This window comes from Saccopteryx leptura, chromosome 5 (assembly GCF_036850995.1).
Source record: "Saccopteryx leptura isolate mSacLep1 chromosome 5, mSacLep1_pri_phased_curated, whole genome shotgun sequence".
Classification (NCBI taxonomy): domain Eukaryota; kingdom Metazoa; phylum Chordata; class Mammalia; order Chiroptera; family Emballonuridae; genus Saccopteryx; species Saccopteryx leptura.
Genome location: NC_089507.1, coordinates 9083794 through 9363796, shown reverse-complemented (window position 1 = coordinate 9363796; position 280003 = coordinate 9083794). Strand labels below are relative to the sequence as shown.

General features: G+C 46.1%; 4 protein-coding genes, 2 long non-coding RNA genes and 1 pseudogene across 14 annotated transcripts; 4 read left to right on the top strand and 3 right to left on the bottom strand.

Moving 5' to 3' along the window:
- Nucleotides 1–27675: 27675 nt before the first annotated feature.
- On the top strand, nucleotides 27676–29916 carry LOC136406215 (uncharacterized). Its single transcript, XR_010751642.1, has 3 exons — nucleotides 27676–27706; nucleotides 27948–28108; nucleotides 29504–29916. It is a non-coding gene; the product is annotated as an uncharacterized lncRNA (long non-coding RNA).
- Nucleotides 29917–36628: 6712 nt separating this feature from the next.
- BST1 (bone marrow stromal cell antigen 1) lies at nucleotides 36629–57799 on the bottom strand. The gene is made up of 9 exons (XM_066384829.1): nucleotides 57567–57799; nucleotides 54998–55124; nucleotides 51747–51882; nucleotides 47786–47868; nucleotides 44491–44567; nucleotides 44020–44112; nucleotides 40845–40931; nucleotides 39104–39167; nucleotides 36629–37314 (listed from the first exon to the last, which is right to left on the bottom strand). The coding sequence occupies exons 1-9, from the start codon at nucleotides 57764–57766 to the stop codon at nucleotides 37309–37311; spliced, it is 873 nt and encodes a 290-aa protein (XP_066240926.1). The 5' UTR covers nucleotides 57767–57799; the 3' UTR covers nucleotides 36629–37308.
- A 6452-nt stretch (nucleotides 57800–64251) lies between these two features.
- Nucleotides 64252–74922, bottom strand: FAM200B (family with sequence similarity 200 member B). 4 transcript variants are annotated; one of them, XM_066385683.1, is made up of 3 exons: nucleotides 74859–74922; nucleotides 74233–74316; nucleotides 64252–67768 (listed from the first exon to the last, which is right to left on the bottom strand). In XM_066385683.1, exon 3 carries the CDS (start codon nucleotides 67033–67035, stop codon nucleotides 65059–65061), a length of 1977 nt encoding a protein of 658 aa, XP_066241780.1. In that variant the 5' UTR covers nucleotides 67036–67768; nucleotides 74233–74316; nucleotides 74859–74922; the 3' UTR covers nucleotides 64252–65058. The 4 variants fall into 4 exon arrangements, with proteins under 4 accessions (XP_066241780.1, XP_066241779.1, XP_066241782.1 ...); XM_066385682.1 differs by having other exon boundaries at nucleotides 74735–74916; XM_066385685.1 differs by lacking the exon at nucleotides 74233–74316.
- A 10156-nt stretch (nucleotides 74923–85078) lies between these two features.
- LOC136406440 (small ribosomal subunit protein eS26-like) lies at nucleotides 85079–85461 on the top strand (annotated as a pseudogene).
- A 7267-nt stretch (nucleotides 85462–92728) lies between these two features.
- On the top strand, nucleotides 92729–97058 carry LOC136406055 (uncharacterized). Of its 2 annotated transcripts, XR_010751617.1 has the most exons (4): nucleotides 92729–92889; nucleotides 93405–93490; nucleotides 96454–96522; nucleotides 96630–97058. It is a non-coding gene; the product is annotated as an uncharacterized lncRNA (long non-coding RNA). The 2 variants fall into 2 exon arrangements; XR_010751616.1 differs by lacking the exons at nucleotides 96454–96522; nucleotides 96630–97058 and adding an exon at nucleotides 93980–94217 and having other exon boundaries at nucleotides 92737–92889.
- A 2306-nt stretch (nucleotides 97059–99364) lies between these two features.
- On the top strand, nucleotides 99365–139588 carry FBXL5 (F-box and leucine rich repeat protein 5). Its single transcript, XM_066384987.1, has 11 exons — nucleotides 99365–99554; nucleotides 109324–109539; nucleotides 112646–112741; nucleotides 115252–115438; nucleotides 117606–117788; nucleotides 119781–119906; nucleotides 122682–122830; nucleotides 123443–123525; nucleotides 124946–125671; nucleotides 131936–132084; nucleotides 138812–139588. Exons 1-11 carry the CDS (start codon nucleotides 99471–99473, stop codon nucleotides 138886–138888), a joined length of 2076 nt encoding a protein of 691 aa, XP_066241084.1. The 5' UTR covers nucleotides 99365–99470; the 3' UTR covers nucleotides 138889–139588.
- Nucleotides 139589–146366: 6778 nt separating this feature from the next.
- CC2D2A (coiled-coil and C2 domain containing 2A) lies at nucleotides 146367–269030 on the bottom strand. Of its 5 annotated transcripts, XM_066384846.1 has the most exons (39): nucleotides 268744–269030; nucleotides 263000–263059; nucleotides 260859–260942; nucleotides 258689–258812; nucleotides 242758–242846; nucleotides 241947–242048; nucleotides 240732–240833; nucleotides 238693–238866; nucleotides 234905–235067; nucleotides 232742–232878; nucleotides 231621–231752; nucleotides 222132–222341; nucleotides 220873–220952; nucleotides 218516–218656; nucleotides 214733–214889; nucleotides 213674–213912; nucleotides 209887–210064; nucleotides 200830–200986; nucleotides 198041–198188; nucleotides 195150–195288; nucleotides 192326–192529; nucleotides 189568–189660; nucleotides 187742–187833; nucleotides 186767–186781; nucleotides 183089–183256; nucleotides 179511–179616; nucleotides 179195–179304; nucleotides 171905–172001; nucleotides 171338–171436; nucleotides 168364–168540; nucleotides 166177–166197; nucleotides 163149–163352; nucleotides 157666–157755; nucleotides 154994–155107; nucleotides 152542–152676; nucleotides 151904–152026; nucleotides 150274–150332; nucleotides 148403–148580; nucleotides 146367–146640 (listed from the first exon to the last, which is right to left on the bottom strand). In XM_066384846.1, the coding sequence occupies exons 2-39, from the start codon at nucleotides 263036–263038 to the stop codon at nucleotides 146452–146454; spliced, it is 4869 nt and encodes a 1622-aa protein (XP_066240943.1). In that variant the 5' UTR covers nucleotides 263039–263059; nucleotides 268744–269030; the 3' UTR covers nucleotides 146367–146451. The 5 variants fall into 5 exon arrangements, with proteins under 5 accessions (XP_066240943.1, XP_066240945.1, XP_066240944.1 ...); XM_066384848.1 differs by lacking the exon at nucleotides 166177–166197 and having other exon boundaries at nucleotides 195150–195290; nucleotides 198040–198188; XM_066384847.1 differs by lacking the exon at nucleotides 186767–186781 and having other exon boundaries at nucleotides 195150–195290; nucleotides 198040–198188.
- Nucleotides 269031–280003: the final 10973 nt, after the last annotated feature.

Genomic DNA, 280003 nt, shown 5'->3' with positions numbered 1-280003 from the left:
AGACTGCGAAGAAGAAAATAAAATTACTGAGAAATCACTCAGAAAAAATGTCATAAATATTAATAATTTGGTGTGATAGATCATTTTCTCAGAATTTATATTCTAGGATTTTAACTTTATGTTACATGATAAATATCTTACATGCCTTTAAACATTACTAATAGATAGTATTTCTAATAATGCATCATCTTCCATAGTATCAGCATGCCACAGTTTATTGCATCATTATTCTGATTTCAAATATTTCCAATATTTTGCTATACTATGATGACATACTAAAAAACCCTCTGGGTACATCTTTTATAACTTTCTTAAAATAAATTTCTGGAATTTGGATGAAAATATTATTACTAAAGTTAGAAGAAACAGGATGAAAATAAAAAAATTAAAATGGCAACATTCTAAAGCTATAATCATTAAAACTCATGCACACAAAAGTAGCTCAGCTCTTTATTGCATTAATTACTGAGAACATTACCAAGAATGTAGAGGTAAGTTATTCCTTTTTCTTTTTAAAAATTCATTTATTAAATTTTTTTTCAGATCAAAAATGTAATGCATGTCTTTTGTGAAATAATTTGAAAATATGGACCATTTACAAATTTTTACATATCTTTATCCTTTCAATCACATATATACCCATATAGTATATAGTTGCATTCACGCACACACATAGAAATGCCTAGTTTATGTTTAAGTTCTTGAACTCATTCACAGAAAAGCAAATGGCCTATGACCACCAAAATAATGTCACAGGAGTTGACTCATTTGTTCTCGTACACATTTCAAAACTGCCTTGAGCCTGTGCTACGTGCCCTGCTGTGGGCCAGATTCCAGGAATATAAAAGGCCTTCCAGACAAAGTGTCTGCCCCGTACAGGCCTATGGTCTATTCTGGAGGAGGAATTCCTGTTAACTGAAGATTGTTGATTGCTATGCACGCCTGGGTACACGTTCATAGGCAAAGAAGAGTGGCAGCAGGAGTGAGGGAATGGGGAATGAATTGAGTGAGGACCCGGTCAGGTCCTTGTTGTCAGGTGTGTGGTTGCCTCGGGCTGCATGGAGGGAGTGAGGCGTGACTGCAGGTGGGAATAGGGTTTCTTTTTAAAGTAATGAGAATCTTCTAAACTTAGATTACATGGTAGTTGCAAACCTGTAAATATACTAAAAACTACTAAATTGTATTCTTCAAAAGAACGAATATTATGATATGTGAATTCTATACCTGTATGTATGTAGATGTATGGTACATGAGTTTATGGCATGTGAATTATATAGATTTAAACAACGAAGTTTTTTAAACCCTGTCCTCATGTAGTTCCCATTCCCAGCACAGCTCCCTCCCCCATCTCCTGGCTATGATGTGAAGACAGCCCATTTCCTATGTGATTTATTAAATAATAGCCACTTTGTCTGTGTATTTGTAACTCCTTCTGGGCCCAGGAACATTGTGTCCATAGGCTGAACTGTGTATATGCTGCTTGTTATCCCTTAGGAGGAGGAAGAGCAACAAAAAGAAAAACAAAGAAAGAGAAAGAAAGGGAGGGAGGGAGGTAGGGAGGGAGGGAGGGAGGAAGGAAGGAAGGAAGGAAGGAAGGAAGGAAGGAAGGAAGGAAGGAAGGAAGGAAGGAAGGAAGGAAGGAAGGAAGGAAGGAAGGAAGGAAGGAAGGAGGAAGGAAGGAAGAAGGAAGGAAGGAAAGAGGAGGAAAGAACAAGAAAGGAAAAAGGAAGAAAAGGTGAAGCAAAGAAAGAGGAGGAAAAAAAGAGGAAACATTAACAGAGCATTAGTATGTGTCAAAAATACTGGGCTCTATATATATCATGTCATTAAATACTCAAAATAACCACCCATGATATAAATACTTGTAGATACTGTTATGATACCCATTTTACAGATTTAGAAACTGAGAATGATGGGCACGGAATTTTCAGAAGTAGCAGTGGTGAGGATTCTATCTGTTAGATCTTAGACTGCACATCCATGGGGCAGGCTTGAGTTCTTTGCCTAGACACCTGGGCAAGCCACTGGACCAGTGATGTAATTTGCATATTATTTCTGGCTCCTTTGCCCTCCCAGAGATTTGGAGCTTCCTCGTGTCCTGGAATGCACTAGTGGCAGACAGTTCTGTTGTACATAACTAAGAATCCTGACTGTGGCAGAGAGAAGTCAATTAACTAAAGACCCACAGGTAATGTGTGGTGAGTATGGGATTCACTTCCTGTCCACCTACTTCCAGGCACAGACTCTTGGCCACAATACCCTACAAAAGGCATTGAGCTATGTGGCAACCCTAGGGCTTTTCATATTGTTTTTATTTTTGACCCATGTGTATGTACTGCCTTTCAGAAATAACATAAATACCGGCAAATATAACCTAAATCAAAAATAAATACTTATATTATAATAAGAGACCATTGAGAACAATACATGTGTCACACAGTGTCAGGCACACTTATCAAATCATCTTCCAGTTCAGAAATAACAGAATTACTCGCATGTTCACCTGCATCCTTTGCCGTTTTTCCGTGTGATTTAAACCCACACAGTGTGATGACAACATCCTTCCTCCTTCACTGGCCTCTTTGCAGCCCCCCCAGGGGCCTTGAGAATGCAGGAAGTGCAAATGTTTATCTTATGACCCACATCAGACCCACAGACATTATTTGGAAATTCAGAAATATTTCCAAGGTAAACATAGCCATTTCCCTGGGTCCCTTAAGGACAGAGTTCACAGTGGGGACACAGGAACACCAACAACCTCAAATTCAGTGGCTCTTGAAACCTTTTTTCTGTTTCTGTGTGTCCTCATGGGAGTGTTACATCTCTCTGTGCAGACTTCCCGAGACCCTGTGGCATCTGTCAGGGTTCTTCTTCCTTGTTCAGTTCCCACTGGTGATTTAACTTGAAGAAGCCCCACCTCCTAATACCGCCATCTTTGGGGGGTCAGGATTTCAGTCTGTGAGCTAGGAAGGGGCGATGCACAAACTGTTCGGACCACAGTATTTTCCTAGCTGGCTCCCTCCTGGCTCGGTTGCCTCACACCTGCTTGATCCACTGACTAAAGGTCACTGCTCCCCTCGGGGTGACTTTTCCGGGAGACTCTTTCCTTTCAGATTCCAGTAGCCACTTCATCTGTTTGTCTCCTCAGGCTTTAGTACATTCTTGCATATTATCACCTTGTTAAACCCTCTTGAACCGATCCTAATTTGAGTGTGTCCACTGGCCCTGCTTACAGGGCAGTTAGATTTTGTTTTATGAAAATTAATGAACATAAATCTCATTTAAAAGGGAGTCAGAAGGCCCGAAGGGGGCGCTCTCCTCACAGCTTCCTGCGGGCTGGCCAGATGACGGTGCCTACCCCAGATTTTCTCCTTGCCCCGCAACAACCTCTGCCAATGAGAAACTGCTACATTCCAGCCAATGAGAAGTCACCACAACTCTAAACTCTCCGCCTTCTAATAGACTTTTATTCAAAATAATATTGATTATCAACTGTAATGGGGGGGGGGACGGTTCCGACTTCCTCCTTTCCTCTTTAAAAGAAAGTTCCACTTGTTTGTTCTCCAGACTCCCCGTGGTTCACCATAGTTTGCATACTCTGGTTTGCAACTCCTCTGCTATTCCAGAATAACCTCTTTTTCCTGATAAAGTAACTGGCTACTTTATTTTTAAGGTTGACATCATTGTTTTCCGTGACCACATCGGTGGAACTCCCCAGCTGTGCTGTGGCTGGTCACTCTGTGATGGCTGGTCACTCTGTGATAGCTGGTCACTCTGTGATGGCTGGTCACTCTGTGATGGCTGGTCACTCTGTGATAGCTGGTCACTCTGTGATGGCTGGGTGCCCCCACGAAGCTCTGTGTGACTCTGGCTCTCACGGTGCTCTTTCTCTTTAAAAGCTTTGCCCAGCAGAGGAAGATGCTGTTAATAATTATACAGGGACAAAGGATACCAACTGGCACTGGCACTGGCACAGGCCAACCAAGATGTTTGGTCTCTACACATAAACGTCTGTCCACACATGACCAATCTCCACTACACATATGACAACGACCATCGAATTCTTCTCCACTTCCTAGAACCCTTTTGTTATCTATCAGTTTCTCCTCCAGATAGACTTCCGTAGCCCCGTGGCATCAGCCCAGAGGTATCTGAACCCCAGAGAGAGACATTGCTTTCTTTTTAATTGAATGTATTACGGTTACGCTGGTTTGCAAAACCATACAGGTGTCAAGTATGCAACTCAATGAAACTTCATCTGCTTTGGCACCCATTGTCCGGAGCAGCGTCTCCTCCCGTCCTCACTTCCACACCCCTTTTGCCCGCCTCCACCTACTCTCCAGCAAAGATACCACACACATACACACACACACACACACACACCCCGTGTTCTTCTTTCTCAAGATTGCTGAGGCTGTTGGGGGCCTTGTGTGGTTCTGTATAAATTTTTGGAACATTTGTACTAGATCTGAGATAGACACAGCTTTGAGAAAAGCTGTAACATCTGTAATCTGACATTCTAGAAGAGAACGCTGTGATGTGCTTTGGAGACGACATTACATTAAAGACATAGAGGTGGAAGGTGACACACTTCTGCCAGACGGAACTACCAGGTCGGCACTTTGCCTCTTAGTGATTTCTATTTGGTTGATATCCTCACCCAGAGTGTGGGGCATCTACTGCTGTGGCCAGAGGCTCTTTCCAGTGGGACTCTAATGGCTCTTCTTCTCATTCAGAGAAAATGAGTGAGATATATTTATCATGTTAATGTGAGTTATAGATAGCTTAAGAGTGAAGAAAGAAAAATGTTTTCTTCAGTTTGAAAAACAAAACATTAAAGAACAAGCAACATTGTTCAGAGGCAGAAAAAGACCACAGGTCTGTGGTGGCCTGGACGACCCACCCAGCCGGGCCCCCTCCCTTCCCTGACACTGGTTCCCCGTCCCGGGTCCTCGCTGGTCCTGGACATGCAGGGCCTTTGCTTCCACTGCTCCTTCTGCCCGCAGTGCTCTGCCCACGATGTCAGCTCGGCTGGTCCCTCCACAGTGTCCTCTTCCCCGGGACTCCTGTCTGGACCTCCTTATTTAATACCAGAGCCCCAGCCCAGAAACTACCAGAAGGAACTGGTCTTAGAGGAGCTAGTTTGGGTGGATCTTACATTTCCTCAAGAAGCCAAAGATGTTCCAAATTACCCTTGGCAAGGCTGTGCCAACAGGGAGGAGGTGAACCGGCTGGCAGGGCAGAGAGTAAGTGGGACTCTGAGGAGGGGTCTCGGGGAGGTTCCCGTGGGAAGGCAGGGTCGCTCTGAGCAGAGAGGCCTCAAAAGCAGCTGCTCCCAGCCCCCGACATCAGCTTCCAATCAGACCAACTTCTCCAGAAACCCGGACTGGGGATCAAGTGCTGCACTGCAGCCCGGGGGGGACTCCTTCCTGCTGGGGGGTGTGGGAGGGGTTGGGGTGGGGGCAGGAAGAGCAGTCTCAGGGCCCTGCAGACCCTCTCGGAACCCGGGAGACCCAGCACCCACCTGTCCTCGACCTCAGAGCCCCGATTTCAGGCGCTTCCTTCCCGGCAGCGGGACTGGTCTACACTAGGGGAATAACTCACCTGTGAAACCGCATCAACCCTACGTCTCTTTTTTAAACAACCTTTAAAGATAGTAAATATTCCTGGCAGTATTAAACTTTTATTTAAATCCTTTTCTTCTTCTTTTTATTATTATTATTATTAATTTTGAGACAGGAGAGAGAGAGAGAGAAGGGGGAGGGAGGAGCAGGAAGCATCAACTCCCATATGTGCCTTGACCAGGAAAGCCCAGGATTTTGAACCGGCGACCTCAGCGTTTCCAGGTCGATGCTTTATCCACTGCGCCACCACAGGTCAGGCTAAATCCTTTTCTTCTTAAACCAAATGTTTTCTTCCTGTACAGCGGAGATTCCCTTGATCACGTCCACTTCCCTTACGGAAGGGTAACTAATGCCAGTTTTCTGAGCTTCTCCGTGCCTGCTGTTCCTCTGAGATAATGGTTAAGATAGCAAATTTTATGCTGTGTATATTTTATTATAATAAATATAAGAAAAAGACAATAATCAGCTCAAGGTCATCCTTGTGCCACCCAGGCCTATTTGGCGTCTATCAAGGGTGGGGATTTCTTCTGAGCTGACCCAGCAGGATTCTGTGTTAGGACTAGACTAAACAGAAGCAGGACAGAGCCCCAGGCTGGGGCCTCGAGAGCTGACCATGCGGTTTCACAAGCGAGTTATTCCCCTAGTGTAGACCGGTGCCACTACCTGGAAGGAAGCGCCTGAAATCGGGGCTCTGAGGTTGAGGACAGGTGGGTGAGGAGCCACTGAGCCACTTCACCCGCAGGTGTTGTAAAGTACCAAAGGCTACAGAATTGATATTAATATTTTGGGAGGCTTGAAGAACATTTTATTAATTTGGGTTAAGGTGTGCAGAGAAATTGTGAGAATAGTCTCTGTACTGTGTGATTGGCATGACCAGGATGGCCCTTGGCATTGTATTGTAAATGCAAAGGAGAGGAAAACATGGATCCCCAGACATTCCACCACACCTGTGGGGAAAGGGGTGAATGGCCAGCCAGGTGCAGGGAGAGAAAAGCCAAAAATAAACCTTTTCTTATAACTATGAGCCATTTGCGGGCATTTGTCCCCACGGAAACTACCTCTCTATGTAAATGCGTGTAGTTAACACGTGTGACTCTGGACAGAGAGATAGCAGATGAACACTAGATAATATAGGAATGCCTGTAATATGTAAAGATATCTTTCTGCCGTTGTGTTGACTTGTAAATTTTGTTTTCTCCAAAAGGATGTATGGCTTGCAAATTGAACATGGTCCTATCATGTTAAAGGACATATGACTATAACCAATAGTGGTAAAGGGCTCCTAATTACAATTTTTGCTTCTGTACTTCCCACTTACAAAACTATAAAAACTAGGTAGAACAAAGGGCTGGCGTGCTCTCCTGTCGGAGTTGCCGCCGCTTGGCCAAGCTAGACAATAAAGGTTTGATGTGTAACCGATGGACCTTGTTCGTGTCTTCTATGTTTCGGGTCCCTCCGGATTAGGCTTAACAGTGGGTGCTTGGTCTCCCGGGTTCCAAGAGGGTCTGCAGGGCCCTGAGACTGCTCTCCCTGCCCCCACCCCACCCCCCTCCCTAAGCCCCCAGCAGGGAGACCTCCGGGTTGCAGCGCAGCACTTGAACCCCAGTCCAGGTTTCTGGAGGCTACAGCCAGGATTCACGTTGACTGGCCAGTAATGAAAATCTCTGCCTTCAGCCCTGCAATCAACATATGTTGCCGGTGATTCAATGAGTGCATACATGTAAACAACTCTCTACCCAGCGCCTGGTAACCACTCTAAAATAGACCATGAATAAATAATATAAACCATGAGAGAGCAATAGAAGCCATCTGGAAGCACCACAATGAGACCGCTCACCTCTAAGGAACAAAATTTGGCAAGAAACTTTCACTGATTATATTCCTTACTGTTTTGTAGTTAAAGAAGATACATTAATTAGAGCTTTCACCTAGAAAGAGGAGGAGGAGGAGCAGCTACAACTGAGGGTGATGATCCTGGTGGATAGTCACTGTCTGGTAGTCTGGTAGGCAGTCAGACAAGAGGCACCGGACACAGAAAGTCACCACTTCAGGTGCCTAGCAACCGGGAAACCCGGGAAAACAAGGATCTTGTCCCCGGAGTAACCCTTCTTCCCCGAGCATGTCACTGGTCATGCGGTTCAGACCAGGTCATTTGCCTCCGCTGACCTTCCGTCCCCTGGCATGCCACTGGCTGTGCAGTAGACCCCCTTGGAAAAGGAACGAGGCACCGAAGCATGCCTCCTGCGACTCCCACATGGGTTCTTGCACAACTGCCCCCTCAAGCATTAACCCCTAAAGGTAACATCTGGGTCTTGGTTGTATTTCAGCTCTAGACTCAGAAAAGCAACAAAACCAGACAAGCGATTCCCTAGCTGACCTCAGGACCCACTGCGATGACGAGTGACTTGGGGTTGACCAATCACTGGAGACTACAGCCCCAGAAGTACAGCCTGGAAAGCTGGTGAATAGTCTACTGCGATCCTGCCCTGGACCTCCCTGCCTTCAAAACCCCTCCAGACCAAGGACTCAGTATCTCTCTCTCTCTCTCTCTCTCTCTCTCACCTGTGCCTTCCCCACCACCACCCTCAGGTACATTTTTCTTATCTTTCTCTTTCTCCTAAGCTCCAAGAGCCTTTCTTTTGCCTCTGTGACTTGTTTGTTGAGACCATTTTTTCTATGACTCACTTTTTCTACCTCTGTGACTTTTTTTTATTGATTTTAGAGAGACAGGAGGGGAGAGAGAGAGACAGGAGGGGAGAGAGAGAGAGAGAGACAGGAGGGGAGAGAGAGAGAGACAGGAGGGGAGAGAGAGAGAGAGGGAGGGAGGGAGGAGAGTGAGAAGCATCAACTATTGGTTGCTTCACTTTACTTGTTTATTGATTGCTTCTTGTATGTGCTTTGATGGGGGGCTCAAGTCGAACCAGTGACCCCTTGCTCAAGCCAGAGGCCTTGGGCTCAAGCCAGTAACCTTTAGACTCAAACCAGCACCTTAGGATCATGTTAATGATCCCACACTCAAGCTGATGAGCCAGAGCTCAGGGTTTCAAGCCTGAGACCTCAGCGTTTCGAACCAAGAACCTCCTCATTCCAGGTCAACACTCTATCCACTACACCACCACCAGTCAGGCAGCCTCTGTGACCTCCTAATTAAATTTTCTCTTATAGTGTGAGTCTTGGCTCTGAATTCTTTCTTAGCCAGAACCCAAGGACCAAGGTTGCTGAACTGAGAGCCAGTGTGACTCCACCAGTTGAACACCTGGTGCCATTTTGCTGCCAACAGAGGGTCCTGCATGGTGGTGAAGGATACAAGCTCTAGTGTCACTTCTGAGGGTTTCAGTCCTGGCTCCCTAATTTCCTAGACGTGATAGCTTGGTGAATTATTTTCCCACTTCCTGTCCCTGAATTTTCTCATTCTAAAGTGGGGGTGGGATATTATTATAACTTGTAAATTATGTTGTGAGGCTCAAATGAGGGAATGCGTAGAGGTGCCACAGTAAACACTCTGTCACTGCTGGCCAACACTGTCATCTCTGATCTCTTAGCACAGGGGTCCCGAAACTTTTTACACAGGGGGCCAGTTCACTGTCCCTCAGACCATTGGAGGGCCGGACTATAAAAAAAACTATGAACAAATCTCTATGCACACTGCACATATCTTATTTTAAAGTAAAAAAACAAAACGGGAACAAATACAATATTTAAAATAAAGAACAAGTAAATTTAAATCAACAAACTGACCAGTATTTAAATGGGAACTATGCTCCTCTCACTGACCACCAATGAAAGAGGTGCCCCTTCCAGAAGTGCGGCAGGGGCCGGATAAATGGCCTCAGGGGGCCGCATGTGGCCCGCGGGCCATAGTTTGGGGACCCCTGTCTTAGCACATGCACAAGACCAGGAGGTGGATGTTTTAAATACGAGGGCTGGGATTTTTATACCAATAAAACTGGGATCATAAGACTGCGATTAATATTCAGCTAGGTTTGTTGTGTTGTTTCACTGTGTTTTGGTGTTTGGGTTTTTGTTTATTTTTTTGCTTGCTTGCTTGCTTCTTTATAGTTTTTGGTTGGTTTTTCAAATGCATGCAAAAGTAGAGAGATTCGTTGCCTTTAATCCTGCTTAAACAGTTACCAATATGTGACCAACCTTTAAAATTGAATTTTGTTCCCTCTAAATTAGGAAATAGATGTGGTGAGATGACATGACTTGCCCTAATTGGTGAGTGAAATAATTGATTGTGACAAGTCAATAATTTATTGTGACAAGTCACTTGGCGAGAAGTACACATGGTTTTATTTTTTAATTTATCACTTCTTTAAGAAATCTGAAATAGCTCAACTGTCCTGAGAGTTAGCGTGTGTGGACTTTTGACTCATACTGTAGTTCATGGTGGACTACATGATAATTCTCTCTGGATCTTCACTGTCCGATGCAAATGTAGTGTGAGCCATGTAAATTTACATGCAGGATGTAATTTTATATCTAAGATGTAATTTGCAATATTTCTAGTAGCCACATTATTTTAGAAGCAAAAAGAAACAGGTGCAAATAATTTTAATAACGTATTTCTTTTCAATCAACCTATCCAAAACATGACTTCAACATATAATGAATATAAACATTATTCATCTAATAGTTTACATTCTTTTTTCCTTGTAGTAAGTTCTTGACGTGTGGTGTTTATTTTACACTTAGAGCACATCTCCACTGGGACTAGTTAGTCACTAGGCACTACCATACCGAACAGCACAGCTCCGGATAGAAGTTCCGTGAGGTTAACATCTATAGCTCCTGCTTCCTGTCCTCTCATATACAATGGCCAAACATCCCTCTAGTTCTGAGCAGAGACACACGTTTAAAGTCTTCTGCCGCATCCTGCGCTACTAGTCTATTCCAGGGTCCTGAGCGGGAAATGGTACGAAATTGAGTTAAAGATAGAGACTTAAAGATATATACATATGGGTTCAGGAGGAAACCATAGCTCCTTGCCAACAGTCACTACTGTTTTTGAGCCACAGAAACATGGCTGCCCCCAGAAAAACATCCGTCTTTATTCCTGGGTAATGTGGCCCATTAGCAATTCAATTAAGTTTCCAAGGCAACTCAAAGACAACCCCCACCATAGTGGTCAGTCTAACTTTACACCAAGAAGAAACTCGATTCCAGTCCTTCCGGAAACGTGGATGGGCAGAACAAGCAGAGAAGCACAGCCCTTTGTTAATTTAATTAGGCAGGTGAGGTGGGTGGACGGACCCAACACTTCTGTCCCCTAGATATCCAAACTGCAAAATACCCTGTTTATTTTTTGGTCTCCAATAGTCTTCCATTGGAAAGGGGGGAGGAGGTACATTGTTACATATTTTTTTTGCTAGTAAACACCACCACATCTGATACATTTTTTTTTTTTTTTTTTTTTTTGGTCAGCAAAAAATATATATACCTTTTGGTGTGCCACAGAATTTTAGTAATTAGTTTATGTGTGCTGGGAAGAAGGTGAAAAAGCTGGGCTGAGGGAAGGAGGGTGCATTGTTGTAAAGTGCCCAAAGCTACAGAATTAATATTAATATTTTAGGAAATGTAAAGAACATTTGATTAATTTGGGCTAGGCGTGCAGAAAGATTTGGTAAGTGTGATCTCTATGCTTGTGTGATTAGCATAAGACCAAGATGGCATTGCGTTGTAAATGCAGAAAGAGGAAGGAGACTTGGATTCCCTGACCTTCCCCTATACCTATGGGGAAGGGTCAATGTCTAGCCAGGTGTAGGGAGAAAAGAATTAAATCTTTTCTTGGGCTAATGGATCATTTGCAGGCATTTGTTCCTGTGGAAACCACCCTTCCGCTCCTGAAAGCATATAGTTAATAATTATATAGTATCTCTAAACAAAAGGTATAAACTTACGCCATGATGTCAGGTTTTCTTCCCTCCCATGTATAACTAGGAGTATATAAACTTGAACTGTTTTTGGGGTCTGCACAATTTGGATCTGTTGCCCTGTGTCAGCCATATGCAGCCAGCATATTTAATCAATTTCCTCCTGTTGGGCAGATAAAATGTATTATGCTCACTTTGTTAAAGTGGCGCTGCCCACGTGGAGGCCGTTGCCCAGGTGATATTAATGTGTTTGTAGCCTGGGGCTTGTTTTGGGATTAAGCCTTTTCCACCAGTTTTGATGTGGAGTGGTACAATCCAATCATGCCTCAGAGAAGTGACTTTGTATTAGAGACTTCCCATTTTGTATATTGGATTAAGGGTTTGGATTTCTACACTATAAAATAGGGGCAGAATAGGAGCTTGCTCTCTTGGTTCCTGAGATTCATTAGAGGAGAGAGCAGAAAGAGGCCATGTGGCCAGGAGAAGCAGCCAAGATGGCGGAGTGTTGATTGAGAGGCCAGTTTGTGCAGTTTGACACTGGAGAAGGAAGGAGATGGGGAACAGAGGTGAATAAGTCTGGTGAGCTAGAAACCTTTGATTCTAGGAAACTCGGATAAGTCAGTAGCTTTGTGAGCACTGAATGTGAGTGGGTTTTGGAGGCCAGTGTGTGTTTTTACTTGCCCGCTGGGTGCAAGCTAGGATTAAAGGCTATGGCCCACCAGTTTGTGGCTCCATTGTTTCTTTACCGACTGTCCGAATCCAATGCGAACCTGCATGGGCCAGGAGGCTGCTGTGATGGTGGCCCTGGCCATGGCTCCTGGCTTTACACCTCCTTTAATAAAACTTTTCAAAAACTTATTTGGACTATGTGCCTCTACGAATACCCGCGGATTTGTGAATTTAGTTACTTTACAACATTTGGCGCCCACACTGGGCCTACGGTGTTTCGTGTCACTGGGGAGAGGCACCCCGAATCGGACGGACTCTCCAGGGAGCTGCCCGGGGCCCACTTGAGAGCCCAGGAGAGGCGCCACCTGAGACTTCCAGGGCTCCTAGACCTCCTGTGGGGTTCGGACAGTTCCCTGGTAGACACCCCCGCTTCCCAAATTTGACAATTTGGACTATTCGGCAGAGAAATAAAGGAGGTAAGAAAAACAACTCTTTCTGCTTTGCTGAATTTTTCTGGCTTTCCTCTGAATACTTGCTTTCACTTTTTGTCTGAGACTGGTACTGGTCAAATTTGTTTGGGACTAGAATGTAGGCAATTTGGGAGGCCTCGCGGAGTTGTGACTCCGGGAATGTAGAACCCCGGTGATGTAAGTAGGGCCTTCAAAGCTGCTTTGCTGAGATGTAGGTGAAGTCAGCTTTCTGACATTACCAAGTTGAATCTAGTCCCATTGTGGACTCTCCAAAGACCGAGACGTCGGTCGGAGATCCGTTGGTCTTGATTAGGATTCTCTGAGATGCATTTAGTTATACTCTGGAAGGACAGTTAGTAGGCGCTGAAAGTGACCGGGTCCATCAGCTTCTATCACGATTTTGTGCTTGCACATGTATATATTTCTCGAGAAAGATAATTAAAGGGGATTGAGTAGAGACCCCGAACTTCCAGAGGCAGCCAGTTGTGTTATGCTCTCAGAGAAACCTGAGTAAAGACACCTTTGTATTTGTCGAGATCTCATTCTTCTTTGTTCTCCTTCCTTTTGTCTAAAATACCTGGGTTTAAAGTTTAAAGTCCCTGCAGAATGCGGCCTGAGTACACCTGAGAGGCCACGAGGGAAGCCCTTCCCTCGTCTATGAAAGCCTGCTTGTGTGTGGTTGTGTGTAAGTCTTTTGTTTAATGTCTAAACATGTCTGTTTTAAGGCCTGTTTGAGTCTTTTGTGTTAACATTGGAAGCTTCTAATGCTTCTAACTAAAAAAGCAGTCTTAAGTAGCAAACTATTCTCTTTGTTCTCAAAGTAGCTTTGGGGCGCCCTGCTAGGTTCCTCCCCTTGTCTTGTGTAGTAATTAATATCTCTATGGTCAAACCCTCTTATTCCGGGTGCTGGTTAATTATCTCTTTTATCTTTCTTGATAGTGCACTAATTCTTAGATTCTCCTGAAACAAGTTTCAGTTTTGTAATAAGTAATAGCAACCGGGAATTCTAATCCCCGGATAATAAGGACAGTCTGGAACATAGTAATTGGGAACCCAGGTTGTCCTGATCAGTTTCCATATATTGATCAGTGGCTAAATTCAATAATGAATCCACCACAGTGGCTTAAAGCATACTCAATACAAAACGAGTGCCATGTTCTCTTGGTCATGCAAAATTTGAGTGAAAAAACAGGAAGAAAGAATAACTAAAGCAATAGTAGCAGCATTCGAAGAGACAAACTCTTCTTCTAAGGATAAAGGACCCTCGGAGGGTGAAGGAGAGTTCTCCGAGGCACGTGAGGACATAGCTACCATGGAGAAGAATTATGAGAAAATCAATGTAAATCCTGGAAAAAGAAAGAATTCAAAAAAGAATAGGACTAAGCTAGAAAAGAATCAATGCGCATATAGTAAGGAAAATGGCCATTGGAAAATTAAATATCCCATATTACAAGCAGCCGAGGGCCGAGAGGGTGTTGGGTCTTCTGTAACAGTGGTCCCCAACCTTTTTGAGGCCATGGACTGGTTTAATGTCAGAAAATATTTTCACGGACCGGCCTTTAGGGTGGGACGGATAAATGTATCACGTGACCGAGACAAGTGTCAAGAGTGAGTCTTAGATGGATGTAACAGGGAATCTGGTCATTTTTTAAAAATAAAACATCGTTCAGACTTAAATATAAATAAAACGAAAATAATGTAAATTATTTATTCTTTCTCTGTGGACCGTTACCAAATGACCCACGGACCAGTACTGGTCCGCGGCCCGGGGGTTGGGGACCACTGCACTATAAGACTCTCAGTTACCTAGAAAACATGGAGTTCATAAGGAAGACCCACAGCACTAACTATAATGGTAAAAACTGTAAAAAGAATTTTCAGGGAATTGCGGGAAAAAATGGAAACCTCATCTAGGCTAAAAGCAGCCCATTATTAGAAAGGTAAATTTATAAAAATTGTATTTTATTTGCTGCTTTTATTATAAGAAATTAAGCTAAAGAGATGCCGGGGAGGGAATAAAAGTCCATTTGGCTTTTGGAAAAGCTAGTTCTAAACACCCGCCTGTCCGTGCCGCCTCTCCCGTGACAACCAGGTCCCTAATTTGGCAACAAAGGAGAAGGGAACGGAAGTCCTGAGAAGATGCTGTTTTAGGACTGAGCCCGGAGCCTCGCCGCTGGGCCAGGCTGGGGTTCAAGTCAGCCCTTGAGTTGTGCAAAGAGGGACAAACACATCGAATGTCTCTTCCTTTTCCCCTGTCCTAAGAACTCCGGCCGGCAAGCTGCCACACGCAAACAGCTTGCGGGCCACAAAAGGCTTTTTTTTGCCCTCTTAGGTATAGCTCTCCAACGAAATGCCAAGTGTGGGCGATGCCTCAATAGGGAAGGTGCCTACATATATAGTTTAAACTTAAAATTTGGCTCTTAAAAGAAAATTCAGTTATTGTACTGTTAGTAATTGGCTCTATTAACTATTCAATAATAGGTTTTTCGACCACTGAGTTAGGAGTAGTGACTTATTGTTTCCCCACTGTTGTGTAAAGAAGGAAAAAAAAGGGGGGGTGAAAGTGGCAAGCTCTCAGTTCTTGGAGTCTGCTTCCCCCTCAGGCATCCCCCCCCCTCATGATTGAAATTACTGTAAGTCAAAAGAATGTTAATATCTCTTTGCCAGCTGGGTAGTTTATACCAAGAATCCCTATTGTGTAAAAAAGTATTTTCCATGTTAAAATGTATGTGTTATTTTAAAGGCCTTTTGTTAATTCTTTATTTGCTGTTTTATGGCCCTATAATATTAGAATCTTAGTTTAAATATTAGAAATTTTAATAATGTCTTTTTATGTAATGTTTAGTTTATTATCATTTCACAAAAATATTGTTTTATACTAGGTAATATAAGAAAAAGAAGTCATATATCGGAACTCCTGCAAATCTATTTTATCATGCTTTTGTTGAAATTTATTTTGAATACTAATGTACTGAGTTATTCAGCAGTGAAGAGACTCTGGAGCTCTAAAGGAGGCACCAAAACCTTGTTTTTCTTGATTTAATCTAGCTACTAATGCTGTTTTGTCCTTTTCCAAGAGTTTATACAGACAAGGACCCTCAAGCCCCTCAGCGAGATCTTCTGAGCATGGCTTTTAAGGTCTGTGATGACCAAGGTAGCAACAGAAAAGGCAGATAAGGCCCAAAAGAGGTCAGGAAATACCAGCTTTTGGCATATACTCTTAAAGGCTCCAGAGCCCAAAGGGCTTCATAGGATTTCATCAGGGCCTTGCATCAAGAGTGGAAAGAAAGGTCATTGAGCTGAGGACTGCCAGGCTTCCCAGCCCCACCAGGGACATGTCTTTGCTGTATAAAAAGGGACACAAGAAGGTAAGCTGCCCCCTTGCTCCATGGAGGGAGGGTTCAGTCTCTTCTAGCCCTGCTCCAGCTACCTGTGACCTGACCTTGTCCAGCTTTTTGGGACCTGCCACTGAAGGCCATTTACAAGCCTAAGGGAGTTTCTTCCAAGAAGCAGGTAAAACTGATCTCATTTCTTGTAAATATGAGGGCCATTTACTATGCCTTGCCTGAATATTTAAGTTTTATTTATCCCTCGAAGATCTCTACTGTGAGTATTGACAGTCTGATTTTGTAGCTTCATTTAATGTATAGTGACTCCTTTATTCCTCTTGTCTCAATGCCCCATGCCTATTGTAGCCTGGGACCAGCTCCTAATTCCAACTAGAAGCAGTGGTCACTAGGACTTAAACTCTAGCTACAAAGTGTAGAAGGTAACCACAACTCCAATGACTTGTGGACTTTTCCTGAATATGTAAAACTCCTGCTCTTTAGGACATTTCTCAAGCTGAAATATAAATTGTTGGAATCCATGGGAGTCCAAAAGACCAGAGTAACAGGCTTTATTGAAAGGAAGAAAGGAACCCTGCCGAGCACTTCTTCTGGGGAGAAGTGCCAGTTACAGACTAAGGGCGAGTTATATAGTGTTTGGGAGAGCCTGAGGGGATACTGAGGCAAAAGTCCTGGTATGTCTGGAATGCTCCTTCTTGGGGGGCTTTCCAGATTCTTGGAATTCCTCTGTCTCAGGGGCGATAGTCCAGTAAGAGTGAGGTCTGACAGATAAGCGGAACATCAAGAGGGCAGTTTGGAATTCATGTATCTATCATTTCTCAACTCTGTGGTTACATATAAAAGAAAGGCAGTTATTAATTTTATAATATACAGTGAGGGGTGATGAGGAGAAAGAGGAGAAAAAATTGGAAAATATTGCTTCTGGAGAGAACTCAAGAAGGGAATCTTGCTAAGCCAAGTTTCATGCTGTGAGGTCTGAACCAGGCGATGTCCTCGGAAAACCTGAGTGAGGAAGTGAAAAAATTTTGCGAGGTAATAATTGTTAGTTGCTTGCTGTGAGTGCCAAGTGGACAGAGTGACATGGTGATACATGGTCTCCTGGATGAGCCTCATGAGACGTGCTGGTCTGGCTCCTCTCGAATGGGAGGACATGTGGAGATTTTTAGAGACAGGGAACCTGTTGGTGTAAGTTTTAGAAGGACTGAGTATGTGTGGTTTAAAAGGAAGAGGGTTTGGAGAACATTCAGGAGGGAACTTCTCGGGCTGAGGGGCAGCTTCTTCCTGCTGTCATCCCTACCTATTTGATATTTCCCTTGTGAAGTTCTCCTTGGGGTACTGGGGAATAGGAGTGTAGGAGCATTTGATTGTAGGTAATCCTAGAGATTTCTCTCATCTGGGCCTGTAGGAACTTGATAAAGAAGGGGACAAGTATTTGGAGATCAGGAATGCAGAGATAAGGAGGGTTGTATAGCGGGGAGTGAAAGTTCTTCCATGGTAAAGTTAGAGATATTCTTTCCTGGCAGCCCTGGAGAGAGCAGTTAGTTTGAGCTTAAAGAAATGTTTTATGTCCATTTGTAGGCTCTTCTTCAGCTAAGAAGACCCAGCGATCTTGTCCCCTTACTATGTGAAGGGTAAAAAGACTGAGAAGCATTAAGAGGTGAATGCTATTCATTCTCCTAGTTCTTCAGGGATACGGGAGAGCTTTAGGGTTTGGGGACCTGTAGGGGTTGAAAGATAGGATTTAGGAGGTTTGCTGATATAAGGTTTCATATTTTTCTGTTTCGCAAGGACAGGTTTCAGGGTTGGTGTGTAGGGTTAGGTAGATTTTTCCAATTTTCTGATTGGTGAAGGTATGCATGCGGTTCTGTAAGAAACTAGTGAACAAATGTAAGAGGCAGGGTCCAAAAGTTAGAAAAATAAATAGGAGAGTGAGTGGACCAGTGAAAGGCAGTAGTCAAGACACCCAGTTTGTGTGAAACCACTGATTCCATGTTTACAAATTCGCTGGGCTTCAGAGAGAGAGAGAGAGAGAGAGAGAGAGAGAGGAAATAAGGCAGGGAAGTGTGGCCAGTCCCCCTGTCCCTAGACCTACTTTTATAGAGATTTCTAAAGCAATAAGAAGAGAAATTACTTGTACAGCTCGTTTGGTTCTTAGATTGATGGGTAGTGTATTAGGAACTGGAAGAGGCTCATGGGGTGGGATTAGGTTGATATTTGGGGTGAGATAAATTAGGGTACAGGTTTCTGTTCAATTAGTAGGGAGACACATATAGGTGTTGGTCCCACACAAGTAAAAAGCCCCTGATTGGGTGAGGCAGGCTGAGAGGTGAATGGAGAATAGAAGGACAAGGGGTCGATTTTGTTTCTCTGTTTCTGAGCTCCAGATGGTCAGGGTGGAGGAAAGAGTCGACCCAATAAGTGGGGAGAGTAGAGGAGAGTTAGGTTGACTAATTAAACTTTCTTTGAAAACCCGTTTTCTGATTGTTCAAATTCTTTTTTCTCGGTACAAATCTCCTACAACCTGCACAAACCTTCTACAACTTACATAAACCTTCAGCTTTCATGCACTTTCTTACCCAGAAATAACTGGCCTTCATAACAACTTGCTTTTTCTTTTTCTTTCAAAGGTATTTCCATATCTTATACATTCTATTATCAAAACCATATAATTCTTTTCTAGTCAGAACTCTTGATTTAAAAATCTTTAACTTTAGTGATAATTAAGTTGACTTTCTTTTCACCCTAGTTTCCCTTTTCCAAAAGTTTGATTAAAAGAGTCCTTAGTTTTTTCATATATTCGCCATAGGTAGACTAACCAGCTTCAGGTTTGTGGTTGGAGTAAGGCATGCCATTTTTCTATTTTAGCAGCAGTGGGAGTTGTCAGGATCACGGTGTGTGGACCTGTCCATGTGAAAGTCAGTCCTTGGGTGATGTAATGCTGGAAGTGCCTCTTAGACAGTCTTTGAACAGTTTGCTGAGTAACCTGTAAATCCTGCAAGTACTTAGGGAAAGGGTGGTTACATTTCTACACTTTGCAGTTAGAGTTTAAGTCCTAGTGACCACTGCTTCTAGCTGGAATTACCAGCAGGTCCCAGCCTACAGTAGGCATGGGGCATTGAGACGAGGAATAACGTAGATACTATACATTAAATAAAGCAAGAAAATCAAACTGTCAATACCCACAGTAGAGATCTTCGAGGGATTAATAAAACTCAAATATTCAAGCAAGGCATAGTAGATGGCCCTTGTGTTTACAAGAAATGAGATTAGTTTATCTGCTACTTGGAAGAAACACCTTAGGCTCGTGAACGATGTCCTTGGGCCTTCAGTGGCAACTCCTAGCATGCTGGGCAAGGTCAGGTCACAGGTAGCTGGAGCAGGGCTAGAAGAGACTGAACCCTCCCTCCATGGAGCAAGGGGGCAGCTTACCTTCTCGTGTCCCTCTTTCTACAGCAGAGGTGTGTCCCTTGATGGGGCCGGGAAGTCTGGCAGGATTCAGTTCATTGACCTTTCTTTACGCTCTGGAGCAGGGCCCTGATGGAATCCAATGAAACCCTTTAGGGCACTGGAGCCTTTAAGAGCATATACCAAAAGCTGGTATTTCCTGACTTCTTTTGGGCCTTATTTGCCTTTTCTGTTATTTCCTTGGCCGTTATAGACCTTAAAAGCCATGCTCAGAAGATCTCACTGAGGGGTTTGACTAAGAGAGCAAAATTGGGAATCCAGTGTCTAAAAAAGCCTATTAGACTGTGGAAAAAAAGGATTTGATTTGCGGTGGTAGATGGTTGGAAATTGTGGAGGGTCTGAGTTCGATCTCAGGTGAGACCTCAGGTGGTGGGGGTAAAGGTGATGCCCAGATAGACTATGGACTAAGAGTGAAGTTGAGCCTTAGCAGAAAAGACACTATATCCCTTCACAGTGAGGAAGTTAAGAAGGGTGGCTGCCTTGAGGCAGGCAGGGAGGGGCTGCAAAGGAGTAGGTCATCTACATATTGTAAGAGAGTACTAGTTTTGAGATTGCATGCTGCTAAATCCTGAGCTAGTGCTTGCCAAAACAGGTATGGGCTGTTTTTGATCCCCTGGGGTAAGACAGTCCATGTAAATTGCTGGGCTGCATTAGTGTCTGGGTCAGTTTAAATAAAGGTAAATTCAAACAGAAAGTAAGAGTCAGGGTGTAGAGGAATGATAAAGAAGGCATTCTTGAGGTCTAGGACCTCAAAGTGAGTTTTTGAGGGAATGTGTGACAGTAAATTGTAGAGATTAGAGACTACTGGATGGAGGGAAACTACTGCCTCATTGATTAGGTGTAAATCTTGTATGAGGCGATAAGCCCCTGAAGTTTTTTGAACAGGAAGGGTGGGGGTATTGCAGGGAGAGTCCATGGGGATGAGTAAGCTTCGGTTTATGAGGTGGGTAATTGCTGGTTTAAGGCCTTAGAAACAGACACAGTTACACATTAAACAAAGATTTTACAAATTATGAATTAAGGAATTTAAATGAGCGTGCTTTACTTATTTCAATTAAAATTATACTAGAGATATTTTCTGACAAAGAGACAAGACGGATTACTTACTCACATAGCTTAATATACAATTCTGCTTTTTTAAGTTTTTCGAGATGACAGGGAGTTGTCAGCATAGGGAGGAAGATAGAAAGCAGACGGATGGACAGTGTGAGCAGCTCTATGGAAAAGAAGGAGGGTCAGAATCTGCAGGAGGAGGAGGAGGAGGGTAAAGTACTGGTGTGGCACCATGTGGTCAGAGGAGTCAAAAAAGATTTAGAGCTCTAAGGAGAGGGGGAGGGGTGAGGAGGGAAGAGGCACAGTCAGTCTCTGAGGAGGGTAAGGATGGGTGGAAGAAGAAAAAAAACAGCTGAAGCCGCTGGGGTTGGGGGTTGGGTCAAAGAAGAAAAAGAGACAAAGTTGCTAGTCTGTAAGGAGGGAGGAGGAGTTTAAGAACACAGTGGAGAAAGGAGAGGCCCCCTGCCAGCAGGGGAGGAGAAAGAGAGACTGGTGAAATGAGAAAACAGGATTTAGTGAAGGGAGGGGGCTTTCTGGAGGGAAGAGACTCCAGCAAAAGAGATTTGCTGAGGGACTAGAGAGGGGTCCCGAGAGAAGGGTGCCCCCGGGGGTCAGGCAGGAAGGGGAGAGAGTTGGGAGTCAGCGGAGAAGGAAAGATTAGCAGCGAAGGTTTTAGGTGAGGTTTCTTTGGCCAAAACGGCCTGCGTGTAGAACAGAAGGCACAGAAATTAAGGACAGGAGAGAAGGGAGAAGAAAAACCTACATGTAAGGAATTTCTAATGCCCTCCCCATATGATGGCAGAAATTGTCAAGAACTCTTAGGATATTGTAATCGAATGTCCCGTTTTCAGGCCAATGGGAGTCATTGTTTAGTCTGTACTGAGGCCATGCCGTGTTACAGAAGAAGATTAATTTCTTCGGTTTGAGGTCTGAGAGACTAAGTTTGGTGAGGATTTTTATGAGACATGCTAGAGGGATCTGGTCGGAAGGCTTAGACTCTGAAGAGCCGTGGAGACAGGTGAGTAAGAGGGGGCGTCCCTGCCTTTTGTCACTGTCTTAAGAGGAGAAAATCTCCGTGTGGGGGAGTCATCCCTGATAGAGGTCGTCACCATCTGTCAGGGAGCTCCAAGGACAAGAAGTCCGAGAGAGTGGAGAGGTTTGGCTAGGCACCTAGTCTTCGGTGCAGTCCACTGAGACTGAAAGTCAAACCCCTCAAAACGTTAGAGAAAACCGTCCAACCAGAGAAAATTTTTGTGGAAAAGAGAAGCCAACTAGGGAAGGGGAAGGGAGAAACTCCTTACCTTCTGGTCTGGCAGGGGTTCAGGACAGGGTTAGTTAGACTGCCGGCCAATCAACCTACAATTACACGTCCAAACAGAATCAGGGAGTAAGCCCGGGGCCAAGCTGCTGCTGCCCGTTGCTTCCCTGGTTGTAAGTTTGGACGGCAAAGAAGGATCGTCCAGGCAGTTAGTACCTTGTCCCGAGTTTCGGCACCAAATGTTGGAATCCATAGGAGTACAAAAGACCAGAGTAACAGGCTTTATTGAAAGGAAGAAACCCTGCTGGGCACTTCTCTCAGGGAGAAGAGCGCCGGTTACAGACTAAGGGCGAATTATATAGTGTTTGAGAGAGCCTGAGGGGATACTGAGGCAAAAGTTCTGGTATGTTCGGAATGCTCCTTTTTGGGGGGCTTGCCAGCTTCTTGGAATTCTTCTGTCTCAGGGGCGATAGTCCAGTAAGGGTGAGGTCTGACAGATAAGCAGAACATCAAGAGGGCAGTTTGGAATTCACATATCATAAATTAGGTTACATTTGTGAATAAAAAGCTGCAATAGTGTCAACATAGATTTAGTGAAATTACGTTAACATGCTAAGGACATTTGTGACTATAAGAATTTTATTTTAAATCCTGTTATATTAGTTAGAATTTTATTTTTGTTTAATAATCTAGTAGGCTTTAGTCACTTTATTGTATTAAGATGCTTGTTATAGTATTTGTTAACATTAGCTATTTGAATTTTATTGTTAATTGTATATTCTTCCAGTCTGCCTCAAAATCGGAACATAGTAATTCAAATGAATAGATGCCACTCAGAACCAGTGAGGTTTTGGGACCCTTATTGCCAAAGGTTTATTCAAAACCAATTAGAAAAGATTTAAAAACAGGAAAGAAAGGAATTTTCTCAGGTAAACATTTAGAAATAGACTTTAATAAATTAATTGACAATTGTTAGGAAATTGCTATATATGGTTCTTCCAAAATAAGCTGGCCCATTCTAGTATTGGACCTGCATTCGTGTCCACAGTCTCAAAGCTGGTAGGAAAGGAACTCAATATTAATCAGAAGCTAATTTGAAGTTACATTGTGCCTACAGGCACCCAAAAGGTTCAGGACAAATAAAATGCATGAATTAAATAGTAAAAAGAAACATACCCACTCTTTTCCTAAATACTTGCAGGATTTACAGGTTATTCAGCAAACTGTTCAAAGGACTGTCCAAAGGTGCTTCCAGCAGCTACAGTACATCACCCAAGGACTGACTCCCATGCAGACAGGGCCACATATGTGATCCTGACGACTCCCACTACTGCCAAAAATAGAAGGCATCAACCACAAACAGGAAACTGGTTGGTTTACGTATGGAGAACATATAAAGAAACTAAGGACTCTTTTTAATCTGACTTTGGGGAATGGGAAAACTAGGGTAATAAAAAAAGCCAAATTTAATTGTCATTAAAGGTTAAGAGTTTTAAAATGAAGAGTTCTGACTAAAAGTAAATTGTTATAAAGGCCAGTTAGTTCTATGCAAGTTGCAAAAGGTTTGTACAGTTTATAAGAAATTCATCAATAACATTTGTTTCTTTAGTGAACTGTATTGCTATTAATGCTGTCTGTTAAATACCTGTTACATGTTATAAGTTAATATTCCTAGACAACAGCCTTATGCTCATCAGTAAACTAAGTCAAAGATTTGACTTAGGAAATAGAATCAGTGGGAATGTTGTAAGTGCCAAATGCTACAGAATTAATATTAATATTTTAGGAAATGTAAAGAACATTTGATTAATTTGGGCTAGGCGTGTAGAAACATTTGGTAAGTGTGATCTCTATGCTTGTGTGATTAGCATAAGACCAAGGTGGCATTGTGTTGTTAATGCAGAAAGAGGAAGGGAAGGGTCAATGGCTAGCCAGATGTAGGAAGAAAAGAATTAAATCTTTTTGGGGGATGATGGATCATTTGCAGGCATTTGTTCCCATGGAAACCATCTCTCCCCTCCTGAAAGCATGTAGTTAATGTATGTATCTCTAAACAAAAGGTATAAACTTGCACCGTGATGTCAGGTTTTCTTCCCTCCCATGTATAATTAGGAGTATACAAACAGCCCCTGAACTGTTTTTGGGGGTCTGCACAATTTGGATCTGTTGCCCTGTGTCAGCCATATGCGGCCGGCATATTTAATCAATTTCCTCCTTTAATAAAACTTTTCAAAAACTTATTTGGACTATGTGCCTCTACAAATACTCATGATTTATGGATTTAGTTACTTTACAACACATGATTTCCGGACAGCCTGAGAGATGTAAGTACAGTGTAAACGGCAGAGAACGTGGAGTTTGTCGCCCTCCACCACCATCCCCGTGTCTAGAGAAGACACGAAGAGAATCCCTTCAGTCGGCTGTCTGCTGGGGCATGGTGTGGAGGCAGAGACCTCTGTGGCACATTGAAGGAGACGCTCGCCTCCGGTAGCCACGGGGAAGACCGCTGAACATCATCTGAGCCCAGCATGTACATTGTGAGCAGAGCAGAGTGACAAGAAGTCCACAGCCTGGCCTGATAGGTGTCCTTCCCTATCAAGACCCTAAGGCTCAGCATGGGGACATCTTTGTATGTGTGACTGAAAGCCTGAACTCCCCAGATTCTCATGAACCCCCAGAGTTGGCTGAGTGGCTTTCTCCCCTTGCTGGAGGATACCAGGCCCTTTTGTCAGGAGACCTGCTCACAATGCAAGGTGACTCTTGTCCCCTCAGGACCTGCTTCCCCTGTGCTGGTTCTAGACTGATATCTCAGTTCATGGACAAGCACCATACATCTGGGGAAACACTTTTCCTCCTTCAGAGAAGGAACTATTATTATTGCCTGGCCAGTTGGTGGCAGTGGATAAAGTGTTGCCCTGGGACACTAAGGTACCTTTGAAACCCCGAAAGGTCGCTGGCTTGAGCACAGGCTCACCAGTTTGAGCATGGGGTTGCTGGCTTGAGTGTGTAATCATAGACATGACCCCATGGTTGCTGGCTTGAGCAAGAGGTCACTGGCTCAACTGGAGTCCCTTCCACCACCAAGGCACATATGAAAAAGCAATCCAATGAACAACTAAGGTGCCACAACAAAGAACTGATGCTTCTCATCTCTCTCCCTTCCTGATATATATATATGCGGCTTAAGTGTCTGTTTGTCGCCGATAGCTTATTGGTTGCTTGCGTAACTGTACTAGCCAATGGGGTGAAGTTGCCACAGCTGAACGCAAATTGAGCGGGTCAGGGGGAAGGTGAACATTTGTTTGCATTGGCAATCATCTGCTTTTGAAACAATTTAAGGCTGAACACAAATTGAGCGTGTCAGGGGGAAGGTGAACATTTGTATGCATTGGCAATCATCTGTTTTACATAAAAACTACGTCTTAATGTAATTTCTTTTAAGAATGCCTCCTAGAAAATACAGCACTGAAGAGGAGAGAAAATGAGCTAAAGCTGCACAAAAACAGCTTTCTCGACAAAAAGAAACCACTGAACAGAGAAAGACAAGGCTTGCTTCAGTCGCAGAGCAAATGCGTCTTTCTCGGCAAAATGAGACTGATGAGCATAGAGAAACAAGGCTTGCCTCAGATGCAAGACAAAAAAGCCTGTCTCGACAAAATGAGTCCCTTGAACAAAGGCAGGAGAGAAATGCAAAAAAAACGACAAAGTAATGCTGACCGAAACGCAAAAAGGATTAAAACAGTTTCAAACGGAGAAACTTTAATTTTTGAGCATTCCTCTGGTGACATGAATATTAAATGTGAACACTGTCAGTCCTTAAACTTCAAGTTAGAAACTAATTGATTTGACCGTGGCGAGAAAGGATTTTCTCAATGTTGCAAGTACAGAATCATTGTAGTTCCACTAATTGAGAATTATCCACTTAGACAATTTCCTGTAAAACTTGCCTTTGCTATGACCATCAATAAGTCTCAGGGCCAAACGCTTAAGCGTGTTGGCATTTTTTTACCTGAGCCTGCATTTGGACAAGGTCAACTTTATGTTGCCTGTTCAAGAGTTCGTGAAAGAACGGACGTAAAATTAAAAATAATTGATGGTTCTCTGCAAGGCGAGCTTAAAAATGATGGAAAGATCTACACAAGAAATGTTGTGTACAAAGAGATTTTGACATGTGAATTAACATTTTATTATTTAAATCACCTTTATTTATTGAGCTAGCGGTGGCTCTTAAGAAATGTACCGCCAGTGGTTTCCTTCATTGCACTCTACTTTAAGCAATTAAGCAAGTAGAAGGGGGAAACCCCGTGGGACACTAAGCAAAGGGGCGTCCTCGCTGCCTGCCCTGGGTAATTCAGTTTGAATTAGCAGACACCTTTGCACAAATCATTTTAATTACAGTTTATAATATCTAGAACAGCGGTCCTTTCGTATGACTGCTGGGCTTTCTAGTATATATATATATATATATATGAAGAAGAAGAGAAGAAGAAAGGAATTATTAACCAAATGAATGCAAACATCTGCCTAATAGATATGCCAGGAACCAAGAAAATATACCCGAGGACAGTACTGAACAGGGGTTGGGAGGTGAAGGGGTGTTGGAGGGATGAAACACCCAGGCTGGGTACAAAAAAGGCACTGAATGAGGGCGCTCTCTCTCCCATGGCGGACTGGCTGTCTCAAGCCGTCCCTCATCACACTGTTGGAACGGTTCACTGAACCCTGGAGAAAAGATACCCTGAAGCACGTGAGATAAGATTTATTACTCTATTTGTCAGAGTAGCAAGAAGTGGGGTAAGGTCTCAGAGTAATGGGCATGCTGGGGAGACCCTGGGAACCAGAGCGCTGGCTGTGCCCCCAGGGTGGCCAGCAAGATGTTTTTTTATTAAAGCAGTAAATGCACAAGTGAGCTTAGAGTGAGCCAGTGGTCTGCACATGGCAGGACTCACCCCACCAAAGAAAGAAATGAAGAACACATTAATATATCTTGTACCTGCTGCCGCTATGAAGAAGCATGACCCTCAGAAGGCGTCACTGGATTTCAAAGAGAGCACAAGCCACACTTGAGAATACAGATATGATTCATTAATTGTATAACTGTTAATTAATTGTATGAGATTTCAGGGGGGACAAAGGAGGTGAAGAGTGGGGTTTTTTTGCACCAGCTCTTTCTCAAGTACCTTTCATTCAAAATACAGGGGTCCTCAGTTTACGAGAGTCTCGACATACAATGATTTGAGTTTAAAACGCTCACTCCCATAAAAACTTTTTTTTAAATAATTGAGACGTGAGTGTTTTGGTTTACACCATTAGCGTCGTATGTTTTTGTACTCATTTTACTTTTTGTCATTTTTTCCTGTTACTACAATACAGTGTATTTATGTCTGTAAGGCCAGGAGCTGCCATCGTGGCCATTCACATGCAGGTTCTCATTGAATTCAGGAAGACGGTAAAGAAATGACGGAGTCGGAGGATGGTGGGCCTTTCAATTTATTGGTGTCTCACCAAGACAGGCAAGCCACAAGAGAAGCCATGGAGGGCAAGGAATCAGGGGTGCCCCTACAATGGTGATAACAGGAACCGAGAGAGCGAGCCCCTGGTCTGTCCCCATTTTATAGTGTAGAAATCAAAACCTTTAATCCAATATACAAACAAGGAAGTCTCTGATACAAAGTCACTTATCTGAGGCTTAAATGGGATTCCTCATAAGAGTGCACCACCCCCTATCATGCAACAGTCAAGGGTGTGGGGAAAAGCTTAGTCTTAAAACTAAGCCTTAGGCTATAAATGACTTTGCCAGCTTACAGCCTGTCTCCCACACCCAAAGCGAGCAAACATATATGCCATATTTAAAAACTTATTTGACCAACAATGTCCTTTTCCTTATTCTGTGACTTAGTTGTGTTTTTATGTTCTAGGTTATGATTTTACAACTGTGTTAGGATAGGTAAGTGACTTAGGCTAGGGTGTGTTTCAACTTACACCAAAATGTGGGTTACATCATTGTCATGGGAACAGAATTGTGTCCTAACCCAAAAATCCCCTGTATTTCATAGATGATATACGTGTCAGTCTTGACTGTCAGACTGGGGGTGTTGCAATAGACCCTGATAACTTAGCTGCAAATCTCTATTTCCCTTCTCCCCAAATAAATAATGAGTGTGTATCTTTCCCTCGCTGCTGGTTAGCTAAAGTACAACCCAGGAACGGAGGGAAGGCGCTGGAGCCTCCGTGACTGGACTTCTCCGTCTGGTACCTCTGGTGTAAGGATTGGAGAAGAGTGGAACTTCCTTTGCTGAAGGAGAATATTCTATCTTCTGAGATGCTTGGTTCTTCAATGGCTATTCAGGTTTTTACTGTATCTTGAATAAAATTTGACAGTTTCTCTTAGAAAAAAATTAATATGCCAAAGTGAGATATTTTGGGGTAGCGAATTCCAGCCCCCTTTGGGCACAAAATGCAGAGAGATTCTGGACTTCGTTGACATTTCAGCTCTAGGACCCACAAGAGACCATGGTTCTAGTGGCAGGGCCAGCGACATAATTTGTGCAAATGCGGAAAGTTCAAACATCAGGGGGGAAAATTGCAGCTAAAGTTACTAAAATATAAAGCTTTTTTCCTCTAAAAGTATTTCATTGATAATAAAATGTGACAATGAATAATTACATAAAACTTGCAAATTGCAAGAATGTAATATTTTGATATAATAATTTTATAACTATTTTATCTAATACAATTCATAATTTTATGTAATATAGTAAATAATACTTAGTGTAATATCTAGTATTATAATAATAATTTTATAACTATTTTATGTAATATAATACATAATTTTATATAATATAGTAAATACTTAGTGTAATATTTAGGTTGATCACAAGATTTCTCTGCTTGCTCTTCTGTGAATTCATTTGTTAGGTCATCAAAATTCATACTTGTGGCAACTTCATTTTTAAGCGACAGAGTTGATGTTTGCCCTTCACTCTCCACAAATGCAAGATCGCAAATAATTTTTGATGATTTATGTTTTGAGAAGGGTTTTCTGCTGATATAACTCTTACCAGAACTGTGAAATACACTTTGTAGACTTTGACAGCACTGAAATAAATATGATAAATTACATTCTAATATAAATTATAGTCCATCTAGAACTGATGACTTGTAGAACAATTTTTCTAAAAAGACGTGACTCTTCAAACAAGTCAAGTCTAAATGTAGTTTTAAATGAAAAGTTATACAATAATGTCTCTATGTCACCTCTGATATCTTCTGTAACATGTGGAGATCATGCGACAAGCCAGAAGTGGCTTCATGATTTTTATATAATTCAAAATATTTCTTTAAACATTCTTTTCACTGTACCTTCAATTACAAGGGACACTTAATGTTAAAGCCATCTTCCTTGTTAATAATTGGTTCATCTAAAACTCCACATGAAAATATCATTTCTTTTCTGTCCACTATAGCAATCTTTAAATTTAGTTTTAGGGCTAAACCCAGGGAATATTTGCTTTGCAATTTTGCAGCAGTTTTCAAAACCAGAGATTCTAAACTCTTTGAACTGTTTAATAACTCCCCGACATGCTGTGTGGCAATGTCTATGTGTATGTATTGGTTTTGCAATAATTTACTGACAAAACTGAGTGCTGGCCATTTCTGGGGCAGATCTCAGGTCAGGGTTAATATTTATGGAGATGCCATAAACACAGGCATGGGGAAAAGAGCAACTGATGTCCCATTGCAGCTGTCATCACCCCATGTCCACTGCTGTTGTCGGAGCCACTAGAGTGTAGACCAGATGTCCTCGTGGGCGCGGTCCTCAGCCTGTGACTGATGGGTGAATAAATACATCAACCCCTCCTGTCTCAGGGGCAACAGCTTGACGTGTGCTCTAGGTTGCCTGCAGGATTAAGCTGCCTTTGCCTTCACCTGTTCACCCCAGACTGGCTTCCTGCCCTCCGGGTCTCACTTCCCAGTCCCTCACCAGTGTTTCCTGGGATCACCTCCTAAATCAACCCCCTGGACTTATTCTCTGTCTTGGGGTTTGCCTCTGAGGGAAGTCAGAACACCGTCTAAATTGCTAACTCAATCAACAGTTTAATCCGGCTGTTTGGTACAACAATTTGTAAGTAATAAACGCGATTCCTTGACTCTGAACTTCTCAAGGGAAAACAGCTCCACAAACACCTGGAGGAAACAAAGACCTCCTCCTCCTCCTCCTTCTCCCCGAGAAACTGCTTCTCTGGCGTGTTCATAGCTGTGGCCGCAGAGCTGAGGACAGTAGAAGAAAATGGAATGTTATTTACTTGTGTTGGGCATCAGTGAAGGAAGTGTCCATTATTGTCCCAGTGTAGCCACCAGCTTTGGTGAACTTTTAAGTCGTAGATCACACGCATTTTCTGTAAAGGGCCAGATAATAAACGATCTCAGTGTTCCTGAGATGCAGACTCTCCCTGTTGTAGACTGCAAGTGGCAAAAGCCTTTGTAAATTCGAGGTTTTGGCAAAAGGCTAAGTTCTCCTTCCTCCACCTCCATATTGGCTATGAAGCTGAGTATTTGCACCCACTTCACTTGCTTGCTTAAGTTGCTGGAAGCAATTCATATGCACTTCCTCTCACTCTTGGTTTGTTCAGATGTTGGTTGATTTCACTTATGCATGGTGGGGGGATTCCTGTTTATGCCTTGGGAGAGTTCCTTTTGCCTCAGATGTGTAACTTTGTATCAAGGACTTCCTTGATTTGCATATGGCTATATAATAAAGCAAACTGGGGCTATGGGGCACTGGGATATTGCCATCAGCATTGAAGAGGCCTCCCGATCCCAAACTTTTTTCTTAATGAGTCTGTTTTCTGAATTCCGCACCGTTCTCACTCAAGACCCAGAATTACGAACCGCACTGGTCCTCAGCGTGTCCCAACTCTTCCACCCTGCCCACCGTGGCTGGGAGCAGCCACAGCTACACGAGTGAGTATGGCTGAGTTTCAATAAAGCTTTATTGATAGATACTGACACTTGAATTCCCTATGTGTCTGCCTGGACGCCCCTCTCTTCACGTCCTGGCGCCCCATCAATACCTGCAGGAAGGGAGAGCTCCTGATATGACTGCTCCAAGCAAGGAATTCTCGGGCCACCTTCCTTCTGGGCAAGGTTCCCACATTCGGATGTGATGTCCTCTTGGGCCCCTCCACCTCCACCTGCACAGGCCCCTGGTGGGAAGCCGGACAAGCTAACTGTGAAGTGACGGTAGCTGATTTCCAGCTTGTGCGTGTGCTGATCCACAGCAGCCTTGTACGACGGCTCCCTCGGAGGCGGGGGCAGCCGCGGTGCCAAATTCAGCCTTGTGTCCTTCGCTGCAACACGTTAAACAGTCAGTACGTCTCCTAAGCAAGGTAACCAATAACTATATAAATTTGTTAAATAAACAAAATGCAAATATTTAAGACAAACTCAGTAGCTGAGAACATAAACTTTTTTTTTTTTTTTTTTTTTTAGAGAGAGAGAGAAACGTTGATTTGGTGTTCTACTTACTTATGTATTCATCGGTTGATGCTTGTGTGTACCCTGACCTGGATCCAACCTGCAATGTTGGCATATCGGGACAGTACTCTAAGCAACCAAGGGACCCAGCCAAGGCTGGGAACATCAACCTCCGTACATAACAGTCTCCCTGCCTGGAAATCCTTCCAACCCAGCCCTTCATGCCCCTACCTCTCCTCTGGCTACACAGCCCTTGTCTGTCTGGTCTCCACTTTTTGTTCCCTGGGCTAGGCTGCATTGGACTCCTCACGCTAATCCGAAAGCACCCCGTGCATCCGTCACCTCCTACGAACAGAAAACATTTACTGGTTTATTTATTAGTCAGTGATGGTCAGAAGTGGGTCTCTCCCTCCTTCCTCCTCCCCTCCCTCCCACATTCTGTTAACAACAGCCATTGGAAACAAAAACTTCCTTCCGATTATAATTCTGTGCACACCTCTGTGTCACGGAAACCAAACAAGTTTCGTGTGTCCTCCTGAGAGCTTTTAACCACGTGCTTGCTATTCCCAAATAGTAAACTCTTGCAAGCACCGTCTCAGAGGGATGTCACATTTCTGTGACAAAATCACACGCGTGCAGCTGGTACAAGTCGAGTGAACCCTCCCCTTCTGCACAGGATGGAAACACACACTCACACTGGCTGGCCAACACACCTTTTTCTCACATGAGACAGCTCAGTGAAGAGTGTGGGTAATTTCAACAGCTATCCTGTGACTTACTCGCTCAGCAGAGAGGCAATAAGTACCCACTGAGTGCCAGGCACGTCGCTGGGACTGTACAATTCAGGAGGTGAGGACACAGAGCTGGTGTGTCGCTGCTTCTGCTAAGATGAATGCCACCCTCACTGCCTGGACCGGGAAGAACTCTCAGGGGCCCCACAGTTGACCTTGGCCAAGTCATGACAGCTCTCTACTCGGGTGCTCTCTCCTCTGTAAACAGGGTAATGGTGGAACTGATCTCACGGAGCTGGGCGGGGCTCACAGGGCCCGTGTGAAAGCACATAGCCCAGAGCCAACCGCACAGTCATCTCTTGTCCTATAGTTAGAAAGCACGGTGTCCGTAGAGCATGTTCTGATAGTTATCAAACAACTCCTGCAGTCATAACAACACCTGGAAGTAACACCCACACAGGGCCGACTGCCCATGTGCCTGGCATGTTCAGGGTTTTTTATACCCATGAACTCGCTTCTTTCCATGCAAATTCAGTGTGGACTCCTCCACGTATCAAAAGTTCACCGGGCCATTGTTGATTGAGGTGGAGCACTATAACAGACACAACACAAAGGAATAAAGTCCCTGTCCTCAAAAGAGACACAAAGACTCATGCATCTGGAACTGAGACAACGTGGGGTTTCCCGGAGAAAGTGAGTAAAGGGATAAACAGGCCGATGCTGAGAACGGGGACCTGACGAAGGCCCCGGGCAGCTGGGGGTCTCGGGGGACCTGCTAGGAAGGAAGGTCTGGGGCAGACAGAACAATCCTGAATGCTAGATTTTATTTTGCACTGATGATTTTGACCTGGGGGTTGGGGGGAGCAGGAGACCAGTTAGGAGGCAGGTTGATGTTTGCAAACAGCGTTTTCTCTGTGTAAAAAGCCCAGAACCTGCAGCTTCGTGATTCTCCTCTCAATTGCACTGCAGATGTCAATCAAACACGGGCTCCGGTGTTTCCAAATATAAATATGTGTTCGAACAGACGTGGGAAAAAGCCTGCCTCTTCGCCTGTAGTATGCCAGAGGGTATTTATTTGTTCTGTGTGTTGTTTTAAGTTTTTCAAGGGAGCAGGTGTTAGTGCTTTTATATTCAAATAAAAGTATTTTATATATTCAAGTAAAAGTCATTATTTTATTCTTTAAAAAATAAAGGATTTTGTTGTTCGTGGAACTCAAAAGGACAGCGTCTAATTAAGTCAGAGGCCAGTGTGCTGTGAGTGACTCGGTTGACTGGTAACCAGGCAACCGGAGGGCAGTGGACACGGTGTTCTCGGCACCCGGCCTCAGAGCACCCTTGGCGGAGGCTTCGGTGGGGTCGGCCTCGGACAAACTGCGAATTGGAAATAAGTCGGGACCTCTCCGCTTCCTCTCTAGGTCCCGCGGTCTTATTCCACCTGTCACCCTCACTGCTTACCCACACGAGTGATGTACCACCCGTGTCGTACGTTCCATTGAAATAGCACAAACACGGAAAAGTACGCTCCGTGACGTTTTCCATCTTCTCTCGCATCGTCCCGGACCTCCTCCAATGAAACTTCCATCAAAAGAAAATTAAAGTGTCGCCCACCCGGGGCTTTCTTCCCTGAAGTTTATTCACATATCCCTTCTCTCATTGACACCACATGTCGAATGTGGCCTTTCTGCAGACATGGCTAGGCCAGGGGTGTCTTCAAAGAAGCCACAGTCCCAAATGCTGACCAGATAGTGCAGGTGGACCTCAGGGGGATTCGCAGATAGCTGGGGGGGGGGGGCAAGAGAGCGAAGGACAGCCAAGGAGGCGATGCCACCTGGCATTCGTGCCCTGGGCATGGGCACCCGGCGAGTCTTAGGGGGATTAACAGATTTGGTCCAGAAGAGCAGTGGAGCCAATCTAGGATCTAAAGAAAAAGTCGACAACAGAGAACAGTCATCTATTCAGCAGGTATTTATTGAGCATCTTTTATACACCAAGCACTGGGTCAGGGGCCGAGGGCACAACAATGAGCAGGGTTAGTCCCACCCCTGCTGCGGCTGCCTCGCTGCCCACCACATGTCTGGCTAGTTGCTAAGGCCCCTGATGAGGCCACTGGGTGTCTGCTCTGCTCTGATTGGTCAGGTCTCTGCCACACAGAGGGTCACCCTTTTTGCTGAAGGCATCTCCATCAACCCACAAATTTGTACCAGGGCTCCTCCTACGGGACATTTTTTACAATTGCATGTTGGATTCGATAAATGTCCCAAACTTGATTCGTTCAAAATTAATTATTTTTTTTGTTTTTAGATAATGAACTAATTTATATGAGGATACATTTATTTTTATTTCTTAAATATATAATACCAAATGAAACATAGTCATACTAAGAATTTCCTTTTATCTTTTCCAGTTCTCTCTCCCTTCCCTAGAAGGTCTTGGAGCAGGGGTGAGACGGTGGGCGTCATTTTCCGGTGAAAAGGGCCGGGTCCACCTCCTGTGAGTGGACTCCAAAACAACGCATGCCATATTCACGGGACGAGAACAGCAGCGCGTGGGAGAGGACTCTGAGTCACCAGCCACTCTGGAGTGTTGGCTCCAGCTATCCATGCTGGTGACGATGGCTCTGTCATCCCAACTGCCAGTCAACAGAGCAGCACGGTTGCAGGACGGTTGCCACGGTGAATTCTGGAGACCCTGCAGATTCGCTTCAGATGCATTCACTCACTGCTGGGTGGTCTCGGCCAGTTCTTCATCGGCTTCCCTGAGCCAGACTTTCTCCTCCTCTGAAATAAGCCCAACAGGACCTACCCACACCAGCTCCAATACAAGTGTGGTTGCTGTGGAAACGACCCCAGCTCCCCAAGGCTTAGACAGGATGGAGGCTTCTTTCCCCCTCGGTGACTGTGCAGGTGGCCCCGGCCCCATCCAGGGGGCGCGCAGCCAGGCCCAGCTGCGGGTGGCTCAGCACCACATCTTCCGGGTCCGTGCCCCGGCCAGTAGGAAAGGGTTCCTCCTTTCTGGGAATGAGTGTTCCTTCCTTTCAAGCGTCTAACCCCACCAAAGTTGTCTGCATCACGCAGCCAATGAAAAGGGAGGCTAGGAAGTACTCGGGATCCTTGGCAGCCATGAGCCCGGTTAAAATGAAAAAGTTCTGCTACTAAATTAAGGAAGGAGTTATCTGGAGCTGAGGAGCAGTCTCTGTCCGGTGGACTGGTTGTAAGGAAGGACGAACAAAACATTCTGCGTAACGCACGCGGATCAACTCTAAGCATGCAGGTGCTGTCCTGTGGGTGGGCAGCAGGATCCCACACTCATTCATGGAGCACCTACTACGTGCAACTGTGATGAGACACACAAAGAAGAAGTTGATGCGATCTCCAAGTCCAGAGAGGCAGAGGGGAGGTGTGGAGTGAGAGGACGTGGCTAGGAAGAGGAGAGCACTCCCCTCAAGCTGTGTACGCAGTGCTGGGAGCACAGAGAGGGGAGTTCTTCAACCCCCTGTAGGATCGGGGGAGCCCTGTCGAGGAGGGACCTTTGGAGTTGGGTGCTCAAGGACAAGTATGATTTTAGCAGACAGAAAGAAAGGGAAGGGAATCCTTCCTGCCAACACAAAAGGAAATAACAAAAAAGCACCATGTTTTCCCCATAAGACTGCCTCAAATTAGGATTAGATATGGGAACAAGCACCTGTGCAGACACAGGGAATACCCATGTTTTGTGCGGGACTCAGCCTCCCAATGACCAGTGCTTGTGGCTCTTCTCATGGCCGCGAGCTGTCCTTCAGCATAACCATCAGGGGCCACACAGCGAGGTTGTGGGTAAAGAGAAAACACACACAAGCCTGGGGTTCTGCATTTACCTGGGTCGGGGGTAGGGGCCTGTGGCTTGGGGAGTTCACATTTTGTGGGTGAATTTAAAACATAAGAATGGAAACAAGACAAAGTGTTGTGATAAACTGCTTAGTTGGTTATAATTTTTTAACTTTTTTAAAAAATTTATTCTTTTTAGAGAGGACAGAGAGAGAGAAAGGGGAAAGGAACAGGAAGCATCAGCTCCCATATGTGCCTTGACCAGGCAAGTCCAGGGTTTTGTTTGTTTTTTTTGTGTGTGTTTTTTTTTTTTGCATTTTTGCATTTTTCCGAAGCTGGAAACGGGGAGGCAGTCAGACAGACTCCCGCATGCGCCCGACCGGGATCCACCCGGCATGCCCACCAGGGGGAGATGCTCTGCCCTTCTGGGGCGTCACTCTGTTGCATTCAGAGCCACTCTAGCACCTGGGGCAGAGGCCACAGAGCCATCCCCAGCGCCCGGGCCATCTTTGCTCCAATGGAGCCTCGGCTGTAAGAGGCGAAGAGAGAGACAGAGAGGAAGGAGAGGTGGAGAGGTGGAGAAGCAGATGGGCGCTTCTCCTGTGTGACCTGGCCAGGAATCGAACCTGGGACTCCTACACGCCAGGCCGACGCTTTACCACTGAGCCAATCGGCCAGGGCTAAGTCCAGGGTTTTGAACTGGCGACCTCACTGTTCTGGGTCAACACTTTACCCACTGCACCACCACAGGTCAGGCTTAGTCAGTTATAATTAACGTATAGCAGGGTTCTCTAGTTCGCGAAGTAAAATGAAAGTAATTAGGAGTCAATTGAATAGACAAAGGCACTCATAGCAAGCTAAATAGCATAGACTTTAATTCACTTATGGTTAGGACGAGCGGCCGGCTAAGACTAGATCCTCGCTTCACTGGGGCCCGGAACGAACTTGCTTGGAGAGGCAGAGTGCTTCGCGGCACTCTGTCCAATGGTCGTGGTGGGCGACGTGGAGTCGGCGTTGGAGTGTCAGGAGCCTGACGTGATCTGCACCCCAGCTACTTACATCTGGTTTGGCCACTCGTCACATCATAGAGTTGCATTATCACACTTCAAACATAAGTCACACATGGGCTTGATAGGGTTGACAGATGGAGTTATCAGACGAAGGAGTAAACCCGTTATACCTTGGTAATCGGGCCTTAACTTACCCTGTAGGCTTCTATGTAAGCTATAGTTAATCACCTTATTTTACACATGGTATTGGTACTCAGTTAAAACACGCGGAGTTATCTCCAAAGGGCATAAACTGGTTCCACCTAAATCACTTTTAGTTTTCTTTTTACCTTTTATATTAATTTGATTTTATGTTTACTATAACACAAAGGAAGAGAAAAAACAAGTAGCTAGTTACTGCATCAAGCAAGCTCTCTGAAACACCAAAGGCTCAAAGAGGAGCCGGCGGTTGGGTCTCCGTCTAGTCACGTGGCTGGTGACGTGGCGCTTTTCCTGGGGAGCCCGTCGTTGAGGTAGAAGCCTCCGAAATCAAAGCTGGAATTACAAAGCAAACGAAACAAAGAGTCAGGACTCACACCACAACCCAGTGGTGACAAAGAAGGGGAGAAAGGAGCCCCGACCTCAAACTCTGGCGGGAGTGCGCCCGGGGTACAGACTTTTAGGAACATCAGAAGTCCAGCTACACTCATCCGTGGACCCGGGAACGCCACTGCTGGTGGTCCAGCCTACGCAGATGCTTGCGCGAGAGCTCGAGGTGCAGAACCAAGGATTCTGTCTCAGCGTCGTTTATCACAACCGAACAACTACAACTACAAACCTACGACTCTGTCAGCCTGTGACGGGACGGGGATTAAGGGTGGAGCGGCCATCCTACAGAATCCTTGGCAGCCACGAAAATTCTGAGCAGACCTAACAGGACGCCCTTATAGTTTAAGTGGGAGAAGCCCGTGGTAGAACAGTATGTTGAACGTGATTGCTTTTTGTATAAAAACAAAGGAAAATAAATAAAAACAGGACCAAACCAAAACCAAACAAACTTACATCCGTGTCTGTCAACATATGTGTATGCTTCAGCACTGAGGATGTGTGGCGAGAGATGGACCGAAATGTTAAAAGAAATTACTCTGAGGAAATGGAGGAGAGGGGAAAGAAACCCTCGCATACATTGTGGATGACAGCTGAACACTGGAAACAATTTAAATGTCCACCTCTGAGTAATGGATTAAATAACAGAGCACAGAAGACCACAGAACTGTTAAAAAGAATGGGGCAGCTTTATCTATAGATATGAAAACAGCACCAAAACACGTTATTCTGTGAAAAAAAGCCAGTTGTAGAATCCTACATATACTATCCTTTGTATGTATAGTATAAGACAAATATGCCTCTGTGTGTATGCGTGTGTTGTTACGGGCACAGAATATTCTAGATATTCTATATACAAAAGAAAAACAACTAGAAGTAGTGGCAAAAATAATACTGAATGTAAACTGTAAATGAAAAAAAAATGATTTTTAAAGAAATAGCGGTTGCCTCCAGGTAAGGGCATTAGTGACTAGGAATAGAGGAAGGAAGGTTGTTTCTTTTCTCGACCCCTTTATAGTGATGAATTTCATCCCATGCCTGTGTGTTACCTTTTCAAACAGTTAATTTTAAAGCATATTAACATTGAGGAATTTTTAAAAGTCCCTGGCCGGTTGGCTCAGCCATAAAGCATCAGCCTGGTGTGTGGATGCCCGGGTTTGATTCCCAGTCAGGACACACAAGAGAAGTGACCATCTTCTTTTTCACCCCTACCCCTCTCCTCTCTCTCTCTCTCTCTATCTCTATCTCTCTCTTTTCCCCTCCTGGCTCTCGTTTGGTTCAAGCACATCAGCTTCGGGTGCTGAGGATAGCTCCATGGAGCCTCAACCTCAGGCACTAAAAGTAAATTGGTTGCAAGCATGGCCTCAAGATGGGCAGAGCATCAGCCCTAGATGGGGTTGCTAGGTGAATCCTGGTCAGGGCACATGCAGGAAGGAGTCTGTCTCTCTATCTCCTCTCCTCTCATTTGTTAAAAGAAAGGAAAAGATTTTTTAAATGGTCCTCCTGCCAACCCACTCCTAGAATCTCCACTGCATCGGAGCAAGTTCAGTTCCGCCGTCTCTGGCAGAGTTAGGCTCAGCCGCCCGTACCTGCACCCGTACCATCGTGCAGTGCAGGAGTCAACCTGACTCAGCAACCTGCTATTATGCAGAAAGTCACAACGTCATCCACCAGTGTTCTATAAAGAGCAAGGACTGGTTGTCTCGGGAAAGCAAAGAGGTTGGTTTAAGACACTTACTTTTGAATTCAGGGCACAGTCAGGATGAGCGCTGTGGTCCACGCACTTTAAGAGCTTCACTGGCCTACAGAAGGAAAAGGAACACTATTATGGGTTGGTTTAAGTGGCTTTCCCTCATCAGACGTTTATGGTGTGCCTGCAAGATCCTGAAGATACAAAGTCTTTGACCTCGAAAAACACAGTTTCTTTTTCAAAAAATATTAGTCAACATTTATTAAATGCTCACTCACTATTGCCAAGGTAAGAAACGTCCCAACCTGTAAGACTTCTTATGAAGTTTATTGGATCGAAATGTCGACAATTGTTGGGAAGCAAAATCTCAAGGGATTGAGAAAACGCTCCAGAAAATGGCGGTTTCACCACTTATTTTATACATCAGAATCAAAGGGGAAGATGCCAGGGGGTGACAGGAAACTGATAGGTGATAGATTAGAGAGGGAGACAGAGCAAAGTAGGGGAATCTCTGGGATTGGATAAAAAAGTAAAAATGCCCTGGAGTAGAAAGAAAGGAAGAGCAAACCTCAGGGCCGCACAACGTTGGGTTCAACACTCGGGTCTGTCTGCCAATGCGTGGTGATCTTGGGAAACGTACTCAACCTCTCTGATCTCTACCCATCCATAAAAGGGGCCACTTAGATAAAGCTTAAAAACAGACAAAACTAACCTATGACCTTACAAGTCAGTACGGTGGGCAGGAAGAGACTACCAGAGAGGCCATGGTTACCTGTGTACTGAACTTGTGAAACTTCATTCCACTGGGTAGCTATGGTTGTGCATTTTCTGTACATAGATTATATTAAAAAAAAAAAAAAAAAAGAAGTACTCACTTGCTTTTGTCTCTAAAAGAGGATGGTAACAACATCTGACTTTGAGCTTCCCGAAAGCATTAGCAATGACAGAGGAGCAACATGTGCAGCTTCCAGCCATGGGAAAAGAGAACAGCTTTGAGGGACTCATTCTCTTGAAGTGGCCTGAGCTGAGGGAGACCTACACTTCCGGGGCGGTGCTTTGCTCAGATGGGAAGATTATTCAACCCCCGGAGCTTTTGAGAAGGCAGAATGTGGCAGAGCCAGCTGGATAGCCACTGGGCACTGGGACGAGACTACACGTGTAATTGGCACCCTGCCATGCCCTCAACCGTTTGGGGAAGCCACCAAGTCCTTGAAGTGCTGGACTCCAGCTTCTGAGGAACCGAACAGGCCCACAGACCTAGGTGAGGAATTCCCAGCGAGGGTGGGGCTTTCAGCTGTCTCTGGTTTTGAGCCAAAGTTACATTTCCAAGAATCAGGAACGCCCTCAAACAGCATCTGATTTTAAGTATATAAAGTGCCTGGCCCACAGTGTGCTCACTAAATGGTAGCTGGTACTATTTCCTATTGGCCGACAGTCAAGATGCACCTTTTGTAAGTATCTCAAACTCCACCTTAGCACCTACCTCGGGTATGGATCCCACAGGTAGTGTGGCCCCCAAAGATACAGGCATCGTGCCTCCTGTTGACAAGTTACTCACGTGCCCTTAGCCAATGAAGAGCAACAACAGGCACGAATGATACGGGCTCTGGACAGAAGGGGTGGAGCCAGGCAGAACCCGAGCCAGAAGGCACTCTCAGTCCCCACACCCAGTGGCAACCCAGAAGGTACAGCCCCTTGGTCTTGAGAGCTGATTGCTGCAAAACCCTTTGGACACGCCATACTGTCCAGATGCACGACATATACACACTGACTACAGCACGCCACCTACAGGTGATCATTAATACAGGTGTACTGAAAACCCATTGTCTTCAGTCTCTCTTCCAGGATTTTCACACTGCCTTCTCCACAGGATTCCCTAAAGAACAGAAACAGAAGTGTAAGATAAAATAAGAGGATGGGAAAAGGTTTTTTTCTAGATTAATTAAAATTTATTTTGACCATGTGCTCCCAGAACAATCTCCTCTCTGGAGAAGTATTTGGGAAAGTCTCTGGACCCAAAAGTGTTGCTTGTCGTAAACCCACAGCACCCCAAAGTGTCCGCTCTGAGCACCCAACACTGAGTCGAAAGTTTGCAAGTCAAACACCCTGCAGGCGCATGCGCTGTGAGTCACGGGGAGTTTCATGGCCCCGCCCACCAACCCACTTCTGTGTTGTGGTGACTTCCAACTTGTTCAGCTTGTATAAAGTAGGACTTTAAATGGCAACAAAGATATACAAATAAAAGAACAACAGCAAATCGCACATCACTAAAGATAACTGCTGCTAACGTGTTGATGTACATCATTCAAGACTTATTAGATATATTTACTCCCACGAGACTTTTAAAATATAACCATGACGTTCTGTTGTCCAATGCATTTTTTTTTACTGTATTTGCCCATGTCTGTGTACATACATATACAGGGTGGAGCAAAATAGGTTTACAACTGCTCATATGAAAAATAATGCAATAATTAATAAATAATAATACAAGAATAGGTTCTGTGTTTCCCGTACTCAGAACTGTAAACTTACTTTTGCCCGACCCTGAATATCTGCCCTTGTATTTAATTCCTGTGTGCTCCCCCTTCCATAACTGGAACATAATTCACAAAACCAGCCCCCTCTATTAGAGACCAAGACTCCCTCATTCCTGTATTTCAGTGTCATTGGCAACTACAGCGAACCTTGATGAAGCTTCATTTTTACACACATCCTTAATTACGTTTCCCTTGCACGTAAATTCCTGAAGATAGGTTTTCTGGCACCAAGCTTTTGAAAGCATTTTAAGGCTCTTGATCGGCACTGCCCATCTGAACCCCATGCTGACCATCCCCCACAGAGTGTGAGCTGTGCCTTTTCCCGCATTCTCATCAGTAGGGGCCCTTGCTCCCCTCCTGGGTCATAATGAAGCAGAGGGAGAGATAGAGGCAAATAGGTGAATACAGTACTACCGGCTGGCTGGGGTCAATAGGGCTAGTGCTCAAATCACAGGCAGGGCCCCGCCTCAGTTTACTTGGAATGGGAAGGCAAACAGCCTCCCCACCTTAAGATGAATAGATAGGGAGTGTGCAGGGAAGAAATGAGCGATGGAAGGGAGCTTTCCCAGAAGAAGTGGAATTCCAGGCATGGCATGAGAGAAGAGGGCAAGGTGTTGAGTGACGTCATGTTTTAGAACCTGGCCAAAATCTGGGACAAGTCTTTCTCTGGGCCAAGCTCACTACTTAGAATTTTTAGTAAGCAATGAGATGGAGGTTTTAGGACACTAAGCTCTGTCGGTGGGTTATTTGACTATTTTTTTTTTAAATAAAGGCATAAACACAATCAGGTGTGAGCATACTGTCTCATTTGAGCTTTTTGTCCATGGTTTTTTCCTAAAGTCTCAGCAACGCCCCCCTTCTTAGCGCATGGCCTGCACCTCCGCCTTTCAGCCCAGATGTACAACCAGGTGTTCTGACCCCTTTACTGTCTCTCCTGCAGCAGAAGAGATGGTCTGGGGTGACACTCAATTGCAATTTCTTTTGTCTCCTTAAAGGTAGGTTCAAAGAACAAGCTTTCTCTGATAGATACATTAACACCACCAGCAAGCATAACTTTTAGACAAAGAGCAACTTCTCACAGGAATTAGGAAAACAACGCATATTGTTTTTCATGCAACGTGTATAATTCGTGTTCTGGAAAAAGGAAATGCAGGAGGGGAGATCACTCATGAGACGGCGGGTCTTAGAGGGTCCCGGGGGCCTGAGCGGGGAATTTGCTACGATTCTCCCAGAACACACTTTCAGTACCACAGCCCCTCGTCGGGTTGGCCGTGCCTTCCTCCCCGGGACCTCGATGCTCTGCAGACCAAGGTCAAGCTTGCCTCTGCAGCAGCTCCGTGGCTGCAGCGCCTAATGTAGGCTTGGCCACGTTGGCTTGTCCCTGAACCAATTGTATTTAAGCTTTTTATCTGCAGTTTTTGCCTTTAATGATGAGAAGGATGAATTCAAATTTGCATTTATATGAACTAAAGAAGTTTCCTTGGTGCCCTGGCCAGGTGGCTCAGGGAATAAAGTGTCATCCCAACTCAGTGAGGTCATGGGTTTGATCTTCAGTCAGGGAACGTACGAAAAACAATGAGTACATAACTAAATGGAACTAAATGGAACAATGAGTTGATGTTTCTCTCTCTCTCTCTCTCTCTCTCTCTCTCTCTCTCTCTCTTTCAACTCAAGAAAAAGAATTTAAAATTTTTTTCTTTAGTCTGACCAGGCAGTCACACAGAGGATAGAGTGTCAGACTGGGACATAGAGGACCCAGGTTCAAGACCCCGAGGTTACCGGCTTGAGAGCAAAGCTCACCAGCTTGAGCCCACGGTTGCTGATCACTTGGTCTGCAAGCAGTCACTTGATCTGCTGTAGCCCCCCGGTCAAGGCACATATGAGAAAGCAATCAATGAACAACTAAGGTGCCGCAATGAAGAACTGATGCTTCTCATCTCTCTCTCCCTTTCTGTCTGTCTGTCCCTATCTGTCTCTCTTTCTGTCTCTGTCACACACAAAAAACATTTCTTTGGCCAGTTATCTGAAACCTAATTGTGAGAACATCTTTATTACCTAGTCTTTGGGTCAATTCATAGAACTCCTGGTAAGAGTTTTGGGGATTCAAATGGTCAGAAAGAGAAACTGGGTTTATCCCACACAGACGCGTGAGAAGTTCTCTATCCAGGCTGCCCGGGGGCTCAGAACGGAACCTGACCCTCGTTGGCTGAGAGGAGTTTCTGGGTGGAGGGGGTTTTCTCTCGGGTTCAGGACTGGCTAATGGCATTTCCAGAGGTCAAGCCTTTGCCTTTCTCTTCCCACCACAATAGGAACACAGAAGATAATCGTTTCCCCCCAAATGACAATGTAGAACAGGCTTGGTCATATCACACCCGAGGAGAGCACGTTTGCACCATCACCCTCATCAGGAGCACCGGAACTTACAGGGTGGGTCCACCGATTTCATGCATGACCCAGATCTCAACTCGTGTGATTTTACCCCTCTGGAAGTAGGGAACTTCAAAATCTGCAAAAAACCTGAAAAACAGGAAAGGCATTTCCTAAAGTCCTAAAGCAATACGGTACTTTTCCCATTTCATTGTTAGTTGACTTACACATTAATTTTCCAGTTTCGGGAGGGGGACAATTTTTCAGCTTTGATTTTTAAGGTTACTTATTTTATTCATGCTTATTTCATCATTTTATTTAGGTTGCTTATTTCATCCTCTGCTCATGGTGTAACTGGGTAAACGTATCTCTGATCTCCAGGTCTTTGGGTTGGCTTTGCTCTACCTCAACTTTAACAAAAGCAAGCATTACCCTGGAGATTAGGACCGTTCTCTTAAGCCTCCATTCAGAACAACTAGATAACCATTTTGGCATCTCTGCTCTGTGTGTTGGTGCTGGTGTTCTTACCCTTTTACGGGGTAGGCTCCTGTTGGCTCTGAACCGTTCAGCATGACTTGGACCACCCCAGAGCTATCCTTTGCATACTGTAAGAAGAAACAAGAGTATCTATATATTTATTTATTTATTTTATTTATTTATTTTTTTTGCATTTTTCCAAAGCTGAAAACATTGAGGCAGTCAGACAGACTCCCGCATGCGCCCGACCGGAATCCACCCAGCATGCCCACCAGGGGGCGATGCTCTGACCCTCTGGGGCGTCGCTCTGTTGTATCCAGAGCCATTCTAGTGCCTGAGGCAGAGGCCACAGAGCCATCCTCAGCACCCGGGCCATCTTTGCTCCAATGGAGCCTCGGCTGCGGGAGGGGAAGAGAGAGACAGAGAGGAAGGAGAGGGGGAGAAGTGGAGAAGCAGATGGGCGCTTCTCCTGTGTGCCCTGGCCGGGAATCGAACCCGGGACTCCTGCACGCCAGGCCGATGTTCTACCACTGAGCCAACCGGCCAGGGCGAAACGAGTATTTTCATTAAATTGAGACATGTTCCTTTTTTTCAGCAATGAAATGGCTAGTGTTTTTTGTTTATTTAATTAACATTTCCCAGAACTGGCAAAGATGTGACAAATGTAATATTTCATAAAGCTAGAAAGGATGCAAACTGGTATGTATATCTTGGAAAGAAAATTGCTTTGAAATGCCACAAACTCATAGACTCAGTAATTCCATGCCTGGGAATCTATGCTAAGAAAATAATGCAAAATAGTATCAAGTTCCAGCTTTTCATCAGCTGTATTGTACTAAGTCATGTTGCCATGACAATCAACTTCTGAATCACAGTGGCTTTCAACAACAAACATTTGTTTCTTGCTCACACTACATATTTAGTACAGGTCTATTGAGGTTTTGTTCCGTGTCCTCAGTCTGGGACCCAAGGTGATGAAGTCTCCACATCTGCAAACCCACTGGTTATCAGGAACAAAGAACAGAACGCAGCGAATCACAGAGCAGTCGTTAAAGGCTTCCTTCCACACGTCACTCCTACTTATACCTCACTGGCCAGTGCCAGCCATACGTAAGTAATGTCAAGAGGCAGAGAAATGCAAACCACATGCTCAGAAGACAAGCCAGAAATATTTAGTGCACAGCTGTAAGGTCCACCTGGTGTACACAGATGTGTACTGCAGCATTGCTTGTGACCCATCTCAAATAGTCAACAGCAAGGAAATGGCAAGTAAATCACCGTACTCAGAGGTCTGCAATATTAGCCAGCTATTAATAAGAGTCTGCAAAAAGATTTGCCGTAGCACAGAAAATGAGAAAGTGCTTACATTCAAAGCACAGTGCAAGATTGGTGGATAGAGCGTGTCTACTATGTTAACAATAAACGGGCAGGAGTCTGGGCACATGAGTCAACCCTTGAAATTCCCGAGAGAGAGAGAGAGAGAGAGAGAGGTCCAGGGAAATTCCCAAGTCTCCAGTTCAGATCACTGCTGGAGCATATAACTGCCTGATACAATGTTTCCACTAGAGTGGGGGTACGAAGGGGAAGGGTGTTAGGAAGCATGTCTTATGGCTGGGCTTGTTCTCCAGCACAGAGACGGCCACACCAGCTGCGGAAGAGCAACCATAAACTTCCCGTCATGCGTGTGTCCCACTGCTTCCCGACAGCACTAACAGTCACGGTTAAATCCACAAATGTCAAAGTCGTTGCGTTGAAGGGGTTGCCCTTAGGCAGTAAAAATATGAGTGAATAATTTTATTTATATTTTCCATACTTTGTTATTTTCTATCATGAGCAGCCATCACATTGACAATAAGAAAAATAATAATTTAAAAAAATACAAAGAGGCAGTATGATGAGGTGGTTAAAAATTTGGTCTCTGGGTCCTCTAGCTACTAGGTCTGTAATAAGCTTGGTCACGTTTCTGGATATCCCTGTGCCCTATTTTTCTCATCTGTAAAACAAAGGGTAGTAAGGTTCCATACCTCACAGGACTGCTGTAAAGATCAAATCATTTTAAACAAGGTAATTAAAGTTTATTGAATACATCTCTGCTACAGCTCAGACCCTCTCCTCATGCTTAGACTACGCAGCAAATTCTAAGGGTTCATACAATGTGGGCCCAATGATTAGGGTCCCGTCACAGAACTGGAGGAAGGACAAGACGGTGGTTTGGAGGACAGGCTTTGAGGTCGGGCAGATCCGCCAGGTAGAATACACGGCTCCATCATGTGTCATGCTGACATCACCCGCGAGTTGCCGTTAGGCTCCACGTCCAGGTGGTGACACAGGCCTAGCCTCCCCATCCTCGGTGCGGGGCTCCGGCAGCCCACTGCCACCTGCCGGGGGGCTGCACTCAGCGCAGAGTCTCCGGGAAGTGGGTGCAAACGCAGGGCTCCCACCGGGGCCGGCAGGAGAGCACCGGATACACACAGTGTCATTTGCAGGAGCTGGCCCTCGCTTAGGTCCCCACTGCAGCCATGGTGGGGGAGTTGACCAAAGTCCCTCTTACCCCGATTAACAAAGTAACAAGGGGTCCGGTGGACACCTGGGGGTACAGAGCGGGAAATGGGACCACAAGAGACATGTGTAGCCCTGAAAGGAGGCTGGCAGCAATGGGTGGAAAGACCCTGAAGCCCGTGGGCCCCCTACTCAATACAGGGAACATTTCATAGTAGACAGTTCTTTGCCAAGCATGGAGCGAAAGACTTAACCCTCTTTATTTCTAATATTTGTTTTACCCTGGTGACAGGAAGTGTGAGCTGTACTCACGGGCATTTAATAGCAACCTTGATGACTTAATGTCATCAAGTCTGGTGACATTCTCTGAGGAAGAGACTTACCTCACGGGGACCATTTCTACGTCCCCAGCTTGTCCTCAGTCCTCTCTCCCCTCCTCTCCCAATGATGTCACTCTCAGCCATTTCTGACGCCCACACCTAGCTCTCGGGTGTTCCTGGGCCCTCCCGCCGAGCAGGAGCTAACCCATTTTATACAGCAGTCAAAACAGATTTGAAATAGCACCAACAACTGCGACATAACCGTAACAACGACTCTTTGATCTCCTCATCTGTGACTAACACTCACCGCAGGTGTCCTCTGTGCCAGACACCAACCACACGAAGCTCCTCACATCCCCAGAACTTTATGGAACAGAGAGGAAGAACCAGCATGTTGCAAAGGTGGAAAGTGAGACTCCGAGTAGTTAAGTAATGACCCGACGGCTCGGTCCCTGAGCCCTTCCATCCATCCCACGGCCGCGGGTCCCACCTGTGCTTGGCCACCCAGCCGTCCGCCCCAGGGTTACCTGCGTGGATGCCCTTTTCCAGAAGGAATCTACAGCGTTGTCTTCACAATCTGCTGATGTAGGGCACGATTGGTAGTCGAGTTCTAAGGGGGGGAAATGGGCAAGCATGTTTCATTTCAAAAGATTATACTGGGAAGAATGAATTTGAAATTACCTGCTGGCTCTACAAATTATATTTAGCCTGAGTTCTGCACAATGTGCTCAAGTGGAACGGTCACAGTTCTGCCGCCTAATCCACATGGAGCCTCGTGAGTGACCACCCACTCTGCAAGAGGAAGACATCTGTCACCTTGCTCGGCCACTGGGAGGGAGGCGGAGAGCTAAGCAGTTGGCTAATGAATAAGCCTAGGCGACCACCGGCATGCTAGCTTGCTTATTTCTCTGCTGGAATGCTAGTAAAGGGATTGAAAACAACAAAACAAAACTTTGCTTTACTGGAAGAGGCAGCTTCTCTGATTAGCCCTGGTCTTAGAAATAAATATAAAAACATAGAAAAAAATGATAGTCCTTAGCTAGGAGATAGATACTTTATAAAGTAAAATATAAATGTTCAAATGTATTAAATTTTATTAATTTTAAGGACATAATTCAGCAGCTATATATGGTACTTGTTCATACTTTATGTAAAAAGAAATATGCTAATTGACAAGTTGTCCCCGGGAGAACCTAGCCTGGCCAAACTATGCAGAAGTGGCCATGGCATTCTATTATTTTTAGGGAGTAGCCTTCTTCTGATGCAAGGCCCATTTGAATAAGCTAAGAGAGGCTCATTCCTTACCATTGTACACTGAGTGGTAATCACTTCTTTGCTTTACAAATTTAGACCTGGCAATAGTCTAAATAGTTGCAGACTGTCATCCTTGCAGGTTAATGGCCCAATTTCTCAGATGCCTACACAGTCAGAGAGCACATGACACGAAGGACCAGAATCTCAGTTCCTCACTTCCCACTGCTCCTTCCACCATTGTCATTTGTCCCCAAGCTCAACACTTGCCTGTTTGAAACTTTCTTGTTCTTAGATTATGAACAACTGGTGAGTTGTTCATTTACCCAGTTGAAGAAGTCTCTTTGTTAAAAATATTCTATTCTCAAAAAAAAAAAAATTCTATTCTCACCAGTAATCTATCTGAATTACAAAAGTGAGAACTATAGTAAATATGGATAAGAAATAAAAACTGTACGACCTCTAGTTCCTAGCAAGAACTGCAGTTAACAGTTTGGGTTTGTGATCTTCCTGACTTTTTTCACATGTATATTTCCATAGACGCGCACGTGTGTGTGTGTGTGTGTGTGTGTGTGTGTGTGTGTTTATTTGAATTAACTTGATTTTTCATTTATAAAAAAATCTGTCACAAACACCTTGTCAGAGCAACAGATACAAAGCCCAGCCATCTTTGTTCAAGCCCCACAAATACCACAATATGAACATCCCGTTATTTTGCTGATCCTAAGTTCTGGACCTCACTTTCTTTTTAAACAAAGACCCCTGTTAGGATAGCAGAGGTAGAGTCGGAGAGGTGGGAATCACCTTGTGGGGTTTTGGGCACTTCCTCTGAGCTGCTTTACTCACAGCACTTCTGACAACAGTTGATTCTCCGAGCTCCCCAGGCTCAGTGTCCTGCAGTTTAATTCAGTTCTGACTCCACGTAAGATGAGCACAGACACCACGGGTTAGGGGCTCCGTGCCACAAGACAGCCCCTTCTGCAGACACCAGCCGCAAGTGGACACCTTCTAACCAACCGACCATCCATTCAGGGATCTCCACAACACCCCTTCTCAGATTCCCTAACTTGCTAGAATGGCTCACAGAACTCAGGAAGGCACCTTATTTACAAACACTGGTTTATTTTAAAGACTACAACTCAGGAACAACCACATGGAAGAAATGCATGGGCCAGGTGTGGAGAGTGGCTGCGTGGAGCTTCGGTGCCCAGTCTGGGTGCACTACCACCCCAGGATCTCCACATGTTCACCCACTCAGAATCTCTGGACCCCATCATTTAGGGGTTTTTATGTCGGTTTCGTCATGTAGACATGGTTGATGAAAGAATTGGCTATTGGTGATTAACTCAACCTCTAGCCCCTCTCCCCTTCCCAGAGGACGGGGCTAAAAGTTCCACCGCTCTAGTCACACCTTGGTCTTTCTGGTGACCAGTCCCCTGACCTGAAGTCACCAAGGGGCCCCCAAGCACCAGTCATCTCATTGCCATACGAAAGATACTTCCCTCCCTTCTCAGATTTTAAAGGTTTTGAGAGCTGTGTGCCCAGAACTAGGGGACAACAACCAATATTAATTTTGTATTATACCAAATTTCCCCTCCCTTTTTACTCTTTAATCACATCCCTCTGCCATTCCCCACACCCTCTGCTGGATAATCAACCTGAGGCTCCCTCTTCACTGGTCACTCCCGGTCTATTAGAAGAACAGCTTTGTGCATTCGACCCGTACCTTGCAATGTGTCCCCTCTCACAGGGAAAGCCAGAGTCCTGACAATTTCCAGTGCCATCTGGGCCTCCTTAGTCCTCTAGCCTCACAGTCTATTACTTTTCTCTTTACTTACTGCCCTCCTTGTTGTTGTTTAAATATGCCAGACACAGGGCCTTTGCACCTGCTGTTTCTCTCCCCACAAGTGCTTTTCTTCATTTTCTCCAGGTCGTTGCTCAAATACCCACTTCTCAGTGAGGTTTCCCTGAGCCCATGTGACATTGCAACACTTCCCTCCCCCCTCCTCCCCAGCCCAGCACTTCTCATCTCTTTCTCTCTGTAGCCTTTATAATCCTAGGGAAGACTATCGATTTTACTTGCCTGTCTATTGTCTTATCTTTCCCTCCTCCCGCATTATATAAGGATGGGTATTATTTTCCTGTTTTAGCCTCTGCCGCGTTCCCAGTGCCTAGAAGAGGAGCACCTGGCACATAGTAGGCACTCTATGAATTTTAGTTGGATGAATGGAGGAAGGAAGGGAGGGAGGAAGGAAGGAAGGAAGGAAGGAAGGAAGGAAGGAAGGAAGGAAGGAAGGAAGGAAGGAAGGAAGGAAACAGAACTGAGCTTAGGTTAACATTTAAAGAGACTTCGACGCCCAGGGAGGAAGAGTCTCCAGCCTTCGAGAAGAGAACACCTTCCCACCACGTTCTGTCCCGGCTGGCCTTGCTCCTGCCCACCTTCAAGACTCATGCAGAGCCCAGAGCTTCCAGGGAGCTTCCCAGATGCCCTGGTCGAGGCTGGTGCCCCCTCTGCTCCTGCCTAGCACCCCGTCCTTGGCGGTGCCAGAGCTCACGGTGACGGGGCAAAGGCCCCTCTATCAGCTATAAGCTCCCTGAGGGTAGGGGGGTGCCTTACTGCCATCACCTAGCGTGGGAATTGCAGGAATGAGGACAGCTGTCACTACCAGAGGTCAGTCCTCGTGACTTGAACTTTCACCATGATTTTGATCTCGAAATATCTGCTGGAGGCCTAGAGGGGCACATAAGAGCCCAGGCTTCAGATCCGTCAGAAGGAGGCTGAATCCTGGCCCGTCCCTGTTCCAGTGACTTAACCACCCTAAGCCTCAGCTTCCCCCTGCGGAAAACGAGGACAGTGGGGGCCAAGTCGTGCAGGGTGGGGAGCACGTGCTCTGGAGCCGCACCGTCGACTCGGCTACTTCCTAGCCATGCACCCCTGAGCAAGGTTCCCGTCTTCGCTGTGCCTCCGTGTCCTCATTTGTCAAAAAGGAATTAGACTGGGACCCATGCCATGGGGATGTCTAAGGGATGAAATTAGTTAATATGTGCAAAGTGCTGAGAACTTAACTAACACCGGTAAGTGCTGTCTGTCACGGTTGTTATGAATTGTTATTACCGCCTACCTATTTCAGTGGGGGAGTTAAGTGAGGCAAATGCCTATGAAAGCATTTAGCACAAATGACAAATGCACGGTAAGCAGGAGCTTTTCTTTCCCTGTGGGCTGTGCAAGAGTCTCACCCGAGGCGTTCTTCTGCCGACACCAGCTCAGGAGGTCGCCAACCCTGCCGTACAGAACGTCGTTCACTGGCATAAAGCGACGGGCATTATCCGCGTAGCTGGTGACAAGGAGCTGGTTGTTTTCCCAGAACAGGGACTAAGGAAAAACAAATGCAACATTAAAACATAAACTAAAGTCTAAACACTATGTTTTCAGGCACATTATCATCAGGCTAAGTCAAGCAACCCACTTCTCACTCAACTCTGACTTGCTTCATAACAGACGCACTTGCCTTTCTTTGTCTCACTGACCGATTCAGAGAGGGCTACGGCCTGAATCAGCTGTAGTTCGAGGGTATCGTGCAAATGTTACTGAAGTATTTCCCGGTGGTACAATACGGTGTGTGTGTGTGTGTCTGCATGTGCATATGACAACCCTTTAATTTAAAAGAAGATCAAGGGACCTGGGTTTGAATCCTGACTGTGATATACTAGATATGTGATCTTGACCAAGGCATGTAATCTCCCTGTGCCCCAGTTTCCACATCTGGAAAATGGGGAGCATAAGCCCTTCCTCTTTTTCTATAGCTGTGCTGAAAATGATGTGTAGTCACAAAAAATCACTTCCAGCCTGACCAGGTGGTGGCACAGTGGAGATAGTTCAAAACCCCAAGGTTGCTGGCTTGAATGTGAGCTCATCCTGCTTGAGCACAGGCTCACCAGCTTGAGCGCAGGGTTGCTGGCTTGAGCGTGGGATCATAGACAGGACTTCACGGTCTCTGGCTTGAAGCCCAAGGTCGCTGGCTTGAGCAAGGGGTCACTCACTCTGCTATAGCCCCCCAGTCAAGGCACATAGGAGAAAGCAGTCAATGAACAACTAAGGTGCCGCAACGAAGAATTGATGCTTTTCATCTCTCTCCCTTCCTGTCTGTCTGTCCCTATCTGTCCCCCTCTCTGTCTCTCTCTCTGTCTCTGTCACCAAAAATAAAAAATAAAAATCACTTCCTAAAGTGTCAGATGCCTCACACACACACACACACACATATATATAACTTTTATATTATGCTTTATAGTTCCTGTAGCCAAACCCCTTGTGACTTTAATGCCCCTCGTATTTTTGGCAGTCAGAATGAGTTAATTTAGTTCTGGGTTAGGGCTCAGTTCACATGAGAATCACTCTTCTATTCTCACAAATGTAGCCATAAGTTGCTGAGGTTCTGTCTCTTTGTCAGGCGGGTAGAGAGAACTTCAGGGCTGTGAGCAGAATTTACACGTTTGTCTTGCAGAAGGGAAGAATGTCTCCAAGGTAGCTGTGACCACCTTCCGCCACCCAGAAGTCTAGTTGCAAAATAATGTTCTCTGTGACTAAAGAAACACGAACTTTTCTCTTAGTTTCCTAGAACTCCCCCTCCCCTTCTTCCTGGCTGCACAGAATACCCACACTTTGCTTTTGGAGACAGATAAGATTTAGGAGCTCTTTCTTTCCCTGATGCTCTGGCCAGACTGACTAAACCTTTCTCTAGCTCCACGCACCTGTGGCTCAAGGTTTGGGCTACTAGCGCGGTGGGTACACGTACCTGAATTGTGGATGGTGATTCTGCAACATTCTTGCTATAAAGTTATAGTGTTTTCTACCCAAAATTCCACTCTGGCTATACGTCCAAGGAAACCCAAAACATTAATTCAAAAAGACTTATACATTCCTATGTTTACTGCAGTATGATCTATAATAGCCAAGATATGGAAGTGATGCAAGTGCCCATCCATATATGAATGGATCAAGAAGACATGGTACATATAACTCGGCCATAAAAAATGAAATAGTACCATTTGCACCAACATGGACAAACATAGCGGGCATTATGCTAAGTGAAATAAGACAGACAGAGAAAGATAAATACCATACAATTTCAGTTATATGCACAATCTGAAGAGTCATAAAAATGAGCAAACCAACCACAAACAAACTCATAGATAGAGAGAACAAAGTGATGTTGACAGATGGGAAGGAGGTTGGGAAACTGGGTGAAAAAGGTAAAAGGATTAAGCAACACAAGTCAGTAGTTACAAAACAGTCACAGGAATGCCAAGTACAGCATAGAGAATTGTCAATAATAGTAGAGTAACTATGAATGATGTCTAGTGGGCACTGGAACTATCGAGGGCTCACTTTGTAAAGTGCATGATCGTCTAACCACTATAATATAAAATAATATGTCAACGGAATTTGAAGAACAAAAATTTAAATATAAAATAAAAAATAACGTGGTACCATTTCCACATGAAAATAAGACAAATAATACCTCTCTTGCTCATTATCTCACCAGATCCTCGGAGTCCGACAGCGCTCTGCCTAGATGGGACACTCCTCGAAGGGTGGGGGCTGTTTTATCCCTGGTCGCCTCCTCACCCTTAGCACAATGCCCAGCCCTGGAACTAGCTCAGTATGTATCTCCTGAGTTCATCAAGTAGAATCAAAATTATGAGGAAAGGGAACAAAATTCATGGCTTCCCTTTTGACTGTCAGGGAAGCAGCCAGGTTCAAAAGACACTTAAAAATCATGTTTGCAGTCTATTATGCCTCTGAACCTCCTAGCTTTTACCAGGAAAATATAAAAATGGGTGTTAAGACCTTTTCCTTTGTAAAGCATCAATATCACCTGCTTTTACAATTAGAAAGTCAAGTGAAGAATGATTATGTCGGAGAAATAAAAATACTCTCTAACATGTTTTAAACTCAAGGTACTGTTCTAAGAAAGCCATTGAAGGCAAATTTTCTCCTTGATTTCTACCATGTTAGAGCTTATAGTGCAGACAGGATTCAGGTATGCTGTTTTCTTAAACTGGTACTGAACATATATCACCCGAAGGCCCGTTAAAAAAAGAAACTGGTTTCTGGGAGGCTACCTGATGCTGACCACTTTGCTTTCCGAATGATGCGGTCAAGGTTCGGGCACTTTGGGGGCAGTGAGGATGGAGGTCACCGGCAGTGGCCAGGGGTAGAGGCTCCGGGGGGCAGTGTGGGCATCCGGAGGCCCGTGTGACTCTTGCACTGACTCGTTGGCTTAGGAAATTTCCTTCTGCCAGGTCAGGCAGGAGACCCGGGATCACTGGTGAAGAGAAAGTCACCTTCCCACAACAGAGCTGCACCAGGTCGAGTGACTTGTGAGTCTGTGGCCCAGTGTTTCAGTGAGACGGCAGGGTCTCTGGAGAGAGCGAGTCTCTGCCCGCTACCAAGACAGAGAGCCACGTGCTGCGGGCCTTAGCGCTACCTTGTCTCGGGGGATGGCGTGCCGGGACAGGGTTATAAAACGGTCGTAGTCGGAGGGAACCACGGAGCAGGGGTCCTTCTCCAGCGCCCCCTGAAAGGCTTCCCAGATGGCTGTGCAGTTCTTGTCCCTGCGCAAAAGCACAAAGTGTATGAGAGAAAAAAACCCACATCACAACGGGACCCGTTTCCCTTCCTCTCAGAGCACGCCAGGGGCTGTCCGAGCCGTTTTCTCACACATCAGCCCTGCCCAACGAAGCATACGGAAAAGAAGGGAAATTGTCCCAGCTCGTGCCTTCACCCTGGTTCAGAAGAAGGAAGGAAATATGACAGGGACGGGCTGAGAGATCCCACGGTGGAGTGTCTCCCAGAAGGCACACCCACGTTTCTCAGAGCTAAGGACTCCGGTCTGTCCCGCGGCTGCAGGAAAGGCACTGCGCCAGAAGGGGACAATTCCAGTAAGCCACACAGGCTGCCAGCTTCCTCGTTGAGACAATGAGGTCCATTGTGCGGTTGGGGCCAGGAGGCGTCAGGCCCAGGCGGAGGGCCTTGTAAAACCGGGAGTGAACCTGACCCGGTGCTGGCGCAGTGGATGAAGGTCGCTGGGTGGAATCCCTGGGCTTGCGCGGTCAAGACAAACTACACAATGGGAGAACATATTTGACAATACGTCTGGTAAGGGGTTAATAACCAGAATTTATAAAGAACTTGTAAATCTCAACACCAGGAAGACAAACAATCCAATCAAAAAATGGGAAAAAGAAATGAATAGACACTTCTCCAAAGAGGACATACAGATGGCCAATAGGCATATGAAAAAATGCTCAAGATCACTAATCATTAGAGAAATGCAAATTAAAACCACAATGAGATATCACCTCAGACCAATCAGAATGGCGTTCATCAACAAAACAACACAGAATAAGTCAGTGATTCTCAACCTGTGGGTTGCGACCCCAGCAGGGGTCGAACGACCAAAACACAGAGGTCGCCTAAAGTCATTGGAAAATACATATTTATTATACAATAAGTGCTGGCGAGGATGTGGAGAAAAAGGAACCCTCCTGCACTGCTGGTGGGAATGCAGACTCATGCAGCCACTGTGGAAAACCGTATGGAGATTCCTCAAAAAATTGAAAATCGAACTGCCTTTTGACCCAGCTATCCCACTTTTAGGAATATACCCCAAGAACACCATAGAACGGCTCCAAAAGGAGAAATGCACCCCCATGTTTGTGGCAACATTGTTCACAATAGCAAAGATCTGGAAACAGCCCAAGTGTCCGTCAGAGGACGAGTGGATTAAAAAGTTTTGGTACATATATACTATGGAATACTACTCAGCCATAAGAAATGATGACATCGGATCATTTACAATAACATGGATGGACTTTGATAACATTATACGGAGTGAAATAAGTAAATCAGAAAAAACTAAGAACTATATGAATCCATACATAGATGGGACATAGAAATGAGACTCAGAGACATGAACAAGAATGTGATGGTAACGGGGGTGGGGGGATCGGGGGAGGGGGGAGGGGCGAGGAAAGAGAGAGGGGGTGGGGGAGGGGTGGGGCACAAAGAAAACCAGATAGAAGGTGACGGAAGACAATTTGACTTTGGGTGAGGGGTATGCAGCATAATCAAATGTCAAAATAATCTGGAGATATTTTCTCTCAACATATGTACCCTGATTTATCAATGTCACTGCATTAAATTTAATTAAAAAAAAAAAAAAGACACAGGCAGGGAGCAACTCTGGGAGCTGGTGCTTCCGGCTCCTCCCCTCCCCCCTTTCTCTCTCTCTCTTTCTCTCCTCTCTCTAAAGATCAATAAATAAATTGTTAAAAAACAATACGATTGAGAATGTCGGTTGCACGGTCTTTTCAGGCAGAAGGTAAGACTACAGTACTTAGTTCCAAAAGCACTGCCCACTGCGCTTGTAACTATTTCTCCTGTTGGGAGGTAAGTAACCTAAACTTCCCTTAGGTATTATTGTGGGTTGGTTGGTTGGTTTTGTCTGAAATGTGTCGCTTTAAAAACAACTGGTGCAAGAAAGGGACTTTATGAAAACAGAAAAAGTGGGTCCAACAATAGAACAAAAATAAGAAGCACAGCGCTGGCAAAAAAAAAAAAGAGACTCAAACTTGAAAAGGCCCCTAAATTAGATCTGAAATTTGAATTCCCGAAGTCCCTGACCTCGTGGACTTCCTGGGTCTGTCACCCCAACTCCTGTGCAGAATGCTCATCTCTAGACCGACCCCTCTCAGTCTCCTTCATTTATATAAACACACACACCCCTCACCGGACCCTACACACCGGCCCCCTCACCCCTAGACTTCCCACCTTGGCTCCCCTGACTTTTAGACCCCCATCCTCCTCCCAGCACGCCTCCCACGTCAAGACCCCTTACTTCCCCCACACCCGGATCTTTAGACCCCATTTCTCCCTCCCCACAAGTGCCGTGCCTCCAGGGTGCCACCCCGTCTCCCCACACACACTTCTCCCCACTCCAGTCGTCTCCCCTCTGTCCCCTCTGCACCCCACGCCCGCCCGCCTGCCGAGCTCACCGCAGCTGCGGGCTCAGCAGCTCCAGGTACTCGGCGCAGCGGCCCAGGAAGATGCTTTGCAGATGCTGGGTGGTACCCTCCCCGCTCCACTGCGCGCACGCCGCGCCGGACCGCAGCAGCGGTGGCGGCGGCAGCAGCAGCAGCAGCAGGGACATCGCGGAGAGCGACAGCTGGGACAGTGTGCACCCCTGCGCAGCCATTGCGCGGACTCCGGGGAGCCTCCCGGACTCATTTCCTCTCTCACAGTAAGGTGCCCCACCCACCGCACCCCACCTCAGCTAACCTGGCCACGACTGGAAGGAGTACAACAAGTGGTCCCCCCCCCCCCCCCCCAGTGGCTCCTTAAGCATTTTACAGTTTGCCTGCCCTATTCACAGCAAGCAGAGGCCTTGGGTTTGGGATTCCCGCCCTAAGTTCCCTCTTTGCTTTCCTGAGACACTGTTTTAAAATACCCACTGAGAGTTAAACCCTTGATGGGTTAGTGACCTCCGCCCCAAGCACAGAATAGGTGCGTGCTGCCCTGCTGACTCTTGACCCGGGACGGAGAACTGCGTTTCTGGCTGCACCTGAGCCCCCCCACCGCTCCCGCTCCCCAGAATCTGTAAGTAATGAAACCCTCCCTCGTATGGGTGCATTGAAATTGAGCCTTCAATCAAAAGGGCCCCATGGGTGTCACTTGCTCAAAGTGGGAACTGGATGCTGAGGGAGCTACCTGCCCACGGTCTGGGTGGCAAGGTTCCCCTCGTTCAGCAGGTCATAATCTGCATGATAGTAATTCAATACGTCACCTGTCACCTGCTAGCTTCTCAAGACACCCTGGGCTTCTTTTCTGCTGCAGTTCCAGCACCGAGTTGGGATATGACCCACCTGGATAGGACAGTCGCTCCAGCCTAATCTTCCCCTGAGCCTAGAAGAAGGGAGCCCCAAAGAAGAAGAGAGGTCGGAAAATTAGAAAGAAAGATTCAATCACCAGAAGGAAGATTTTTCTGGCCCCAAACTAGGACCACTTGGACAGACACCCTCTTTTCCACTGACCAATGATAAGTAGGTTTTATTTTCAGCAAATAATGACTACAAAAACTAATGTGTATTGATCTATTCTGCATGCCCCAGAACTCTACAAAAAGTTTTCACTTGCTTTTCACAGCATCCTCTGTGTTAGGTTTATTATCCCCATTTAACAGATGAAGAAAGCCAGGGAACGAAGGGACGTGCTGAGGTCACGACTCCCTTCCCGACTGACGTGCTAGCCTATGGACAGTCAGGTGAGAAAACCAGGAAGCCAGCAGTAACAGAATTCCAAAAGGAGGGGCCATTACCTCAGTGTTTACAGTGAGGATGCTAATGGTTTCTGAGTGTCCGACAGGCATTTGACTGAAGTGGGGGGCAGCTGCGGGGTAGGTCTGGGCGGGTTCTACTTCATTTTATTTGAATCTCTTGTTTTCCGTGTTTAAAGTGTAGAAACAAACCCCATATTCTCTTGTCCAGTTCCTCCTGAGCTCAAGTCCACATTCCAGGAATAAGCATTTTTAATTCTTTTAATGTTTTTTTCCCCGGTATTTTACTCCCACATTTCTAAATAACATGCCCATATGCTTTTTCTTGGTGTTGCCACCTTGGATGTTACTCTAGAATGGAAAAGGAAAGTTGACCTTTAACCACACACGTCCTCAAAACTCATCCTTCACTACCCTTTATCATCTCAGCACAGTCGTATCATGAGCTTTAAATCAATAATCAGCATTTACATGATTATAATCTTATGAATATTAATCAGGGCTGAGCTTAGATCGTTCTGATTATGTTTTCTTTCTTGTAAACTTTATGCTTACCCTAAAGGTAATAATTGTCTCCTTTCTCCAACCCCTGGCTCATTTGTTTGTTTGCCTGGTGTTCTATGTAATGGTTATGGTCAAATTCTCTGCAGGACATTTCATCTCTCAATGCATTCAAGAGCAAGTCAATATTCCAGGTGCTGTGTGTGTGATTTCTCTCTCTCTGTTCATTCCTTGCAAACGTCCTTCCTAGAGCTGTCCCGTATACTGTCCCCATCTGAGCTGGCTGCTTTCCTGACGTGCTGCATAGTTGTCATCCAGGTAGCCCCCTTCCCATCCATCCAAAGTTGATTCCCTGGTTCCTAGATCCCATTTCTTCCTCTCTCGTTTTTTGGAGTACATCTTTCAATAGCCTCTCGAGAAGATGCCACAGTTGTTAATATTTTTGAGACTTTTGCGTGATGATGCAAAATGTTATTATTCTACCCTCACCCTTGATGAAGAGTTTGGTTGAGGAGTTTAAAGTTGGAAATCATTTTCCCACAGAATTTTGAAAACAGTGCTCCATCGTTTTCTGCTTTCTACGTTACTGTTGAACAATCTAAAGCCGTTTTTCCAATTCTTTTTTTTTTTTTTTTAGCCTTCTGGAAGTTTTTAGGATTTCTTTTTTATCTGTAAGAGTATGACATTTCAGAGATGCACTTTGGGATATATTCCATTCATTGTGCTGATAGCTCTAGAAAGGACATTTCCAAGAAAAAGAAGGGAGACAGTTATTACCACTAAGGTAAGCAAGAAGTTTAAGAAAGGAGACATAACAACAGACTACTGTAAGCTCAGCCACGAAGGTAATATTCACAAGTCATAGTCACATAAGTGCTTGTTGTTACTGACTTAAAGCTTATATCCAGAAAACAGGGAAAAAACTCAACAACTCAAAAAGAAGAAAACCCAAATTGTAAATGTGCAAAATAGTTGAAAAGATACCTTACCAAAGAAGATATTCCACTACTAGGTATTTATCAAAGAAAAAAATGAATGTATGTCTACCCAAAGATTTAGACATGAAATGTTCATAGCAGTTTAACTCATAGTAGCCCCTACACCAGGGGTAGTCAACCTTTTTATACCTACTGCCCACTTTTGTATCTCTGTTAGTAGTAAAATTTTCTAACCGCCCACCGGTTCCACAGTAATGGTGAGTTATAAAGTAGGGAAGAAACTTTACTTTATAAAATTTATAAAGCAGAGTTACAGTAAGTTAAAGCATATAATAATAATTACTTACCAAGTACTTTATGTCGGATTTTCACTAAGTTTGGCAGAATAAATCTTTATAAAACAACATACTATAGTTAAATCTATCTTTTTATTTATACTTTGGTTGCTCCGCTACTGCCCACCATGAAAGCTGGAGCGCCCCCTAGTGGGCGGTAGGGACCAGGTTGACTACCACTGCCCTACATCGTGTAAATGTCCACAATAAGGGAAGAATAAACAAACTGTGATATAGTCATACATACAGGGCACTACTAGTTAGCAATATAAAGGAACAAACTGTCGATACAATGAAAAATATTGAATGAAAGAAGCTAGACATTAAATACTTTATTTTTCTCCTTATATGAAGTTCTAGAAGGAATAGAGTGCTGACATACGGAGTTGGGGAAGAAGAGATTTCAGATGGAATCAATAGCCTGAGCAAAAGCAGAATAATGGAAAGTGTGGGGCTTCTCCTGAAAAAGGTCAAAAATTTATTATGACTGGTAAATAGAGTGCAGGTTGAGACTTGACAGGAAAGTTAAGGTCATAAATATTGTTAATTGAATGTATTGGGGTGACATTGGTTAAGAAAGTTACATAGGTTTCAGGTGTACAATTCTATACTACATCATTGTATATTGTATTGTGTTCACCACCCCCAGTCAAGTTCCTTCTGTCATCATTTATCCCCTTAGACCTTCTTCTACCACCCCCACTCCCTTTCCCTCTGGTAATCACCATGCTGTTTTCTGTGTCTACAAGTTGTTTTTTCCTTGGCTTAATCCCTTTGCCTTTTTCACCCAGCCCCCCCCCAACCCCTCCTTTCTGACAGCTGTCGGTCTGTTCACTGTCTCTATGAGTTTGTTTCTATTTTGTTTATTTTGTTCATTAGATTCCACAGAAAAGTGAAATCATATGGTATTAGTTTCTCTCTGACTGGCTTATTTCACTTAGCATAATGCTCCAGGTCCATTTATGTTGTTGCAAAGGGTAAGATTTCGTTCTTTCTTATGGCCAAGTAGTATTCCATTGTGTAACTGTATCATAGCTTTTTTATCCACTCATCTTCTGATGGGCACTTGAGCTGTTTCCAGATGTTGGCTACTGTAAATAACACTAAAATGAACATAGGGGTGCATGTATTCTTTCAAATTAGTGTTTCTTTAGATATATTCCCATAAGTGAATCACTGGATCATAAAGCAGTTCCATTTTTAATATTTTGAGGTAACTCCATATTGCTTCCCACAGTGGCACACCAATCTGCATTTCCACCATCAGTGCATGAGTGTTCCCTTTTCTTCACATCCTTGCCAACAGTTGTTGATTTATTGATGATATCCATTTGAAAACAATACTAACGTGGACTTTGTTCTCTTGAACATTAAGAGCTTTCAGCAATTCCTGAATGTTCTTACTGAAAACATTGTCTATTTTTTTGGTTGGAATTCCTGATTGCTAGATGAAGTGTGTTTCATAGTGTCCTCTCAATGAATGTTTTCAATACTTTGTATTATATATATCTATATATGTATAGAGCAGGGGCAGAGAGAAAACATCAAGTCTTTGTTCTATGTAGTTGTGCATTGGTTGATTGCCTCTCATATGTGCCTTGACCAGGGATCAAACCTGAAACCTCGGGCTCAAGCCCACGACTTCTGGATCCAGAAGAGGGAAACCCCAGGCTCAGTTCCTATATTTATTTTTAATCTTTAAAATTTGAGAGAGAAACACCATATTATTTCACTTATTCATTCATTGGTTGATTCTTGTATGTGCCCTGACTGGGGATTGAACTCACAACCTTGGCATATCAGGATGATGCTCTAACCAACTGAGCTACCTGGCTCAGTTTATTTTCTGTGTGGCAGGCTGAGTAATGGCCCCACAAAAATGTCCATGTTCTGGTCTCCTGGAACCTGTAAATAGTACATTACTTAATAGAGTAAGAAGGACATTGCAAATGTGATTGTTAATAATCTTGAAATGGAGAAATTATGATGGGTTGTCAGAATGGGCCCAATGTAATCATAGGGTCATTACAAGAGGGAAATGGATAAGTCAAAAACAGAATAGGCAATGTTATGATAGAAAATACAAATGGTTAGAGCATTCAAGTACACAGAAGGCTCTTTTAAGGGGTGTGTGACTCATAGGTCCTCTCAGCTATCTCAACAGAAGTCAAAAATAGAGACAAGATTGTTCAGAAAAAAATTGTGGAGTAGCCTCTTTTCTGAATGAATCTCTGTGCCCCACGAAGTTTTAGAGAATGCTTTACCAATGGAAACATTTCCAAGTTGAACTAAAAAGGACAGAGGGCAAAATGAAGGCCTTCAGACTCCAAAATTCTACAGACAGAAAACAGGCTGATAAAAATTGTTCCATTGCAGACACGTGCTACTATTCAAGGGTGGACTCACAGGCCAGAGGCAGAGGCATGAGCCACTTAAGAGTTAGTCCCAGGCTTTGAAACTCAATGGAGGTCGCCTAGGTGGACTGTAAAGGCATTGGCTGGTGACTAGTTTTTATCTTTCATTTTTACCCTTAATGGGAAAAGCTGCAAGTTATCCCTGTACCTGCCCCACCACTGTATTTCTGGAGCACAGAGCTTGCTTTCTAGTTTCACATTCCACAGAGGATTTCCTCCAGGATGGGTTATACCCAGAAATAAAACTTAGATGTGAAATTTGAGACTTTGAGCTGATGAGACATATTCTGAGATTGTGGATAGTGGGTTGAGACTTGGGGGGCCTTGGGATGGGTAAATGAATGTATTTCTCATGTGGGATAGAGTGAAATGAGGCTCTGGAGACCAAGGGGGTAGACTATGATAGGCTGAATAATGGTCGCTCCGCCCCCAATATGTAACCTTGCATAGTAAAGGGGATTTTGTAGAAGTGACATATACTGACAGAAAGACCAAGGCCTCTAGGTCACAGACACAATTTGTTACTAATAGCAGAAATAAAGCAACCAGGTCAGCATTGTGTATCAATTCTCCATGCCCCAATTCACAGAGCATCAGTGTGGGCCAGATGTTACCTCTGCATGAAGCAGGACACTCTAGGGTTTTATGGGGCTCCTGGTACTTCTCCCCATCCTCTGCTACAGAGAAATTACTCATTACTCCTGGAATGCAAGCAGACGTCTCTGGGAAAGGAGGGAGCTTTATCTTTACTTCCCTGGAATGTCTCTAGGGAGAGATGTCTCCTTATACACTAACCTAGATGCAAATAATTTCAGAGAATCCAGACTTTGCAGAAATGTGAGCTTCTCATGGAAAATTGTCTCCTGACACTTTATTTCAAGCACCAAAAACAGGGAGGGGGTTCATATACCTTTAATAGAATAGGAAACCTGAAAAATTAAAATATTGTAATAAAGGCTGATGGAAAGGAATTGCTCATCTATACAATTTTTAGAGAAAGACCATGCCAAAAGAAACATCACCCAATGGGCTCAGGGAATATGTAAAGAAAGGCAGAAGGTGAAATTAGTTTGAGGAAGTAAGCAGTTTATGTTGCTTAATTATCAGTAACAATGTGAGAAAGCATCATCAATCAATACTATTTCTAGATGCTTACAGAGACTGACAAAATGAGATTTTAAAATGTAAAAAAAAAGCAAAGAAATTTGCCACACCATTTAATAGTTGTTCCTGGGAATATACCCCAAGTTACAGATGTTAGATATGAATTCCCTTGTTCAAATGTATACTGAATACCCACTCTGCATCGTACGAGACAGACAGGATCTCTCCATCCAAGGGGCATTCATTCATTTCAGGGTGGCAGACTGACAGGACTAGTGCTCAAATAAGTAAAACTGTCACAAATAAGTAAAACTGCATACTACAAAGGAAACAAAAAAATAAAAGGCAGAATAATGGATGAGGTACCCAAACTAAGGTGGTTAGGAAAACCCTCTTTAGGGAAGCAAGGCTTAACTCAATCTCTTCTCAGAGCAGCAATGTCTTCTAACCCCTAATTCAGACCACGTCTCTCCTCTAGGTGACCCTTCAACTGCTCTCGACCGCACTGACAAACACCCAGAGGTCCTGTATAGTCTACTGAGCCCTTTAAGATTTGGACCCAAGTTTCCTGACCTCTTTATCTTATTTCTCTTTCTATCGCACTTACCATCTTCTAAATACGCTAAAGCCTATTTACTATAAGTTATTCTCTTTCTCCTTGCCAGAACATTAGCTCTCCTAGAGAATGATCTTCGTTTATATTTTGTATCCCAAATGTCTCTAGAATAGTTCCTGGCCTATAATAGAAGTTCATTAAGATTGGGTTCAATGAGTATATATAAAATTAATTATGATTTTATTAATATTTAAGCATAACAAAAATAGAAATGTAACAAAGTCATCACATATATTAACATTTAAGTACAACATAGAAAAATACCACAAGATGAGAAACACAGAAGCAGACACCGGGCCAGGGCTGTTCAGCGTGGTGGGTGGGCCTGCCTGCTCACCAGGGCGTGCCAGTCGGGCACACAGGAGGATAGTGCCACCCGCATGTCTGCGGCCCCGTGCCACCCACTCCTCTCCTTCGTCTTTAACTGGGTGAACACTGAAAACCCCACTTCGCACAAACTGGTTGTTGTGAAAGGTAGTAAGAGGAGGATGCTCTTTCTGCTTAGTACCGGGAAGTCTTCCTGTATCTTAATCCAGAAGGCTGGCAAACTCAACGTTTCGTAATCGTTCTTTAATGTGTACGAAGAACTGAGCTGCAGCAGTTCGTTCTCTTCTTCAGGCATCAAGTTTAACTCAACTATTGATCCTGGGTTTCGGAAAGCAAACGGGTCTTTTACCCAACAATTTTCTCGTAACGTTTCACATTTTTCTTCTGGAAAGAAATGATGGAAAGTTTGAGATAGAGAGGTGAGATGCAACAATATCTCTAATTTTATTTCTTTCAAATTGGTTTCAGTAATGATATTCTCTTCGATGTGTTGCAAAAACCTTGGAAACATGTAGTAGCTGGGCCGACTGCTTTTAAGCCTCGCTTGCCATAACAGTAATGCCTTTTGGAATCCTTGGATGCGTTCAACGTGTTGAAATATATCGCTGTTTTTCCCCTGTAGTTTTAAAGTCAGCTCATTAAGAATGCCAAAAATATCAGCTAAATATGCCAATTTCATTACCCAAATGTCATCTTCAAAAATACTTGCCAAGTGGGATTTTTTTTCACTGAGGAAAATGTGAATCTCGTTCCTGAGATCATAAACCCTGCTTAGTATTTTCCCTTGAGACAACCAACGAACTTTGGTATGATACAGTAAGTGGATATGATTACTTCCAATCTCTGAACAGAATGTTTCAAGAAGTCGGCTATTTAGTGAGCTTCCTTTAATAAAGTTAACAACTTTCACCGCATTTTTCAACACTTCCATGAGATTCTGTGGAATGTCTCTGGATGCTAACGCCTCGCGATGTATAAAACAATGATTCCACACAGCACCATTGTTAGTAACTTCTAGCAATTTCTTAATTACTCTGCTATGTTTTCCAGTTATGTTTGCTGTTCCATCACTTGTAATTCCTTTGCAGTTTTTCCAGCTTAATTTATATTGACCAACAATGCGCTTTTCTAATTCTGCAAAGGCGTCTAATCCACTTAGGTGTGAGGTTAAGTTTAAACAGCACAAGAAGTCCTCCACGAAGTCACCTTGCCACACGTACCTGACGTAAACCAGCAGCGTCGTGCAGCTGCCGATGTCGGTGCTCTCATCCAGCTGGACCGCGAAGTCCACCCCAGACTGTAACCGAGACAGGAGCGTTGTTTCCAGATGTTCCGCAATAGCACAAATTCGGAGAGCGATGGTGTTATCACTAGGTATCGTTTTCAGTTTGTCAGCTGATTTATCATCAAAAATTGTCCGCACCATATCCAAACATGCTGGGAGAATCACTTTGTCAGCAGCTGTGGGAGCCATCTTCTCTTTGGCCACACGGTATGCAACCAAGTATGATGCTAGTAAGGCTTTCTCACTGACCGTAGCAGAACAGCTAAGAAATGGTGTTGATAACTTCACATCTTGTTTCTTTTTTTGAAAATATTCAAGAGGTTTATCAATAAGTTCAGCATGCTGAGTTTCTAGGTGCCTTTTTAATTTTGAAGGTTTTAAGCTTTCATTGGCAAGAATATTATTACAAATAACACATTGAGGTCTGTCATTTTCAAAGGGTTTTTCACATTTGATAAAACCATATTTTAAGTAATCATCATTATATCGTCTTACACTTACTTTCTTCTTTTTGAAATGTGGCTCAAGTGAAGCTGAAGTTTGCAGATTAGAGTCAATATTTCTCTCCGTACTGTCACTACTCACACTTCCTGATCCAACAGCTGAACTTGAACACGCCTCTGCGTATTTCACTTCACTAGTGCTCTTTCTTTTAAAAAAGAAATGATCCATTTTAAAAGCAATTTTGCTTAAAATGTTATAATTGTCACAAACCCAAATATATCTATTTATAGCCTAGGCAACATCTTTTCACAAAAAATTGCACTTTGCTACTGAATCTCAACTGAACATCTCAGACTTCACGCATGGTTGCAACTCGAGGTAATATAAAACCACACTGCACATCGACCTTGTTATTATGAAAAGCAAACAAGACACCAGTGGACAGATGACAAAAAGCCATGTCTTAGCCAGTACACATTCTAATCATCATATCCCCCCACCAAGTACCTTCCATATATTGAAATTGACCTTACTATTCCTTGCAATGTGCACAATTCTGGCAAAGGATTTATACAAAGCACTCTGATAGTTTATATTTTATTTTGTCTTAAAAAAAATGTTCATTGTGATTCAAAGAACTGATTTCATGACCTACTAATGGGTCACACACAGGATGTGCAAAACATTGATATAGAGACATTTTCCACTGTTGTGTTGATAGCTTCAGTATGCCTGCTTGATGACCAGAGACAGTAGCTGACCCGTTAGACTGCTGGCTGCTACAGGAATTTTCTTGATGTGGTAGGTATCTGTCTTAGATTGTCATTCCCAATACTTTTTGATGGGAGAGTGTTTAAGAGTGCCAGCTACAGTCTGGTTTCATGAGGCTCCGTGGCTAGGTCAGCTATCAGATTGAAGCTGGTGATACATTATTAGTCCTCTCCTGGAATGCATCCTTGACCTGGGAATAAGAGCAGACATGGCATTAAAGCGTTACAATGCAGAGCAATAGTACTGTCAGCTATGGGGACTTTATAATATCCAAGGGCATAGGTGCTGAAGCAAAGAGCCTACAGCTCTTCTCATCACTGTTATGAAAGGTCAGGCCTATTTCTATAAAGCAAACCACTTCAACTCAGATTGGCAAATAGAAAAATGCTATCAGTAAAACCTGGAAGTTGGCATCAGGAGTTGTAAAGTACACGGATAAAGAATACAGTGAGCTATGATGGAGTATAGCTTATTCACCACATACATTCATCCCTTAGTATCCATGTCCCCCACAGATGCCAACATCCATGGATACTCAAGTATCTAACAGAAAAATGGCATAATATTTGCATATAACCTATATCTGTATTATAGGCTGCAGCAGAGAATGTCTACATATCACTTCATTCAAACAGACTGAGCATTGTGCTTAGTGCATGCCAAACTCAAATTTTGCTTTCTGGAACTTTCTGGGATTTCTATAAATATTGTTGATGCCCGGTTGGTTGAATCAGCAGATGTAAAATCTTTGGAAACAGAGGGCCAGATATATACTTCCTCTTAGCTCAGGGTGGCCAGCCCATCCTGGAAGTACTTACTGTACTGCTTTCTTTGATCTTACTTGGCTTTTGTAACATGGCACTTTCTTACACACCCTTCCATTAAGTCATGTTACATTTTGGGGGGAGAGAGGGCAAAGTCTTATATTTACTGTAGTGTTTATTAGAACTCAACATCTGAATAGTGTTAATACTTTTATTATGATTGCATTTTCTTATTTTCTGTATTCTTGATGCTTTGACAGTTGGGTTCTCACTGATTAGGGAGAAACTGATCCTCCCAGGGTTAGCTAATTCCTCAATAGCAAACACCACCACTGACAGCAAACGGCTCAACCCAGGAGCACACACTAACCAATCCAGAGCCCACCCTACCTGTACACCCTTCCTCCATCAGGCTCTTAACAGTCCACCAACAGTCCCCTGCCCTAATCATCCCAGGGCCAGGTACCAGGCAAATAGGACATCCCCCATGTTCTAGAGCCTGCCAAAACTACTTTAAAAAAACTAATCCTAAATCTGCTTATCCAGCCTCACCCATTCCTTCCCTAGAAAAGCACAATGTGGAGGACAAGAAAATCACAATAAGGGCCATTGTAGATTCTCTGTACTCCCACTGCCCCTGACCAATCCAGGTACTTCTCCCCTCCCTGTGCCCCACTGTGTGGCACTGCCATGCTCTACTCCCTGTTTCTAGGGATTTTGAGTATAAAAAGTTCCTATTTCATGACAGCCATTGCTGTGTCTGCACATTCTATACCTGATGAAAACAAATCTCAGGCATATTTTAAATCATTTTTATATTGTTATTGCTCTGGTTACAAAGTTTTATAGTTTGGCCCTCATCCTATTTTCCCTATAAGACATTATTTTTAGTATAAATTTTGCATTCCATGAATTCTTCTAGGAAGTTGTAATGTTAAAGCTGAAACAACCATACCTTGGATTACTTTTATTACTTGCCTGGTAAATTGATTCCTCCCATCACTTGAGAGGAAGACTAGATTCCACCAATTTGGAGGACATACTAGATATTTTCATTCTAGCTATCACCCATTTCTTATCTACGAGAGAGACAGTATATTACAGTACACAAAGTATAGGTTTCAGAAATGCCCAAAAGCACTCAAAAGCATGCTACAAGTGACCTGAATGCCATCAATGTTTATCAGTCTACACTGTATTTATGTGGGAGTCTAGTCTCTTAATAATAAAGCCAGCTTTGGTAGACGCATCACAGAGGATGGTGACCTTAAAACATGAAAGAACTTGCCAGAAAGCAGAAGGTTGTGAGACTTCACTAATTTTATCTATGTGGGTTTTACTCTTAACAAAGGAGTTAAAGCATGTCACATATTATGTATTTAAAATTTTTTTAATAAAACTTTATTTTTTTTTAATTCTTTTTTTTTTTGTGGCAGAGACAGAGAGAGTCAGAGAGAGGGACAAACAGACAGGAAGGGAGAGAGATGAGAGACATCAATTCTTTGTTGCAGTTCCTTAGTTGTTCATTGACTGCTTTCTCATATTGCCCTGACCGGAGGGGGGGGGGGGGGGCTACAGCAGACCAAGTGACCCCTTGCTCAAGCCAGAGACCTTGGGCTCAAGCTGGTGAGCTTTGCTCAAACCAGATGAGCCCGCACTCAAGCTGATGACCTTGGGGTCTCGAACCTGGGTCCTCAGCATCCCAGGCTGACACTCTATCCACTGCGCCACCACCTGGTCAAGCAATAAAACTTTATTTTTTAAGAGCAATTTCAGGTTCACAGCAAAACTGAAAAGGTAGAGGAAGTACATTTTCCATATACTCCCTGCTCCACATTATCAACATCCCCCACAGAGTGGTACATTTGTTACAGCTGAGAAACCTACACTGATATGTCATAATTACCCTACATCCGCAGTTTACATTCAGGTTCACTCTAGGTGTTGTAGGCTATGGGTCTGTACAACTATATGACATGATGTATCATTACGGCATCATACAGAGTATTTTCACTGCCCTAAAAATCCTGTTCTTTGCCTAGTCATCCTTCCAACCCCCAAATCCCCCAAACTGTCTCCATGACTTTATCTTTTCCAGAATGGCACATAGTTAAAACCATACAGTTATCTAGCCTTTTCAAATTGGCTTCTTCACTTAGTGATAGGCATTTAACATTCCTCCATGTATGTCCATGGCTTGATATTTTTTCTTTTTAGTACTGAGTAATAGCCCATTGTCTGGATATAACACAGTTTATTTATCTATTAACCTCTTGGTTGCTTCTAAATTTTGGCAATGCAATTATAAATAAAACTGCTAAGAATATCATTTGCAGGTTTTTGTATGAACACAGTTCTCAACTCCTTTGGGTATATACTAAGGAATCTGATGGCTAGATTGTATGCACAGTGCATTATTTTGTTTTGTTTTTAGCAAGGGGAGGGGAGACAAACAGGGACAGACAGACAGGAAAGAAGAGAGATGAGAAGTATCAATTCATTGCGGAACTTCAATTGTTCACTGATTGCTTTCTCATAGGTGCCTTGACTGGGAGCTCCAGCAGAGCTGGAGTGAGCGTTTGCTCAAGCCAGTGACCTTGGGCTCAAGCCAGCGACCTCAGGGCTCAAGCCAGCAACCATGAAGTCATGTCTATGATCCCATGCTCAAGTTGCTGAGTCCACACTCAAGCTGGATGAGCCTGTGCTCAAACTGGCAACCTTGGAGTTTCAAATCCCGGTCCTCAGCAATCCAGGCCAGCGCTCTATCCACTGCAGCACCACCTCATCAGGCTATAGTGCGTTGTTTTTTTTTGTTTGTTTTTTGTTTTAAGATTTTATTTATTCATTATAGAGAGGAGAGAGAGAGAGAGAGAGAGAGAGAGAGAGAGAAGGGGGAGGAGCAGGAAGCATCAACTCCCATATGTGCCTTGACCAGGTAAGCCCCGGGTTTTGAACCGGCAACCTCAGTGTTTCCAGGTTGACGCTTTATCCACTGCACCACCACAGGTCAGGCTATAGTGCGTTTTTAAATGAGGATCTGAGCAAAGATTTTTTTTGATTCTGGAGCACACCAAAATCATGGGCATTGATTATGCTTTAGAGACAAAGTATAGATGTTGCTCCATTTTTTTTTTGCAATGTTGCCAACTTTTGTTAAGGGAACTCATTCTATCTGTCATTACTGACAGACTTTAAATAATCCCAAAGGGCCTGTTCTAGGGTGCTTAGACCTTGTGATGGCTTAGCCTGCTACTAAGTTACTTTGTTGGTCTTTCTGATATGAACTGTCAGAAAACAGAACCAAGTCAGAACAGAGGATGGTACAGACCTAAATGTATAGGCGGGGTTAAGGTGGTTGGTGAGATGAGTCACACAATTTAGTATAATTCAGTGAGAAATGGTGATGTGGAGAAAACTCTCCTACTTGGTCAGTTTAGCTTTGAACAAATGATAAATCTCCCCAGATACTTTGTAGATATTTACCTTCTATAGCTAAAGAGAAATGGTGCTAAACAATACATGCCCAATGTCTCTTGTTTGCCCTCTCTTTTCTTTACCTAAATGTCTAAAAGGTACCTTAATGAGAAGTCATAGGTGTTTTGAGGGATGGGTTCAAACCTGAGAGTTTTGGCCTAACTATAAGTTTTGGAACTTTAAAGAGAGATTCTCAATTAGAACTCAATGTAAATCAGAACACATACCTATCATAACATGAGCAAGTACCCCAGTGATTCCATACCTCAGATGGGTTCTGCTGGGCCAGGTCCCTTCTGGCCAAAACTCCAAAGATCTATAAACAAGTGCACTAATGCTTAAGATGTGTATTCACTTTGTAGATCTATACCAAATTCAGAGCAATGATGCTCTTTAATCATCTGTGCATCTAGTTTAAGCATCCATTAGGAAAGAATTCCAATTAAGGTGAACAATGCTTGTAGCTGGAAGTTTCTTATATATCAAGGCACATTAACAGTCATATGATATGGCTTCAGGTTAGTGATTTTCCACTGATGAATCTTTGTATCTACTTGTGTTAGTGTTTATCACAAGGCAGGTACTCAATAATTGTATTTGAAAGACTGAGAGAATGAGCAACACCTGTAGTAAGCCATACAATGTACATTCTATTTTTTTTTTTTTTTTTTCATTTTTCTGAAGCTGGAAACGGGGAGAGACAGTCAGACAGACTCCCGCATGCGCCCGACCGGGATCCACCCGGCACGCCCACCATGGGGCGACGCTCTGCCCACCAGGGGGCGATGCTCTGCCCATCCTGGGCATCACCATATTGTGACCAGAGCCACTCTAGCGCCTGGGGCAGAGGCCACAGAGCCATCCCCAGCGCCCGGGCCATCTTTGCTCCAATGGAGCCTTGGCTGCGGGAGGGGAAGAGAGAGACAGAGAGGAAAGTGCGGCGGAGGGGTAGAGAAGCAAATGGGCGCTTCTCCTGTGTGCCCTGGCCGGGAATCGAACCCGGGTCCTCCGCACGCTAGGCCGACGCTCTACCGCTGAGCCAACCGGCCAGGGCCGTACATTCTATTTTTATCAGTTAGTGAACTAGTAAAACTCTATTTGGACAATTTGGCAATATGTAAGGAAAAGGCTAGTAAAATGTAGATTTTAAACTAGGATCATCGAACATATCTGATTCAAAATAAATTGTTTATAATGTTATGTAGTAAAAACAATGGTCTTATAAAAACAGAAATGTCAATTATATTTACTTAGCTTGTAAAGCTTAACATACAAATCTACCTGAAAATAAGAAACTCACATAAAAAAACTAGTATCTCATTTATATTACTATAGATATGGGTTATTTATTAGACAAAAACAATTATCTTTTAATCATTCTATTTTTTTTATATTTTTACCATTCCCTTTTCAACCCAGTGAGTTGAAAACTCCTTGTGAGTTTATAATTTGGCCATGCTTCAAACTGTTGTATTCAGAAAGTATTCTTAGAGTGTTTTCTCCCCTTGATTAGACAATTCACCTACAACAGTAGCAGAGGTAGTGCATCAGGGTATAGGCCTGGTAGATGTGGGGAGAAATGCTTGGGAAAGTCCTTTTCTAACTGAAATAAGATCTAATGTATCAGTTACATGGGAGGCAGGAGAAAATGTTGCAGGTTTGACAGAAGCTATGAAATAGTTGTCTAGGAAAGGGGTACCACGGGCTAGGAAATTGGTTTGGAACTGTGATTGACTTAAATGTTTACTGCAATGATCATTATTGTTATGAGGCTAGATGTGTGGTCTTTAACTACCTGCCACTAAATTTTACCTCATAGATAGATCTCCATGGTGCTATGAACACTGTCTTCTAAAAATACAGCTCTGATCCATTTCCTCATGGCTCTGAGCTAGTGTAATCTCCTCAGACAATATTCTTTAAGTCAAAGTCTCTTCCTGTCAAGTTTCCCCTTCATCACATATCTTCATCCAATTCTACAGTTTAAGCTCTAAGACTGTTCATGAAATACCTTGTACACTTTCGCACTTGCACTTTTGTTCTGACTAGTATTCCCTCTGCCTGGAAGACACACACTTCTTGCCTTCTAAAGTCATTTTAAATCCTATTCATTATTGAGGATTAGCTCAAATGCTACAGCATTCATCCAGTCAACTAAGAGTTCAGTACTGACTGTGTCAGGCACAGGAGATACAAAGCAAGAAAACAAACAGCAACATATTCATGTAAGGGAAGACCTGTTCAGTTGTTGCAATGAATGAAGGAGGATTATTTGACACTGATAAATCTTAAAAACCGTGAAGTAAAAACAAAGTTGCAAGAAAATATTTATATTATCGGTTATTAAAATTATGCAAAACAGCACTATATGTGTAATTAAGAATTAAAACATAAAGGTGCTTGGGAGAGTGATTACCTTGGGCAAGAGGAAACAGAATGGAATTGGGTGGAGCTGACAAAGGGCTTCAATTACTTCTTACACGATAATTTGTTTCTCCAGCTGGGTGGCAAGTACACGTGTATTAGTTACAGCTTTCTTGCTACCTTTGTCAGTCTAAAAGGATGCATAAAACTTGATTGCCTCCCGAAGGCACTGCAGGTCTTTCTCATAACCCATACTGGATACTCCTTCCATCCCTGTACTCCCCTCCCCTTTGTTTCCCGCAGTGTCATCAGGCACACATTAGGACACAGGCCTGAAGTGGAGGGCCTCCAGGTAGGAGCTATAGGTAGATCAGAATGTAACCCTCTCCCCAGGAGATTCCTGATGTTTCCGTCCAACCCTCTGGGGAGCCGAGGAGGCCTCTTGCATACCTGACTCTGATCCTTCCAGCCCACCTTAGAATGCCTCCCCCCAGCTCCCGACTGCTGCCTTCGTCCCCCGATAGACGTCAACTTGTCCTTTCAGCAAAACGAACCCTGGGAGTCCTCCCGTTGGCGGACTCCGGTCCATTCCCATCAGAGGTTGCCTTTCTTCCTTCTTATCTCCAGCTCAGCTCCGCGAATAGCACATCTCCCCGGCTGAGCGGTGATTTCGCTCACCTCTCATTCCCTGCGAAACACCACTTCCGGCGGCACCCCAGCGCCCATGGATACCCCACTTACCGCCGGAAGGGGCTGGCTCGGCTTTCTGCGCAAGCGCGAAACCGGGGCTGTCTTCCGCTCTCTCGCCTTCCGGCGCTCTCGCGGCAGTGTCGCGGTATTTCCGGCTCCTGCGTGAGGTCTTTGAACACTCTGGCGGTAACAGTTAAATGTCGGGAGAGTGGCACACGTGGCCTGTGGTCTGTCTGTCCGGCGGCAGGCGATCGCCGACAGGGCTCGTCCCCGCGGAGTCGCGCCACGATGGGGGTAGAGAAGAAGCTGCTGCGGATCAAGGAGGCCTTCCAGCTGGCGCAGCAGCCGCACCAGAACCAGGCGAAGCTGGTGGTGGCGCCGAACCGCACCTACCGCACGGTGAGCGCCCGGGACCCGACGCGCCACCCAGCTTCTGCCTCCACTCGCCCTCCGGGTCCAGCTACTACCACTGTGAGCGCCCTCTGAAGTCACTTGACAGTCTTTGCAAGAGAACTAAAGGGAATTATAATTTTAATATCATTTCACCTTGTTTCCTTATTTAGAGAACCATATTGTATTTCATAATCACAGTTGTCTGGTGTCTCTATACGTTTAGCAGTTCACTGGTTTTTAACATGCATTTCATTAAGGAGTCCTGGAGAGCCTGATGCTAACTGAAATAAGCCAGTGAGAGAGAGAAAAGTACCACGTGATTTCACTTGTATCTGCAATCTAATGAACGAAATGAACTAACAGACGAAATAGAAGCGGACTCATAGAGATGGAGAACAGACTAACAGCTATCAGAGTGGAGGGGAGTTCGGAGGATGGGTGAAAAAGGTGAAGGGATTAAGCAAAAATAAATAAATAGATAAATAAATAAATAAAGACCCTCAGACACAGACAACAGTATGGTGATTACCAGAGGGAATGGGGAGTGGGGGAGGTAGGAGAGGGTAAAGGCGGAAAAATGGTGATGCAAGGGTACTTGACTTGGGTACTTGACTTGGGTGGTGAACACACAATACAGTGTACAGATGGTGTAGTATAGAATTGTACACCTGCAACCTGTATAATTTTATTAACCAATGAAAAACTATATTAAATATGTATATTTCTGTTTCTGTCCTGTAATGATTTTATTAACACATTTCTTAATTACTAACAAAGTAAGTCAGTGCAAATAAGTGATCTTTGTTACAAGCCAACTATTTTTCAGGTTGATTACATTTATTGCCTTTTATTATAATCTGGTTTAAGAAATAGAAAAAAGTTAGAGACAGGAGTTACTTCATTTCAGCTCTAAGACATCACACGGCTTTGTCAGCATTTCTTGACCTCAAGCTACCACTTCTTTTACTAAAAAGATTGCACAGATATATATATATTTAAACTATTTGGTTAGCAAATATTTATTTTACATGGCTCAAACTACATAAATTTGAGCTACATGAAACTACAAAAAAACCCACAAAACACTACATACAGAGTACATAAAAATCAATGCACTGGGAAGACTCACTGCGTCCTGGTGCCCATCCCGTGCTGTTCCTCCTGGTCTCCTACAGGCAGCCACCTTCAGTAGGGAATTTCCTGTTTGTCCTGCTAGTCTTCCTGCAGATACAAGCCAGTGCGAATCTACATTCTCATTTCCCTCCATTCCTCCTTCAGTATTCTCTGCCTTTTTCAGCACTGCTTTTTTCACTTAACAGTGTATTCTAGATATTTGTTACTGCTAATTATCATTTCTTTTTCTGTTTGTTTTTTGGGTTGTTGTTTTATTTAGCAGCCACATATTCCATCCCCAAGCTACCTGCATGTCTACCTTGCATGTCTACCACCCGCCTTCTTCTCAAGGGTGATCATTCTTTAGTGTGACCATCAATTCAAGAAAGTGCTATACTTGCTATTATAGTTTTATTATAAAGGACACGGCTGAGGGACAACCATTTGGAAGAGGCACATAAGGCAAGTATAGAAGACAAAGGAGTACAGGATGTAAATGGCCTGTCTAGGTGTGCCACCCTCAGCACATTGGTGTGTTCACCAGCATGGTAGGATTTCCATATGTTCTGCTTAACTAACAATGCCAACATTTTCCTAAAGTAGTCGAAACAATACTGCTAGCAATGTATGGGAATTTTTCTTCTACATACTTGTCCAAAAATGATAATTATTAGATTCTACTTTTTCTAGTCTGATGGAAGAGGAATGGAATCTTGTTGTCATTTTAATTGCATTTTTATTGATAACTAAATGTTGAATATCTTCATATTTGTTTCCATATTAATAAAATGCCCGCTCATATCTTTGTATGCTTTTCTGCTGTGCTATTTTTTTTCTTACTGATGGATAGCAACTAAATAAAAGATATATCCTTTAATGGATTGTCTTTTTTTATATCTTAAGAAGTTTTTCCCAATCTCCAGAGTACAAGGGACATTCTTTTTTAAAATTTACTTATTGATTTTAGAGAGAGACTGAAATATTGATCTGTTTTTCTATGTGCGCTGACTAGGGATTGTACTAGTGTCCTCTGCATATCAGGATGACGCTCTACCAACCGAGGACTATTCTCTTCCTTTCTTTTCTTTCTTTCTTTTTTTCTTTCTTCTTTCTATTTTCTTAACATTGTATTTAGCTTAGATTCCCTTTCTTCATCAGGAATAGTGATATATCAGGTAATATGTACATAAAAATAGAATTGAAAGTCATATTTTTTTACTATTATGAAAATTTTCAAAGTAGAAAACAAATGAACCCTCCCCCCCACAAAAACATTTCATGTACCCCCACCCCACTCCCAGCCAGAATAATTTTAAAGAATCTTCGTCATCATAACATTCCATTTAATGCCAGCATTTAGATTTTTAAAATTTTCTTTTTTTAAAAATGACTTCACACTTGTTTCTTTGAAATAGAATCTAAGCTATGTCTATATATTTCATTTGATTGATATTTTTTGTGTCTTTTTTTTTTTTTTGTATTTTTCTGAAGCTAGAACCTGGGAGAGACAGACAGACTCCCGCATGCGCCCGACCGGGATCCACTCAGCATGCCCACCAGGGGGCGTCGCTTTACCGCGACCAGAGCCACTCGAGTGCCTGGGGCAGAGGCCAAGGAGCCATCCCCAGCGCCTGGGCCATCTTTGCTCCAATGGAGCCTCGGCTGCGGGAGGGGAAGAGACAGAGAGAGGAAGGAGAGGGGGTGGGGCGGAGAAGCAGATGGACGCTTCTCCTGTGTGCCCTGGCCGGGAATCGAACCCGGGACTCCTGCACGCCAGGCCGACGCTCTACCACTGAGCCAACCGGCCAGGGCCTAAGAATAGTTCTTATGTGATGGGTTACAAACACTATTGCATTCATATCAGGAGGTTAAAAGCTTCAATATCTTGAAAGAGTGTCCTAATATATATGAATTAAGAATTATAAAGCAATAATATAATTCCTGTAAGTTGTATTCCTCTGTAATCTGATCTCCAACCTCCCTGTTTTTACAGATGGGAAAACTAAGGCCCAGAGAGTTAAGCATTTGCCAAAGGCCAGACAACTCAGTTAATAGAAGTAGGGCTCTTTTTCACTTTTGACTACTTGTAAAATTTTGCCTCAGTTGTATATGCCATTATCTGAAGACATTTGTGTATCAGAATAAAGAGGTGGTCAAGATGGCTCTTCTGCCTGTCCAGCTAGTTTTGGTGACTGAGAAGGTAAGACTTGTATATGGTAAACTTTCAACGCCCTTGCGTAGTCTGTGTTGTGCACTACCAGTGTAATCACTAAGACTCGAGTTTGGAAGTAACGGAGAGAGGGGCCGTAGAGAATGACCTAAGCCTGAACCCTGGTCAACCCAGAATGAAAGAAAATCTTCAAAGGCTACAAGAATAGTTGCTTATTTCATCCTAAATACTTTTTATTTGTGGTAGTTGTTCACCTCACTTCTACTGGTAAGCTTTGTTTCCCATTTTAGTTCCTATTTGTCTTATAAATATTTAGTAAGTTAACATTAACTTGAAGAAGATGAATTACGTAACAATACGAGAAGTGAAAACTAGAGGGAAGTTACATTCCTCTACAACTTACATAACTGAACAGAGGCTGTAAACTCAGTGATGTGGAAAAGTCATCGACAAGCCTCGTTCCACCTCACTGCAATACCTCAGAGTGGCTCTATCTGGTGTGGAAAAGTCCATGGTGGCGGGCTCACTGCTCTCTTTTTAGTGACTCCCAGTGCACGGATGGGAACTAGCAAAAACAATGACTGTAGGTAGATGACAAAGTATCTTTAAAAGCTTTACCTTGATCACTTTCTAACAATAGAAATGAGTTACCCAAAGGCAGAAATTGTCTAAAAAGTTTTATGGCTGAAATAAAAGTTTCACAAAACCATACCTTTGTAAGAAAAAAAAAGTGACTATATATAATTTTACTAATATTTAAGTGCGACATAGAGAAATAATGCCAAATAAACACAATACAAATTAAAATTTAATGTGATTAGTGTGCTATCTATTTGTAAGTTCTTTCCAGTCTGGGATACACAAGGGCAGTTCTCACATAATATTTGATACACTATCAACCGTGTTTCTTTTGTTTTTAATTGAATTAAATATTAAAAGTACTAATAATTAGTGCTACATTCTACTTTGTAATGGGAAGTCTTATTTCATCCGAAAGAATGATAAACCTAATGTCTCACGATCATTCTTTATTGTTTGTGAAAAGTAAGTTGTAATTCATATTCTTTAATTACCAAGTATAAACTCCATTTTTGGTTCAGTTGTTTTAGAAAGCAAATTAATCTCTCCAGTTATTTTCTTTGAATGCATCAATATTTTTTTCTGGAATGTAATGGTTAAAAGTTTGAGACAGCTGAGAAACAATAATTTAAAAGAAAAAGACAAAAAATATAAAGCAATGTTTTTTAAAGGCATTGAGTATCACGTAATGAAGAACCAGAAATTAAGAATGTGAACTCTGAACGAGAGGAAACAAGGTGAGTTCTATGACTGCACCAGTTTTTGCCTTGAGAGTTTCCAGGCCACAGCACAGGGAACGGAGCACAGGGACAGCCAGATGGGATCCCTGATTTGCTGACACAGTCTGGTCAAACCACAGTGGCTAGAATTTGTAGCATGAGCACTACAGAGGGGGAGCAGCACAGAGGACTCTAGAAATCTCAAAAAAAATCACCCTTGGGTTTCAAGGTAAGTACTGATCAGTGTGTGCAAGTGGAGAAACTTTCGAGGCCAAGGAAAGATGCACCCCAAAAGTATGAAAAGTAACAGTCCAGCTTAGAGAGTACTGGGAATAACGGCCGTTCCCACAAGACAGGCTGGGAAACATTATTCACAACATTAGGTACAGAGGGTCTTGCCTCAGTGGGGGGGGGGGGGGGGATAATTAGCCCTGGGCTGAGCACTATTCTGTCATAACCTTGTGTTTAAAGCCAGATCTGAAATTATCTAATTGTTTCCAAGCAACTGTCCCAGAACAAAAATGTATAGGAACACGAAAGTAGCTAGTACTCAGAAAGGTAAAATTCTCAATGCCTGGCATCAAATCAAAGCTTACTAAAGATGCAAATAAGTAGGAAAATGACCCATTATGAGGAGACTATTGAAACTATAGAATGTACATCTATTGCCACTATTCCATTTATTTAAGAAATGGAGACATGGAAGATAAACCAAACTCTAGGGGTGAGAACTATAGTGTATGAAATATAAAATGTGGTAGGATTAATGGCAGGCTTGACACTGCAGAAGAAAAGTTTCAAGAGTTTGAAAACATGAATAAAAACTACCCAAAATCAAGCACAGAAAAAAAAAAAAGACCATCAGTGAGCTGTTCTTAACTTCAAACAGTTGAACATGCCTGTACTAGGAGACCAAAGGGGGGGAGAATCACTTTGGAAAGCTAAAAAGGTTTTAAATTATGGAAACTGTAAACCCCCTGACCGAAGGTCAATGAACCGGAAGCACCAGAAGCATGAAGAATACCACATGAAGGTACTCTGTAATCAAATCACTTAATACCAATGATAAAGATAGACTCAAATGAGACCACAGGAGAAAGGCACTGTTTCCAAGTAAGTTGAAAACAACAATTTTAGGAAACAATTGAATTGAGAAGTCAGTAGATAAATGTTTAGTATACTAGAAAGGATCCTGTTCATCTAAAATTCTATTTCCAGAGAAAATATCTTTTAAAGAGAGACAAAAGACTGTTTCAGACAAAAGCTGAAAATTCATTAGTAGCAGGAATGTAATACAAGAAATGTTAAAGCAAGTCAAGTATTTCAGGAAGATGGAAGTACACTAGGTTCCAGTGAATCAGGGTCTGCAACCTGTTACTTTACTATCTGCGACATAAGTACAATTTTTTACATTTTTAGAAGATTATTATTTTTTCTTTTTTTTTTTTTCCGAAGCTGGAAACGGGGAGGCAGTCAGACAGACTCCCACATGCACCCGACTGGGATCCACCCAGCATGCCCACCAGGGGGTGATGCTCTGCCCATCTGGGGCGTTGCTCTGTTGAAACCAGAGCCATTCTAGCGCCTGAGGCAGAGGCCACAGAGCCATCCTCAGCACCCGGGGCCAACTTTGCTCCAATGGAGCCTTGGCTGCTGGAGGGGAAGAGAGAGAGAGAGAGAGGAAGGAGAGGGGGAGGGGTAGAGAAGCAGATGGGCGCTTCTCCTGTGAGCCCCGGCTGGGAATCGAACCTGAGACTCCTGCACGCCAGGCCGACGCTCGACACTGAGCCAACTGGCCAGAGCTTACATTTTTAGAAGATTATTTTTAAAAGGGCCAAAAATATCTTCATTGACAAATATATCTTAAGGGATAAAACCACCTCCATCTGAGGACCACGGACTATCTGTACCCCAGTCAAAACAGGGACTGATGGATTAGATAGAAAAGCAAGACCCATTGATTTGCTGCTTAGACTACATAAAGAGGTTAAAAATAAAAGGATGAACAAAGATACCATAACACCAATTGAAAGAAAGCTGAAGGGACTATTGACAAAGTCAATTTCAGTATTTCAAAGAATATTACCAGGGATAAAGAATGTAAAATTGTACACCCACTTTGGAAAGTACTTTGGCAGTTTCTTGTAAAGTTAAACATTCATCTGTCATATGATCTAGCCATTCTAATCAGATATTTACGCAAGGGAAAAGAAAATATTTGTCCATGCAAAGACTTTCACACAAATGTTCATGGTAGCTCTATTATTTCATAATAACCAAAATTAGAAGTAAAGTGTCCAATCAACATGTAAATAAACTGATAAACAATAGAACACATACAATGAATACAACTCAACTATAAAAAAAATGAACTATTGATAAATACTCCAACAGACAAATTTCAAAAACTTACTGCTAAGCCAAAAAAAAGTTATATTCCATTTAAATAAAATCCTAAAAAATGCAAACTAATTTGCAGAGGCAGAAAGATCAGTAGTTACCTGGGATAGAGAGGCAGGGGGTTGGTGGTGGACAGAAAGAGGGAGGGTTTACCAAAGGCACTGTGACACTCGGGGATGGTGGTGATATCTTGATTCAGTTGATAGCTTCTTATATTTATGCCTTTGTCAAAACATTCAAATATTTGTTTTCATTGTATGTCATGTACACTCCCATAGAGCTTTATAAAAATTTGATATGAAAAAGTGAGATGTAGGCCCTGGCTGGTTGTCTCAGCGGTAGAGCGTCAGCCCGGTGTGTGGAAGGCCAGGGTTCAATTCCCAGTCAGGGCACATAGAAGAAGTGCCCATCTGCTTCTTCACCCTTCCCCCTCTCTTTTCTGTCTATCTCTCTCTTCCCCTCCGGCAGCCAAGGCTCCATTGGAGCCAAGTTGGCCCAGGCGCTGAGGACAGCTCCATGGCCTCCACCTCAGGCACTAGAATGGCTCTGGCTGCAAAGGAGCAATGCCCCAGAGGGGCCAAGCATCACCCCCTGGTGGGCATGCCAGATGGATCCCGGTCAGGCGCATGCAGGAGTCTGACTGCCTCCCAGCTTCTAACTTAAGAAACACACACACACACACGCGCACACACACACACACAAAGTGAAATGTAACAATAATCTTTAGTTTTATTTCTTTCAATATGTCTTAATGTTCTTTTCCATAGGCTGTGAAAATTTGGAGAGAATATAATAGCTAAAGCAATTAGTGCCGTGACAGTAGTGCCTTTTGGAATCCTTGGTTATGTTGGATGTTGAAATAAATCCCTCTAGTTGTAAAGGTGGTTCATCAGGAATGAAGAAAATATGTGACATTATTAGTTAGATATTGTCTTTGGAAAGGTTTGCCAAGCAATAGTTGCTTTTCAACTAGAAAAAATAGTTGACCAAATAGTGTTGAATATTTAGTGAAAATAATTTTCATTGAGTTTTTCAATACTTCACTGAAATCAGAAGACTGTCTTTGAGGGACATTATATTTTATGTTAGTTGATAATAATTGAAGCCAGGCATTGAGTACATGGTGGTGTTCATTATACCATTGTCTCTATTCTTTTGTTTGAAATTTTCCATTATAAAACATTTTAAAATTAATATTCCCCATCAATATAGTATCTTCTATAAATATATCTAATTCAGTTTTGTCTGGTTATATTTAAACATCAAAACATATCCTGTTATGTCCGATTCTGATCTTGCTACATATACCCAACAAACTGAAAGTATTATGTCCCTTGTCCTCATCAAATTGGATTTTGAAATCTCTATAGACTGTGTCATGTATTGCTTCTAAATGTCCTACAATAGTAAAAAACAGAGTTACTGTGGTCAGTCTGTACAATTTTTAATTACTTAGCTGAGGTTTAAAGTTATACACACCATCTCTAAACATGCTGAAAGAAAATGTGTGAGTTGTTTTCTGTTCCCCAATATGCCAAGTGAGAAGACAGAAGTCAAAATATCTTGGCCAACTTATGTTTTATTTATCGTGAATTAAGTTGCTCTGGCATTTTCTACCAAAAAGATTTGCAGGCCTCTCTACAACCATGATTAGCTGGTGACCTGCTGTTTACAAAAGCACTATACTTGCCATTTCATTTGTGTTTAGAGGCAAGATGAGACTTAGTTTAGACTTATTTGAATGTATGACAAGTCTTTGCAGATTTATGTGTCAAATAGAAGTACTCTGCCACTTAGTATGAAACTCATAAAGATATATACCATTTAATGTTTTTAAACTTCCATTTTAACCAATATTAAATGCCTATAAAATATGCCAAGTGTTGTGCTAGGAACTTTTACATCTGTTTTCTCATCAGTTGCCATAAAGGTGAAAGCACTTGCCCACTGTGATGGAGTTTTAATGAAGGACTGAGAGGATAGTGCCTCAGTACTGTGACTGCCTTTGCACTACACCATGACTCAAATCGTTAAGAGTGAGGTGAATGCCTGACCAGGCGGTGGCACAGTGGATAGAGAGTCGGACTGAGATGCAGAGGTCCCAGGTTCGAGATCCCGAGGTCGCCAGCTTGAGCACGGGCTCATCTGGATGGAGCAAAAATCCCACCAGCTTGAACCCAAGGTCGCTGGCTCCAGCAAGTGGTTACTCGGTCTGCTGAAGGCCCGCGGTCAAGGCACATATGAGAAAGCAATCAATGAACAACTAAGGTGTTGCAACGCGCAATGAAAAACTGATGATTGATGCTTCTCATCTCTTTCCGTTCCTGTCTCTGTCCCTGTCTATCCCTCTCTCTGACTCACTCTCTGTCTCTGCAAAAAAATTAAAAAAATAAAAATAAAATTAACTCAGCATTAAAATTGCTTTAAAAAAAAGTGAGGTGAAATTTTCATGATGAATAGCTGCAATTTGAAATGATACTAATATTTTTATAAGGTTCACATTAAACTAGAATAGTATTTGACATTTAAGTTTTTTCGAAACGAAGCTTATTTAATACTAGTGAACTGAAAACACTACCAATGTTTAAAACCTTGTTTAGCAATTGGATAAATTTTCCCCATTCATACCACATTGCCCAACAGGCTGACTTGCATTCATCAAAGGAACAACAAATATCTATTAAAAATCCGGAAAGTCAAACCAGCTTAAAAGATTTGCATTCATAAACCAGGTAATTAAATGGGTTTGGTGTTGTTTTTTTAAAGACTGTGTCAATAATATATTAGAGAGACTGGCCAGGCACTGGGTCCTCTCTAGAGTCCTCACTTCTCAGATGACCAAGAAAAGAAGGAACAGCAGTCGTGCCCAAAAAGGCCAGGCCACGTGCAGCCTATTATCTGCACGAACTGCACCCGCTGGTGCCCAAGGACAAAGGCCATGAAGAAGTTCGTCATCTGAAACACAGTCGAGGCCGCAGCAGCCATCAGGGACATTTCCACGGACGCCTGTGTGCTTCCCAAGCTGCACGTGGAACTCCATGGCTGCGTGAGCTGTGCCTCTCACAGCGAGGTAGTCAGGGGTCGTTCTCGGGAAGCCCAGAAGGACCGGACCCCCACACCCTGGCTGAGACCTGCGGGGGCTGCCTCCACCAAAGCCCACAGAGGGACTCACTCCTTAAGGGCTGAAGGAAAGTTCTTTGGAAAAAAAAATAAATAAAATGGAAATTGCACTTACAAAGAAAAAGAATGTGTCAGTGGAACATGAGGCAATGTGTCTGCAATTGTCCACAGGAGGGTGACTCAACTTCCTCCGGCCTCATTCCAAGGGTGTGGCTCATGGCCTCGAGCAGTTCACTGGGCCCCACGTTCCTTTGGGGAGCTCTGTTGGGGAACATGGGTGTATGGACAGCCCATGGGTTTTTTTGTTTGTTTTTTGTTTTCTTTCTATTTTTTCTTTAAATGTCAGGATTTCTACGTAGTTTTGAACTGAAGGCCAGGTAGCCTCATCCTGTTTGTATTCCTTTCTTCAGGTAAACTTTAACTCTCCTCAAGTGGCATGAAATTTTATTTTTTATTCATGTTTCCAACATTTATTGAGGCTCTAGGGTGCACAAAGCCCCACGCTAGGAAGCGGTTGGTGCGAGCCGTGGCAAGAGGGGACGGACAGCTTGGAGTGTGTACCGTGAGCATTCTCTGCCGGGACTCCGAGTTGGGGTAATTTTAGGCACCCTGGCATACAGGAAGGGCAGCCCCATACGCCTTTTACCACATTTCCTAAGGTAGCTTACACGAAACCGTGCCCTGAGGGAAAATGCAACGAGCTGGACCGATCCTGAAGCCACGGTTGGGGTGAACAATCGTGCTGGCTGTCTCTACCTCCCATTTCCCCTGGCTCAGACCCCAGAGCCTATCTGACACCCAGGGAGCTGCAGTGCTCTAAGCGAATACATTTGAACGCTATTCACAACACAGAGGAGGCTGAAGGGGCGCTCCTTGGGGACCCCGTAACAGTGTGTCACAGAGAAGGAAGCCATGCTTTCCTACCTTTGCACTGAAGCTCCTGACGGTGATCTGAGGATGCAGGGCCCACAGGAACACTAGAAGAGGCACAGTGGCTCACCTGTCATCTGGGGGAGCAGCATAGCCTCCGGGGAGTGAGTTTGTCACTGAGCACGCGCGAAGCATCCCTGAGGACTCAGATGTGCTTCCCAGCAATGGTCCGGAAGTTCTGCCGAAGCTACAGGTGCGGCCCTCGTGGGTGGGGCACTGAATTGTTTTTTAAGATCCACAGATTAATGATAGTGTGACCTCATTTGTATCCGGGGGCTGATGGAACCTGAAGAAATATGTGTTCTATAAAGATGAGCCGAACAGTGTCCTCATTTTCACAAAGGGCCCACTGTAATGGGGGAAAACGACTCCTTCATATCAATGAAAAAAAAAATGCAGGCCCTGGCCGGTTGGCTCAGCGGTAGAGCGTCGGCCTAGCGTGCAGAGGACCCGGGTTCGATTCCCGGCCAGGGCACATAGGAGAAGCGCCCATTTGCTTCTCCACCCCTCCGCCGCGCTTTCCTCTCTGTCTCTCTCTTCCCCTCCCGCAGCCAAGGCTCCATTGGAGCAAAGATGGCCCGGGCGCTGGGCATGGCTCTGTGGCCTCAGGCGCTAGAGTGGCTCTGGTCACAATATGGCGACGCCCAGGATGGGCAGAGCATCGCCCCCTGGTGGGCAGAGCGTTGCCCCTGGTGGGCGTGCCGGGTGGATCCCGGTCGGGCGCATGCGGGAGTCTGTCTGACTGTCTCTCCGTTTCCAGCTTCAGAAAAATGAAAGAAAAAAAAAAGAAAAATGCAACACATTCATTCATTGTAAGCTGAGGTGCTACACTAGGTGCCCCACTGCACTCCACATAAGCGTGTTTGGGTCTTATCCTAATGCTGCCTGTAGAAATTGGGGCACCGTTGAGTGTTTTTAACCAAAGGAGAGTCATTTATCAGATCTATGTTTTAGAAACATTTCCAACTAAACTGCTCACAAACATTAGGGGGTATTTTATAGCTCCATATTCATTTTGAAATATCCCCTAATTTTTGTGAGCAGTACAGTTGATGTGGCAGAAGACTGAATGGGAAGTTAAAATCAGGGGGACCAGGCCCTGGCCGGTTGGCTCAGCGGTAGAGCATCGGCCTGGCATGCGGGGGACCCGGGTTCGATTCCTGGCCAGGGCACATAGGAGAAGCGCCCATTTGCTTCTCTACCCCCCCTCCTTCCTCTCTGTCTCTCTCTTCCCCTCCCGCAGCCAAGGCTCCATTGGAGCAAAGATGGCCCGGGTGCTGGGGATGGCTCCTTGGCCTCTGCCCCAGGTGCTAGAGTGGCTCTGGTCGTGGCAGAGCAACGCCCCGGAAGGGCAGAGCATCGCCCCCTGGTGGGCAGAGTGTAGCCTCTGGTGGGCGTGCCTGGTGGATCCCGGTCGGGCGCATGCGAGAGTCTGTCTGACTGTCTCTCCCCGTTTCCAGCTCAGAAAAATACAAAAAAAAAAAAAAAAAAAAAATCAGGGGGACCAGCAGTTCAAGCAGAAGTCAGGCAGGCTCTGTACTAGGCCCGTATCAGTATGAGCAGTGAAGAGGGGATGGATTAGAGATGTTTTTGTTTTAAGAGGACTCTGTTTCTTATTAAATATTGAAGTGATGGAGAATGAAAGCTTTAAAAATAACTCTAATATCTCTAGAGGCAGTATCCTGTACATTAAAATATACCGACTCCGGGTCTAGTATCTCAGTTTGGATCTTGGCTCTGCTATTAATGGGACAGGCTTGTGCAAATGATGTGTCTTCTCCATCTCAGTCTTCCCATCTGTAAAGCAGGCCGGATGATAGTACTGACATTCCATACAGTCATTCTGTGAACAGACCTAAGTTACTACTCGAAACTACTGAGAAGAGTGCCTTGTCCTCCTGTTTCCGAGCTATCATTATTCCAGCTGGGGTGACTAGGGGGACTGTGATAAGAATCGGTGAGGGTAGAGGACGAGAAAATGGTGAGTTCACATCTAGACACACTGAATCTGCAGTTTCTGACACCCTCTAGTCACACAGTGTTTGCCGAATAATAACAGAAAGAAACAGGTTTGTTTTTTTAAAGCACTCCGATCATGTCCCAGGCACCATCGTAAACTCCTCATAATCTCATTTAACCCTCATGCATATAACCCTGTCAGGCTGTGTTGTTCCCATCTCACAATTCCTTTAGTAGAACAGTGAACAGGCTTGTGGCTGAGCAATGTTAACACAGGCCTCATTCCTAGAGAGTGAGAGCAGTCCCGATTCGCTCTGTAGGCTACTGGTAAGTGGGCAAGTTGGCCAGATGGATTTGAAACCTGGACAATATGGCTCCAGAGCTGGTGTGCGGAACCACTCTAATGGCTTGAACCACTTTGAAACCTCTGTCCCCTAACTCTTAATACTAGAGTCTATTAAGATATGGTGTCCTGGCCCTGGCTGGTTGGCTCAGCGGTAGAGCGTCGGCCTAGCGTGCGGAGGACCCGGGTTCGATTCCCGGCCAGGGCACACAGGAGAAGCGCCCATTTGCTTCTCCACCCCTCCGCCGCACTTTCCTCTCTGTCTCTCTCTTCCCCTCCCGCAGCCAAGGCTCCATTGGAGCAAAGATGGCCCCGGCGCTGGGGATGGCTCTGTGGCCTCTGCCCCAGGCGCTAGAGTGGCTCTGGTCGCAATATGGCGACGCCCAGGATGGGCAGAGCATCGCCCCCTGGTGGGCAGAGTGTAGCCCCTGGTGGGCGTGCTGGGTGGATCCCGGTCGGGCGCATGCGGGAGTCTGTCTGACTGTCTCTCCCCGTTTCCAGCTTCAGAAAAAAAAAAAAAAAAAAAAAAAAAAAAGATATGGTGTCCTGTCTTATACAGTGTTAGACATTAATAATAATAAAAAAAACTATCACTTATTGATGGCTACTAAGTACCAGGCGTTATACAAATATTATCTTCAGTCTTCACAATGACCCATCAAGGGATCGGAGTTGATGTTTCACAGCAGCGGAAACTGAGGCTGAGGGATGTTCAGGGTCTTGCTCAGACTGGCATACTTACCACGCAGCAGAGGAGAGATTTGAGCTCAGGTCTGTTTATTTCTGAATCAGTTTGAAAATAAATGATAAACAAACATTATTTTCTATAGTAATCTAGCTTCCAAATGTACTCTATTACAATGAGTGTACTGTGTCATTGTGCCTTGTGAGCTCCGTGAGGTTGACTTTACCAAGTTTGAAAACCAGTTTTAGTTAAGGAAGGAGTAGTAGTTTGGAACCAGAATAGTATCTGTCAAACTTTAGTTACATAAGAATCATGTATAGATTCGGAGACTTTGCCCCAAAGGTACTGAGCGAAGCTCCCAAGGGTGAGTCTCAGAAGTCAGCTCTGTCAAGGGACATGATGTGACTTTCAGCTGGTTCCCTGAGGACCCTATTTTGAAGAACACTGTACAAGACGGGGCTAGTCCAGGTCCCCTGGCCTCTGCCCTCTCCGGTTGAGGTCATATTGCACTTGCATTGTAGTCCATACAGTTTATTGACCCTTAATAATTATTCCTCATCTTCTGTCATTCATTTAGCTGACAGAAGCACATAGCACAGAACCTTAAAGCCGTGTGACCTCCGCCTCCTGTTTGGCCGTATGTTGTCGCCCTCCGCAGCCCTTTGCACGGACGAAGACCCCGCTTCACCGTGTTGTGAGATAATGTCTTGTAGGGTTGGTCTTTCAGTTACAGCAGCTGATGGCTCTCACCGCTGCATAGCTCACCCTTACGTTTGGAGAGGAAGACCATAGTCCTCTGCTGCACATGAAAGGGTTGTATCATTTCTCAGGAATGTTCAGTTAGAAACTGACAAGATTAAACGTGTAAATCTGTAACTCTCCATGAATATTAACATTTCTTTTATTTCAACCCACCCTAAAGCTGACTCGGGTTGGGTATTTACATTTGGTCCATATTTCACATCCGCCTCTCATTCCCTGCCGACGCGATTCACTCTCGCTTTGTGGGGCTTAGACTGCCAGCTTAGACTACCCGAGCTGGTAGGACTCCGCAAAGCCACTCCAGAATTCCTGATCCCCGGAAACTGTGACATAATTGGTGTATTAAGCCACTACGTGCCCTGGACCAGCGCGGCTTCTAATTCTGGGTTTTGAGTGAGAACGGTGCAGAATTAAGAAAACAGATTCATTAAGAAAAAAGGATGGGATTGAGAGGACTCTTCAATGCTGATGGCAATATCCGAGTGCCCCATAGCCCCAGTTTGCTTTATTATATAGCCATATGCAAATCAAGGAAGTTCTTGTTACAAAGTTACACATCTGAGGCTAAAACAGGAACTCTCCCAAAGCATAAACAGGAATCCCCCACCATGCATAAGTGAAATCAACCAACATCTGAACAAACAAAGAGTAAGAGGAAGGGCATGTCAATTGCTTCCAGCAACTTAAGCAAGCAAGTGAAGTGGGTGCAAATACTCAGCATCATAGGCAATATGGAATTGGAGGGGGGGAGAACTTACTCTTTTGCTAAGCCTCGAATCTATTGTAAAGGCTTTTTGCCATTTACGGTCCACAACAAATACATTTTGGGATAATTTGTTATGCAGCACTAGATGCCTAATATCATGAGAAGAAAAAACAAAAACAAAATGCTCCATCTTGTTTCAGCCAGTGTCATTTATGTTTCCTGTCACATAACAGCCAAATCTAACTCTGAGGCCCTCCCTTCTCCAGTTAATGTGTAGAATTAACCTAAAGGAGCAGGATTCCAGGGGCTGTGTTGGGCAGATAAAATATATTATGCTCACTTTGTTAAAGATGGCGCTGCCCACGTGGAAGCTGTCACCCAGGTGATATTAATGTGTATTGGGGGCAGGCTGTGGGCAGGCAGAATCCTTGTAGCCTGGGGCTTGGTTTTGGAATTAAGCCTTTCCCACCCTTTTTGATGTGGGGTGGTACAATCCCATCATGTCTCTGATAAGTGACTTTGTATTAGAGACTTCTCTATTTTGTATATTGGATTAAAGGTTTTGATTTCTACACTATAAAATAGGGGCAGAATGGGAGCTTGCACTCGGTTCCTGAGATTAGCAGAGAGGAGAGAGCAGAGAGCAGAGAAAGGCCACGTGGAGGAGGCCAGGAGAAGCAGCCAAGATGGTGGAGTGTTGAATGAGAAGCTGGTTTGTGCAGAGTTTGTGCAGGGAGAAGGAAGGAGATGGGGAACAGAGGTGAGTACGTCTGGTGAGCTAAAAACCTTTGATTCTAGGAAACTCAGATAAGTCAGTAGCTTTATGAGCACTGAATGTGAGTGGGTTTTGGAGCCCAGTGTGTGTTTTTACTTGCCCGCCGGGTGCAAGCTAGGATTAAAGATGATGGCTCATCAGTTTTTGGCTTCGTTTCCTTACCGACTGTCCGAATCCAATGCGAACCTGCATGGGCCAGGCTGCTCTGATGGTGGCCCTGGCCTTGGCTACTGGCTTTACAGTCCCAGACACTGAGAACCAGAAGGGGCCAGAGGGAACATCTTGCCCCATCTCCTTAGCTCACAGGTGAAATGAGAGCGAACGTTTAGTGCTTCCTGTGCCGAGCCCTCCACTACGTGCCCGACAACGTGCAATTCTCAGGACGTCCAGTGAGCAGGGCGCTCAGCTTCTTACCTTACAGATGAGCGGACCAGGCCAGCGCTCCGACCACTGTGCCTTACTGTCTCCCTACTGTTCCAGAACGCTTTTCACACATTACACGCACACAGCAAGGTTTTAAGACCATTAAAAGACATTTTAGTAGAGACATTTTTGGGAAAGTGAGTAGGCCAAATCATAGTTAAACTCATTACGCAAAGAAAATGATGGTTGGTTAAAGGTCAAGTACCTCTTGAAGGCCTTATCTGGAAGCTTGGTAACTGGTTTTCCATAATAGATAAGCACCTGACTGAGACAGTCCTTTTTAGAGCTGTAGATTAATTAATATGTATTAATTATTTATCATCCCTTATCACTCTCAGAGGTGCCCCAGACCTCATCTGGGCACGTGTGCACAAATGAGGAAACAGAAGCCCCAGAATGCACAGGTGAGTTGTCCAAGGTCCCCGTGGGTAGGTGAGTAGTGGTGGAGATGGAATTAAAACCCGAGACAGTGTTTTACGTAGTCAGCCTGTTCCCTCTACGACTCCTCTCAAAAGGCTATTGGCCAATGAATGGGAATCAAAGGTATGTAAGACCCTGCTGGTTCTGTCTACGTAGCTCGGAGCGTTTGAACATTTTCTGAGCGTGAGCTTGTGGAACCAGGGACGTTTTTTTGTACTGTGTTTTGGGTTTCTGAGGATTTTCTGGCTTACCGTCAGGGGCTGGGAGAAGGAAACAGAGCTGACACTTCCCTGAATACTTTTTTCCCCTTTCTGTAGGCAGGAATTAAGCAACCACCTGCCAGATTTCATCATAGCAATGAATGCGAGCCCGACACTTGACAGGAAGCTTATCGTTCATTTCTGTTCCAACTTGTGATAGTTTTCCTTGATACATGGTGCTAACAGCTGAGTCAAGCTGTCCTTGGGCCCAGCCACCTTTCCCTCTGGCCAGGTGCACCAACACTGTACCGTCCTGGTCCAGGTAAGCTGGCCTGTCACAGAGCCTTTGATTGCAAGTCAAGGAATTTGTACTGACTTGGCAATAACGTATTAAGAACAAGGTAAGTGACACTCAGGTATGTTTAGGAAATAAAGGCTCTCTTCTGTTTGGAATTTTTGCAAAGACACATTATAAAGCACTTTACACATTGTTCCTCCATATTTGTACTGAAGTAAACTACAGTCTTAGCATTTTCTACTCCTCGCAAGGTAATCTAAGGATTGGCACTACTCTGTATTTGGACACCAATGTAGTTTGTGGTGTTACCCACATTCTTCTTAGTCACCTTTGACTCCAGTTCAGAAGTTAATAGCTCATATTAGGTATTTAGCTTGTCAATATAAATTAATGACAAGGATTACTTTTCATTGTAAGGTTAAGTACATGGTCTAGGAAGAGAAAGACACAGATTTTTATCTCCTTGATTTTCCATTAACTAGCTCCAGGCCTTGGACAAATCAATGACTGTCTAAACATCATTTCCCTTTCTCGCCAAGTGAGAAAAACAGAACCTTCCACATCCAGCGGTTGTGAGGATTACACATGACACTTCCTGTAAAGCAGTTATAGTTCCTGGTGCAGGGTAAGACCTTAATACATTTTAATTGTTGTTTTCTTCTCTCTCCTTCCGCCTGTCTCGTTTTTCTTTCATTTATTACTCCCCCCGCCCTGCCCATGCTGCTTTTCCTCATCTCTTTATTTCTGTCTTATCTGTTCCTTTTTCTTTTATGTCTCTTCCTGTCTCAGTTCTTCTGTGACCCTATGCCTTTCTAGCTGTCCAAGCATTTCCTTTTTTCATGTATGAGGCATCAGTGAGCCACCTCTAGGGGCAAGAGCGTCACACCTTGAAAAAATAGCACAGTAAGTAGCACCTGTATTCCGATCCGATGGCCTATCATGTTCTTCTAAAATGGGATGCGTGGGGCCCTGGCCGGTTGACTCAGTGGTAGAGCGTCATACCAGCATGTGGATGTTCTGGGTTCAATGTCCAGTCAGGGCACACAGGAGAAGTGACCATCTGCTTCTCCACCTCTCTCCCTTCTCTCTCTTTCTCTCTCTTCTCCTCTCGCAGCCATGGCTCAATTGGTTTGAACACGTCGGCCCTGGGTGCTGAGGATGACTCTGTGGAGCCTCCACCTCAGGTACTAAAAATAGCTTGCTGGTGAGCATGGCCCCAGAAGGGCAAAGCATCAGCCCCAGATGGGGGTCCTGAGTGAGTCCTAGTCAGAGTGCATGCAAGAGTCTGTCTATCTCCCCTCCTCTCACTTGGAAAAAAGAAAACAGAAAAAAGAAAGAAAATAAATAAAATGGGAAGCACGAGTTCCAAAAATGGAAACATGAAATCTGGGAAGGGACACTGAACAGGAAGGAAGATGCCCATTGTGATAGACAGCCAACCCTTCCCCCCACCCCAACTTTGTAGCAACTATGGGGACTTTTAAAAGAGTTAGCAGCAACCTTGGCTGGCGCGGGAGGCCTAGGCATGGTGAAGAGGGTCCTGTGTGTGTCCCGTAGGAAGTGCCACAGGAGCTTGGTGGTCTCAGGAACAGAACCCAGCGAGAGCTCATTGGAATGGCCTCTTAGTGACCAGAAGAGAAAGTTCCATGCCAGAAGGATGGGACCAGGTGGCAGAGATGAAGGCAGAGGTCTCTAGGCACAGGTACAGGAAAACTTTTGTTAAAGAGACTGAGAAAAAAGTAGCTTCCCCTCCCCCTCCAAATCAGCCACAGTCCCACCACCCAAAACGGCCACTGTCAACATTTTAATATACTTCCTTTTATCTGCTTTTAAATGTATTTATCAAATATGGTTGTCATCAGGTGGTAATATATTCATTTCTGTATTTCTGACATTAAAAGTAAAACATGCTCAAAACATGGCAAAGAAGAGAAAACTATCACACAAAGGGACTCGTTAAGATTTTCCGTCATTCATTTCCAGTCCTCCGTGTGCGTTTTTTGCAAACTGGGTGTGGATTATGCTGGGTGAACGATTTTGATCTAGCCTTTTTTTTCAATTTACCGTCTACCACACCCATTTCTCCAATATTAAAAACACTGCGCCTACCCTCAAAGATGCTTCCGGTTCCAACGGGAATGTGGACGAGGACCAAATGGCACTGCAAACAGAAAAGCCAGAGGCAAAGCAGGTGCACAACACCGGTTTCGAAGACAACTCGGGGATAAACCTGAAACTGCCAAGTTCCGCTTGGCAATTAGCACGATTGCTCCTGATTGCATATAATCAAACGGTTTTTCCCTTTAATAGTGTTTTTAAAGTTTTAGAAAGTTATTGAACAAATTCTTTTAAAATGCATTCTTAAACATGAATTTTTATAACTATATGAGCATTAAATGAATGTATTTAATTACTAAAACTATACCAATGGACAACATATTTAAAAGGCATTTAACAGCTTTACATCCCAGAACCTCGGCTCACAAGTTTCTGCTGTTATTCTAGAAATATATATATATATATTTTAAAACACAAATGAAAGCATACTGAACCAAGTGTTTTCTACATTTTTTTTTTCATTTTTCCGAAGCTGGAAACAGGGAGACAGTCAGACAGACTCCTGCATGCGCCCGACTGGGATCCACCCGGCATGCCCACCAGGGGGCGATGCTTTGCCCCTCTGGGGTGTTGCTCTGTTGCGTCCAGAGCCATTCTAGCGCCTAAGGCAGAGGCCACACAGCCATCCCCAGCGCCTGGGCCATCTTTGCTCCAATGGAGCCTCGCTGAGGGAGGGGAAGAGAGAGACAGAGAGGAAGGAGAGGGGGAGGGGTGGAGAAGCAGATGGGCACTTCTCCTGTGTGCCCTGGCCGGGAATCGAACCCGGGACTCTTGCACACCAGGCCGACGCTCTACCGCTGAGCCAACCGGCCAGGGACTCTACATTTTTTTAAACTTAGTAAACCTTGGTTTCACAGCAAACACAGGTTTATCTTATGCTTTTTAACAGATGCGTATTTGTTCCTTGAATGACTGTGCTATAATTTATTTCTCTAATATCTTATTAATTTGTTTCCAAAAACGTTTCCAATATTTTTGGTCATTGTGTGAAAAACTTTATTATATTTTCACTATTTCAATGAAAAAAACCCCCAAGAAAGTAAGGATTTGGGGCAAACTGCAGGCTTGTATGTATTTCATATTCTGAGGTCATTTGCCTTTCAACTCAGTGCCTGTCTTTTTCATTTAATAATGCCATCATCCCTACTGAAAGCTTTATTGTTATTTCTGTAACAGTTGTGGTTATTTTGACTGACAGGGAAGAGCACTCTGGCAGGAGTTTGGACTGAATTCCAGATGTTTTACAATGGCGGCATTCTTTCCCTGCTTGTTTTCACAACTAAGCCCCTATCGGGGAAAGTGCTGTGTCACACGTGCAAACAAACAAAGCTAAACGACTGAGAGTTGCCTTTTCCTGACCAGGAACCTTTTCCACTGCCCTCAAACGAGGGTTGGTTGGAAAACACTAGGCCTAGTGTCGTATTTTTAGGTCACCAAGGAATGATTTGGCATTTTTTGTTTCCCTTGTAGCATGCAGTGTTTCAGACAGAATGAGAGTGGAAAAAAAACAAAACACGGATGCTCCAGGCATGACACAATGTGGATTTTCACTGCTCTGCTCACATGCCTTGTCCAGTCTCCTTGGGGGGGGGGGGGCAGTTGCTCCCGTGGTCAGCTAGAACTTCTTTGCTGCCCTGTACCAGCAGGAATCACAGAGGGGCGGCTACACCGACAACCTTGGCCTTAATAACAGTTCCTGATCTGCTGCCGGTGCAATAACCTACAATGACGATACTAAACTGATCAGTGTCTTCTTTCTGGGACTAAAGTTTAATGTAAATCAACCATTTAGCTGATACGTCAGGTTATTCACTGCTACATTACTCAGCGCACGGAGCTGATGTTAATGGCTTCTTTGGAAGGGAAGAATGACCCACAGGACTTCCATTCGTCGCTTGATTTCTTTCCTTTTTGTCATCTTAAACAAACTCCTTGAAATGGCCAGAGTCCAAAGTGGCTGTTATTACTGTGCAGCTGACTACACAGCTTTCAATTCTGGGTTACAGGGAAACTGTGCGGATAGGTTGTTTTTGAGATTCAGCGCCTATTTCATGTTCTAGGAGGTACACAGACAAACAACACAGACTGGCGCTGGAAAATAAAACATGGTGGTGTTAAATTTGTTAAAATTAGGAAATTACAAAATGCCATGAACTTTCCTCATTCCTCCTTTCTTTACTCAGCGAGGACTGAGTCGGGACTGTATGAAAGGCATTGTTCTAATGCTGAAGATAAAACAAAGTGCCCGTTCCCATGGAGCTCACTTCTCTACGTAACTGGTTCGGCTGAGGTGTGAGTCTACATTCCAAGACAGCGGGAGTGAAAGGTCAGAACGAAGGCAAGAAAGAGAGGGGAAATAAGGGAATGCCTTCTGGGGATATTAAAAAACATAGAGGCAAAGCCCTAGTGAAAGAGCAGCACATAAAAAGAAAGGAGAAAGGAGGAGAGGAGGAGAGAGAGAGAGTGCAAGATATTAAGGTCCATACCTCTATTCCATTACTTAAGCATTATTCCTGTGTCTTTAGAACAAATTGTATATAAATCACCATCTCTGTATCCCACCCAATTAGCACAGTGCCTAACCAGATTCATATGGCCAGATTATTCATTTATTATAAGCAGTTCAAATAGATACACTCTCTTAATCCTCACAACAATCCTATGGAGTAGGTATTAGTTTTCATTAGTTTAGACTGCTATCACAAAAAAAATATAGATTGGCAGGGGTGGAGGGAGACTATGAACAACTGAAATTATTTCTCATAATCCTGGAGGTGTAAAGTCCAAGATCAGGGTTCCAGCATGGGGAGGGCCCTCCTCAGGGTTCGTCCATAGCAGTATTACCCCCATTTTACATACGGGAAAACTGAGGCCTGGAGAAGCCGTGTAGCTTACTGAAGGTCATACAAGTACAGTAGTATGGAAAAACCAGAAGATTTATCAAACGCCGTTGGTGTCATGGAGCTTGATAGATAATAGGTATGGAATATACTTGGCTCTTACCTTCCTGGAGTTTATGGCCATTGTCAGTTTAGCACAAAGAGTCAGGAGGTTCTGGCTAGAAATACATGGCAAAGATTTATTCAAGGGTTTTAGGGTTTGCAGACCAGAAACACAGCTAGACAACAAACACTCAGAGTGTTCCAAAGGGGGAAAAAAAAAAAGTTGAGCTCTTACAGAGTTCTTAAGACAAAAAGAACATTCTTGAGAACTTCTTATCCTCTGGATTGGTCCAAGATGTTTCCTGCCTCAGCCCAATTGATTTTAGTAAGTTAGCAGGTTGATAGTAGTGACTGTGTTACTTCTTTACTCTTTCCTCGCCATGAAGCAAGTAACATACCCCTACCCAGGTTCTTAGCCTTCCCAGTTTTCTCCTGTTACTTTGTGTACATTAGCCCTCCAGCCAAGCAGCAGAGCTTTGATCAGCGTGACTGGTGCCCACAGCAGGGACTCCCTGGCCTCCTGGAGGGCTAGGGTCCAGACCAGGTGGCCTGTCAGGAAGGACATATTGACCTTTCTCTTGGCAGTGATCCCCTTAAGTCTCCTTCCTTTCTGAGCCCCTGCTCACCAGGGAGGGATATGTGGTCCTCAACCACATGAACCGTCTGTGATTATCCGCCTGTACCCCCACCATCCAAGGCCTGTCATCCCTGATCTGCCATTCCAGGGCTTGGCGGGCCTTCCCACCTCCTTGGTGCCCCAAATTATTCCCCTCCTTGGAGCCATCAGAATTCCCGCCGCCCCAGAGGAGCCTAACAAGGAGGATACCCAGCTCCTTGGTCTCTGCCCAGCCCCCCAGCCCCGGACGCAGGCGCTGGCCCCGAGAGGCCTGCTGGGGCCGCCAGTGTCCTCCTTGTCACGTGTCACCGTCGCCCTGTGGGTGGCCCGCTCCTGGAGCGCTCAGTCCAGGCTCACGCATCGCTGGGGCCTGGGACCAGCCGGTGGGAGGTCAGCCTTCGGCCTGGTGCCTGAGTGTGACGCCGGGAACCGCAGGGAGGCAGAGGGCGGCTCAAGAGGGCTGGGGTCACGCACAGCACAGTCACCCTGGAAGACTGGGCGACTTGCCCGACTGCGACCATTGTGTTCGGCTGCCTTGGCCTCAAGGTCTGATGGGCCACTTGGCAACAGCAGTCGAGCTGAGATCGCCCCTAAAATGACACTCTGACTCTTCAGATAACGTTTTATTTTGCAAAACAAACAGCAGAGGACTTGGTTTCTTTCTGCAACACGCGAAAAGGGCAAGGAATGATGACTGGAGGCGGGAGGTGGAAGCTCGAGCCTCCACCGCCCGCCGGGTCACGTGGGCCCGGGGGACCGCATGGCGGCGGCCCGCGCGGCCCCGCGTCCCGGCCGGCCCGGCCGCCCGGGCGCGCGCGCCGACGGGGCGGGCGCATGCGCAGGGGGGCGCGCCGCCTCTGCCCGGCGGCGAGGGTGTCTATGGAGAGGCGGCGGCCGCGGCTGCGGAGGCAGAGGCGCAGGCAGCCGCGATGGCGCCCTTTCCCGAAGAAGTGGACGTGTTCACCGCCCCGCACTGGCGGATGAAGCAGCTGGTGGGGCTGTACTGCGACAAGGTAACGGCGTGCGGGGCCTCTCACTCTGGGCGGCGCAGGCGGAGAGGCGGAGCGGGCCGCGTCCCCGGGCGGCCGGGCCTGCGCCGCGCCCGCAGCCCCCGGGGCCGCGCCGATCGCCGCCTGCGTCGCTGTCAGCGCCGCGCTCGCTGCCCCGCACGGGCCCCGGGAGCCCGCGCCGCCGCCCGCCCACCGCCTCCGACGTGCCCTCGGGGCTGGCGGCGCGGCCCTCCTGGCCGGGGGCTGGCTTCCCGCGGCCGCGCGGGGCCTCCCGCTCGTGCGCCTCCGGGGAGCGGGGCATCTTGGCTTCCCACCGACCTGCGGGGACATCGGGACTGCCACCTGCGGGGGGGCTTCCCAACGGTCAGGGGTTGCCGCTCCCGCAGCTGCGCCCGCCTCACCCATCACCACTTGCCCCAGCCCTGCGCCCGGCGGGTTGGGGGGCTCCAGGTCTCTGCAGACGCCCACCCACCCATCTTCTTCTGGGCTTGCTTCCCGGCACTACGGGAAGCCTCTCCCGAGTGGCCCCCAGTTCGTTTTCAGCCCCAGCTCTCCAGGGGTTTGATTTGGGAGAAAACCCAGGTTTCTTGGCTTAGGAACTAGCGAGCTTCCCTTCTTCGTTTGTGGTTATTACTATTATTTTTTCCTCGCAACTTGGTCTTGGGCATTGACGCCTTGTGGATCTTGTTCTAAGACAGCTATTTTCTGCTGGCATTCTTTACGTGGGCTGGAAGAAAAGGGGCCTCGGAAAAAAGTTGCTTTAAGCGGTCATCGGTGCATCATAAGCTGAACAGGCACTTTTGTGGAGATGGTTCAGGACCTTTCGCTAATAATTTTAAAGCAGTAATAACGCTCCGCGGTTTTTTGTTTGTTTGTTTTGTTTTGTTTTTTTTTTGTCAGTTGACGTTGGGGAAAGTCCATATGGATAGCCTGAAAACATTGGGTAGTTCTGTTTCATGTAGAAATGAACCAGATAAAAACAAAACAAAACATTTAAACAAGTCTGTTTTAAGCACAGAAATAAACTTTTGTGAATTGTCAGGAATTCCATGGCATTAAGCAGAACCACTGTTGAGAGAGAAGAAAGGCTGTCCTAGCCCAGTGAAGTGGGTGCAGGACTCCGGCAGGGTTCACTGCTGGGCCACACTCAAAACCAAGGGCCAGCCTTTCTCTCCCTGAAGTTGGAACATTAAAAAATACGTGGTTTAGATACAGATTTAAACACCAGGGTATTCTAGGACAGTGCTTCTCAACCTTGGTTGCTTGTTAGAATCACCCCCCCCCCCCAAATAAAATGATTAAAAATCCTGATGCCTAAACCACTGAAGTCAGGATCTCTGAGGGTGGGACCCAGGCATCAAGTGCAATCATGCACACGTAATGACTTTTTGTTGTAGGAGGAACTGTATTTACAACCTTGGTCCTGTAAAGATGATAATGAAACTGAAAAATTCCTACGTCCTAGTGACATTGTAGCCGATGTCCCCAGTGCATTACTCAGGCATTTGTGGTGGTGCTGGTGTAAACAAACCTATTGCACTGTCAAATTGAGTACAGTACATAGAGTTCTATACAGTACGTAGTACTTGGTAAGAAACTACTCTTACTGATTTCTATAGTTACTACACAATATAGCGTTATTTTGGAACATACTTTTTCTACTTACAAAAGTTTACTGTAAAACAGTATGTCGTGTCATGTCATGCATGGCACGTCTCTTGATTCTATTATTTCCTCTCGTGCTTGATTTAACCTTATGTTTTGTACAGTATCATGCTGTACAGGCTTGTAGCCTAGGAGCGGTATGTCGTGTCGTACAGCTCAGATGTGTAGCAGGCTCTACTTAGATGATGGTATCTAGCTTGGTGTAAGTGCTTTCTGATGTTTGCACAACAGTGAAATCGCTTCATCATGAATTTCTCTGGATGTGTCCCCATCGTTATGGGGCATGTGACTGTATAATTTAAAGCTCTGGGTGAGTCTAGTGTGCAGCCACGGGTGAGAATTGCTTATCCAGGAGAAGCATCAAGAATGGACGGGCCGTCAGTGAAGCTGAGGAACCCCGATTTCTTGAGTTAGCTTACTGGAGTGTTTTCAGCTCCTCTGGCTTTTGGACTTATTCTAACAGTATCCTTGAGTTGCAGCAAAGGAAAAAATGGGGAGGGTTTTTACTTTATCAAAATCAAAAAGGGAAAGTTAGTGAGGTCTAAGGAAATCTGAAGTCTCTCCATTTTAGATTTGGGGAGAGATAGCTTGGGGATCCCCTGAAATTTTTGTACATGTGAACATTTCCCTAGGAGATTTGTGGCTTTCGTAAGATTGCCAAATACTTGATATTCTACTAAAATAATTAAGACTCACCAGTTTCTTTAGTTATGTACTAGAGTAACCAGCCTTATTTTAAAATTTTGAAAAAGTTTTGTGTGTCATTACCTGGTGGTTGAGAACACTGGGACAAATTTCGAAAATACGACGCCATTTTTAAAAACAACATCTGGGTCAGATAAGATTCTTTTTAGTGGTTAAATGTTCCTCCTGCAATAACTAGAATGCAGATTTGGTTGACATGGTGTAAGTGAAAGTCCTTGCTAACTCAACTAATGAGTTGTAGTTAATGACATTGCTGTATACATTCATCGAGAAGATTAATAGTCCAATTTTCTGACCTGAGGATCAGAGACCAAAGTGATTTAGGGGGAAAAAAAACTGCATAAGAATTCTACATTCAAATTTTTTTTTGAGAGTAATAGCTAATTGAGTTCTCTCCTTTGTTGTTCTTTGGGACCTAGCCTGGAAAAATGAGTGTTTTATAATGGCTAAATAGACTTTCATTAGTTCGCTCTCTCTCTCTCTCTCTTACTGATTTGAGGGGCAGAGAGAGAGAGAGAGAGAGAGAAATCAGTTTGTTGCTCCACTTAATTACGCATTCGTAGGTTGATTCTTGTGTGCTCCTTGACCAGGGACCAAACCTGCAACCATGGCACGTATGAGGACAGTGCTGTAACCACCTGAGCTACGTGGCCAGGGCAGTGGCTGAGTAGTCTTAAGGATTATTTATTTTTATTCATTTGCTGTCCCAAGTCTTGCCTTCACCATATTTTGGTTGCATAGACCAGGGATATCTAACCCAAACAGCCTACAGCAAAACTACAAAATGAGAGCTAGTTTTTATACTCACACTAAAAAAATACAGAGTATGGTATTTTACTATATTCTGAATTTTGGCTCTAAATGCCCAGTAATTATAAAGAAGCAGTTTTATTTCTAGTACAATACATTTATTTCAAGTACAATATATTGTAGAAACCTCCATTTACTTACTAGCATCAACTAAAATCATTTAAATGCCTAGACTAGTTTAGTTGGAATAATTTATTCCGAAGTTGCAGGCCATTTTAAATATCGCTGTATAATACCTAATTTAATACTCTGCTCGTGGATTTCTTCTTTTGATAAGTGGCTTGTGGAAAGGTTTTTCCTTGTTACCCTGGTAATGGTCCTTGGAAGTAGGTTAAGGCAGGAGTATTTCTGTTTTCTAGCTGGGACGTGTAGGCCTGGGTTAGCTAGACCAAGTTTACACGAGCAATTAGTGGAAGATCCGGATGGAAACTCAAGTCAGGATCATGATTCTTGGTTTAATTTTCTTTGTATGAAACCAGAGGCCCTGGCCGGTTGGCTCAGCGGTAGAGCGTCGGCCTAGCGTGCGGAGGACCCGGGTTCGATTCCTGGCCGGGGCACACAGGAGAAGCGCCCATTTGCTTCTCCACCCCTCCACCGCGCTTTCCTCTCTGTCTCTCTCTTCCCCTCCCGCAGCCAAGGCTCCATTGGAGCAGGGATGGCCCGGGCACTGGGGATGGCTCTGTGGCCTCTGCCTCAGGCGCTAGAGTGGCTCTGGTCGCAACATGGCGACGCCCAGGATGGGCAGAGCATCGCCCCCTGGTGGGCAGAGCGTCGCCCCTGGTGGGTGTGCCGGGTGGATCCCGGTCGGGCGCATGCGGGAGTCTGTCTGACTGTCTCTCCCTGTTTCCAGCTTCAGAAAAATGAAAAAAAAAAAAAAAAAAAAAAAAAAAAAGAAACCAGAGTAGTTTCCGAAAAAATTTTTTGTTTCAAAAATTTCTTTTTCTAATTCTCAAAACTTAATATGAATTCTGTAATTGTGCATTGAGTTTCTTCTGTCAGTTGGTCTTTTTAAAAAAATTTAAAAAATTTTTTTCTGAAGTTGGAAACGGGGAGGCAGTCAGACAGACTCCCGCATACGCCCGACTGGGATCCACCTGGCACGCCCACCAGGGGGCGATGCTCTGCCCATCTGAGTCCCTTCTAGGGCCTGAGGCAGAGGCCACAGAGCCATCCTCAGCTCCTGGGCCAACTTTGCTCCAGTGGAGCCTTGGCTGCGGGAAGGGAAGAGAGAGACAGAGAGGAAGGAGAGGGGGAGGGGTGGAGAAACAGATGGGCGCTTCTCCTGTGTGCCCTGGCCGGGAATCGAACCCGGGACTCCTGCACGCCAGGCCGACACTCGACCACTGAGCCAACCGGCCAGGAGTCAGTTGATCTTATGATAGTAGCTTGTGTTGGTGATATGAGATGAGGTCCCTATTTTTAAGGAGTTTGCAGGTTAACATTGGTGGTTGGATGGAAAACCAAATACAGAGTCGTCGGAGCCAGGGGAGTCGTCTGTACATGGAAGTGTTGGACTGGTCCTAAGGTGCTCAGACTGGGTTCTGAGAACAAGGAAGGTGGGGTTGTAAGGGGAAGCATGGCACAGGGATCCCCAGACATACACATGAGCACGGACAGAAAACTCAAGTGGTGGAGGCTTGCTGGTGTGCCCAAGTTTTAGATAAGGCTATTAAAATCGCCATCTACTTTATCATTTTATAAAGAAAGGACATTTTTTTGACCAAACTAGCTAGGGAGGAAATAAGCTCAGGATGATTTGAGCAGATAATTTTTTAAAAATTGAACAAATATTGCTTTATGAGAATTCACTTTGTTTTTCTTGTTTTTTCTATTTCTTTACATATGTGTAAAAACTGTTATTGACTGGCATGGAGAAGACTGAGTGGTTTATTGGAGAGAACGATGAATTGAGAGCTAGGAGAGGAAGGAGAAGGGAATTTAATGGGTTCTTACTACATGCTTATGTTATTTCTCTAAATCTTCCCAAGAGCCCCGTGAGACAGGTATTATCCCTCATTTAAAGATGAAGAAACAGACTTAGTGGTTAAGGAACTTACCCAACTCACTCAACTAGTAATTAGAAGAGCCTGCATTTTAATCTTGGGACTTCCCCCTTCTGAGGACCATGCTTGCTACTTACTACTAGCTGTGGGGTTTTATGTGTTGCCTGTGGGTCACAGTTTTTCTGTCTGTAGACTTAGTTTGACCAGAGATAGTTGGGTTTTTTCATTAAGTGCAAATCTGCCTTGATTAAATGAAAGCATTGTCTGGCTGAGTAGACAAAAAGTACAAACTTATTTGGGGCAACAGTAGTGTTTGGGTTTTGTTATGCTATTTTCATATCTATTTTTGAACTTATCTAGTATTTAAGTGACACAACTTTTCAAATCAGTTTGATGCCAGGCTGTGTATGATTTTAGGTTGTAGAGTATCTGAGACAGAAAGCTATAAATTTTTTAAGTAGTGGAGATATCGTGTTACCGGTTGTTACTATTTGTTGATTATGTGTGTTCTGTTCTACATAGGTTTTTTGTTTAATTTGCCAGGCATTGGAGTATACAAGTTTATAGGTCACCTAGGAACTTTTATATCTTACTGTAGAATGTTGTTTTTCAAAATGTGTCCTATGATCCATTTGTGGGTCACTAAATCAATTTTGTGGGTCAGAAACAGCATTGAAAACAAAATGGAAAAGTTAATAGAATGCATCACAGGTTAGAGATGGAAATAATGTTTGCTGAAATCTGTTTGAAATGTTTGTGATGTGTGTGTGTGTCTGGATTGTGCTGCATTTCATACAGTGGTCATAGTTACTCGTGTTTGGAAAACACTTCTTCAGAGCAGCATTTCTCAACTACAACATCATTAACATTGTGGGCCAGGTGGTTTTTTGTTGTGGGGGCTGTCCTGTGCATTTGTAGGATGTTTAACTGGATCCCTGACTTGACTTTTTTACCCACTAGATGTCAGTAGCACTTCTGCAATACTGACGTCCAAACTGTCTCCAGACCTTGCCCATTAGTTCCTGGAGGCGCAAAGTCGACTCCTTTGGGAGAGCTGTTTTTGAGCGGCGTTCTCTCTGACAGTCGGATTGGAAGACAGGGCTTTGTGATTGGGACTAGCCTTGCGTCTTGTGGAAAGGACCTAGCTTTTAGAGGCATGGAGATTTGATTTTTGTTATTGTCTATTACTTGTCTGGTTTTGGCTGAGTTATTTTCTCTGAGCCTCAGGTTTTTCATGTGTAAAATGGGAATTAATACCTACTTTCTAGGATTGTGATAAGAATAATACCTAAAAGTACTTAGTATAATACTTAGCATATCATAGGCCACGGTGTGTTCCTGCTGTTATTAATGTATATAGGGTTATTTTTTCTTAATCGAGTCTGTATGCTTGAATAACTTTGCAAAGGCAAACAGTTTTGAAAAACCATTCATATAAACAGCTTTTATAAAAGTTAAATTGTGTATGCTCTGTTTTAGTTCTTTTTTTAACTGCTAAATTTACAGGCTTTAATACCAGGCGCTAGAGTGGCTCTGGTCGCGACAGAGCGACACCCTGGAGGGGCAGAGCATCGCCCCTGGTGGGCAGAGCATCGCCCCTGGTGGGCGTGCCAGGTGGATCCCCGTCGGGCGCATGCGGGAGTCTGTCTGACTGTCTCTCCCCGTTTCCAGCTTCAGAAAAAAAAAAAAAAAAAAAGGGTTACTCTTTTCAAGTGGAGAAAAACTAACTTGGGTAATATAAGTACTTTTTTAAATGATAGTTTTACCTGAGCTAAATATAGAAGTAACAGAAAAGCCCAAGTAAGGCTTATATATGTTACATTCTGTGTTCTTTAAATATGTTATTAAATTGCACAAAAACCCGATGTGGTAGTTAATACCATTAGCCTTATTTTACAGATGAAGAAACTGAGGTGCAGAGCAGCTTAATGGCTTTTGCTGAGAGAGACGGATTCATGCCTTAGCGATATGGCTCCACAGTCAGCACTGTTCACTCTGTGCTGGGTCGACCCTACAAAGAACACAGGGAACGTAGAGCCCTTCTGTGCATCTGATTGGGCTTCCAGTCCTTAACATGAACCTGAGTTTCACCTTAACTGAAAGATTTCCTAATAGTCCCTTGACAGTGTATGCAAAATTTCCTGCGTCTTTCCCTTAACTCGCATTTTTTACTTTTTTGCCTTGTTTTGTTTTTTAAAAATTTATAGCCGATATTAATGCTGTCTTGATTTATCTCTTATTTCTCTGATTTTTAATTTTTTTTTAAAATATAGTGACACATGATAATTTCAGTATTTGCTGAAATTAGACACTAGTGAATTTTGTTGTGATCTTATGTAGCATTCTTAGGATCAAAATCTATATTGGTTTAACCAAATCATCCTATGTTGTTGTTTTTTGGCTCAGTAGCTAGTTTGAAAGAATTAAAAGAATAATATTTTAGGATGTGAAAATTATTTGAAAATCAAATTTTAGTGTCCATTGTAAATAAAGATCTGTTGAAATAACCCACTCATTTGTATAACTACTTTTGTGCATCAACAGCTGAATTGCCTTGCACAACTGAAAATATTTACTTCCTGCCCCTCGAACAAAATAAGCTGCCAACCCTGTTCTAGATCACTTGTTTGTTGTGGTTACCATTCATTGTCTTATTTCCCCTCACCGGCATTAGAGAATGGAAGCTCTGTAAAGCAGAGATGTCTCTTTTGTAAATGGATGTATCGCAGGTATTAGAAACAGTGCTTGGCTCATACTAGCTGCCCGTTAAATATCTGAATAGAGTAAAAAAAATGCAGGAATTTATAAAACTGAATGATTAATTTTCAAAATGAGGATAGTTAACATTTACTAAGCACTAATTTATTTTAATCTCACAGGTACCGTGTGAAGTACAGGTGTTGTTATTCCCATTTAACACCATGAAGAAACTGAGACATAGAGGGAGAAATGAACTGAGCCACAGTTATACAGCCAACTAAGTGGTAGAGCTGGGATCTGAAGTCCCATCTTAGAGGACTGTTTTTTCCCCTTTTCTGATATTTTTAAAAATCTGTTTTACTTCCCTTTCTCTATTTTATTCATTTATTTATTTATTATCTTAGAAACTCTGACCATAGATCCGGTTTTCTTTTTCGTTGTTTAGCGAGAGAGAGAGAGACAGGAAGGGAGAGACATGAGAAGCATCAATTCTTCGTTGCAGCACCTTAGTTGTTCATTGATTGCTTCTCATATGTGACTTGACCGGGGGCTCCAGCCGAGCCAGTGACCCCTTGCTCAAGCCAGTGACCTTGGGCTCAAGCCCGCGACCATGGGGTCATGTCTATGATCCCATGCTCAAGCTGGCGACCCTGCGCTCAAGCTGGAGCTCAAGCCTGTGACCTTGGGGTTTCGAACCCAGGGTTCTCGCGCTGTGTCCCAGGTTGACGCTCTGTCCACTGTGCCACTACCTAGTCAGGCTAAATGACTTAATATGTAATCTATACTGCTTTTTACAGAAGCTAAATTAATTGTTCTGTGTATAGTAGAATAGTTTTGCTCTAGTCATCTTTTCTGATGCTTTATCAAGAGCCTACCATTCCTGCCGAGAGCAGGCAATGAAGACAGCTTATACCGGGCTCTGCTTTAGGAATACTAGATCAGCAAGTCTAGGAAGTATGCTGTTAGTTCCTCCTCGTCCATTTATACTCTGTTCTTTCTAACTAATCAGATTTTCCACTTTAAAATGCACTTTGAAACTGGAATTGATATAATTGAAGGTGGATTTAATATGACAGTAGAGGTAATGGAGGGTTTGAATATTTGAACTTTAACTTGGATCGGGTTGATGATCTGTATGCTTTTAACAAGAGAATTTAATGTCATTTAAATATAGAAAGTTAAAATTATGTCAGAATAGTCATTTTCTCTTGTTGAATAGTAGAATTAAAAAATGACAGTGTATATATTTCTTTACATGTTCATTGATTTGTTCTTTCCTTCAAGTGCATTTACCTTCTTATGCCCGAGGTTTCCACAGGGTACTTTTGTACTGCCTCCACTCCAGAAAAGTACGTGATTTCTAACAGAAGCTGCTGAGTGAATATTAGTTCCCCTCAAGTTATCTAATAATGTTCTAATAGCTCAATATTTTATAATTATTTTCTGAACAGAGCAAACTCATCTTGATATTAAAGTTTAAACAAGCTGTAATGAAATATTTTTGAATTGTTTACATTGTTAAAGTAGTATACTAGCATGCAGAACATTTTAAACAAAGAAAAAACACTCATCACATTCTAACAACTGTATTTTTACATTGTTATAACAATATTATTGACTATATTCGCTGTGCTATATTTTACACAGCTATTTTAATGTTTACATATAACTCTGTGGAGTATCCATATTTAGCCAGAGTATAGACTGATAGAATTTTAGGCTTGGAGGAAATCTGGTCTAATCTCTTTTATTTAAAGAAACCTTAAATTTAACCAAGTATAAGAGAGGTATTTTGCTACATATAAGATAAATAGGAACGATTTAAATATTTCTTATTGATGCATATTTACATGTATTTATTATACCTTTCTTTTTAAATTTTTATTCAGCTTTCTAAGACCAACTTTTCCAACAACAATGACTTCCGTGCTCTCCTGCAGTCTCTGTATGCTACTTTTAAGGAGTTCAAAATGCACGAGCAGATCGAAAACGAATACATAATTGGCTTGCTTCAACAACGCAGCCAGACCATTTATAATGTACATTCTGACAATAAACTTTCTGAGATGCTTAGCCTCTTTGAAAAGGGACTGAAGAATGTTAAGGTGAGTTGTAAAAATGGATATTTTTCTATCACAACTTGTGTCATCGTCTGGTATGTCATTGGCAAAATTTGTTAGCCTTCTACAATAAGCGATGTTCAAGAAGACTTGTTAATGATGGTAGGGCGGACTTTATTCAAGGGGTTACTGCTGTGGGGTTCAGCTCAGTATAACAGGGACACGTGGGGATGGCAGCTAAGGAGCAGGGAGGGGCAGGAAAATGACTAAGAGGAAACTTCGGGGCTAGAGAGATTCTTGGTAGGATTTTTCCTGAAGGCAGACCAGCCTGGTAAAATCTCAAGGGTGAATAGATAATGAGGGGTCACAAGATGCCAAGGTTGGGGGGATATTTTTTGTAGATGAGACAGACTCAGGATGATCTTTGCTAAGATTGAACTTAGTGAGCCGAGGTTGAGGTTGGACCCAGTTAGGAGGAGGGCTCAGTGCATCCTCAGTCAGGTTTGATAGAAGTCTCTCTGTTAGGTCTTTGTTACAGTGTATAAAATCCTATAATGAAGGCTACTCCCTAAATCTGAAAGCTTTTGAAGTTGACATTTTAATTACCGTAAATTTTTTACTTATAATATTTGCTGAACTCTTAAAGCAAAGATATAATAAATTTGGTTACTGGTGAGTGAATTGTTACATAGAATAAATGAACACTTTAATTTTTAAATTATATTTATTATAAAATTGATTGTTAGCTAAAATGTTTACTGTATTTTCTTTTCCCATATTTTAGGGCACAGGATTTTTTAAACGGTAATTTTTAAAGTTAAAGATAATTTGAGTGTAGTTTAGGATAGTGATAGAGATTTTTCTAGAATTGTATTTACAAATTACAGAATATTTGAAATTTGGTCTTTGTTTATTCCCTTGCCGGTGTGGTGAAGCATAGACTTAAATTTCAACTCTGTCAAAGCGCCATGCATCTGTCAGTTTCAGAGTCCTGTTCTCTCTAGTGAGACTGTTCTGCAGTGTGGAGACTCAAGCAGGAAGACTGTTACTAAACAATGTATTGTCATAGTTTCTGGAAGAAGACACAGTAGCCGCTTGGTGGGAAGGCAGGAGATGCGGTGGTGGTAGGGCACTGGGTAGTGATGATGAGAGGTTTACGTTTATTGAGTATTCCTTGTTTATACTCACCAAATTTTATACAGGGTGGGGCAAAAGTAGGTTTACAGTTGTGAATTCATGAAAGAGTTTATTCTTGTATTATTATTTTTAAATTGTTGTATTATTTTCCATATGAACAACTGTAAGCCTACCTTTTCCCCCACCCTGTATTATGTTCATGGATTACCTATTCTATAAAATGATTAGCTTTGGGCCCTGGCCGGTTGGCTCAGCGGTAGAGCGTCGGCCTGGCGTGCGGGGGACCCGGGTTCGATTCCCAGCCAGGGCACATAGGAGAAGCGCCCATTTTGCTTCTCCACCCCCCCCCCCCCCTTCCTCTCTGTCTCTCTCTTCCCCTCCCGCAGCCAAGGCTCCATTGGAGCAAAGATGGCCCGGGTGCTGGGGATGGCTCCTTGGCCTCTGCCCCAGGCGCTAGAGTGGCTCTGGTTGCGGCAGAGCGATGCCCCGGAGGGGCAGAGCATCGCCCCCTGGTGGGCAGAGCGTTGCCCCTGGTGGGCGTGCCGGGTGGATCCTGGTCGGGCGCATGCGGGAGTCTGTCTGACTGTCTCTCCCCGTTTCCAGCTTCAGAAAAATACAAAAAAAAAAAAAAAATGATTAGCTTTGAACTAACCTAGTGACTAGTGGGGACAGAAGGGAGGAGCCTGCCTTGAGAATTTTTTAGAACATATAAACTTGACAGGATGTAATGCTTACATAGAAAGGGAGGAGCAGAGGAGAAAGAAAAAGGAAATGAGAATGAGAATGGAGCCGGATTTCTAGGGAATAAAGAAGACACTTGCGGAATTAAATGATACATTATGGACAGGTTGGGTGTGAACTGCTTCTGCAGTCCAAATGGGCATTTATTAATAGGGAGCGGAGATGGGTTTCAGGTTTGGAGAAGCAAATTTGATCATTATTGGCATGTAAGAGAACATGGAAGCTACTTGAGTATGCTTATGGAGAATGTATAAAATTTTAAGAGAATAGGACATTGGGTAGAATATTGGGAAGTAGTTGAATAAATTTGTTGAAAGAAGAAGAGATTAGAGAGGATTCCACAGGGATGAAATATTCCCATATTTTAAAGTTCATTATTTTAATTTTCCACGTTTGAAGTTTGGAGGACTGGTATAAAAGTGATGGGTAAGTTGCAGGGAGATGTGATCTGGTTCATATGAGGAAGAACTGGTAGCAGTTGTCTGGGTTTAGAGTGATTTACTTCAAGATGTAGTGAACTTGTCTTAAGAAGTTGATATCTTGTCTTTAGAAATGTATGTGGTCTTCTGTAGGATAATGTAACAGATATTCTGAGTTGCTTAGTAGAAAGCGCTCTAGATTACCGTAAAGCGGCAATTTTCAACCTTTTCCATCCCCTGGCACGCAGAAACTACTAAAATTCTGCAGCACAGCAAATATATTTTTGCCAATCTGACAAAATAAATAGGTATAGTTTTGATTCATTCACACCAGATGGCTATTGTCGGTTTTTTGTTTTTTTTATTGGACAGTCTAAGGGACAGGAGATCAGTGCCCCTGACTTAAATAGTCACCTTTCATGTTGTAAAAATCCCTGCAGCTCACCAGTGTGCGATTGCTGCACACAGGTTGGAGACCGCCGCCTGGGGGGATGTTGTAATGATAGGGGCCTGTGGGCTCTGGACTGCTGGGGATACACTAAAACACTAGGGACACGGTGTCAATATATCACAGAGACATTAGGAGTCAGTAGAGTTTTGGAGCAAATACTTGATATTATTAGACTTTTTGTGACATTTTTTAAAAAGTATGTGATCCCATCACTAAAGGAATTCAAGGTTCAGATGTCCTTAGGGCATGTTTTAATCTTAGAAAAGTACAGAGACCAGTTTGCTATTTGTCTGCCTTTTTCTTTTTTTTTTAAGGTTTTATATTGCATTTTAAATTGATCTTTTAGGATCAGGTACAGTGTCAATAATGAAGCAGAACTTTTATAGAATACTTTTCTTTTTAGAATGAATATGAGCAGTTAAATTACGAGAAACAGCTGAAAGAGAGGTTGGAGGCTTTTACAAGAGATTTTCTCCCTCACATGAAAGAGGAAGAGGAGGTAAGCAAACTTTTTCCTCCGTGTGATTTTGATTTATCCAGTTTGACGTATAAACTCTCGGGAGCTCGCCCGCGCCCCCCCTCCCCCCCGCGGCCCCCCCCCTCCCCAGGCGCTGACCTTCGCCCTTCCCTCCCCAGCTCCAGGGGCCCTTCTGCCTCTGTGACTTGTTTCCTGAGTCTACACAGCCGGCTGGGCTGCCTCACTTCTGCTTTCTAACTGAGCCTTCTCTTATCATTTGAAAAAATGTTATTTTTGCCTTTGATTCTTTAAAATAAGTCATAGAAGGTAAGCCTCCAGTTCCTTTTAGGAAATTAAGAAAAACCATTTTTTTTTCTCAGGTTGTTGCTTTTCATTGGATGAATGATAAAATTCATTTGTTGAATATTTTCTTATTATGCAGTTGGCAGTATATTAATAACTTTCTGTGCCACCCTAATGCATTTTCAGAACCTTTAGAGCAGGGGTCTCAAACTCAACTCAGCATGTGGGCCGCAGAGCAAGATCACAGCCATTCGGCGGGCCGCACTAGATCTACAAAAGGCAACTGTTACGCAACACTTTTCTCACTGCAGTTGAAAACAAAAAAAAAATCAGTACAACAAGCACAATCGTACATGCAGTTTACTCAGTGTCACAAAACGACCAGAAACTGTAGTTCGCATCACAACTGCTGTTAACTAAGCTAATATCTAGCTAGGATGCTAGAGAAATGAAAAATACAAGTAGGCCCCTAGGCTTACTTAATTTTATCCAAAATATTTTGAACTTCGTGGATTAGTCTGCGGGCCGCACAAAATTGTTCGGCGGGCCGCGAGTTTGAGACCCCTGCTTTAGAGGATTCTTTAAACTTTTCTGTATTTTCATGCTAAGTGTAAAGAATTTTTAGTGTTCTTCTTTTAATAGTGGGTTTTAGTAATTAAATAATGATGTTAAACTTATCAATCTTGTTTTTTAAGAGAGAGAGGAAGGAGTGGGAGAGAGAGAGAGAAAGAAAGAAACATCGATTTGCTGCCCCATGTATTTATGCATTCACTGACTTTCCTGCATGTGCCTCGACCAGGCATCAAACCCGCAACACGGGCAGATCGGGGTGGCACGCTGCCCACCTGAGCTGCCCACCTGAGCTACCCACCTGAGCCACCCACCTGAGCCACCCACCTGAGCTGCCCACCTGAGCTACCCACCTGAGCCACCCACCTGAGCCACCCACCTGAGCCACCCAGCCAGGGCAGCTCTGCTCGGCTGAATGCCCAGTACACATGTATTAGGCTGTCACTGAGTGGATGAGCAAAATATTTGCTCATTCTGTTTTTATTTATTTATTTATTTTTCCTTTTTATTGAATGGATTGGGGTGACACACTAACAAAATTATACAGGTTTCGGGTGCACAATTCTGCAACGTATCATTTGCACACTGTATCTCTTTCCGGTTTTTCTCTAAGATGAGGTGAATATCAAGGTAAGGAATAGAGAAAATATTTTATAATGAATTGATTCTTGTTCAGCTATAAAGCACTTACTATAGTGATTCTCAACTATTGCTTCACCTTATAATCAGTTTGTATTTTAAAAATCAACACTTGTAATCGTTTTTCAGATGAGTTAAATAGATGGGAGATATTGGTATGTGTATACTTCATTTTGTTTTATTAAAAATATTTTTTATTGAATTTATTGGGGTGACATTGATTAATAAAGTTATGCAGGTTTCAGGTGTACAGTCCTACAACACATCATCTGTATATTGCACGGTGTGCCCATCACCCCAAGTCAAGTCTCCTTCCATCACCATCCATCCCCCTCCACCCTCTCCTACCTCCTTCACCCCCTTTCCCTCCTGCAGTCCCCACACTGTTGTCTGTTTTCTTTTCTTTACCTAAGCCCTTCACCTTTTGTATGGGTATATTTTAAAGGCTCCGCAAGTTATTGTTATAAGCAACTAGCATTGAAACCACTGAGTTACTAGAGCAGTGTGTCTTAACCTGTGGTGCACATCCAAATGATCTGAGGAACCATTAAAAAAAATACGCTCCACCTGTAAAGGTTCTGATTCTCTAAATTGGCAGTTGGAACTAAGCATCTATTTTGAAGAAGCAATCCGGTTAGTACTGAATAGCTGAAAGTCTCAGTAGAGCTCTGACTTCGGTGGTTCCCGTAGGCTGGGTGCCCTTCTCATGGGAGCTAGAAAGGCCCTGCTTGGGTCGAGGTCAGTTACTGTTGGTGCAGAAGGCAGTTAACTGACCGAACTGTCGAAAGGAGAGCTCTGGTTCTGATGCTTTCAAATCGGTTAGGGATTGACTTGTTAAGCAGAGAATTCATAGAGAGAAAGATCTTTTTGGTGATACTCTTCTCTGTAATTTTTGGGTAAACTAATTCAGTGGTAACTAAAATTTTTCTCTTCGAAATAGGTGGTCATAGTACTACCTTTGAGCCATTAATAATTTAAGTTATTGGTGTATCATAAAACAAAACCAATGAAGTATCTTCCTTATTACTGTTTTAATTTAGGTTTTTCAACCCATGTTGATGGAATATTTTACCTATGAAGAGCTTAAGGATATCAAAAAGAAAGTGATTGCACAGCATTGCTCTCAGAAGGATACGGCAGAACTCCTTCGAGGCCTCAGCCTGTGGAATCAGGCTGAAGAGCGACAGAAGGTTTTTAAGTACTCAGTGGATGAAAAGTCAGATAAAGGTGAGACTCGTTTAGGTAACAGATGATTTATTACCAAAGCCATTTGTTTTCTGTTGATAAGAACTTGAGATTTTGTCTGAGGAATAATTTAAGCCATTTTCAAGTATAATTTTTTTTTTTTTTTGTATTTTTCTGAAGCTGGAAACGGGGAGGCAGTCAGACAGACTCCCGCATGCGCCCGACCGGGATCCACCCGGCACGCCCACCAGGGGTGATGCTCTGCCCACCAGGGGGCGATGCTCTGCCCATCTGGGGCGTCGCTCTGTCAGGACCAGAGCCACTCTAGCGCCTGGGGCAGAGGCCAAGGAGCCATATCCAGTGTCCAGGCCATCTTTTGCTCCAATGGAGCCTTGGCTGCGGGAGGGGAAGAGAGAGACAGAGAGGAAGGAGAGGAGGAGGGGTGGAGAAGCAGATGGGCGCCTCTCCTGTGTGCCCTGGCCGGGAATCGAACCCGGGACTCCTGCACGCCAGGCCGACGCTCTACCACTGAGCCAACCGGCCAGGGCCTCAAGTATAAATTTAATTGAACACAGTAGTTTCTATGTTAGAATTGAGTGTCTGATAATTTCATATCTCATATGCTTGGGCCACGTGTAATGTAGTCTTTCTTAGAGGGATTTATATATACATCAAAGAATAAAAATTGTCCTATCAAATTTACTGAAAACTACCATATACAGAGCACTTTGCTGTCCAACTTTATGAGTTTCATTGACCATGGTGGCTGCTTTATCTTTTCCCTGTTGTTTCCATCAGTTTTCAGAATCATTTCTGCTTTTTCTCCGTCTTTTCTCACGTGTCCCTCTCTTAGCTTACGTCGGGTAACACAGGACAGTGAGTGTGAGAGGCAGACTTTTTCTGTGCGCACTTACTTTGAGAAAACAAGTGAGAAAGGCGAGCAAAACGTGCCCACTTTTTCCTGAGACTACGTTTTTATCCTTGTTTCTTCAATAGCTTTGCCTTCTCAGACATCATTTAGAAAATTGGCATCCTTAGGTTCGTAGAATTTCCTTTGATTCTTCTAGACAGACAAAAGCAATGATACTTCTAGTAAAATAGTTTAAAGTTTGTTGAAATTGGTCCTTTTCTGTTATTTTTATTTAATAAAGTAGGTGAGGTGCATGTTGAAACAAGAAAGGTTTTGTAGTTTGAGCTATAATTAAACCCATAAAGCTTGTATGCTTTGCTCTGAAATTCAGCTTGTGCCTTAGACACCAAGCCAAGACCTGTTGTGTCTGGTTTAATTGAAGTAGAACATGGGATTTAAAAGCATCACATGTAGTTTTCCCACCCCTTCAAAGAAGAATATAGCTGCATTATTTCTAAAACATTTGCCATTTGAAAGGGTTAGGTTCAGGTGATTTGATCATAGCATTTCTGTAGTTTTGTCAAGACAAATCAGATAGAGTCCTCAATTCTTCATAGTGCTTCAACGATAAACCTTTTATATTCTTTATTGTATGCCTTATTTGCATTTTTCCAGAAAATTGCTACTGAAACAACACATTATAGGAAATTAGACAACCAATGCCTAATAGTTGCTGACAAAGGATTCCTGATAAATGTAGGCCAACATTAGAAATATTTAGAGTATATTGTTTCAACTGGTTTATAAATAATGTGCGGATAAGTAGGTTAGGGCACCTGCAGCTTAAAGAATGCAGATTCCACAGACCTCTTATTATGAAACGTGAAAAGAGGGAACACTAGGAAGACACTGACAGGAGTCGTAATGCAGGGCTGGAAAGTGTGAGATTTGTGTATGTCATTAAAAATGCCTGGAGATCTCATAATCTGGCAGACTCTACCCTTGTTGATTTAAAGCTGTACAACCTGTTGGGTTCCTTTTTCAAATGATGCTGCTTAGGCTACAAAGTAAGTATTGTTTTTTTCTGTGACGCCTTTGTAAGAGGAAGTAGATTCTGTGTTCGCTATTGTAACTCCCACTGATGAAGTATGATTTGGGCCATGATAGTTTAACCCTGCGGATTCTTAACAAGTTGAACTTCCCCATGTTACCTCTAATCCATGTTACTTCCTTCTCATATCTTGCAAGCAGGAAGGAGTGGACTTTAGGCACTTGATTTTATTTGTAGAAATGTGACTGTAACCTCTACTGCATTTGTTCTTACAGCCTGTAGTGCTAAAGTTTTCTTTTTTGTTTCAGAAGCGGAAGTGTCAGGACGATCCACAGGTATAACTCATCTTCCTCCTGAGGTAATGCTGTCAATTTTCAGTTATCTTAATCCTCAAGAGTTATGTCGATGCAGTCAAGTGAGCACCAAATGGTCTCAGCTGGCAAAGACTGGATCGCTTTGGAAACATCTTTACCCTGTTCATTGGGCCAGAGGTAGGTAAATGGGACTGACTTTGTTTCAAAAATATTTGCCTTTTTTTTTTTTTTAAAGATGAATACTCATAGACATTAATAAGAAAGGCCAAGGAGGAAACTGAGAGGTGACTAAAAGGTAGATTTCCGAGTTACATTGTTTTCTTTTTATGCATTTTGGAGAAGCTAGCAAAGCTGAATGAAAAGTATTCATGGGTGAATTACGCGAGGTGTGCAATTTCCTTTAATTTAATCAGGAAAAAATAGTTGGAGAGAGAATGCAAAATAATTGGCAAGATGTAGCTGATTGCTGAAGATAGGTGATGAGTACATGGGTGTTCCTTATGCTACTTTGTCAAAGCAATTTTTCTTCCTCCTTTTGACTGTGTTTGGAATTTTCCACGACAGAAGTTAGAAATAAAATTAATAGGATGTCAGAACAGCTTTAAATCATTAGATTGAGTATTTAAAAAGTACAGAACACATTAATTACATGAAATATAGAGATGAGGTGCTGGTAGGCTCCCTTTTGGCAGTGGCTCAATATAACAATCTGGTTTTTGTTTCTAGCATATTTTTTTGTGATTAGTATTGCCTCATTCAGTCAAAATTAATTTTATGTGACAAGTTACTTTTTTACATGTGAACAATTAAAGAAAAATTTCATGAGCATACAGTACAGTCACAGGATATATGTAGCTAATATTGTGTATATATTTTTTGTCATTAAATTAAAATAATTTCTTCTAGGTGAGTATTAACCTCAAAATTTACATTAAGTTATTTTTAGTTTTCTATAATTTGTTACTTTGACATGGAAATCAATATTTCTCACATAATTAAATTATGAATCTGATTATTTTTTACATTAATAAAATATGCTGTCATTAGATATTTAACATTTTTTGAGTGCAGCTGTTTGGAGTAGCAGGTAGACTTATATGAGCCAGATCATTAGAATTACTATTTTTGTGTGGTGGAGTAATTTTTTCTATTAGTTGTAGGATACGAAAAGTCGAACAAGACAAATACGAATATTTCAAATATGTTTTTGCTTAGCTATATTTGTAATGATGACTAATTAGCAATTAATACCTAATGTAGGTACTATTTCATTAAAGCTCAAATGTGCTGATTCTGTGCTAGACTTCTGTGAAGTGGATCGTAATATGTTTCTTTATTTTGTTTTAGTATGCTTAAAAAGTTTCAATAAAAATGGTTTTTACTTATTTACAGTATTTGTTTCCAATGGCTCTCACTCAGAATTGATTTTACCCCCCTCCAGGGGAAGTTTTGAAGTGTCTGGAGACATTTTGGTTTGTTCCGACTGGGGGAATATGTGCACCTACCTGTCTTCAGCAGGCGAGCCAGGGGCTGCCGCTGAGCACCCTGTGTAGCACAGGACAAGCCCTAAGCCGAGCGTTCCCCAGCCTGGACAGCAGTGTCGAGGTTGAGAAAGCCAACCTTAAGTGTAATGTTGGGAGTTTAGTAAATTAATTCTGCATTTCTCTCACTTCACAATCATATCATTTGATTAAGTGGGGTATTCTCCAGAATCTTTAAATTTATGAAACCATAATCTTTCCTTTGTTTCCTTAGTTAACTAATTTTTGCCTTAATCTTTCCCTTTGACTTCGTTTCTGCCTACCTCTGAATTGCGGACTAGTTTACTGCCGGCAGAAAGTCCTGCTTTCTGTTGTTGATTAGGGACCTTGCTGGAGCCAGCGTGCAGCCACTGTAGGGGAAAGTTAGGTTGTTGTCAGTGATTGCCAAAATCGCCGGTAAGAGTATGGCTAATTATTTTTCATTGTTCTTTTTAGTATGTCTGAAATTGAATTCTTTGCTTATTTAAGTGTAATTTTTTAATCATACTATGTGTTTCTAACAATATCTGGCCTGGCCCATTGCCAGGGATCAAATATTTTCTCTGTGCAGAGATTTTATTACAGATAGTTGATTTTGGAGATGGTAGCCCGGCTGACCGTACTTTGTCCCTGTTTGTCTGTTGAGTAGGTGACTGGTACAGCGGTCCTGCCACTGAGCTTGATACGGAACCTGATGAGGAGTGGGTGAGAAATAGAAGGGACGAGAGCCGTGCTTTTCAGGAATGGGATGAAGATGCCGATGTCGATGAATCTGGTAAGCTGTGTTTGGAAATGAAATTATTACATGGCGCTTTAATAATTTATGTCAAACAAGGTAATACTTCGGTGTTGAGATTTATGTATTTCGTGTTTTCTAAAGAAATTTGTAAAAGAATTTTCTAAAGAACTTTTTGAAGCATATTTTTAAAATTTGAAGAAATAAGCAGCAAATTTACAATGTTTTCTGTTTGAAGTGATCTCTAGGTTGTTTTCCATATGTTTTTATATTTAAATACTTTAAAAATTAGGAAATGATGGCTGTTTTTCTTGAAATAATACACACTCACTGTAGTGCTTTGTAGTTAATAGTACGTTTTTTAAATGTGCTCATTTGATCATTGAATAGTATTTATTGAGTCATCGGTGGCCCAGAAGAAGGAGCATGATGCTGTTAAATCTGTTTTTCTTTTTTTTTAAAAAACATTTATTGAGGTGACATTGGTTAATAAAATGATACAGTTTGAGATGCACAGTTCTGTAACACATGATTTGTATGTTGTCAGTGTGTGTCACCACCCCAGGTCAAGGGTCCTTCCGTCACTGTTTATGCCCCCATATGAATCGTTTTTTCATTTGTGAACAGTCATACCACTTGCCTCACATGATTGTAGAATTGAGAAGTAATCTATTGAGAAGTCTTTGCAAGTGGTAAGGGACTAGTACAGCCATTCGTTGAGCACTAGGGAAGAATTCATGGGCAAATAAGACTTTATCTGGCCTTAAAATACTCACGGGCGAGAATTTAGAAGACATGATTCTTAATTCAAGATACATAATGAGAAATGCATGTTAATAGAGTGTAGAAAGATGCTGTTTTGGAATGGAGAAGAACATAAAGTTTGCTGTAGATATTATTCAGGTAATTTACTAAAGATGAAATAGTAAAAAAACAAATTAGCAGATAGAATATCCTTCTACTTGGTAAAACTGAACCTCTAGGAAATTTTTATTCTAAGTTGTGCACTTAAAAAATAGCAAGCTGGTCTGGCAAAAGAACTAAATGTGTGGAGCATAAGGACTGTAAATTTAAAGATCATTCTCTCAGTAGCAGGTTTATTTTATGAAATGAGAGTGCTACATTTTGATATAGTTTGAACGTGCTGCATAAGGAAGAAAGGTCTGTTCCAGTTAGAGGCACGTACTTTCTGAGCTTGGGGTCAATAGTGAACAGAAGGGGGGAAATCTCTGGCCTTGTTTAGCTGAAAATTTGGAGAGGGTAGGCAGTTAATAAACGCAGGCAAAATGTATAATTTATTCGATAGTGTCAGTGCTGTGGAGAAAAATTAAGAAGGGCAGGAACGCCAGGAAGAGGAAAGAAGTTAGGATTTTAAATAGAGTGATTAGGTAGGGTCCCCTGAGAAATTTGAGCAAAGACCTTAAGGAAGTAGGTCTTTACACAGGTGTCACCCTAGGGAAGACTTGGTTTATCCATTCTAGAAAATTAATTCATAATGCCCACGTTGAGTTTCAAAGGCTTTACCAAACTGTGTCTGTCTCCCTCCACACCTGAAGGTAGCTAAAGTGAAGGCTGTTGTTGTCCTTTGTATTGAAGGGGGCAAATTAAGGCTTTAAGGTTAAGGCCTTCAAAGATAATATGTCCGTTCAGTTGTTCAGTGGCTCGCAGACTAAACTTTGGATCTGCCCTCTGTGTTGGTGCTTTTTCAGCTTGGCTGTCTGTCCCCTTACTTCTGTGTTGTAGAGAAGTTAATGTTTTAAGATTTCATAGTAAATGATATACTTTCAGATACAGAGGGCCACAGAAAGAAGAATCATTTGGGAATAAAATTATAGGAGAATAAATAGTGTTAACTAAAAGTTATTTTTAACCCTACATTTTATATTTATATATCTATATAGATATATAAATATATCTGTCTGGCTAAAGGAAGAATTTTGGATAATATCCATAGACATGGAACCTTTAGTTACAATTCGGAATTTTTCTTTTTACTTATGTTCATTTTGTCAGCTATATTTTTTTTTATGAGATTTCATTAACTTATTCAATTAAACTGTTAAGTTATATCTTCAAAGCAGAGCAACAGTAGGGCCTTGAGAAAGGTGATAAAATTATTAGTTCATTCTTTTTAGTGTGGTGTATTTTTTTCCTTATATCAAGTTTGTAGTTTTGTTGCTGTGTTTGCTGTTACAGTAGTGTATCCTATTGTAAACATTCATGCCCTCCAGAACTTCCTAAACAAAAAGCAAAAGCCATGCTCGTTTTTGACTTCTTGAAAATCCTAAGGCCCTTTTCCTTTGCTTGATTCATTATGACCAGGCTAACTTAATTGTTTCAGACCTCTTCCAGCTCTGTGTCCCTTTTATTAGGTAAAATAACAAATGGTACTTTTATTATAGTTCTTTTTTTTTTTGATGTCTTGTATTCTCTTGAAGAACTCCCAATATTTTTCAAGTATTCAATTTTTTTCAGTTTCTGAAACTGGAGTTGTTTTTTCTTTTCTTCTGCTGCCTACCTTGAAACGAAAATCCACTTTCAAGCTTGAAGTATATGAAAAAATAAATTAAAAACTTCCCTTCGTCTCATTGTAAAGCTCCCTTTATTCCCCACTTCTTTTTAGTTGAAGCCAGACCTGTTACATATGTGCAGCCCCCGAGAGGGAGACCTTGTCCGTTTAACTTGCTTGGCATACGTACATAAATTAGTTTAAGGATAGCGAAAGTATTTCATATTGAATGATTTGGTGATTCCTTGAGTAGCCTAATTATAATTAGTGTATCAAGTTCTTAGACTTTTGAATTCATTTTACAGAAGAGTCTGCAGAGGAGTCGATTGCTATCAGCATTGCACAAATGGAAAAGCGTTTACTCCATGGCTTAATTCATAATGTTCTGCCATATGTTGGTACTTCTGTAAAAACTTTAGTATTAGCATACAGCTCTGCCGTTTCCAGCAAAATGGTATGTATGAATTAGCACTAGTTTGGGTATTAACAAAAACTAGCGATGATCTCAATTTGCTTTGCTTATTCCTGAGTTTAATTTACAAGAAAGAAACAAACAAACTGGACCCATGCGAGTCCTCCCAGGGGTAGGCGTACACTGCTGACTTTAATATTGTTCTGTCTGTTCTCACAGTAGTCTCTGTATGTAGATATCACTTTGTACACACTATAGAAAAGGGTACAGAGAGGAGAAGAGGTTAAACAGTTTGTTCAGCTTTACAGACATAGGTGAGGATGTGCGGTTTTGTATGAATCTTTACAGTATGTGAGGCACGGTAAGATGGGCAGGTGAAATCCAGTCTCAGTTCTATAAAAATCTGTCTTGTGACGTCTTAGGTCAGAATCTCCTTGGCTATTCCTTAGAAGTGTAAATTCCCTGGTTCTGATTTCACAATTACTAAAGTAGATTTTCCGGGGTTTGAGCCCAGAGTATATATTGACAATGAGGATTTGAAGCGATTTTTATACGCACGACTGTTTGAGAACCCTGGCTTATGTCATGTCCTAGAAGTTGCGTCTCGTGTGTAAGTCGTGTCTGTCGAGCTTCACGGTGACCCTTCCCCTCCAGGTCAGGCAGATTTTGGAGCTTTGCCCTAACCTGGAGCATCTGGACCTCACCCAAACTGACATTTCAGATTCTGCGTTTGACAGGTTAGTTCTTTTTGAATATTTAAATATGACTTCTAACTCTGAGTCTGTAGAATTGCATTGTAGTTCCTCATTTGCAAAATAGTAGTGCAATCATACTATTACTTTTTACTGTCAACTCTCAGCCACGTGTGACTTAACGTGATAGCACCTCCACTTCTCTGCCTCTTGCCTGGTCCGGTCTTAGCCGGCTCAACACCCAGTCTGTATCGTTCTACCGTTCTCACAGTCCTGTATTGTGTCTGGCCTTAGAGCCTTGCTGTGCACTGAGGTTTCTAAGTGTGTTCAGTTTTAGTTGGTTCCAAGTACCATTTGGCAAAGCTCCCTCTTGCATTCTCCGTGTTGATTCTGAAATGATAACACTTTCTTCAAGGTACACTCACTCTTGACAGTTTATTTCTTTGAGTGCCACCAGTTTCCTTTGTGGGAGACCTCCCTGTCCCCTCTGCACCGCAGCGTCTGTCCCAGCCCCTGTCCCGTGTCAGAGGGAGAGCTGGCCTCCGCCCTGGCCGAGGCTGTGCCCGGTCCTCGGGCGCGTGGCCTCTGAGCTTCCTGCGTTAGTCAGCGGTCACTCCTTTCCTCACGTGTGCACAGCCTTCCCTCGACTGGGGACTTGTCAGTAAAAAAACTAAGTTTTCTTTCCTGGCCTTCTGTTAGGTTAGCTGTACTCTTAGTTCCTAATTACTTTGATTGTGTTTTTGTATTTCTAGCATCTAAAATAGTGACTGACAATATATAAGGTCTACCGGAAAGTTCTGTCCGTTTTTGGAATAAAACAAAATACAAATTTTTCTTACCGTCAATAAACTTTATTAAATAATATAATTGCCATTATTATTAATTTCTTGCCAGCATGAGGGCAATTTGTATATCCCATTTTTGAAAAATGTTTTATCTTTTGATGCGAAAAATTGAACCAGTGCTTGTTTGATATCTTCTTCATTTTTGGATTTTTTGCCCTTCAAAAAATTTTGTAAGGACAAAAACAAGTGATAGTCAGTATTATTCCTTCACCAAACACTTTCAATAAATTTCTACATGCTTCTGTAGCTTTTCTTCCTTGTTGAAATTCGTAAAAATTACAGTGGCGTAAATGAACTTTATCAGTAGCCATGGGTACACTATCGCTTCACACATAAGACTAACGTGAACCAACTTTGTTTTAGTTAATTTGCTACGTCAGTATGTATACATTAAGTGATAAAAATAGAGAGGCAAACATGCGCCAAATAAACGTGCTTACGTGTTGAAACTTGTTGTGATAGAAACGGACAGAACTTTCCGGTAGACCTTATATATTCAGTAAATGTTTGATTGTAGTAGATTTAAAGTCTTCCTTTTATGTCTTACCTATTTTCATATAGTCAAGTGCTTTTGAAGACTTGCCACTGCCCACTAACAGTCTGTTCCCTCTTAACCACAGTTGGTCTTGGCTTGGGTGCTGCCAGAGTCTTCGGCACCTCGATCTGTCTGGGTGTGAGAAAATCACAGATGTGGCTCTAGAGAAGGTTTCTAGAGCTCTTGGGATCCTGACATCTTTTCAGAGTGGCCTTTCGGAAACTTCTGCAAGCAAAATTACTTCGACTGCATGGAAAAATAAAGACATTGCCGTGCAGTCCACCAAGCAGCATGCTCATGTGCAGGATTTAACTAACAAGGGCATTGGAGAAGAAATTGATAATGAACACCCCTGGACTAAGCCTGTGTCTTCTGAAAACTTCCCTTCTCCTTACGTGTGGATGTTAGATGCCGAAGACCTGGCCGATATTGAAGATGCTGTGGAGTGGCGACACAGAAACGTGGAAAGTCTCTGTGTCGTGGAGACAGCCCCCGAGCTGAGCTGCTCTTCCTCTGGTTGTTACAGTAAGGACATTGTCGGACTAAGGACGAGTGTCTGCTGGCAGCAGCATTGTGCATCGCCAGCCTTCGCATATTGCGGTCATTCATTCTGTTGTACAGGAATGGCTCTCAGAACTATGTCAGCACTCCCAGAGTCCTCTGGACTGTGCGGAAAGGCAGCAAGGACTAGACTGCTTAGGGACAAAGACCTGGTTTCCTCTGGGAGTGAAAAGTCTGATCAAGAGACTGGACGTGTGCTCCTGTTTCTCAGTCTGTCTGGTTGTTATCAGATCACAGACCATGGTCTCAGGTAAGTCATCGGTTGCAGTTTTAGGAAATGGACATGGTCTCATTCTCAAATGGAATAGAGAATTTTGAACTAGGTGTCACGCCTTTTAGCTGATTTATTTAACCAAAAGAGTTATTTGTCCTGCCTTTAAAGTGTTGGAATAAGATAACTTTAGCAAAAAGTTTCATTTCAGTTAGTTCAAATACTTTGTGACATGTGGAAGAACATAAATTGAAAAGTTTAATGAACACGTAGCAGATGCCTACAGCACATTTCCTGTGGTACTCTAGTGGATGTCACCTTGAATAACAGGACTTTCTACCCTCTAGCACTTGTAACAGAGAAGGAAGTATGTATACCTTATTCTGTAGCTGGGCATTATTTGTGTACATGCTTTAAGGGATTTTTGAATAAAGATTCAAAGAAGAGAGTAAATGATCAGAGAATGTAATGAAGAAATGGTACTGAATTGGACCTGGAGGGAAGACGGAGGATTTGACAGGTGGCAGTGGGAGAAGCGACAGTTCCAAGCAGTGGGGGTCACTGGAGCACACCGCAAAGCACTGTTGTGCCTTCTGATGGGTTATTTTGCTGTGGTTGTTCTCAGCATTAATAATGTGCAGTAATGATTCAATTATCTTTGATATGAGCCTTTGGAAATTATGTGTTTTATTGTTCTACCTTCTAACAGACTTGAATTTTACTAAGGCTCTTTAGTAATGTGGTTTCAGACATGTTAAACAATGAAAATTCATCCAGCATAGGGCTCAATGGTCTCTTTTTTAAATACAATTTTTAGCAGATTAAATTGAACTTGGTGGGGAATGTTTTGAGGAGACTGGCATTCCAGTTTGGTTGTAATGAAGGATATATATTTAGGGATTAGTGAGAGATAAGGCTCAGAGTTTGAATTCAGGGCAGAATTCATTTGGGGATAGGAGAAACTCAGAAACTATCCTATTTGCTCTTGTTTGGACTGGTAGCCAGTCAAAAGAGTCTGCAATCTTGAGTCCAAATGTTCTTTTTTTTTTTTTTTTTTCATTTTTCTGAAGCTGGAAACAGGGAGAGACAGTCAGACAGACTCCCGCATGCGCCCGACCGGGATCCACCCGGCACGCCCACCAGGGGCAACGCTCTGCCCATCCTGGGCGTCACCATGTTGCGACCAGAGCCACTCTAGCGCCTGAGGCAGAGGCCACAGAGCCATCCCCAGCGTCCGGGCCATCTTTGCTCCAATGGAGCCTTGGCTGCGGGAGGGGAAGAGAGAGACAGAGAGGAAAGCGCGGCGGAGGGGTGGAGAAGCAAATGGGCGCTTCTCCTGTGTGCCCTGGCCGGGAATCGAACCCGGGTCCTCTGCACAAATGTTCTCTTTTTAATCAGATTATCTTGAAGGAGTCTTAATCATTTAGATATTTATTGAGCATCTACTACATTACTTGCCCTGTTCTAATTGCTAGGGAGCCATCCAAATGTTCTTCTTTCGTACAGTTTATAATGTATTGGTAGAAATAAATAATAATCATAATATCAAACCAAATGTTCTGAAGAAAAGTAAAGTAGGTTCTAGGCTAGAGAATGTTGAGAATGCTTCTTCGTGATTGATGAACAGGAAAGCCTTTGAAAAGAAGTAGTTTTTGAGTACATATTGGAATGAAGTTAGAAAGTGAATTTTGTGTGCATTTTCTGTGAAAGAAACTAAGGAAATAGAAAATACAAATTGAATATTTAGAACCACTTTTTTGCATTCATTATGTTGGTTTAAAAAGTATTTCAATTCAATAATTGTAACAAGTACAGTTGGTGTCAGTGAGAGAACAAATATAATTCATGTAGGCTTTCAACTCAACTTATGGAAACAGAAGAGCTCAACTTATGGGAACGGAAGTGCTAGTTAGGAGAGCATACAGTGTATCCTTTTGCATTATTATGTTTTATTCAGAAATGAATGACATAAGTTTTGACAAGATGTTAAATGGTGCTTGTTACAAGAGCATTGTACAGTTGAACTGTTATTTAATTGATCTGTTTAAACCATTTACATTTAATGGAATTACTGATACAGGTAGATTTATTCCTGCCATCTTGCTGTTTGTTTTCCCTTGTTTCATCTTTTCTTTGTTCTTGTCTTGTTTCTTCCTGACTTCTTTTGGATTTATTTATTCAGTTTTGTTTTTTTTTTTCCCATTTTTCTGAAGCTGGAAACAGGGAGAGACAGTCAGACAGACTCCCACATGCGCCCAACTGGGATCCACCCAGCACGCCCACCATGGGGCGATGCTCTTCCCACCAGGGGGCGATGCTCTGCCCATCCTGGGCGTCGCCATGTTGCGACCAGAGCCACTCTAGCGCCTGAGGCAAAGGCCACAGAGCCATCCCCAGCGCCCGGGCCATCCCTGCTCCAATGGAGCCTTGGCTGCGGGAGGGGAAGAGAGAGACAGAGAGGAAAGCGCGGTGGAGGGGTGGAGAAGCAAATGGGCGCTTCTCCTGTGTGCCCTGGCCGGGAATCGAACCCGGGTCCTCTGCACGCTAGGCCGACGCTCCACCGCTGAGCCAACTGGCCAGGGCTATTCAGTTTTTTAGTATCTATTTTAACTGCAGTATTTGTTGGTACCTCATTTATTTAGTGTTTGCTTCAAGGTTTATATGCATCTTTAAAAAATCATGGTAAAATATATATCATAAAGGTTACCTACCATTTTAACTGTTTTAAGTGTACAACTCAGTGCATTAAAGTGCATTCACAATGTTGTGTAACCTTCACCACTATTTCTAAAACTTTTTCATCACCCAAGACAAAATCTGTTAACTAGCAAGCAGTAACTCCTATTCTCCCATTTCTCCCAGCCGCTGGTGAAGTCTACTTTACTTTCTGTCTATGTTATATACTTTCATTATATGTCATGAGTACATCATGGAAATATAACACTTGTCCTTGTGTTTGGCTTATTTCATTTAACAATATATTCAAGGTTTATCTATGTTTTAGCATGTATTAGAACTTCATTCCTTTTTATAACTGAGTAATATTCTGTATATACCACGTTTTGTTTATTCATCATTGATGGACACTTGGTTCGTTTCTACCTTTTATCTGCTGTGAATAATGCTGCTGTGAATATTGGCATACAAGTGTTTGAGCCATTGTTTTCATTTCTTTAATTTTTTAAACAATGTTTTGTAGTTTTCAGTGTATGTGTTTTGCCTTAATTAAATTCATTAAATATTTTCTTTTGATGCTATTGTAAATGGAATTAAAAATTCTTTTTAGATTGTTCATTGCTAGTATATAGAAATTTTTGCATGTTGATTTTGAATTCTTCTACTTGATTGAACTAATTTATTAACCTGTTTTTGTGACTTTAGCATTTTCTACATGTAAGGTCATGTCGTGTCATATACAAACAGATGATTTTACTTTTAATTCCAGTTTGGATGTTATTTATTGATTTATTTTTCTGGTCTCATTGCTTTTGCTGAACTTTCAGTACTGTATTAAATGGAAGCGTCCTTGTGGGCATCCTTATCTTGTTTCTAATCTTAGGGAAGAGCTTTCAGTCTTTCACTGTTGAGTATGTTAAATATCGGGTTTCCACATATGGCCTTACTATATTGAGGGAGTCTGTCCTGGTTCCAGTTTTCTGAGTGTCTTTATCATGAAAGAGTGTTTGATTTTGCAAATGGTTTTTCTACATCAATTGAGATGACTGTGTGCCCCGCCTTTCTTTCTGTTAACCTGGTGCATAGTGGTGTACTAAGTTGATTATTTTCATATGTTGAACCACCCATGCATTCCTGGATTGAAACCCATTTGGCAATGTTGTATAGTTCTTTTAAAATGCTCCTGGATTTAGTTTACTAGTATTTATTGAGGATTTTTGCATCTATATTTGTCAGGGATTTGGTCTGTAATTTCTTCTTCTTATGCCTTTTTCTGTCTTTAGTATCAAGGTAACACTGATTTTATAGAATGACTATGAAGCCTTCTTCTTTACTGTTTTGGAAGAAATTGAGAAAGATTTTAAAAAATTAATTCTTCAATTACATTGACATACAATATTTTGTTTCAGGTGTACAACATAGTGATTAGACATTTATACATACACCTTACAAAGTGATCACCCTGATAAATCTAGTATCCATCTGACACTAGAGGATTATGCTAATTCTTCTTTGAATGTTTAGGAGTATTCACCAGTGAAACTAGCTGATTTTGGCCTCTTAGTTTCGAGGTTTTCAATTACTAATTTGCGCTTCTTGCTTGTAATAGGTCTATTCTAATTTTTTTTTTATTCTCCTCCTCCTCCTTCTTTTAATTCTTTGTTTTTGAGTCAGTTTGGTAGTTCTTATATCTTTAGGGAATTTGTCCATTTCATCCAGGTTATACAGTTTTTTGGCACACAATTGTTTATGATACTATTATATAATCCTTTCTATTTCTGTATAATTGGTAGTAATGTCCCAACTCTCCTTTCTGACTTTGGTGATTTGAGCTCCCTTTCTTTTCTTAGGCAGTCTAGCAAAAAGAACCAATTTTTGGTCTCATTGATTTTTCTCTATGATTTTTATAGTCTCTGTTTTTAAAAAAATTCTACTCTATTATTACTTCCTTTTTCTAGCTTTTAGTTTGGTTTGCTCTTTTTCTAATTCTAGGTGTTCAATTAGCTTATTGATTTAAGATCTTCATTTTTAACGTTGGTGTTCTCAACTCTAAAGTTTCCTGTAGGCCCTATTTTTGCTGCAAACCAGCTTTGGTTTGTTGTGTTTTGTTTTCATTCATCTCAGTTTCTGTGTGTGTGTGTGTGTGTGTGTGTGTGTGTGTGTGTGTGTGTGTGTGTTTCTGTGATTTTTTTCGCTTTGGCTCATCGATTGTTTAATAGAATATTGTTTAACATCTACATGTTAACGATTTTCCAGTTTTCTTTCTTATTACTAATTGGTAGTTTGATTCCATTGTGATCAGAAAATATACTTTGTGTGAGTTTATCCTTTTTAAATTATTAAAACCAGTGGTGTTATGTGGTCTATCCTAGACAGATTGCATATTCTGCTGTTCTTAGGGTGTTTTATATATGTTTATTAGGTCTAATTGATTATGATGTGGTTCATGTTCTATATCTCTCTGTTGATCTTTTGTCTAATTGTTCTATTTATTTTGAAAATGGGGTATCAAAGTCTCCTTACTAGTTTTGCAGACCTATTTTTCTCTTCTTTTTGTTTCATATATTTTGGGGCTCAGTTGTTAGGTGTGTGTGTTTATAATTGCTTTATCGTATATTACTATATTTGTCTCTTGCAACCTCTTTGAAAAATTTAAAGTCTGTGTTGTTTGACAGCAGTGTAGCCACCCTGGCACTCTTGGTGACTTTTGGTGTGGAATATGTTTGCTCATGCTTTTATATTTAACCTCTTTGTGTCTTTGCATTGAAAGTGAGGTCTCTTATAGGTAGTGTTACAGATACATCATGTTTTTATTTTTAAATTCAGTCTGCTAATCTTTGCTTTGTAATAGGAGTACTTGATTTACATTTAAAGTTATCTATATAATATATTATTTGATTCCTTTTTTCCCGTTGTCGTATCTTTTTAAGAGTTATTTTCTTAATTGTTACCTTGAGGATACAGTTAACAGAAGTTAAAACAGCCAATTTAGTTTGACAGACAACTTAATTTCAATTATACAGAAATGCTTTGTTTTTTAAAAAGTCAAATGCATTCCTGCCCAAGGATGAGGTTAGTTACCATGTTTTATGGACATTCTTTTTTTTTTTTTTTTCATTTTTCTTAAGCTGGAAACAGGGAGAGACAGTCAGACAGACTCCCTCATGCGCCCGACCGGGATCCACCCGGCATGCCCACCAGGGGCAACGCTCTGCCCACCAGGGGGCGATGCTCTGCCCATCCTGGGCGTCGCCATGTTGCGACCAGAGCCACTCTAGCGCCTGAGGCAGAGGCCACAGAGCCATCCCCAGCGCCCGGGCCATCTTTGCTCCAATGGAGCCTTGGCTGCGGGAGGGGAAGAGAGAGACAGAGAGGAAAGCGTGGCGGAGGGGTGGAGAAGCAAATGGGCGCTTCTCCTGTGTGCCCTGGCCGGGAATCGAACCCGGGTCCTCCGCACGCTAGGCCGACGCTCTACCGCTGAGCCAACCGGCCAGGGCCTTTATGGACATTCTTAAATTTCCTCATTACCACATTGAAAGGTCTGTTACTAGCGGTCTGGTGGGCCACTGGAGAACGTGAGTCTTCCTGGATTAACGTGTTCTAACTGCTGAATTGCTTCTCTTACAGGGTTCTGGCTCTGGGCGGAGGGCTGCCTTACTTGGAGCACCTTAACCTCTCGGGTTGTCTTACTGTCACTGGCGCAGGCCTGCAGGACTTGGTGTCGGCATGTCCTTCTCTAAATGATGAATACTTTTACTACTGTGACAACATTAATGGTAATACCTTTTAACATTGAGATCCTGTTGAAGGAATTGGTTTAAAATTGTAACAATTCAGATCATTCTCAGGGTTTCTATTTAGTTTTCTAGATTTCTAACTACTGAACTATTTTGCTTTCAGATTTAGTCCTTTATAGTTGATAAACTTTAAAAAATCACATTTCCTTAATTAGCTTCTCTAAAAGTAACTTATTTATTTATTTATTTTGTATTTTTCGAAAGTTAGAGACAGGGAGGCAGTCAGGCAGACTCCCGCATGCACCTGACCAGGATCCACCCAGCATGCCCACCAGGGAGTGATGCTTGGCCCATCTGAGTTGTTGCTCCATTGGGGCTGGAGCCATTCTTGCGCCTGAGGCGGAGGCCATGGAGCCATCCTCAGCGCCCGGGCCAACTTTGCTCCAATAGATCCTTTACTGCGGGAGTGGAAGAGAGAGACAGAGAAGAAGGAGAGGGGGAGGGGTGGAGAAGCAGATGGGTGCTTCTCCTCTGTGCCCTGGCCGGGAATCCAACCTGAGATTTCCATATGCCCGGCCGATGCTCTACCGCTGGAGCCAATCGGCCAGGACCTAAAAGTAATTTTTTACAGGTAATTTCAAATATTTATTCTGCCAGATTTGGGGGATATGTAGTAGTTTAGTCATTTCAAAACGGCAAGTTGTAGAAATATTAAAATTCATACGGAATATTGAGAAATTCTTCTAGACCGCTGTAACGTTCATTAACAATGTTGATGTGTTGGTGTTCTAGATACACTGGTTTCTCAGACGTGATAGACTCAGTTTCTTAGTGGGACAGCTGTGTAAAATGCAGAGGGAGGGGGACCTTGGTGATGCGGACTCCAGGGTTCCTGAGTCTGGTTCCAGACAAATCATGGAAGATGGAGGGGGTGGCCAGTGGAGGTGTGCTTCAGACATCACTAACGTTTTTATAGTATTTTGAAGATTGATTCCTGAACCTACTTTTAACAATCATCAGATAAACAGTGTTTTTATTTTTTGTTTTGGTTTTTAAGCCTTTCCCTGCCCTGCAATAGGCCTGTATTTTTTGCAGGGTACATTTTGTGCACTTTGAGGATTTGATATTCACTGGTAGAGACTGAAATTCTCAGAAGCATAAAAAACTGTTCTTCGTTATTATTAAGCAAGTCAACTTTCTGTATTTATAACTAGGAAAAATTTAGATGGTTTAGATTCTTATCACGCACTTGTCTTTTTACACTATATACTGTTGGAGCCTGACTCATCTTACAATGATGGGCAGGTCAGCTGAGTTTCTCTCAGGCAGAACGATGGACAGGAGCCAGCAGACTGGGGAGCGGTATCTGCTTTGATGACGTACCAGTAGGCAGGGAAGTCAGTAAATCTGCTCTTTCCCAGAGATTAGATTTTCCTTAAAATATATATGAAGAGACAGGAGATAACAACTCTTATTTCTGGAATCGCATCGATGACGCAAGAGATGACCTTTTCGTGTCTTGAAATAGCAACACTAAGTTGGAACACTTCTTTGTTCTTTGTTACCTTTAGTGTATAATCAAGGAATGGTGAAGTGAATATCTGAAATGTTAGTTGCAACCCCCTAAACAAAAACAAAGTATGATCATTATGGTGACAGACTAGCTTCTTGTGTGGGTGCAGTGGTGTGAGAAGGGATTTGTTTTTTTTTAATGTACAGTTATGTCATTTTAGGTGCAGTATTGTATTTCCGAAGGCTTATAGGATATATTATGAAAAGTAATCAGTAATCAATTATTTTTATGAGAAAAACATATGTACGTTGCACTTGAATTGCCCAGAATGATTTCAGCATAGGTTATGCTTGTAGGAATAAATCTCACAACCTAATTTGTTATATTTATTTTGGGGTACATAGATATTATGGGGTGAGGGAGATTGGTCTCAGTTCATTTTTATGATCTGCCTACCTGCTTGTTTTGTGTGTATAATCTTTAAAACTTTTTGAAATAATTTGCATGATGGGATAAAATTAAATACTTAAAATCTTTTGCACTTTGTTAGGATGTTAGAATTCCATTCTTCTTAACTGGTTTTGAATGTGTAAATTTTAAAGTGTTCTGAAAGAGCTGCTACATTTCTATTGTTGAATTTTAGATATTTTTTGTGATAAGTGAGTGGTAATTTTCAATAAATAAATCTGAATGAAGATACCTGACTTTGAAAGATGTGGAAGGAAATTGACAGTGCTTATATAATCCAAATGCTAAGTCTCCTTTTACAGCTCAAAGCAGGATGTGGGGGAAACAGAGATTCTTTAAAGTTTATAGGGTGTCTTGTCCTGTTAACTTGTATTCCAGAATCCAGCCAGTGGCTCTGATACAATCTTTTCTTTAAAAAGACAGGACAGCCTAGAAAGTGTTAGAACAAAGTTGCATTGCATCCAGGTTTGCAAGGTGACACGGTTGATCAGAGCCTTTCGCTTCAGCTCGTGTACAGCAACTAGTTAGCGACTACTTAGGGGAGCCCCTTATTATTTCTGAAAGTAGTTGATATGCTTTATCCATGGTCTGAGAATAATAAGGAGCATACTTAGGTGACAGAAGATGTTTTAAACATATTGTCAAAAGAAAGTTTACATAGTTAACAACTAAAACTAAAAGAATAGACACTGTTAAACAGTATTCATGATCTGAATAATAAGTAAAGCAGGATGATCTGTGTCTTAAGCATTAGCAGAGATTTGGCAGAAGATAATTTAGTATCAAATATTTAAACAATACCTGCTGTGAGGAAGACACTACTAAACATGGATACAGAATGCCATTTTGATTCTTCAGAGTGATTCTTCATGACATTTAAATTTGTTACTTGATTGGTAAGATTTAAATATAAAAGAAGGCCTCTTAGCTATATTTTTAAAATGTCATTTAAGAAGTGTTAAATGGAATTGCCTCATTTTAGAGCTTTTCATGAAGTATATTTGAACAATGATAGCAAATAAACTCTGTACTTATTTGCATTTCAATATATGTATAATTTATGAATTAAGATAGATTAGCTCATAGTTTTGGAGGCGACAGTCTCAGATGATTGCTCTCTTATGTTTCTAATTTAAGTTAAAAAGGAATTAAAGGTAAGTGAAGGTAAGTGCAGATATACAGCATAAGTAAGATGCTTAACCTCAAGTTATTTGGGTAAATAACTACAGCTAACATAACATACCTTAGTCATATTGTTTTCCAGTACAGCCTCACTTTTTCTGTTGTCCATTTATTCCCTTTTCTGAACAGCCCTTCTGTGATGCTTGAAAGTCTTACTGTTGACATTGCTTGAGATTTCCCGGCTTTGGGGATTGCTGTTCCCCATTTTCTACGACGGGAGACTAAGCCAGGCGGTTGTCTGCACTTGTGCTTTACCCTGGCCCGCCTGCAGTGAGGAGGAGCTGGCAGATAGCAGGATTGGGGTTCTGTCCGCCTAATACAGGGCACATGTTTTTTCTTTCACTATGATCTCTACTATCATCCTTAGCCTCTGAGAGCAAAGAGTGACCCAGGTGGCCAGCGTGGAGACAGAGGATGCTGGCCCCTCGGTCTTTTGTGGTGGATGGTAAAAGAATTGGGAAAGATGGGTTTCTTAATGCAGTTGGCTCCTTTGAAGGCTCCCTCTTATCTTCTCCTTTGAAAAAGAGTAACATATCTCACTCTTCACTGCTTTCAGTTATTATTTACGATTTCTTCTAGGCTACTGTTGCATTCACAATAAAGACATTTTGAGGTATTTTAGGAAGTTTTAGTTTGGAGAAGTATATGAATTCTCCATGTCTATTTCCTCTTATTTCTCTTTTTGTAAAAAATTTTTGGAATAGAATCACATACAGAGAAAATGATAATCAGATAACGTTTTTGCAGAACTCAGCAGTTCAAGTGTTCAGGTACTCCATGTCAGGGCGAGATGCCGGTCATGAAGCAAGGGGCACGGCCGGAGGAGAGGCGGGCAGAGCAGTACGGGTGGGGCTGGGGGCAGGACGGGAAGGGGTTGCGTGGAGGGGTGGGTGGCGGTGGTGGGGAGGGGAGCAGAGAGGGACAAATATGTACCCGGTGGTGGGATATAAAACAGAGACTTGTGGACACAGATAAGAGTCAGGTGGTTACCAGGGGGAGGGGTAGGGGGAGGGGAGCAAAGGGACAAAAAACGATTTGACTTTGGGTGATGGGCACACAACACAGTCAACAGTTCAAATGCTATAGAGACGTGCACCTGAAACCTGTGTACTCTTATTGATCAATGTCACCCCATTAAATTTCATTTCAAAATAAAGTGCTTGTCTTGAAATCTCAAAAAGAAAGAAAATCTAAAAGCTGAAAACGTTTCCAAAGGGAAAACCAGTGAAAGGCTGGCAGTGGGAAAGGGTTCAGACCCCAGATTCCTCATCAGGGTGTTTCCGGTAAACACTGAGAAGCACTAGACATTTTATCCCGCAATTGGTTAAGACGGCTAACCTTGTGTCTCGTTTAAGAGAACATAATCTTAACAAAAATGCTACTTTGGGAATTTGAACTTTGAAACATTCACCTTCTTTTAAAAACAGAATAGAATTTAATTTTGGTTAAATAAGAAGATGGGCTTGTGGTAATTCAGTTTTATATTTGAAATAATTTTAGACTTTTAAAAAAATTCTTTATTAATTCTACTTTATTGTGTTACCATGGATTCCAAGTGTCCCATTCAATATAACTCCCTCCCCTCCCCCCTTTGTCCCCCATATACCCCCTCTGCCCCTCCTCCTAACTCCCTCCCCTCCCCCCTTTGTCCCCCATATACCCCCTCTGCCCCTCCTCCTAACTCCCTCCCCTCCCTCCTTTGTCCCCCATATACCCCCTCTGCCCCTCCTCCTAACTCCCTCCCCTCCCCCCTTTGTCCCCCATATACCCCCTCTGCCCCTCCTCCTAACTCCCTCCCCTCCTCCCTTTGCCCCCCATATACCCCCTCTGCCCCTCCTCCTAACTCCCTCCCCTCCCCCCTTTGCCCCCCATATACCCCCTCTGCCCCTCCTCCTAACTCCCTCCCCTCCCCCCTTTGTCCCCCATATACCCCCTCTGCCCCTCCTCCTAACTCCCTCCCCCTTTCCCTCTGGGATTTGCTGTCTTGTATCTGTATCTCTGTGTTATGTATATATAATATCACTAATCCCTCCACCTTCTCTGGTCCCATGCCCTCATCCCCTTCCCTCTGACAGCTGGCCCTCTGCTCCCTGTGACCCCACCTCTGAATAGTCTTAGACTTGGTATGTGGAGAACTTGACACCTGTAAGCAGGGACTGACATGACGAATGCTGGGGTGTCCGCAGCTCCAGCAGTGATAGCAGCCGTGGCCAGTCTGCTTGCAGACACCACTGCCAGTTCCTAGCAGCCCTCCTATCCCGGGCACCGCCTTTATCCCAAAGATCAGTGAGAGGAAGTGAAATGCTGAGCTGGCGCAGTTCAACAAGTATACTGTTTGTCAAGTTCATTAGTTTCTTACTTAAAGACACATGATCATTTCTGTAGTGAAACTCATGACCATGATGCTTCATTGATTAGCTAGCCCAAGGCATTTGCCCTTTTCTGTTGTTATATATGTCATTTCAGGGAGTCAAGGAAATGGTCAATTCTGGGAAATAAATGTGTTCTGTGTGTTTAATTGCAAGTAGTTATTTTTGAGGCTGGTAATTAGCATAGTGGCCTTTTGCAATGGATTGCTGTTTTAAAATTAAAGCTTATTTAAAATGTTTCTGGTTAGGCTATGTATGTCAGTCTTCTGGAGCACTGCAGTTTCAGTTATAGCCCTTTTGACTTAGTCTATAATAAAATTACATGTCATGTATTTTTGTATGATTCTTACATACCACAATTGCAAGTATTTTGGTTCTGATTGATGAGTCATGGTACACATGTACCGAAAGGCTTCAGTATAGTGAAAATCTCCTTTTCTACATTGGCCTGCCTTAAGAAAACTGATTCATTCAAAATAATTAACGTCTGAATGTGTGCCAGGATATCTTTTTTTGGACACTTTCTAATTCACAGCTCTGTTCCCTAATGGTCTGTTACCTAGTGTCTGGATAGCATAAAGTGACGGGGACTCGAAGAGAGTGTTACTGCTCTTTGTAGTGAGTCACTTTGATTATGTCTCAGATATGTTTGTGTATATAGTTAGTCACTCATTAGCTACTTAATTCTGGAAGATAGTTTTACTTAATCCTACAATGTGATTTATTTCAGCTGCAGATGTTAGATAAAGATACAACAAACATGTTAAGCCTATGTCTATATAGTTTTTAAAATTTTGAATGTAATATTTATTGTAACTGTCCAATGTTGGATTCTTTAGCTGATCTATCATAGACGAGGCTGTTTGTGCCTTACTATATTTCTCCAAAGGATGTTCAGAGTGTGAGAAATTGCTAAGTTAGCCTGGCAGTCTCTCCTGTGGGTCACCTCCTTTTCCCCTTGGTTTTTTATTTTGTAAGAATGTTGCCAAAATGTTATCTCCCTTCTTCTTTCATTTAGCTTTTGGATCAAGAAAGATACATTAGTTAAAATCAGGCCATTGGCAGTTTTTGTGTCTGAATAATTTTTTTATATGCTCAATGTGAAATTTTACTTCTTTGTTATAAATGCATTGCTGCTTTTAAAAAAAAGTGTTTTAAGCTCTTCCATAAGCAGGATTATTTTTCTGTGGTCCCTGAGAAATTCCCCCTTTCACACTTGTCTGTTTTTACGCAGGTCCGCATGCCGACACCGCCAGCGGATGCCAGAACCTGCAGTGTGGTTTCCGAGCCTGCTGCCGCTCTGGCGAATGACCCGCCTCCTGACCTTTGTCTACTTCACTTAGCTGAGCAGGCTCCCTTTCATGCACTTTACTCAGAGCACATTTCTTGTGTTAACTGTCCCCTTCTGAGTGTGACTTGTTTTGGCCCCATTCCGTACAGCCTCAGAAATCTTCATTTCCCAGTGACTTGTACAGTGTTGTTTCTCTTGCAAATCATGTTTTTGTTTTAGAAAGGGATTAGGTCTTTTCAAAAGGGGGAGAACAGTTTTATCAGATTTCTTTAAATTGAATGCTTTGAAAGTAATGTCACTAACGCCTAGCCATTTAAAGTACTTTTTAGATTATTTTGCGTTTTCAAGTCAGTGGGGGTTATTGGTTCTCTATCAGTAAACACTGTACCAAGCTTTGCAGACCTTTTCAGACATCCACTTCAGAAGTTTTATTTTCAAAGACTGTACATTTTTGGAAACCAGTCTTTTTTCCATGTTGTTTCCTTTCTTTGGACATTCTCAGAGGGCCAATTCAAACATACCCCATGGAAGATTCTTTAAGATGACACAACACGTTGGCCCCTTGGTGGCTCGTTGACTGGCAGCCCACCACCCTGTCGGTATTTGCTCTCCGGGAACCCGGCTCCACCGCTGTCTCTACACGGTCAGATTGGGGGTGTGTTTCCAAATCCCACAATCATTTGAAGAAATGTACAAATAAAATCTACTTCGAGGACTTTACCAAGTCATTTCTTTCGTGTTTTGATTTCATTCTAAATCTCAGTGCAGGTTTACTTTGGTATAACATACCACTCGATATTTCAGTGCCTGTGAAATCATGACCTTGATAAACAGTTTAAGATAGAAACCTAATTTTATTTAGCTGAACTGTCTTTTTGAAATTAACTGTGCAGTAGCCAAAATCTGAGTTATTGAGCACGTCTTCATCGCTGTGTGAAATGACGGGAGTGGAGAACGACCGCAGGAGGCGCACGCTGAGTGGGTTGTAGGTCATGCTGCGTGGGGTTCTCTGTGGTGAGGGAGACGGGAGTGGAGAACGACCGCAGGAGGCGCACGCTGAGTGGGTTGTAGGTAATGCTGCATGGGGTTCTCTGTGGTGAAGGAGACGGGAGTGGAGAACGACCGCAGGAGGCGCACGCTGAGTGGGTTGTAGGTAATGCTGCGTGGGGTTCTCTGTGGTGAAGGAGACGGGAGTGGAGAACGACCGCAGGAGGCGCACGCTGAGTGGGTTGTAGGTAATGCTGCGTGGAGCTCTCTGGTGAAGGAGACGGGAGTGGAGAACGACCGCAGGAGGCGCACGCTGAGTGGGTTGTAGGTCATGCTGCGTGGGGTTCTCTGTGGTGAAGGAGACGGGAGTGGAGAACGACCGCAGGAGGCGCACGCTGAGTGGGTTGTAGGTAATGCTGCATGGGGTTCTCTGTGGTGAGAGAGACGGGAGTGGAGAACGACCGCAGGAGGCGCACGCTGAGTGGGTTGTAGGTAATGCTGCGTGGGGTTCTCTGTGGTGAAGGAGACGGGAGTGGAGAACGACCGCAGGAGGCGCACACTGAGTGAGTTGTAGGTAATGCTGCGTAGGGTTCTCTGTGGTGAAGGAGACGGGAGTGGAGAACGACCGCAGGAGGCGCACGCTGAGTGGGTTGTAGGTAATGCTGCGTGGAGTTCTCTGTGGTGAGGGAGACGGGAGTGGAGAACGACCGCAGGAGGCGCACGCTGAGTGGGTTGTAGGTAATGCTGCGTGGGGTTCTCTGTGGTGAGGGAGACGGGAGTGGAGAACGACCGCAGGAGGCGCACGCTGAGTGGGTTGTAGGTAATGCTGCGTGGGGTTCTCTGTGGTGAGGGAGACGGGAGTGGAGAACGACCGCAGGAGGCGCACGCTGAGTGGGTTGTAGGTCATGCTGCGTGGAGTTCTCTGTGGTGAGGGAGACGGGAGTGGAGAACGACCGCAGGAGGCGCACGCTGAGTGGGTTGTAGGTCATGCTGCGTGGGGTTCTCTGTGGTGAAGGAGACGGGGGTGGAGAACGACCGCAGGAGGCACACGCTGAGTGGGTTGTAGGTAATGCTGCGTGGGGTTCTCTGTGGTGAAGGAGACGGGAGTGGAGAACGACCGCAGGAGGCGCACACTGAGTGGGTTGTAGGTAATGCTGCGTGGGGCTCTCTGTGGTGAGGGAGACGGGAGTGGAGAACGACCGCAGGAGGCGCACGCTGAGTGGGTTGTAGGTCATGCTGCGTGGGGTTCTCTGTGGTGAGGGAGACGGGAGTGGAGAACGACCGCAGGAGGCGCACGCTGAGTGGGTTGTAGGTCATGCTGCGTGGGGTTCTCTGTGTGAAATGACGGGAGTGGAGAACGACCGCAGGAGGCGCACGCTGAGTGGGTTGTAGGTCATGCTGCGTGGGGTTCTCTGTGGTGAGGGAGACGGGAGTGGAGAACGACCGCAGGAGGCGCACACTGAGTGGGTTGTAGGTCATGCTGCGTGGAGTTCTCTGTGGTGAGGGAGACGGGAGTGGAGAATGACTGCAGGAGGCGCACGCCGAGTGGGTTGTAGGTCATGCTGCGTGGAGTTCTCTGTGGTGAGGGAGACGGGAGTGGAGAATGACCGCAGGAGGCGCACACTGAGTGGGTTGTAGGTAATGCTGCGTGGGGTTCTCTGTGGTGAAGGAGACGGGAGTGGAGAACGACCGCAGGAGGCGCACGCTGAGTGGGTTGTAGGTAATGCTGCGTGGGGTTCTCTGTGTGAAATGACGGGAGTGGAGAACGACCGCAGGAGGCGCACGCTGAGTGGGTTGTAGGTCATGCTGCGTGGGGTTCTCTGTGGTGAGGGAGACGGGAGTGGAGAACGACCGCAGGAGGCGCACGCTGAGTGGGTTGTAGGTCATGCTGCGTGGAGTTCTCTGTGTGAAATGACGGGAGTGGAGAACGACCGCAGGAGGCGCACGCTGAGTGGGTTGTAGGTCATGCTGCGTGGGGTTCTCTGTGGTGAGAGAGACGGGAGTGGAGAACGACCGCAGGAGGCGCACGCTGAGTGGGTTGTAGGTAATGCTGCGTGGGGTTCTCTGTGGTGAGGGAGACGGGAGTGGAGAACGACCGCAGGAGGCGCACGCTGAGTGGGTTGTAGGTCATGCTGCGTGGGGTTCTCTGTGGTGAGGGAGACGGGAGTGGAGAACGACCGCAGGAGGCGCACGCTGAGTGGGTTGTAGGTAATGCTGCGTAGGGTTCTCTGTGGTGAGGGAGACGGGAGTGGAGAACGACCGCAGGAGGCGCACGCTGAGTGGGTTGTAGGTAATGCTGCGTGGAGCTCTCTGGTGAAGGAGACGGGAGTGGAGAACGACCGCAGGAGGCGCACGCTGAGTGGGTTGTAGGTCATGCTGCGTGGGGTTCTCTGTGGTGAGGGAGACGGGAGTGGAGAACGACCGCAGGAGGCGCACGCTGAGTGGGTTGTAGGTCATGCTGCGTGGAGTTCTCTGTGGTGAGGGAGACGAGAGTGGGTGCTGGGCCGGCGGAGCCCAGGCCGGGCTGTGGAGGACAGGGTTCCTGCTGGCTCATTACTTGTGCCTGGCGTTCTGTTTTATTGGGGATAGGAGCAGTAGAAGAGATAAACCCCAGTTCAGGCTAAGGGAAAACTTGATCTCAGAGTTGTCTAGAAATGAAAGAAGGGAGAATTCACACGTGCTTCTGAGTGTCACAGATACTTGAATTAGACTCGAAGGGAAGACCAGCTCTAAAGGGAGTGAATCTAGTGATCGGCTCTGAAATGTTCCCTTTCCCCGAGGGTTCTCTCGATTGGATTCCATTCCTGTGAACATTTGCAGAACAAATGATGGAGCCACCTCAAGCTTCTTGCAGGGCAGCTGTGTAAGCAGACCATGCTCCTTTTTGAGTTTGTAGCTCTTAATACAAGTAGTTCTGTCTTTTGCAGTCCCTCTGGGCTGGCCGTGTCCTCTGAAGGCTGGCCGTGTCCTCTGAAGGCTGGCCGTGTCCTCTGAAGGCTGGCCGTGTCCTCTGTGGCTGGCCGTGTCCTCTGAAGGCTGGCCGTGTCCTCTGTGGCTGGCCGTGTCCTCTGAAGGCTGGCCGTGTCCTCTGTGGCTGGCCGTGTCCTCTGAAGGCTGGCCGTGTCCTCTGTGGCTGGCCGTGTCCTCTGAAGGCTGGCCGTGCCCTCTGAAGGCTGGCCGTGTCCTCTGAAGGCTGGCCGTGTCCTCTGGGCTGGCCGTGTCCTCTGAAGGCTGGCCGTGTCCTCTGAAGGCTGGCCGTGCCCTCTGTGGCCGGCCTTGTCCTCTGAAGGCTGGCCGTGTCCTCTGAAGGCTGGCCGTGCCCTCTGTGGCCGGCCATGCCCTCTGAAGGCTGGCCGTGTCCTCTGAAGGCTGGCCGTGTCCTCTGTGGCTGGCCGTGTCCTCTGAAGGCTGGCCGTGTCCTCTGAAGACTGGCCGTGTCCTCTGTGGCCGGCCTTGTCCTCTGAAGGCTGGCCGTGTCCTCTGAAGGCTGGCCGTGTCCTCTGTGGCTGGCCGTGTCCTCTGTGGCTGGCCGTGTCCTCTGAAGGCTGGCCGTGTCCTCTGTGGCTGGCCGTGTCCTCTGAAGGCTGGCCGTGTCCTCTGAAGGCTGGCCGTGTCCTCTGTGGCTGGCCGTGTCCTCTGAAGGCTGGCCGTGTCCTCTGTGGCTGGCTGTGTCCTCTGTGGCTGGCCTAAGCACAAAGGGGAAAGAAACCTGCTTGGTTCCCTTGGAGAACTTGCAAGGAAGTTGGAGCTTACCGACCAGTTCCAGGGTCAGAAATTTTCTTTCGTCAGGTTGACTATTTTGTGGTTATTATACTTTTATATCTCTAAATGTTTAATAAAGTTTATTTGAAAAGTTGACCTCAGGGATTATTTCAAGGGAGCAAGCTGTAAGAATGTCCCTGCAGCGAGTGGCAGCCCGTGCTGTACTCCATCTCATCTGTAGTCACATGAGCTGTATGGTCAACTCGTGTGACCGTGCCCTGGGCATCAAGGGGAGACCAAAGCTTGTCTCCCACCTGATCAGAAGACATCATAGTATTTCAGGTAGAAAATTATGATAATACTTATGTTAAACCATGATTAAATGGTGTTTCAGGACTTGTCTCTAAATGCTATCCTTTTAAGTTAATTTGAGCAGCTAATTTTCCCTAGGGGTCCCAGGTAATTGGGGTGCCCCCCTTTTACGTTGTCCTGTGCTGCTTGAGGTTGTAAACCATTAGATAGGACTTGTTTGGCCAGCTTGACCCAACTGACTTCAGTATGTCTGCACTGGTCACGCGGAAGCTTTTTCTACTACCCACCTTCCCTCCAGCTGCATGGGAAGGTAGCAGCATCTGTGTTTAATTTTTGTACATTATCACTGTTTTATTACTAAGGGGATGGATGGTTAATATTTATTTAATGTTTATTGATTTTAGAGAGAGAGAAAGAGAGAGAGGAGGAGAGACAGAAACATCAGTCTTTTCCTGTATGTGCCCTGATCAGGGATCGAACCGGCAACCTTTGTGCTTTGAAATGATGCTCCAACCAACTGAACCATCTGGCCAGAGTGGATGGTCAATTTTTTGATGATACACTATATATGCTTGGTTTAAATTTATCTTGGGTTTCTGAGATTGATTTAATGAACTATTGAAAGTGTTAATTCTTAGAATACAAGACAACAGTTAACGTGAAGTGCCTTGTGGCTCCTGACAAATGCCAGGTGCTCCGTGCTGGGCAGTGTCCTAAGTACAGGTGACCCTGGACCAACTTCGATTTCAACTGCATGGGTTTTCTTCAGCATGTACCTCTGCTGGCTTTGATCTGTAGTTGGGAGTCTGGATGCAGAGGGCTAATTATATACATTGATCTACACCATTTTATATAGGGGACTTGAACATCTGGGTTTTCATATTTGTGAGGGATCCTGGAGCCAGTCCCCTGTGTATACCAGGGGACAACTAAGTTTTTTGGGAGTAAAAAGTTATATGTGAGTTTTTTTTTTGGGGGGGTTGGTGCCCCCAACCCTTGTGTTGTTCAAGGGTCAGCTGTTTATATGTAGCGACTTGTTTAATCATTTAAATGGTGTGGTGAAGTAGGTAATGTAACCATTGTGATCTTTTATGGGGGGGGGGGGGAATAGGTATCAGGTTAAGTAAATACTCCATAGATCCCCAGCTAGTGAGTGGCAGAACTGCGATTCTCTATCTAGAGTTCATGCTCTTACCCACCATGCCATTCTCTCTAATGTTACATTGATAATGACTGCTGTGTGTCAGTCCTTGAACTCTCCCTTTTAAGAGTTCCTTGCAGAGATATCCGAGGCATGTAAACACATAATTGTAACCTAATTTGAAAGAGGAAGCCATAAGAGACTATATAGCTGAAGGGGAAAGTTTTTCCTTTCCCTGACCTTGTTTTGTTTGGAAGTGAGTTCCTATTTCAGGTACATCTGTTGTTCTTAGCTGAGGCTCAGTTAATATATATAGGGCATCATGCAATATCTGGAAACATTTTTGGTTGTCCCCACCTGGCAGAGGGGAGACTATCAACTGGAATCTAGTGGGCAGAGGCAGGCCATTGATGCTTCTAAATATCTTACAACACCCAGGGCAGCCCCCAACAAGAAATAACTTATATGGCCCCTAATGTTAGTAGTGCTTCCGTTGAGAAATCCTGCTTGATACATTTGTTTGGTGTGCATCTTTTCATGTCAGCACATACTTTAATCCTCTCCAATGGCTTAGTGTAATATTGTCTGTCTTATCGGTCTTGGTCTGGTCGGGCTGCTATAGACTGGATGTCTTAAGCAACATTGCTCACAGCTCTGAAGGCTGGGAAGTCCAGGGTCAAAGTGTTGGCAGGTCTGGTTGCTGGTGCTGCTCATTCTGGTATGCAGACAGCCATCTTTCCATTGTGTGTGGCCCAGAGAGAGGAGGCAGCCTCTCTCCTGTCTCTTACTAGGGCACTAATCCCATCTGAAGGGCTCCACGCATGTCTCAGTCACCTCCCAAAGGCGCCATCTTCAAATATATACCATTTACAAAGGTACTGAAATTCCACTTCCAAGTAGGGATTTGGGGGAGGACAGCACAAATTTTCAGTCCATAACAATGTCTTAATTTTTTAAACTACTTCTATTTTGATGAATATATTCCCCCCTTTCACTAAAATACTCTATTCCTTCAATCAGTGGGTGTATGTTTGTACATGTGTGCGTATGTGTAGTTGCTTAGTATTTCTGTAGGGTATTGTCTTAGGATGTATTTAGCATTAAAAATAAAAATTTTATGTGGCAAAGTTGTTCCTTTTTCCCTCAGAAAACTTGTGTTGTTTTGCTGGGTCTTATAAGTGTGACTGGTGCACGGGTGGACACGCACGAAAGAAGGGTGTCCCAAGTCGGAGGTGAGCCGGTATGTAAACGTGGTGGTGTGGAGCCCCCTGTGTGGGGGCACCGGTGGTCACGGAATTTAGGGTACAAGCGGCAGAGACGAGGCTGACTACTAAATAACACTTTTTTTTGCATAGTTTGAAAATTTTATTTCATTTGCAAATGATTGGTGTGATCGATCAATATCACTTAAAAATACCCTCGTTTTACATGATGTAAAAAATTACCTGTTGCGTATAAGGGAGGCAACATAGATCCAAACAGAGAAGACATGTCTGGGATATGGGTGGACATAGACAGCTAGAGCAAACTCCACGTGGGGAAGGTCGATGCTGTGCACCCCAGTGCTGTACACGGCTTCGATTAAAGGCTTCGGTTCCGAGTAGGGCATGTGAAGGGGAAATCCGGAGAACTGGAAGGGAGAAAAGGAGGTGTGGAGACGTTAGTGAAGTTCAAGATTTTACTTTTTTTTTTCTTCTACCTAAATACGCAATTCTTAATGTTCTTACTAAGAAGTCTTCCTTTTGGATCTCAAAGTTACTTAGTTTTTTCTGCTCAGCTGTATACTACCAATTCAAAAAATGGAGCCGGGCTAAATGTCCTTTTTTGTTGGTTGCTAGCATATTGACACCTGTCAGTCACCCTCTGTTCCCTCCCTCCCTCCCTCCCCCGATAACCCCTAAGGTGCACAGTAACCCATGTAATTCCAGGGGCCTGGGTCAAGCTAAGCATTGCCTTCTATCCCTCTGGCCACAGCAGTTAACTCCAGGGCTGGCGTCATCAAAGTGAGCCTCCGTGTGAATTTCAGGGGACTTGCTCGCAATAACCAATAACCGCCCCAGAGGCGCTCCTGCTTGGGCAGTGTGTGCATGTTGTCAGCAGGTGAGTGCTGCCTGGAACTGTTCCAGCGTTTGCTACGAGGGGACAGGCCCCTGTGGCTGAGGCCATCCCACCGAGGAGGGCAGCCCTGCAGGAAAGCGGATGGGAACTGGCCTCTACCTTCTATTTAAATGAGCCAGGACCTGATTTTTATTGCTTGCGGCTGTTTGAACTATGTTTTCTATTACTTGAAAATATCCTGGCTGAAAACCTGGCCTTAAAAGGTAAAGGATATGTTTAAGTCAGTGAATAGAATTAAATGTCCCACTTCATATTGCCCAGCACGGTGCACTGTCTTAGTTTGGGGCCGCTTTCTAGCTTTATGGACACAGCACTACCAACAGGCAGTTGGTGTATATTGAGGATATATTGTCTATTAATGAGAATTTTTCTTAGCAATGGAAAGCAATTAGTATAAAGCCATTTTTTTAAAAAGCATGATTGAGCGGTTAGTTTCACCTTTGTGCACAGTGGAGTCTAACATGAATTAGCCAGATGTTTTCAATTTTATTTAATACTTGCAATATATTCTATAAAAGTTTCTTTTTTTATCTATAATCATCTTATAAAAATGGTATTTCCACTTTAATGAGGTATTTTACTATTTAATGATAGCTTAATTACTGAGATTTGAACTTTTAATCACATTTTTCAGTCTGTGCTGCTTCATCCATATACTTTGTAGTGCAATGTAGGATTTTTAAAATTTTGAGTTACAGTCAGCTTTTAATACCATTCTGCACCAGTTTCGGATGCACAGCAAAGTGGCCAGAAAACCATGCACACTACGGAGGGGGCCCCCTGCTGCCCAAAGCACCCACCTGGCCCTGTACCCAGTTCTCGACATTACTGACTATTCCCCATGCTGCAAGCCGCATCTCTGTGGTGGTCTGCAGCCAGCGATTTGTCCTGCTGAATTCCTCCTCCTCTTTCACCCAGCTCCCCTCCCCCCCCCCCCACGGCTGTCAGTTTGTTGTCTCTATCTATGAGCCTGTTTCTATTTAGTCTATTTCGTTCGATTCCACACATAAATGGAATCATACAATACTTGTCTTCCTCTGACTGGCTGATTTCACTTAGCATATTGCTCTCCAGGCCCATCCGTGCTGTCACAAAGGCTAAGATTTCCTTCTTTGTACAGCTGAGGAGTACATTGTGTAAATGTCCCACCGCTCTTTGTCCACTTGTCTACTGCTGGGCCAATGTAGGGATTTTGATGCCGAGAGCCCAGGATGGAGCCATTTCCCGTTAGGAACAAGGAGACCCACAGGTCCAGCCGAGGGCCGCGCGCTCACCCTGTAGTCCCCCAGCTGCCTGAGCAGTTCTGCCCGGTGGTCGTCCTCCACGTCCCCTCCGCGACCGCCCTCCAGCCGCGGCAGGAAGTGGCGCAGCGCGGAGGTGCAGTACCGGTTCCACCGCGTCAGGTGCCGGGGCCGCCAGTCCATGATTTTCTCCTTCAGTATCTTCTCAATCCTGTTTGTAAAGAGTCAACTTCATTTTTAGCTGATTGGACGTCTCCCTGGTAGACAAAAATCCAGTCTGTATGTAGTGGGGATTTAGGGGATTACATGACTGCGCGACCACATTTATGTAAGCGGCAGTTATCATGCCCTAGGCACAGTGGGTACCTAATGTGGGCTAATTCCTGAGGATCCAACAGTGCACACAAGAGATCCTCGCCCTGAAGGGCTGTATGTGGTCGGGGATGGGAGTAGACCTGTGAGTGGGACGGAACAATGGCCTAAGGGCCGCCCACACCAGAGGCTGGAAAGGCAACACAGAGAAGGAGCACCGCATAACGGGGATAGCTTAATTCAATATGGTCAGCGGAAGCTTTATTATCATGAAATGCTTTATCATTTCGTCTGGTAACATACAGACAGACAAATCAGACCCAGGTGCAAGGGGTGGGGCTTACGCTGAAAGCTTCAGCCAGGCTGTGAATGCCGCAAATGATTGCTTCCACGTGACTTCTACTCATGGGGGTTGTTTTTCTAAATTGCCTTAAAACTGCCTTTAGAATCTCCACCATCATTGCCACTTACGTTTACTTTTATAGATAACACGATGGATGCTGGGTCCAAAGGGCTTGTGAAGCATACACCCAGAATGAAGTGAAATTGCTAGCACTTACCGAGAGCCCTTATTCGCTAGGAACTGTGCTGGTGCTTTTTGTACATTTTTATTTAATCCCAACAATAACCCCTGCGAGGTAGGGGAATATTGTCCCAATTTTACTCAGGAGGGAGGATTTAAATGGAGACCCCGTCCGTCCTAAAGCCTCCTGTGTGTCCCTAACCAAACACGGTGTCGGGACCCTGCCAGCTCCCTGTCCCTCAGGAGATCCCAGAGCCCCTTCTCGTTTGGTTCATAACACACATCGTTTTGTGCTGCGTTTCGAGATGGTCTGTGCAAGAACGGCCTCATCTGTCCGTATTGGAGAAATAGATGATGTGAATCCAATCAATAGTATCTTGCAACTAATAGAAGAAATTTTATTTCTAGTGGGGCATCCCAAATGAGGCTTTATTTGAATTTAAAATTGAGAGCAAATTGGTGTTTCCTAGTAGTACTACTTGCAACCGGGCCACGTTTAGCCTTGTGTAATTGGCCCTGCTGCTCATCACAGAGCTTGAGACAGTCAACACAGGCTCTGAGGTCAGACCTGGCGGGCTCAGAGCCCCCTCCGTCACTGAACAAGGACGTGGACCTCTCCGAGCCTCAGTTTCCGCATCTGTGAAACTGAGAAAATAAGTTCTATTTTGCAGGACTATTAGGTTTCTGGGGAGTCAAATAGGTTCTTACAAGCCTTCTTTCTCTGTGTTTTAGGGTTATAAACTAGCAAGCCACTAATTGGACAAAAGAGGCATATGTAAACTGAGGATTATGATGTGTCTGAACAAGACCCGTAAAACATGACAAACTCTAATCTGAGGTAGACGTTTTGGAGAACTGCCTAGCATTGTGGGTTCACTCTGTCCCACCCCGTGCCGATGCTCAAGTCTGAGTCATCGGATTTTAGAGATCACATCTGTGCTTGGGGGCCATAAACATGAATTAAAATTTAATTGCCTAAATTATTTCACACTGCTGCCGCCCAGAATCGTCTGGTTTGGAATTATACCCCTAGTACAGAGTGCATGCGAATTTCTGGGCATCACGTGACCTGTCCTGTAGCTCTGCAGCGGCCGCTTTGTCGGTACCCTGGTAAATAAGCTCTTCTGGCTGTAAAAGAGGAAGTGGTTCAGAAATTCTAGAAATCACACCTAATTTGAATAGCTACACAACCTTTTCTAAATCTTTTTAAAATCTTTTTAAATTATGAAACCTTAGACAAATTCAATTAGATGTAATGCTATATACTAATGCCAATGTACCCATGACCCATTTTAAAGTGAGACATCACAAATAAATTACAGGGCTGTGTAGTTTTTCTTTAATTTCCCTTCCCTCTTGTCACAGAAGTAACCATGACCTGAATTTGTTTTCTAGATTTTTCATTCGTCCTTCATAAAGTACCTACTGTGTGTCAGGCACTTTTACAGGTGATGGGCATACAGCTGTGAATAAAAATCCCTGCCCCCATGGTGTTTACACTGTAGTGCAGGTAGGCAATATGATAACACATGTTTATGATTTTACTACAGACATATCTATTATCCCTAAAGGATATGTTGGGTTGTATTGGTTTGCATGTTTTCTAAACTAGGTAATTTATACTATGAATATGCAACTTGCTCTTCCTCGCTTAACATTATATTTAGAAAGAAGAGCATAAATATATTTTTAGAGTGCTTTTTAGAATTAACTACTATTAGTCCTGGCTGGTTAGCTCAGTTGGTTAGAGCATCATCCCGAAACATGAGGGTTGCGGGTTTGATCCCTGGTCAGGGGACATACAAGAACCAACCAATAGATACATAAATAAATGAAACAGCAAATCAATGTTTCTCTTTCTCTGTCTCTCAAATAAATTAAAACAATAAAAAATTAATATTTATTAATTTGTGTAACAACTAAGAAATACTCCATATGTACCATAATTTATCGCTACACTGTTCCAGTTCTTCAGCTATGGCAAACATCATTCCTACGAGAAATCTTGTATATGTCATCTTGTACACATGGATGAATTTCTCTAGGGTATGTTACCTTTCACATATGTGTATACTGGTTCATGACCTGATGGTATATTTCTTATTGTGAGTTGGGCTCAACTAAGTTTGAAAAATAAATATTATTTTAGGCAAAATATCTAGGAGTAGAGAATTAAGGGTCAAAAAATATCTGGCTATCCAGTACAGTGATTTCAAATTCTTCACTCCCTTTGTCAACATTTAATTATTATTTATAAGAATTATAACTGGCCTGACCAGGTGGTGGCGCAGTGGATTGAGCGTCATACTAGGACACAGAAGACCCAGGTTCAAAACCCCAAGGTCGCTGGCTTGAATGAGGGCTCATCTGGCTTAAGCATGGGCTCACCAGGTTGAGCGTGGGGTCGCTGCTTGAGCGTGGGATCATAGACATGACCCCATGGTTGCTGCCTTGAGCCCAAAGGTCGCTGATTTGAGCCCAAGGTCACTGGCTTGAGCAAGGGGTCACTCACTCTGCTGTAGACCCCTGGTCAAGGCACATAAGAGAAAGCAATTAATAAACAACTAAGGAGACTAAGGAGCCGCAATGAAGAATTGATGCTTCTCGTCTCTCTCCCTTTCTGTCTGTCCCTAACTATCCCTCTCTGTCTCTGTCAGACACATATACAAAATAAATAAATAAAAGTAGAAGAATTATACCTGAACACTGGAAAGGCCGGGATATGGAAGACTTCTTGAAAAGAAAGATTTCCATAGCTTGGGCCTGGTGACATCAAAACTTATCCTTAGTGGGGAGTCATATCGTTGAATATTAAACCAAATCTAAAAAAGACCAGACTAAGTTAGCATACATGGTGTTAGATGTGTGTGTGTATACATGTGTCTGCATGTGCATGTATGTATGGAGAACAGATCCCTGCTTTGTACAGTACCCTCCATAACTACATGGCTCCCCAAAGTGGGTGCAGCCAGAGTTACCTGGTGGTACCTGGAAATTTCTCTTACAGAGAAACTCAGTTTTCTCAGGCGATAGCTCAAAGCGCTATGAGTGAGACTTTGGAAGAGAAAACTGAAGACACAGCCAGGACATAACCCCAGGTCCTCTGAATCTAATCCTATATCCTTTCTTTAGCTTCATTCTGCTTCTTTGCAGGTCGGGTGACTAATTCAACCAAAACTTTTATTTAGGACAGTTGTGTAACTGTGCCTGACACTGCAGTTCTTTAAATGGTATATGTGTATGTTTATAAAATTTTGGGGATACATAATTTAAGTAGGTCACTTAAAAAAAAAAAAGCACAGTCAGCCAACCATGTTTAAGAGACGTGAATACTTACATTATCGGGACCTATTAAACAGCCCACACTTTTTAAGGGACAGAATGTGTCAAATTGTCCGTAAAAATGTCCACTGCAGGGGTTCCATATTAAGTAGTGGCTCTGCTCCCGAGTTAGCACATAGGCAGTTGGGCCCTGAAGGAAAACAGCCATTAAAAGAGTTTCCAAGGATGGAATTAAGGTCAAGAATACCTTGGCCAAATAATTTATCGTTTTAGTTGGACTCCTAATATCTAAAATCCATGGCTAACGGTGAAAATTAGTTTGAAGTTCTAGGTTGCACTGGATTTAAGTGATAAAATCGGTGTTTAATTTTGAAGAATCCTTGCATCTGCTGCTGGTGCAGTTTAGTGAACAAACAGGGAGGTTGTGTTGCTTAACCAGTATAGCTGAAGATTGGCCAAAGGACTATTAATGGAAGTAAGCACTCACTACATTTTCCTTTTAGAGTCAGTAAGACTGCCTTCCAAGTATTTAGAAGGCTGATTATGTCTGAATATGACTTCTATTTCTAATACAGTAATATTTGATACACACTTATCATTAGGTAAATGCATAGAGGATAATTTGACAAGATACATATCAAACTGCGAACAGTGACCACAGTGGAGGAAGGTGTGGGATTGGGGTTGGAGCCTGAAGAAGGACTTAACTTTCCGCCTAGAATACGTCTATATTATTGGGCTCTTGTTGTACAATGAGCAGTTTTTCATTTCCTGCTCGTGCATGGTTTCCTTGCATGCTCACCTCAGCCTTCTGGGAAAGGGAAGGGTAAAAGTCGTTACCCCACTTTCCCTGTAGGGCTGTGAGTTGTGAAGTGACTTGCTCAGTCACACAGCTCAGGAGGAGTGGGCAGAGCCTTGCAGCCAGGCCCTGGGACTTCCTAGCCCAGTGATCTTTTCCTTGTACCGGGCTATGTGGAAGATACTGATGGAGAATGATTTAGGATTCGGATACGATGCTACCTGCCCAGCAGCAACCTGTGCTATTTAATTCCTAGATTCTTGGAGCCCAACAGCCTCTTTTTAAAACACTTTTTGGCCTGACCAGACAGTGGTGCAGTGGATAGAGCATCAACATGGGATGCTGAGTACCCAGGTTTGAAACCCTGAGATCACCAGCTTGAGCGCTGGGTTGCCAGCTTGAGTATGGGATCACAGACATGACCCCATGGTCTCTGGCTTGAGCCCAAAGGTTGTTGGCTTGAGCAAGGGATCACTGACTTGGCTGGAGCCCCATGGTCAAGGCACAAATGAGAAAGCAATCAATGAACAACTAAGGTGCCGCAACTATGAGTTGATGCTTCTCATCTCTCTCCCTTCCTGTCTGTATGCCTGTCTCGCTAAAAACAAAAAAACCCCCCACTTTTTGGATAAGCTGCTGTAGTCCATGTGAATTTTCTAACTTGTACCCAGAATTACTCCAATGTGCCCCAAATTTAAGGATGTGTGCAGTGGGATGGGGAAACAAATTCTAAGTCATTAAGTCTCCAGCCTAATAAAAGTAACAACGATACTATCAAAATACAGTCGCTAACATTCTCTGCACCAGTGGTTGTCCGCCTTGTTCCCTCTGCCCGCAGGTGAGTAGCCATCATTCCTATGGAAGCAGTGGGGGGTGCAAGGAGAGAGTGCTGACTCCCCCACTCCTGCTCCCTTCGGTAGTGTGAAGACCACCAGGTCATGGAGGGACTCAGAATTCTTAGTAGCGCGGGTAGGACAAGGCTCGTATCAAAAGGACAGAGCCAGCCCTGGCCGGTTGGCTCAGTGGTAGAGCGTCGGCCTGGCATGCAGAAGTCCCGGGTTCGATTCCCGGCCAGGGCACACAGGAGAAGCGCCCATCTGCTTCTCCACCCCTCCCCCCCTCCTTCCTCTCTGTCTCTCTCTTCCCCTCCCGCAGCCGAGGCTCCATTGGAGCAAAGATGGCCCGGGCACTGGGGATGGCTCCTTGGCCTCTGCCCCAGGCGCTAGAGTGGCTCTGGTCGAGACAGAGCGATGCCCAGAGGGGCAGGGCAGAGCATCGCCCCCTGGTGGGCAGAGTTTCGCCCCTGGTGGGCGTGAGGAGTGGATCCCGGTCGGGCGCATGCAGGAGTCTGTCTGACTGTCTCTCCCCGTTTCCAGCTTCAGAAAAATACAAAAAAAAAAAAAAAAAAAAAAGGACAGAGCCAGGTGGGGCTTTGTGTGGGAAATGGTTCAGGTCTGCAGAAAAAAAAAAAAAAAAAAAAAAAAACCAAAACAAAAAAAAGATCTGAAGCGCTGCGCAGAGCGTGGTGCACTCGGAAAACCATTCCGCGTCCTATCACCGGTTCTCTCCGCCTATAAAGAGATCTCTGGGCCGCTTCCCTTACAACTCAAACGATAGTTATGAGGATCGGTCCCATTCGCGGTCTGGAATGGAACACGACCGTGTTGGCCAGCCACACGCCTCTGTTCGGGGCAGGCCTCCGGCTCACCTCGGGAACAGCAGTGCCCATCACGAGCCAGGCCTTCCTGCCCAGCGAGAGGAAGTAGTTACACAGCAGGACCGCGTGCTCCTCTTCGTCGCCCGCCAGCAGGTCCAGAAATTGCTGACAAAAAGCAAAACGTTAGGTGGCGTTGAGGGACTGCTCAGGTCTGCACTGGCAGTACCGGATTTTTAAAAAGTCATTGTTACAATGTTTGCCTGAAAGAATCTGCCCTAGTTTTGAAATCTGTCCCCAAATTTTGGTACATTTTAATTCATTAAAAACCAAAGCCCTTGTAGTGGGCACGGTGCTTTCCCAGCCATTGGTGACATGGATTTCTAGACTCAATTAGCAGTATGGGTCCGGGCAGACAAGTTTCAGAGTTTTACGCTTCATTTGGAATGTACCGTATAGATAACAGCTCACTATGTGCTGAACACTTTTATTTATTAAGTTCCTTTGCTGTCGCCTCCCCCTAGCGTGCGGAGCCGTGCCTTGCATGCCCAGCTTCTGAAAGGTCGGCTCCAGTCACGTCCCCGGTGCTTCTCACTTTCTCTGGGCACCGGACCCCCCCCCCCCCCCCCCCCCCCCCCCCGGGGAGGCGACAGCAGTGGCTGGGGGCGGGGCGCAGTTGGCCGTCACTGGCACAGTCGTGCTGGGCCACCACCTGCGGACCAGACCTGGACACTCAGGCACTGGAGATGGGGGTGCTTCTTTTATATCATTTTTAAAGGTTTTTTTTTTTTTTTTTTCATTTTTCTGAAGCTGGAAACAGGGAGAGACAGTCAGACAGACTCCCGCATGCGCCCGACCGGGATCCACCCGGCACGCCCACCAGGGGGCAACGCTCTGCCCACCAGGGGGCCATGCTCTGCCCATCCTGGGCGTCGCCATGTTGCGACCAGAGCCACTCTAGCGCCTGAGGCAGAGGCCACAGAGCCATCCCCAGCGCCGGGGCCATCCTTGCTCCAATGGAGCCTTGGCTGCGGGAGGGGAAGAGAGAGACAGAGAGGAAAGCGCGGCGGAGGGGTGGAGAAGCAAATGGGCGCTTCTCCTGTGTGCCCTGGCCGGGAATCGAACCCGGGTCCTCCGCACGCTAGGCCGACGCTCTACCGCTGAGCCAACCGGCCAGGGCTAAAGGTTTTTTTTAAAATTGAATTTATTGGGGTAACTTGCTTAATTGATTACACTGGTGTTAGGTGCACAAATCTACAATACATTTATCTGTATTACATTGTGTGTTCACCACCCCAAATCAAGTCTCCTCCACACTTTTTTTTCCCTAAGTTTATTTTTCAGAGCAGTTAGGTTCACACCGAAGTAGGGATAGGTACAGAAATTTCTGGAATAGCCCCTGACCTCACACACATGCACAGCCTCCCTCATCAACATCCCCCACCAGAGTGGCGCCTTTGTTATGAACCTACAATGAGGCATCATAACTACCTGACGTCCATAGTTGACATTTGGGTTCACTCTTAGTGTTGGACAGTCTGTGGGTTTGGGCAAATGTCCAGTGACATGCGTCCATGTTACAGTGTCACACAGAGCAGTTCACTGCCCTAAACATCTGTGTGCTCCGCCCACTCCTAGAGCTCTCCCCACCCTGCCCCCTAACTGTTTTAAACACAATGCATTTCTGGAAATGCTGAGGTCGCCGGTTCAAAACCCTGGGCTTGCCTGGTCAAGGCACATATGGGAGTTGATGCTTTCAGCTCCTCCCCCCTTCTCTCTCTCTGTCTCTCCTCTCTCTCTCTGTCTCTCCCTCTCCTCTCTAAAATGAATAAAAAAAAAAAAAATTAAACACAATGCATTTCATGCCAGAGCAGCCTTGGAGGGGGCGTGGGGGTGCAGAGAGGTGAGGTCAAGCCAGGAGGTGGGGAAGCCAGCCTGGCTCTAGGGCACGTGGACTTTTTTTTGTATATCTTCTTTTATAGATGTTTCCAGGTTGTAGAAATGTTTATCTCTAACATTGTCAACATGATGTGGCCAAAATATATTGGGGAACAAAGCCTTTAAAGTGTACTTCAATTTCTTTGGTTTAGAGCTACCCTCCAAAGGGAGTTGTATGAAATGGTTTAATTCGATGCAAACACAGTGCAACATGACATCCAAAACAGAATGCATGCCAATGATACATGTTTGTTCCATGTCACCAGAGAGCCTCGGGCAGTTACGTGGCAAAAGTAGATTGTAAGCTCCACAGAGGGCAGGCTTCCTTCGCTCTAGCCAGAACTCAGTATAGGCCAGACACGTGGCAGGTGGCCCAGAAATACAGACGGGATGAGTAAGGATGTGTCATGCCTACAGCAGCCCACAGACGAAGGAATATACGTCTTCCAAATGTAATAGATGAGGTATTTATGATTTTTTAAAAATGAATAAAACTGGGACATTGATAAGGCAATACTAGGAGGACAGATTAGCATTAAGACATTTAAAGTGTCTTTGTTTTTCTAATTTCTTTGTGCAAATAATTTTTTAAACTTTTGATCTTTGGGCAGATTAATCCAGAAAGAAAAAAATATGTCAGAAGTCAGCTCATCCTACTAAACAGACGGCCCACTAGAGGTTTTTCATAATGACTAATGAATACTGCAGTTTAAAATTATGCAAGCCGTTCAGCTGACACTCCGAGAAGTCAGCCCACACTTGTCAGGCTGTGAGGAAGTGCTACTTACATCAGACGTGCTCCACAGGTCACAGAGGCCAGCGAACGAGACAGTGTCCGGCAGGAAGGGGATCAAGGACACATAGCGAGCCACCAGTTCCTGTTTAAACAAAATTGAAAAAACAACAATTTGTAATAAAATAGAAAGCGGGATCCTCTACTTTATTTCCTGCAAGGAAGTTTCATCTATCATAACATCATTCATGGGCACAATATGAAACGAATGCTTACGAAGTGCTTCCGAGGTGTTGTGTCAATATTAGCCTGTGTAATTCTCTCCAGTCCCCCTATGGAGAAGGTCGTTGGTATTGTTGGGACAGATGAAGAAACTGACTCCTGTGCCTCTGAGAAAAGTCTTTATCATTCTCCCTGCCGCACACCCCCATATTTTAAAAATTGATTTGTAGGTGGGGTTTTTTTTTCATGTTCTATCTACTATTCCTGTGCCTGTTACATATATTGTAAATATCCTCTCGATTTGGGGCTCGTCTTTTCATTATCTTTTTTTTTTTTTTTTTTCTGAAGCTGGAAACAGGGAGGCAGTCAAACAGACTCCCGCATGTGCCAGACCGGGATCCACCCGGCACGCCTACCAGGGGGCGAAGTTCTGCCCATCTGGGGCGTCGCTCTGTTGTGACCAGAGCCACTCTAGTGCCTGGGGCAGAGGCCAGGGAGCCATCCCCAGCGCCCGGGCCATCTTTGCTCCAATGGAGCCTCAGCTGTGGGAGGGGAAGAGAGAGACAGAGAGGAAGGAGAGGGGGAGGGGTGGAGAAGCAGATGGGCACCTCTCCTGTGTGCCCTGGCCGGGAATCGAACCCGGGACTTCTGCACGCCAGGCCGATGCTCCACCACTGAGCCAACCGGCCAGGGCCCCGCCTTTTCTTTACTAATCTCCAACACCAGCCTTGTCGTACGTCAGGTTTCAGTGGATCATATCTGAGTGGCTCTGTCCTGGAGTTTTTATTCTCTTTGTTGTCCGTGTGCCAATACCATTTTACCTTAATTACCAAGGTCCTATCAGTAGTCTGGATGTACAGATGGCAAATCTTCCCACTGGAGACCTTACCCTTCGGATTATCTTGGCCATTTTTGACACTGTGCACTGCTATCTAATATTAGAATCAGCTGGTCAGGTTCCACTAAAAACTAGAAATCTCTTTGAACAGTAGTCTTTCTTTGTCTTTTATCTGGAAAGTTAACCCCTTTGCTTTGATTCTGATAACTGGTAAATATTTAGACTATTTTATTCTGTGCTTTTTATTTCTTGCGCTTTTCCTATACATTTTCCCCCCTCCTCACTCTCTTCGCCCCATTTCGTTATTCTATTCTCCTGCTCGTTTGGAAGTTACAGTATTTACTTTTCTTATTCTTTTAAGTGGTTAATCTAGAAATTTCAACATGAAAATTTTACTTCAATTCAAAAGTTAATAAATATCTTTGCTCTCATCTTGGAAAATATTAGAGTGTTGTAACACCCTTACCAATCCTGTCCTGACATACATGCATTTTTCTCAGGATTTTTGTTACATCCTGATTTTTCACCGATACTGCTATTATTATTGCTAGGCAAAGAGCTGCCTTTTTTTTTTTTTTTAGATTTCCTTACAATTTTTTTTTAACCTAGCATTATGTGTTGCATCTAGAATTTTTTTTGAGAGTCTTCTTTCTCTATTTTTTTTCTTATTTATTATTATTTTTAGGTGAGAGGAAGGGTGATAGTGGGGCACACTCCTTCATGCACCCTGACTGGGATCTACCCAGCAACCCCATCTGGGGCTGATGCTTGAATACTGAACTATTTTTAGCACCCGAGGATGATGCATTCCAAGGGAGTTATCCTCAGTGCCGGGGGCCATGCTTGAACCAATGGAGTCACTTGCTGTAGGAGAGGAAGAGGGAAAGAAGGGGGAGAGGGAGAGGAGGAGAAGCAGATGGTCACTTCTCCTGTGTGCCCTGACTGGGAATCAAACCTGGGATGCCCATATACCACGCTGATGCTCTTTCCACTGAGCCACTGGCCAGGGCCCTTCTTTCTCTCTGAAGTATATTTTTAAGGAATTCCTTTAGTGAGGCTCTTTTGGCTGTAAAGTTCCTCAATATCTGTGTTAAAGATACTATAGTTTCACTGAACACAAATTATTAGTTTGATTGCTATTTTCTTTCAGTCTTTTGAAGCTATTATTTTTTTTCTGACTTTCATTTGTGCAGCTGAAAAGCCTATTATTCCAACCACTTTCCTTTGTAGATAATCTGTTTTCTCTCGAGCTGCTGCTAGGATCGTTCGAGTGTCTACAGTTCTCTCTGATGTGCCTAGATTTTCATTTCTTTTCATTTACCCTGCTCTGGATGCACTGGGTTTCCTGAATTGGAGGATTGTTGTCTTTCATCAAACCTTGAAAATTCGCAGCTCTTTCTCTTCGAATATTGCCTCCCTGCTTTATACACAGTCTGCCCCTCCCTCCACCATCTATGTCTCCTAACCCTTCCTTTATATTTTCCTCTTTTTTTTCTATGTCTGGGCTATATACCAAGTAATTTTTTTTGTGTGTGTATTTTTCTGAAGCTGGAAACGGGGAGAGACAGTCAGACAGACTCCCGCATGCGCCTGACCGGGATTCACCCGGCATGCCCACCAGGGGGCGATGCTCTGCCCCTCCGGGGTGTCGCTCCATTGCGACCAGAGCCACTCTAGCGCCTGGGGCAGAGGCCAAGGAGCCATCCTCAGAGCCCGGGCCATCTTTGCTCCAATGGAGCCTCGGCTGCAGGAGAGGAAGAGAGAAACAGAGAGGAAGGAGAGGAGGAGGGGTGGAGAAGCAAATGGGTGCTTCTCCTGTGTGCCCTGGCCGGGAATCGAACCCGGGATCCCTGCACGCCAGGCCGACGCTCTACCACTGAGCCAACCGGCCAGGGCCTATACCAAGTAATTTTTTTGCACGTGTATTCCAGTTCACTAATTCTCTCTGTATTTAACTGTCTGTAACTTAACTCTATTTAACTGCATTTCATGTTTTAACTTGTTTAATTTCTAATTTTAACTACACAATTTTTCATTTCTACAGGTGTATTTTTAACAATCTGCCTGCCCATTCTATTTGGTTCTTTTGTTACATACTCAGTTCCCTAGACTCTCTAAACTTGCCAAACTAATCTGTTTTATATTCTGAATCTGATCATTCACTAGCTGCCGTCTCGGTGGCCTATTCTGTACCTGACTGCTTCTACTAACTCTTGCTTTCTTCACGGTGCTTGATTTCTTAACCAATGCTCTTTTATAAATGTCCATGTTGCCTGGCACTTTTTCTGTGGAATTTTTTCGAGGCTGAACTTAAAGGGTGTTTTCCTAGAAGGATCTGTTTGCTTCTGACGGAGAGCTAAGGGGCATAACCAACCGGGAATACTTTGAATTAAATTTTCGGTCGAAGATGTTTTGGGTCGTACTGGCTGTGCACATTCCAGTACTGAATGTGAAGAACTCCAGCCTCATGCCTGACCAGGCGGTGGCGCAGTGGATAGAGCGTCAGACTGGGATGCAGAGGACCCAGGTTCAAGACACCGAGTTCGCCCGCTTGAGCACGGGCTCATCTGGTTTGAGCAAAGCTCACCAGCTTGGAACCAAGATTGCTGGTTTGAGCAGGGGTTTACTCGGTCTGCTGAAGGCCCGCAGTCAAGGCACATATGAGAAAGCAATCAATGAACAAATAAGGTGTCACAACGAAAAACTAATGATTGATGCTTCTCATCTCTCTCTGTTCCTGTCTGTCTGTCCCTATCTATCCCTCTCTCTGACTCTCTCTCTGTTAGTAAAAAAAAGAACTCCAGCTTTGTGATTCGGAATTCCTGGTAGAGACTTGTTTCTCTTCCATCTGGAACCAAAGCTGGGTCAGGCAGGATTCCTCCTACTGGAGGGGACCTCCTAGGTCACACACTGCCCTCATCCATCCCGAGTCCCAGTGCTGGGCAGCCTCTAACTCACCTTTCAACCTGCTCTGGCCCCAGGCATTCTCTCCTGTCTCCAGCAGCCGTGGCTGGGAGGTGGGGGGTGGAGGAGTAGGGGGACCCAGCTCTAGGCTCCAGGAGTTATGCGACACCCTCAGGGCAAACACTGTCTCAAGCCCTCACACCTGCGGAATCTTGCTTCTTGCCATTCCCTATCTCTTCTATTTCAGCCATGATGTTTAAAATGTTTTAAATATTTTATTCATCCCTATTCAAGTGTCTATAGTGGGAGAAGTTTGCTGCACAGCTACTATGGTAAAGACAACAGAAGTCCCTTTATGATTGTCAATAAAAACCAATCCATAAAAAAGGCAAATAAAATGTGGAACACAAGGGTTTTTAATAAACTTATATCTTCAAATAGATAGCTCATTATCCTGTTCCTAAATTACTGTATGAATAACTCATTAGCACCAATTACTCCTTATACTATCCTCTCCCTAAAGACAGGAGCGACCACTGAAAAACAGCCTGTGTATCATACGGCTTCCGCTCAGGTGAGGCTCTGATGAGTAAGGTACTCAGCCTGCAGAGAAAGGCGCATGCGTTCTCAATGTCTCAGCATGGCTGCGCTTTGTGGCGATGGCGTACATGCCGCACATACTCAAATACTGGACATCATTTTCGCTTAATTTGAGTTCAGTGATGGTTATAACGTTAGGTATAATACTGGGCTGATATCTGGGTATGGTAGGAGGTGTACGGGTGCTGACGTCAGGGGCCAAGTGAAGTTATTGATAGACTACAACAATGAAGACATGTTTACGGAAGATGCGGTGCAAGTGTAGCGCTTCTTCCAAGTTTTAATTTTCCAGCACCCAATATAGGGTCGAGGATACAGTAAGCACCTCAATAACTGCTGAAAGAATGGACCAAGACTGCTATTCTCTCTGGTACCTTCGAACTTTTCTAAAGAATATATAAGCCTCCCGGTATTAAAAATATTTTATTTTTATTTTATTTTTTTATTTTTTATTTTTCCGAAGCTAGAAACGGGGAGAGACAGTCAGACTCCCGCATGCGCCCGACCGGGATCCACCTGGCACGCCCACCAGGGGCGACGCTCTGCCCACCAGGGGGCGATGCTCTGCCCCTCCGCGGCGTCGCTCTGTCGTGACCAGAGCCACTCTAGCGCCTGGAGCAGAGGCCAAGGAGCCATCCCCAGCGCCCGGGCCATCTCTGCTCCAATGGGGCCTTGGCTGCGGGAGGGGAAGAGAGAGACAGAGAGGAAGGAGAGGGGGAGGGGTGGAGAAGCAGATGGGCGCCTCTCCTGTGTGCCCTGGCCGGGAATCGAACCCGGGACTTCTGCACGCCAGGCCGACGCTCTACCACTGAGCCAACCGGCGAGGGAAAAATATTTTAATCATTACTTTAATCACTAATGATCTTGATATAGTTTCTTTCTCAAGTACTATGAAATAGGGTAATTAAGATGGCTATATGTTGAAATTTTAACCCGCGTTTAGCGCCAGCCCTGCTTGGCTGTGAGGTACTTACCGCTGTTGCCTGTGGGTTGTTGGGATAAACGTCAAGGAGCTCCTGTGGAGGGTTTAAAGGCTTGAGATAACGAGTAATAAACACAGTCTTTCCACTGACGTCGATCACTGTGGTGAGGCACAGGCGGTTTGGAAACTGTAAGGCACATTCCGCTTGAAACTTCTCTGTCGCTTGAAGCAACTTCTCATCTTCCTGAGAATCAAACTTCAACAAGAAAAGACTCCATGGGAGTTTGCATATGGTTATAGGGACACACTAACACTTGCTCAGATCTCAGAGTCAGCATGAACGAAATGTGGGATACAGGAAGTATGATTAATGACCCCTTGCGACATTGTCATGCCCAGGTGTCCCTGAAGCTTTATTTATATTTATCATCTTAAAAATGGATGGATTCATTAAATATTTAACAGGACTGAAAGAAAGTAGTCAACGGACAAGTAGCCATGTAGGATTAATGAAACCACCTATAAAACTTAAACTATGATCTATGGGATAGCTACCTAAGGAGCCCTAAAAAATCTGTGCGTGAGCCCACATCGAACTGCACTGAATAGGTATGAAACTGGGAGGGTTTTCCTTTTATTTGGTGCAGATTTCACATTTCTATCGTCTTTTGTTGCTTTCCTGTGACCGATCAAAAGTGCACCATGACTTTACGGACTCACTGTATTTGAGGAAACCAGGCAATAGGTTAACATGTGTTTTGATGTCGGTTTTAGAGGGAAGCAGAGCTCAGACGTCTAAATTCTCCAATGCAAAGCTTAAGTTTGAAGGCATTAAATGGATGACAAAGTTACAGATATTATTATACATGTATTAAAAATTTTCAAATCCATAATTAATGTAATAAATAATAGTAACGGCTCTCAAGGAAAATGGAAGCGGAACTAGAAACATCAAATGTATAATAGTTATTTTAAATGGTTCTCTGATTCAAAATGAGTTGCCAATTCCCAGGCTTCTTTAAGTAACTGAAAGCAGATGAAACAACAAATTTTAATTGCCTTTTCTCCCTCAAGCCATTGCTAAAAAAAAAACCAGCATGTAAAAACACCCAGCTTTTAAAATGTTTTTACAAGTGTTTGTTGCTTAGTATAAAAACATAGGCTTTGTTGCTTCCATTTCAAAGGGTTTCAAGACAAACTCAAAGAAAACTTTATTAGGAAAATGAATTTCCAGGTAGAATTTAGATCTAGGCAGTGCTTGAAAGTTTTTTGTTTTGTTTTCATGGTTTTCTATTTTGAAGAAGAAAATGCATCCAGCTTTCCCCCTTATTTTCTGCTCTCTCCCCCTCATTTCTCTCTATTTTATTTTATTTTGTAGCATTTAAAATCACTGGTATATGATAGGCTTATTTACTCTGTCTCTCCCCTAGAGTAAGTTTCCTGAAGTCAGGAATTTTGTTTCAATCTCAGTTTTTATCCCCAGAACCAAGAACCCTGGGTTTTCAATGTTTTAATGTTAAATACTGTTGAGTGAATGAACGAGTGAATGGAAAAGACCACATTCCTTCTCAAGACTTCAACTAGGATCGAGGATAGTCTAATTGTTCTTGCCTTCTCTTATACTGGCGCTGGACCGTGGCTTCTGTCTCTATTGTAATTTCTGGACCCTGAGAAATTGAGGTAGTGGGTTAGGGGGTAGGTAGGACAGAGACATCTCCAAAAGCCTGCATCTCTTCTCATGGGACGTCCCTCTGACATCGGAATCCTAACACTACCACCATCATCACTGTAACCGCCTCCAACTCAGCCTAGTGCCAAGACATGGCAGCTCCCCACTAGGTGTCGCGATGAATACATAACTAACTGGAAAAGGTGAGCTTACAAGGCATTGGCATGGGTGTGTCATAGACTCCTGGGGTAGAACTGTCAAGCCAGAAATAATTATAATTTTAGGAAGATGGAGAATCAGGAAGCAAGGGCGGTTGTAAAAGGCACCCAGTAAAAACTTCACCCGTTTCCTTTACACTCAGTCATTTACTTCTTCACCCATCCAATTCCTTGAAAACTGGTGCTGAGAGTCTACAAGGTTCCAGGCGCTCTGCATGCACGAGTGTGAAGGTCTGTCGAGGACCTTCTAGTCCAGAGGAGAACATGAGTAAGCAAGCAATCTGGTGCTTCAAGTCCTCGGCCAGAATCTCTGTGTGGGATAAACACCAGGCGGTAGGCATTGTCCGGAAAGAGCAATAAAAATCTTAGATCAGGTCTATCGGCCTTCTAAGCTGAAAAAAAAAACTTTTTCTGCCACTTGGACCTGGTTGTTCCGTATTGTATTTGGCTCTGTAACTAGTGCATCTTGACAGCAGCGCTCATGTTTGAATTATTCTTTGCTCTTTTCTGCACCGAGGAGGGACAAGGTAAACATTCAATACGTACCAATGGTCCTTAATACTTATTTAGGCCACTGGGATGCCATTTCAGGGCCTGAAGAAGTAATTTAAGGAGTAGAATGGCTGTGTTGGTAATTTTAAGAAGTGCCAAGCAAAAATTCCATGCTAAATGAACCCAGGTCATTCATCGTGAAACAAATTAAGGAGGGATTGACAGATTCACAATTTGATTCAACACGAAATCTGGAAGAGTCTTAACTGGCTCAATTCTTTAGCCTCTAGCTTCATGTCAATACTACGGGAAGTTGAAAGGGTTTGCCTCCCTTTGAGTACCTACATAGTGACAGCTGCCCTGATCAGAATGCACTGTCACAGACACACTCTATTGGCAGCCGCTCCCGGGTTTGATGGACTTGGACACAGTGGAGGTGGCTCCCGGCATGCAGGTGACATTCAGACCTGTGGCTTCCTGGATTCCAAGCTAAATAAGAATCATTCTGACAAAGGAAAATGAGCCAAAAGACAAGGCTGACATTCTCCACGGAACGACAGACATCTGTGGTTCATTGACAGGGGCGCGCGCGCGCTCACACACACACACACACACACACACACACGGTGGCAGGGGACAGAGGCAGCTAATTAAAGCCAAGTAACCATGACTGGTGAATGGTTCAGCAAAACACTAGGTACCTTTTTAAGCATCTCACTCATCTCCCAGAGGCAAGAAGGAAGAAAGAAAAGAAAAAACAAGAGAAAGGCTTTATTAACAGAAATCTATTTTCAAAAACTTGTTTTTACCAAGACGATGTGGGGTAGGGGATATTGGAATCAGTAGTGCGGGACTTGCTAGGGATTTTTGCAAGGCAATTCCATGAGGAAACGCCTTGACAAAAATCACAGGGAATGTGCCCACCGAGGACGGTGGGGAGATTAATCCGCGCATCCTGCAGGCGGCTATAAGGGAGAAGACCATTCCAGGTATGGGTCCCTATTGTTTTGGGGGGAGCTGCTCTTCCCGGACTGGTCTGCAGCTCTGTGTGTGTAGGACGTCAGGGTACTGCTAGTCCACATGTCTCCCTTATCAAAAAGCAACAAAGAATCTGGCCCTGCGGGGTTTCTTAGGGCCGCATTTTTTTCCCCCCCGAGGTTTAAGAAAAATGCTTTCTACCGCCACAAGGGGGCAGTGAAATCCTACCAGCAACAGCAACGGACCGCCTAGTTACCTGCTTTAAGGCAGGCAGGCAGGCTGCAAGGCGTGGCAACTACATATGTATATTTCAGAGTCCTGGCGGCTCCGCAAACATTCTGGGATAGGAAGTCGGTGCCCATACGTGCCAGGGAGTCTCTGAGCTCCTCTCTCAGCCACAGTCACGGACCAAGCAGCTTTCACAGAACCTGGCCGGCCGCTCACCTGTAGGTGGAGCGCTAGCCGACCGCTTTCTCTTCTGCTAAGATTGCAGAAGAATTGTGAAACCATCCTTTGTTAGGGAGCATTCTCCCGTGTAAACATGCCTGCTGGCTTTCTCTCCAGTGTACACATGAGGAGAAGCGTTCTGAATGTTTCCTTTTCTAAATATTTCGAAATACTTATATTCTGACATGCTTTCTAGAGAACATGTCTGTGGCAACTTGAGTGACAGAGGATGGCATGTAAGGTTAATTGCAGTAGATTTGTTTGCCCAGTAACCTTTTATGCCCTCTGTGAGTGCCTTGCAAATGGGAGGTAATGATAGTATTTTCCTCCATGGACCAAGCTGTGATACTGAAAAAGAAAGACAGGACTGTGCTCATTAAAAAAAAAAAAAATCTCTGCCCTAGGAGTCTAACTAACTACCATGGATAAGGCGCCAGCATGATCTAAGCATACAGCTTAGTAGTTAACAGCCTGGGCTGCTGAAGGACTGTGAACTCCACGGAAGGAATGCGTGTTTGCTTTTCTAGGCTGCTGTATCCCCAGGGCCTAAGAAGCACCTGTCACGTAGAAGGTGCTCTGTAAATATTTGTTGACTATATAAAATGTAGAGTCAGACAGATGTTTAATTGTTAGCTGTGCCATTTACTGCCTGGGTGAACCGGGATTCCTCCTCTCGGAATTGGAGACCCGCCTGACCAGACAGCTGGGAGAATTAGAGAAGAGAACTATGTCAAATGCCTGCCACGGTGCTGGGGACAGAGTAAGAGCTCAGCACACGGTGGTGGTGGTGGTTATTGCTGCATTAGTGCAGAATAGTAAGAGCTCATGGCCACCATCTTCTCCCCAGGCCAAGGAGGGCCGCACGTCTCAACGCTGCACACGCATTACGATAACAAAGTCCCTCCCAACCGCGAAGGGTGGGAAACTGTCGCTAACAAATGGAAATTCTGGAAACTCTATTATTTTTCCGCTAGAGCTATTCAAAATTAGAGTATTGGTGCACATATTCGTTTCTGACCGAAAGCACCAAAATCTATTGAGGTGACCCTGAAGGTCACCTAGTCTTATAATCCTACGAATCGATTCAATACAAACACAGCCAGAGATGGGAGGCAAATGCACTTCAGCGTGCTTGCCAGTAAATGTCCAGATAATGAGGACTCTGCTTTTCCAGTGGGTCCTATTTCGTCTCCTTCCCACCGAGGAGACTCTCCTGAGAGGGGACAATGTCTGTGTTGGTCTTGCTTTGTCGACAAGCTGACGTTGCCGACTGACTTAGTTGCTGGCTCCGTGGAGGCGCAGACCCCACCCTGAGGCTCCCCCCTTGGTCCTGTCCACACTGAACGAGTACCACGTGGGCGCTGGAGAGGGAGCGCGGCCCACGTGTACACACGCATGGCCGAGCAAGCAGGCCTCGCATTTAGTCAACGTCAGACGTGATTCCGAAGTGCAGACAGACTTACCTTCTCACGGACCGACTCCCCGGGGACCAGCTGAGGCTCGATGGTGATGAACAGGGTGATGTAGGCGCCTTCGCTGAGGCTCCGGACCGGGTCAAAACCCCGCTCGGGGACCACGCTCCGCTCCTTACTGTAGCCCAGAAGAACGGGGGGCGTGTCTATTTTAAATGTCCCATCAATCTGTGAAGAAAGTATGACTTGGTCAGCATCCTGGTCCTTTTCCAACAGAAGTTCAACGGCAGCTAAGCGTCAACACCTCACTGTCTGAAGAGTTCAGTGAAGACGGCCCGGAATTGCCACACAAGCCTCACCCCGTCTTTCCAGCCCAGTGTCCGTAAGTGCCCACAGGAAGGGCGCTCTTTCCCCCGTCTTCTCTTCTGGGGTCAGCAGACTGTGAACTCATATCGACACAAGTTGATACCAACACGAGGTCACTCGGGCTCACATCCTGAATTAACCCCCAAGTGTCTCAGTTCACACGTTTGTAAAAAGGAGACAATGATAGGACTACTTTGCAAGGTGGCCGTGGGTGCTGCATGCATCCGCAGATGTAAAACACTAAGAGAAACGCAACCGTTTGGCTAACTGCTCAGCGGGTGTCGGCTGGAGCCAGCCCCCTTTCCGGATCCTCCGCCTCCCATCCCCACCTTCCAGAATCCTAAGGGACGGTTCAAGGCTCCGGTCAGATGCTGTCGCCTTCATGAATTAGTTTGTCATCTCCACCAGCCTCGAGCGCAGTTGGTTTCTTTCATTGGCGACACTGACACATTCTGTCAGACTTTGGAGTTGTGTGCATACTTAGCGTTTTCACCCAGAGTCGCTGTAGTTGAGTAGAATCCGTGTTTCACTCCCTTGTGCAGAGGTCCCCAAACTATGGCCCGCGGGCCGCATGAGGTCCCCTGAGGCCATTTATCTGCCCCCCCCCCCCCCGCCACACTTCCGGAAGGGGCACCTCTTTCATTGGTGGTCAGTGAGAGGATGCATTCGCATCCTGTGCTCCTGGAGTACTGTATGTGGCGGTGCCGCAAAGCGCGGTGTCGCTCACGTATAGTACTACTTCCAGTGATGCAGGATGCACACGTCACAGCTCCGGAAGTGCGTCATATCATTTGTTACGGCTAGCAATGACAAATATTAACCAGACATTGACCATCTCATTAGCCAAAAGCAGGTCCATAGTTCCCATTGAAATACTGGTCAGTTTGTTGATTTAAATTTACTTGTTCTTTATTTTAAATATTGTATTTGTTCCTGTTTTGTTTTTTTTACTTTAAAATAAGATATGTGCAATATGCATAGGGATTTGTTCATAGTTTTTTGTGGTGTTTTTTTTTTATAGTCCGGCCCTCCAACGGTCTGAGGAACAGTGAACTGGCCCCCTGTGTAAAAAGTTTGGGGACCCCTGCCCTTCTGTATCATATCACCCTTCCCTAGTACGGAGCAGTGTTCTGTACACACAGCAGACGCCCAGTAAATGTGGGCTGGAGAGACTGCGAGCCACCTTTACAAGATGACCTGATACGCCGAGGTTCAGAAGGGCAGGACTTATCTCTCGTGCAGCCAAAGTAACAGAATGTTGGTAAAAGACTGTCCGGGGCTACAAGCCTGCGCTGGAATGGGAAGTTATAGAATCCAGTTTTTTTCGTCGCAGTCTTTAGTGGCATTTGTGTCTCAGGAGAAACAGAGAAAGAGCTTAAATTCTAAGTGAATATGTCATGTAGGGAGGAGTGGAAGTTACCTGGACATAGTCAAGGAGATTCATTTATCAAGAAGGGGTTAGAATAAGTTCTTCCGAGAACTCTTCCAAATGAGAAATTCAGCAATGGCTAATGACACGGGCAGTTTCAGTTGGAAAATGATGTGCTTCAAGCAATATCTTTTAATTGAAAATTTATTCAAAGGGGAAATGTGAATACTTTTATTTATTTATTTATTTATTTTAGACTTTATTCACTTTAGAGAGAAGATAGGAAGAGGGGGAGAGAGAAAAATAAGGGGGAGAGGAGTAGGAAGCATCAACTCCCATATGTGCCTAGGCCAGGCAAGCCCAGGGTTTTGAACTGGCGACCTCAGCATTCCAGGTCGATACTTTATCCACTGCGCCACCACAGGTCAGACCGAAATGTGAATTCTGTTAGCAAACATACCACTGCAGCATCCCCTGCAGACTGTCCCTTTGCCTAGGAAGGGTTGCAATTCTAAATGATCTTTATGATTCCAGCCAAGCCACGCCTCTCCGAGCTGAATTTTGGTCTTGGCCTCGCTGGAGACCCTGTGGCCCAGACAGCACAGCTCTCTGTGCCCATCGCGTGAGGGATCAAACTGGTCCTTCCTTAGCTGTGGAGATTAGCCACAGTCCTGTGGCTCAAAGCCTCTTGTTGCTATGGACTTAATAACCGGATATAGAAGCTATTTCAGAATCTTAACTGTCCCATATGAGTGGCAGTAAGTCATTCAAGAGTCGCTAACCTAATGGATCCCTTTAGAAAAATAGCTAAACTCCGGAGAAGGGTGTCCTAGTTAAGCGAAGGTGTCCTAGTTGAGTGAGTCTCTACTAAACATTTTCCATGTTTGACATAGTGAGGATTCTTGAAGCATTTAGGAAATGCACTTGACTAGACAGACCATCAAGTGTCCTGACTGTTCAAGTGACTTTCGGGCGCCTGTCCATTCCGCTTGGTCACCTGGACAGGTGTCCACTTTGTTTCACCTTCTCCTTCACTTCTATTTAAATGTTTACAAACACCTCAGATCGGAGCGGTCACACAGTAACAGCTAAGCCTAAGGAAGACAGATGTTTAATAAGTGGTGAACAGTGGGCTGAAAATCAATGGCTTTATATAGTGGTTTTTATGTTTCCAAGGCGGCTTTGCTCAGTCTCGATGGAACATACCCACAAACGAAGCTTGAACAGGAAAATGGATAGAGCAGGTCCCTACCTGGCCGCATGGACTTCTGACCTTAGGTGCTTACTTACCCTTGCTTGGAAATATATTGTGCTGAATGGAATTTTCACACATCCCAACCAGTATCTCTCAATACGAGTGTGGATTCCGTGTCCTCTTTCCCGGTCATCCTAAAGGGGGGTGGGTGGGTAGTAACAATTGTTTAAGAACTCCAGACACCCACTGAATAAATTACATGACAGGAGAGCGGCAGGATTTGGGCTGAAAGTGCGCATGGCTTAGGTTAGAGACCTGAGTCACATTCTGGTTCAGATCCTTAATGGTTTTATGACCCGAGGCTCAGTCTGAACCTCAGGCTCCTCATTATGACTTCACAACCTACTTCATAGCGTTATGTCAGAAATAAATAAGAAAAGATGGATGAAACGCAGCTGATACAATTCCTGGAACATGGTAGACACGCTCAACTGAAAATAAAAAACCTGGTCGCCTGTCTCCCTTCTCCCTTACCCCATTGGTACATGTGAAGTCTCAGGCATTTAAAATACAAGGAAAGATGGAAAATGGGTTTGGGTCTTACCTAGTGGATAGAGGAGCCGGCAATGAGCGCAGACGCCTTCCTCAAACTGAGAACTCACCTCTAAGACGTCATACAGCACTTCGTCAAAAACGTTAATGAACACGTCATCCTTCACCGACTGCAAACTGGCCGTGCTGTAGTCCCCGTTTGGGGCCCTGCGAATGGGTGCACATGACCAAGGGACCGTGAAAATGGGGACAGTAGAGATAATGAGCACCCCACTGTCAAAATTTGAGAAATACTGATCCATGAGCATAGATGTGAAGATTAAAGGCAGGGCTTCCGTTTAAGGGTTTCTCTGGCACAGGGACGGAGACTGTGACATGGTGCCGACCCCCAAACAGAGAGGCACCGAGCCCTCTGTCGGCTGGCCTGTCCTGGGGAGCCTCCTGCCTCCTCCCACCCTTCCCCCATGGTGAGCTTGGCAAGGAGCCAGCTGGCCCCGGGGTCCAGCCACACATGGGGTTTGTTCAAGGGCTACACACACACATACGGGGACCTCAAGGTCTCCCGCGGCCCCTGGATCTGGTGCGCAGACTTCCCACGCACCTGGGAACTGCTTCTCTGGCAGACCTGTCCCGGGTCATGAACCTCCCATTGTCGTGTGGTTGCTTTGTCTCCAATTTACTGTTTCCAGGGGTCCCCAAACTTTTTACACAGGGGGCCAGTTCACTGTCCCTCAGACCATTGGAGGGCCACCACATACAGTGCTCCTCTCACTGACCACCAATGAAAGAGGTGCCCCTTCCAGAAGTGCGGCGGGGGCCAGATAAATGGCCTCAGGGAGCCGTAGTTTGGGGACCCCTGGAACCTTAAGCAAGTCACCTTCTATCTTTGGGTTTTAGTTTCTTTTCTACAAAAGTAGAGCATTGGACTAGATCATTTCTTTTTTCTTTTTTTTTTTTTAGCTCTTTAAAACATTTTTTTAACTTAAAATTTTTATTTTTAATTTATTGTGTTGACATGGTTTCAAGTGTCCCACTCAATATAACACCCTGCCCCCAGCTCATCATGTGCCCACCCCGTGCAAAGTCTCTCTCCACCTCCGTTCCACCCCCTCTGCCTCTCCTCCCTGCACCCCTGCCCTCTGGCTACTGCTGCCCCGTTTTCTGTATCTGTGTGTTATATATACATAATTTTTTTTAATTTTAATTTTTTTTTAATTTTTTTTACAGGGACAGAGAGAGAGTCAGAGAGAGGGATAGATAGGGACAGAGAGACAGGAACGGAGAGAGATGAGAAGCATCAATCATCAGTTTCTCGATGCGACACCTTAGTTGTTCATTGATTACTTTCACATATGTGTCTTGACTGTGGGCCTACAGCAGACCGAGTAACCCCTTGCTCAAGCCAGCGACCTTGGGTCCAAACTGGTGAGCTTTGCTCAAACCAGATGAGCCCACGCTCAAGCTGGCGACCTCGGGGTCTCAAACCTGGGTCTTCTGCATCCCAGTCCGATGCTCTATCCACTGCACCACCGCCTGGTCAGGCTGTATACATAATTTGACTAAACCTTTCCCCTTCTTTGAGGGACTAGATAATTTCTAAGGATGCTTCAAGATGTGAGATAGTGAGGCCCTGGCCAGTCACTCAACAGATAAAGCATTGACCTGGCACGCCAGAGGTCATGGGCATGCCCCCTGCTCAGGGCACATAGGAGAAGCAATCAATCAGGGCACAGCTAAATGGAACAACTAAGTGAAACAGTGAGTTGATGCTTCTTTCTTTCTCTCCCTCCCTCCCTTTCTCTGTCTCTCTCCCTTCCTCTCTCTGTTTCTCTCAAATCAATGGGAAAAAAAAATGAGATAATGATTCTTAAATAGCTAAAAGCCTTTCATCAAAAATTTTAAATATATTTATGTATATGCATTTTGTTTATTTAATTTATTGGGGTGACATTGAGTAATAAAATGACACAGATTTCAAGTGCACAACTCTATAGCACATCACCTGTACACGGCACTGTGTGCTCCCAGCCCAGGTCCAGCCCCCTCTGGTCCCCACGTACCCTCCCCCCCCCCCCGTGTGCTCCCAGCCCAGGTCCAGCCCCCTCTGGTCCCCACGTACCCTCCCCCCCCCGTGTGCTCCCAGCCCAGGTCCAGCCCCCTCTGCTCCTCACGTACCCCCCCTCCCCCCCCCCCCGTGAGCTCCCAGCCCAGGTCCAGCCCCCTCTGGTCCCCACGTACCCCCACCCCTGTGCTCCCAGCCCAGGTCCAGCCCCCTCTGGTCCCCACGTACCCCCCCCCCGTGTGCTCCCAGCCCAGGCCCAGCCCCCTCTGGTCCCCACGTACCCCCCCCCGTGTGCTCCCAGCCCAGGTCCAGCCCCCTCTGGTCCCCACGTACCCCCCCCCCGTGTGCTCCCAGCCCAGGTCCAGCCCCCTCTGGTCCCCACGTACCCCCCCCCCCGTGTGCTCCCAGCCCAGGTCCAGCCCCCTCTGCTCCTCACGTACCCTCCCCCCCCGTGTGCTCCCAGCCCAGGCCCAGCCACCTCTGGTCCCCACGTACCCCCCCCCCCCGTGTGCTCCCAGCCCAGGTCCAGCCCCCTCTGGTCCCCACGTACCCTCCCCCCCCCCGTGTGCTCCCAGCCCAGGTCCAGCCCCCTCTGGTCCCCACGTACCCTCCCCCCCCCCCGTGTGCTCCCAGCCCAGGTCCAGCCCCCTCTGCTCCTCACGTACCCCCCCCCCCGTGAGCTCCCAGCCCAGGTCCAGCCCCCTCTGGTCCCCACGTACCCCCCCGTGTGCTCCCAGCCCAGGTCCAGCCCCCTCTGGTCCCCCCGTACCCCCCCCCTGTGCTCCCAGCCCAGGTCCAGCCCCCTCTGGTCCCCACGTACCCCCCCCCCCGTGTGCTCCCAGCCCAGGCCCAGCCCCCTCTGGTCCCCCCGTACCCCTCCCCTTGTGTGCTCCCAGCCCAGGTCCAGCCCCCTCTGGTCCCCCCGTACCCCCCCCCCCGTGTGCTCCCAGCCCAGGTCCAGCCCCCTCTGGTCCCCACGTACCCTCCCCCCCCCGTGTGCTCCCAGCCCAGGCCCAGCCCCCTCTGGTCCCCACATACCCCCCCCCCCCGTGTGCTCCCAGCCCAGGCCCAGCCCCCTCTGGTCCCCACATACCCCCCCCCTGTGTGCTCCCAGCCCAGGTCCAGCCCCCTCTGGTCCCCACATACCCCCCCCCGTGTGCTCCCAGCCCAGGTCCAGCCCCCTCTGGTCCCCACATACCCCCCCCCCCCCCTGTGTGCTCCCAGCCCAGGTCCAGCCCCCTCTGGTCCCCCCGTACCCCCCCCCCGTGTGCTCCCAGCCCAGGTCCAGCCCCCTCTGGTCCCCACGTGCCCCCCCCCGTGTGCTCCCAGCCCAGGTCCAGCCCCCTCTGGTCCCCCCGTACCCCCCCCCGTGTGCTCCCAGCCCAGGTCCAGCCCCCTCTGGTCCCCCCGTACCCCCCCCGTGTGCTCCCAGCCCAGGTCCAGCCCCCTCTGGTCCCCCCGTACCCCCCCCCGTGTGCTCCCAGCCCAGGTCCAGCCCCCTCTGGTCCCCACGTACCCCCCCCCGTGTGCTCCCAGCCCAGGTCCAGCCCCCTCTGGTCCCCACGTACCCCCCCCCGTGAGCTCCCAGCCCAGGTCCAGCCCCCTCTGGTCCCCCCGTACCCCCCCCCGTGTGCTCCCAGCCCAGGCCCAGCCCCCTCTGGTCCCCACGTCCCCACCCCCCCCCCCCGTGTGCTCCCAGCCCAGGTCCAGCCCCCTCTGGTCCCCATGTACCCCCCCCCGTGTGCTCCCAGCCCAGGTCCAGCCCCCTCTGGTCCCCACGTCCCCCCCCCCCCCCCCCCGTGTGCTCCCAGCCCAGGTCCAGCCCCCTCTGGTCCCCACGTACCCTCCCCACCCCCGTGTGCTCCCAGCCCAGGTCCAGCCCCCCCTGGTCCCCACGTCCCCCCCCCCCCCCCCGTGTGCTCCCAGCCCAGGTCCAGCCCCCTCTGGTCCCCACGTACCCCCCCGTGTGCTCCCAGCCCAGGTCCAGCCCCCTCTGGTCCCCACGTACCCCCCCCCGTGTGCTCCCAGCCCAGGTCCAGCCCCCTCTGGTCCCCACGTACCCCCCCCATGTGCTCCCAGCCCAGGTCCAGCCCCCTCTGGTCCCCACGTACCCCCCCCCCCCCCCCCCCGTGTACTCCCAGCCCAGGTCCAGCCCCCTCTGGTCCCCACGTACCCTCCCCCCCCCCCCCGTGTGCTCCCAGCCCAGGTCCAGCCCCCTCTGGTCCCCACGTACCCCCCCCTGTGCTCCCAGCCCAGGCCCAGCCCCCTCTGGTCCCCACGTACCCCCCCCTGTGCTCCCAGCCCAGGTCCAGCCCCCTCTGGTCCCCACGTACCCCCCCCCCCCCGTGTGCTCCCAGCCCAGGCCCAGCCCCCTCTGGTCCCCACGTACCCCCCCCTGTGCTCCCAGCCCAGGTCCAGCCCCCTCTGGTCCCCACGTACCCCCCCGTGTGCTCCCAGCCCAGGTCCAGCCCCCTCTGGTCCCCACGTACCCCCCCCCCGTGTGCTCCCAGCCCAGGTCCAGCCCCCTCTGGTCCCCACGTACCCCCCCCTGTGTGCTCCCAGCCCAGGTCCAGCCCCCTCTGGTCCCCACATACCCCCCCCCCCCCCGTGTGCTCCCAGCCCAGGTCCAGCCCCCTCTGGTCCCCACGTACCCCCCCCCCCCCCCCCCGTGTGCTCCCAGCCCAGGTCCAGCCCCCTCTGGTCCCCACGTACCCCCCCCCCCGTGTGCTCCCAGCCCAGGTCCAGCCCCCTCTGGTCCCCACGTACCCCCCCCCCTGTGCTCCCAGCCCAGGCCCAGCCCCCTCTGGTCCCCACGTACCCCCCCCCCCCCTCTTCCACCTCCCCCCACCCTCCGTTCCCGGGGAATCACCACACTGTTTCCGTGTCTGGGGTTTTGTTTGTTCTTTTTGCTTCATCCCTTGACCTCTGTTCACCCAGCCCCTCAGCCCCCGCCCTCCCCAGACCGCCGGCAGTCAGCTCTCTGTATCCGTAAGTCTGTTTCTGTTTTGTTTGCCAGCTCATTTTGTTCATTCGATGCCACATACGGATAGGACCATAAGGTACTTGTCTTTCTCTGACTGGCTTATTTCACTTAATATAATAGTCTATAGGTCCATCCACGCATGCTGTTGTAAGTAGTAAAATTTCCTTCTTTTTAAAGTGTCTATGTATTTCTGGTATGGAAAAAGCATCATTTATGAGAACGAGGGAGTTTCCAGTTTACTCACAGCTTCCCGAGTTGGGGAGCCAAGGAAATAAGGCAAAGCAGAGTAGGGCGGGGTGAAGGGAACGGGAGGCTGGGTGGTCAGCGGCCGGAGCCCGGAGCAAACCCTTCCCTCTCAGTGTGCGGGGTCCCCGGAGCCCGGAGCAAACCCTTCCCTCTCAGTGTGCGGGGTCCCCGGAGCCCGGAGCAAACCCTTCCCTCTCAGTGTGCGGGGTCCCCGGAGCCCGGAGCAAACCCTTCCCTCTCAGTGTGCGGGGTCCCCGGAGCCCGGAGCAAACCCTTCCCTCTCAGTGTGCGGGGTCCCCGGGGCAAACCCTTCCCTCTCGGTGTGCGGGGTCCCCAGAGCCCGGAGCAAAGCGGGGTCCCCGGAGCCCGGAGCAAACCCTCCCCTCTCGGTGTGCGGGGTTCCCGGAGCCCGGAGCAAAGCGGGGTCCCCGGAGCCCGGAGCAAACCCTCCCCTCTCGGTGTGCGGGGTACCTGGAGCCCGGAGCAAACCCTTCCCTCTCAGTGTGCGGGGTCCCCGGAGCCCGGGGCAAACCCTCCCTCTCAGTGTGCGGGGTCCCCGGAGCCCGGAGCAAACCCTTCCCTCTCAGTGTGCGGGGTCCCCGGAGCCCGGAGCAAACCCTTCCCTCTCGGTGCGCGGGGTCCCCGGAGCCCGGAGCAAACCCTTCCCTCTCAGTGTGCGGGGTCCCCGGAGCCCGGAGCAAACCCTTCCCTCTCAGTGTGCGGGGTCCCCGGGGCAAACCCTTCCCTCTCGGTGTGCGGGGTCCCCAGAGCCCGGAGCAAAGCGGGGTCCCCGGAGCCCGGAGCAAACCCTCCCCTCTCGGTGTGCGGGGTTCCCGGAGCCCGGAGCAAAGCGGGGTCCCCGGAGCCCGGAGCAAACCCTTCCCTCTCGGTGTGCGGGGTACCTGGAGCCCGGAGCAAACCCTTCCCTCTCAGTGTGCGGGGTCCCCGGAGCCCGGAGCAAACCCTTCCCTCTCGGTGCGCGGGGTCCCCGGAGCCCGGAGCAAACCCTTCCCTCTCGGTGTGCGGGGTCCCCGGGGCAAACCCTTCCCTCTCAGTGTGCGGGGTCCCCAGAGCCCGGAGCAAAGCGGGGTCCCCGGAGCCCGGAGCAAACCCTCCCCTCTCGGTGTGCGGGGTTCCCGGAGCCCGGAGCAAAGCGGGGTCCCCGGAGCCCGGAGCAAACCCTCCCCTCTCGGTGTGCGGGGTACCTGGAGCCCAGAGCAGACCCTTCCCTCTCAGTGTGCGGGGTCCCCGGAGCCCGGGGCAAACCCCTCCCTCTCGGTGTGCGGGGTCCCCGGAGCCCGGAGCAAACCATTCCCTCTCGGTGCGCGGGGTCCCCGGAGCCCGGAGCAAACCCTTCCCTCTCGGTGCGCGGGGTCCCCGGAGCCCGGAGCAAACCCTTCCCTCTCGGTGTGCGGGGTCCCCGGAGCCCGGAGCAAAGCGGGGTCCCCGGAGCCCGGAGCAAACCCTCCCCTCTCGGTGTGCGGGGTCCCCGGAGCCCGGAGCAAAGCGGGGTCCCCGGAGCCCGGAGCAAACCCTCCCCTCTCGGTGTGCGGGGTACCTGGAGCCCAGAGCAAACCCTTCCCTCTCAGTGTGCGGGGTCCCCGGAGCCCGGGGCAAACCCCTCCCTCTCGGTGTGCGGGGTCCCCGGAGCCCGGGGCAAACCCTCCCCTCTCGGTGTGCGGGGTCCAGCAGTGAGCCCGAGCATCACACACGGGGCACTTCCCCGCTTTCTCCTCGAGGGGAGCCCGTTGTGGACGAGGAGAAACCCGGGGCCTGGGGCCAGGACTCCTGGCTCTGGGTTCAGCTGACCAGCTGCACAGCTGCCACCGCAGCCTCTTCTCCCTGCGCTGGCGTCCCCTGCAGAGGTCGTTAAGCTGTCCTATAGTTCTCCAAAGCAGCGGTTTTCAACCTTTTTTACACGTGGGGGCCAATGAAAATAGAATGATTTTGGGGACCACTAGGGCAGAAATCGCCGTGAGCATAAACGAATTCGACTGAGATCATCGGGCCTCCAGCCTTCATACAACATCAGGGTGGTGAACCCTTCCACAGACCAGTCCTCGGGTCAGCGATGGAAAAACTCTGCTCTCAAGAGAGCCGGGTGCTCACCTGAACGGAAGCTCCAGTTCCTCGTTCCAGCTGGGGTTCGGCCCCTCGGCCGTCGTCGTACGGCACACGGTTCGTTGGAAAGAAACTTCCACGAAAGGACGCACTAAAACCTTAAGATCAAAAGCAGATTGTAAGAGTCCATGACAGTTAATTGAATTATTTCGCTCTTAGCAGAGATCTGTTTACTAAATAGTATGCTTCCAAAAAAAAAAAAAAAAAAAGCAGCAGCAGAAAACAGACTAGGAAGTTTCTAGGTAATTCTTCAAAACATAAGGGGTAGAGTTCTGGGCAGAGCTCCAGCGTCTGGGGGTCTCACCTGGCCGAGGGGGTAGTCAGCACTGGGGGTTGGGCTGTGTGCGGTCGGGGACGCAGCACGCTTGTCGCCGGAAGCCCTGGAAGATCTCGACGGCTGCTGGAGTTTGCTAGGAGGGGAAACGTATGAAAACATAAATGATGGGGAAAGTCTGACTAGATATGGAGCACACGGTTTTCCCAAAGAGGTATGGCTCTGGTGGCTATGGGGACAGACATTCCCTCTGAGCTTGTGGACACTTCAGGTTTTTAGCATGCTCTGGTCATGCCCCTCCACCCAGTGAGCGCTACACTCCTGTCCCAGGCCCACCGTATGGTTAAGAACGGAGGGCAGAGTCTCCTCCTCTCTCTCTCCTAGGAGGGGCCTGAGTGAGAACGTGCCTATTCCCCACACATGAGCCTCAGTCCCTTCCAGGTAGCAGAATCCTAAACTTCCTGGCCAGCCTGCCTTGTCTCGGTCTAATCCTACCGTATTTTCTTTGAACCTGCATTCTCCAGGAACCTTGAGCTACAAATCGCAGGTAAACATCCCTCAGGGCCCCCCAAGCCTCACTGGGGGGGGTCCAGGATTCCTAACTGGAGTTAGGATTCACGGGTCTTGACCTCTTTCAAAGAGCTGTTCTTTGTTTGTTTTGTGTTTTAAGATTTTATTTATTGGTTTTTAGAGAGAGGAGAGGGGGCGGTGGAGGTGCATGAAGCATCAGCTCATAGTAGTTGCTTCTCGTATGTGTTTGACCGGGCAAGCCTGCGGTTTTGAACGGGTGACCTCAGTCCTCCAGGTCGACGCTTTATCCACTGCGCCACCACAGGTCAGGCAAGAGCTGCTGTTCTTAGAGGAAAAAATAAAGGTCCTCTCCAGAGAGCCTCTCCTAGGTACCTTCCCCTCCTGTTCCTTGGCTATCTGTTCTGAACTTTTTGGTTTTCCCCACATCCCACATCCATTACTGGACAGGGTTGTCTGTTTCTGTCAGACTGCCTTACCTTCCCACAGATGGGCATGTCAGATACATGATGAGATGGTAAAAGTGGAATATTTTAACACAACAGCCGCCAGAGGAAACCACCAACTCCATTCTTACACGAGCATTTGGTAAGCACTGTACACTAGGCCAGTGGTTCTCAGACTTTTTGAAGTCGGGGTGCATTTAAAATCCTACAAATAATTGTAGGTGTACTATATACAAATTTCTGAGAAATATGTTATAATAATTGTCAAATATTAAAGAAAAAAATATAAAGTCCTAGTGTGCTTTTATGGTAATTAAACAAAATAAATATGACAAAATTAAATTTATTTTGACATTAAAAAACATTTTTATGTTACATTTTTTGAGTTATGCTTTTTAGAATTCGTAAAAGAGAGGGGTTAAAAAATTTTTTAAAAAATGACAAAAAAGTTATCTTTTTATATATGTAGATAATTCTTAGTAAGATTTAATAAATTCAGCAGGTCCTGGCACGAATGTGTTAAGTTTTTTCATTCTTGTGTTTACGAGAAACATGAGCCTGATGTGTCCTAGTGATTTCTTCAACGTTTGGGCATTTATTTGAAAGACAAACTCTCATTTCCTTGTCAATACATTGTAGAATACTTCTCTTTTTACTCTTAATTGTGTTGAGTGCAGAAAACCCCCACCATACATATCATCTTAACTTTACACCAGACAAAGGATAGAAGAAATTTGCCTCCAGTCTTTCCGGGGAACATGGGGGGTAGTGTAAACAATCCAGCACCACAGCTTAACAGCCTTTTGCAACCTAATCAGGCAAGTGAGGTGGGGGGTTGGGCAGACTTTCAGCTTACAGCCAATTCCCCACACCTCTGTCCCCCCAAAATCTAAATTCCAAAACCCCTGTTGGTTTTTTGGTCCCCAACAAGTACATATTTCTCTGGAATACCATAGGCCACACCTGGAAATCTTCTAGGGCGCACCAGTGTGTCCCGGCGCACACTTTGAGAACCACTGCTCTAGGCCCTGTGGTCTGGGGTGCCACAGACAAATAAGACACCTTCCAGCTCAGATGAGGGTTGAGGGCAGACATGTAAACAAACAGTCACAGCACAGCGGGATGCATGCTAGACTGGACGGACGAGCACGGGCCATCAGGGGACAGAGGGAGAGCTGAGAAACTCTCGTTAGTTGGAGGCCAGGGTAGAGGACTTGGGCAGGCTTAGTCCAGCTGACATATGAGCCGTCTTGATGAGGCTTCACTAAAATGCGTCACACACAGGATCCGCTGTGCTTCCCCTTAATTATTGGAATTAAATTGTTTAAGACTTAAAAAAATCAGTAGAGACCAAAAATAAGATAAATACTTGAATATTTTTAAGAAAAAAAAAAGAACAAGAACAACAACAACAAAAACTGTTTCACTCCACAGCAGAGCTCTGATCAAGCTGGGTGCACGGGCGGGGCTGTGGCTCAAGGAGGCCGTGCTCTGGCATCGAAAAGTGGGCATTCATCAGTGGGAAAGGTGGGAACAGCTGGCGATGGTCAGGTGTTCTGTAGTGGGGGGGGGGGGGAGGAATTAGTAAAACAAAAATCAGGAAGAACAGTGGGCTGAGAGGAGGGGAGAAGAGAGCTGAAGGGAAGAGCCCGTGGAGGGAAGACGGCGCCCCAGGCTCGCCTGGCACTCATCCAGGGCCAGATGACCTCGGACAAGCCCCTCGTACTTCCTTCACTTCCGTTTCCCTTTTGTGAATGGAGGCAGTGACGGCCCCGAGAAGCTGATGGGAGAAGACATAGATAGGAAAGTGCCCGGCAGGGCGCCTAGAATGTGGTGAGCGTGCAAGGCGAGCTAACTCTCCTCATTACACCAGCAAGGACACCAGCGAGAAGAAGTTTCAGTTCTCAGTTCCCCCGGCTCTGTTCTCTCAAGGGACAAGAAACTCAGGCCCACTTCCCCCGTGGCTGAGAGAGTCCCCCTTTGCCGCCGGGGTAGTGAGATGTAGCAGAAATAGCATTTCTCTGAGCAGATAAAAGGGAAGTCACCTCTTTATGCTCAGAGCAGGCAGGTGTCAGAACCGAGGACGTACACCTTTTGGGTTTCTGCCCAGCTCACACCCACATCTCTGAGAACTGTTTCCTAACTTTCCAAGACTCGTCCCGGGCACCCTGTCTCCCTGGCTGTGGGTGATTCGACCACGGATCAACACCTGACCCAACTTAGGACGCTTGAGTTCTCCCCTGAGGAGCTGATGCTTGGTGGGTGGTACCCAGGCTGGGAGGACCACTTCCATCACAGGGAGAAGGAAACAAACCCAGAGAGGGAAGCGAGCAGGAGAGACAGTGGGGCCTGAGAAGAACCATCTCGTTCTTTACAGTCTACCGTGCAGTTCAGCTGTCCTCTCGTGCTTGAGTTCATGAGACAGTCCCAGTAATCCCTTCTTGAGCCCAAGTTGGCTGAGTTAATTCTATTACTTGCAGCCAACGGGGCTCTGACTTCGGCAAGAACACCCCGACCTCACAGAATAACACTACGTTAAAAGCAGGGGTGGACGTGCTCTAGAGAGGTGATGGGCGTGGCCGGGATCCTGCCCAGTCCGCCCCTTTGTGGGCGGGGCTGCCGGAGGGCTCTCACCTTGCTGTGGGCTTCCGCACTGGAATGTCGTAAGCCCGGATAATGTTCACCAGCAGCTTGATGTCACCATCGGACAGGTTCTGGGCGGTCACCTTCTTCCGACCTTTCCTCCTCGGCCTCAGGGGTCGCTTTTGTTCTGCCAGCTTGAAGAGGCTTAGGCCCAAAATACTAATGATTACAGAACAGGATTAGAACTCTAAGGAAAAGAAAGATCTGGAAAGTCGTGAGACAATTTCTCCAGCTCTGCCCCTACGGTCCCTGACAGGCCCCTGAAAAACTCTCTTTTTAAAGAGGGTGGATATCATCAAGAAATTCTCCTAAGATGGGAGCAATCCTTCTGTGTGGATTATTAAAATTTATGGTGGCTGTGACTGATCGGAGAATCACAGGGTGTTCTGGCCCCCCCTGCACCCCTGCCTTGCTTTCTTCCTTGCCCAGCCAGCCCCTCAAACCAGCCCCGGCTCTCCTGTCTGCCTTGGCCCGTCCCTGCACAGAGCGCCTTTCTCCACGCGGTTTACCTGCCCGTCAGGGCGGGATCTCGGTTCCCAGGCCCAAGCACACGAGCCAGAGGCCCCGCCCCCGGGCCCCCCGACACTTGTGAGCTTGCCTCTCCTGGCAGTTGACTGACTATATCCCTTTCCAGTAATCACTTCCTGGGCAACCCTGCTTTCTGGCATTAGACGAGACTGGTGTGAACCCTGGCTCCCCTCTTTGACCTTGAGCAAATGATTTCACCTTTTTAAGCCTCTGTTTTATCATCTGTAAAATGGGGCTCACAGCTCCCTCTCGGGCTGTGGAGAGGATTAAGTGAGGAAGTGCATGCAAAGCACCGGCCTCGCTGATGTGAATGGTTTAGTGCTGGGTGCTGACATTGAGCATGGTGCCAGCAATCCTGCAGGAGGAGGAGGAGGAGGAGGGAGGAGGAGGAGGGAAGAGGAGGAGGAGGGAGGAGGAGGAGGAGGAGGAGGGAGGAGGAGGGAGGAAGAGGAGGAGGAGGGAGGAAGAGGAGGAGGAGGGAGGAGGAGGAGGGAAGAGGAGGAGGAGGGAGGAGGAGGAGGAGGAGGAGGAGGAGGGAGGAGGAGGAGGGAGGAGGAGGAGGGAAGAGGAGGAGGAGGGAGGAGGAGGAGGAGGAGGAGGAGGAAGAGGAGGAGGAGGGAGGAGGAGGAGGGAAGAGGAGGAGAAAGAGGAGGAGGAAGGAGGAGGAGGAGGGAAGAGGAGGAGGAAGAGGACGAAGGAGGAGGACAACAAGGGAGGAGGAGGGAGGAAGAGGAGGAGTAGGGAAGAGGAGGAGAAAGAGGAGGGAGGAAGAAGAGGGAGGAAGAGGAGGAGGAGGAGGAGGGAAGAAGAGGAGGAAGAGGAGGGAGGAAGAAGAGGGAGGAAGAGGAGGAGGAGGAGGGAGGAGGAGGAGGAGGGAAGAAGAGGGAGGAAGAGGAGGAGGAGGAGGGAGGAGGAAGAGGGAAGAGGAGGAGGAAGAGGAGGGAGGGAGAGGAGGAGGAGGAAGGAGGAAGAGGAGGAGGAAGGAGGAAGAGGAGGAAGGAGGAGGAGGAGGAGGGAAGAGGAGGGAGGAAGAGGAGGAGGAGGAGGAGGAGGAGAAAGGAAGAAGAGGAGGAGGAGGAGAAAGGAAGAAGAGGAGGAAGAGGAGGGAGGGAGAGGAGGGAGGAAGAGGAGGAGAAAGGAAGAAGAGGAGGAGGAAGGAGGAGGAGGAGGAGGGAAGAGGAGGGAGGAAGAGGAGGAGGAGGAGGAAGGAGGAGGAGGAAGGAGGAAGAAGAGGAGGAGGAGGAGGAGGGAGGGGGCGGAGGAGGAGGAGGAGAAAGGAAGAAGAGGAGGAGGAGGAGGGAGGAAGAGGAGGGAAGAGGAGGGAGGAAGAGGAGGAGGAGGGAGGAGGAGGGAAGAGGAGGAGGAAGAGGAGGGAGGAAGAGGAAGAGGAGGAGGAGGAGGAGGAAGAGGAGGGAGGAAGAAGAGGGAGGAAGAGGAAGAGGAGGAGGAGGAGGAGGAGGGAAGAGGAGGAGGAAGAGGAGGGAGGAAGAGGAGGGAGGAAGAGGAAGAGGAGGAGGAGGAGGAAGAGGAGGAGGAGGATGAAGGAAAAGGACGAGGAGGGAGGAGGAGGGAGGAAGAGGAGGAGGAGGGAAGAGGAGGAGGAAGAGGAGAGAGAAAGAAGAGGGAGGAAGAGGAGGAGGAGGAGGGAAGAGGAGGAAGAGGAGGAGGAGGAGGAAGGGCGGGGGAGGTGGAGTGGGAGGATCTCGGGTCTCCCCACCTCTCCCTGAGATGATGTCAAATGACCCCTTCCTGAAGGATGAGGGCAACACGTCAGTGACTTGGGGGAGAAAGGGACACGGAGCAAATGAGTAAATTCTGGCACTGAGATGAAACAGAGAGCCAGGTGTGACTTTGAATCTGGAAGCTGACAGGACCGACTGCGCCAGATCGCAGGGAACAGAGCGCGCGGAGAGGAGGGCCTTGGGTGGCAGCGCTCACGCCTCTCGGCTTCCCTGCAGCTCCCGGGGCCCTCTGCCCAGGGGCAGGCCGGCTGTTGCGGGGTGACGGCTGCCAAGGGACGGTCCCTCCGAGCCCGGAACAGCGACCACGCATCAGCAACCTGCTGAATGCAGCAGAATGCCAGGTGCCTTACATGCAATACCGCTCACCCTCGCAGGTGCAACGTCTCCCCCAGGGTTCACAGGAAGAAACAGGAGGCTCTGAGCGGTGGTAAGATTTGCTGAAGGCTCCCGAATAGGGGCGGAGGAGCTGGGGTTCAAGCTCAGGTCACTCCCACCTCACTGCCCGCCTTCTTTAGTATTCACCTGTATTTATTTGTTCACCCATTTAACAACAAGGATAAGCCTATTATTACATGTCACCATAGTGCAAAACTATGAAGACTAAGTCTCCTCTCCAAGACAAACGTGAGGAGAGGAGACGTTATATTACAGGCGGGCATGCAGTAATCCACACTTTGTTATTTTAGATTTATCTGCATTGAGATGTAATTGAATATAGCATTGTGTATGTCTAAGGCGTTTGACATGTGGGTCTGATGCATTCCTATAATACGATCACCACCATGACATTAGCTGATACAGCTATCATTCCTTTCTCATGGTGAGAAGAGTTAAGATCTGGTCCGAGTAACTTTGACGTTTATAACAGCGTTGCTGATCATAGTCACTATGCTCTGCGTTAGGTCTCCAGGTACTTAATTATCTACCAGTTACAACTTTGTCCCCATAAATAACATCTCCCCGATTCCTTTACCCACCCACCCCCAGCCCCTGGCAATCACCGTCTACTCTAACTGTTCCTATCAGTTTGGCTTTTCAGAGTCCACATGAGTGAAACCATATGGTACTTGTCTTTCTCTGACTTATCTCATGTAGCAAAATGCTCTCCAGGACCACCCATGTTGTCACTTGACAGCACATCCTCTTCAGCACTCTACCAGGGCACCTACCGAACCGAAACTGGGGACCCGAGAGAGACCTCTGCCAGGGGGCCCTAACCCGACACATCCCTTCCCCTGTGAATACTGCCTCCCACCCCTCCCTCACCCCCGAGAGGGCTCCTCTCAATGACTTTAGAGCCGTCAGCATGGGGACATCTTGGTGTCTGGGGCCATCAAATACAGAAACATCTTAGTTTAAAGCCAAAGACAAATCGAAATGAAAAGAAGAAAGAACATACCCCGAGCCTTCAGAACTTAATGCAGAAAGTAAAGCAGAAAAAAAGAAAAAGAAAGAAAAGAAATGGAAAAAACAGCATGAAAAATCAGCATCTATGCTAAGCATGGTTTTCATGACTGAACTGAACATGCAACGACTAGACTCTGGGCCCGGAGTAAAGAGAAGGGGCTCGCGTGAAAGCATGTGGGCACAGCCTCCCTTCTACACGGACGGAGGCGAATTCAAGGTCAGGGGCTGCCGTGGACAGCACAGTGTTGTGTCTCCTCCCCACCTTGATGGCGGAGGGGAAACACATGCGTACGAAAGACCCTTTTTAGGAGACCACGAGACTCAATCGCAGAAAGGGGTCACGACATTACTGGGCTGCACAAGACCACCAGGAAAAAAAAGCTCACTTTTATTTTTTACGCGTCCACCCTGAGTGGAGACAATTTGGAGATTTTTCTCAATGACAGGAAGACAGTCAAGCACATATGGTCAATTCCCAACTTCTAGGTAAATATCCCTTTTTTTCCCGGCTGCCTTTGCGCCTCTCCAAACACAGCAGCTCTCTCCTCCCAGCTGCGGCGCTGGGACCAGGACTCCCCTGTCGCCCAGACTTCCATGGGCGAGTTCTCGGCCACCCCCATGGCCCCCGTGATGGGCGCCTAGGGGCAGGTCCGGCACTGGGAGGTGACGAGGGCAGGAGGAGTGTGTGCAGGAGGAAAATGCTGTCACATATGGAGTGCAATGTGAATGAAAGTGGCAAAGGCTGGAGGAGCTGGCGTGGCAGGCGTGGGAGGTGCGACGGGTCAAACAGAGACCCCTCCCCGAGTGTCATCGTTGGGCATTAATCAGGTTTTACCAAGTTTCTAGCATGATTTGTGGCGCAAACGCACACCATGCAATGACAAGCATCGTATGGTTACGTGAGGCTTTTAAAATATAATGCAATAAAAATAATTTCTAGAAGAAGTAACAGAAGATTTGTTCTTACCTGATATTGGGGACTTCTTCTTCGACTACCAGATCCGCAAGAAGAAAATGGTGTTTTGCAATCAGGAAACGATTTAACACTGATTCTCTAACCTGGGGAGAGAAAGAGGTTCTGTTTAAAATGTCCTTGCCTTTTTATTCTGTTCATATTATCTTTAGCTGTGCAAAAGCTTTTTAGTTTGATATAGTCCCATTTGTTTATCCTGTCCTTTATTTCACTTGCCTGTGGAGATAAATCAGCAAATATATTGCTGTGATAGATGTTGGTGAGTTTACCGCCTATGTTTTCTTCTAGGATGCTTATGGTTTCATGGCTTACATTTAAGACCTTTATCCATTTTGAGTTTATTTTTGTGCATGGTGTAAATTGGTGGTCTAGTTTCATTTTTTTTGCAGGTAGCTGTCCAGTTTTCCCAACACCATTTGTTAAAGAGGCTGCCTTTACTCCACTGTATGCTCTTATTTCCTTTGTCAAATATCAATTGTCCATAAAGGTGTGGGTTTATTTCTGGGTTCTCTGTTCTGTTCCATTGATCTATCAATATATGCCTGTTCTTATGCCAGTACCAAGTGTCTGACAGTGGATTAAAAAGCTGTGGTACATATATACAATGGAATGCTATGGGGCCATGAAAAAGAAGGAAATCACCTTTTGCAACAATATGGAGGGACCTGGAAACTATTAGGTTAAGTGAAATAAGCCAGGCAGAGAAAGAAAAATGTCATATGACCTCGCTCATTTGAGGAATCCAAGGAACAATGTGAACTGAGAAATGGAATTAAACCTGAAGGGAAGGGGGGAGGGAGCTGTTGGAGGGGGGTAAGGGAGATGTTGAGGGGAATACGGGGGAGGGGGGATGCTTTTGGGGAGACACTAGAATCTATGTAAACACAATAAATAAATAAATTTTAAAAAATAAAATGTTCTTGTGCTGTGACCTTTAGAGTTCACTCCCTTGGCTTCTTCATGTCTTCACCCCAAGGTCACGTCAATGAAGCCCCCACCCGGCCACCTTCGCTTCTCTCTGCAGCTCTGACCTCTGCTTCCTGCAAATCACCCAGCTTTGCTCACTAGTAAAAGCTCCTAAGGCAGGTCTCCGTTTTGTTCACTGCTACATTCTCGGAACCTAGAGAAGGTCCCGACACACAAACAAAAGCCTGCTGAATGAATGAATGAATGAATGAACAAAAAATTGGACCAGTGTCAAAGCACATGCAACTCAGAAGTCTGATTCTATTCAGACTGGTTTACTTCCTAATTCTCCTGTAAACAGAGGACCTCTTAAACGTCTTACGTTGATTCTTTTATATGTGAGCCACAGGGCAGGTCAATTGGATGGGAAAAATGTACTGTAGTCACTGTAGTATTTCTTTCTTTCTTTTTTTTTTTTTTACTGTAGTATTTCTTATAAGTTAAATTGATTAAAGAAAGGGAGAAAGGGAGGAAGAGACGGAGGACAAAATAACCCAAAACATTTCAACTTTCTAGTGCCTAAGGCAGTTAGTAAGTCATTTATAAAACTTCTATTTTATTGCAAAGATAGTATTGCAAAGTTCATTACAAAAAGAATTCAAATATTGAGTCCCTTGTAATCAAACCCCACTTAAGATAGCCACTGACAATAAACTGAGAGACATCCCAATGTTTTCCTAAGTTCAAAAGATGAAGAGAACTGTTAATCAATTTCTTACTTGTAATCATAAGAAAATAAGCCTCCAGGGGTTAAGTATCACATAGACATTTAAAAGAATAGAGACCTCCCACCTCCTATCTCAGGATGCTGGTTATTTTCCCTCATAAGGACTGTTAAAAATGGTTTTCCTTACCTGCTGGAGGTACTTGGCTACTGTGGCCCTGTGGCTATCTAGGTGGTCCTTGGTCTCTATGACATTTCTGTCTTGTAACCGTTTCTCATAGTCCTAAAGATGAAAGAGGAATAATTTTATGATTTTAAAGTATTGGTACTCTTTCATGCTCTTCTTGAGATAAGAGAATGTATCACCATGTGATTTAAGTTCATAAATTATGGCTCTAAATGTTTCTTCCACCTTCCTCTGAACTTGTGGTTCAGAATCAGTCTTTGATGCGGTATCCAAGATTCGGAGTCAGCTGGCCGATGCCTTGTAAGTAGAGGAGGAAGCTGCAATTATCATCTGAAATGAGCATGAGGGATGAAATAGAGGCCAGCCACACAGGTAACGGTCGCTGTAGTTCACGGCACAAAGCTCACCCAGCAACTCAGCCCAAGCCCATGCTTAACGTCTGCCTGCTTCTACTTTAAGTACAGCCCTTACAAAAGAGCAAATGGCATCTGAGTGCAGCTGACTTGGTCACCAACCTGGAGGAAGGCCGTGGGGACCTTGGCTTTGTCTGCTTAGGCCACTGCATCTTCCTCCCTTTCCCATCAGTACCATTCCACACGGGCCCCGGGGAGCTGTCATCTCCTACCCCCGTCCTTCACTGGCCACACTGAATGCTCAAGGGCGGTCTCTACCCCACACTGTGTGACTCAAGAGTGGGTCCCAAGATTTTTAAACTTAAGACAAGAGGACACCCCTCTCCCCTGTGGCAGAAACTACTAGATGTGAACTCAGGTGATGTTGGGGACCATGTGGCTAAGAAGAGAAAATACATCTACAATGGAGGAGAGTGAAGCCACCACAGCAAGGGATGCCCAGAGAGGACAGGGCAGGGTTCTGATGGCACGCAGGCCTCAGTGACACCCAGATCTGGGTGTCAGTGAGGCACAGCTGAACTCCTGCTCTTTGCACGTCTTTAGATATTGAACCTCATTTTGAGATTTTGTTATTCAATAAACTCCCTTTGGTGCCTGAGCAAGTATAATTTTCTTTTTGTAATCACAATCACAAGTCCAAACAATACAAACAAGAAGCAAGCAGAGCTTCTGCAGGAAGAGTCATACTGGTACTAATTTCGTTTTTTTTTTTTTTTTTGTATTTTTCTGAAGCTGGAAACGGGGAGAGACAGTCAGACAGACTCCCGCATGCGCCCCACCGGGATCCACCCAGCACGCCCACCAGGGGCGACGCTCTGCCCACCAGGGGGCGATGCTCTGCTCCTCCGGGTCATCGCTCTGCCGCGACCAGAGCCACTCTAGCGCCTGGGGCAGAGGCCAAGGAGCCATCCCCAGCGCTCGGGCCATCTTTGCTCCAATGGAGCCTTGGCTGCGGGAGGGGAAGAGAGAGACAGAGAGGAAGGAGGGGGGGTGTGTGGAGAAGCAGATGGGCGCTTCTCCTATGTGCCCTGGCCAGGAATCAAACCCGGGTCCCCCGCACGCCAGGCCGACGCTCTACCGCTGAGCCAACCGGCCAGGGCCTGGTACTAATTTCTAACGGGCTCTCTCGCCTTACCTCATCACACACAAACCTGCCTGTCTGGATGCACTGGCCTGCCCCCCCCCCCACCCGCGCCGGCCCATCGTCTGCACGCCTGCAGAGATCCTGCCCTGACGCTCCTCCGATCGCGCCTGGCCCACCCAGACCCTGTGCCCTCGCTGCCCTGGCCCAGGGTGCCCAGCCCTGCTCCCCGCTTCCTTTCTGCATCCCCCAATCCCCATCGGAGGCTGCCCAAATCCTACCCATCGGTTTTCCCACAGTGCCCACCACTGGGCTTTGTGCCTAGCTTATTGGATTAAAATGGCACTGAATGGAAGAAAGTATGGTGGTTCCTCAAAAAACTGAAAATACAACTACCTTATGACCCAGCAATCCCTCTACTGGGTATATACCCCCAAAACTCAGAAACATTGATACGTAAAGACACATGCAGCCCCATGTTCATTGCAGCATTGTTCACAGTGGCCAGGACATGGAAACAACCAAAAAGCCTGTCAATAGATGACTGGATAAAGAAGATGTGGCACATATACACTATGGAATACTACTCAGCCATAAGAAATGATGACATCGGATCATTTACAGCAAAATGGTGGGATCTTGATAACATTATACGAAGTGAAATAAGTAAATCAGAAAAAACCAGGAACTGCATTATTCCATACGTAGGTGGGACATAAAAGTGAGACTAAGAGACATTGATAAGAGTGTGGTGGTTACGGGGGGAGGGGGGAGAGGGAGAGGGAAAGGTGGAGGGGGAGGGGCACAAAGAAAACTAGATAGAAGGTGACAGAGGACAATCTGACTTTCGGTGATGGGTATGCAACATAATTGAACGAGAAGATAACCTGAACATGTTATCTTTGAATATATATATCCTGATTTATTGATGTCGCCCCATTAAAAAATAAAATTATTAAAAAAATAAATAAATAAAATAAAATAAAATGGCACTGAACGCCTAAGGTGGCATAACTTGCCATAGTAATAATTAAAATATTTCTCAACCCTATAATTCTGTTTTTTAAAAAATGTCATTCACTGCATTGAGATAAGAGATTATTTAAACACTGACATCAAGAAAAATAATGGAAAGGTTATATAAAATGCTGTCAAAGAGAGACCAGTATTGCTACTGAAAACATAGCAATGACAACAAGATACACAGAAGGATGTTTATGGAGCCGCACAGCGATATTCTCGTAACTCCTCTGCATCTGTTTCTCACCTGGAACACTTTTTCCATAATTTCTCGGTCATACGCCGGAATGGGTTTATAATTCCGGAATTCCGGCACCTCCTGGCTTCTGAGACACAGAAGCCTGAACCGTTTGGATCGGTTTAATTCCTCATCTGAAACGAAGTTAAATTCCTGCTGCAGCTGTTCCAGTCGAAAGAAATCAGGGACATAGGACTCACCGCTGGTAGCAACCTGTGAAAAAACCCAGAAAATGCAAAACTCTAGACAACGGGCAGATTTCATCCAGAGAAGACTGGTGCTGAGCCTTTGGGAATGGGAGTTTAGATGTTTCAGATCGAGAGACTCAAAAAGTCCTGCGTTTCATTCAAAGACAAAGTACATTAACATGTAGTAGTAATAAGGAAGATGCTATTACATTCATTTAGGAGCAATAAAAGTGACCACAAATCGTTTTTCCAAAGAAATAAAAATGAAAAAGTGTATTTTGGTATGCACACTGCCCTAATAGGTGTTATGAAAATATAGATTAAAAAGTGTGAGATTTATATTCATGTATCATGAGGTGCCCACTGCAAATAAGACTACTCACAGGCACAGTATATCTGAAAGCTAATCATGTATTTTAAATATATAGTTTTAAATTAAATTTATTGGGGTGACATTGGTGAATAACGCTGTGCAAGTTTCAAGTGTACGATTCCATAATATAAATACATCGTCTATGTATTGCGCTGTGAGCCCACCACCCACCGTCTAGCCTTCCTCCATCGCCATATGCAATAGTTGATCCTTTTTTACTTTCTTCACGTTTTAAATTTACTTTACAATACAGCTTTTTACTACTCTAATGCACATACGCGGATAAAAGCGCCATGCCCTCCTGTCTGTGGGCAGCACCTTGTGGCCTCAATCGTTGGGGAAAGTGAACCCGAGACAGATCGGGCGCCAACCTCCAATGCCTCTGGACAGTGCCCCAGAGAAGATGGCTTCAGCACCAACCAGGGCTGGGCGGGTGTGGGCTGTGCTCTGCCCAGGTGTCTGCCGGTTCCTTTGCTGAGTGCTTTGCCAGCTGCACGGGACCTCCACCTGGGCAGAAGGCAGGCCAGGGAGCAGAGCATTGTGGGGGGGCGCGGCGGGGCTTTGTGAGAGGAAAGATGGTCCTGCTGTGAAGATCCCGGTTCATACGAAGGGACCTGCCGGGAAGGGACCTGACAGGATGGGGGTCTTGTCCTTCTATGGCAAGGCAGAGGGTTAGAAAGGGAACAGGGCGGAGACACGTGTACTGCACCACTTCTGATGGGAAGATGGTAATCGAATCGGGATTTGAAAACTGTACGTGGAATAGACATTACCCTTTAAGTAATATGATCTGTTCTTTCTAACATTTCTCTTAGCCGCACCAAAACTATCCTGTTGCAAGGAGAGTTTCTAAAGACAGAGGTCAGAGCTTGCTTGGGGACTGACGCTGCTGCTGGTGAACTTGTGCTCATAACCCTGATCGCAGGGCGTGCTGCTGTGCTCACTTTCTGGGTCAGCTACTTGGTTATGACGCTTTTGTAGAAATTACGATCTCGGGAATAAAAACATTGGTATTTGATACCAAGAAAAATCATTTGCCGACTAATGACCCATTTGACTTATAAATTCACTGAGTGTTATGATAGATACAAGCAACTTATCTCATAAAGACTTAAATGACACCTAAATCATAATCAAATTAATCATCAAACAAAACTACAAACAAACCACCATTTCTTAAAACGGCCCATCAATCGGTCAGGCTGTGATGGAAAGGGCACGTACTCTGAAATCAGAGGAACTTGGCTCGGAGTCCTTACGAGCTGGGTGACCTTGAGCAAGTAACTCTGAGTGTCTCAGCTCAGTTTCCTCTTCTCTACAGAAGGGGAAAAGTAGGCCTTTCTCAGGGGCGTTCTAGAGGTGCGAGGTAAGTAACCACCACGGCGGCTATTTATTCAGGGCGCGCCGAGTGTGTGTGTGCCCAGCCGTGTGGACACGCAGCGGCTCCCCTGTCCGACAGCACCGTGAGGGCATCTTGGGGCTAAGAGGCGTGAGTGCCGTGTTGGGCACCCGGCCAGGTTGGTGCAGCGCGGGCAGGCAGACCTGCCCTTCACTCACGGACGCGCTCGTGTACGGAGCCCTGTGTGAAAGGCACTGTGTGTGGAAGGCCGCACCCTTTCTCCTATTCTCACCCCCAGTCAACAGCAGCGCGTGCGCACGGTCCTCCCGCCACATACGCGCACGGTCCTCCCGCCACTTACGCGCCCGGTCCTCCTGCCACATACACGCACGGTCCTCCCGCCACATACGCGCACGGTCCTCCCGCCACATACGCGCGAGTCCTCCCGCCACATACGCGCCCGGTCCTCTCGCCACATACACGCCCGGTCCTCCCGCCACATACGCTCCCGGTCCTCCCACCACATACGCGCGAGTCCTCCCGCCACATACACGCACGGTCCTCCCGCCACATACGCGCGAGTCCTCCCGCTACACGCACGGTCCTCCCGCCACATACGCGCGAGTCCTCCTGCCACATACGCACACGGTCCTCCCACCACATACGCGTGAGTCCTCCCGCCACATACGCACACGGTCCTCCCGCCACATACGCGTGAGTCCTCCCGCCACATACACACACGGTCCTCCCGCCACATACGCGCACGGTCCTCCCGCCACATACGCGCATGGTCCTCCCGCCACATACGCGTGAGTCCTCCCGCCACATACACGTACGGTCCTCCCGCCACATGCCACATACGCGCACAGTCCTCCCGCCACATACGCGCACGGTCCTCCCGCCACATACGCGCACGGTCCTCCCGCCACATACCGAGATGAGCTGCATCAGGGGGGCGTTGTTGGGGTCGTTCGGGTCGAGCCTGGACTCCGCTGCCCACTTGGCCAACATTTTCATGTCCGTCAGTCCTGAGGTGCCAATAGATGAGATGGCATCGGCTCTTTTCAGAGCGCTGGGGAAAAAGAAAGAGTTCATTCCAGGAGACGAGCCTGACCGCAGCGCAGTTTGCACGGGGCCCACACCATCCCAGGGACGTGTTGTTTAAGGGAGCACTATTCTCCATGGCAGAAGACCTGACATCGAGGATGGACTTCTGCCCTTGTTCTTCACCCAAAGATTGCTATGTCTGCACGATGGGGGAAAATATGTGCAAATCACACAGAGAAGAAACTCATACAACTCAAATAGAAAAAAAAAAAAAAAAATCCTAATAATTAAAAAAATGGAAAAAGGAATTAAATAGACATTTTTCTAAAGAAGATATTCGAATGGCTGACAGGTACATGAAAAAGTACTCCATGACACTAATTATCAGGGAAATGCAAGTCAAAAAGCACAACGAGATACCCCCTCACACCTGTCAGGATGACTGTTACCAGAAAGAGAAGAGAGAATGAGTGTCGCCAAGAACGTGGAGGAAAGGGAGCCCTCCTGCTCTGCTGCAGGGAACGTAAACTGGCGCAGCCTCTGTGGGAAACAGTGTGCAGACTCCTCAAGAAACTAATAGCAGAACCCCCATGTGATCCAACCACCTTGCTTCTGGGTACAAAACTGAAGAAACAAAATCACGATCCCAAAGAGGTGTCTGCACTGTGCTGTCATTGCAGTTTTATGTACAATAGCCAGTTTGTGGAATTGATCTAAGTGTCTACTAACAGGTGAACGGGTAAAGAAAATGTGGATAGATACAAACGAAGAGTACTCTTCAGCCATAAAAAAGGGGATCCTGCTGTTTGCGACAACCATGGATGAAACTTGAGGGCATTACGCTAAGTAAAATAAGTCGGAGAGCCCTGGCCGGTTGGCTCAGTGGTAGAGCATTGGCCTGGCGTGTGGGGGACCCGGGTTCGATTCCCAGCCAGGGCATATGGGAGAAGCGCCCATTTGCTTCTCCACCCCTACCCCCTCCTTCCTCTCTGTCTCTCTCTTCCCCTCCCGCAGCCAAGGCTCCATTGGAGCAAAGATGGCCCGGGCGCTGGGGATGGCTCCTTGGCCTCTGCCCCAGGCGCTAGAGTGGCTCTGGTCCGGCAGAGCGATGCCCCGGAGGGGCAGAGCATCACCCCCTGGTGGGCAGAGCATCGCCCCCTGGTGGGCGTGCCGGGTGGATCCTGGTCGGGCGCATGCGGGAGTCTGTCTGACTGTCTCTCCCCGTTTCCAGCTTCAGAAAAATACAAAAAATAAATAAATAAATAAATAAAATAAGTCAGAGAAAGACAAATACTGTATGATCTCATTTATATGCGGAATATTAAAAACACACACACAAATTTATAGAAACAGAGAACGAACTGGTGGTTTCCAGAGACAGGGGGTGGGTGAAGGTGGTCCAAAAAGTATCAATTTCCAACTAGAAGTAAGTCCTGGGGACCAGGTATCGCATGGTGACTCCAGTTAACAATACTGTCCATCACACGAGAAACACCTGTAACTGTGTGTGGTGATGGCCGTCCAAATCGTTACATTACACACCTCAAACTTATACCAGGTTACACGTCAATTATATCTCAATCAGAGTGAGACAATAAAAGAAGTGCCAACGGAAGGAGCGGAAACCTGACTGTTCCTACAACTGCCCAGGGCATGGAAGTGTCCCCGAGTCCCTGGATCCAGGCCAGTGAAAAAGGAGCCCCTGGATCTGGTGCAGGGTGCCTGGAGGCTCATATTCAGGCAATTGGGGGACCACGTGTAGCTGAGACCGAGAGAGAGGAGGGGTAGAGAGGGGGGGATATGCAACTGACATAAGCACCGACTGTGGACGCGGCGGAATTCGGGGAGGCGGGCGGTCAGCACAGTTGAGCTGGGTTGTTAACCGTGCTGCGTTTCTCGCCAGCGCTCCTGAGCTGGAGCTGTACTCCCCAGGAATCTCCCTAGAGTGAAACTCACGGAGATAAATGCAAGAGGCTTCCCCTCAAAGGCACAAACAAGCCTCCCCGGAAGGGCTGCCAGTCCCCCGAGGAGAACGGGCCGAGCCACGTCCTTCCCTTGCCGTGCTGGTCACACGGGACACCGGCTTGTACCGGGGCGCAGCGGCACGCGGGGGACACAGCAAGCCTGCTCGATTTGTCTGCGTGTAGAGAGTAAAAGTCTGTGACGGCGAAAGTGTCTTTCTGATGGTCAGAATCCGTCCTTTTACTTTATAGACGGGGCAGCTGAGGCCTAGGGTGGTGAAGGGATCAACTCAAGACAAATCTATTGGAGAATAACTGAGGGAAGACTCGAACCCAGGCCACTGGGCTCCTACAAGCCAGGCTGCCTGCACAGGCCTCACCCAGAGAGAGGGGGCCCGCCCAGGGGTCTCCTTCTTCTGTTCTGCATAGAAAGCTAAGAATCTAGTAATCAAGGGCGGGGCCTGAGCACAGACACCTTCATCTAACCAGAAGGCCCGACACCTGTCATCAGCAATGACCCTTCACAGCGTGGGCTGCTGCTCCCCCATCTGTAAAATCGGGAGAACACCCCACAGAGCCCTTGTGAAGATTAAGTAAGAGGACATGTTTTTCGCTGTTTCTGATAAACACCACGTATTTGTTAGGCCATTCATATTTTAATGTTTTACCTTAAGAGTAATAAAACCCCTGAAAATAATGGCACAAGACAACAACAACAACAACAAAATGAATGTGATTTGCAAGCTTTTGTCCCCACTGGCCACCACTAATGCTGAGGCCGACAGGGTCCATTCGTTTATTTTAGCCGCACGTTACCTCCGACATCCGATGTTCTGCTGGGACAATGGAGGAACTAAAGGGATCCCGTTTTCTCCAACGGCCCATGCCACACTGTGGGACACTTTCCCCGAGGTCATCAGAATCAGTTGATTACTTCCATCAGCTTCAAATGAGAAGGGCACGCCTAGGAAGACAGCAGATCAAACAGGATGTTGTTTAGAAAGAGGGAGAAAGCCCAGTCCTGGTAGGAAAGCAGACAGTAGACAATGGAACGTGTGGGTGTGGGTGGCGGGGCTGGGACACGTCATTGGCGTCACTGAGCTTCTTCAGGTGACTCTGCCTCTGACAACAGGGTGAAGACATTACAATGAAGGATGCACTCCGGAGCGGGACCAGCTGGTTCTGACACTTAACAGCTGTGTGACTGTCGATAAGTTACTTAACTTCCCTGAGCCTTAGTTTCTTAATGTATAAAATAAGGATAATAATAGTATCTCTTTCACTTTTTTTTTTTTTTTTTTGTATTTTTCTGAAGCTGGAAACGGGGAGAGACAGTCAGAGAGACTCCCGCATGCGCCCTACCGGGATCCACCTGGCACGCCCACCAGAGGCGACGCTCTGCCCACCAGGGGGCGATGCTCTGCCCCTCTGGGGCATCGCTCTGTTGCGACCAGAGCCACTCTAGCGCCTGGGGCAGAGGCCAAGGAGCCATCCCCAGTGCCCGGGCCATCTTTGCTCCAATGAAGCCTCGCTGCGGGAGGGGAAGAGAGAGACAGAGAGGAAGGAGAGGGGGAGGGGTGGAGAAGCAGATGGGCGCTTCTCCTGTGTGCCCTGGCTGGGAATTGAACCCGGGACCTCTACACGCCAGGCCGACACTCTACCACTGAGCCAACCGGCCAGGGCCTAATAGTATCTCTTTCAAAGTATTATTGGGAAGACATTCATTTATTCATTCACTTGATAGATACTTACCGGAGCTCCTACCTGGTGCCAGGCACTACGCCAGGCTCTGAGGACAGCAGTGAAGAAACCAAACTGATAAGAATCCTCTGATATCATGGAGTTGATACTCGAGTAGGAAAGACAGGCAGTAAATAAGATGGATATGTGAAGTGTGATGTGTAATACGTTAGAAAGTGTTAAATACAGAAGAGGAACATAAATTAGGGAAGGTATATAGAAAGTATGTATTTTGGGGGGTGAGGAGGGGTTGAACTTTCAGATGGGGTGGCCAGGGGAGGCTCCGTGACAGGCCGGAAGACAGTGCGCAAGTGAGACACGTAGACATCTTGGGAAAGAGCCTCTGTTGGCAGAAGGGCCAGGTGTAAGAGCCCTGAGGAGGGAGTGTGTCCAGAGTGAAGGGTGGGGGGCTCAGCGGGGTAATGCTGGCAAGGCACTTGGTGCCTGGCACACAGACCACTCAGCAAGTGTCAGCTACTGCCGAGCCAGGCGCCAACAGTAACTCCTTCCTGATCCGGCCCCACTGAACGGACACGAATGACAGAACATCTCTGGGCAGTGTGTTTAATCAGCTAAAGTAGGAAACGATTTTCAAGCACTAACTATAGCAACTTCACACTCCGGATTTCCAGTTGATATTATTAACACAAAACAATACCACTGCCCCACCTGTAATAGCATCTTTGTGGTTGTCAAAGATTTTTTTTTCCCCTACCTATTGAATATCCCATCTGGATCTTCAAACTAACCCTATAGGGCTCGAAAGGCGGTAGCAGTAGATCAGTGTAATGAATGAGGAAGACGATACTCAAAGAGGTTATATGACTCTGAGGGTTACACAGCTGGTCAGTGTCAGAGCTGGAACTAAAGCCTAGGTCTTCAGATCTTCAGACTGGTGATGGAATCTGGGCCTCAAAGAATTCCTGCAGCTCTCCAGATAAGACCTCACAATAAAAAAAAAAAAAATCCCTGGAAGCACGAAGAAACAAGCCATCACGAATAAACGGCAAAGAGAGTCAGACCAACAAGCAGATAAGTATTAGAATGATCAAGTACAGAAATGTTTAAAAACATAAAGTATAGAATCAATAAAAACTCATTGGAAGAAAACTAACTAGAAGAGCTAGAGATGAAAACAATACAAAAATTGACTGAGAAATACAAAGATGAATTGCATTGATTATGTGTGGCCAAAGAGTGAATTCATGGCTTGGAAGACAGATATAAAGAAATTACACAGCGTGCAGCAGGGAAAGAAAAAGGTATCAGAGGAAGAAAGATAGTGGAAAGAGTGAGATGAGCCATCATTTATCTAACCAGAGTTATAGAAGAAGAAAGATAGTGGAAAGAGTGAGATGAGCCATCATTTATCTAACCAGAGTTATAGAAGAAGATGCAAGAGATCTTAATTTAGTTTCCCTATAATCCTTTTCTCTCTCTCTCTTCCTGTCTCTCTCTCTCCCTTCCTGCCTCTCTCTCTCTTCAAAAGATAATCTACCTATTATATATAATTGTTTATTTCAAACTTTTCAGCTTTAAAATAACACCATGATGTACTTTTTATATGCATAAAACTTTGTCTTTATTTCAAATTACTTTCTTAGGAAAGATTCCTAGAGGTAGAATTAGGGCATTAAAGGCATTCTAATGGACTTACTGTCAGACTACTTTATACTTGCAGAGTTATATGAATTTGCCAGTAGTATATAAAAAATAACTTTGAAAAAAATTATGCACCATTAAGATTTCCGTTTGAATTTCTGACAGCTATTTTAGAATTATCTGGTTGATTGAGAAGTGAAAAAAAAAAAAGGTACAAATCTGACAGTGAAACTGAACCACTGAGGATGGTCAGCTGTCCATACCACTTCCGACTCCCTCGTGGTCCAGGGTCACATGCTGGTTACTGCTGAACTCCACTTCTTCCATGGGAGCCCTTCCGGTGACAACGGTAGTTTCAGGAATAGGCAGAAACACCTCTGCTAGCAAGGTGGTACCACTGTATCCAACAGTTTCAAACACCTGAAATGGAGGAAGAGAAACAACCACATAAAAACGGCTATAGAACACCGACCGAATGGGAAAGATATTAGCAATGTTAGATCCTATAAGGGGTTGATAGCCAAAATACTATGTAAGAAAGTCATACAACTTAACACCACCACCACCAAGAACAACAAAAACCCACCAACAATTCAATTAAAAAAACGGGCAGAGGACCTGGATAGACACTTCTCCAAAGAGGACATACATGGCCAATAGACATGAAAAGGTACTCAACATCACTAATTATTGGAGAAATGCAAAGTAAAACGACAGTGAAATGTCACCTCACACCTGCCAGATGGGCTATCATCCAGCGCCGACGAGGACGTGGACGGAGGGGAACCCTCCTGCACTGCTGATGGGAATGTAAGTGCAGCCACTGTGGAGGACAGCGCGGCGATTCCTCAAAAAATTAAAAACAGAGCTGCCATCTGATCCAGTAATTCCCCTCCTGAATATTTACCCGGACAAAACAAAAACACTCATTCAAAAAGACAGATGCACCCCTATGTTCACGGCAGGGTTACTAATAGTAGCCAAGGTAGGGAAGCAACCTAGATGTTCATCCACAGGTGAACTTACAAAGAAGATGCAGCACACACATGCAACGGAGTATTATTATTCAATTAAAAAAAAAACCCCATAACACGAAATAGTCTCATTTGCAATGACATGGATGAACCTAGAGGGTATGGTGCTAAGTGAAAAAGGTCAGAGAAAGTCAAATACTGTGAGATTTCATTTCCATGTTAATCTTAAAAAATAAAATAAATGACCAAACAAAGCAAAGCAGAAACAGACGCACAGATAAAGAGAGCTAACTGATGGGGAAGGGGGGGAGGGGAGGGGAGCAAAAAAATAAAGTAAGATAAAATGAAGAGAGTGAAGGAAAAAGAACCATAGGCTCGCACAAGATCTCTACCATCTAAAGATGAGAAGAGGGTGGAGGTAAACAGTGACCGTGGCAGCAGGAGCAGAGGTGAGCGCAGGGAGGAAAAGCTCTCGGGTTATAACAGTTCACTCAGCCATCATTACAACCCCTGAGAGGTCATTTCGGTACAGTAGCAGAAAGCCAGTCTCTTACGGAAAGTCTCAAACGCAGGTGATCCTAAAAGGACAACACACCGCCTGACCAGGTGGTGGCGCAGCGGATAGAGCATTGAACTGGGATGCTGAGGACCCAGGTTCGAGACCCCCGAGGTCGCCAGCTTGAGTGTGGGCTTATCTGGTTTGAGCAAAGCTCACCGGCTTGAGCCCAAGGTCGCTGGCTCGAGCAAGGGGTTACTCAGTCTGCTGTAGCCCCCCCCCCCCCCCGCCCCCGGTCAAGGCACATATGAGAAGGCAATCAATAAACAACTAAGGAGCTGCAACAAAGAATTGATGCTTTTTGTCTCTCTCCCTTCCTGTCTGTCTGTCCCTATCTGACTCTCTCTGTCACACACAAAAAAGGATAACACCGTGAGCCTGTCACCCAGCCTCACTACCATGTGCGTGTGGCCCTTCTACTGTCACCACACTCCCAACCATCCCCCTCTCTACCAGTATTTTGATCTCATCTGTCATTTCATCTGTAAATGTTTCAATATGTATCATTCAAGATAAGGATATAAAAAAGTGTAATTACTATATCGCTGTCACCGTAATCCCTCGACACCGTCAAACTTCAGGAAGTTTTAAATTTCCCTCAGAGCCTCAAGAAATGATTGCACCACTCTGTTTGAGTCCGGATCCAAATGGATACTGTATATTACAACTGATCGAAAGGTCCCTTAAACCTCTATTAACTTATAGATGACCCCCCTCCTTTCTTTTCACACTTCTTTTACTTTTTTGTATTTTTCCTCTCTCTCTCTACGTTTTTATTGGTTCAGAACTCTAATGGAAAAAGGAGTTCCACTTACTGCATCTAACATCTCCTTTGCCGTCCTGTTTCCCACAGAGCTTTGCAAGTGTGTTTGCTCAATACCACACCTGCTGGACCGGACAAACTCCCCGTGGTAGCAGCGTAGTGAGGTGGACAAGGGAGCCCGTTCCGCGTCCGGACCCCGGCTCTGCCGCTTTCCGGCTGTGTGGCCTCAGCGAGTTAACTTACCTTCTCCACATTGCAGTGTAACCGGGGCACTAATACAGCTGCGGGGGACTGTGTGTGGTGAAGAGTCAAGGAGTTCATATATATAAAAATATTGGAATCGCCCAGAAACTATTACCTTATATTAAATATTATTAAATACCAACACAGCTCCATACGTAGTGATGCCTAACCTTGTTTTCTGGGGCTCTTCCCTCAGCAATTAGTTCTCAGAGTGCAGAGATGGGTCAGATTTTAGACTTTGCCTTTCTTTACCATTATACCCAATTCATATGGTGAAACGAGCCCCAAATTTAGAGTCAAACAGAACAGGGTGTGCATTCTGCTCTGCCATGGACTTGCATTGTGTTCAGTCACTCAGTATCTCGGAAGCTCCATTTTCCCATCCTTAAAACTGGGAGAATAAAAGTCCCCGGGGTTTTCTGCAGGCTAACATGAGATGGCACATGCGTTATTCCCTAAAGGTCCTCCCCATTCACCCAGGTCCCTGTCCGCTCCCGCTCAGACGACTACACTGTCTCCACCGTGCCCTGCACGATCCATTTCCTTACACAGCACTGCCCCTCCCCCTGCTCTCGGCCACTGGGGTCCTCTGCTCTGCACACTCGGGGGCCCCCTGGCTGCTCCTCTGCTTGGCTCCTAGGGACGGCTCTCGGCCATCTGACTCTTCCGATTAAGTGCATGAAGAACGCGTGTCCCGGCCTCATGTCCCCGGAGGACCGACGACAACCACAACAGTGGCCCGGCCAGCGTTCACGAGGACCCTTCCCCAAACAGGACTGGCTTCCCCAGCCCAGCGGTGCAGTCCTGCCTTTGGGCCAGAGAAGGCAGGGGAGGAAACTCGGTCAGGACACTCTCCCTCCCTCCGCCCGCCCAGAGGAGAGCAGGAGTATGGAAGCTCCACGGGATTGATGCACACAGGAAAACCGCCATGCTGACAGCCTCGAGAGCCACCCCACCCCCCACCCCCCGCGACACACCCCAGCTGTTCCACGTGGGGCGTCACTGACATCAGCGATAAGGAAGTGGAGGCAATCATCACACGCCTCTTTATTTCTCAATTCAACCTTCTTTTTTGTAAAAAGCCAACCATTCGTTTTGGAAAGACCTCAGAAGTTGAGATTTCAAGACCTTTCTGGAAGGTCCCACTGCAACTCCCCTGCCCGCTGAAGTCCAATCCCACCCTTCCCTTGGGGCCAACGCTGACTCTCCTTCCTCCTTTTTACTCTCTCTGTCCAGCTGCCATCAAGTCCTGTCCAGCCCTCCTCCCCAGGCTGCGATCCTGCTCTACTCGTGCCCTCCCCCCACTCCCGCCGCCAGGCCTGACCCACGCCCTCACTCCTGGCGCTTCACGCTGGATGCATCTCCCGCTCTGAAGGACTGATGGGCACGGCACTGTTCCCTGCAGCCTGGCCAGGACGCACTGAGCCTCACGGTTCAGAACACGAAATAAATCAGTCGGTGCCGTCCACGCTGTTCCCTTCCAGGGTCCTGCATGTTCACACACAGCTGAGTGTTACATGTTTGTAGTCCCCTCTCTCGCCTCTTAGCTGGAGTTAAAGGTCCGGAGACAGGGCCGTGTGCTTCCCTTTTGACAGTGGCTTCCAATTCTGCACCCCCACCGCACCCCACAACGCCTGGCTCAGCGTCGGACACTCAGCTGGCTCTTAGCACACCAACAGCATTGCCTGCTGACTCCTCAGTTGATGCATTATAGTTTTGAGAACCTTGGAACTTTTTCTGGAATAAGTACGCTCTACAGTTAGGAATTTGATAGCACTGGCATAAACAGATGCATTTAAGGTAATTTTTTTTTACCCTCCTAAAGTTGCCAGTAATTCTTGAACCTTCCCTAATTCAAAACTTGCAATTATATGGAAAATTGTCACATGATATAGTACTGTTCTGAAGAGTTGAAATATAATATCCCTTAAACTAATGTCATCTGTAACTGAGTCTCAGTCATAGAAATTATACCATGAGCCACAAAAATAACATAGGTTATGATCAGTTACTAAATATTTATAGATAGCTTAAAAATTTAACCAAGACTACTTTCATTTGTAATTTAAAAAAGATGAGCCGATTCAGCTCTTTGGGTAGGGCTGAGCTAATTGCCTATGAATATATTCTTGGTATAATAAAATAAAGTTTTGCTTGTTTATTTTAAAAATTCATCTCATACTATTTTAGAGAATTACTCTTCCACATTACGTTAAGAAATAATTTTGTTGTGACATCCACAGCAAGCTAATATTCAAGATAACAAACAGGAGATTGTATAGGAAGCTTCTCTTATAGTTTACAATATCTAGAAAATAAAATTCTGGACTAGTGGAAGGTGGAGGAGGTCTCTTCTTCCACAAGATTCAGAAGTGCTCAGAACGACTGCCCAGGTGGTCTGATCGGCAGAAGCCTGGCTAGGGTGCCTGCTGGGAGGGGAGGTGGTCTCTCCTGCCTTTTGTGCCCTGCCCAGCGGGATGTCCCCTTCCTACCTGCCATCCCATCTGCTGCTCTCTGTCACCTCACGCTAGCCGTCTATCTGGACTTCTCACGTTAATCTTGGTCTTCTCACATCAGCTTTTCCTCTGCGGGGAGGAATGCGGAGGATACGTTATGGATGGTTCTCAAACCAGGGGGCAAATGCTGAACGACTGAGATCTTTGCTCTGCTGTGGAGGGAACAGAAGAGACTGGGATCTTTGCTCTGCTGTGGAGGGGAACAGAAGAGACTGAGATCTTTGCTCTGTTGTGGAGGGGAACAGAAGAGACTGAGATCTTTGCTCTGCTGTGGAGGGGAACAGGAGAGACTGAGATCTTTGCTCTGCTGTGGAGGGGAACAGAAGAGACTGAGATCTTTGCTCTGCTGTGGAGGGGAACAGGAGAGACTGAGATCTTTGCTCTGCTGTGGAGGGGAACAGGAGAGACTGAGATCTTTGCTCTGCTGTGGAGGGGAACAGAAGAGACTGAGATCTCTGCTCTGCTGTGGAGGGAACAGAAGAGACTGAGATCTCTGCTCTGCTGTGGAGGGAACAGAAGAGACTGAGATCTCTGCTCTGCTGTGGAGGGGAACAGAAGAGACTGAGATCTTTGCTCTGCTGTGGAGGGAACAGAAGAGACTGAGATCTCTGCTCTGCTGTGGAGGGGAACAGAAGAGACTGAGATCTTTGCTGTGGAGGGGAACAGAAGAGACTGAGATCTTTGCTCTGCTGTGGAGGGAACAGAAGAGACTGAGATCTCTGCTCTGCTGTGGAGGGGAACAGAAGAGACTGAGATCTTTGCTGTGGAGGGGAACAGAAGAGACTGAGATCTTTGCTCTGCTGTGGAGGGAACAGAAGAGACTCACACAGGGGCCCCCAGCAACCCCTCCTTATGGAGGGCAGGTGACAGCAAAACAGCACCTAGAGATTCTGTCGATTTACTTTCTCCATCAACTTTTATCCTTTATATGGACAATTCTCCCTGGGCTGTGTAAGTCGAACTTTAAACTGTAGGTTGAGCACAAGTGTTCGGGGCCAGGGCAGCAGGGTCCAGGGGTGAAGCGTGAATGCTTCGGGCTTCAGAACCAGCAGAGTGCAACCCTCCTCCCAGGGGCTTTCAGATTTTACAGGTTCCAGAGCCCCTTATCATCCAAATAGAAGGCACTGCCCCAGGCTCACTGCAGGCAATGCCTGGCCAAGAAAGGCTGGCTTTTTTTTTAAAAGTGGCCAAGAAAGGCTATTCGTTTATTTGTTTTAAGTGAGAGAAGGGAGACAGAGAGACAGACTCTCACATACACCCCTACAAGGATTCACCTGGGGGATCTGTCCATCTTGGGCATTGCTCGGCAATTGAGCTATTTTTAGCACCTGAGTAGAGGTTCCATGGAGCCATTGGTGCAGGAGAGGAGATAGATGGAGAGAAGAGGGAAGGGGAGGGATGGAGAAGCAGATGGTCACTTCTTCTGCATGTCCTGACCAGAATTGCACCTGGGACATCCACATGCCAGGCTAACACTCTACCATTGAGCTAACTGGCCAGGGCCCAAAAGGCTGGTCTTAATCAGGTGTTAATGGTTTAGAAAATACTAGATTTTCTAATTTCAACCCATCTGAAATGGGGTTGTGCACTTTGACCCAGGGTGTGTCCTAGTTTAAGTGGCTCAAATAATGGTGCTTCTCACAGAGATTGGCATGAGATGAAAGCTAGTCAGCAGGACCCAGAGCCCCTGAGCCAGGGCTGTGCTAAGAGGACAGAGGAGGGGAGCCCTCCGGGTGGTCCAGGCAGTCGGGCTCCGCAGGGACCCCAGGGGAGCTGGGATGGAGAGTCCAGGGGTCCTGACAACTGAGAGCAGAGGCGTTGGTACTGGTATGCCCATGGCCACCTGCCCAGAAGTGGCTCAGCTCACCCTCCAGGAGACCTCGCATGCTCACACCTCCAGGAGGGCTACAAGTAGAAAGTTATAAAGATGATTTTCCCACAAATGACATTCAGAAGGAGAATATTCAGGCTTCAGGAAAAACTCAGTTTTTCACCAAACCTCCCAGCTGAACCCCCTTCGTTTACCCAACAGACCCCCTCGCTGTCTCCTCTCACCCTCATTGTGAAGTTCCAGCTTAGCAGCAAATGTAGCTCTAGTTTCTCTCCAAGTACCAGAATACATAGGCATTTTCTTAAAAATTAGATGAGGTTATAAGGAATTATGTGAGTGACTGGACTAAGCCAAGTTCTTTTTTTTAATTGTGCAGATATCAGTGCTGTGACCAGGACGGCGATGGACTTTGGCTTGAGTCTTGACGCTCGGTGCTTTGAAAATGAAGGTCACCCACTTCCCTCACCGCCTCCAGGTTACACAGGAAAAACGTGGGACGGAATTGCCACCGTCCCTGGGAAAGTCCCCAGGTGAAGCGGCTGACCTTGGGCGTCCAGTGCTGACCCTCTCAACGGTGCCCACCCCATTTCTGGGGACCTCTACTTCATCCTCAGCATGTGTTCTATGCTTCCTTCCCGTGGTCAAAGGAGTCCCTACCCCATCTTAGTGGTCTCAAGCTTCTTCTACCAGTTTTGGAAGGTTTTTAAATACTGAGCGGTCTAGGCAAGGGTAGGTATTCAAATGCTGAGCAACACCCATGGCCAGGGGCTAACCAATCAGAGATTTCAGCTACGTGTGGGAACAGGATCCCGGAGGCATCAGCCTTCTTCAGACAAGGCTGCCACTGGTTCATTTTGGAAAGGCCCGGGGGTCTTGGAAGTAAGTCTGTGTGGCCAGGGTGGCGGCTCTCTATCATGTGGTCTAGAGGTATTTCAATATTTTAATGAACACACAGCTGCAATGGTACCACCAAACTTACTGTTCACTATAATCAACAGATAATCAACAGGTTATCTGGAGCACTGTGTTGAGAAAGATTCTGAAGTCATATCAGTGGGGATAAAAAGAACATGATTAAGGAGTCATTTCAGGCAAGGATGGTGGGTGGTAATGAGGCCTTTCTGCATCAGGGGTGGATAAAGATGAGTGATTCTGTGTGGGTGGAGGGTGGTAAACAGGCATGTGTGCTGCATGCTTGCAGCCCCAGCGAACAGCCCAGTTCGCGCCATAAAAGAGAATTCCGTCAGCGTGGCAAGAGAGGGTTCTCCACGGAAACAGCAAGTCTAAGACACTGCCGTGGGTTGAATAGTGTCCTCTAAAAATTGCTGTCCACCTGGAACGACAGAATGTGACCTTCGGAAATAGCGTCTTTACAGATGTGACTAGTCAAGGATCGAGATGAGCTCATATTAGATTAGGGTCTCCCCCAAGTCCAACAAGAGTATCTTTGTAAGAGGGAAAAAAGACACACGGAGACACAGAGAAGGGCGTGTGAGGATGGAGGCAGAGACTGGAGTTATGCCATCATGAGCCACGGAACTCCAAGCGCCCCAGGAGCTGGAAGAGGCAGGAGGAAGTCTCCTCTCGAGCTTAGGAGGGAGCACGGCCCTGCTGACACCTGGCTGTCAGACGTCAGGGCCTCCAGAACGTGAGAACAAGTATCTGTTGTCTTTTTTTTTTTTTTTTAAGATTCTTTTTTTTTTGTTTTTTTTTATTTTTTATCTATTCATTTTAGAGAGGAGAGGGAGAGACAGAGAGAGAAAGAGAGAGAGAGAAGAGACAGAGAGAGAGAAGGGGGGAGGAGCTGGAAGCATCAACTCCCATATGTGCCTTGACCAGGCAAGCCCAGGGTTTCGAACCGGCGACCTCAGCATTTCCAGGTCGACGCTTTATCCACTGCGCCACTACAGGTCAGGCCAGTATCTGTTGTCTTAAGTCACCAAATTTGTGTTGCTTAGTATGGTAGCCCTGAAAACTAACACACAGAAATATATTGCTAATGGTGGCATTCAAGCTAGTAAGAAGAATTATTTTGGGGGGAGGATCTTAACACTTGTAACGTCCCTCTCAAACCTCCTGGGATTATGGCATAATTGATCTCTCTGGTATATTATTCTAGAGTCCAGGGTCCTCCACTGATGGGTGAGCCAGAGACCCTCCCTCCCCCCACTCTCCCTCAGCCCCTGAGTCCTCAAGAGGCACACCCCTGAGCACTGTGCCCAGGGTTACTCTGTCAACATTCTGAGGAGGTGAGCTCAGGTAGCAGACCTCCTTCTGCCGAGATCTTAGGAACAAACGTGTCCAAGAGGGGGCGGACCTTCTGCTCCCCTTGAAAAGCTGCCAGGACGCCGGCAGAGCCAACGGGTGATTTCAAACCACCCTGCACCTGCAATGACCAAAACATTCTTGGGATGGTGACAGTAATTAAAATGCACACCTGCAGTGTTAAACTCTCCGGCCAGTTGACTATTTGCAAGTTGAAAATCTGTCCAAAGTGAACGCGGAAGTCCGCCCCCAGTGGCCGGCTCTCGGTCCTGGACACCTCCTTGTCGTTGAAGATCACCTTTACATATACCGAGCGCCTCCTGACGTCTTCCCGGCGTGAGACCTCCACCCTGCAGAGTGAGACCGTGGGCAGGTGAGGTTCCTATTAATTGGCTGAGGACAGCTGGAGAGTTTGACAAATGGGCGCTGAGCAGAACAAGGTACGCCGCTGGGGGCGATGTTGCAGTCACGTTAGCCCTCATTGAACCAAAATAACACCAGGTCTTCCAAAGCTTCATATAATGAAATGTTGTGATGTGGACCAGGAAGCCCCGAAAGGCAATGAGGGGTTTAAGAACTGGGCTTTGTGCATCGCTGCATCACTCTTTACTTAATTTTTCTTTTCAAACAAGTCTTGTATTTGCATCCCAAAGTTGTAAGAAAACAGACACATTCTACTTGTTAAGTGGAGAGAATTGAAACCATAAGAGGTAGTAGTGATTTATATTTGGGTAAGACTTTTTATACTAAAAATATAATAGTATATCGTAGCAGTTAGGTTAAGTCTGCTTCTCTTAGACTCAAGCTTATTTGTTTGTTTATTTATTTAAACTTCCTGATGGTGACTGGTCACTCATTGGGTGCAGGGAATTGAGAAATGTCCTTTATTTTTAAAGGTCATTTGCATCCCGAGAAAAGGTATCCTGGAGAGTATATTATTCTTAAAGCCAAGGTATTTAAAAATAAAATCAGAACCTCTAAGAGTGGCCTTTAGTTGTATTGTGCCTATGTGCAGAGACATCCACTAAGACCTCCAGTTATGGGGTAAGTTGATAGCAACTCAAGCTTGTTAAGGGAAGGGGGGATTTTAGAGCATAAAATTTGGAAACACCCTCAAAGGTTTTGTCTGGTGGGTTTTTCCTTTTAATACTTTGGTGACATATATACAGCATTACACTTTTTTCTACCATTTTGACTATTTTTAGTTTGCAATTCAATGGCATGTCGTACTTCCCAATGTTGTGTAACCATCACCATTATCCTCTATAATGTTTTCAGCATCCCAAAGAGAAATCGGGAGGCAGTTTTAAATTTTACATCTCTGTAATAATTTACGCCCAACCCAGTCATGAAATTGCTCAAATGACTAGAGTATTTTTTTTTCCCTAATGGAAGTTTAACACCAAATTTCAAGAGCTATCCAGACACCCAAAGACTCGACTCAGAGTAGTTCTAAGGTTTATCCCGGTAACTTTATGCTACAAACAGATCTAAAACTCCCCCTTCTTCTGCATGGCTCCCACTGGCCTGATAAAGAGGGGTGATTATAATTGTTGACAGGGGGTAACCTGGGTTATTGTCCCATGTGCCAGTGGAAAACTCAGAAACTTAGGCTGGAGGTATACATTCTCAGTCAAAATGGGACTCACCATAAAGAACTGTCAAATCAATCTGAAATTTTCCCTTTTAAAAAAACATGTATGAGAAATAGAAATGTTGTTAGGAGAGAGTCAATCCTCGGAAGTTTTATCACAAGGAGCATTTTTTTCTTTCTTTCCTTTGTATTGCATCTGTATGATGTTATGGATGTTAGCTGCATTTCCTGTGGCGATCGCTTTACAATATATGCAAATCAACTCATCATGCTGTACACCTTAAACTTATACAGTGACGTACGCCAATTATGTCTCAGGAAAACTGGAAAGAAAACTGGCTGTGTGATAATACATTTTAAATGTTTATTACAAAATTGTGTAGCATACTATTTGTGGCTACAAAATAGTCAATGTAGTGTTATGGGACAGTTTCTGTGTGTTCGGATGCTATGAAGTTGAAAGAACACACAGAAATGCACAAGAAGCTACAATGTGAAAATAAATTATTAATACAGTAACAGAAGTGTGAAATTAAGGTGGTTGTAGGAAATCTGATAGTGACATCTTAATTCACCACCATTTCCTAATTACCTGTGAGCGTAACTGACTTGATTGAATACTCTCTTTCTACGGTGGAACATTGACAATTCCTGTGGTCCTGTTAGGTCACTATTTACGGGAGAATTTAGCTTGGATTCGGTGGTATCCATTTACTAGGTTCCCATATGCTATAAGATGCCTCAGAATCACTGGAAACTCTGTGACAACACAGTTTTCTGGGTCCTGACCCAGAGTTTCTGATTCAGCGGGACCTCAGCTAGGATCGGAGGATCTGCATTTCTTTCTTTTTTTTTTTGTATTTTTCTGAAGTTGGAAATGGGGAGGCAGTCAGACAGACTCCCGAATGCGCCCGACCAGGATGCGCCCGGCATGCCCACCAAGGGGCGATGCTCTGCCCATCTGGGGCATCGCTCTGTTGCAACCAAGGCCATTCTAGCACCTGAGCCACAGAGCCATCCTCAGCGCCCGGGCCAACTTTGCTCCAATGGAGCCTTGGCTGAGGGAGGGGAAGAGAGAGACAGAGAGGAAGGAGAGGGGGAGGGGTGGAGAAGCAGATGGGCGCTTCTCCTGTGTGCCCTGGCCGGGAATCGAACCCGGGACTCCTGCATGCCAGGCTGACGCTCTACCACTGAGCCAACTGGCCAGGGCCTAGAATCTGCATTTCTAACAAGTTTTCTCATGATGTTGATGCTCCTGGTCCTGGGGTAACACTTTGAGAACCATCTATCCAAGATGGAGAAAAGACATAAATAAGAAATTAAAAAAATTTTTTTTTGTATTTTTCTGAAGCTGGAAACGGGGAGAGACAGACAGACTCCCGCATGCGCCCGACTGGATCCACCCAGTACGCCCACCAGGGGGTGATGCTCTGCCCCTCCGGGGCATTGCTTTGTTGTGAACAGAGCCACTCTAGCGCCTGGGGCAGAGGCCAAGGAGCCATCCCCAGAGCCCAGGCCATCTTTGCTCCAATGGAGCCCTGGCTGCGGGAGGGGAAGAGAGAGACAGAGAGGAAGGAGAGGGGGAGGGGTGGAGAAGCAGATGGGCGCTTCTCCTGTGTGCCCTGGCCAGGAATCGAACCCGGGACCTCTGCACGCCAGGCCGACGCTCTACCAGTGAGCCAACCAGCCAGGGCTAGAAATTTAAAATTTTTAAGTTAAATATAATTTTTTTAAAAAGGATGAGTATATATACATGTTCAGTAATTTATTATATGCATAGGTTTATATACGTAAAGAGAAGCTTCTGATTATGTTTCTCTTAGACGTCACACCCTAACTACTAGAAATGCATGTCTATTAACTCTGGGGTGCGGAGACTTCAGATGGCCTATCCACAGTTCCTTTGGGAGGCTCTACAAGGCCTTCAAGGGAAGAAGCTGAACTGTGGAGCTGAAATCAGGGGCTGAGGAGAGAGACCTGGGTGTGTCTGTGCTTGGCGGTGTGGGGGGTGCACTACCAGTGGACAGAAAACAAATTGAGGTTATGATAAAGGCTCCAAATCAAAAGCTATGCAGGCAGCAACTGTGAAGAGCGCCCCCTACAGGCAGCTCCACGTAATGGACTCCAGGGAAGCCAGCAGGGATGCATTAGTTCAATAGGTGAACCAACCTCATGGAATCACCAAAACATGGCCAAACATCGGCGAGTTCATGTAGTTTGACCAAATATACATTCACAGAGAGTTAACGATTCCCCTGATTGCATGGTGTCGGTCAGAAGCTGTACAGGGGATGCTCACTCCACGCAGTGTGTGCGGATGTGTAGGCGGGTGCCTGTATCCGTCTGGGTCCCACGCGGACCTCACCTGGGACACTGGTCGTTGGGCGTCACGCTCCCCGCCAGGCTCAGCTCCGGCACCAGCGCGGGCTCCCCGGGCCTCCTCCTGCTCCGGGCCGCTCTCTCCCGCACCCGCTGCTCCAGCGCGGCCCGATCAGTCGGCTCGGGAGGGGTGGGTCTCACCGGACCCTCCCCACGAAACGGCTCCTCCGGCTCCTCAGCAGGACGTCCCTCCTCTGCTTGTTTCTTTTTCTTTTTCTTGGTCCTCTGTTGGGTAAGAGGCAACCTGATGTCAACTAGAAAGCTGGGGATTTCACGTAGGAGCACAGGCTTCAGGTTCAGATAGACCTGGACGCGAACCCGGTTTCACCCCAGCCAGCTGTGCGCACTGAGACGGGCCGCTAAGCCGCTGACCTCTCCGTGCCTCGGTTTCTCCTCTACGCAATGAGGGCAGACACAGGAAACTCTTTCCAGGGCTGGCGAAGTGGGGCAATGCCGAGAAAGCACTTATCTCAGAGCCCGACCCTTAGCAAGGGCTTTAAATAAACGTGAACTATTCACATGGTTCTTAATATAGGTTCTCAAGGCCAAGGGCACATCTTGAAATCAAAGTCAGGCACAGAGCACAACTGGTTTTGCAAGTCACCCTCATCCCTTACTTATTGCCCTTGGATTCAATTTTGCAGGTCATGTGCGCAAACTTAGGTAGTTTCTGAGGGAGGCCCGGGAGCATCAACACCCTCCACCCAATGGGATGGTACTGCGTGTAAAATGCTTGACACATAAGTGAACCATCACCATCATTATCTGGCCACTCACACTGTCACAGTGATAACAGAGAGCTATCCACGGAAAAACTGGCTCTGGTTTCAGCCAGCTCTGTGGCTTGTTGAACAAGTGCATTCACTAGCACGATCACCCACTCATTCTCTTGTCCCCCAGCGAGGGGCCAGGGAGGGAGACAGAGCAGAGCCAGCAGGGCACCCCAGGCTGCTGGCTGGGTCCCCTCCCTCTGTCTCACTGGGCGCCCTGGTCCTTCCCTTGCCCAAGGTCAGCCCCGGTCAAGGCTGAGTCTCCGCGTACAGACCTGGGCTTTCTTCCAGGCTTGCCAGTGCTGATGCGCAGTTCTGTACTCCTCCATCCTCTGGTCGTACTCCTCTGCCTCTTCTTCCAACAGTTCGCTTATTTCAGCTTGAATTTCTGCTTCGTAGGCTTCCTCGTCGGCCTTCTGGTCCACCTTCTCCCTTTGAAATAATTTACAGAACCTTGGTTAGTTCTTGAAATGAAGTAATAGAGTAATTAAACACAGCAAAGACCTGTCCCGGGCTTGCTTTAAGGCAGGTCCTCTCCTAAAAGTTCTGCACAACATGTTAGTTCATGACCCCGTGATGCAGAGACCGATCATCTGCATTTTATACACGAGGAGACTGAGGCACAGAGAGGTTAAGTAACTTGCCCCAAAACACACAGTTGGTGGTGGAAGAACTGGAATATGAGCCCAATCTATCTAGCACTAAGCAACAGTGCCACTCTGAGTTAAGTGACCCAGATGGCCTACTGCCACGGTGCCCGTAAATTCTCCACCTATAGCGGTAGGAGTTTCGCTTGTAGGTATCCTATTCATTCTTCAAGTCTCTGAGGACCCATTCATCATGTTGCTACTGAGTCCCAAAAATCACGTTTTGACTCTGGATAAACGATTTGAGTTTTTCTTTGATGATTCTGCTGACAGTCCATCAGAGGTTTAACTCAACTCAAAGCAGCGTTCCCCCCAGGTGTGTTCTGTAGAACAGTAGCTCTGTGAGACGCCCTACAAAAAGGGTGCGGGGCCACCTCAACCCGAGGTTAAACTCACGGGAAAGGTCCCCGCTCATTTCTGCAGAGCCCTCCATATGTCAATGGGCAGCGTGACTCAGGAGGGGGTGGTCAGCATACCTGCCCAACACATCACACCCACACATCACCCCCAGGGTGTCCCACCCCTGCGCTGACCTCCTGTGTGGTCAGGTTGGGTCAACGCGTCAGGCCTGGCCTCTTAGAGTTCCTCATCCTTTTTCAAGAAACTCAGTCAAGTGCCTAGAGCTGACACATATTTGCTATGTACACATGTGGCCTGATGGCCTAGCAATTAGCTATCCCCAAGGCACAAACTCTTACAGATTTCTAGGATTCTAGCTGAGAAATCACTTTGGAATTTATAAATATAATAATTGGAGAAATTTGGCTCAAAAATTGAGTTTCAGCTCTGATAGATAAGGAAACATTGGCTTTTCTCCTTGTTATTCAGAAACACAGATAAGCTGGTGGGAATTTGGAAAGCTGTGCAGAGAAACAATTACGCTGTACCATAAGGTGCCTGTGTGAACCAAGGGTGTAAGGAGAGGGCGCTCCGGAAGAACTCAGGGAGCAGCACTTACGGCGAGAAGGGGTCTGAAGTGTCAGAAAAGGAAGTTTGTTACCTAGAGGGGACCTGAAGGGTAAATTTCCTATACATCTTTGTCCTAAACTGAGGAAGGAAAGAAGGAAGGAAGGAAGGAAGGAAGGAAGGAAGGAAGGAAGGAAGGAAGGAAGGAAGGAAGGAAAGGAGGGAGGGAGGGAGGGAGGGAGGGAGGGAGGGAGGGAGGGAGGAAAGAAGGAAGGAAGGAAGGAAGGAAGGAAGGAAGGAAGGAAGGAAGGAAGGAAGGAAGGAAGGAGAATATCTTGTAAATATTTATGCTCTGCTATGAGGTTGGAGGGGTAGCCGGAAAGACAGAATTTAGAAGTTGAAACACTGGAACTTCTGGGAAAGACCCATAATTTCTGTGGGAGAAACAATCTAAATCTGTTTCTCGCTAATTAATATTAAACGCGCATACACTGAGTGGCAGGTGCTCAGCTCGGGACCAGATATCCAATGGCGACGAGGTCCCTGACCTCCTAGAGTGCAGTCTTACATTTGTCCTGGAAACTGTAGAAAGTTTTCTCAGCCTTATGCTGATTACATTCCCCCCCACCTACCCACCACACACACATCACAATCTGCAGCTATCTTTTTTTTTTTTTTGTATTTTTCTGAAGCTGGAAACGGGGAGAGACAGTCAGACAGACTCCCGCATGCGCCCGACTGGGATCCACCTGGCACACCCACCAGGGGCGACGCTCTGCCCACCAGGGGGCGATGCTCTGCCCCTCCGGGGCATCGCTCTGCCGCAACCAGAGCCACTCTAGCGCCTGAGGCAGAGGCCAAGGAGCCATCCCCAGCGCCCGGGCCATCTTTACTCCAATAGAGCCTTGGCTGCGGGAGGGGAAGAGAGAGACAGAGAGGAAGGAGGTGGGGGGATGGAGAAGCAAATGGGCGCTTCTCCTATGTGCCCTGCCGGGAATCGAACCTGGGTGCCCCGCACGCCAGGCCGACGCTCTACCGCTGAGCCAACCGGCCAGGGCTGCAGCTATCTTTGGCTAAAATATGGCTCTTCTTAAAGCAAAGCACTGCTAATTGCCCACCTTTGTCACCTTTCATGTTGGTGTATGGGCACAGCACTTATTCAGAAGAAGCAATCAGAAAGGGACCAACCAACAAGGACACCCTTGAATTAACATATGCACGTGATTTTGCTGTGATAACTGAGCTCTTTATCATTAATCAAAGTCTGGTGAACGAGGCTTCATGAGCTTAAAGCTAGGAGAGCATCCTCTGCCCACACCATGCCCACCTCAACTCCAGGTGGATCAAAGATGGGTGTGAAAGACAAAGCTGTCAAGACCGCAGGAGACAATGGAGCAGACTGTCCACAGGACCCCGGGGGAGGGGGTCTCAGCACACAGGAAAAGTACCCACCACAAAAGACCGCTAGAGTCTTCTGAAAATTAAGAAATCCTACTGATCGACTATTCAGCAAAAAGAGAGTAAAAGGACAAGTCCCGAGGGGAGAGGCTGTCTGCAGCACACACCATCCGCCAGGGTCTCGTGAACAGGGAATGGGCCGAACTCCTATAAACTATGAGAAAGATAAAAGAGACAAACGGTCCAGTTCAGAAATGGACAAACGTCTTGGACAGACAGTTCATAGGAGAGGAAGTCAGGATGGCCAGTTCATGTGTGGGGACTAGAAACAGAAACACATCATCAGCTCGGCACAGTGTTCACATTTGACACCACCAGGCGATGTGGACGATGTGGGTGACGTGGAGCCACGGGGACACCGGTCAGAGGATAAGTCAGCTCAGACACTCTGGGAAAATGTTTGGACTCAGCAATGAGTCACATCTGGTGAAGTGCCTCCCCTATGCCTTGACAATTTCCCTTCCAGGTATATTTCTGGAAAACTTAGGCACACACACCCTAAAACATATGTTCCCAAAAATGTTTACAGAAGTGCCGTGTGTAAGAGTTGAGAAATAGAATCAACTCTAATGTTCACCAGCAGTAAAATGGAAAATGTTGTAATATTCATGTAATGAAGAAATAAAAGCAAACTACAGCTATATGCTTTAAAATTCATAAATTTCACAAAGCATTCAAGACGGGAAACAAGTGTGTGTATTCAATAAAGAACACACACAATTTGCTTTCATTTATGGGAAAGTCAAAAAGTTTATGTGCCTAGGGGTAAGAGGTGGTCAACCTATTTATAAGTAAAAGCAAAGAAACACTGGTCAGAAAAGTCCAGAAAATGGCTACTTCCAGGAGGGGGACATGGTTGAGGTTAGGAACCCGGGGCTGCCCGGGACTGGGAATGTCCTGTTTCTTAACCTGGGGAGTGGTTACATGGCTATTCATTTGGAAGTATGTTTTCTGTAATTATCTTTTTAAGCTGTAGCTATGTTTTATACATTTTTCTCTATGCGTGACATAACCCAATAAAACAATATATATATTTTAAAAGCCTACTTTCTCAAAACAAGTTTCAAGGGCGTATTCGTGAACCTCTGGAACTCCCGAAGGGACTTCATTTCTTTCCAGACTTTTATGATGGTCTTAAGCAATGTTCGATCTTTTTCTTGTTCAGCGTCACGGAGTTTTCTTGTTTGCCTACAAGATAGAATGCATGGGTGTCTATATAAAAGGTATTTAGCTGTGTTTGTAAATTAAAAGAAAAAAAAAACTAGTGACGTCATAGGCATTATATATTTAATTTAAGAGCTACAATATCTTAAGTACCAGAAAACTAAAATCTATGAACCCAAATTTGAAAACAATAGGATGTTAATCTGTTTTGAGAGGTTATTTGATTTTGCTTCGGTAGGTGAATCTGACTTAAACTTAACTAAATTACCTTCTAGACAAATCGCCACCATTGATACTGCAAAAATAAACGGCCCAGGAAATGCCGTTTTCATGAACTAAATGATTGTGAACATAGGGGACTAGGTTGCTGACCCAGTTAACAACACATACATTCAAGCCTCTGTTAACACAAATCAGAGGTTTCTCCCTTTAGTAGATGAAGTAATATTCGAGCATGCCTTGATGAGTTCTCAGCGCTAACTAGAGTAACAACATTTTTGACCTGATTTGAAAAAGCATCCTTGGAAAATGCTTCCATTTTCATGTCCATTAGAGGTTTCCGTAGTGTAGTGGTTATCACGTTCGCCTCACATGTCCATTACTTGAAATGTGTGGCTATTATCTAATGCCTTACTTTAAGCCCTCTCTACAAATGACAGCCCCGTCCAGAACCCAAATATACTCTATTATGTCATTAATTAATTAATTAGACAATTGTTTTTTTCTTGAGCATGGACCAGGTGTCATGCCAGGGGATTCAGAAGTGCCTAGGGCAAGGGTCCCCAAACTACGGCCCGCGGGCCACATGCGGCCCCCTGAGGCCATTTATCCGGCCCCCCGCTGCACTTCTGGAAGGGGCACCTCTTTCATTGGTGGTCAATGAAAGGAGCACATTGACCATCTCATTAGCCAAAAGCAGGCCCATAGTTCCCATTGAAATACTGGTCAGTTTCTTGATTTAAATTTACTTGTTTTTTATTTTAAATATTGTATTTGTTCCCGTTTTGTTTTTTTACTTTAAAATAAGATATGTGCAGTGTGCATAGGGATTTGTTCATAGTTTTTTTTATAGTCCGGCCTTCCAATGGTCTGAGGGACAGTGAACTGGCCCCTGTGTAAAAAATTTGGGGACCCCTTGCCTAGGGGATAGGAGGTGTCTCTGACCTCAGGAAGTTTAGTGCCGGAGACAGACACACAGAGAAAGGACTAGAACGTGCAGTGTGAGAGTCGCCTAAGAGAGTGTCCTAGGAAGCTGGAGGCAGTTTCCGGAGTGAGCGCCTCCTGCCCTCCAGAAGGAAGGCCTGAGACGGGAGGTGGTACAGAGAGGCACAAGAGGGCTGGGTTTCTAATCCTTCAGCTGGTGGCTGTGGGAAAGGAAGATGGTGGAAGATGACAGCCAGTTCGTGGTTGGGTGACCAAGATTCGGGACTCTCTGAAGACCTCGGAAAAGCAAGCAAGTGTCACGTGAACTAGAGTAAGAAGTGTTTTTCTTGAGGAGCAGTGGTTAAAACCACATTGCAGTTAAAGGCACAGACGTTGGAACCAGACGACCCAGGTTTAAATCCTGATTCTATCATTTACTGGCTGGCACGCGTCTTTCCTGTCCACATGTACCACCAGCATATAGCCAGGGCAGATGAGTACTGTCTCAGGTGTTCTTCTGTAGACTTAGTAAACTGTATCACACAGCAAGTATCCTCTCACACCTGGATTTTTAAATCCAGCATTGTTTTATCCATATTGATATTCAGATCTAACTCAGTCATTTCAACGCTGGTATAGATGTTCAGTGTTAACAGTCTAGGAGATGTGTTCATTGCTATAGGGTTATTTCTGCATTCTCATTTTGTAAATGATGCTGTGAAGTCCTTGTACATGCTTCCAGCTGCACATGTGCACATGGCTCCTTGAGGTATACACGTCTGCACAGAATTGCTGGGTCCTAGCTGATGGGCACTTCAACACTTTGCTTGTCTGTGTCCAGACTGTTCCCTAACATGGTGGCTGTAGCAATATTTGTTTATACCATCAGAGGGTGTGAGTTATAACATCACACCTCCTTATTTTTTTATTGGGTTTAAAATTTGGTGTTATTATGATAGCTATATCTCATTGTTTCTTTTGACTTTATTTCACCTGTACTCAGTGTATTCAGAAAAACTGAAGAAAAAAAAAAAGGCTCCCACAAGTACACATCAAAAAGGAAAAATGCAGCAGTGACAATTACAGACTTGACTCACCGAATCTCAGATTTATACTCTTTGATGGCTTTTTGCGTTATATCAAGGTCTGTCTGAACAGCATTTCGTAGAGCTTGGAGCTTAAAAAGATATGGATATAAGTTGTGAGTTAGACACTCTCCTCGCTACTGCAAATAAAGTGCTCTGCCTGGAGCTGCCTATAAAGTGAGCCACCCACAATATGAGCCACGGGACCCGTCTTGTGATTGGACGTCCAAGCACCCAGCCATTACCAGGCCTTCACCAAAACGAGCTTTGACAAAGGGCTATTTCTTCTATTCTTAAAATAAAAAGAAAAAACATGTAATACTAAAGAACATTCTATGTCTCTCTTTGTTCTCTGGCCCAGATAATCAAGGGGTTCATGAGAAATATTACTTTTATGTAAGTTTCTCAGGAACAAGGTTTCTTTCGAGGCTAAAAGTGGAACATTCTGGGTCCTGAATGTACAATGATATTCTTGTGATGTAAAAAGACCATAAAATAATAGACTCATGAGAGGAGGTGTCATGGAGTTATCTTTTATTCTCGGGGGGGGGGGGGGGCGGTAACTTTTAATGTCAGGAAATAAGGTTAAAATTGCCTGTAGTCAAAATTACCCATGAAAATTCCACAGTATAGGATTATATTGGAAATTAAAACAAAACAAGTAGCCATTTCTCTGAGCATCAGTGGAAACAACTGACTTGTGTTTAGGTTAAAGGAAGTTACATATAGAAATGTAACTTCTCTACGGACTGACAGATTCTCTAGGGACAGAGAGATTCTCAAGCCTTGAACAGTCTCAGCTCTGAGATCACCTGAGCAAGACACAGACCGCCAAGCATCCCCCATCTAACACCCACTCCTGGTGAGTGAGATCGCTTGCACTGTTTGCACAAATCTTTCTCTTGAAGCCAAGTGTGTGCCACTGAATGTGCCCTGGTTCAAGTACGTCATCACGTCCTTCCCTTTCCTTCTAGGTACGACAACATGTCACTCGTCCTAGAAAGAGGGACCACGTCTTGAGTGTTTGCTGGGGGAGGGACCTCTGTTGTTGGGGCTCAGGTACGACAACATGTCACTCGTCCTAGAAAGAGGGACCACGTTTTGAGTGTTTGCTGGGAGAGGGACCTCTGTTGTTGGGGCTCAGGTACAACAACATGTCACTCGTCCTAGAAAGAGGGACCACGTCTTGAGTGTTTGCTGGGGGAGGGACCCCTGTTGTTGGGGTTCATCAGAAGACCCAACCCCCCCATCAATGTGCAGGAGGAGTGTACCTTATCAGTGAGAAACTTTGCCTTGTTTCTCTGGCATCTGGCAAGGTACTGGTCATATAACTGGGCCAGCTTGGCGGCCAAAACATGCTCTCGGCTAAAGCAGGGATGATGAGTGAAGATTAGCCCCGAAATGTCAATGTCCAGCTGGAAATTCCCAGGAGGGTCTCCAGACCCCAGCATATGTTGACTTCTGTGCACGTATCTGACCGCCTGTCAAGGAGAGCAGAGTGTAGAAGGAACAGTCACAGCCCTCACTAGGCGATGCCCTAAGAAGCAACAGGGAGACAGTCAGAGGCACAGAATACCCCGGGCCCTGGTCAGACCAGGAGGAGGATGCTCCATCCCCTCTTGCCTGCAGGTTTTAGGGTCCTGCTCTTTTCTGAATACTTGACAGGTAAAATGAAAGACAAGAGTGAGAAAGGTCTTTGGGATTTTCTCTCTCCCAACTCAGTCCTAATCTTTGTCCTGAATACTATTTTGTCTCTTGGGTTTTGTAGCTGGCGACCTTGAAATTCTTTTAACGAGAGAAGCATGGATTTTTGGTCCAAACTGATCACTACTGGGATCATAGCTATGCTCTCCATATGCAAAGTAATGGCGGGAGAGGGAGACTGAGCAGCTGAGTGTGTGGAAAACAGCAACGGAAACTTCCCCTGGGACTTTCCCGGATTGCTTGGTGTATCGTGTGTCAGGTAAATCTCTGTTTTTATTGCATAAAATCTTCAGGCTGTGCTACATCCATTGATCACGACTGCTTTTGTGGGCACCTCAGTTTTGAGGTTGGGCAGTCCAAGGTGGAGTGGCCTTTCCGATTTTATGTTTTTATTTTTACGGAGACACTGACTGTGATTGGAATGTGGGCTTTGAGACTCATCACTCAATCCCCCTTTGTGCAGAATGGAGCTTTTTGGAAGCTCCTTGCGTTACCTGGAAAATGAGAATATAAGTCATATGGCAGAAATATATTATTTATATGTTATGAGGTTAAATGGGAGTTGTAAAAAGTCAAGCGAGGATGGAAGCCTCGGCCCCTCGTAAACTGTGGGTAACATTCAGTCATCTCTGCATGTAGTTCCTCCTCAGGCATCATGTAAAGAGGAGGAACTTGGGCTCCAGCTCTGGCTGTAACTCTCACTTGCTCTGGAAACTCGGACAGGTCACCACACATCTCTGAGCCTCTATTCCCTCATCTGTAGAAATGGGGGGCTGGGGGAAAAGACGGAGTTAGCATTCTGTAGATCATTAGACCTCATATAAACCACTTCACACACATACCTTATCCATCCCACAAAGGTGCATGGATGTCCACAGTGTGGTGGGCCTGTCTTCAAGCAGCCATTGAGTAAGAGGGAGGACTGAGGTCTGATCTTTGTGACACGAGGCGAGAAGTATAAGGCCTGGGGTGCGCAGAGGGAGGCTGGGAAACCCAGAAGATGGGACCTCAGAGTCCTATGATTGTAAGACCCTAACATTCTCCCCTATCAGACTAAGGGCAGGGAAAGGAGGTCCATATTGTGTGTGTGTGTGTGTGTAAATATGCACAGAAATGTATATCAGTTATATAGTGTGATTTGCATTTCAGTTACTATTAGTTATCGAGATAGTACTGGTATTTGCATTTCCAGCAAAGCATATACACGAGTCTTCATTTACCAGTAAATTTGATGTGGTTTTGTGTCTTTGGCTGTTTTGTACTGGTAGGACTATATGAGTTTATTTCTTCTATTTATTTATTTTTGACAGTGACAGTGAGAGAGTCAGAGAGAGGAACAGATAGGGACAGACAGACAGGAAGGGAGAGAGGTGAGAAGCATCAATTCTTCCTTGCGGCTCCTTCGTTGTTCATTGATTGCTCTCTCATATGTGCCTTGACCGGGGGGGGGGGGGCTACAGCAGAGCAAGTGACCCCTTGCTCAAGCCAGCAACCTTGGCCTTCAAGCCAGCAACCTTTGAGCTCAAGCCAGCAACCATGAGGTCATGTCTATGATTCCCAAGCTCAAGCCAGCAACCCTGCGCTCAAGCTGGTGAGCCCGTGCTCAAGCTGGATGAGACTGTGCTCAAGCTGGTGAGCCCATATTCAAGCTGGATGAGACTGTGCTCAAGCTGGTGAGCCCATATTCAAGCTGGATGAGCCTGTGCTCAAGCTGGTGAGCCCATATTCAAGCTGGATGAGCCTGTGCTCAAGCCAGTGATCTTGGGGTTTCAAACCTGGGTCCTCTGTGTCCCGGTCTGACACTCTATCCACTGCACCACTGCCTGGTCAGGCTGAGTTTATTTCTTTTTAGCCATTTAATTTCATACTTTTCCCTCTTCCCCAGATTAGTAGACTATTAATGTATATTTAGTACTTATAATTTCCTGCAAGACTATAATAGAATGCATTCTGCATTTATTTTAAAAAAATAACAAGTTTTCTTCTATAACATAGCATTAGTCTGCCTCTAATAAGAAGACCAGCAGATAGATTTCTTTGTTTAAAAAAATGTCCTTGTAAACCAGGGTGTGTTTACAAATAGGGTAAGCTTCTATAGGAAAGGACTCACTATATCTCTGTCCCTTTGGAAAAAGGCTGAATTGAATCACCATTCGGATTTATAGGGCAGAAAGACCATCCTCCACGAATAATGTTCCACCAATATTTTTCGTGCCTTCTGAAAGCCCTTGTTCTGGTCATTAAAATCCTTACACTTTAGATGGCAATAATGGAGGCCCATTTCTTTTCTTTTTTATTCCTGTAAAAGTACTTGATTATAACTTGCATTCATGTTAGAAGTTTTTGATCTGCATGTGGCCAAGACATGTCTTATGATCACTCAGACTACCTGGGTTACTCAAAATCCTGCCTCACAAAGACGTGTACAACTAAACACATTCCATAGACTTGATGGAAAATCCCTCCCTAACTGCTCTGCTCTTGCCCGGTTCTCGCTATGGCTTTCCTTTCTCCGCGGGGGTATGAGGTCACTCGGGTGTGGCTCTCAGGTTCTGTCTTGTACTCCTCTTGGTGAATGAGTAATGTCGGGAGCATATTTTCAACTATTAGAGATGCTAGCTGGGGCACCTGACCTGTATGTCTCCTTCCCCAAGTCTGCATTAGCCCACGTTCAAGTGATTACTGGTAGTCTCTGCCTTACACTCAGCTCCCAGATTGCTGGTAGTCATTGGGTAAGATAGCTCAAAAGACCCCCATTCACTTCCTATTGGGGAGAAAGACCACTCGGGTTCATTGTCTTTCTTTTCTTTTTGTTACATCTGTCTTGAAATGTGTGTGTGTGTGTGTGTGTGTGTATATATATATGAAAAGAGAACTATTAGGAGAACAGTAGCTATAATTTCTCCCAAGAATAAATAACATTTATAAGGAATATTATTTTAATTATGAAATTAATTTGATTCTTCCATCTTTAATTGAAAACTGAACACTAAAACCATCAGGTGCATACTGATCACCTGCCAGCTGCTCTTTATGTGCAGAGATGCATGCCAACAGAGAAAAAAGTTAAAGTGGTACAGAAATAGAATAATCACAGGTGGGATTTAAATACAAGTGTCAATATTTGCCCCGGGGAAATATAGTAGCCACAAATCTGAATTCAGCCCAGAGCCTGCAGAAGGCTCCACAGCCATTGTTCTGGTCTTTCCCGGGAATCTTCCTCATCCTCCATCTCCCGCTCCTGTCTGCAGGACATGAAGGGGGTGCACGCATGTCTGACTTACTACTGAACAGTTTGCCCTTGGTATTAATAACATGAACCTTGGGAAAAAATATGATGTTTTCTTTCTGGAGTTGCTAAACTTAGGCTATCAAAGGCCACGCCCACAAACACATGGAGAATCCTGGGCTCCCTGCAACAGGAGAGAATGAGGCCAGCCAGCATTCAAGGGGAACCAGAGAAAAGGGAGATGGATGGAGAGCTGCCAGCACTGAGTCCCCGGTCCCCGCGCTGGGCCCTGATTCCTAAAGGTCCTCCTGCAATTTAATAATTTATCTTCAGATTCCCAACTTTGTAAGCAATTTTGAAAAGGGGAGGCGTCCACACATATGCCCCCAGAAATGCCACGCTGACTCCTAATCACGATACCTTTAACTCTTGACATCCCAGTCCCCTGCACTGGGGCAGTCTCTCTGTGGTCAAGTGTGCGTGTTCCTGCCTCTGTATTCCCACAGCTCAGCACGACTAAGAGTTAAGGAGGAAAGGGTAAAACGGAAAGGGTGGAAGGAAGGAGGAGGAATGGAAGGAAGGAAAGAGGGAGGGAGGGAGGGAGGTAAGGAGGGAGGGAGGGAGGGAGGGAAGCTGTCCCGACTGCTTTGAAAAACTCTAACCCCACTTTGCTGTCATGATGGGACAAACTACACTTTATATTGTTTGTCTTTTACCCGCAATGTCCCATTTTTATTTTTATTTATTTTATTTTTGAATTAGTTCCTTCTGAGGATGTAGTAAATTGCATTCTTTCTCATTTGAGGTTTAATTTTGTTCTTTGCACAATATCTAATCTCCTTTCTTCCATTTCTTTATCTTTACTGGTGTCTAATAGGGTCTTAGTTTAAAACAGCAGAATCTTTTACGTCTAAGAACTACTCCCCCCCCCCCCCCCCCCCCCCCCGCTCTATAATTAAGAAAGATGTTCAAAGAAGTAGGACTGAATCCCAACTCCCTTCCAAAAAAAAAAAAACCTCTTAAATCATCTAATTGCCGGTTTTAACCAAAGAACAAGCAGGCTTGGCTCTGATGGGGGTTGGGCTTCAGTCAGTCCTGCTGGGTTTGGTTAGCCTTAGAGCTGAGAGTGCCGAGGTATAAACTCATCCCGGTTCCATTAAAGGCCCAGGGGCTTGCCAACCCCTGACCTGGCACGCAGAGCTGGGTTCCCATTGCTTGGATTCCAGGATTAAACCAGATGCTAGGAAGCTACTGTTTTGCAGGAGAGATGCTGAGAAGAGGAATAGAAAAGAAGGGATTATTTCTAGATATATCCAGCTTGGTGAAATCTCTGTCATGATAGCCAGCTCACACTTGTATTGAAGTGTTATCACGTGCCAGGCTGCCGGCTGGTGCACGGTTTAGGAGAAGACTGAAACCCAGTCTTGGCCCTGGAGTCGCTGTCAGGGCTGTAAGGGAGGAAGGAAGAAGGGGAATTAACCATTATGACTAGAACGTTTTCTGCCTATTCATTTCTCTGCTCCTGCATCATCCCCCAAAACTGCGAAAATACCTGGGTTCTGACATCAGACAGACCTGGATAATAAATGTAGGTAAAGGTAAAAATCAGTAAATAAAATTGTAAAAATGTTCATTTCTTAAAGAAACGCATTGTGTTCTGAGTCACTGGAAGGTACCCTAACCACATTTTAAACAAAGACTGAGTCAACAGTAAACTCAGCAGGTAACTTGTTATGGAGAAACAAAGAGATTTAACCCCCTCTGCTTCTTTCTCATACACTCGAACACATTCTTCCCACTTTGCTATGCTCACAGCCTGCCCTCTAAGGAATGACCTTGGGAGGTGTCAGCCCCTTGAGATTTCTCCCTTCTCTGACTCCTTTCCCTGTGATGCTGGACAACCAGCCCTCCTAGTGGGACGAGTCTCTTCCTCTGCTTTCTTATTTCTGCCCACAAGATAGGAAGATCTCCCCTCTCAAAAGTATTGGGAGGGAACCTATTGGGCAAATAAGTTTGTAAAATTTGTGTTATTTAATTTTGCTCACTTTTATTGTTAAAAATGGCCGCTGCCAGGTGAAACTACTAATTCCCTTCCTGCCTGTGAAGGGGCTTTGTTATGCTAATGTGTGCTGGAGAGGGGGTTTTCTTTTCTTTTTCTTTTTTTTTTTTGGTAAATGTTCCTGTTTGTTTTCCCTGCTCCTTAAAGGAGACACCACATCTTTTTTTAAAAAATTTTTTCTTTTTATTAATTTTTAGGGAGGAGAGAGAGAGAGAGAGAGAGAGAGAGAGAGAGAGAAGGGGGAGGGAGGAGCAGGAAGCATCAACTTTCATATGTGCCTTGACCAGGCAAGCCCAGGGTTTTAAAACAGCGACCTCAGCGTTCCAGGTCGATGCTTTATCCACTGCGCCACCACAGGTCAGGCGGAGGAGGGGTTTTCAAACCGAAAAGTTTCAAGAAGAAGTAGAAAGGAAAGGAAGGAGGCCATGTTTTTGCAGAGTGAGAGAAGGGAGAAAGCAGCCAAGATGGCAGGGGGAAAGTGTGCATGGGGAACCAGAGGTGACTGAGCGGGTGGGGGCCTTTGATTCCAGGAAAACCAGGAGAAAGTTAGTGGCTTTGGGAGCCCTGAATGGAAAGGGAAGTGTTTTGCCGCTGTGTGTATTTACTCGCCGGCTGGTTGCTAGAATAAAGGCTAGAATAAAGGAATGGCCCACCAGTTTTTGGCTCCGCAGTTTCTTTACCATCTGCCCGAATTCAGTGAGAACCTGTACCTGCCTGGCTCTGATGGCCGTGACTACTGGCCTTATAGACCCTCTGTGCTTCTCTCCCTGTAAAGCCAGAAGCCAGGGCCACTATTACAGAAGCCCGGATCATGCAGGTTCGCATTGGATTCGGACAGTCGGTAAAGAAACAACGGAGCCACAAACTGGTGGGTCATCATTTTTAATTCTAGCTTGCACCCAGCGGGCAAGTAAAAACATACACTGAGGCCCTGGCCGGTTGGCTCAGCGGTAGAGCGTCAGCCTGGTGTGCGGGGGACCTGGGTTCGATTCCCGGCCAGGGCACATAAGGAGAAGCGCCCATTTGCTTCTCCACCCCCACCCCCCTCCTTCCTCTCTGTCTCTCTCTTCCCCTCCCGCAGCCAAGGCTCCATTGGAGCAAAGATGGCCCGGGCGCTGGGGATGGCTCCTTGGCCTCTGCCCCAGGCGCTAGAGTGGCTCTGGTCACGGCAGAGCGACCCCCCGGAGGGGCAGAGCATTGCCCCCTGGTGGGCAGAGTGTCACCCCTGGTGGGCGTGCCGGGTGGATCCCGGTCAGGCGCATGCGGGAGTCTGTCTGACTGTCTCTCCCCGTTTCCAGCTTCAGAAAAAAATACAAAAAACAAACAAACAAACAAAAAAAACATACACTGAGCTCCAAAACCCACTCACATTCAGTGCTCACAAAGCTACTGACTTATCCGAGTTTCCTAGAATCAAAGGTTTCTAGCTCACCAGCCTTATTCTCCTCAGTTCCCCATCTCCTTCCTTATCCCAGATACAAACTCTGCACAAACTGGCATCTCACTCAGCACTCTGCCATCTTGGCTGCTTCTCCTGGCCACATGGCCTCTTTCTGCTCTCTGCTCTGCTCCCTCTGCTCTCTCATGCTAATCATCCCAGGAACCAAGAGAGCAAGCTCCTGTTCTGCCCCCATTTTATAGTGTAGATTCAAAACCTTTAATCCAATATATAAAATAGGGAAGTCTCTACTACAGTCACTTCTCTGAGGCATGATTGGATTGTACCGCCCTACATCAAAAAGGGTGGGAAAGGCTTAATCCCAAAACCAAGCCCCGGGCTACAACGATTCTGCCTGCCCCCAACACACATTAATATCACCTGGGCACCTCCATGTGGGCAGCGTTATCTTTTACAAAGTGAGCATAATACATTTTATCTGCCCAACACTCCCCCTCTGCCATCACCGTGCGCTAGAGAGAAGGAAGAGTGTGTCTGGTTGGCAAGTCAGGTGGAGCCCAAGACCCATTGGTCTGAGCCCTCTGCGGGGCAAGGTAGCCAGTGGCCCCTGGCTGCCCCTTCCTGGCTCCCTCCTGGAGAGCCCGCTAACGGGCGCTGTCTTCCCTCGCTGCTCCCTGTCAGAGCCCAGGGGCAGTCCTCCTGCTGCTCAGCTTGGGTCTAGATGGGGATCATAACTCACGAAAGACGGAGCAGGAAGACTATCTGCTTTTGGTTCTGGGTGGCATTCTGCTGCCCAGTGTTACCCATTAGTGCGGCTGATAACTGCGTCCGTCTCTGGATCCTGGCCATTTCCCATTAGTTCGGACCTTCTCAAGGAGATAGACAAGATGAATTGCCTCCCAATACCCCACTCTCCACAGTAATTGTACTCCCACTTTCTAATTTTATCCCATAATTTAGTGCTTCATTGTATCTGTTCTGTAGGCTGTAATGGATGGATAGATGAAGCGCCAGACTGATGGATTAGTAGGTGTATGGCTATGTTGATACTGTCTTGATTACTAATTATATCATGTATCTTTGTCATGTAAACAAGTCAATGACAATCCCGCATGGGCTGGGGCTTAGTTTTGCGCTTGTTCTGTAACCTCCTCCCAGGATCTCATTTCGGCACAAAGTAGCCCCTCGTCAGTACTGGTCTACAATGAACAATATTTTGTAACAATTCACGGTTTAAAAAGGGGCATACCGGTACACTACTACCTCTATACTCACAATGATCCTATGAGGTAGGGAAGATTATCATTATTTTTCCATGAGGGAGACGGGTCCAGGAAGGGACAGGGACCCGCCCAGAGCCATGAGCTAGTTAACAGAACAGCTGACTCAGCACAGACTCTCTGACATGCACCTGTGTCCCCACTGTGCTTCACCTGCTTTCTAGAAGGACCGTTCTATCCCCTCGTTCTGTTTTACTTTATCAGAGTGGAGATGGTACAAGTTTATAATGACACAGGTTTCTGAAGGGGGTGGTCCTTGCTCAACACTTCAGGAACGCGAGAGCAATAGGATGAGACAGGGAGACGGGCCGCTCTGTCTATACGACTCTGTTCCCGGTGCTTGTATGTATGATCACAGCCAGTCTGCGCAACAATTCTAGGAGACAGATGCTGTTATTATGCCCTCTTCACAGATGAAGAAACGTCGACAGGGCCAAGTTCACCTTTCCGAGGGTAGTGGCGGGACTCAAGTCAGGCAGCAAGGCACTGCAGCTCAGGGCAATGCAGAAAAACGGAATTGCAATGATAGAAAACCTCCAGTTACAAAACAAAGAGACAGTGAGGTGGAAGTCAGCCTGTAGGCTATGTAAAATGACAGAAAGGAAAGGAGAAAGATAGTGTCACTCCCTGAATATGCAAACTAAGACTCCTTGTTGCAGAAAGGGTTAGGCCTGAGCTCTGGTGGTGCAGTGGATAAAGCATCAATCTGGAATGCTGAGGTCACTGGTTTGAAACCCCAAGCTTGCTCGGTCAAAGCACATATGAGAAGCAACCACTACAATTTGATGCTTCCTGCTCCTCTCCCCCGCCCGCCTTTCTCTCTCTCTGTCTCTCTCCCCTCTCTCTCTTTCTCTAAAAATCCATAAATAAAAATCTTAAAAAAAAAAAAAAACCCAAAAAAGGCAGCGTTAGGCAAGCACAGTGGGCTTCCTTGTAAATATGCCTGCTGTTTATTCTTTATGTGTAAGATAGTGAATTATAGAAACACTAAATCCAAGCAGAAAGTTACAAATCCAGCCCTCCAAGCAATGCAAGGAGCAAAGCCCTTTGAAGCAAATTCACATCTTAAACGTGAGGAAGAGGGTTTACCTTCTTATATAACGTCTCAAGTTCGGCCTTCACGTCTTGCTCCTGCGCCAGCTTCGCTGGCCTGGACGGGAACGGCTTGATGGGGTTTGGCAGTGCGAGGACCCTGCCGTCATCGCCGAACCACTTTCTGTCCTGGGGATCAAGCGGGGGAAGGACGTTTGCTTCTGACTGGGCAGGAATGGTTTACAACATAAACAACGTTCGCAGGGAAACTGTGTCAGCACACATGTCTCACGGACCGAACCCCTTTCCCGGCAGAACTTCTAAAGTCCTGTTTCCATTAGAAACTGAGTCTCCACTGTTGCCCCCCAACAATTAATTTAATATAGAGGTCTCACCACCCCCTGCATGCCAAAAAAAAAAAAGCTTAAGAAAAAGTTTAAAAGTTTAAATGATTGATATGGGCCCTGGCCGGTTGGTAGAGCATCAGCCCAGCATGTGGGTGTCCCAGGTTCTATTCCTGGTCAGGGCACACAGGAGAAGCACCCATCTGCTTCTCCTCCTTTTCCCCCTCTTTTCTCTCTTTCTCTCTCTCTCTCTCCCCCTCCCACAGCCATGGCTCAGTTGGAGCAAGTTGGTCCTGGGCGCTAAGGATGGCTCCATGGCCTCCACCTCAGGGGTTAAGAAGAGCTTGGTTGGTGAGCATCACCCCAGATGGGCAGAGCATCGGCCCCTGGTGGGCTTGCTGGGTTGATACTGGTGGGGGCATATGTAGGAGTCTGTCTCTGCCTCCCCTCCTCTCACTGAATTAAAAAAAAAAATTGATATAAAAATTTTTATTTTCTATCCATTAAAAATTTAAGGAATAAAAAGCACAGGAGGAAAACAACTGAGCACATTCTATCTTGGGATCATTAAACATTCCCGTGAACTGAGCAAAGGTGGCCAACGGCTGCGTTAGCAGAAGTCCGAAGGCAGCGGGCAGGAGACGGGTTTGGAGCAGGGAGCGTCTGTGCTGTTTGAGGGTCACTAAACAGGCGGAGACAAATGAAGAAAACAATCAAACCGCCCTGCGCAGACACTGTCACGAGGACATGCGCCCACTGGCGCAGTGACCGCCCCACCCAGAGACAGAACGCCGGTGTCGCTCGCGGGGGCGCCGGGAGCAGCGCGGTGCCTACCGGGTCCTGCCTGAGCAGCCTGTTCTCCACGGTGTTCCGGGCGGCGCGCGGCACCTCCGGCCTCACTCCCGTGTACAGGCCCTCGTCCTCGGGGAAGCGGGGCTGCACGTTCTCCGGGAGCTTCTTGTACGTGGGCACTAGACAGTTCACACACACAGGCAGCCACGTGAGCGCGGACCTCACCTTGTCCACGGCAGTTTGGCGAATTAAAGCAACCCCCCCCCCCCCCGGGAGATTCCGTTTCCGTTCTTGGACAAGGCACGTTTCCCAGATTAATTTCTAGGAGCAGAACTAAGGACGAGATGAATGTGTGTCCTGGCCAGCAGCACGTTGCAGACCGATGGGGTGAGTCCACACCTCAGTCACCGGGGCGCACACTGGGGAGCGCGGCACTCGAAGCCCAGCGTCAGCCCCGCTCCCCAGCCCAGCGAGTCTGGGTGGGCCCCTTCCCCCTGCATGGAAGGGATGGTCATACCCACTCCCACTTCACGGGGGGGCTCGGGAGAACTCGGTGAGGTCAGGTCTCAGGACATGCTTTGTGAATTAAAGTGCTTTGTATTATATTTGAGTGCGTGGCCATTACCTCATTCATTCTCCAGCCTTGGGTTCACTCACAGAACAAACCTTTGTCCCCTGTACCCAGCACGCAGGAGGCACAGGGGACTCGGTGGGAGCATCAGGTGGGGTGGGGGTGGGGTAAACCGGAGTTAGAGCAGGGAAGGCTGAGCAGGAAGGAGGCAGTGATGGGACAGTATGTCCACACCAGGGAAGAGCGTGTACTGAGCAGTGGGCGTATGTGGGAACAGAGAAACATCCAGAATGCCAGGGGTAGTGAGCCAGGGCAGTGCCTGTGGAGAAGGCTCGAGGTGGGCAGGAGAGGGGCCTGGGGAGCCTTGCAGGTCCCAGAGGAGCTGGGGCCTATTCAAGAAGGGGGGTCACGGAGGCAGATGTTTCATTCGAAAAAGAGAGCTTGGCCCTGGCCAGTTGGCTCAGTGGTAGAGCATCGGCCTGGCGTGCAGAAGTCCCGGGTTCGATTCCTGGCCAGGGCACACAGGAGAAGCGCCCATCTGCTTCTCCACCCCTCCCCCTCTCCTTCCTCTCTCTCTCTCTCTCTTCCCCTCCCCCAGCGAGGCTCCATTGAAGTAGATGGCCCGGGCGCTGGGGATGGCTCCTTGGCCTCTGCCCCAGGTGCTAGAGTGGCTGTGGTCGCAACAGAGCAACGCCCCCGGAGGGGCAGAGCATCGCCCCCTGGTGGGCAGAGCTTCGCCCCCTGGTGGGCGTGCTGGGTGGATCCCGGTCAGGCGCATGCGGGAGTCTGTCTGACTATCTCTCCCGGTTTCAAGCTTCAGAAAAATACAAAAAAAAAAAAAAAAAAAGCGTAGGAAAGTACCCGGTGAATTAAGTGCACAGAATGCATTCATTATTATTATTATTATTATTACTATTATTACAAAGTTACGATCTTTGGAAACTTTTGCCAGCTACCTATACCTGCCATTGTATCATTTATTATGTGCATTATAAACCAGTAAATATAAGTAAGTCTTTCCCTGAGTTCTACGTGCTGTTTTATCAAATTAGCAAACCTGAAGAGGATGTCATGGGAATCCCTGACCTGTGGCAAAGAGGAGTATAAGTGTGTGCAACCTGGGGACACACTATGTGGCATCTGCCATCTGAAGCAGCGCGTGGTCTTGTGGGATGAGCCCTGAATTTGTGGGGTCTGCATGCACCCCTGGTAGATATAGACCAGGGTTGAATTGTAGCACACCTAGCTGGTGTTGGAGAACTGGCTGGCGTAGGTACAAGCTCCCGCCTCTGGTCGCAGAAGTGTTCTAGAAGTATTGCGTGTGAGTGGGGAACGGAACAAAGTCATTCCTGCTCAGGGCCTGACTCTCAGGGCTCCCAGCCCTGGGCACTGATGGGATGCAGGACCTCCCATGGCATCCTGGGACTCCCTCTGCTATTCCGTCAGCAAAAGTTTGTTCAGTGGAGGTTTTTCCACGCTCTACACGTTTTTTTTTTGCGTGTGTTTGAAAATATTTCTTGATTATTAAAAAGATTAGAAATTGGAATCAGAGTGGACACGGGGCATCCTTAGACACGGGCCGTAGTTCACTGGACGGAAGACGAAGATGAGCAGGAACTAGAAGGGGCCTGTACCTGTCAGCCGACTGGGGACGAACAGGAGCTCTCTCTCCTTCTGCAGCCGAATGTGGAGGCTTTCATAGTCTGCCGGCCGGACAGCCACGAAATCTTCAGCCGCGTGATCCAAGCCCAATAGGAGATCCTTGTCATTGTTGTCACTGAGCAGCTCTTCCTCATCCTGCATTGCGTTAAAAAATAACAGTTACAAAAATCATGCTAAGATGATTAGCTTGCACAGAAAAAAAAAATCAATGATATTAAACTCATCGAACAACATACCTTACAATAGAATCACCTTTTCGTTTTTTTCCTTTGAATAAAGGCATAAAACTACGTGGCTTTTTATATTTGCCAAGTGCATTTTCTTTGTTATTTTTTTACTATTCTCCATACGTAGACAATGGCAAAATCAGAAGAGATGTGATAAGCAAAGCAATGGAAACCTCAACAATTCTGGCCTCCTTGGAAGGTGCTGACTTGTTGACATTTATTCAAAGGATGTGGGTTCGTAAGTTATGAAGCATTTTAAGCTCCCTGCTGGTACGCACCACCGGCCGGTGCACCAAGCGCAGGGGCTGCACATGCTACTCTGACCCCCCGGGCGGGGAGCTCAGCTGCTTCCCACGCTGCCTGGCGACTTTAGGGAGCTTCTCTACTGTCCTGATCCTCGGTTTCCTCGGTTATAAAATGGGGACATTAACAGAGATGACCTCTTAGGGTATTGTGAGGACAGAATTAAAAGACACATAAACATTTTTAAGCACAGGACCTATAATAACACATTATTAGCTGAAGCAGGTTAATTTTTGTTTAATTGAGGATTTTCCAAATGTTTTCTCCTTTTCTTTCATCTCTTTCTTTTCCCCTCTTTTCCTTCCTCCTCTTGCTTTCTCTTTCTTTTTTCTTGTTAAAATTTACACGTGGAGCCTGACCAGGCAGTGGTGCAATGGATAGAGCGTCGGACTGGGACCCAGAGGACCCAGGTTTGAGACCCTGAGGTCGCCAGCTGGAGCATGGGCTCATCTGGTTTGAGCAAGGCTCACTGCTTGAGCCCAAGGTCGCTGGCTCGAGCAAGGGGTCACTCACTCTGCTGTAGCCCCCTGGTCAAGGCACATATGAGAAAGCAATCAATGAACAACTAAGGTGTCGCAACAAAGAGTTGATGCTTCTCGTTTCTCTCTCTTCCTGTCTGCCTATCCCTATCTATCCCCCTCTGTCTCTGTCTCTGTCACACACACACACAAAAGTTTATGCCTGGGGTCGCTTTCTGAGCAGCGCCTATTAAAATCCTGGAGCTCGCAGGGAGCTGAAGCCGCTGGTGGCCACCTAGCCACCTGCCTCTTAATATCCCCCCCCCCCCAACACCCAAGACAGTAAGAACGGAAAGGTACATCCACGTGGCGACAAGCTCTCAGCAGAACTTGAAGGCAGAGAGCGCCAAACACTTCTGAACGGAAGGAAGAACGGGAGAAAGGGGAACCCCTCGGTCAGCGTGCCACTTTTCTCGCTCCTGCCCCACCTCTGCTTTGTGATGGGCAGAAAGGCACCCAGATTGGGGAAACTGCAGAGAAGACAGAAGAGGGAAGCTCACGAATGGGCCTGCAGATGACCTACACCTTCCACCAGGAAGACTAAATCCACTCTGACTATGAAAATACAGTAAAAGGGTCCAGGGCCGGACGGAGCAGGGACTCCAGGGAAGGGGCTTCAACGTCCGCATGATTTAAAAGGGTGGTTTTTGCGACACGGATTCCAGGGGAGAGAACGCAACAGGAAAGAGATGTCGCTTTCCGAGAGAAGTGACACAATTTAAGGAGCCCACAAATTCGCTGAGAGTCCTGCCTTCCAAAGCTGTGGATTCTCTTCCCGTTCCCTGAGGGCTGTGCTTCGTGACTGGCTGCTGGTGAGGGAGAGGCGGGACCTTCTACCATCACGGCACCCAAGGCACCGTGGCTTCCTCCTTGCTTTCTCTCTGATCGCTTGCTGTCAAGTCATGAGGACACTCAAGTAACCGGATGGGGAAGTCTGACCTGACGCTTCCCACCAACAACCAGCATTTGTCAGAGAGAAGAACGGACCACTGGGAAGCCAACCTTCCCCACTCAGTCCAGCCTTGAGATGACTGCAGGCTTGGCCACTTTGCTTGCAGCCTCCCAAGAGATCCTGATCCAGGACAAGCCGAATATTGAGCTGTAGGACAATTATTACAGAACAAGCTAAAGTATCCCAGGCTTCCGTAGACCTAGGTAAGAGAGTACATTTCTGGGAGGCAGTTTTCAAGGGAAGTGATTAAAAGTTAAGCACAGAAACAGGGGAACTATACAAATTCTGAAATGTCCTGGTACGTTTTTCTTTTTATTTTTTAGTGTGGCAAAATATAAGGAACAAAGTTTATCATGTTGGTTGTTTTGAAGCATGCAGTCTGTGGCATCAAGTATAAATACATTCCCGTTGCTGAACAACCATCACCACCATCTCCGGAACCGTCTTACCTTCCCCACGAGGAACTCTGTCCTAGGAAATGAGCTCTCATCCTCACCCTCTCCTCGCTCTTGGCGCCCACCCTTTTCCTTTCTGTCTTTATGAATTTGAAGACTCTCGGGGCCTCACGTAGATGGAATCACACAGTACGTGTCCCTCGGTAACTGGCTTATTCCACTTAGCGTAGTGTCTTCAAGGTCCATCTGTGTTGCAGCACGGATCGGAATTTCCTTCCTTCCTAGTGGGAGCTATAATGTTCCATTGCATGTCTGCACCTTCTCTTGTGTATCTGCTCCTTCATCTGTTGAGAGACCCTTGGGTTGTTTGTACTTTTGGCAAGTGTGAATCATGCTCTTGTGAACATGGGTGAGCAACTGACTGTCTGAGTACCTGCTTTCAGTTCTTTTGTGTATGTATCCAGAGGGGGGTTGCTGGATCATGCGGTAGTTCCATGTTTAACTTTCTGAGGAGCCACCAGACTGTTTTTCTTAACAGCGACAGCACTTTCCCTTCCCATCAGCAATGCACGTGGGTCCAATTTCTCCACATCCTTGCCAATACTTGTGATGCTCTGTTTCACATTTATATATATATATGCACCATGGTAAGTTGTCTGAAGTGGTATATCATTGTGGTTTTGGTTTGCATTTTTCTAATGATTAGTAGTATTATGCATTTCTTATGTGCTTACTGGCCATGTGTCAATCTCCTTTGGGGAGATGTCTATTCAAGTCCTTTGCTCATTTTTACTGGCATGCTTTCTTTTATCTCACACATCTACTCACAAGGACAGAATCTGAGCTGTAGCTTGGGTGTGGCACGGGGCACACAAAGCCGCTTGCCTGTAAAGTTGTGGGTGGGCAGGGGAGAGTGAGCTTTGATTTATCTTGGAGAGGTCAATGTTTTGCATGTGAAATGAAAACTAATCACTGTGCAGAGGCTAGCAAGAAACATCTACAAGCCATATTGTTCTGCCTTCTTTTTTTCTCCACCGAAGCCAGATGGACAGATTTCACTCAAGGCCCTCACTCTCTCAACTGTGGGGTGAAATGAAAGCTACAGAAAGTCATGTGAGCCTAGCACACTTTTGCTTTCAACTAAGACACAGATGAGCTGTTCTGTGTAGTGGTGGCAGGTATGTCTTTAGCCACATTCTTCCTGGCTAACATACCATCATCATCATCATCATCATCATCCTCATCATCCTCCTCCTCCTCCTCATCATCATTGTCATCATTATAGTCAGGTGTCACTGTCGGCGTCATCGTCATCGACATCAGCACCATCACCCCTCTCCGCGTTACCATCACAATATTAAATACCGTTTTGTTTGCTCCTTGCACAGGGGGCTCTTCTTCCTCCCCTTCCTCCTGCTCTCGATGAGCTCCGTCTCCATTCTTGGCTCTTGGTTTTTCCTCTGACTCCTCCGGCTCAGGGTCAAAGTTGAAGGTGAAGAAGTTATAGGCTTCCTCGGCAGAAGGGAAGCCAGGCGGGACCTGAGGAGAAGCAGAGAGCGACAGGGATTCAGGCTTTAGGAGCTGGAACGAGCTCTCTCTGCATGGTTCCCTGACTGCTGGCTTGCTGCTAATGGCACCAGGCACATTCGGGGCCTCGGAAGCTTACCACCTTTGTTGATGGCACGGGATTATTGGCAGTGAGCTTTTAACACCGCAATGGGTAGTTGGTGGCTTTCTTTAATAAATATCTATTTTTTACTGATTTTTTAAAAAAATAAGTATTTTTAATGAATTACTTTTTATAAGCCAGCTGTTATTTATACCCCCACTAGCACACAAATATATTATAGAAGTAAAAGCTTTAGCAAGGATATGCCTGAAAGTGGATTCATTGTTTTATAGGCCAATGTTAAGCTAGTTTTATTTAATTATGAGCAATATATAATTTGTTAACTTTTTAAAAAATTTATTATTATTTTTTTATTAATTTAATGGGGGTGACATTGATAAATCAGGGTACATATGTTCAGAGAAAACATCTCCAGGTTATTTTGACATTTGATTATACTGCATTCCCATCACCCAAATTCCAGTTGTCTTCCGTCACCTTCTAACTGGTTTTCTTTGTGCCCCTCCCCTCCCCCAGCCCCCTCCTTGTCCCCCCCCCCACCCAGTAATCACCACACTCTTGTCCATGTCTCTGAGTCTCATTTTTATGTCCCACCTATGTATGGAATCATATAGTTCTTAGTTTTTTCTGATTTACTTATTTCACTCAGTATAATGTTATCAAGGTCCATCCATGTTGTTGTAAATGATCCAATGTCATCATTTCTTATGGCTGAGTAGTATTCCATAGTATATATATGTAACTTTTTTAAAATAAAAAAATGACTTAAGTTTTTTTTTATTTTTGAGTTAGTATCCCCCCATTTTTTTCCCATTTGGAAAGATGGTGCAACTTCAGAGCTGAACGAACATTGTTCGCTAACTCTTCCTGCCTTCCACGCACACTCACCCTGCCCCCAATCAGGCATGTTCCACTCTCCCAGAGCCACAGTCTGGGCTCTGACAGGAGGGTTTATTTCCTACACTTTATTCTTGCATACTTTTGAAAAACAACACAAACAAAAACATGATGTAATATATGGATTATTTAAAACAAGCATGATTTAGCCTGACCAGGTGGTGGTGCAGTGGATAGTGTCAGACTGGGATGTGGAGGACCCAGGCTTGAGACCCCTATGTTGCCAGCTTGAGCGCTGGCTCATCTGGTTTGAGCAAAGCTCACCAGCTTGGACCCAAGGTTGCTGGCTCAAGCAAGGGGTTACTCAGTCTGCTGAAGGCCCGCGGTCAAGGCACATATGAGAAAGCAATCAATGAACAACTAAGGTGCCACAACGAAAAACTAATGATTTATGCTTCTCATCTCTCTCTGTTCCTGTCTGTCTGTCCTTATCTATCCCTCTCTCTGACTCTCTCTCTGTCTCTGAAAAAGAAAAATTAAAACAAGCATGATTTAAAAAGAGAGGATTTCTCTATTCCGTTCCTCACTTCACTTCGTTCCTTAGAGTCCACATATAAGTGAGATTATATGATATTTGTCTTTCTCTGCCTGGCTTATTTCACTTAGCACAATAGTCTCCAGAGACAGCTGTCAGAGGGAAGGGGGATGAGGAGATGGGATCAGAGAAGGTGAAGGGATTAGTGAAATTATATATACATAACACAGAGATATAGATAATAGGACAGCAAACCCCAGAAGGAAGGGTGTTGGGGGAGGGGGACATAGGGGGTATAATGGGGGACACGGGCGTGGGGGTGAGGGAGTTATATTGAGTGGGACACTTGAATCCATGTTAACACAATAAATTAAAAAAAAAAAAAAGGACAGGATTTCTCACCAGGGGTTTAGACTTGATCTTTCGTACAGAATCAAGGAATTTTACTCTTGAATGACTCTGGGCATCACCTTCTTGTGGAGTCCTCTGTGCCTCCCTACCTGGCTAAGTGAGTGAAAAAACACAGATACATCATTTAAATCAGAAAGAAAGGATGTCATAAAACAAGCATTAACTCTCAAAAGGCTTATCTTGTGACCATTAATGCAGATCACCATTCCTAAAAAATGAAATGCTGACAAATGTCAAATCTATTTGAAGGTTACAGTTGCTGAATATTATCTTACTCAGCTCTGCCTCTCTCAGGACCAAACAAATATAAAATCTTAAACTCAAGAAACCTTAAAATAAAAAGTGTTATTTCTCCTACGGATCAATAGACTATCCTTCACAGAGAATCATTTCCAAACAGTCTATGGAGGAAAGTATCAATCATCTCTGATCGTTAATAAGTCTGACATACATCCTTCAGGGCACAGGCTCATGTCCTGCCCTTCTCGTGAGCCGTGGGATCCCTGTCCCCCCTGGAAGCTGAGCTCGATGTGCTAATACTCATTATGGGTATTCTTTCCTCTGGTAGCCATCCACCAGGTGCTGTTCCCACCTTGCCTTCATCTCTCTTCAAATCCACCCCTTCTAGAACCTACTACTCCACCTAGCAGCCACCACAGAACTTAACCTTGTTCCTCCACTCTCTGTTAACATGGCTGCCATCGCCCCATTCAATCGTGGGCTGTTCCTGCCGTTAATCATCCAGGCTCCTCAGTGACATTCAGGGCCCTGCACCATCTGACCCTGATCTTCTCTCTCTCTCTCTCTCTCTCTCTGTTTCCCAGCAAGATCCAGGGATCCAGCAACTCTGACCCATGAGACAGACCGGGAAAGAGCTAGAGGCGGGATCAAATCCTGACTCTTCTACCTGCATGCTCTGTGACCTGGGGACAGCTTTGCAGCTGCTCTAACCTCAGTTTGCTCATCTGTCAAATGCGAATGAAAGAAATAGCACCCACTCCCTGGGGTAAAGGCATGTGGTAACACCGGAACAAGACTCGGCGCAGTGCCTGGCACCGAGTGCCACTCTATACAGAGCAGCTGTTATAACGCTTCGTAAGCGTGTACACCTCCTCTGCGCACAGCTCTGCTCTAGAGCTTTGGCTGGGAATGTCCTATTCTGTTTCACTGTCTTCGATCATAAAGCGGAGATGGCCCATTTCTCACCTCGGTGCCGAACTCCGTCTCCTGTTCTTTCTCACCGGGGCTCCGTAAGCGCCTGGGTCGGGGGGTGGGGATTTCCTGGAGCAACGCACTTTCCGCTTTGGACTGAAAAATTGAACAGAAAATTACCGGTCCAGGAGGTATGAACACTGCAGCCTCCACCTCGGTGGGGTGCAGCCAGTAGAGGGTGCACGCGTTACCGCTTTAAGTAATGAGAGCAAGTGGGGCGGTTTGGAAAAAGGACATTGAATCTTTCTTTCTTTTTTTTTTTTTTGTATTTTTCTGAAGTTGGAAACGGGGAGGCAGTCAGACAGACTCCGCATGCGCCCGACTGGGATCCACCCGGCATGCCCACCAGGGGGCGATGCTCTGCCCCTCTGGGGCGTTGCTCTGTTGCAACCAGAGCCATTCTAGCGCCTGAGGCAGAGGCCATAGAGCCATCCTCAGCACTCGGGCCAACTTTGCTCCAATGGAGCCTTGGCTGCGGGAGGGGAAGAGAGAGACAGAGAGGAAGGAGAGGGGGAGGGGTGGAGAAGCAGATGGGCACTTCTCCTGTGTGCCCTGGCCGGGAATTGAACCCAGGACTCCTGCACGCCAGGCCGACGCTCTACCACTGAGCCAACCGGCCAGGGCCTTTGAATCTTTCTGAAGCATCATGTTCACCTGCTCCAGTGGTAAATGCTGCATTAACCCTTACGAGGTGAGGAGCGTGCAAACCCACACAGTCTGCAGCACACAGAGCCCGCCAGAGGCCAGGCCCGCAGAGCTGGGGCCAGCACTGGACAGGGGGACAGAGCGGGCACGCGGCGCTCACCCTCGCGGCTTGTAGCTTCTCCCGCATACGTTCCCTCATGGAAAATTCCGCAAAGCCTGTTCTGGATGCTGAAGGAATTGGAGGTAAACCTAAAAAAGTAAAAAAACAAACAAACAAAAAACAACAAGAAAATGACTTAAAAAAATTTATTTTCCCCAAAGGAAAGATTAGATTAAAAAATAACAAGAGAATATAATTTTTATCTTGCAAATTCAGAACTTTACATGAGCAAACATGAAATCACACTGACAGCCATCCGTTTGACGTAAAAAGTACAAGTCTTGACTTTGTTGGGACAGACGGCGGAAGTCTCGGTCCTGCTGGGACCACATCAACTTGACTAAGAACGAAATGATTGGCACCTGACTGTTCGAGGCCAGACACATAGAAGAATTCAATTACTCCTGGGAAGAGGCTCTCACGCTTGCTGACTTGAGAAACGGGCTTGTCAGGAGAACGGATGGCTGACGAGTTCGGCACTCAGCAGGGCTGATAACTTCAATCAGAGACACCTCTTCCGCAGACGCAGGCCGTGGCCCCGGGCTGGGTCACGGAGACAACATGTATTTTGTACGTCTTGTTAAATAGCTATGTACTGATCGTGAAATGCTGTGCAGCTCTTCTGAGTCGGGCTCGGCGATGCACGTGTTGAAAGCATGTTCTCGTCAATCTTACGCCCTCTCGCTAGAAAGGGGTGCGGGCCACCATCACCAGGTATCCTGAATACGCAGACTCTGAGGCCCTCTGTGACGTGACTGGCTCTGTGGTCACACACCTAGGATGTGCAATGCTTGAGATTTGGTTCCGGTTCTATCGTTCCCAAATGCTCTGAGCCATTATGAAAGGGATGGAAACCAAGTGTCTGGGAAAGAGAATGCTACCATGCCTGGGGCGGAGGGCTCTCCTGTGACAAAGTAGGAGATGAGACTGCAGAAAGACTTTGGGGTCCGGCTACGGGGAGCCTCTGACGTCCCCTGAGGGGTCTAGGATCCGTTCCCCAAGCAGTGGGGATGTCGTGAGGAACGTAGAGAGAGAAGGAACACCTGAGGTGCAGGAGGGTCCGGGGGGAGGGGGTGGGGCAGCAGGGACCCCCGCTAGATGTGCCGGTGTTGGGCGGATAAAATGTATTATGCTCACTTTGTTAAAGAGGCCGTTGCCCAGGTGGTATTAATGTGTGTTGGGGTGGGCTAAAGGCAGGCAGAATCCTTGTAGCCTGGGGCTTGGTTTTGGGATTAAGCCTTTCCTACCCTTTTTGGTGTAAGGTGGTACAATCCTATCATGCCTCGGAGAGGTGACTTTGTATTAAGAGACTTCCCTGTTATGTATATTGGATTAAGGGTTTGGATTTCTACACTATAAAATGGGAACGGAGCGGGAGTTTGGCTCTTGGTTCCTGAGGTTAGCATGAGAGAGCGGAGAGAGTAGAGCCAGCAGTGGGAGGAGGCCACGTGGAGGAGGCCGGGAGAAGCAGCCAAGATGGCGGAGTGCTGAGTGAGATGCCAGTTTGTGTAGAGTTTGTATCTGGGATAAGGAAGGAAATGGGAAACTGAGGAGAATAAGGTTGGTGAGCTAGAAACCTTTGATTCTAGGAAACTCGGATAAGTCAGTGGCTTTGTGAGCACTGAGTGTGACTGGGTTTTGGAGCCCAGTGTGTATTTTTACTTGCCCGCCGGGTGCAAGGTAGGATTAAAGGTTATGGCCCACCAGTTTTTGGCTCCGCTGTTTCTTTACCGACTGTCCAAATCCAATGCGAACCTGCAAGGGCTGGGCTGCTCTGGTGGTGGCCCCGGCCCTGCCTGCTGGCTTTACACCCGGTGAGCTAACAAGGCAGCTGCTGGGAAGAGGCCACAGGAAGGGAAAGACAGGAGGACCCGGTGCGGATGAGGAGGTGTGGAGCGGTTTCTCACAGAGCAGCCCCTTCTGGGCACCTGCTAGACGGGCAGATTCTCAGGCCGGGCCCCGGCACTGCTGAGTCAGATGCTGGAGGCGGAGCCCAGCAAACCGGGAGCTTGAAGCACACACTCACAGGGAGGACCCTGGCTCACAGAGAAGGAGAAGGAGAAGGTGTCTGAGGTGCAGACGCAGGTGATTAGGGGTTTGAAGCTCACGTGAGGAGGGAAAGCCAGAGTGGGAGGCAGGAGGGGTGTTTGCCTGGAGACGGGCTGAGTCTCGGGCTGGCAGAGGGACAGGTGCTGGCCCAGCGTGCCAAGTTCTGGGGAGGGGAGTCCAGGACCGAAGACAAAGATGAAGGCTTAGGAAATGTGTCTACTGTGGCGAACGCTGATGTGACAAGCCTTGATGACACCTGGAACCATCAGCACGGCTAAGGGAGGAAGGCTAACAGTGAACAAAAAGAGAAAACGAGGTATTTATCAGAAGGTCGGTGGGGAGTGGCCGAGAGAAGGGAGTGAAGCGACGACAAGCAAGGGCCTCTGTTTGCAACAGGCTTGCAAGGTCCCTCAGCACCTGCTGTGCATACAAAGACCACAGTCACGGGCTGCAAAGTGTCCTTCTGCAGCCTGGCCACTCGGCCTCTGCAGCTGGGCTTTCTTCCTCCTGTGTGACAGAACAATATCAAATCCTAGGTATATCAGGCTCCACCCATGCCATTGTTCAGTGTCCGTATCGAGGCATGACGTAGTCACGGTAAGGGGTATAGTGTCGCTAGTGTCACATGCGTGGGCTGAGGCTCAAGTTCAAGAGTCTCGATCAGCTCATTGAGGAAAAGATGCTCAGTGCCACACGTCATCAGAGAAGTACAATTCAAATCACAATGAGATACCACCTGACACCCGTCAGAACGGCTACCATCAATACATCAACAAACAGCAAGTGCTGGCGAGGGTGTGGAGAAAAGGGAACCCTCCCGCACTGCTGGTGGAAAGGCAGACTGGTGCGGCCACTGTGGAAAACAGCATGGGGACTCCTCAACAGATTAAAAATGGATCTGCCTTATTATTCAGCAATTTCACTTCTAGGAATTTTTCCAAAGAAACCTGAAACACTAATTCAAAAGAATATATGCACCCATATGTTCACTGCAGCGTTATTCACAATGGTCAAAATTTGGAAGCAGCCCAAATGTCCATCAGTAGATGAGTGGATAAAAAAGCTGTGGGGCCCTGGCCGGTTGGCTCAGCGGTAGAGCGTCAGCCTGGCGTGCGGGGGACCCGGGTTCGATTCCCGGCCAGGGCACATAGGAGAGGCGCCCATTTGCTTCTCCACCCCCCCCCCCTTCCTCTCTGTCTCTCTCTTCCCCTTCCGCAGCCAAGGCTCCATTGGAGCAAAGATGGCCCGGGCGCCGGGGATGGCTCCTTGGCCGCTGCCCCAGGCGCTAGAGTGGCTCTGGTCGCGGCAGAGCGAAGCCCCAGAGGGGCAGAGCATCGCCCCCTGGTGGGCAGAGCGTCGCCCCTGGTGGGCAGAGCGTCGCCCCTGGTGGGCGTGCTGGGTGGATCCTAGTTGGGCGCATGCAGGAGTCTGTCAGACTGTCTCTCCCTGTTTCCAGCTTCAGAAAAAAGAAGAAGAAAAAAAAAAAAGCTGTGGCACATTTATACAATGAAATTCTACTCAGCCGTAAAAAAAAAGAAGGAAATCTTACCTTCTGTGACAGCATGGATCGGTGGTTGGCAAACCCATTAGTCAACAGAGACAAATATCAACAGTACAACGATTGAAATTTCTTTTGAGAGCCAAATTTTTTTAACTTAAACTATATAGGTAGGTACAGTGTTATTAACTTAATTAGGGTACTCCTAAGCTGGAGTACCCTTTGTGGAAGAGACACACTCAAGGGGCAGTTTGCTGACCGCTGTGACCTGTAGAATATTATGCTGAGTGAAATAAGCCGCCAGAGAAAGACAAGTACCATATGATTCACTTACATGGGGAATCTAAGGAACAAAATAAACTAACAAACAAAACAGAAACAGACTCACAGATAGAGAAGAGACGGACAGCTGTCAGAGGGGAGGGGCTGGGGGGCTGGGTGAGAAAGCTGAAGGGAGTAAGCAAAGAAACAAACCCTCATAGACACAGACAGTGTGGGGGTTACAAGAGGGCAGGGAATGGGGGAGGGAGAAGAGGGAAAAGGAAGGGGGGATGCGATCCTACATGTCTCTAGTTTTCCTGCCCCAAGGACAAGAATTTCTTTGTCAATCTTGTTTCCCATTTACATAAAGAGGTACATTCAGAAAATAGCTTTGACACAACGAAGAAGACCTGGAATGATGGAGTTTCCGCAGCATCAAAGGCAAAGTAGGCATGCTAGAACTTACACACATAATGAGATTTTCAAGGCATTCCATTAATAAACATAGTGGTTATCAGAGGGAAGGGGATGGGGGGTGGGGAAGGTAAAGGAGCCACATATACGGTGAAAAAAGATGGTTTGACCTGGCTGTAGGGCACACAATGCAATGCACAGTTCATGTATCACAGAAGTGTACACTTGAAACTTATATGATCTAAAATGTTTTATGTAAGGAAAAATATATATGGTTAGTCAGTGTGACAGATGGGTTTTCTTGACAAAGTAACGGTTTCCATCAGAGGCGGCAGGTGTTCCGTGCTCAGTGAGGTTCTGCTGGCTTCCACACAAACCTACTGATTTCCAGCCTCCGTCAGCCTCAGAGCTCGGGGATGTGGGACCAGCAAGGAGGCTGGGAGGTGTGGCATGGGGTGGGGGAAGACGGAAGGCCAGGGCAGGGGAGTCCAGAGCACAGGACAGACGGAGGAGGGGCGGGGGGCTCAGCAAATGCTGCTGAAAGTAAGCAGAGACTGAGGGCTGACTCCGGACTTGAGCACACGTGCCCTCGTGAGTGACCTCAACGAGGACGATTCTGATGGGGAGAAAGGATGTGAGTGAGATCGCAGTACGTTCAAGATCGGAGACAAAAATGGGGGAAGATGACTTTGGGGGACTTTTGCCATAAAGGAGGTCTTTTTTTTTTTTTTAAATGCCTTTGCTTATAACTAGTAACGATGACGTGTATGTATGATTTGCATTCTTGGTGTGCTTTGTGTGATGGTCAGTCAGGTGCAGCCACCAGAGGAGACAGAGGAGAAACTGGGGAAACAAAGCTCTCTGTACTCCCAGGTCCTGGAGCCAGAGGCCTGGGCACAGCACCCAGGGCCACACGGGAAGACACCAGGTGGTCCTGGAGCAGCAGAAAGGAGTGCGGAGAGCAGGGGTCGGGAACCTATGGCTCGCGAGCCAGACATGGCTCTTTTGATGGCTGCATCTGGCTCTCAGACAAATCTTTAATAAAAAAAAAAATAATGATGTTAAAAATATAAAACATTCTCATGTATTACAATCCATTCATTTCCTACCGCTCATGTTCATGGTTGCGGGTGGCTGGAGCCAATCACAGCTGTCCTCCGGGACAACACCAAATTTTTATTGGATAATGCGTAACGTACATGGGTCATTGTATGGCTCTCACGGAATTACATTTTAAAATATGTGGCGTTAGGCCCTGGCCGGTTGGCTCAGCGGTAGAGCATCGGCCTGGCGTGCGGGGGACCCGGGTTTGATTCCCGGCCAGGGCACATAGGAGAAGCGCCCATTTGCTTCTCCACCCCCCCTCCTTCCTCTCTGTCTCTCTCTTCCCCTCCCGCAGCCAAGGCTCCATTGGAGCAAAGATGGCCCGGGCGCTGGGGATGGCTCCTTGGCCTCTGCCCCAGGCGCTAGAGTGGCTCTGGTCGCGGCAGAGCGACCCCCCGGAGGGGCAGAGCATCGCCCCCTGGTGGGCAGAGTGTCGCCCCTGGTGGGCGTGCCGGGTGGATCCCAGTTGGGCGCATGCGGGAGTCTGTCTGACTGTCTCTCCCCGTTTCCAGCTTCAGAAAAATACAAAAAAAAAATATGTGGCATTAAAAAAAAATGTGGCATTCATGGCTCTCTCAGCCAGAAAGTTTCCTGACCCCTGGTGTGGAGCTTAGGCCACGTCCTACGTTGGGGTTGCTGAGGGCAGGGCGGGCAGGGCAGGGAGGACGGTCTGGATTGGCCAGTGTGAATAGCTCGGTGGGCTCTCAGCTGTGCAGCTGGTCTCCAGTGTCCTGGTGCCTGGTCCAGGGATGGTCACCCAGAGGAATGTTGCTTCCTGGGTCACGGGTCAGATGGAGGAGGCTGGGCTCTGTGTCGGTCAGTGTGTGCATCAGGACACCGGTCAGATGGAAGAGGCTGGGCTCTGTGTCGGTCAGTGTGTGCATCAGGACACCGGTCAGATGGAGGAGGCTGGGCTCTGTGTCGGTCAGTGTGTGCATCAGGACACCGGTCAGATGGAGGAGGCTGGGCTCTGTGTCGGTCAGTGTGTGCATCAGGACACCGGTCAGATGGAGGAGGCTGGGCTCTGTGTCTGTCAGTGTGTGCATCAGGACACCGGTCAGATGGAGGAGGCTGGGCTCTGTGTCGGTCAGTGTGTGCATCAGGACACCGGTCAGATGGAAGAGGCTGGGCTCTGTGTCGGTCAGTGTGTGCATCAGGACACCGGTCAGATGGAGGAGGCTGGGCTCTGTGTTGGTCAGTGTGTGCATCAGGACACCGGTCAGATGGAGGAGGCTGGGCTCTGTGTCGGTCAGTGTGTGCATCAGGACACCGGTCAGATGGAGGAGGCTGGGCTCTGTGTCGGTCAGTGTGTGCATCAGGACACCGGTCAGATGGAGGAGGCTGGGCTCTGTGTCGGTCAGTGTGTGCATCAGGACACCGGTCAGATGGAGGAGGCTGGGCTCTGTGTCGGTCAGTGTGTGCATCAGGACACCGGTCAGATGGAGGAGGCTGGGCTCTGTGTCGGTCAGTGTGTGCATCAGGACACCGGTCAGATGGAGGAGGCTGGGCTCTGTGTCGGTCAGTGTGTGCATCAGGACACCGGTCAGATGGAGGAGGCTGGGCTCTGTGTCGGTCAGTGTGTGCATCAGGACACGGGTCAGATGGAGGAGGCTGGGCTCTGTGTCGGTCAGTGTGTGCATCAGGACACCGGTCAGATGGAGGAGGCTGGGCTCTGTGTCGGTCAGTGTGTGCATCAGGAGAGCGCCAGTCTGGGCCCTTCGTGACCTCTAAGAACCAGCCGGTCTCTCCCAGGCCAGAAAGGTTGTCCCTCTTAAGATGTCAAACATCATAATATCCAGAAAACAAAACTATTATAGAATACAGGGTACTATTTATTTATACTTGTCTCTTCAGTACTTTGCGAGGTAGCGCCTCCGGCGTAGGAGAACTTTCCGGCACTCCCACCCCCTGCAGTGTGCACCCTGTGGCTGGCATGTTCTTTCCCTGGTCCAGCTGCCGGGCTCGAGGACACTCCGGAAGCCCAGCTCCTTCTGGCCGTTCTTTCTGTCTCTTTGCTGTAACTTTAGCAAGTGTTTCCTGGGTCAGTCTCTCCAGATCTTGATGGTCTTTAAAAAGTCTTTCCGACCTAACCGACCTACAGTATTTCCTTTCATTTGCATCCCATTTCACCACATCCGGAATTCCTTTCCAATCAATACTGAGAAATTGGCTCTGAAACGGTCCTTTAATCAGAGAAACTAACACGAACGAACGGAAAACAGATGTCAGTCATGAAGAAGAATGCATGTTCCTCAGCTAGTACGGAACATTTGATAGCTACTCACTGAAGAGGGGGTGCAGGTTGGAATCCCGGGGGAATCAAGGGGGAATGTGTGTCCTTTTGTTCTGGATGTTTATTTGGTTTGAAAGGAGTGCCTGCTTGGTGAAGTGCTCTCTTTGTTTGGGATGTTGGCGTAGCCAGTTAGAAGCATAGATTTGTGCTTCTGTTAGTCAGGGGGGGTGGCACCTGCAGGCATGGGCCTGGGGGAGGCTCGGTGGGAGAGGACCGATAATCAAGGGGGCTGTATCGAGTGTCTGAACACCGTCTGGCCTTGACGACTCTAGGAGCCCTGTGGGCCAGGTTGCAAGCTCAAGGCGGGGCGCTGGGTCCATCGCCCGGAGGGGCAGGCCAGAGGCAGGAGAGGTTTGGGAGGCCCCAGGTGAGCAGACTTGTCGGAAGGGTGTGTGTGGTGGGTGTGGAGGTGGGGGTGGGGAGGGAGCATAAGTAAGCCAGAGCACGGCCTCCAGTGAAGGCGGAAGGACCAGCGTGAGACAACTGTTTGCTCAGTGAGCACTGCTGAGCGCCATCTGTGTCCCAACGCTGTGCTAAGCCGAGCTAAGCATCAGTCCCACCCTCAATGGTGTCTAGCCCGGTGGAGAGGAGAGGCCATGTGCCATGGAAAAGAGACTGCAGACGCTCTCATGGGCCCAGGGACTACAAAGCATAGGGAAGGTCTACTCAGCCCACACGAGGGCAAAGGGGACATTTCTCAAAGGAGGCCATAGGTATACTGAGTTTGGAAAGGTTAAGAGATAAGACAAACAAAAACCCCCAATAGAGAAGGGGTTAGTCTACGTCAGGAGACTCTATGAAGACTCTAAGCTGGCTCTATATCCATGAAGAGTCCCTTGGGGGTCCTTGGAGCCACTAGTGACAGCGCTGGTTACAGCATTGCCATCGTCCCTCCCGTGGGCTGCTATAAACCATTAGCTTCAAACACCAGCCGGGGTTAAGATCTGTGGGTATAGAAGAACACTACAGTGCAGCCCCAGAGGTCTGCAGTCCCGAGCCTGCATCTGGGCTCCACCACCTCTAGCTGTTGGTTCTCTCTGGCCCACAGCTTCCTGGTCCACAGAACAATGTCCGATGCCAGGACTGTTCCGGGAACTGAATCACACAATGCATGTAGACCTTAGTTGTCCCCCTAGGACAGCCATGGGGAACCATAACAGCAGCCAGTCCTCTACTCCACCACTCAAAGGTGGTGGTGGCTCCATACTGAACTGATCCAAATCCTGCCAGAGACTATGCCAAATTAATGCCAGTAGCCACGGCCACCATCACAGCTGCCTGGCCCATGCAGGTTCGCATTTGATTTGGACAGACAGTAATGAAACAATGGAGCCAAGAACTGGTGAGCCATTAGCTTTAATCCTAGCTCACACCCGATGGGCAAGAAATACACACAGTGGGAAAACAGTGGACTTATCCAAGTTTTCTTAGGATCAAAGATTTCTAGCTGACCAGCCTTATTCACCTCTGTTCCCCATCTCCTTCTCTCTGCACAAACTCTGTACAAATGGCTTCTCCTTCAGCACTCCACCATCTTGGCTGCTTCTCCTCTCCTCCATGTGGCTTTTCTCTTCTCTCCTCTCTAATGCTAATCTCAGGAACCAAGAGAGAGCAAGCTCCAGGTCTGCCCCCATTTTATAGTGTAGAAATCAAAACCTTTAATCCAATATACAAACAAGGAAGTCTCTAATACAAATTCACTTAGGGTGGGAAAGGCTTACTAAGCCTTAGGGTATAACAACCCTGCCGGCTTACAGCCTGTCTCCCACACCCAATGCAAACTATAAGCGAGCAAACCTATATATCATATTTACAAACTTATTTGACCAACACCACACCAAACCCCAAATCCTCTGTGCATCTCAGAATACAATCAGCAGAGGGAGAAGCACATTATTGTGTACAAAAAAATTTTTTTTTAAATAAATCATGATGTAGCCATGATCTGAACCTGACAAGCTCAGGGAAAGCCTACCTCAATGGCCTGGCAACTCAGGGAACTACCGTAAACACAGGAATCAAACCTTTCTAACTAAAAGCACTGCATGGTGGGGAGCTATTCTCTATCTGAACAAAGGTCAGTGTTTGCTTTGAAGCCTGTCTGTTGCCTTTTGCATTTGCAATGATGTACCTGATAACATGCCTTTGAGGGGTGGGGGTAACCTTTTCCTGCCCCCTCCGGGCAGGCATCCTACCGGAGCAGGAACCAACAATCCCTTTCATTGTCATTATTGTCATGTTAATTAACTTGCTTGTCCTGTGCCTCCCTGTGTAAGTGAAGTTTTAGTCTATCCATTTTCACTTTTATCCAATCCCAGAGATTTCTCTGCTTTGCTTTCTCCCCCTCCCTAATCTATCACCAATCAATTTCTTGTAACCTCTCAGGTCTTCCCCTTTGATTCTAAGGCATAAAATAGGTGGTGAAACTGCCATTTCCCAGGGCACTTTCTCAGTCTGTTGAGACTTTGCTTCCCGGCAATTGTGGACAGTTTGACGCAAATAAACTCATAAAAAATTCTTACAGGTTTGGAAGTTATTTTTTCATTGATATTACAAAATGGAAGACAATAATGCAAATCATAGATCTGACAAGGAGTCATCATCCAGAATATATAAAGAACTCCTGCCACTCAACAACAATAACAGCAAAACAAATAACCTGATTGAGGAGCCACTGAGCCATTTCACCCGCAGGTGTTGTAAAGTACCAAAGGCTACAGAATTAATATTAATATTTTAGGAGGCTTGGAGAACATTTTATTAATTTGGGTTAAGGTGTGCAGAGAAATTGTGAGAAATAGTCTCTGTGCTGTGTGATTGGCATAACCAGGATGGCCCTTGGCATTGTATTGTAAATGCAAGGGGAGGAAAACATGGATTCCCAGACATTCCACCATGCCTGTGGGGAAAAGGGTGAATGGCTAGCCAGGTACAGGGAGAGAAAAGCCAAAATAAACCTTTTCTTATAGCAATGAGCCATTTGCAGGCATTTGTCCCCACTGAAACTACCTCTCCTATGTAAATGCGTGTGTGACTCTGGACAGAGAGATAGCAGATAAACACTAGATAATATAGGAAAGCCTTTAATATGTAAAGAGACATCTTTCTACCATTGTGTTGACTTGTAAATTTTGTTTTCTCCAAAATGATGTATGGTTTGCAAATTGAATGTGGTCCTATCATGTTAAAGGACATATGACTATAACCAATAGCGGTAAGGGGCTCCTAATTGTAATTTTTGCTTCTGTACTTCCCACTTACAAAACTATAAAAACTAAGTAGAACAAAGGGCCGGCGCGCTCTCCGTCAGATTTCTGTCTGAGTTCCCGCCACTTGGCCAAGCTAGACAATAAAGCTTTCATGTGTAAACGACGGACCTTGCTCCTGTCTTCCATATTTCGGGTCCCTCCGAATTTGGATTAACACATTAGAAAATGGGCAAAGAATATACATCATCAATATAAAGCCAGTAGCTATGGCCACCATCACAGCTGCCTGGCCCGTGCAGGTTTGCATTTGTTTCAGACAGTAATGAAACAACGGAGCCAAGAACTAGTGGGCCATTAGCTTTAATCCTAGCTTGCACCCAGCGGGCAAGAAATACACACAGTGGGAAAACACTTCCAAAGCTTTCCATTCACGGCTCCCAAAGCCACTGGTGTAAAGCCAGCAGGCAAGGCCAGGGCCACTATCACAGCAGCCTGGCCCTTGCAGGTTCGCATTGGATTCGGACAGTCGGTAAAGAAACAGCGGAGCCAAAAACTGATGGGCCATAGTCTTTAATCCTAGCTTGCACCCGGCGGGCAAATAAAAACACACACTGGGCTCCAAAACCCACTCATTCAGTGCTCACAAAGCTACTGACTTATCAGAGTTTCCTAGAATCAAAGGTTTCTAGCTCACCAGACTTATTCACCTCTGTTCCCCATCTCCTTCCTTCTCCCTGCACAAACTCTGCACAAACTGGCTTCTCACTCAGCACTCCACCATCTTGGCTGCTTCTCCTGGCCTCCTCCATGTGGCCTTTCTCTGCTCTCCTCTGCTCTCTCTTCTAATGATAATCTCAGGAACCAAGAAGCAAACTCCCGCTCCGTTCCCATTTTATAGTGTAGAAATCCAAACCCTTAATCCAATATACATAATAGGGAAGTCTCTAATACAAAGTCACTTCTCTGAGGCATGATAGGATTGTACCACCCTACATCAAAAAGGGTGGGAAAGGCTTAATCCCAAAACCAAGCCCCAGGCTACAACGATTCTCAACACACATTAATATCACCTGGGCGACGGCCTCCTTGTGTTATCTTTAACAAAGTGAGCATAATACATTTTATCTGCCCAACAACTGGCTTATCTGAGTTTCCTAGAACCAAAGGTTTCCAGCTCACCAGCCTTATTCACCTCTGTTCCCCATCTCCTCTCTGCACAAACTTGCTTCTCCTTCAGCACTCCACCATCTTGGCTGCTTCTCCTCTCCTCCACGTAGCCTTTCACTGCTCTGCTCTCTAATGCTAATCTCAGGGACTGAGAGAGCAAGCTTCTGGTCTGCCCCCATGTTATAGTGTAGAAATCAAAACCTTTAATCCAATATACAAATAAGGAAGTCTCTGATACACTTACCTGAGGCATAATGAGATTTTCATGAGAGTGCACCACCCCACATCATGCAATCTGTCAAGGATGTGGGGAAAAGCTTAGTCTTAAAACTAAGCCTTAGGCTATAACGACCCTGCCTGCTTGTCCCCCACACCCAATATAAACTATAAGCGAGCAAACATATATATCATATTTAAAAACTTATTTACTGTTGGGCAGATAAAATGTATTATGCTCACTTTGTTAAAGATGGCACTGCCCACATGGAGGCTGTTGCCCAGGTGATATTAATTTGTGTTGGGGGCGGGCTGTGGGCAGGCAGAATCCTTGTAGCCTGGGGCTTGGTTTTGGGATTAAGCCTTTCCCACCCTTTTTAATGTGGGGTGGTACAATCCTATCATGCCTCAGAAAGTGACTTTGTATTAGAGACTTCCCTATTTTGTATATTGGATTAAAGGTCTGGATTTCTACACTATAAAATGGGGGCAGAATGGGGGCTTGCTCTCTTGGTTCCTGAGATTAACATTAGAGAGCAGAGAGCAGAGAGAGGCCACGTGGAAGAGGCCAGGAGAAGCAGCCAAGATGGCGGAGTGTTGAATGAGAAGCCAGTTAGTGCAGAGTTTGTGCAGGAGAAGGAAGGAGATGGGAAACAGAGGTGAATAAGTCTGGTGAGCTAGAAACCTTTGATTCTAGTAAACTCGGATAAGTCAGTAGCTTTGTGAGCACTGAATGTGAGTGGGTTTTGGAGCCCAGTGTGTGTTTTTACTTGCCCGCTGGGTGCAAGCTAGAATTAAAGATGACAGCCCATCAGTTTCTGGCTCCGTTGTTTCTTTACCGACTGTCTGAATCCAATGCAAACTTGCATGTGAATGGCCACGATGGTGGCTCCTGGCTTTACATTTACCAACATTCCACTCCTTTTACTCGCTTCACAATCTAAAGCACAGGTATTCCTGCACAAGGAAATTAGGCACATTACACAAATTACAACAACATGACTGTAAAGCCAGTAGACAAGTCCCGGGCCACTATCACAGCCGCCTTGCTCATGCAGGTTCGCATTGGATTCGGACAGTCAGTAAAGAAACAATGGAGCCAAAAACTGAAGGGCCATGTTCAATCCTAGCTTGCACCCGGCAGGCAAGTAAAAACACACACTGGGCTCCAAAACCCACTCACAATCAGTGCTCACAAAACTACTGACTTATCCGAGTTTCCTAGAATCAAAGGTTTCTAGCTCACCAGACTTATTCACCTCTGTTCCCCATCTCCTTCCTTCTCTCTGCACAAACTCTGCACAAACTCGCTTCTCACTCAGCACTCCGCCATCTTGGCTGCTTCTCCTGGCCTTTTCCATGTGGCCTTTCTCTGCTCTCTGCTCTCCTCTCTGCTCTCTCCTCTAATATTAATCTCAGGAACCAAGAGTGCAAGCCCCTGTTCTGCCCCCATTTTATAGTGTAGATTCAAAACCTTTAATCCAATATACAAAATAGGGAAGTCTCTAATACAAAGTCACTTCTCTGAGGCATGATTGGATTGTACCACCCCACATCAAAAAGGGTGGGAAAGGCTTAATCCCAAAACCAAGCCCCAGGCTACAACGATCCTGCCTGCCCACAGCCTGCCCCCAACACACATTAATATCACCTGGGTGATGGCCTCCACGTGGGCAGTGCCATCTTTAACAAAGTGAGCATAATATATTTAATCTGCCCAACAATGACAAATCATACAATTTCAACAATTGCAAAGATACACTTCACCAGTCCCTGAGCACTTTGCCAAAAGTGCAAAATGTCCTCGGCCTTCTTTCTAGCCATGGGAAAAGCTTCTTGGGGCAGAAGGGCCTCCAGCAAAGCCACCCCCATCAGGGTATTTCACATTGTCCAAAATCCATAAGTCCATCCAACAAAGGAGCCAGTGCCCACTCTGGTCGTAGTTCAGGAATCAGTCCACACACATGGGGCCTCAGCACCCACCTCATACCTGCCATCCTAGCAGGTCTTACACTGTCCCAAAGAGGAGCACGTGGCAATGGCAGTCAGCATTTCCATCTCTGCTCCGGAGAGCATGACGGCGTACACCCCTATGTCCCAAAATCACAGACGTACCAGGAGCGTAGTAAGTACTCCTCGCTGCTGGGCTCTCACCTTCTGGAGACTGTGGATCGCAACTCAAGACCGATTTTCCTCATCCTCCAAAGAGGAACTGAAAACATCAGCTCCCGCTGCTGGGCTCGAACCCTGGGCTGCCACTGCCTTCTGCTCTGCAGGTCTTGCAGCTCCAGCCATGGGGAACCATAACAGCAACCAGTTCTCAGCCCCGGCCTCCCGCCGCTGCTGACTCTCCACAATGTCCAGGGAAATCTGCAACTCACGAGCCTGTGAATCCTCCTCCAGCATCTGCTCCATTTCTAGGCGAATCTCGCAAACCTGGTCAGCCTCCTCCTCCAGCTCTTCCTCCAGCTCCAGGGTCAGCATCTCTTTCTCCCACGTTTGCTCCAGCTCCTTCCACTGCTCAGTTTGCAGGTCCCAGGCAGCCTGTTCCACAGAGCTCTTGGTTTCCTCACACATGGCTGTAAAAGTCAGCCAGCCTACGGCCCCCGAAAGGACAGCCATGGGGGACCATAATAGCAGCCAGTCCTCTACCACTCAAAGGTAGCAGCTCCATACCGATCTCTGAATCCTGTCACAGACTACGCCAAATGTAAAGCCAGAAGCCAGGGCCACTATCACAGCTGCCCAGCCCATGCAGGTTTGCATTGGATTCGGACAGTCGGTAAAGAAACAACGGAGCCAAAAACTGGTGGGCCATTAGCTTTAATTCTAGCTTGCACCCAGCGGGCAAGTAAAAACACACACTGGGCTCCAAAACCCACTCATTCAGTGCTCACAAAGCTACTGACTTATCCGAGTTTCCTAGAATCAAAGGTTTCTAGCTCACCAGACTTATTCACCTCTGTTCCCCATCTCCTTCCTTCTCTCTGCACAAATTCTGCACTAACTGGCTTCTCCTTCAGCACTCCACCATCTTGGCTGGTTCTCCTGGCCTCCTCCACATGGCCTTTCTCTGCTTTCCTCTCTAATGCTAATCTCAGGAACCGTGAGAGTGCAAGCTCCTGGTCTGTGTAGAAATTATAGTGTAGAAATCAAAACCTTTAATCCAGTATACAAATAAGGAAGTCTCTGATACAAAGTCACTTATCTGAGGCATAATGAGATTCCTCATGAGAGCACACCACCCCACATCATACAATCAGTCAAGGGTGCGGGGAAAATCTAAGTCTTAAAACTAAGCCTTAGGCTATAACAATCCTGCCTGCTTACAGCCTGTCCCCCACACCCAATACAAACTATAAGCGAGCAAACATATATATCATATTTAAAAACTTATTTGACCAACACTCTCCTACAACATGGGCTCCTCCTAGAACGTAATCACTCTTCCCCGGAACAACGTGATCTCTCTTGCTTTTAAAACCTTTTGGCGCGGAAGTCCTCCTCCAACACACATTAATATAATCACGCCCATCTCAAGCAAGAAGGGCAACTAATATTATCACCTGGGCGATGGGCTTCCATGTGGGCAGCGCCATCGTTAACAAAGTGAGCATAATATATTTTATCCGCCCAACATCATCTATAAATGGTCAACACGCATGTGAAAGAATGTTGAACATCACTGCTCATTAGAGCACAGAACCGGGGGACACTTACCGCGCGGGCCCCGGCGGGTGGTCATGCTCAGGAGATGCCTGTCAGGGTCTTCTTGCACCGGCTCCTGCTGGCTGTCAGGATGGGACTTTCCAGACACCATGTCCTCGGGACCAGCGCTCCGCAGCTGTGGGTAGAGGGTAGAGGCAGTGACTCCTAGGGCTTTATTCAACTCAGATCCAATCTCAGGATGAGTAGGTCACTTCAACAGGGAGTAGACCTTAATATTGTTCAGATGTAGATAACCGTGGTCCCCGACATCTGCATCACTGTGGCCACCCCCCCCCCCCCAAGGAAGCGGTCCCATTCACTCCTTCTGGGTGTAATGTATAGGGCTCTGCAGAAATTTGGAGAAAAAAGGGAAGCAGAGAAATCACAACCAAACTATTTGATCCCGACCTCAAGTCATTTGGGAACAGATGTTCTGTGTCCCTGGAAACTAAAGGACAAAGAACACCCTCGAGTCTGTTCCCTGAACTCTTGTAGCAGGGTGGGCAGGTGAGTACACGTAACAGTGGAGGCCGTGGTTGAGGGCGGCCCCCTAAGGTCAGACAAAGGCTTGCCTCCCACTCAGATCTGCTGTGGGACTCTGTGAAGGCTTCCTGACTTCCCAACTTCCTCCCTTCCTCCTCTCCTCCCCTCTCCTCCCCTCCCCTCTCCTCTCCTCTCCTCTCCTCTCCTCTCCTCTCCTCTCCTCTCCTCTCCTCTCCTCTCCTCTCCTCTCCTCTCCTCTCCTCTCCTCTCCTCCCCTCCCCTCCCCTCCCCTTCCCTCCCCTCCCCTCTCCTCCCCTCCCCTCCCCTCCCCTCCCTTCCCCTCTCCTCCCTTCCCTCCTGTCTCAGTAAAAGAAGGGAAATTAAAGAGCCCATTCACTGAGATGCTGCTATAGACATCAGGCCTTGTGCAAAGCACAATTCAGACTTGAATAAATGGCCTGGGGGAAATCTGAGGCATCTACTTAAAAAATAAAAAATCCCCAAGTGATTCTGAAGGTGTCCGGGGTTAAGAAACACTACTGTAGATCCCTGGCAGTGCCTGACGGGCTGCTGTGTGGTCTGCGATCAGGGTGGTCAGGGGGCCTGGGTCTGTTACATCACTGAGACGCTGCCTAGGAAGTGTGACGACTGATGCTGGACTCTCTTCTCCATCCCAGTCCCCTCCCAGCCCTGGTCACCACTGCTCACCCTGCCTGTGGCTCTTTATCTAAGAACCTGGCACTTTAAAAAAAAATTCTGCCCGGGGCCATTGCCAGGTTCCCCTGCCCCTGGCCACAGAGCTATCCCTCACCCAGTAGGAAGGGGTTACAGCTCCTTGAGTGGCCAGGGGGACCAGCCACGTGGCTGGGCAGCGCCTCCCATCTGCAGAGCCCTCCCCCGGGCGGCTCTGTCTTTAGCTGCAGAAGCAGAAGCCCGCTCCTCTGCCCAGCTCGCCCCAAGGAAAGGGTGCCGGGGAAGGGGAGCCGAGAGGAGGAGGGATTGTTCCCAGCCTCAGGCTCTCTGGTGTCGTCCCCACCCTCCGACCTCCCCTGCCTCCCTTCAGCAGGGCCCAGTCACGTGGCTGCTGGCTCAAAATGGCGCTGCCCACCCCTCTCTCTCCACGGCTGGCATCTCCAGGATTCCAAACACATCATCCAGGAGGGCTAGGGCTCTTTCCCGGGGATTTCATTTACCTGGAGAAGTTGACCTTGCCCGGACAGACGCGCCCAGCTGAGGAGGGCCACTCCTGCAGAGAGGAGTTCCAACGAGGAGGGACAGTCACAGCCCCAGGAGCCCGGAGCCGGCCTCCCACCGAGACTGAAGGGGAATTCGGGCTTGGAATTGGAGAAGGAAGGGGGGGGGGTCCCCAAGATCTGTAATCCTGCACTGCCCTCTATCGCCGGTCTTAGTTTATAGCCTTTGATGACAACACTTAGACCAGGCTTTTCCCATCATTTCTCAACTTCTCTTTCAGGGGGTGGGAGGAAGTTAGGGGGAAAACTGTTCCAATACTGACCAGGGTCTCCCTGGGAGTGTCGTCCGTCCCACTCGAGGTGCTACACCCAGACTGCCCACTACACCCGTGCCCCCCGCCGCCCGCCCCCCGCCCCCAGAGAAGGGCGTGTGGCCCTCTGTGGGTGCAGGTGGGCTGTTACCCAGCAGCCCAGCCGACAGACCCGTGCCCTTTGTCACTTCCTACCTGTTTCTTTCTTTTCTGCCTTTGAGCCTTCGAAGCCTTCTTCTTCCTCCCCACCTCCGCATCCTCGTCGTTTTCAGCGACCTCCTGTGTTAAAACGCAAACGGAAGAGAATGTCACTTGGTGTGTGTGTGTGTGTATGTTGGGGAAGAATCATGAAGAGAGAAACGAGGGTGTGATTTTTAAGAATTCACATTGCAATGCTGCCCTGGGGTCTCCATCCCCTTAAGCTGAGTGCGAGGGGACAGAAGAGACAGTTGATGTGATCAGAACATCCGTCCGTCCTCATCGACTCTGCTCAAGAAAGGTGTGTCCTTGGAAAGCTGCATCTCAGTGTCAACATTGCAAGGAGAGGATGGAGCTTCCACGGTCCCTGGTCTCCTTCCTGCACAGGACTTTTACTGAGCGCGTACTATGTCCTAGGTCCTGGGGACACAGAGACACTCCCTGTTCTCAAAAGTCATGATCTAAAGAGAACAACTAACAAATGAATCTGCCAGGACAGGTGGTCTGGCCCAGATGAAGGACCCTAACACAGGATGACCTCAGAACCATACTACAGGTGGGGCTTCCCCGCTCCCCGATCTTACTGGTAGAGAATTACGACGACACATGGTTAAATCATCATGGAAGTGTTGGTTGATTAAAAGAAAAATTTAGCAGATCTTTTTGAAAAGGGAGAAAGCCTTTCAAGATGCAAACTTTGTTTTCTTTTTCCACATTCTGTTTTCTAAAAGCTTTTATGCATCAAATGGTAGAGCTGAATGCTCTCAAGACTTCAAGCTTTCAACTTTTCTACTCCGAAAATTTTTCAAACCGGGGTGCAAGCATTTCTGGGTGTAAAAGAAACTGTAAGATAAAGCTAGAACCTCCTGCTGGTATACCACATCAATTCAGATTTTTCTCTAAAATTGAAAAAATTTTAAATTTTTATAGAGAAAGAAGCTCAGAACCCAAAGCATGGGTTTTTAATGATCTAAGAGTTCAAAGAAATGCCATGCAGTTGGCGGGCTGGCCTCCAAGTACACATCAGTGCCCACGGCTGTCTGGGTTAGAGAAAATGTGAACTTCAGAAGATGTGATCGAGGTCCCGCCCAGGGAATGGGCATAGAGTGGGCATTTCCTTGGTCCACAAGACTGATCTCTCTTCTCTGACTCATCCTGTGGGTGCAAGCCTCCCGTGGACCTGTCCTTCAGGTGCTCACCAGGTAGGGAGTGCTCTTAGCTCAGAAACTCACCAACTTAGAATAGATATGCAAGGTTGATAAGATTATTGAAGTGAGCAAGTATGGTTCTGAGGGCAAGCCTAAATTCTTACTGGCTTAGCATGGATTTATGAGAAATCTAGGTCCTTTTTTGCTTTCCAGTATTGATTTATACATCATTAATGAAAAGCTGTCCAGTAGGACTTCAAATTAGATAGGCTGTAAACTCCATGAGGGTCCAGGGGTCTTTTCACGACTGTCTCCCCAGGGACCAGAGAAACAATACATATTTGTTGCACGCATGAACGAACAAGCACACGGAGCGTGATGTGCTTTTATCCGGGTACCGTGTTCCTTCAGGCTTTTTGAGATACTCTGGAAAACAGCAGGTTGTCTCCATTCCTGCCTCTGTGGTCTCCAGCCACAGCCCCGGAGCCAAGAGAGAGGACGCAAGGATTGAGGGGATTAACTTCTCCCCCCCGTGTGGAGGTCTAAGGGCTCCACATTGGAGACGGCGTTCCTTCTCTGCTCTGCACAGTGTTTAATGGTGTCTGCACACAGTGGGTTAGAAATCGCGGGACTGCCCAAGACAGAGGGTCCGAATAGCGGTTGTCATCTATGATCACTGCCTGCATTCTGAATCTCTTTGGAAATCTGTGTGCTTCAGCAGGGTGGGCCCCAGGAGCAGGCGGTACCTTAGAACTGCTGTGTGTCAGAATGCACGACATCATGACAAGTCGATGCAGAACCCGGGACTGCCTTCCTTGCCCCTGCAGCCCCTTCTGCTCCACGCGCTGACACGGCCCCTCTGCAGGCCGGGGCCGGGGCCGGGTGGTTGGTGTTTGTCGCTGGCCTCCCCTCCTCACTCTCAGACACGTGTGACGGGCATGCGCTGCCCACACCAGCACAGCCCGCGGGGATAGCTAAGCAACCACTCACCTCTGTCATGATTTTCACCTTTTCTTCCTTGGGATCCATTCTGGCTGTGACGGCTCCTCCCTGACAGGCAGAGAGCAAAGAAGTCAGGCCCTTTGACATCAGGGACACACCTTTCTTACTACGGATAAGTATGAGGCTGCCCTTCACGGTCAGGGAAGTGCTTGAACGGAGTAGGTGTCTCGTTTGTTCGCGGGGAATACGCTCCTGCAGACCCAGGACCGGACCGGTGGCCGTGAGCCCCTGGGGAGTTAGGAGGGACGCCAGAGCGTCTGTCCCCATCCGCCTGGCGATGAGCCTGGCGCTCCTGGGCGGCAGGTGGGAGCCAGGAAGGAGTTCTGGGCTTGGAGTCAGAAGACCCAGGTTGGAATCCAGCTCCGGGAGATTTCACACCTTCTTCCCTCCCCTCAAATCTCCCTCTTCCCGCTCTTCCTCTCTACGCTTGACCTTGGTTCTCGTTTCACTGAGCAAAGAGGTGAGACCAGATTTCCACATCCCCCTCCCCGTCCCCACTGAATCATGTCGCCTCCCCTGCTTCCGCTTGCTACAGTGACCTGTCCCTGCTCGCTTCTGGGCCAGGGCCCCTGCCCTTCCCTCCTCCTCCCCTTGAGCAGGACAATTTCTCCCTTTCACCTGGACAATCATTTCTTCCTGCTCTGTTGGTTCATTGTCCTCTGTGTACAGAGTGCTGTAACTGGCCCCTGCCTTAAAACACACACACACACACACACACACACACACACACACACACACACACCCTCCCTAGACTTCATGTTTCCTTCTAGCCATTGCTCAACTTTTCCACCCGCTGCAGGAAAACTCCTCCACCCCTGTCTTTCCAGTCAGTCTCCTGAGCTCAGCACGTCCTGAACTGCTCTGGCCAGGGGCTCCACAGAGAGACAGTTAGTGATGAAAGTGACCCATCACTTTCTTTCTCTCAACCTATTTTCTTTGCTTAGCTTCTGGGACTTGTTCTTTCCTGGTTTCCTTCCTACCTACTGGCTGCTGCTTCTCAAACTCCTGGGCTGCTTCCTCCTCATGACCTGACCCGCCATGGCAGTGCCCTGGGCTCCCCCTGGCCTCTGCTCATATGGCCTGTACCCCCACTCTCTGTCCCCCCACCCCCACCCGCAGTCTCCTGCTGCTGCTTGGCCTTAAATAACACCCACCCGCTTCCTGCTCTTCTCCGAGTTCACATCCTGAGCCCATGCCTCCCCAGGACTCCAGACTCCAATGTCTGAGGACTAGACGGCTGTTGACTGAACATGCTCCGTACGAAGCTCCTTGTCCCGACCCCAGCGCGCTCGTCCTGCCGCTTTCCCTGCTGCAGCAGACAGGAAGGACTCCCTTTCGCTCAGGCTGGAACCTTGGCGCTATTCTTGAATCCGCTCTGACCCTCACGTGACACAGCACATCCAGCGCACCAGACACCCGGCCAGCGCTGCCTTGGCATCGGCCTGAGAATCCCGCCACCTCTCCGACCTCCCCTGTTACCCCCCCGGCTGAGCACTGTGGTTTCTCACATAGCCTAGTGGGAGAACCTCCCCACGACTCTAAATCCCGCCTTCCTTGCCTGCAGTCTGTTCTCTGCGTTGAAACCGGAATGAAAGGTTTAAAATTTAAGTGAGAGCATGTCATTCCTCCACACAAAATCCCCCAAACACTGCCTTGTCTCAACAGGGTAAAATCCAAAATTCTTCCAATGGCCTACAAGGCCCTACCTGATCTGTGCTTGAACCTTCTGGCCTTAGGGCCTTCGCACTTGCTGTGCCATGCAGAGAACTTGTTCTTCTCCCAGATACCTGTGTGGTTTTCTCTTTCAATCCCTCAAGACCCTGTTCAAATTTCACTTTTTTTTTTTTTTTGTATTTTTCTGAAGCTGGAAACGGGGAGAGACAGTCAGACAGACTCCCGCATGCGCCCGACCGGGATCCACCCGGCACGCCCACCAGGGGCAGATGCTCTGCCCCTCCGGGGCATTGCTCTGCCACGACCAGAGCCACTCTAGCGCCTGGGGCAGAGGCCAAGGAGCCAACCCCAGCGCCCGGGCCATCTTTGCTCCAGTGGAGCCTCGGCTGCGGGAGGGGAAGAGAGAGACAGAGAGGAAGGAGGGGGTGGGTGGGTGGAGAAGCAAATGGGCGCTTCTCCTATGTGCCCTGGCCGGGAATCGAACCCGGGTCCCCTGCACACCAGGCCGACGCTCTACTGCTGAGCCAACCGGCCAGGGCCCAAATTTCACTTTTATCAGAGAGGTCCTCCCTGAACACTCACAGCACAGTGATAACCTTCCACCCTCACCCTCCTGGGACTCACTACCTGCCTTACAATAAGTTCTTTTCCCAGAGTCCTTATCACCGGTCAACTTACACACTTATCCTCGATTGTCTGCCCAGTCCCCAGTAGAATACAAGCTACAAGAAGACCGGAACATTCGTTCATTGTTTTTCCCCAAAGGCTAGGTCTATGGCACATGGTAGACACTCAATAAAGAATTTTTCTTGGAATGACTGAATCACTATGGGCTGCGTCTGCACACCCACCTTGTGGGGCCCTTCAGAGCTTCACTGTCCTCTCTGGGCTGCTGTGAGCGTTACATGAGCCCCTGGGGAGAAATATCAGGGCTGGGAAGCCCTCCCTGAGGCCCCTGGAAGCCAAATCCGAAGTGAGACTTGGTCATGTAAGCGGCCCATCTAAGGCGTTCAGGGTTTCATGGACCCCGGTGGGGAATGAAAAGGAAATAAGGCCCTGGCCGGTTGGCTCAGTGGTAGAGCGTTGGCCTGGCGTGCAGGAGTCCCGGGTTCGATTCCCGGCCAGGGCACACAGGAGAGGCGCCCATCTGCTTCTCCACCCCTCCCCCCTCTCCTTCCTCTCTGTCTCTCTCTTCCCCTCCCGCAGCCGAAGCTCCATTGGAGCAAAAGATGGCCCGGGCGCTGGGGATGGCTCTGTGGCCTCTGCCCCAGGCACTAGAATGGCTCTGGTCACAACAGAGCGACGCCCTGGATGGGCAGAGCATCGCCCCCTGGTGGGCATGCTGGGTGGATCCTGGTCGGGCGCATGTGGGAGTCTGTCTGACTGCCTCCCTGTTTCCAGCTTCAGAAAAAAAAAAAAAAAAAGGAAATAAAGCCCCATTATCTCCCACCCAGACCTCCTTACAGGCTGCGAAGGACAGAGGAGGGGCAGAGGACGGAAGCTGAGAAAGCCAAGGCGGGAGGAGGTACTCCAGAGGGCACAACGGCAGAGAAGGGAAACAAAATTCTGAGGGACCCGCCGTGATCTGATAAACAACTCTGGCGATCCTGAACTAGAGAAAAAAACAACGGCGACGTATTTCAGGAACTAAAAAAAAGATTCTCCATAAATTAAAAAATGTTATGTATGAAAGAAAAGAATAGAAAATGAAAAATGTAATGGGGTTGATTTTTTTTTCCCCTTCTCATTCTTTCCTGATCATTACCTTTGAATGAGTTTCTAGGGAAATCAAATGACATCAACATTTATTTATTTATTTTTTTTAGGAACACTCCTGCTAAGAAAAGATAAATCAATACGGCCCAACTTTAATATACAGCTTGTCAGCAGATGCACTAGTGCTTCTTAATCCATTTCCACCGGCAGCGTCAGGATAAAAGCCGTGATTTACTGCAGACCGCTGTGGCTCTCTCTGTGGACGCGTGCTCTCACTCGGTCTCCCGGCAACCCTCCCAGCAGCAGAGCAGTCCTGTCTCAGCTTACACGTAGGGAAACTGAGGTTTCCTCTGCGGCTAGCCTCTGACAGCTCGCATGATTTGCCCAAGAGTCTAGTTATTAAATGTCACATTCAGAGTTTGACTCCAAGCCTACTCCAGTCTTCCCTGCATATTCCTCTATGTCTCTGTCTGTCTCACCATTTAATTCTTTTTTTTTCTCTAAACAATGGTATCAGTAAGTGTTCTGCTTGCCCACGATTCTGGAAATATTTACAATTGAGGACGGGGGAGCCTTGCCTCAATGAGAAAGGGCTTTGGCTTTGTGAGGTGAACGATTTATTTAACTCATTCTAGAAAACCAGACACAGTTTTGAAGGAAAGGACTGATACCCTTATCTAGACAAATCTTTAGGGGGCCTCAGAGATCAGAGTCATAAGAGAACCCCGTGACAAATTCCGCAGGCAGCGAGGAGAAAGGGGTGACGGTGTAGGAGAAGGGCAGCACGGTCTGCGTCTCACCCTCGGCTGCTTGAAAGACACTAATGCAACCTGTGCATCCTACTGTAGAACAGCGAGAGGGGTTCGTAGAAAGAGTGAGGGCTTTGTAAAATGTCCTACGGACCTGGGTTCAAATCCCACCTCTGCTCATCCGCGGTGCGTTCTTGGAGCAACGCCTTCACCCCTCAGAGATCCATTTCTGTCTCCGTGAAGGTGTGCTCCTCACTCCCACCGCGGTGGGCGATTATTTTATAAGGGTTACAGGAGGAAGTGTGTGCAGTGGGATGGCCAGCACACAGTAGGAGGTTTCCTTTCTGTTTCCACTGATGGTGGTCTGAAGCCTTACACACACACACACACACACACACACACACACACACACACACACACACGAGTGTTTTCTCCCTGAGTGCAGTGCTTGCTTTTCGTCCCATCCTGTTAGAGCTGTAGCCTGGAGCCCAAAAGGTGCCACCTGCATGCACCCATTTTGAATTCATTAGCTAATTTTACAAGTTATTCCAGCCATAGCTTCCTGTAGTATAAGGTTAGTGACAAACAGCTTTAGAGAATCATTTAATCAGCTTATAGAACACATATCGTCTTCAAGAAATGCCTATAGATATTTGAGCTGCGCTAAGTGCTATATGCCCCGGGCACTGACGTGATGCCCTCCCTGGAGGGGTCCCGCCCCACTCTAAGCACTTGAGTCCCTTTCATAAATCTCTCCTGGCAGCAAGCTCATTGCACTAATACCTGTTTACAGGTCTGTCTTCCTACTACACTCTGAGCTTCAGACCTGGCCTCATACACTTTTGTACACTTTAAACATCAGCCCAGTGCCTGGTGCACTGTTAATGCTCAACTGATGTTTGAATGGATGACTCTGTCAATGAGCTCTACGGGATGGATACAGAGACACACTTAATTCTGGCGCTGAGTTTATTGCAGACGTTATAAGAAAATTTACTAACAGACAAGTATTTCGCCTTAGATTTTACTAGCTGTTCATAACGCCTCTTTGCACTGGATGGAAACACTCCGTTTAAATCGCTGCCAGTCGATTTTCTTGTGGTTTCTTGGGGGGGGGGGGGAACAGCAGCAACCCTCAGCCCTCTGTCTGCCGCGGCCCCTTCTCTGTCTAATGCCAAGGAAAGGGAAGCTCGCCACAACTACTACTTAGCCCTTTGAACCAACTCGAGCTAAAAGGCCCGGAAAGACAACATGAAGTAAACGTTTCTGGCAGACTGGCATGCAACAGGCCAGCCCGGGAGTCCAGGATGGAGGCAGAGTGACTGTCTGGGTCAGGAGTTGACCCAGGGGCCGTAACGAGCTGACTTAACGTTTCTGCAAACCAGACTCCAGGCGGCAGCCCTAATCAAAGCAGCAGAATGGATAGTGCTCAATGTTTCAATCCCAGCAAGCAATACACGGGTATTAACGACGAGAAGCCCTCATCTGACCGTTCACAAAGTTTGCTCAGGGTCCCCGGGGGAGAGGCTGAACTCCAAGGCAGGGGACTGAGAGCAGGCTGCAGCCCGGCTCCCGGAGGAGGAACGGATTTACCTTCCAAACTTTACAAAGGCACCTGGAAGAGTCCGCTCTCTGGGATGAAGGGGAAGTGGAGAGAGGCCGGTCTTACTGTCGAAAATCTTCTAAGAGTCCACAGGAAAAGGCTGAATGTTGGGGCGGTCCCCGGGGCGGCTCCCTGGGAAGCTGCAGCCATGTCTGCAGCAAAAACATCCACTTAGCAACCCGTTCCTAAGGAAGGTCACTGGCTTTTTTTTTTCTTTTAAAGCAACAGGTTACTCGTTGTAGTGGAACAGAAATGCTGAGCAGCAGCGGCCCATAGGGCAAGGACAAAGAGAAATAAACGAGGGGGAGGAGCTGGCAGAAATTAGGTCAAGCCTTAAGAGCTGCAGGCTCCCTCACGTCCTGAGGTCACTGTGCACTATGGCAAAAGTCAGGCGGTGCTCGGAGGCAGGCGGTTTGGAATCATCAAAGGTCCTCATTTCAGGGTGAGGACCTCTTCTTTGTAGCAAAGGCCCCTATAGGTGCTTGGGACCCAGGGAGCACTGCTCAGAGAGTTGCCCAGTGAAATGGGGGAGACTGAATGTACAGAATTCATCTCTGCTTAGCCTCTGGATCTGACTGAGATTGCTGGAGAGAGAATAAATGTTTTGGCTCGAAAAAAGCAGAGAGGATGAGAGCAGAGGCAGCACGGATGGAAGAGTATGGAATGAATGACCAAACAAAGCCACACGCCAAGTATGAATGTGTGTGGTGTGCTTGTGTGTCTATGTGTGTATGTGTGCCTGTGTGTGTCTGTGTGTGTATATGTGTACCTGTGTGTGCATGTGTGTCTGAGTGTATATGTGTGCCTGTGTATATGTCTATGTGTATATGTGTACCTGTGTGTGCATGTGTGTCTGTGTGTATATGTGTGCCTGTGTGTATGTCTGTGTGTATATGTGTACCTGTGTGTGCGTCTGTCTGTGTGTACCTCTGTGTGTGTCTGTCTGTGTGTACTTGTGTGTCAGTGTCTGTGTGTGTATGTGTACCTGTGTGTGCGTGTGTGTCTGTGTGTCTGTGTGTACCTGTGTGTCAGTGTCTGTGTGTATATGTGCACCTGTGTGTGCACTTGTCTGTGTGTATGTGTACCTGTGAGTGCGTGTCTATGTGTGTCTGTGTACCTGTGTGTGTTTGTGTGTATATGTGTACCTGTGTGTGCATATGTCTGTGTGTACCTCTGTGTGTGTGTCTCTGTGTACTTGTGTGTCAGTGTCTGTGTGTGTCTGTGTACCTGTGTCTGCGTGTGTGCATGTGTGTGTGTGTGTCTGTGTGTATATGTGTACCTGTGTGTGCATGTGTCTCTGTGTGTACCTGTGTGTGTGTGAGTGTGTGTGCGGTGTATGTGTGTACCTGTGTGTGCGTGTGTGTATGTGTGTACCTGTGTGTGCGTGTGTCTGTGTGTACTGTGTGTGCGTGTGTGTGTACCTGTGTGTGCATGTGTCTGTGTGTGCGTGTGTGTCTGTGTGTCAGTGTCTGTGTGTATATGTGTACCTGTGTGTGCATTTGTCTGTGTGTATGTGTACCTGTGAGTGCGTGTCTGTGTAACTGTGTGTGCATCTGTCTCTGTATGTACCTGTGTGTGTGTGAGTGTGTGTGCAGGTATATGTGTGTACCTGTGTGTGTGTATGTGTGTACCCGTGTGTGTTTTTACCTTTTTGTGCGTGTGTGTCTGTGTGTGTATATGTGTATTGTGTGTCAATGTCTGTGTGTATGTGTACCTGTGTGTGCATGTCTGTGTGTGTATGTGTACCTGTGTGTGCATGTGTGTCTGTATGTGTATGTGTACTTGTGAGGTCAGTGTCTGTGTGTATGTGTACCTGTGTGTGCATGTGTCTTTGTATGTATGTGTACCTGTGTGTGCATGTGTGTCCATGTGTCTGTTTGTACCTGTGTTTGTGTGTGTTTCTGTGTGTGTATATTTGTATCAGTGTGTGTGTCTGTTTGTACTTGTGTGTGCGTGTGTCTGTGTATGTGTATACCTGTGTGTGCGTGTGTGTCTGTGTGTGTCTGTGTGTACCTGTGTGTGCATGTGTGTCTGTGTGTGTCTGTGTGTACCTGTGTGTGCGTGTGTCTGTGTGTGTATATGTGTACCTGTGTGTCAGTGTCTGTGTTTCACTCTTTGTTTCTGTATATGTCTCTGCCTGTATGTTTACCTCTGTGTGTGTGTGTGTTCGGGTATGTACATGTGCCTCAGTGTGGAGGGACAGGTATACAAATGAATGAGCCACGCTACACAACTCCAGGGAGCCTCAGGCTCTGGCTCGGTAGTGTGATGGGGTGAATGTGTCCCTCTAACAAAAGATATGTCAAAGTCCTAACCCCAGTGCCCCCGAACATGGCCTCCTTTAGGGATGAGGGTCTTGACAGAGGGAATCAATTTAAGATGAGGTCACTGGACCGGGACGTGATCCAACATGACTGTGTTCTGATAGAAAAGGGGGATTTGTGCCCTGAGACACATGCAGAGAGAGGACGACATGAAGACACGGAGAGGGCAGCTCCTACGGGTCACAGAACGCCTGTGGCCACCGGAAGCTGCTGAGAGGCACGGAACCGAGTCCTCGGAGGGAACCAGCCCTGCTGGTGCCCCGATTTCTCACTCCCGTCCTCCAGGATGGCGAGACGACACATTTCTACTGTTTAAAGCCACTCAGTGTGTGGGGCTTGGCTACAGCGGCCTCAGGAAACGTGTATAATCAGACACCAAGGACGGAGGGGAGAGTGGATGTGGAAGTCTACACACAGGGGCTAGATCCTCAGGACCCCCTTCCTCTTGGCAGCCTGAGGAGTAATGCCCACCCTCCCTCCCTCTCCTCCTGCCCCTCAGAGGAGACTGGGGGCCTCCAGGGAGGCTGACCGGTGGACACTCTGGTCTCCGGCTCCGAGGCTGGCAGAGGGTGCATGTGTGTGAAGACCAGAAGCTGGACACTAAGTGGAGGCGGACAGGGCGCCTTCCTGCTCACAGAACCGGGGCCACCACAGATGTACCTTTGGCTCCCCTGTCCCATTGCCATTAACCTCGAGCTGGAAAACACAGACAGAAAGTTTCGGGGGAAACTGAATGGTCACAAAGAACAGATCCGAGACGTTGACATTTCTGGATTTTCCAATGGAAGAAATTAGCATTCCACCCTTACAAAAAAACCAAAACCAAAAAAAAACAAACAAACCCAAAAAACAAAACAGCATTCCAGAGAAAATGAGAGGACCTAGGGGAAGAAATTCCACACTTGTAGTGACAGAAAGAGAGAACCAAAAAATGCAAAGGCAGAATTCATCAACGAGGTAATAGAAGAAAAACTTCCAGGAGTGGAAGAGTGAGTCTTGAGACTGAAGGCGAGCAGCAGGAGAGAACAACACACCCGTCTGCCTCAGTCTCCGCTCCGTGTGTGGCGAGAAAAGGTATTCTCCAGGGAATCCATCCCCGCTGCCTACGCTGTGCTGTCTAACTGTCTTAGTTATACTGTTCTATGTTTCAGGAACCCTCTATGTCAGGGGTCCCCAAACTGCGGCCCCCTGAGGCCATTTACCCGGCCCCCACCGCACTTCCGGAAGGGGCACCTCTTTCATTGGTGGTCAGTGAGAGGAGCACATTGACCATCTCAGTAGCCAAAAGCAGGCCCGTAGTTCCCATTGAAATACTGGTCAGTTTGTTGATTTAAATTTACTTGTTCTTTATTTTAAATATTGTATTTGTTCCCGTTTTGTTTTTTTACTTTAAAATAAGATATGTGCAGTGTGCATAGGGATTTGTTCATAGTTTTTTTTATAGTCCGGCCCTCCAATGGTCTGAGGGACAGTGAACTGGCCCCCTGTGTAAAAAGTTTGGGGACCCCTGCTCTATGTGATACATTTTAAAAAGCGTGCTCAGGCTACCGTGCCGGGCAAGAGCAGATACAAAACTTTTCTGGAGAGACACCCTTTCAAGTAGTCAGTTCAGGATGACTGCAGATAAACCTTGCTGAAGATGAGCTCACCATCCCAAATTAGACAACGCGGGGCGAAATGGTCAGGAGGCTGCCGACGTGCAGAGGGCACTGTCAGACACCCAAGAACGTCTGATAATGCAACGATCAGAGAAAGAAGACAGAAACCACAGCGGCCATAAAAGAACTTCAAAGGAGGCTTTGAAAACATGAAAGAGCGAGATATCATCAGAAAGATCAGGCCAATGTGAAAAAGAACCAGCGAGAGCTTTTGAGACATGAATAAGAAAGTTAAGATTTTTTTTTTGAAGCAAAGCATGGGTTAAATTTCTGATGAGAGAGCTGGAAAGAGAATTAATGATGTAAAGAAGAGATTTTAAAAAATTAAAATGTGGCCCAGAGAGATGGAAAACGGGAAAGAGCGGATGAATGTCATGGGGGAGAAGTGAAGGCAGTCCACCATGTCCCAGGAGGGGAGAAGGGAGTGAGAAGTTGGATGCTGGGTCTTAAAAGCGGAGGGAACTTGGTCAACTTCCTTAACTTCCCTGGGTTTCAGTTTCCACATCTGTAAACTGAGATTTCGTAATAGTCACTACTCCAGAGGGTTGCTATGAAATTTATTAAGTTTGTGTTTATTAAGTCCTGACAGATAACAAATGCTGTAAGATTTATTAAAAGGGGAAAAAAAAGGCGAATGTTGTCTAAGCTCAGATAGTTTTAATAAAATACCATAGACTGGTGGCTTAAGCAATAGAGTTTGCTCTTCTCACAGTCCTGGAGGCTGGGAAATCCAAGGTCAAGGTGCCAGTTGATTTACGGTAATTTCTGGTAAGGGCTTTCTTCCCGGCTTGTAGATGGCCACCATCTTGCTGTGTCTTCACACGGACCTTCCTTGATGCTTCAAGTGGAGAGAGATAACTCTTTTTATTAGACATCCTCAGTTGGATTAGGACTCCACTTTTAATAATCTCATTTAACTTTCCCTCCAGATTCCCTATCTTCAAATACAATGGTATTGGGGGCTAGGGCAGTAACCATAGGTTTTGGAGGTGAACAGGTCAGTCTGTACAGACGTTTACTGTACAAGATGATTTACTTGAAGTGACCACTGTCACAAGAGGTAGAATTTGTTTACCACGCTTTGCTCATTGACTTTCTGATTATAACTTCCTTTATCTTTTAACATTTAACTAAGCAAAATCAGTTCATAAGAATTATGCATCTCTTGCCTGACCAGGCGGTGGCGCAGTGGATAGAGCATTAGACTGGGATGCGGAGGACCCAGGTTCGAGACCCTGAGGTTGCCCGCTTGAGTGCAGGCTCATCTGGTTTGAGCAAAGCTCACCAGCTTGGACCCAAGGTCGCTGGCTCGAGCAAGGGGTTATTCAGTCTGCTGAAGGCCCGTGGTCAAGGCACATATAAGAAAGCAATCAATGAACAACTAAGGTGTTGCACTGAAAAACTGATAATTGATGCTTCTCATTTCTCTCTGTTCCTGTCTGTCTGTCCCTATCTATTCCTCTCTCTGACTCTCTCTCTGTCTCTGTAAAAAAAAAAAAAAAAAAAGAATTATGCATCTCTTCCCAATGTTCTGAAATTGTTAAAAAGAATAGTTCAAAAACATCATTTCTTGCAAAAATTCTTATGCAAGTGAAACAAATGAACCCAGCAGATTTGTTTTAAATAAAAAAAAAAAAAAATCTCATTCTTATAGGTGAAGTGTTCCTACCTGGAGAAAGAGTTTTTAATCAAGAACAAGTGTTGAATCGCAAATCACAAGCTTTTTCCTCCTTGCATCTTTTTAAATAATCTGATATGATTTTTTATCTTCTCTTGATGTGGTAAATTGCATTAACAGGCTTTGTGATATCAAAATCAAACTTTTCTTGCATTTCAGGGGTGCACTAAACTTGGTCAAAATACTTTTAAAATAATGGTTAGATTTAGTTATTAACACTTAGATTTTTTGCCTTTATGTTTTTTGTTTTTTGTTTTTTTACAGAGACAGAGAGAGTCAGAGAGAGGGATAGACAGGGACAGACAGACAGGAACGGAGAGAGATGAGAAGCATCAATTATTAGTTTTTTGTTGCGACACCTTAGTTGTTCATTGATTGCTTTCTCATATGTGCCTTGACCGTGGGGCTACAGCAGACCAAGTAACCCCTTGCTTGAGCCAGCGACCTTGGGTCCAAGCTGGTGAGCTTTCTCAAACCAGATGAGCCCGCGCTCAAGCTGGCAACCTCAGGGTCTTGAACCTGGGTCCTCTGCATCCCAGTCCAATGCTCTATCCACTGCGCCACTGCCTGGTCAGGTTGTTTTGGTATTGTTTTTGTTTTTATATTTTTCTGAACTGAGAATTGGGGAGGCAGTCAGACAGACTCCAGCATGTGCCCGACTGGATCCACCCAGCATGCCCACTAGGGGGCGATGCTCTGCACATCTGGGCCATTGCTCTGTTGCAATTGGAGCCATTCTAGCACCTGAGGTGGAGGCCATGGAGCCATCCCCAGCGCTGGGGCCAACTTTGCTCCAATGGAACCTTGGCTGCGGGAGGGGAAGAGAGAGATAGAGAGGAAGGAGAGGGGGAAGGGTGGAGAAGCAGATAGGTGCTTCTCTTGTGTGCCCTGACCAGGAATAGAACCCGGGACTTCCACAAGCCAGGCTGACGCTCTAATGATGAGTCAACCGGCCAGGACCTTGCCTTTATGTTTATAACTGAGATTGTACTATTGTTTTTTTCTTTTATTGTTCTTGTTTTATTTTAGTATGCTATATTTATAATCTTAAAAAAGCAGGCTAATCTTTCTCCCTTTCCTTCTCTTTGTCCCTCTGTCTCTGTCTCTGTCTCTGTCTCTCTGTCTGTCTGTCTGTCTCTCTCACACACACACACACATACACACACTATCTGTTCTGTGAATTTGTCTGTAAAACTGTTTGAATCTGGTGAGTTTTTTTATTGTGGTAAAATATATATAACATAAAATTTGCTGTTTTTGCCATTTTACTTTTTTTTCAGATATAAGTGATATATAATACTGCATTAGTTTTAGGTATACAACAAAATGATTTGATATATGTACATACTGCAAAATTATTACCACAATAAGTTAACTACTGTCACCTCACAGTTATAATTTGTATGTGTGTGTGTGTGTGTGTAGAGAACATTTAAGATCTACTCTGTCAGCAACTTTCAAATATATAATTTAGCCATTTCAAGTGTACAACTTAGTGAAATTAGTTACACTCACAATGTTATACAACTAACACCACTGCCTATTCACACGACTTTTTCATCAGCCCAGATAGAAACTCTGTATCCATTAAACAATAACTCTACATTCTTCCCTCTGGTAACACAACCCAGCTCCTGGTAACCTCTCATTCACTCCCTGTCTCTATCAATCTGCTTATTCTAGTTATTCCATGTAGGCGGAATCATATGTTACAATATTTGTCCTTTCCTATTTGGTTAATTCAATTAGTACAATGTTTTCACACTTTACTCATTTTGTAGCTTTTTCCAGCAATCATTCCTTTCTGAAGGCTGACTGAATAATATCCCCTTGTATGGATATACCACATTTGCTTTTCTACTTATCTGTTGAAGGACGCTTAGGTTGTTTGCACCTTTTGGCTTGGCTCGCATGACTAATACTTTAATAAACAGTCACCTGTAAGTGTCTGGGTTAAGTCCCTGTTCTCAGTTCCTTTAGGTATATATATCTAAGCGTAGAATTGTTGGGTCATATGGTAATTCTATGTTTACCTTTTTGAGAAATTGTCAAACTTTTCCATAGCGGCTAAACCATTTTACATTCCAGTATTTATGTACAAGGGTTCTAATTTCTGCACATTGTTGACAACACTTGTTATTTTCCATTAAATTTTTTTTATTGATTGATTTCAATGAGAGAGAAAGAAACATCATGCTTCCCCTGTGTGTGCCCTGATCTGGGATCGAACCAGCAACCTCTGCCCTTCTGGACAAAGCTCTAACTAACCAAACTATCTGGCCAGGGCTATTTTCCATTTTTGGATGGTAGTCATCCTAGTAGGTATGAAGTGGTACAGCACTGTGGTGTTAATTTGCATTTCCCTATGAGCAGCGTGCACTGTGATTCATAAAGTTTACTGGCTAGTTGTATATCTTCTTTGGGGAATGGTATGTGTTTGTACCTCAATTTTTAACCAAAGACTCAATTTCTTTAATAATTATAAGACTATTCAGGTTTTAAATTTCTTCTCTTTTCAGTTTTAGCATGCCATATATTATACTTTCAGAAACTTGTCCTTTTTTTTTTAATTGATTGGCATAAGGTTTCTATTCAAAACATTCTTGGTTATTTTTAAACTGTGATATATATATACCTAAAGTTATATCTTTTTAATAATTCCTATTAATAAAAATCCTGTGCTTTAAAGCTTTATCTTGGTATGCCCCATGTGGCGGTTTGATAACAAAACCTCTAGCTTCTCTGAGGTCTCTTCCTCCAGGACGTGGGGTCTTCCTTCCCTCCCTTCGTATAATCCGTGGTGGACGGTGGCAGTGATGCTGGTTTGCTGGCTGATTTCTGAGGCTGAGTCACAAAAGATGATGTGGTTTCTATGTTGTTTTCTAGAGCTTTTCTGCTCGGAGTCTTAAGTTGCCATTTAAGAAGTTCGACCGCCCTGAACTACCGTACTAGGAGGGAGGGAGGCAGGTCACATGGCAGGGCCATGTGGACACTCTCCATGTGGCAGTCCTAGTCGTCACAGCCAAGGCTCCAGACATGTGCGTGAATAAACCTTTGGATGAGTCCAACCCCTGGTCATTGGGTCACCTCCCGGGGTTCAGGTTTTCTTGGCTGAGGCCTCAGACTTTGTAGAGTAGAGCTCAGTCAACCAGCTGTGTTCTGTTCAGACTCCTGAGTCACGGAAGCCACGTGCATGATAATATGATGGTTTTAAGCCACTGCATTTTGGGGTCTTTTGTGTTGTGCTGCAATAGTAACTGTTAACAGTCATAGTTTAAATGAATTAATGAAAATAGAAACGAATGTGTGAACGTCGTCTGAAGCGTGTTGTAAGCCATGCTCTCTGATGTTTATTATTTTCTAATACATTGACTTCTCTACACCTCCCCCTGACATTCAACCCGAACACCAGCACATCTGAACCTCTTGTTTCTATAGTAAATGGACAGAAACACCTATTGACTCAAATATATTGGTTGTGCAGCCTACTTTTTATTTTCTAGATATTAAGGCACTTAATTTTCTTCCCCCAGGGCTACGATGCTCAACCTGTTTTCATTTGCAGCTACGGTCTTCTCACTTCATTTCACAGCACGTTTGCTTCCCCAAAGAGCCCTCCAAGCTGTTGAGAACAAGATGCTGGAAGATTCATTTTCTGTAGAGACTCAGGTCATAATCTGAAATAACTGGAGGCGCTCTTGCACGGCGAAACGGCTGCTTGACGAGGAGGAGGGGGCTCTCACACTTTTCTCGCTGGAAAGGTTCCTCTTCTGCGAGCCTTGCTTCTCTCCCCAGCTAATCCCGATGAGTGCCTCTCGGCGGTGCGACCTGCCTCACCAGCTCAGGGTACCCACAGCCATTCCAATGCTTTCATTTTCTAATTATTGGTTTGCAAATGTGCCTGCTATTATTAGCAGGACACCCAGGGTTTCCCTCTTCAAGGCTCATTGTCACCTAGAGTTCTTCATAAACCTTGAGAGGATTGTTCAATTCAAATGGTGGTCCTGCCTTCAGCGCCAATGAGAGGGGCAGGGGTCCCACTGGTAACTCAGGAGACAGCTCCCCAGAGAGCTAAGCATTTTTGTCTGGATGTATCTGAGAGGCCCAGTACTCCAACCACATCTCTCACCTTTCAGAGTTATACTTTTCAGATGATTCCGGTGCTTCTCAACCAGTCTGCGTTTTTTGCCCTCCCAGGGGACATTTAGCAAAGTCTGGGGACACTACAGGTTGTCACAAAGTGGAGGGACATGCTACAGGTATCTAGTGGCCAGAGAGCACAATATTGTTAAACCTCTTACAATGTCCAGGACAGGGCCTTGCCCACCTTACCCCCAGGAAAAAAATTCTCTGGTCCAAAACGTCAATCATGTCGGGGTTGAGAAACCCTGGTTTCTCCAACGTGATTTACACCAATAGGATCCACCACTCTCGCCAGTATCTGAGAGGTTTTAGACTTCCACCACCAGCTGCACCTAAACCAGTAACTACACGCCCCTTCTCACCTCCCCTGGGGAGCTACGTCCTGATTTCAGCCACAGTCACCAGTCCACAACCCTCCCTGCCACCTTGCATTCCCCTTCAAGATGTGCAGTGTGCCTCCTTGGCCGATCAACTCTGTTAGGACTGCCCAAGTTTATCACAGAGGGTTTAATGCTGTTGAACTTCAGCAGGAAAGAGGTCAGTGTCTAAATTCTTTTCCCTCCAAAAGGTTCCCATTTTTCAAATGTATTCAGTGGTGTCTATGAGGGACATTGGAAAGGGCAGCATCGGTCATGCCACAGAAAATCCTGCTACACCCCCATTTCCCAGGGCAGTGGGTGCCCCTTCTCTTGTATTTGCATAATTAAGAATCATTGCTCAGTTGACTTTCATTGAAATAAAATTTTATCTAAGGAGACCTGCTGGGTTCACTAGACAGAGGAGCAGCTGACAACATCTCTTGATAAAAATATATGATGTTCACTGAGCACTCTGATTCATCTATTATTTTCTCGTGTCTCATGTCCTGTGACGCTGCAAATTGTACTGCATGTTTTCCCAATGCACCGAATGCTAAAGGTACTTGGGAAATATGAGCAGTGTGCTAGACTCAATTTAGAAATGACCTCTCCACTGATTCCAGCCCAAGAACGTTCATGTTCTTGCTGTCTGCAGACACAGATCCTTGTGGAGGCCACTCTGCTCTGTTCCCTGACGCAGAATTCTTGGGGACCTGCTGGGGCAGCTATTTGGGCCCTTACACTGTTACAGATCTACTTGACGTCTGTGAGTAACTGCTATCCTTCCTCTGTCTTTTCTTCTGAGACATCAATATAATCTTGTAATTGTTCCCAGATAGTCTCATCTGTGCTGCAGGAATTGCAGAAAGGGTTGACACCCATGCTTGGGGCAGAAAGGTGAGAAGAGGAAGAATTCTAGGGGCCAGACTGATGGTATTGGTGGAGACCGCTGAATCCTCAAAAGGCAGGTGAACTCTAGAAACAATAGGCGGGGGCGGGGGCATGCGTTTTGCCACTTACGTTGTGAAGACTCTTTCCTCTCACTGCCAACCTGGGTTCACGTAGCAAGGGATGCTGAGGGTTACTCA

Excerpts from the sequence above, each read along its gene's own strand:
- BST1 (XM_066384829.1), bottom strand. The coding sequence starts at position 57,766 with ATGGCTGCGCAGGGGTGCACACTGTCCCAGCTGTCGCTCTCCGCGATG. Across the intron at positions 44,113-44,490 it reads GGAGCCTACCCCGTAAAAGG|GTTTTTTGCAGATTTTGAAG; the intron begins GTAAGAACACCA and ends CCTGTTTTTCAG. Across the intron at positions 40,932-44,019 it reads GAAATCGGTGGACCCACCCT|GGAATCCTGTGGAGAAGGCA; the intron begins GTAAGTTCCGGT and ends TCTGTTCTTTAG.
- FAM200B (XM_066385683.1), bottom strand. The coding sequence starts at position 67,035 with ATGGATCATTTCTTTTTTAAAAGAAAGAGCACTAGTGAAGTGAAATAC.
- FBXL5 (XM_066384987.1), top strand. The coding sequence starts at position 99,471 with ATGGCGCCCTTTCCCGAAGAAGTGGACGTGTTCACCGCCCCGCACTGG. Across the intron at positions 123,526-124,945 it reads TCAGATTCTGCGTTTGACAG|TTGGTCTTGGCTTGGGTGCT; the intron begins GTTAGTTCTTTT and ends TCTTAACCACAG. Across the intron at positions 125,672-131,935 it reads ATCACAGACCATGGTCTCAG|GGTTCTGGCTCTGGGCGGAG; the intron begins GTAAGTCATCGG and ends CTTCTCTTACAG.
- CC2D2A (XM_066384846.1), bottom strand. The coding sequence starts at position 263,038 with ATGGATCCCAAGGAAGAAAAGGTGAAAATCATGACAGAG. Across the intron at positions 231,753-232,741 it reads GGCTGCTCAGGCAGGACCCG|GACAGAAAGTGGTTCGGCGA; the intron begins GTAGGCACCGCG and ends CTTGATCCCCAG. Across the intron at positions 213,913-214,732 it reads AAGCCTGGAAGAAAGCCCAG|AGGACCAAGAAAAAGAAAAA; the intron begins GTCTGTACGCGG and ends CTTACCCAACAG.